The 279,270-nt window shown below is 43.9% G+C and overlaps 5 protein-coding genes across 7 annotated transcripts; 3 read left to right on the forward strand and 2 right to left on the reverse strand.

Annotated features, from left to right (window-relative positions):
• Positions 1–61,468: 61,468 nt before the first annotated feature.
• Positions 61,469–238,925, forward strand: LOC147605634 (kinesin-like protein KIN-UB). Of its 2 annotated transcripts, none has more exons than XM_086793395.1 (18): positions 61,469–62,026; positions 99,853–99,953; positions 159,275–159,397; positions 170,904–171,089; positions 171,299–171,520; positions 177,205–177,367; positions 177,562–177,711; positions 205,520–205,608; positions 205,758–205,916; positions 225,405–225,542; positions 226,518–226,613; positions 226,743–226,878; positions 226,989–227,081; positions 227,281–227,406; positions 237,343–237,468; positions 237,568–237,711; positions 238,010–238,138; positions 238,517–238,925. In XM_086793395.1, the coding sequence occupies exons 1-18, from the start codon at positions 61,897–61,899 to the stop codon at positions 238,693–238,695; spliced, it is 2,490 nt and encodes an 829-aa protein (XP_086649521.1). In that variant the 5' UTR covers positions 61,469–61,896; the 3' UTR covers positions 238,696–238,925. The 2 variants fall into 2 exon arrangements, with proteins under 2 accessions (XP_086649521.1, XP_086649522.1); XM_086793396.1 differs by having other exon boundaries at positions 61,550–62,026; positions 170,949–171,089.
• LOC147605635 (uncharacterized) lies at positions 97,725–98,731 on the reverse strand. The gene is made up of 2 exons (XM_086793398.1): positions 98,055–98,731; positions 97,725–97,856 (listed from the first exon to the last, which is right to left on the reverse strand). Exon 1 carries the CDS (start codon positions 98,683–98,685, stop codon positions 98,062–98,064), a length of 624 nt encoding a protein of 207 aa, XP_086649524.1. The 5' UTR covers positions 98,686–98,731; the 3' UTR covers positions 97,725–97,856; positions 98,055–98,061.
• Positions 153,071–157,204, reverse strand: LOC147605636 (uncharacterized). Its single transcript, XM_086793397.1, has one exon. It carries the CDS (start codon positions 157,059–157,061, stop codon positions 156,072–156,074), a length of 990 nt encoding a protein of 329 aa, XP_086649523.1. The 5' UTR covers positions 157,062–157,204; the 3' UTR covers positions 153,071–156,071.
• LOC147605637 (uncharacterized) lies at positions 217,555–220,193 on the forward strand. Its single transcript, XM_086793301.1, has 3 exons — positions 217,555–218,969; positions 219,065–219,380; positions 219,511–220,193. The coding sequence occupies exons 1-3, from the start codon at positions 217,555–217,557 to the stop codon at positions 219,934–219,936; spliced, it is 2,157 nt and encodes a 718-aa protein (XP_086649427.1). The 3' UTR covers positions 219,937–220,193.
• A 22,917-nt stretch (positions 238,926–261,842) lies between the features above and the next one.
• On the forward strand, positions 261,843–262,979 carry LOC147605638 (uncharacterized). Of its 2 annotated transcripts, XM_086793405.1 has the most exons (4): positions 261,843–262,041; positions 262,141–262,205; positions 262,325–262,407; positions 262,617–262,979. In XM_086793405.1, exons 1-4 carry the CDS (start codon positions 261,956–261,958, stop codon positions 262,764–262,766), a joined length of 384 nt encoding a protein of 127 aa, XP_086649531.1. In that variant the 5' UTR covers positions 261,843–261,955; the 3' UTR covers positions 262,767–262,979. The 2 variants fall into 2 exon arrangements, 1 of the variants encoding a protein (XP_086649531.1); XR_015265165.1 differs by lacking the exons at positions 261,843–262,041; positions 262,325–262,407 and having other exon boundaries at positions 262,056–262,205.
• Positions 262,980–279,270: the final 16,291 nt, after the last annotated feature.

The following is a 279,270-nucleotide window of genomic DNA, read 5'->3' on the forward strand; positions in this document are numbered from 1 at the left end:
CTAATTGTACTTGAGTGCATCTTAATTAGCACACACTCATTATGAGTTTTCTTCATTTCTATCCACCTTAGATTAGTGTTGTCTAATTGTACTTGAGTGCATCTTAATTAGCACACACTCATTATGAGTTTTCTTCATTTCTATCCACCTTAGATTAGTGTTGTCATTAGTGTAGGATTAGTTTGTGATTAGGCAAATACCTTTTCATTAGGAGAGCTCAATTTGTGTTTCTCAACAATAAGCAGCTTTAAGCATCAGAGCCAAAAACCTCAAACTCGATTGTGAGAATGGGATTATGTCTTTCCTCACATTAGTCAAAAAGTTTATATACAATACTAATTGGTATAATGCTTGACCGCCCAACTAATGTTTGGGAGCCTAATAGGCTAGTTTAGGCTAATTTCCTAGCCTAAATGTACATCACGGGAATTACACAAGTTGTAAGATCCGTGCTTGACTATCTTCCGGCATTATATAAGTCGTAAGCTCATTGTTTGACTATCTTCCAGCATTACGCAAGTCGTAAGCTCAGATATTTCCCATAATTATTTTACATGAAGCACATTGCATTGTACAAAAATATGGCTTGAAGAAGTTTCCGTTATTTCATTGGTATCAAAGCTTGGCTTTTGATCTATCTGACTCAATACTTGATGATGGGTAGACATATGAAACCATGATAAAAATATCACACACACTCATTAGTTTATTTATAAGAAGATAAATAGCTTACAATGGACTTAGAGCATAGAACTGGTATAAACGGATCCAAGTTCATGTCCCTAGTCATGTACACATGTTGCACCTTTGGTTAGCCACCCATCATAACCCATTTTGAACTCCAAAATGTGTCCTTTCCAAGTGGCATTTTACCAAGCCTTTTCTTTGCTTCTTCACCCTGTGAGGATCTCTACATAAGCGTTACATTGTGATCCAATCATTCAACTTGAAGACAAGGACCTCCACATGCCTTCCTCTTTAACATTATATAGAATACATGATGACATAGATTTAGGGGTCCTTCTAGAGCTTGAGCTTGATCTTGATCTTGATCTTGCCATCAAAAATGAAGCTCTAGGGTTGGTTGAGAAAGATGAGAGAGAAAAAAGTAGTAGGTTGGATGTTCCAAGTGCAAGATATCTCAAATAGGGTGAAGAAAATGAGAGAAAGGATAAAGATGTAGGTTGTAAGCTCTAAGAATAAGAAGCCCTCAAGAAATGATAAGAAAGAAGAGAGAGAAGATAAATTTGCATGTTGGAGGCTCCAAGAGCAAGAAGATCTCAAGAATGGGTGAGAAAGATGAGGGTACAAGTTGGGGAGGATCAAAGAGCATGCAAAAAGCCTAAAATGAGGAAAAAAAAGTGGAAAAAATATATGTATATTAAAAGATACCTTTTTGAGAGAGATTTGACTTTTTCTATTAATTAGATTAATACTATTTACTTTACGGCTTATTTTTAGCCCATATTTACTCTAATGTATGAGAAAAGACAGAGAAGAGGGATGTAGACCATGTTTAATCCTTAAATTGATTCCAATTGCACAAAATTAGACTCAATCTTTGGAAGAAGGAATGCCACCTTTAGAGCCAGTCTTAGAAGGTTCAAGGGAGATTAAGAGATGAAGTGTGATGATGTAGAGCCAATCCTAATGAAACTAAAAGATCTAGTCATGCTTATACCCTCACCCTAACTATAAAGGAAGATCTAGTCATGCTCAAACCCTCACACTAACTACTAGCTAATATTTTTCTACCCTATTAACCATAGGAATACACTCAATACATGGAGTACCACATGCTCGCATTGAATATAAGGAGTACCACGTGCTTGAACTCAATATAAGGAGTACCACATGCTTGCACTCTTGAGGGAGTTCAACCATGGAAGCTTGCTTGAAGCAAGGAGATTAGTAAAAGTGATTAGTTCATGATTAAACTCATAGTCTTCTTATATGCTAGAGCTCCATTTCACACATTATTATTAATGTCCATCCTTGTGGCCTTAACCCTTAGCCTCATGTCCCATGGCCTTTGGCCCATATATTCTAAGCTCCTATGCTTATTAACATGGAGATTGATTCCACCATGCTATAAACATGCAATATTGAAATTCAAGAGTTTGGCCACTTGAGGTATGTGTAGCCATATTTGGTAGTGATGTGTGTGAACACACTAGGACCAGCCATGGCACTTTTTTCCTCTTTAGGAGGTTTTTTCCCCCATGCTAGTATACACCCACCTTGGGGTTTACTTATTATCTTTGTACATCACACATTCATTATCTATCATCTCATTGTGTGCTCCCTTGAGCTTCTCCACTCTCTGTGTGTATGTGTGTGTGTGGGGGCAATAGCACAGGGGCAAGGAGTGTATGCTCTAATACCAAATGTTAAAAATAGGGTTGCAGAAACCCCCTGCCTATCCTTCACCTCGAGTTGCTTGTCTTCTTGAATTGGATCAAGGAGCCCTTCTAGGAGAAGAAAGAGGACTATGAAGAGTGAAGTACTATGTACTATGATTTTTTGGTGAGGTTCTCATTTTGGGCACATTTTGGGGATTGTTCGCATGGTTTTTGGCTTTTTTTGCAAACATCTTCAGGGAGACCAGATTTGCATTGTTCTTTATCAGATTTTGGAGTAGTATTGTTAGCTCTACTACAAACGGGTGTGCAAATACCAAGAAAGCATCAAGAGACACTCATTATGTTGGATCTTTTCTACAAGCTACACCTCAACGACATCGATTTCTACATATTATGAGTAAAATCTCACTTTACTCTACATTTCTTTCATAAACCTTGCAAGTCTTCATTTTTAACGGCCTTATTTAGCAGTCACCTTAGTTGCATAAAAAAAGCACTTAGCACTTGCAAATTGCGTGATTACTTGCTTGGGTATTATTAGAAATGGTAGACAATGATGTATTTCGGATGCTATCCGCCCGCTGAGGCAAGCTTGACAGGACCAACTACCCATTATGGTCCTACATGATGCTGCATTTATTGGTAGCCAAAGGGCTATGGTATACTGTGGTTAGTATTCAGAAATGTCATGGTTCCTTTGATAAACATGATATAGAAGGCACATCTGTAGACACAAGCTCGATTTTATATGGTGCATTATCACATGATAGCATGCCTCCTATGCAGGAACAAGTGGGATGGACGAGATGCACAGGTGTTATGGGCTACCACACCTCCAAAGAAGTAACTCTATGCATTCACCTTTGGAAGAAGTAACTCTATGTATTCACCTTTGGAAGAAGTAACTCTAAGCAATAAAACACAACCGTCGCGTAGGGAACTTCCCAATGCTTCAAGCTCGTGTCCCTTGTGAGGTCTCTCCAAGCTCACTTCGAGAAGCTCCAATCCTCCAAGCTTCACATCCATGCTGTCACCGTAGAGTCGCTCACACCACCACGCAAGGAAATCTCCCTCTCTCACTTCTCTACACAAGCATGCATGCATACAAGCATAGAGAAGGTACATATACTAGAGTACTCTCTCACACTCTCTCTCAAGACAAGGCAAGAACTCTCATAGCACAAAGGGGGATTGTGTCCATTCATTATGAGAAAATACCTTATATACAATTGGCCCTTATTCACACTTGGGCACCCAAAACTTACTAACGAAGGCCTTGGGTGGCCAATCTCTCATAATGTTACAACTTTTATAGTGCCTTTGCATGACACTTATTAATGTCCTCAAGCCTAAAGACCTGGTCGTCGAACTCATGAGACGATAGAAGTTACGACGTGATTGAAGCTTTTTTAGGGCTCTTTTGAATGCAGAGTGTAATCTCCAAAACCTAGTATCTACCATATCTTCAAATGTGACATGCATATACGCTGGTAAACACCTGAGGTGATAATAGTATAACATCATGCCTCTATCAATGGGACCTTGGTTCATGTCGAATAGGAGTTGATTTGTATCCTATCCATCATATACGCTGGTAAACACCTGCTGAGGCGATAATAGTATAACATCATGCCTCTATCAATGGGACCTTGGTTCATGTCGAATAGGAGTTGATTTGTATCCTATCCATCATATCTCTATGTGGGTTGGTTAATAATGACCAAGATCAATGTTAGAAATTAGACACTGGCCACAATAACAGGATCCGAGATGTGACGCCAGCATGTATCCAAGTCAACAATTGCTTCCTTTGATATCCTATATCTGAAAATGTTATTGGCAAAAATAGAGAAAAGTTATAGGAGATATGTGAATCTCACTGCTTTTGGCATCATGGAATTCCAATGGTGTCCATCTTCGTTTCAGTGGCATATATAATGGGTCCACTCTTTGTGTGGGTGAAGCACAAATGTACTGGTAACTATATTCTGGAATCGTCAAGTACTCCTTTCACCATGCTTGCTGTATACCAAAATCTTCAATTCTAGGGTTTGCATCCTCTGTGACAATTGCTTTATAGCCTCCTCGTGTATGGACTGGATGTGCCTTTCTCCACCTGCTGCTGTGAAAGCAGTATAGCTGATCATGAATGTTACAATCGTGATTTCAAGTAAATCTACCAAGTGCAGGTTAGCCAGTTTTGTATGCCTTGCCCACATTTGACCATAAGGTTCCTTCTCCAGCTAAGGGCAATAATTCTTCTAACTTTGGCTTTGGTGCTCGGAGAGGTATGGTACATAAGGCTGCTTTGTAGGTGTAACGTTAGAGTATGCTTCTTGCAGGATCCGCCTTGTAGGTTCAAAAGGTGTTATTTGTATTAACACCTTGAACATTAACTTTGGCTTCAACAATGGATTCCCTGCTCTGATGAATCCTTCATATTTTGCTGCAGTAGACAAAGACTCAAGAACAGTATCATGAGTAAAAGACTCAAGAGTATCTTGTTGTAGAGTTTGACTAACCTCTTGAGTTGGCCGACAGCTCCTCGGGGGTGAGAGTGTTAGTGGGAAATTCTAATGGAAGAGAAACAAGACTGGAGAAAATACAATCTGCTTGAGATTTGTTGGTAGGAGGAATACTAGGGTATGGATTTAGTAATTTACTTGCTACAGATGGAAACAGTGAATAAGTTGGAAAATTAGATGAGCTTGGTGTTTCCTCTTGACTCTCTCTAGAACTAGGGGGTGGGTAGGTGGATTTTTTGAGCTTCATAAACTCTTGGAGGTCTATGAATTCCGCAGGAGATATATCAGGATATTCAACATGTATTTTATCAAAGTTATAGACAACTATGGTCAACATGGCTTCTAGATGTTTATGTATATAACGATACTGTTTAAGAATGCCATAGGGATGGTAAAGGGTAGATTCATAGAGGTTTAAATGTTGATACATATTATATACTTCTAGCCCCCCGTGGACTGATTATCCACCCACCACTGATAACTTCTAGCGGCCGATGTCCGAATTTTGCAACACTCGGCACCAACTATGTAGGTTGAGCACAATAGGGTGTAATGGTTAGAAGAATACATCTTTGGGATCAATTAGTCCTAGGTCCCCCAGAAGATACCCATAATAATGGTAGGGTCAGCATCACATTTTATATTTTATTTAATTAGTGTCAAATCTCCTAAGCTTAAACCTTCATACATATTTATTTCATATTGAAGTAAAGAGAGTGTTAGTGTAGACAAAAAGAAAGTAAGAGTTTGAGGAGGGGCCTGAGGAGTCATCGGCAAAACAAACCTACCTTCGAAGCTTGCTCAAGAAGTAAGCGCAACTCATTCGGTAGGCTCCTGTATTTCACTTTGTTCCCAGATCGCTAGTTGTCGCTCCTCCAAATCTTGTATCCTTGAGTCTTTGGTGGTTAGAAGTTCTAAAATGGCCGTTTCTTTGGCCATTCTTGCTGCATTTAATTCCTCAAACCTTCTGGTGTGGTAGTAGCTTCTTGTGCTCGTCTAGCCGAGGCTTTTAACTCTTGAGTCTCTACAATATTCTGAAGCCTTTCCTCAGCCAATGCTTGGCTGGCTTGGAGTTGCTAGGTAATCTATATCATTTCTTGTTTGTGGGTACTCAACATCAACGTCTCCATCTCCAAAGATTTGGCATTTATTGTCTCATTTAGGCCCTTTATTTTCTCTACATTGGCTTTGTTTGTTTGTTCTCGTTCTTGTTTTCTCTACATTCAGGCCCCTTGTATTCTCTGCACTTTGTGATCAGCCTCTTTGAGAGCTACAGATATAGATGTCAAGTTGTTTTGTAATTCCTCTTCCTTGGCTTGGAATGTACTTTGGACCTCCTGAAGCTTTTGAGCATGGATGCTTTCTTGTTCCTTAGCGTGGGTAACTTCTCTTTAAATCTGTTCTTTGGCTTGCTCCATTTGTGCCTTTAGGTCTGTATTTTCTTTAATTCTTTGTACTAGTGTCTAGCTGAGAACTAGATTATTGCTTTCCAATGTTTGGTACCTTACTTCTTGCTCTTTGGAAGCCTTTAAGGTTTTTAAGATCACATCTCGATGAGTTGCTTTTTTTGCTGCTATATTAAGTGTTCCTAGAGTGTCTGAACTTGGTTTGTGGCATCCTGGACCTGTTGCCATGGTGTTGCATTTCTATCTTGAAGCATGTGAGTGGTCAGAAGATGACAACATCACACCTGTTGTTCTTGTTCCCAAATAGAGGCACTGTGCCTTCCAATTCATAGTGTGGTAGTTGTAATAGATTGTTCAGGCCCTCTACAGTCTCGTTGAGTGATTGCTCATAGTTCAGATTATGTAAGAAGGACTTTTCTTGAATTTTATTTGCATCCTCTAGCATTTGTCGTTTGCTGGGGGCCCTCATTTCTATTTCTCTTGTCTTCATTCACTCTTTCTTCGGGGACCTCCACAGGTGTTGAGGTTGCCTCTTCGTGGCTTTGGTGTTGGAATTATTCAAATTATTTGGCATTTATGGATTTATTTGATAGATATTTATTTTATATGCAAGCAAGACTGGTCACCTCTAACTTGTCACATATTTTGAGCTTATATTGTGAATGTCAGTGCAGATCAATAGTAGGGTTAGTGTATGGGATGTGCATGGATCTATTGGGCTTGCTTCGACAGAAATTTATTGACGCATGGTGCGTGGTGACTATTTATGATCGGCAATGGCAGTGATATTTTATGTGCACATTAGTGTGCAACATTTTGATATACATTAGTTCTATTTCATGAGTGAACCTTAGATTGTTCACACTTTTGTATTTAGGCTTATGTAAGCCCAAAGTGGAGATCCATATTTTTGGCTACATGTATTTTTGGCTCTTTCTTTTTGTACAAGGAAATATATTTAAATACACCATGAAGAGGACGTGAGCCACTCTTATGGAGGGGGAGATTTAACCCATTATTGTGTTGCGTGCATAAGCTTTCATTTATTTTGAGCTTGAGTATTTCTTTCAAGATTATTTTTATAGAAGGCCAATCGTGAGCTTCCAATATTGGTATCAGAGCCAGAGTTAGTATCAGGGAAAACTATGCCGCCGTACCTTCTTGTCAGAAAAAAAGGTTGTGCATTGGGCACTCAGACGGCCCGAGACTATTATCCTTTACGTGAAGGTGAGGAACGCCGACACGAAACCCAGTGAGTCAGTAATTTGTCAGAGCGCTGCTCAAGTAGACATGCATCTACAATGGACACCATGAGAAGGAACAATGCACCGGCCACCGGCAAGCGACCATACCAACCACCAACAGCTCGCTAGCTAGCAAAAGTACACGTAGACCCGCCCAGCACATGGGTAAGCAAGGACACTGGCGAGCATAAGGAGCACATATTACAGCCAACGCACCGGCAACCAACAGCATCGGTGACAGATGGAATGAACCGGCGCACCACCTCACCTCCCCCACAATCTCAAGCGTGGATGTCTCCTAAGAGACAATGGTAAAGAAAGGTCTCTTATCCCCTTTATACCCGGTTCACCTAATCTCCTTAACACTATGTGGGATAATCAGGCACCTGCATGGCGATCTCTGATGAGCCCGTTGTGATGAGAGAGAAGAAGAAGGAGAGAAAAAAAAGAGAAGAAGAAAGAAGAAAAGAAGAAAAGAAGAAGAAGAAGCGAGAAGAGAAGAAGAAGGAGAGAGAAGAGAAGAGGGAAAGAAGAAAAAGAATATATATATATATATATATATTACATCTTTTTGAAGGGGCCTTTCTTTTTCAGAGATCTTTCAAAGATCTTTCAAATTTTTGTTTGGTTCAACATTTCTGATTTATTCCAAGCATGGATTCTGATGATGGCAAGCAACCACCAACCATTTCAAATGTGACACCTCTTCTCGTTCCTACTTTTTGGAGGAGCGCATTCTTCTACTCCAGATGCAATGTGAAAAGAACAATGCAAACACCAGCGCCGCGTTCACGAAGAATCTCCTGATGTCATGCCTCTCGAAGATGATTGTTTGAGCAAGATTATCAAATCTGTTTTCGACTCGCAAAATAGACTCACAAGGACTCTAAGATCAACCGTCGTGCATTCACGCTCTCCAAATTTGACGGTAAAAAAGATGGTCATTTAGTTCTTTCTTGGTTGACTCAATTTGATGATTATTTTGCTAGTGAACGCTTCTTCGAGGAAGATAAAATAAAGTGTGCTACTTATCATTTGAGTGATCGAGCTTCATTATGGTGGAACACAATTTGTATGGGTCCTACCAAGCCTCTCACACATGGGATAAATTCCAAGGCAAATTCAAGTCTGCTTTTCTTCCTCCATAATTCCACCTTAACACTCGTCAAGCATGGGATCTTCTCTGCATGATAGATCGTGATACTATTTCTCAATATATAGAGAGATTTTGGCAATCACTTCTTATGCTTTGTATGCTTAAGGATATTCCTGAAGAGTCACTTCAACAAAAGTATGAAGATGGTCTTGAGACAACTATTCAAGCGGATGTGAACATGTTCAAGCCAACTTCTCTTGATGATGCAATCTCTCTTGCTTATGATTCTGAGCACAAGAAAGGTTTGCCTCATCAATTACCTCACAATGATCAGTATGCTTCTCCACCCAATTGACAATCTTCTTTCGTGGTGGGGAATCAAGGTTTCATATCTTCTTTTCGATGCCCTCAATTTTATCAATCTCCTTCACAATAACAGCATCCATGGAATGGTAATAATCGTAATTTTGGTAATGGTAGTAGCAATGCACGTACTCTTTCTAATTCAAATGTAAAGAACAATTTTAATGCTACCACCCCAAGCAATGTACACCGCAAACCCAATTCTAGTCACAATAGAAATACACCCGCTCCTCGCCCTAATACCCAACCTCGTCAAGGCAATAATGTGCCTACATGCTTCAAGTGTCATTGAGTGGGACATCAAGCCGACAAGTGTACGTTTCATCCTACTCAAGTGGAACAACTTCACAATATCGAAGACGACACATACTACGATGGTGATGGTGATACGGCTATGGATTGGACGCAACTCAACAATGAAGAAGTGGGTACACAAAGCAAATCCGCAGGTACTTCGATCACTCCTCATTCTTTTCTTCATATGAAAGGATCTATTAATGGAAACGATATCACCATTTTACATGACGATGGTAGTACACATGATTTTATTTCTAAAAAGGCAGCTCATATGTTGCATTTGGAGACTCATCCTTTGTGTTAAATCTGTATTTCAAGGCACACGCTACATGGGAACTCGTGAAGTTCGTGACCTTGAGATATAAATTGGACCTTATAAACAAAAATAAAATTTTGCATTGCACCTTTGCATTCTAGTGACATCATACTTGGTATGCCATTTAGATATGAATTCAATCCACATATTGATTATTCCATGCATACTATGGATTTCACACATAATGGTACTCTAATGCAATTAGTTAGTGAGATTGTTCTCTTGAGATGTATCCATTATTATCCCATACCCAAGCTAAACGTGCACTTTGGAAGCAATCACATGTATACATGATTTTAGTTAATGAAGTGCAAGCATATGAAAATAATATCACTCCTTCTCAAGCAAGCATTCATGGCTAGGTTTGAGGATTGTTTTGTAGATGATTTACCTCCTACCTTACCTCTTTCACATCCTGAAGACCATACTATAGAGATTATTCCATCGAATGTGTATTGACTATAGAGCTCTAAATAAGGTCACAGTTAAGAATAGATATCCCATCCCTCGTGTTGATGATTTGCTAGACATGCTTAAAGGTGCATCTATCTTTAGTAAAATTGATTTGAAATCTGGATATCATCAAGTTCGAATGACGAGTTCTGACATTTATTAAACTGTTTTTCATACACAGATTTTCATACACAAACTGGTCATTAGATTATGAATTTTTGGTATAAGCCTTTTGGTCTAACCAATACACCGGCTACTTTTTCACGCATAATGAATCGTAGATTTCTTGACCATCAAAATTACGTCATTGTTTTCTTTGATGATTTTCTTGTCTTTAGTAAAGAATCATGTAGAACATCAAGAGCATCTTGCATTAGTGTTTAATCTTCTTAAAGAAAATAAACTTTATGCTAATCCGAATAAAAGTCTCTTTTTCCAAGATAAAATTAAGTACTTAGGCCACATTGTTTTAGGTGAAGGTATCAAAGTTGATCCAAAAAAGGTAAAAGTCATTGAGACTTGGCCTACTCCAACATGTGTTAAAGACGTTAGATCTTTTCTTGGTTTGGTTGGTTTTTGTAGGAAGTTTAATCATAATTTCTCATTTACAGCACTTCCTTTGACAATGTTGCTTAAGAAAGGTCTAGTTTTTCGATGGGGTGAAAACCAACAAAAATCATTTGATAGACTAAAATATTTGTTAACTCATGCCCGTATCCTCCAACTTCCAGACTTTACTTGACCTTTCTCCTCGTAGTCATAGATGCTAATGGCTCAGGAATCAATGCTGTTCTCATGCAAGATGGACATCCTTTAGCTTATGAGAGTAAAAAATTGACACCTTCTGAACTTTCGTATAGTACATATGACAAGGAGTTATTAGCAGTTGTCCATGCCTTACGCATGTGGAAACATTTTCCTATGGGTTTTGAGCTTACGATTAAGATCGACCAACAAAGTATTAGATATCTTCTTAATCAACCTGTTATCTCAGGCCCACCATATTAAATGGGCATCTTTTATTCAGAGATTTCATCCTCTTATCTAATATCAACCTGGTAAAGAGAATGTAGTGGCTAATGCACTTGGTCGATGACCTTCTATCTCTAATGTTTCAGTGCTTGACATTTATTCTTTGCATGATATGCATGACTCATATATTACAGATCCTGATTTTTTTTATGTTTAGCATAAGTTAGAAACTAATAATTGTTGCCTCTTCGTGATTATGCATATAATGATGGTTTTATTTTCTTTCAAAAGCGTTTATGCATTACACTTCCTTATAGATTTTTTATTCTTGAAGAGATGCATTGTCCCCCACATGGTACTCTTCGCACCATAGAAGAATATTTAAACTAGCTAGAATTAAAACATGATTTTGCTTCTTTTGTATCGAAATGTGTGACATGTCAACGAGTTAAAAGATGCCAAGGAAAACAATATGGGCTACTCATGCCTTTCCTATTCTCGTGGCACCATGGGAAGAAATTTCTATGGACTTTATAATTGGTTTACCTACCACATCTTCTCAAAATGATATGATATGGACAATTGTTGATAGGTTAGGTAAGCAAGCTTATTTCATTGCATGTCGTAAAACATTGAACGCTTCACATGATGCACAATTGTTTATCAAACTGTCTTCACAAATCATGGTTTACCTAAAGTCATTATTTCAGATCGTGATTCTTGTTTTTGTAATCATTTTTGGATGGCATTGTTTTCAAACTTAGGCACAGAGATTGATTTTAATTCTGTATATCATCCAAAAAGTAACAGACAAACTGAGGCCACAAACATCACTATTTTAGATCTTTTAAGGTCTTACACTTGTTGCCATATATATATAGGCAGTGATGTGTGTGAACACACTTAGGACCGTCGGGGCACTTTTTCCCTCTTTAGGAGGTTTTTTCCCCCGGCTTGTATATACGCCCATCCTTCTAGGGCTAACTTATCTTTTGTACATTGACACAATCTAATACACTTTGTGTTGTGTGCATTCTTGCTTCTTCTTCTCCAAGATTTGTGTGCTTTCCTGCAACCCTAATTCCAACAATTGGTATATCAGAGCAGGCATCGGCTCCCAGGGCTACCCCGCCAGCACCCTCCGACTCACGTTCTCCGATTGACGTGAGTTTTCACGAGCGCTTGCAGGTCCCTATACTCTGCATCTGAGATCGTTTCGGGCTCCGTTTTTGCATTTCAAGTTCTGCACAGGTGTTTTCGTCATTTTCTGCAGAAATTTCGACAGTGCAGTTTTCTGCAAAACAGGCATACGTATTCTATTGTGGCCCATGCTACATAGCACGAGTTGTTTTCTGTTCAGTCTTTGCTTCATTACAGGTAGCTTTTGCATCAGTTTCAGTCAGTGGCCATGGCTAATAACAACAATGATGTATTTCGCATGTTGTCTGCTGAAGACAAACTGGATGGAGACAGCAACTACCCACTTTGGGCATACATGATGCAGCATGTTTTGGTTGCAAAAGGAGTGTGGAACATTGTGCAGGGTATGGATGTATGTCCAGATTCTGTGGATGTAGGATCTGTTGAGGATGTTGCAGGTTATAGCAGCTCTACTGTTGCTGCTGTTTTACCCACTGCTGAACAAGCTCGTTGGGATGGTAAAGATGCGCAGGCTCATGCCTTGATTGCACTTTCTGTCAAACGTAACATCACCCCACACATTCGTTCAGCTAAAACAGCAAAACAACCTTGGGATATTCTAGCTGGTTTGTACGCAGGTCGTAACGAGGCAAAAATCGCTTACCTGCGTAAAGAGCTAGAATTGAAGATTATGCAGGAAGATGATGACATGAATGTTTTTCTTGCTGAGATTAAAGATCTCAAAGAACAGTTGATTTCTGCAGGTGAGATTATTCCTGATCATTCTCTTGTGCAGACTGTTCTTGATGCTTTACCTGAGACATATCAGACTTTTGCTTCCACATGGAGACTTCTTAATGAGGACAGACCTGATGCTGTCAAGTATGATACTTCAGTCAACAAGCTCTTGCAAGAAGCGCAGTCCAGGCAAAACAGGGCCAGGCAGCGTGTAGTTGATCAAGCATTTATGGCTACCCAGCAGCAGAGAAGAAGTGGTAAGGCAGCCCCTTCCACTGTTTCTTCTCCTATTAGTAGGTCTGCAACTTCTTCTCCTTCCACAGGTAGCAACAATAAGTCTGAGAAGGCTCTTGATAAAGGCAAGAAAAAGACCAGGTGCAACTATTGTAAGGCAAATGATCATGTCATTAAGAATTGCCCTAAGCTAAAGGCTAAAGAGGCAAAGAAGAAAGAGTCAAATGCAGCCACAATAGCGGATGCTTCTACAAATGCAGATTCTGCAAATGTTGTGCAGGATACAGAATGGGCGTTGTGTGAAGTTTTTTGGAAACCTCAAACTCAACTTGTACATGTGTACATGAGTGTTGTTCGTGTTGTGGTAAAGTCATAGGAGCACCCATTGACTCAGTGTGGGCATCATGGATGTAGCAATCAGGCTAGGGGCTTTGATGGAAGTATATGTGTTGGAAAAAATGATGAAATCCTGGAAGCACAGACTTCCGGAGCATAGTTTGTTGGAGATGATATCAGCTGCTCAGATGTCTGGATATGTGTACGCGTCCCCAAGGATAAGTGAGCATTGGAAGGTTGCTATTTGAAGAGGCATGAGAGGTGCATGGGCAGTTAATAGATAAGGGACCAAGGTTGCCTTTGCTTTGGTGTGAAAAGGAACATGGTGGCCATCTTTTAGGTAAAATGAAAAAATTATGATATTAATGTGGCCAAAAAGCATGTTACGTGGAAGCTAACAGGGCTGCCAGCGCACACTATCTAGAGGGTTGGCAAGCATGTGAATGTGACCGCCTGGAAAAAGATGCCGTTGGTGATTCTGTTGGGAGCCGACGGGGAGTGCAGTCGCCTTGTGCGAAGGTCGCTCTGGTGCTGCACACCAGACAGGCGCTTTGGTGAAGAAGGGCTGCTGGGGCGGCTCTGGCCATCCTGCAGAGACCAGAGGAGAGGTTGGTGAAGAAGCGAAGGGTGGCCGCTAGCTGGAGTCAGCCGAGTGGAGATATGTTGGGGGTCGTCACCTTGTTTGTTTTCTGAGGGGCCCGGGTCAGTTTGAAGAGCTGACATTGGGGTTGTGTGGCCATCGCATAGAGGTTGGGGGCCCCTTTGTGAAGTGCAGAGGAGTGGAGAGTCAGCGCAGCTGCAGCTGCTGGTGTAGCGATGTGAGAGCCTTTGACACAAAGGAGACTGGCTGGTGTCGAAGAGCGGGCTGAGCGGATAGCGAGTGCAGTGGGTTGTCAGAGAGAGTAGCCGCCTTGTTGGTTTGGCTCTGAGGCGCAGGTGCAAGACCAAGGGAAGCAAGCTGGCGCAAAGTTGATGCGTGGAGGCTGCTCTGGATAGGGAAGGCAGCCGTCGTGTGTATAAGGAAGCAGAGACTAACGAGTTTGGAGCTGATGCGAGCTGGCTGGAGACTTCTAAAGACAAGCGAAGCTGGCTACAAAACAGAGAGGTGAGAAGGGCACCCATAGCGTGCAGAGGTGTGGCTGGAAGGAGCCACCTCGGTACTGTGTGGCTTGGGCTGGTTGTTGGGTTGGTGACAAAGTTAGATGATGACCGGGTCTTTGCTTGAGAGGACAGACAGTGTGCTGGTGGTGTAGGAGAGAGTGGTCTTCAGCTGAGGTGTAGTGCAGAGAAGGAAAGAGGTCGACTGCACAGAAGCAAGAGGGAACGGACAAGGAATGACCAGGAGCTGGAGCGGGCTGATTAGGAGTGGGTGCAAGATAAAGCTGGTTCTGAGGATATCTCCAATATCCAACCCTGTAGAAGTGAAGGTCTGTTCTGAAATATAAGTCTTGTTCATGCTCTTTGGTCTGGTGTTCTGGTGTGTTTGCATGCGTGTGTCGAAGTGTGGCATTCTATAAGGGCGTAAACAGCTTACCACTTCTGTGCCATCACTTTTTGGTGCCTCCACAGAGGAGCAGATTTCCTCTGGTTTGTGAAAGAGAACAGGGGCTGTGTGAAGCAAGATTTGGAAAGATGGCTCAAGATTTTCCGGAGTATTGGGGATTACCACAGGAGAATGCAACCAGGTTTCTGGAGAAGATGGAGTTTACAGCTTTGATGAAAGACAGGGCAACCCCGGAGATCCTTTCTCAGATTTTGACTTATTGCTTGTAGGGTGATGCAAAAGCATGGCTACGGATGTTTGTGACTGCACACAGGAATGTTCATCAACAGGATCCTGAGTACCGTGTAGTCAGAGCTGCATTTTTGGCACAGTTTGTCCATGTGAAGAGTCCGAATGAAGTGTGGAAGGAGTTGTGTAACATTTAGCAGAAGGATAGTCAAGATGTGGATCAGTATCTGATTGAGTTTGGTAGACTGTGGAGTCTATGGTGTGAGGCTTTGATTCCTGAAGTACCCCCACAGATGATAAAGAGGGAGCGGTTTGTGGTGGCTGGTCTAGAGCCAACCCTCCGTCTGAAGGTGGAGCTGAAGAACCTGGATAGCTTTGAGGAGGCTGTCAGAGTTGCTCGTGAGAAGGAGTGGAAGATGAATTGTCTGAGGCAGATGGGAATGCAGGAAGAGCCGAAGAAGTTTGTGAAGATGCTAGAGATTGAGAGTATGCATCCTAAAAGAAAAGCTGTTGTTGTTCCTAAGCAGGAGGATTCTTTGAAGAGGGAGGTTCATGAAGCAGTGGAGCTTATGAAGTCTTTAAGCGTGAATTGGATAGAGTCTGCAGGAAGAGGAAGAAGCATAGGTGATATGGGAAGGAAAACTGATGCATCATCTGGTTTTGAAAGAAATTCAGCAGATATTGGAAGAGGGAGAGGGTATCCGTGTGATGTGCAATACCGGAATTGTGGTGAGTGCGGTCATATTAGTCCGCAATGTGAGAAACCAGCCAAAGCTAATGGTGGTGTATATCAATTGTCTTTGGGAATGAGTGATAGGGTGATTGGCCCTAATATGCAGGTGAAGGATGCAATTCAGCCCAATGTTTGTGAAGCCCATAAGGTCACATTTGCAAAGCAGGATATGGGATAGATTAACCTGTTGGAAATGGAGAAGGGTGAGGTTTCTGGAATCAGCCGCCCTGAAGAACTTCCAGAAGGTGAGGAGGAGAAGGATGAGATTATTGATGATGCTGTGGATTGTGAAAGTGATGCTAAAGCTAAGGAACCTGATGAGTTTGAGTATGGATATGGCTTGGATGATCTTTTTGATTTAGAAATGAGTTATGACTTGCAGGTGCCAGTACTTCAGCCAGTCAAGGTGGAGTGTGATGATCAAGGTGTTACTAATGAAGATACTATGGATGGAGAACATATGGATGATCCGGGTGATGAGTTGGATATTGCGGCCTGTGAGAGTGTGGATGGTGAGCTGGACAGTGTTCTTGATAATGCATTGGATGATCTATTGGAATTGGTTTCCTTGGAGAAGGAAACAAATGCTTGCATACCAGATGTGCAGGAAGAGAGTGATGGTGTGACTGATGATGAGTTGGATGCTACTTTGGATGGTGGTGTGATAGATTTCGCAGAGGTGTGGTTGCTGATCATAAGGTGTGTGTTCCTTATCATGCCCAAGAGAATGAGTCGGTTGTCAGTGGTGGTGAGAATGCATGTGAGACTATTGTTGTTGGTCAGGGGGACCAAGATGCTTTGCCTGGGAGTTTGGGGAGCTTAGACTTGGTAGGGATGCCTGTGCAAGATGTGGAGAATCTTGAAGGATCACCAATGGTCTTGAAGCTGGAGAAACTATAGGGAAGTGACAATGATGAGTCTACAGTGCATGAAGTTGCTGTGTGTGATGTTGATGGGCTGAAGGGAAATGGGTTTATGGTGGACACACCACATGTTGATGCTCAGCATATGGATGAGTGGTTTGGCTATAGTCCTGGTCTGGCTGTTTGTCCAGAGGGAGAGTTGGAAGCCAATGATGCAGGTTGCAAATTGGGTGATCATGAGATGGAAGTTGATCAGTTGTTTGTTATTTCGGTATATGATTATGAGTGGGAATCAGATGTGTCAGAGGGGAGTAGAGGTGAGGAATGGATGTTTCCATCACAAGGTTATGTGAGCTGGTATGGAGGAGGAAGTGCAACAGTAGATGGTGATGAGGCCATATATAAAGAGCCAAGGGGGTTGCTGAAAATGGAAGGCTATGACAGGGTGTATCAATGGTTATTTGATGGAGGAAAATGCTTGAAAGATTTGAAGGTAGATGCACCGAGATTTCTATTTGATCCAGGAGGATAAATGGTTTCTGTTTGATCCAGGAGGATAAATGGTTTCTGTTTGTGCAGCTGCTGGACATAAATGTCTCAGCAGAAAAAAGGGGGTTGCTAAATATGTGTGAAGTTTTTTGGGAACCTCAAACTCAACTTGTACATGTGTACATGAGTGTTGTTCGTGTTGTGGTAAAGTCATGGGAGCACCCATTGACTCAGTGTGGGCGTCATGGATGCGGCAATCAGGCTAGGGGCTTTGATGGAAGTATATGTGTAGGAAAAAATGATGAAATCCTGGAAGCACAGACTTGTCCGGAGCATAGTTTGTTGGAGATGATATCAGCTGCTCGGATGTCTGGATATGTGTACGCGTCCCCAAGGATAAGTGAGCATTGGAAGGTTGCTATTTGAAGAGGCATGAGGTGCATGGGCAGTTAATAGATAAGGGGCCAAGGTTGCCTTTGCTTTGGTGTGAAAAGGAACATGGTGGCCATCTTTTAGGTAAAATGAAAAAATTATGATATTTTAATGTGGCCAAAAAGCATGTTACGTGGAAGCTAACAGGGCTGCCAGCGCACACTATCTAGAGGGTTGGCAAGCACGTGAATGTGACCGCCTGGAAAAAGATGCCGCTGGTGATTCTGCTGGGAGCCGACGGGGACTGCAGCTGCCTTGTGCAAAGGTCGCTCTGGCACTGCAGCAGACATGCGCTTTGGTGAAGAAGGGCTGCTGGGGCGGCTCTGGGCATCTGCAGAGACCACAGAAGAGGTTGGTGAAGAAGCGAAGGGTGGCCACTAGTTGGAGTCAGCCGAGTGGAGATATGTTGGGGGTCGTCACCTTGTTTGTTTTCTGAGGGGCCCGGGTCAGTTTGAAGAGCTGACGTTGGGGTTGTGTGGCCATCGCGTAGAGGTTGGGGGGACCCCTTTGTGAAGTGTAGAGGAGTGGAGAGTCAGCGCAATTGCAGCTGCTGGTGTAGCGATGTGAGAGCCTTTGACACAAAGGAGACTGGCTGGTGTCGAAGAGCGGGCTGAGCGGATAGCGAGTGCAGTGGGTTGTCAGAGAGAGTAGCCGCCTTGTTGGTTTGGCTCTGAGGCGCGGGTGCAAGACAAAGCCAAGGGAAGCAAGCTGGCGCAAAGTTGATGCGTGGAGGCTGCTCTGGATAGGGAAGGCAGCCGTCGTGTGTATAAGGAAGCAGAGACTAGCGAGTTTGGAGCTGATGCGAGCTGGCTGGAGACTTCTGAAGACAAGCGAAGCTGGCTACAAAACAGAGAGGTGAGAAGGGCACCCATATTGTGCAGAGGTGTGGCTGGAAGGAGCCACCTCGGTATTGTGTGGCTTAGGCTGGTTGTTGGGTTGGTGACAAAGTTAGATGATGACCGGGTCTTTGCTTGAGGACTGGCAGTGTGCTGGTGGTGTAGGGTCTTCAGCTGAGGTGCAGTGCAGAGAAGGAAAGAGGTCGGCTACTACAGAGAAGCAAGAGGGAACGGACAAGGAGTGACCAGGAGCTGGAGCGGGCTGATTAGGAGTGGGTGCAAGATAAAGCTGGTTCTGAGGATATCTCCAATATCCAACCCTGTAGAAGTTAAGGTCTGTTCTGAAATATAAGTCTTGTTCATGCTCTTTGGTCTGGTGTTCTGGTGCGTTTGCATGCGTGTGTGGAAGTGTGGCATTCTATAAGGGCGTAAACAGCTTTACCGCTTCCGTGCCATCAGCGTTTAGCGTGTATTGCTAGTATGACCCATCTGTACATGATGCATGTTTGGCAGTTTCTGTTGACTCTCACATTTGGTATTTTGACAGTGGTGCTACAAAGCACATTACCTCGCATCGTGATATGTTCACTTCTCTTGAGGCTGTCCCTAATGGGAATACTGTCACATGTGCCAATAATGCTTTCTTACCCAGTGAAGGGCGTTGGTAAAATTATGCTTACGGCTGCAAATGGCAGCGCTTTCACACTTTCAGATGCTTTGTATGTGCCAGGGATAAAGAAGAATCTATTGTCTGTCTCTGCGCTTGCTAGACTTGGACTTGTAGTCAAATTTGTAGATGACAGATGTACTGTTCATGATTTGACTTTTGGTGATACGATTATTGTATCTGGCACCTTGTTTCATGGGCTGTATAGGCTCAATTCTTATGACAAGTGTGTGGAAGATTCAGCAAATGCAGTTTCTGATGAAAAGGCAGTTTCAGATGCAAAACTATGGCATGCTCGTTTTGGTCATCTGAACTTTGCTAGTTTGCTGCGTTTGCAGAAATTTGATGCAAAACTATGGCATGCTCGTTTTGGTCATCTGAACTTTGCTAGTTTGCTGCGTTTGCTAGTTTGCTGCGTTTGCAGAAATTTGATATGGTTGCTTCATTGCCCCCTCTTGAGGCACCATTAAAACATGTTTGTGAAGGCTGTATTTTGGGCAAAATGCAGCATTCTACGTTTCCAAAGGATGGTTCTGTGCGGGCCACTCGCAAATTGCAACTTGTACATAGTGATGTATGTGGGCCTATGCAAACTCCGTCATTTGGTAAACACTTGTACTTCGTGACTTTCATTGATGATTACTCAAGGCATGCATGGGTATATCCACTGAAGGCAAAGTCCGAAGTGTTTTTGTGCTTCAAACAGTTTTTTCTTATGGTTGAAAATGTATCCAATTGTACTGTGGGCACCCTCCTGATCGAGGGGGGGAGTACATGTCTAAAGAGTTTGATGCATTTCTGGCTAGTCGTGGGATAAAACACCAATGTACAGTGCCCTACACCCCTCAGCAAAATGGTGTTACTGAGAGGAAAAACAGGTCACTTATGGAGATGGCACGATGTATGGTCAAGAGCCAAGCTTTGCCACATGCATTTTGGCTTGAGGCTGTCATGTGTGCTGCATATGTACTCAACAGGTGTCCCACTAAGGCCTTGCAGTCTATTACTCCATACGAAGCTTGGCATGGCAGGAAGCCTTCTATTGGTCACTTGCGTGTCTTTGGTTGCTTGGCCTATGCTTTAGTGTGCCTGTGCAACAACGCAGAAAATTGGATGATAAGGCTGTCAAATGCATTTTTGTTGGCTACAGTGCTGAGAGCAAGGGTTACAGATTGTATCATCCGCAGTCAAAGCGTATCTTGATTAGTCGAGATGTTGTTTTTGTAGAAGATGCTGTGCAGCCTTTGTTATCATGTACCAAAGAGACAGGTGTGAGCTCACGAGATGTATTTGATACATTGTTGTCTCTGTTTACAGGTGGAAATTCAAATGTAAGTCCTAATGAGGCAAATATTCAGCCTATGCAAATTTCAAACGACATCATAGATCAACCTATTTTTGATGCAGATTTACAGGATGTAATTTCTGAGGATAGGGCTAAAAATGAGCAGGCTAGAGGTATGCCTAAATGGCTGGTGCAAACCTTGCGTGATAGTAAAATTGATGCACCTATATCTAGTCGTACTCGTTCAGGTTTTCAGCATGCCTCTTATGCATCAGATTGTTATGCTTTGGTTGTGTCTAGTATGTGTGAAGAGGAAGAACCTCTTTCATTTGATGAGGCACAAAATTCAAAAAATTGGTTGGCTGCAATGCAAAGTGAATATGATGCTATAATGAAAAATGGTACATGGTCTTTGTGTGATTTGCCTATTGGTAAAAAGGCCATTGGATGTAAGTGGGTTTTTAAGTTGAAACGAAAGCCAGATGGCAGTGTTGATCGCTATAAGGCTAGACTTGTTGCAAAGGGTTATGCTCAAGAAAAGGGCATTGATTTTGATGAGACCTTTGCTCCCACTTGTCGTATGACTACCATTTGTAGCATTTGTGCATTGGCAGCTCATAATGGTTGGAATGTACATCAGTTGGACATAAAGACTGCATTCTTGAATGGAGATTTGCATGAAGAGGTGTATGTATCACAGCCTCGTGGTTTTGTTCCAAAGAGGGCAGGAAAACAAAGTGTGCAGGTTGAAAAAGGCTTTATATGGTTTAAAGCAAGCTCCACGAGCTTGGTATGAAAAAATACATGCATATTTGACTGCACATGGTTTTCAGAATAGTCCAACAGAAAGCACTTTGTATGTTAAACGTGTGGATGATGTCCATCTAATCATTGCTCTCTATGTCGATGACATGCTGCTCACAGGACCAAATGAGAGTCATATTGCTGATTTTAAGGCTGACTTGAATGCCTCTTTTGAGATGTCAGATTTGGGGCATTTGCATCATTATTTGGGGATACAATTTAAGCAGTGTGATGGAGGTATTGCTTTGTGTCAGACAAAGTATATTGAGACATTGTTGCGGAGATTTGGCCTTGAAGACTGCAAGCCTATTGCTACTCCAATGGAGAAAGGTTTGAAGTTGAGTCTTCATGATGCTGGAGATCACTTTGATGTCACACTCTATCAAACAGCTATTGGTTGCCTCATTTATGTATGCATTACAAGGCCGGACATTCAGTTTGCAGTCTCACAGGTGAGCAGGTTTATGCATAGCCCCAGGGTCTCAGCATTGGAAGGCAGTTAAACGCATCTTTCGCTACTTGAGTGGCACCATACATCTTGGGTTGTTTTATCCCAAGGTGGGATCATTGCCACCAGATTTACATGCTTTTTCGGACTCAGATTGGGCTGGTTGTTGCTATGACACAAGAGTTACCACAAGTGGTTTTTGTTTCATGCTCGGTAGCTCATGCATATCTTGGTTGAGCAAGAAGTAACCTACTGTGGCCACTTCTAGTTGTGAAGCTGAGTACAGGGCAGCTTTCACAGCTACGGTTGAGTGTGTGTGGCTCAGACGGCTTATGGCTGACTTGGGTGTTGGACAGGAGTCTGCCACCTCTATCTTCACTGACAGTCAGAGTGCATTGGCAGTTGCAAGAAACCCAGTTTTTCATGCTCGCACAAAGCACATTGAGGTGCATTATCACTATGTCAGGGAGAGACTCTCAGCAGGAGAGATCAGCTTGGCCTATGTGCCAACACAGGACAACCTCGTCGATCTTTTCACAAAGGTGCTTCCTCATGAGAAGTTCGAAGCTTTCCGCAAAGCTTTGGGCTTGCTCCCCTTTGTGGACTGATCTACTTTGGGCATGGCACTCCCCTATACATGAGTGCCAGCTCTCGTTCACACCATCACTCCCAGGGGGGATTTGTTGCCATATATATATAGGCAGTGATGTGTGTAAACACACTTAGGACCGCCGGGGTACTTTTTCCCTCTTTAGGAGGTTCTTTCCCCCGGCTTGTATATACGCCCATCCTTCTAGGGCTAACTTATCTTTTGTACATTGACACAATCTAATACACTTTGTGTTGTGTGCATTCTTGCTTCTTCTTCTCCAAGCTTTGTGTGCTTTCCTGCAACCCTAATTCCAACAACACTATCTCATCTCCTGCAAATTGAGATCAATATTTACATCTTTTGTAATTTTCATATAATAACACACCTCATACAACCACTGGCAAGGCTCCTTTTGAGATTGTCTATGGTAAGAAACTTCCAAATCCAATTACTAGACTTTCTCATGAAGTTCCAGTGAGGCCAATAATTTTGTTGTTTCATAACCGTATTTTGGCCGAAGCTCGTGAGTCTATTCGTAAGGCTCAACAAGCTTACACTAAACAGGCTAACAAGCATAGAAGACCAAAGAATTTTGAAGAAAATGATTTAGTTTGCCTTCGCATAGAAAAGCATAGATTAAAGTCTGTTGAGAAACATCCAGCCATTAAATCATCTCCATGATTTATGGGCCTTTTAGAATAACTGCTAAGATCAATGACAATGCTTATCGTTTGTCCCTTCCTGACCATTGGAATATTCATAATCCCTTTCACATTAGTCTACTTAGACCCTTTACACCGCCTTGTACCCCCATTTATGATGACCCACCTCTCCTAGAGACTGATACAGAAATTTTAGTTCCTGAATCAATTCTCATGAGAAGACTACAACTCACAATGGAAATGTTTATGTCAGATATTTGGTTAAGTACAATAATCATCCTGTAGAAGAATCTCAGTGGATTTCAAACCATGCCCTTGCTACACACTCTGCCCTAATCGGCTCTTTTCACAGACAGTTTGCAGTGAATTTTACACTTGGTATTGAGACCAGTGTAGTTATGTGAAGGTCACCAATTTGAGGTATCACACGATTGGCAATTTATTTTGGTATTTGGCATTGGTATGTGTGAAGGTCACTGATTTGAGGTATCACACATGGTTATTTTTTAGTGCAAAGGTCACCGAATTGAGGTATTGCACGTATTTGTTTAATTATGCAAAGGTACCAACTTTGAGGTATTGCATGTTTAGCAACTAAGGACAATTGCTTTTTATCAAGGAGGAATGTTGGAATTATTCGAATTATTTGGCATTTATGGATTTATTTGATGGATATTTATTTTATGTGCAATCGAGACTGATCACCTCTAGCTTGTCACATATTTTGAGCTTATATTATGAATGTTAGTGCAGATCAGTGGACAGGGTTAGTGTGCGGGATGTGTATGGATCCATTGGGCTTTCTTCCGACAGAATTTTATTGACGCATGGCTCATGTGGCGACTATTTATGATCGGCAATGGAAATGATATTTTATGTGCACATTAGTGTGCAACATTTTGATATACATTCGTTCTATTTCATGAGTGAACCTTAGAGTGTTCACACTTTTGTATTTAGGCTTATGCAAGTCCAAAGTGGAGATCCATATTTTTGGCTCTTTCTTTTTGTACAAAGAAATATATTTAAATACACCATGAAGAGGACGTGAGCCACTCTTATGGTGGGGGAGATTTAACCCATTCTTGTGTCGTGTACATAAGCTTTCATCTATTTTGAGCTTGAGTATTTCTTTCAAGATTATTTTTATAGAAGGCCAACTCTGAGCTTCCAATAGGTGTCGTTCTTCTTGCAACTTCTCTTAATTTGTGGCTTTCTTTGTACCCAACTTAGCTTATGCATGTGGATGTGATATGATGGAATTTTGAAGTGGGGAGAGGTTTTTGAAAATAGTTTGTGCTGGGCTAGGAGGTGGGGTTTGTTGGTGTATTTATGATGCTGTGCTTACTAGTGTTTATGAATAAACTTAAGCCTTTGGCTTCTCTTTGCTCCAATACTTCCTGATAGGCAGCTATCTCCTGGGCTAGTTCTGCTTCTAGGCACACTGTGACTCCTCCGCAATACCAGGTATTATTCCCCGCATCTTCCTGTCGGTTTTCTTCTTTCTACTCTTCTTGAGCTCCTTCATGATTTCCTTGGTCTCTTTTAATAATGTCTGGCCTTCCTGTAACTTTCTAGAGGTGAGTTCTAGTGTTTCTGCTTGTTGTTTCTGTTCTTCATGCACTGATTCTGGAAGAGGCAGCTGTGCTACATGATTCAACACCTTTGTCAATAATAAGTAAGGATTGCAGACCTTCGATTGGTGCAACTTTAGATAGTTTTCCATCGCCCTATGAATGTACCATGCCCAATCATCTTCTTTTTCTTCATGCACTTTAGTGATTCTGTTAAGAGGAACCTTGTCGTAAAGCGGTCCACTGGTTTCACCTACATTATGACTCATAAATCCTTAAAGGGTTTGGAAAATGAGTAAAGCTTGGTGAACAAGTTAATGGTTTTGGAACTTGGTGTTTTGTGGGAAAAAGGTATCTAAAGCACATTTAAACCACGGGAAGTTGGTCTTGTTTTTGCTTGATTGAGTTTTGGAAATTATGGGCATGATATAGCTATGCCGTATGCCATCTTTTGCTTGTGAGATGTTAGAATATTAAGCCAGGTTTTCAGGTGATAAAGAGCATCTTGAAATGATGGTTTTGATGGCACTGGATGAAAAGAATGTAAATGGTCACATGTATGTTGGAAAAAAAAAATTGAAGGTTATGTTATGCCTACATGTGATTGGTTCAAAGGATTTGGAGAAAGGAGTCAGTGAATAAAGGGATAAGCACTTGGTACGCAACTTTGTGCAATCATCAGGATGAATTCAAGGATGTATTGAGGTGAATCGACACATGTATATGTCATTGAAAATGGAGATGTCCAATACTCCTTGGGAAATTTTTGTGTGTGAGTTTCTTTGTTAGATTTGGTACCTACTCTCACAGCTAGAAGTCTCGTACTTTCCTGGCTATACCGCACACGTCACGACAGCTTTTTGGTGAACCCGACGTGAAACTGCTGGGGTGAGAGTGTGGTGAAATATACAGGGAAGCTATGGCTGAGAATTCTGAGGGTCAGGGGGTTCATTTTGACCCCGGAGTTTTATTTCAGACCCATGATCAATTAGAGCGACATATGGCTCTTCCAAATCACCTATCTTGACAAGGGTTTCAGTGGTTGCTCTTGCCCAATGGCTCCTGGAGTAATGACTCTTTGTAAGAACTTCTTTTTCATCATCCTCTTCCACAAAGCGCACTTGTCGTGCCCCATCAGCAGAGTGATTACATTCCACCACATTTTCTCTCTCTTCCTTTTTCTGTACCTGTACTCCATGAGTCTTGGAAGTGCTTGCCTCCCCTTGTGATGGAATAGATTCAATTATGGACTGCCTTTTTCTTCGTATAATATCAATTATCTCATCATGAAATTCTTTCTTTGCAATCCCCAAGACTTCCAGTGTGAATTCCACCCTGCTGTTTAGAATCCTCTCTTCAAGCACCTTTTTGAGATCTGTTGCAGCTTCAATATCAGATTGAAGCTTGTAGAGTGGACTTTTCCCTTTACCCTTCTCCTTCATTTTTGCTGGCACTTCTTCCATCGAAACATCCTGTGGGGGTCTGCTATGCTGTGGAGGCATATGTGATGGCCCAGGATCCTTCTTTTCACTTCCACGTGTAACTCTTTTTGATGGCCCTCCTTCCTCATTTTCCCTTTTACGCTTCTCCTCTACCTGTGCCTCATTATTTTGGCATTTGGCAATATAGGCATGAATAGATAAAGAATCCACAGGCTCCTCCCAGCCAGTCTCAAGACGTATACAATCACCTACCTCATGCAAAGCTTGCTTTGACACTTTCTTCGATGCAATTAATTCCATTGTTGATGGCCAAAAATCCTCATTCTCATAATCCTCATCATTCTCAAATCCCTGCTTTAATTGACCAACCTTTAATCCATAGGTTGCTGCCTCAACCATAGAAATGGCATGACTAGCAGCCATATCCTCTACCAGCTTTTTCATCCCTCCTTTCCCAAAGTTTGTACTCAATGGAAGACCAGTCTCTGTAAGATGGATTTTCCCATCTTTGAAAAACACAAGTTGATTTTTAAGAGCTTCTTTATAGCTAGCACAATCCTTCTTTGCATGTTCTGGGTCATCACACCATATGCATCTATATGTAAACCCTTCTTTGCTTTGAGGCCTTTGCATAGAAGCCTGCCCCAATGGTAGACCTTTTTCTTCAATCCTGGACATCTTCAATTTTAGGTCACGCATACCCTTGATAAGCTCATCCATCGGCCCATCTACCTTTGGAATTGTAGCAGCTGGTTTGGGTAGATTCTCAGGGGTAACAGCAGTTATGGGGGTTGCAGAGCCCATCACCATTTTATCCCTCCTCCGCTGCCGCTTTGCTAACATAGTGACTGCATCCTCAACATCATTCCAATCACTCTTTAATCCCTGCTCTGTATCCTTATCCTCAAGGAGGATTTCCAATTTCTCCTGGAGATCTTTCCCAGCTGTTTGTAAGAAGAGCTCTGTTTTTTCTCTGTCCAAAGTTGTACGCTCTATCCTTGACAGCTGGGCATAGCGCTTCTCAAACTCTCTTAGCAATTCTGTGGCAGAAATTCCCATTTTAGGTTTTGTGACCCATTCCAAGAAAGTTCGTTTGGTCACTCGCTCAGAATCCTCCATGAAATATTCATCCTTTAAAGCAAGCTTGAACTCCTCCCAATTTCTGCCACCATGTGCTGTCTGCAATCCTCTTATGCGCTCTCTTATTTCAGGAACACATACCAGCTCGAAACTTCGAACCATATCCTCTTCAGTCACCCTATTTAGCTCCATCTCCTTTATATAATTGCGCAGGTACTTTGTAATGTCCTTCCCATCAAATTGATCCATCTTTTTCACAATTGATTGTAATGCTTTGGCCGTGGAAATTTGTCCTCTTTCAGCAGCTTGTTGTTGTTGCATGTACATGGTAAACATCTGAAACATCTGCATAACTTTAGAGGGTGTGGATGTCGTGCCATGGCACGTCTATGGTGTGAAACCATGCATGTGAGGCCATCAAATACAAATCCAGATGCATGAGTTAAGTGCCATGACGAGTTATCATATGATGCTCATGTACACATGTTCATATTGTAAATGAGGTTCAATAAGACGAGCTGAGGCTGAGTCAGGTCTTGAAGCTTTGTATACGAGTGTGGTGTGAATTATGGAGACATATGTTTATGGTAGACCTTGCAGTAGAAAACACTCAGTTACATACTTGGCCTGAGTGGCTATGTAAATGATGGTATGGGTGGCTTGTAAAAGGGCTAAGTGAATGATGTAAATGGTTATCCATGTGCATGATATGAACTTCCCTCAATGTTGACGAAGTTTTTTTTCATCATTATTTCCAAATCAATGTGACATGAAACTCATGCATAATTTTCAAGGGAGGGATTATAGATGAAGCCCATGTTCATCGTGAAGAAGCTTTCAAGGTTGCAAAACAATGGGTGACGAAGTCTAGAAGTGCATACTTGATGTAGAAGGTCCCGCAAGTTAAGTGTGAAGGCCTTAGTTGCCTTGGTTGATTTAGTTGCAAAGGAGAAGTGAATACATTATGAGTATGAGTAGAGAAGGAAAATTAAGGCTATGAAGGCAGCTACGTGGCAGCAATGCTTAACTACAAAAAAGGTGGCGTATGAGTAATGGCAGCGGGGGAAAGAACGCAAAAATAGCTGCAAGGCGGGCGGATGCGCCAAATTCTCTGCGGGAAAGAGAAGAAAAACCAGAGAAAGGAAAAAAGTTAAGGGAGAGAAGGGGAACGTCTGCAGAAAGCGCGAACCAGAGTGTTATCGACCAGAGATTTTCATTTCAAGGCTATATCTTCTGTTCATAGCTTGTAGGTGCTAGAAATGAAGAGTGAATCGAGTACTACATGAAGATATGCTTTTTGGAAATTCCATGTTCACAGTCTGCGCTGAAGCGACTGTTGCTTCCCGAGTTCCTCCATCGCATAGTCAGCTCTGAAGCGACTTTTTGAGATTAGCAAAAATAAAAAACAAAGTGTAAATCCACTCGAAACGTTCAGATAAGTTTATTTTTTTACTACTTCATTTGATTTAGGAAAGGCGTATGACTCATAAATCCTAAAAGGGTTTGGAAAATGAGTAAAGCTTGGTGAACAAGTTAATGGTTTTGGAACTTGGTGTTTTGTGGGAAAAAGGTATCTAAAGCACATTTAAACCACGGGAAGTTGGTCTTGTTTTTGCTTGATTGAGTTTTGGAAATTATGGGCATGATATAGCTATGCCGTATGCCATCTTTTGCTTGTGAGATGTTAGAATATTAAGCCAGGTTTTCAGGTGATAAAGAGCATCTTGAAATGATGGTTTTGATGGCACTGGATGAAAAGAATGTAAATGGTCACATGTATGTTGGAAAAAAAAAATTGAAGGTTATGTTATGCCTACATGTGATTGGTTCAAAGGATTTGGAGAAAGGAGTCAGTGAATAAAGGGATAAGCACTTGGTACGCAACTTTGTGCAATCATCAGGATGAATTCAAGGATGTATTGAGGTGAATCGACACATGTATATGTCATTGAAAATGGAGATGTCCAATACTCCTTGGGAAATTTTTGTGTGTGAGTTTCTTTGTTAGATTTGGTACCTACTCTCACAGCTAGAAGTCTCGTACTTTCCTGGCTATACCGCACACGTCACGACAGCTTTTTGGTGAACCCGACGTGAAACTGCTGGGGTGAGAGTGTGGTGAAATATACAGGGAAGCTATGGCTGAGAATTCTGAGGGTCAGGGGGTTCATTTTGACCCCGGAGTTTTATTTCAGACCCATGATCAATTAGAGCGACATATGGCTCTTCCAAATCACCTATCTTGACAAGGGTTTCAGTGGTTGCTCTTGCCCAATGGCTCCTGGAGTAATGACTCTTTGTAAGAACTTCTTTTTCATCATCCTCTTCCACAAAGCGCACTTGTCGTGCCCCATCAGCAGAGTGATTACATTCCACCACATTTTCTCTCTCTTCCTTTTTCTGTACCTGTACTCCATGAGTCTTGGAAGTGCTTGCCTCCCCTTGTGATGGAATAGATTCAATTATGGACTGCCTTTTTCTTCGTATAATATCAATTATCTCATCATGAAATTCTTTCTTTGCAATCCCCAAGACTTCCAGTGTGAATTCCACCCTGCTGTTTAGAATCCTCTCTTCAAGCACCTTTTTGAGATCTGTTGCAGCTTCAATATCAGATTGAAGCTTGTAGAGTGGACTTTTCCCTTTACCCTTCTCCTTCATTTTTGCTGGCACTTCTTCCATCGAAACATCCTGTGGGGGTCTGCTATGCTGTGGAGGCATATGTGATGGCCCAGGATCCTTCTTTTCACTTCCACGTGTAACTCTTTTTGATGGCCCTCCTTCCTCATTTTCCCTTTTACGCTTCTCCTCTACCTGTGCCTCATTATTTTGGCATTTGGCAATATAGGCATGAATAGATAAAGAATCCACAGGCTCCTCCCAGCCAGTCTCAAGACGTATACAATCACCTACCTCATGCAAAGCTTGCTTTGACACTTTCTTCGATGCAATTAATTCCATTGTTGATGGCCAAAAATCCTCATTCTCATAATCCTCATCATTCTCAAATCCCTGCTTTAATTGACCAACCTTTAATCCATAGGTTGCTGCCTCAACCATAGAAATGGCATGACTAGCAGCCATATCCTCTACCAGCTTTTTCATCCCTCCTTTCCCAAAGTTTGTACTCAATGGAAGACCAGTCTCTGTAAGATGGATTTTCCCATCTTTGAAAAACACAAGTTGATTTTTAAGAGCTTCTTTATAGCTAGCACAATCCTTCTTTGCATGTTCTGGGTCATCACACCATATGCATCTATATGTAAACCCTTCTTTGCTTTGAGGCCTTTGCATAGAAGCCTGCCCCAATGGTAGACCTTTTTCTTCAATCCTGGACATCTTCAATTTTAGGTCACGCATACCCTTGATAAGCTCATCCATCGGCCCATCTACCTTTGGAATTGTAGCAGCTGGTTTGGGTAGATTCTCAGGGGTAATAGCAGTTATGGGGGTTGCAGAGCCCATCACCATTTTATCCCTCCTCCGCTGCCGCTTTGCTAACATAGTGACTGCATCCTCAACATCATTCCAATCACTCTTTAATCCCTGCTCTGTATCCTTATCCTCAAGGAGGATTTCCAATTTCTCCTGGAGATCTTTCCTAGCTGTTTGTAAGAAGAGCTCTGTTTTTTCTCTGTCCAAAGTTGTACGCTCTATCCTTGACAGCTGGGCATAGCGCTTCTCAAACTCTCTTAGCAATTCTGTGGCAGAAATTCCCATTTTAGGTTTTGTGACCCATTCCAAGAAAGTTCGTTTGGTCACTCGCTCAGAATCCTCCATGAAATATTCATCCTTTAAAGCAAGCTTGAACTCCTCCCAATTTCTGCCACCATGTGCTGTCTGCAATCCTCTTATGCGCTCTCTTATTTCAGGAACACATACCAGCTCGAAACTTCGAACCATATCCTCTTCAGTCACCCTATTTAGCTCCATCTCCTTTATATAATTGCGCAGGTACTTTGTAATGTCCTTCCCATCAAATTGATCCATCTTTTTCACAATTGATTGTAATGCTTTGGCCGTGGAAATTTGTCCTCTTTCAGCAGCTTGTTGTTGTTGCATGTACATGGTAAACATCTGAAACATCTGCATAACTTTAGAGGGTGTGGATGTCGTGCCATGGCACGTCTATGGTGTGAAACCATGCATGTGAGGCCATCAAATACAAATCCAGATGCATGAGTTAAGTGCCATGACGAGTTATCATATGATGCTCATGTACACATGTTCATATTGTAAATGAGGTTCAATAAGACGAGCTGAGGCTGAGTCAGGTCTTGAAGCTTTGTATACGAGTGTGGTGTGAATTATGGAGACATATGTTTATGGTAGACCTTGCAGTAGAAAACACTCAGTTACATACTTGGCCTGAGTGGCTATGTAAATGATGGTATGGGTGGCTTGTAAAAGGGCTAAGTGAATGATGTAAATGGTTATCCATGTGCATGATATGAACTTCCCTCAATGTTGACGAAGTTTTTTTTCATCATTATTTCCAAATCAATGTGACATGAAACTCATGCATAATTTTCAAGGGAGGGATTATAGATGAAGCCCATGTTCATCGTGAAGAAGCTTTCAAGGTTGCAAAACAATGGGTGACGAAGTCTAGAAGTGCATACTTGATGTAGAAGGTCCCGCAAGTTAAGTGTGAAGGCCTTAGTTGCCTTGGTTGATTTAGTTGCAAAGGAGAAGTGAATACATTATGAGTATGAGTAGAGAAGGAAAATTAAGGCTATGAAGGCAGCTACGTGGCAGCAATGCTTAACTACAAAAAAGGTGGCGTATGAGTAATGGCAGCGGGGGAAAGAACGCAAAAATAGCTGCAAGGCGGGCGGATGCGCCAAATTCTCTGCGGGAAAGAGAAGAAAAACCAGAGAAAGGAAAAAAGTTAAGGGAGAGAAGGGGAACGTCTGCAGAAAGCGCGAACCAGAGTGTTATCGACCAGAGATTTTCATTTCAAGGCTATATCTTCTGTTCATAGCTTGTAGGTGCTAGAAATGAAGAGTGAATCGAGTACTACATGAAGATATGCTTTTTGGAAATTCCATGTTCACAGTCTGCGCTGAAGCGACTGTTGCTTCCCGAGTTCCTCCATCGCATAGTCAGCTCTGAAGCGACTTTTTGAGATTAGCAAAAATAAAAAACAAAGTGTAAATCCACTCGAAACGTTCAGATAAGTTTATTTTTTTACTACTTCATTTGATTTAGGAAAGGCGTATGACTCATAAATCCTAAAAGGGTTTGGAAAATGAGTAAAGCTTGGTGAACAAGTTAATGGTTTTGGAACTTGGTGTTTTGTGGGAAAAAGGTATCTAAAGCACATTTAAACCACGGGAAGTTGGTCTTGTTTTTGCTTGATTGAGTTTTGGAAATTATGGGCATGATATAGCTATGCCGTATGCCATCTTTTGCTTGTGAGATGTTAGAATATTAAGCCAGGTTTTCAGGTGATAAAGAGCATCTTGAAATGATGGTTTTGATGGCACTGGATGAAAAGAATGTAAATGGTCACATGTATGTTGGAAAAAAAAAATTGAAGGTTATGTTATGCCTACATGTGATTGGTTCAAAGGATTTGGAGAAAGGAGTCAGTGAATAAAGGGATAAGCACTTGGTACGCAACTTTGTGCAATCATCAGGATGAATTCAAGGATGTATTGAGGTGAATCGACACATGTATATGTCATTGAAAATGGAGATGTCCAATACTCCTTGGGAAATTTTTGTGTGTGAGTTTCTTTGTTAGATTTGGTACCTACTCTCACAGCTAGAAGTCTCGTACTTTCCTGGCTATACCGCACACGTCACGACACCGTGAGATGGGTTGAAACCATGAAATGAAATTGTGAGTGCAAGTTTATGTCTTGAGTGTAGAACAAAGGATCAAACACGCACATACAGCAATCATAATTTAGGTTTTCTATAATAATTAATCATCATGACATGCAATTTGATTACATAAAAGAAGGAAAGAATCGAAAAAAGAACACAAAGGCAAGGCACAAGCTCCCACCTCAACTCAAAGATGCCAATTATGCGAGCAGACGAACACTTGGAAATCGAGAGCACGGAGAGGCAATGCTTGGTGATGCACACACAATGAAGAATTGCAAACGCAGAATGCAAAAAAAAAGGAAAAAAATCTTGATTTTATGGGGCGACTGTCGGACTTGGCCGGCTATCTTAATGAAGTATACCACGTGGCATTCCATGATTGGTTGAGGGAAAGGTGACCATTTCATGCCATGAAGTAGTAAGGCGGTTCATGACGTGAACCATTTAGAACCAATTCATAGCGTGAATTGTTTTGCAACTAGTTGACGGCGTGAACTGTTTTATATTGAGTGCGTGCAAGGTTGATACCCTATGTTCCTTTCATGCTAAAACACTCAATCATGCAATCAAAAGTTGGTTGAATAAAGTGAATGATCATGTTTCATAGTAGAACTGTAGTGGAGTGAGCCTTCGCTTAATAGGCATGTATATCGGATCAACCCTTTAGGTTTGTGGTGAGCACTAATACTATTGGCCATACTCTGGAATAGTCAGGTACTCTTTAAGCCAATCTGGTTGTATATCGAAATCCTCAATTCGGGGATTGGTATCATCTATTTAATAATGGTAGTATAACCCCCTCTTGTGTGAAACCTGCGAAAACAACAATAGCTAATCATAAATGTAACAATTCTGATCTTGCAAGCAGGTCCATCAAGTGGGGGTTGGCTAGCTTTATATGTTTCGCCACATTGGCCCATAAGGTGCCTTCTCCTAGAATTGGCAATAGTTCTTTCAATTCGGGCATTGGTGTTCGAAGAGGATATGACACATAGGGTTGCTGTGTAGATGAGACTGTAGAATAGGCATCTAGCAAGATTCTCATGTTGGGTTCAAACGGTGTGATTTGCATCAACACCTTGAACATCAGCTTTGGCTTCAGTAATGGGTTGCATGCCCTGATAAGCCCTTCATATGCTGCAATGTCGGTATATGGCTCAATGTCATCTCTTGGTTGAATGGGACGTACCTCTCTTGAAGCGGCCTTGGTCGAGAGACAGGTGGGGTGCTGGCATCTCCTCGGGGTCGAGAGGGTTAGGTAAATTATACCACCACAAAACGAGAGGGTTTGCCATGCTTTATGCTATCTAAGAAGTATCGACATTACCTATTGGCAAAAAAAAATGTATTCTTTGTGGACCATCAGGGTTTATATACTTGGTGAATAAGCCTTGCACCATGGGACGAATCACATGCTGGTTGTTATTACTATTGGAATATGACTTCACGATCACAGGTGAGAAAGGTGTATAAGGTAGTCTAGAGAAAATGCAGTTGGCCTCAGTGTGTTGTTAGTAGGAGTAACACTCGGAAAGGGGTATAGTAACTTACTTGCCATAGAAGAGAACATTGGATAGGTAGTAGGAATGGACGAGCCTTGTGTTTCTTCTTGGCCCCCTTATGAACTAGGGGGTAGGTGGGTGGACTTGTTAATTTTCATGAACTCTTGGAGTTCTATGAGATCTTCTGCGATAATATTAGGATATTCAATATGTACTTTATCAAAGTTATTTACCATATTAGTCATCATTGCCTCCAAATGTTTATGTATATTGCGGTAGAGCTTTATATAATACCAAACGGATGATACAGGGTAGACTCTGAGAGATTTAAATGTTGGTGTGTATTATAAACCTCTAACCACCCGTGACTAATGATCCACTCATAACTATGTGCAACCACCTCGTAGTTGGCCGGTGTGGTGGGTATATCATCTGGCAAACAAGTCAAGTTTGTCGACGCTATTATCCAAGATGTTTGTTTCGTTGTAGCACCCAACACCAACTATGAAGGTTAAGTAGGATTGGATGTAAGGGATAGAAAAATATATCAACTGGATCCGTTAGTTACTAAGTCACCCCTAAAGATACCCATAATGATAGTTGGATCGACATCTCTCTCTGTATTTTAGTGAATTAGTGTTAAATCTCCTAAACTGAGGTTGTTAGTTACGTTTATCTCATAGTGAAGAAGGGAGAGGGTTAGTGTAGACAAAAACAAGGTTAAGGTTTGAGGAGGGCCCCTAGGAGTTACTGCAATGAACCTATACTCAATTCATTTTTAGGCTCCTTTCTTTTATTCCTTTCCCTTATTTCCAATTGGCACTCCAATTCCTGTATCCTAGAGTCTTTTGTTGATAGAAGATCAGATATTGCAGCCTCACATACCATTCGTGCAGCATCCAACTCTTCATAACTTCGTGTAGTTGCTTCTTATGTCCTTCTTGCCGACACTTCCAGTGCATTAGCAGCTTCAATTCCCTTTAGTTGCTCTTCGGCTAATAAGTGGCTGCTTCTTAGCTACTAAAATTAACTTGATCAAGGCCAGCTAGCATATGATCTATTTCCAAAGATTTTGCAGTGATTACTTCATTTAAGGCTTTGATTTTTTTGGCATGTGCTTTGTTTAATTGCTCCCTTTCAGCTTGAAGATGGACCACTTTCTATTCAACTACCATGATGGATTTAGTGAGGGTGGCAATTTGCTTGGTTAACCCTTCTTCTTTGACCTCCTAGAAGCCTCCTTGAGCTGCTATGTATGTTGTTCTTCTTTTTCTCAAGCATTAGCCACCTCCTTTTGAAGCTACTCTTTAGCTTGTTCTAGTTATGTTGTCAACTCTATGTTCTCTTTGATCCTTTGCACTATGGTTTTACTGAGCACTTGGTTGTTTCCTTCCAACACCTAGTATCTAGCCTCTTGTTCTTTTGCGGCCTGCAAATATTTGAGTATGACCTCTCTGTGTGTAGCATCAGCTGTGCAGCCATTTGTTCCTTGAGCATTTGTACTTGGTCTGACGCTTCCTGCACTTGCTTCAATAGGGTTGCATTTATGTCCTGTAGAGCAAGTGAGTAAGTAAATGACGATGCCAAACCCTTTGTTCTTGTTCCCAAATAAAAGCACTTATAGAGGCTGGCCCTTCTAATCCATGGAGTGGCAATTATAGCAGGCTATCAAGACCTTCCATTGTTTCTTGTAGGAAGCGGTCCACATCCATGTTATGCAAAAAGGAATATGTTGTTTGACAGGGCCTTCATCTTCTAGCCTTTGCCTCTTGCTTGGGCTTGGAGGTTCGTCAGCGCTCTTCTTTTTCTTTGCTTCTTGGCCTTCCTCCGTAGCCTCTGGAAGTACAAATGTAGCTTCTTCGTTCCTTTTCTCAACAGCCTTCTGTGGCACAATTTCTTATGGGACCTTCTCTGCGCCAATCTCCATTGAAGTTTGCAGGTGTTTGTAGAGTCAATTCTGAAGCTGTGCTTTACTAGTACATCAAAAAAGCTTAATCACCTTTCCTCTTGTTGCTCCACCACCTGCTGATGTGATGCGATGTCTTTGGCTAGTTCTGCTTTTAGGCGCTGGGATTCCTCAGCAACTGTTGGTATTATGCCCCTCATTTTTTTGTCTCTCTTTTTGTGCTACCTCTTCTTCATCTCCTCTTGCATTATCTCATTCGTTTCCTTTAAGAGTGCTTGTCCTTCCTGCAACTCTTCAAGAGTGATTGCCCTTTCTGCAGCTCTTCAAGAGTGATGGTTAGTGGTTCTAGTGGCACTGTAGCTTATTGTACCTGTTCTTCCAACATGCTTTCGAGAATTGAGAGGTCAGCTGCATGACTATGTACTTTGGTTAGCAAAGTAAGGATTGCACACCTTTGATTAGTGTGACTTTAAATAGTTCTCCATCTCTCTATGGATATACCAAGACTAGTCTTCTTCTTTTTCTTCATGCACTTTGGCTATTCGGTTGAGTGGGACCCTGTTATATCTGTCAACTGGCTTAACCTGCACACTATCACCGATGTCGCTCTGCATGCTTTCTCAGTGACTTCACCACATATATTGTCATATTCTTCTCCATTGGAGTTGTAAGAACTCCTTTTGTGAGCATCTCTTCCATGGGCAGCTTCTCAATATTGTGAATATGTATCTGCATGCTTTCTCAGTATCTCACATATATTATCATATTCTTCTCCATTGGAGTTGTAAGAACTCCTTTTGTGAGCATCTCTTCCATGGGCAGCTTCTCAATATTGTGAATATGTATCTGCATCAGCGGCGGCAACTGCAAAGCCTCACTTATCAACTCTTATGAGAGGAGGACCTATTCTATTGTGCCATCTGCTTTTGTGACTCTTCCCTCTTGGTGGATTTATCATAAGACTTAAGGTACTCTGCACATAAGTCTGTGTTGATTATGTGGGGGAGGCTTTCGGCCATTCTGGCAAGTCCTACTTTCTCCAGCTTATCCTTGACCTCTGTATCTTCCAGTATTTTGTAAGCATTCAGGGTTGTGGTACTGGATTATGATTTTCCCATGTTGTGTTTGAACTTCTTTGCTGATCAATTGATCCTTGGAAACTCTATGCGTATGGCCCAAGATAACTGAGCTTGGTGCCATGAGGTCCTCTCTTTTTTTGTTCCACAGGTGACCCTGTGGTACTGGTTTAGGTCATGGTTGGAGTCTCCTCAACTTCTACTTCTAGTGTAACTAAGGAGGCCATCTATAACATTGGAAAAAACATCAATCATAATGACTAGTAGGAGCCCATGGTCCTTTCCTTTGTTTTTTTTAAAGGGGTGTGTGTGTGTGTGTGTGTGTGTGTGTGTGTGTGTGTGTGTGTGTGTGTGTGTGTGCGTGCATGCATGTGTGTGTGTGTGTGTGTGTGTGTGTGTGTGTGTGTGTGTGTGTGTGTGTGTGTGTGTGTGTGTGTGTGTGTGTGTGTGTGTGGTTGTGCTTGATGAGAAGTATGTTAGTGGGGTGAGCAATAACAAATGTATGAGTGTTGGTCGGAAAGCAGTGTTAACACGTGAGAGCTTAAGTCATGAAAGTTCAAGTGTAGGTCTTAGCACATGAAATTTTATATGTGTGAAAGTCTTAACACGTGAAAGTGTTAATTCATGAAAGTTCACGTGCGGGTCTTTAATTCATGAAAGTTCAAGTGCGAGAGCTTAAGCCGTGAAAGTGTTAACATATGAAAGTGTTAAGCCATGAAAGTGTTAAGACATGAAAGTTCAAGTGCTGGTTTGTAACTCGTGAAAGTTCAGGTGATGAATCCATGAACTGTCAGAGTTTATGTATGATGTTTTTGAGTAAAACTCAGAGTGCATGTGTATTCATAACATTAAAGTGCGATTACTTAAAGTGGTTAGTCCTACCCAAGTGTTGGTTTGAATTTCATGAAATAACAGACTGCTATTTCATGGTTTTAGGGAACCCTTGCCACTGTGAGGCGATAAGGGTGAAGATACCCATATCTTTCAAGTAGACTATATACAAGGTACAGCAACTCAGAAAAAGAATGATGTTCATATGCAGACTTAGTGGAATAATGTATTTGATTGTTTTCATGAGTGACGAGAAAAGAAAAGAAAGAAATAATCCACGTTAAGGGGTCAAGCTCCTACCTAGAAGCAAAGATCGCAAAGCAATGACAATGGCGATAATCACGAGTGCAATACTATTGGCGACGATCACGAGGGCAATACTGTTAGCGATGATCACAATTGCAAGTGAAGAATACATAGCAGAGGTGAGCATGACAAGGCAAATGCACAAAAAAGAAAAAAAGAAGCTTTTATGTTCTAGCCGACGGTCCTGAGTGTGGCGAATAACCTAAATGGGTAAACCACTTGTCAATGCACGATTATGTTCTAGCCGACGGTCCTGGGTGTGGCGACTAACCTAAATGGGTAAATCACATGTCAACGCACGATTTTTCCATGGCTTATGATCGTTTAACGATGTGAAGCGGTAGGGTGGTTCACGACGTGAACCATTTTGAAATGTTTCACGGCGTGAAGCGCTAAGATTGTTCACGGTGTGAAACTTCCTGGACTGGTTCACGACATGAAACTAACTGATCCTTAATGCATGCAAGTTGTCGATACCTTAGAGTTGCCTATATGCTTAAACACCCAAAGCCACCAATTATGCATTCAGATAAGAATTGAATACACATGAAACGAATGAATATGTTTCATGGCATAAAAGTGATACTCTTTTACCACGTACCCATTTACTAGGGAATGGATACCTCTTGCAATCTTCTCTATTTTTTATTGCCATAGAAACCAATGTGGTACTTTGGAACTTGTGGGAATTTGTTGTTTTCAACCGCTTTAGTTCAAAGTGGGAGCTTCTGATTTTGCCCTCCATCCAATTGAAGGGTGCATCCATTGAATCTTGTGGAACTTATTTTGTTTCTTGTACATATGAGTGCACGCCTTCCTTTCCCTTCTCCACAACTTTGTTTACCTTGTTCTCCTTGGTGAATGACATTGGCAATGTCGTACTTCTCTGTTCATTTGGTTGAACAAGCTTCTTTCTCCAGACCAATCTTTGTATCGTCCTATCACTTGATTTATATCAAAATTGGTCCTATTTTTGTTTATGGTATTTTCTAGTTCTCTAGAAGGTACATGCAATATTGGATCTTGGGTTTGAACTTAGGTACCCATACTGTTGTATTGCCTTGATAATAACCTTGTGCAGCTAGTAAATCCTTTCGAACCCATTGCTTTGAATACCTTGAGCAGCCAGTAAATCCTTTCGAACCCATTGCTTTGAATACCTTGAGGATTGCAGTTCTAAGACTGCAATACTACTTTATGCCTTTGGTTAGCTTTCTTGGTCCCATGCCTATAGTCTTCCCTTTTGGCTTTAATCCCCATGAGACCTTATTTGTATCATAGTATCCTTGTGCTTTAACTTGGGTTTTGGGAACCCACTGTTGATGTACTAGATACTTTTGCTACTGTTTCTATGGTGTTCTCGTATATGGGGGTGAGGTTGCAAAACGTGGATGCCTTTTCTAGTATGAACTCTGCTTTCTATGGCGTTGGTGGTTCCATGTCACCTATCATTGCCTATTTTCCCTTGTTTAAGGGGCTCCATAATGGCACAGTAATCTTATGCTTGCCATCATTTAGTTGTGATGTTCTTTCTTCTTATTGGATATGACAATTACTGGCGCAGACCTAGGATCGCCCAAGAATCATATCTTCTTCCATGGATCTTGCAGGCATGACAAATTCCTTTCCCACCAAGGGATTATTTCTTATAGAGATATTAACATTTAAAAATTCCACACCTTTTGCAGTTGATAAATGCACACTTCGGACTTGTGCATTTGTGGCTTCTAGGTGAGGTTTGTCTAGAGCTACCCATGTTTCATAAGAGATCAAGTTATGAATTGGTCTCGTATATCAATTAATGCAATGCTCTTTGCATGACTCTATTTTGTAAAGACATTTACACTAAGATGTGTTAGCTCAATGTCCAGGTCATCCTCATCAAGAAGTGTGAGTGAAGCCATGTTCACATGCAATATTCTCTCTTGGAGTCTCTGTTTGGCCTTGGCTTCCCTTGCCTTGGCTTCTTCTTGATCTTGTTTAATTTTTTCTTTGGGGCTAGCTCTTTCTTTTGTTTCAGTAAATGCTCTTGTGTGAGCATCTCTTGGGTCAATGGTCCATATTACTTTTTGAGTTTTCTCCCATTAATGTATCCTTCCATTTGTACTCCTTTGATGGTTTCTACTTGGACCGACTCTTGTGTGAGCATCTCTTGGGTCAATGGTCCATATTACTTTTTGAGTTTTCTCCCATTAATGTATCCTTCCATTTGTACTCCTTTGATGGTTTCTACTTGGACCGACCCTTGAACGGGTGATTTCAGACACTCTAAAAGGTCCTAACCTGTTGAGGTTCCCCATTTCCAGTTCCTTTTGTTTCAAGTTATGGTCAAACCAACGCTTCCTCCGTAATTTCTTGACCATAAGCCCATGTGATGCAATTAGCCGAGTTTCATCAAGATTCTCTAAATCAATAAATCTCTTGGCTAATTCATTTTCGGTAAGTCTTTCCTGGACTGCAATTCGCAGAGGCTTGGAACTAAGTACTCCATAGGCATTATCACATCAATGCCATAAGCTAGATGGAAGGGAGTATATCCCATCGCTACCTTATAGGATGTATGATATGCCCACAGAGCTGCAGTCAGCTTATGTTCCCAGTCCGTTTGACTAGCTTCTAATGTTTTAGTCAAGATAACACATAGAATCTTATTTGTGCTCTTTTCTTAACCATTTGTTTGTGGATAATAAGGTGATGACTTTTGATGGACTACAAGGAATCCTGGAAGTAATTGTCCAATCACCTCATTAATGAAATGTGAACCCCGGTCACTAACTAGTTCAAGTGGGCAGCCAAATCTTGAAATAGTCTTTTTGTAATGAACTTGGCCATGGTGCGTGCATCATCTCGCTTAGAGGCTCTTGCCTTTGCCCATTTCGTGAAATAGTATGTGGCTATGATCACATATCTTGCTTACGGATGGGTGCGCTACTGGACTGATGGGTCCACAAAATCAATCCCCCACTTCTCAAAGGGATGTCTTACAATCACAGGGGTGAGCGGCATCCTATCTCTTTGTTGTGGAATAGCAAATCTTTGACACTCCTCGCATCTTTTCACAAACTCTATGGCATCCCCGAATAATGTAGGCCACCATAGTCCTGCTTGAAGCACTTAGTGAGAGCTATAACTTCTCCAACAAAGTGTCCTCCGACTATTCCCGAGTGCGCTTCCTCTAGTATTGTGACAAATTCAACTTCTCGCACACATCTTCAAAGGAGATCATCCTCGCCTAGCTTATATAATTCTCCAGTAATCAATTGATAAGGTGTGGCCAGCTTAATAAGCCGATGCATTTTATCCTTATTCAAGGGTTGTTCTTGCGGAAAACCATAAGCTAGATAGTCAGATATTTCCTCACTCCACTCAGGCGCACCATGTCCAATTTGAACAGATAAGCATCTAGAAGGTCATGATCCACACCAAGTTCTCCATTCAGAATTCTAGACATATGGTCGGCCAATACATGTTGTGTCCCTTTTCTTATTGGGACTGTAAAGTCGAAGCATGTGATTCTCCTCCCCATGGTGCAAGGCTTGTTCGCAAGGCCTCATGGTCCACAAAGAATACAATTTTATTGTGGGGCTAGTAAGTAATGTTGGTATTTCTTTATATGCATGGCCAACCCTTCACGCTCTGTGGTAGTGTAATTTATCTCTGCATCGTTTAATTGACGATTGGCAAGCACACTGGGTAATCCAATTTGAATTTCCCAAACTGTGCTAATACACAACCTATTGCTACGAAGTTTGATGCATCGATGTGCACATGGAATATAAGATCCCAGTTGGGTGGTCTCAGGATGGGTGCACTGGCTAGTGCTTTCTTCAACTTATCGTATGCTTGTTGGCATTCCTCGGTCCATTCAAAGACGATGAGTAGTCTATACAATGGTCTAGCAATTTCAACATAGAAAATGATAAAGCGACAATAACACCCAACATGGCCCATAAACCTCTGTACACCTTTATAGTTGGTGGGTGGGGGTAATTCCAAGATTAGTTTTACCTTGCTCTCATATGTGGAAATACCGTTTTTAGACATAATGTGTCCTAAAATTACACCATGTTTGACCCAGAATTGGCATTTCAAAGGGTTTAAGGATACACGATACAAACGACATCTCTCTCAAATACCTTCCTTAAGTAAGCCAAATGTTCAGTCCAACGAGAGTGTGTACACAAATCATCAATGAATACCTCCAACCACTTTTGCAAGTAGTCCTTGAAGGCTATGCACATCAACCGTTGGTTGGAAAGTTGTTGGGGCATTAGTGAGGCCAAAAGGCATAACCTTATAAGCATATGTTTCCCACATTGTATCGAAGGCTATTTTATGTTGGTCTTCTAGTGCTATGGACACCTGATTATATCTTGAAAACTCATCTAAGAAGCTGTAAGCTTCTTCACCTTCCACCCATTCCAACACATGTTCGGTATATGGCAGTGGGGATAGTAGTCTTTCCTGGTGGCTGCACATTGACCTTTTTGAGATCAAAACAAACTCTCAATTTCCCATTCTTCTTCGGCACAATCACAATTGGTGAGATCCAATCTGTGTGCTCAATCTCATAGATAAAATCCAATAAGTTTGTCAATTTCCTCTTTTACAATTGTTGTATATTTTGGATTCATCTGGTCGGCTTCTACCTAATGGTCTTAATCCTTCCATGATCGGAATCATGTGTTATACTACTTCAGGTAGTACACCTTTCATCTTTGTGTATTTCTAGGCAAAACAATCCTTGAAATCTTTGAGAGGAGAGATATTAGCTCTTCTTCCTTAGCTACAGTTAAGTCTTTAGCAATGTAGACAGGTTTGGGTTCCTCCCCTGGCTCTACAATATTAATTTTTGTAGCTTCAGTTGGACTGTCGTATGACGTGGATAGACTATCTTCCTTTACTCTTTTAGTTGTCAACTAGACAACCTTCCATTCATTCAATGGTGTATGTTTTGAAATGGTCTGGCAATGAGAGTAGGTCTGGTTTATCTTCATCCTCATTTTTTGTTTGAGCCATCGCCTTTCTAGCCTCGCTCTCTCGGCTTCAACCAGAGCCTTATTCCGTTTTCGATGCCATACTTTCGTAAGTTTAGGCATTTCTGACTCTTGAGGTACAATTTTCTCCTCTTGTTTACCTTCCATGGATATCTTACTCAACTCTTCACCCCAATTCTTAGAAAACGCCTCGTGCACCTTAGTGGCTTTGAGATATCTCAGTCACTGGGCATCCATGGGTTTACTTCTTAACATGGCATTTCATCGAGCGATATACCTCTTCTATTTTTGCCATCTTCTGAGACGTTGAGCACTGGTGCAGCATTGTGATCGAGTCCCTTCTGTGCTGGAGGCTTCATCCTCCATATCTTCATCCCTTGGTTGCACATTTAAAATGCACAACGAGGTGGTAGGAAGGTTCCCCAATTCAACATATTGGGTTCCTCTGAGCTGCAACATATCTATAGTGGTGGCAAGCACATGCATCCAGTTTTCACTAAAATCTAGAGGTGGAAGCGACACATACATTGCAACCTCTTCCTCTTCTGTTGAACTCCCTACCATTAGTTGGCAGACTTATAAGGACGTTGTTTGCTCAGTGGTGGTGACTGAGTCGTTGTTTGCTCAGTGGTGGCAGACTTGTAAGGACGTTGTTTGCTCAGTGGTGGGGTGGTGACCGAGTCGTTGGCAAACAATTGCTCTTCTATTGGATGTGCCTTTCACATTTGTAGATCAATTTTTAGTATTTGCGAGTCCTTTCAAACATACATGTGATCTAACGCCCAGTCATACACCAATTTGGATTCTCTCATGAAATGTTCAAGATGATGTCGTATGAATCTGATTGGTGTAGAAAGTCCATTGCAACAAATGTATGACAGTAGCGGAACAAAAGGAGCTTAAGTCTTACATTTTTCAATAGCCCCATAGGTCTTGAAGATGTTCCATCTGCCATTTTGACAATTAGATCTACTCTTTCCAAATCTGGATTACCCTAGTTTTTTCAACATTGTTTTGGAATGATGCTTAACCCCTCTCCTCCATCCAAGATAGCCAATGCTTGGTACCCGTTATAATGGATTGGGATTGTAGCATTTGTGTCATCACTCTCATAATATCAGCCCAATTGGTTAACCGATATTTTGACAAATTTGGGGGTTCTCACCTCTGCATGCTTTAGGTCTTTCTCTGTTAGAGGTGACTAGGTCCCCTCTGCAGAGTGGACATTCAGTTTAATCTTCCCTCTACCCAATCCTTTATGTCTGCCCACAATGTTGGTGTATTGCGTACCAATGGTCCCAATGGCATTTGGATGGTGGTGTGGAGAGTACGGCTACAAGACTGCCTATGTCTCTTAGCTCCCTGGCAAATGAGGGCTCCTTCCATGTGTTTGTCTCATATTCACCCCTAGGGAATGAAAGAATGGACAAGTCTTGCTCTGCTTCCTCAAACATTCTTGCACAATGAGGTCACTGTGAGTCCCTCCCTCGGTCGCTTCTTCTAGAATTGGAGTAGGCACATCTAATTTCATTTCCCTTATCAGCTCATGTCTTGGATACATTGTATCCTTGACCTTATTAGCCCTTAATTTGGCTTCGTGAATTCATTGGCACTCCCCAACCAAGGCCTTAGCTTCTTCAAGCTTCCTTATCTCTTCTTCAACATTTGGATATTCGTCAATCCCCTTAGGGGTTGCAGCAAGTCTCTCTTTTTGTGTTTCTTGGGTATTCTCATTTGGTTTTGGTGCTTGGTTGCTCCCTTCCTTTGATTGGGTGGATCCAATTGTGTCAATGGTATCTTCTTCGGATCCACCTTGGGATTGTGACCATGGTGTCACCTTTGCCTACTTTTTTCACTCTTCTCCTTCTCCCGATTTTAGAGGTTGTAACACCTACTAGGTTTTTCCCTTTGTCCCCTTGTTTTTCTTGTGCTCGTGTCAAGACATTTAGTGGCATGATGTAACCAGGCTGCACACTTATGGTCCTAATAGTAGCGTGGTTAGAAGTAGAAGCAGAACCACTGGTGCGATATGGATAATCTTTAATCAAATGATCAACCCCACATATAATACAAGTAAGTTTTGGCATGTCATTAGACTGTGCTACCATTGACTGAGCTTGGTGTGCATGAACCACATTCTTATTAGGATAGTCTACTATTCAATGAGGTCCACCACAACCAAAACACTGTAGTGGCCCCCTTCTTATAGTTAAGTTTATGTTTTTGCCTTTCCATTATACCGTGGTTTGGAACACTGGTACGAGCATGTTATTCTATAAAACATAAAACTTTAGCGCAATCTTGCAGCCTCCTCATAGTAATCATTATTGATTTCTACCTCACTCATGACTTCACCCTCATCCGAGGGCTCCTCAATCAACATTTTATTGATTTTAGCCTGTGGTGGTTGTGGTAGTAGAATAGGTGGTAGCAAAGACGATGTATCTTGTATCTGGAACATCCCTCTTGGTGGTAAGTAGGATGGGTTTGGTTGCCCTGCAGCCCGCAATGGTTTGCACTGGTGGTGTTGGGGGTAAGACTACTGGCACTCTGGGTGCTGGTAGTTGTGCTACAGGCTGGAGCCTCAGATACCTGCACATGGAAGTGTCATGGTTCCCTAATCTCACACAATGAGCACAATAAAGTAACTGCCTTACTCTTAATTGAGGGCATTCAGTAGTGGTGTGATTCATTCTACAAAGGGAGCACCATGCCATATCTCTCCGGGGATAGAGATGAGCATGCTTCTCTTCCATCCTTGACTTTTATTTTGTCTAGTATGGCATTACTAAGTTCGTTAACAATCATGTTTCCAACTTGCTTACTCTAAGCTCCTGTGTCCTAGTGACTTGAGAATCGCGATGTTGTTTGAAGCTGTCTTGGCATCCTCGGGTTGTGGTAATTCAAGCATGTTAAGTTCATATTCTATTGCTAGCTTACAACATGCATCTAAAGTAGCCGGTCAGGATAATACTAGATAATCATGCATTTTATGATCTCGAACCCCTCTCCGGAAGCAAGGTAATAACTGATCATCGGTTAACCTCTCTCCCACAGCTTACATCTTGAATTTAAATGCTTGAGCCGAGAACATAGACTCGCATGGACTCATTTTCTTTCTGCTTAATATTATGAAGCTGAGCCATAGGACTCCATCTATCACCACTTCGAGGAGCAAAGATTGGTACAAACACATTCTTAAGCCTAGTAAAGTTGACTTTATCCTCTGCAGAGCTTTCGGGTTTGATACCATTGATAAGCCTTTCCTTGTAGGGTCAGTGAGAAACCATGGATCTTGGTCCCATCACTCACTGGCCCACAGGTTTCACAAGTTGACTCAAAGGATGGTCTGGATTCTAAAGCGGTGCCTAGCTCCCTAACCATTCCTTGGCCCATTTTCGTGGCCATATTCAGTAGATCAGCCCTTGTGACCGCATTAAGATCTGCATTTGGATCCACAATTGGTCTTTCAAGAGTTAGTTCCCCCTACTATACCTAGACCTCTTCCTCTTCCTACATTTACTCTTCTAGGCAATTCAGATTTATGGCTAGGTTCGGCTAACTCCTCATGGCCTAGCTCAATATTAGTGGCCTCAACCAATCTCTATTAGATTAAGAGCTCCATGCCCTACAAGAATGTGGGATTATTGATTATTTGTTCTATGTCTTCCCTTGTATAAAGGCGATCATCACCCTCTCCAAATTCCCTGGTTAAGAAGTGGTCCCCTTCATTTTGCATATCAAATCCTTCCTCCACCCTTGACTCTTCATTGATGGGTTCTAGATTTGGGATTTCTCCTTTAGTCATACCCATTCCCATACTATCAGTGGCATTTCTCAACATTTATGGTTCCTTGCCATGTGATTGAAAGGGATTTACACTCATCGTTTCCTTTTGTTCAGCCCTTGTTCTTTGAGTATCGAGCTCTTGTTTCCTTAAGCTCAATAATCATAGGTTGTTGCTCTACCGTCTCAACCCTCTTCAAGTCTATTTCTATTTTCTCTGACGTAGGGAAGAATACTTGACCTGTCCTGGCCACACTTTCCTTCTCTCTCCTAATCCTAGGGGTTGTTCCACTGATCCTCACTGTATTAGTCAGCCTAGGACCAGAAGGTTGGGTAGGTAATTCTGGTCTTAGACCTTGTCCAACCCTGGTTGACGAGCCCATGCCCGTAGATTGTGCTTCGTCTTCTATGTTGGGTTGGAGACCAAAAAATCCCCTGTCTTTATCAAAGATACCATTGGATCTTGTAGGGGAAGATGGTTTTTCTTCCTCTTCAAAACCAGAGAGTCGTAGCTCTTCTTCCATGGACTCTTCACTACTTGTATCAACAGTGATTAGATTCCTCTGAGCTGAAACAATCAATTGAGTGCTCGCTAAGTGGCCTGAACAACCCTCCTTTGATAGGAAGATCTTGGGTGATTGGCACTATCGTTGGGGGGAGTAAGATTGTCTCCAACAAGTTTACCAGACCTCAAGTGCATGAGAATGTGATTTGAAAAGCTAAATCAGTACTCCAATTAGATTTTCATAGGTTTCTATCAAATTGAGTTTTTGGGTCGTGAAACTGTTGATTGCAGTTCACGCCATGAAGAAGCAGCAGGAAATGGTTCATGCCATGAAACGTAAATGGTTCACGTCATAAAATGTCTATACACTTTCACGTGTTTAATAGACACTCATAATTTCATGTTAGTGTCGCCTTGATCTAAGCTAGTTGGACTCCAATTACGCAATTAAGGTACTCCCCTAACTTTAGTCTGACAACCCCTAGTTCGTAAACTAGATCCGTAAAAACTAATAATTCACGTTGTGAAACCGTAGAGTGTCGACAGTTCACGTCATGAAGTAGTAAGCAAGGGTTCATGTCATGAAACAGGAAATGTTTCACGTCGTGAAGTAATGAATGGTTCACGTCGTGAAGTAATAAATGGTTCACGTCGTCGTAAAGTCGTCAACGGTTCATGCCATGAAACAAGGAATGTTTCACGTTGTGCATTATCTTACTGTTAATTCATGGGATAAGATTCCTTCAGATTGGTTATGTCATAGATGTCAGAATAAGGTACCCTGTTTTTGGTAAGATAATCCTGAATTTTGTGGTGCTGATCGCAGAAGGCAGTTCACGCTGTGAAGTAGCAGGAAATGGTTCACGCCGTGAACCGTTTTTTGCACTTTCACGTGTTAAGTCTCCCTATCGACACAGAATGAATTTTGGAGTGTATGTTCCCTGAATAGTTGTGCAAGGAGTAAGGAATGTAATGAAAGTTATAAGCACAGCCAGCCATTGGCTCCTTATTTTTATAATTTAAAAAAAAAACAGAAAACAAAGTATCACACCTACTCATTCACAGTAGGAAGTTTTGTGATAAAAACATCTAAATTTAAAGGAAAAATGGTGCAGATTTCCTCTAAGATAACCCAAGTACTCACCCACACACTAAAACACATGATTTCTCACAACTCTTCTCTACCATGACACTTATTAATATCCTCAAATGGAGGAGCATATTTGTTAATCCAAAATGGGATTAACAAAGGTTGTGTTGTTTTTAATTTTGTTCCTCCATCAAGACTACTTTTTAGTTCATTAGTTTGTTGTAAACTGCCTTATTGAATGTGGCATTGCCATGGTTTACTATGCAGAGGTTTATGGCCACTAAATTGCTTTGCATTGTGTGTTGGTTTTCTATGCAGGGCTTCCTTTACAATGTGTCTTGGTTTACTATGCATGACTTGCTTTGTAGTGTGTCCTGCTTTACTATGCAAGAGGTTGACTATTGGGGCTTGCTTTGCATGATTTTGTGCAAAGGTGTAGGGCCACAAAATTTTTTTGCTCTCTGTCTTGGTTTTTGTATGCATAGGTGGAGCCCCCAAGATAACTTTGTCACCCTATGTCCTTGGGCTTTCTTTGAATGGTTTGTTATGCATAGGTTGAGGGCCACAAAATTGCTTTTCCTTATGTTCCTGGTTTACTATGCAAGGTGACTATTAGGCTTGCTTTGCATGGTACACAAGTTTCGGTAGGACCACAATTGTTTTTTCATGTGTCTTGGTTTACTATGCACAGGCGGAGTCCCCAAGATTGCTTTGCCCTATGTCCTGGTTTACTGTGCATTAGTTTATGGGTTTTTTTGCTCTGTGTTCTAGTTTACTGTACTTTATTATATGTCCTAGTTTACTGTGCATGGGTTTAAGGCCACAAGATCACTTTGCCTTTTGTCCTAGTTTACTATGCATAGGTTTAGGTCCCAGAAGAATGCTTTGCACCATCTTGGTGTTGTGGTCATAATTTGTGTTGTACCTTCATGTGTGCAAGTTCCTCAAGAGCTAAGGGATCACATTTATAGCTCTTTGTCGAACCTTATGCAAGAACGCTCTAAGTTAGAGTTCAATGTGAAGGTAACTGGTGGCTACTAATAATAAACCACTCTGCTCATGTGAAAGTACAACGCTATATCCTGAATGGTTGGTGTGGCCAAACATGTATTTTGCAAAGGAGATGGCTAAATTTTGGCCGTCTTTTTCCAACATGGAGATGTTGACACAACCAACCTAGCGGAGAGGTTGTGGCAATATATAAAATACACCTTGTTGGTGGATACTAAGATAAACAGATCAATTGTTGCCTATTGCATACACTTATGGTAAATTCAAGCAATGACAAGCGACTAGGGGAGACGCTCGAGTTCCTTATCCAGAAATAAGAGATAGGTATTTTTGGATCAAGAATTATAAACCTCATTTTGGGATTATTATTTGTCACTATTTCTTTCTTGTGACCGTTTAAGTGATTGTATTTTGTAGCTGATTCCAATTGTTTCAGTGTTTGAGGATATATTAAAATTAGCACACCAAAATATTGCTAGTAGGGGAGAGTATCTTGGCAAGGTATAAAGCAAATGCATCATATCTCAAAGTTTTGAAAGAGCCAACATTGTTGTTTAAGCTACAAAGCACAACTAACTCATCTCAATGGTACCATGTGTCCTTGGTTGCAAGAAAAATACAGTGAAGATTGCCTCCGGATTGTAAACACTTGTATGGGCTACTAATTATTAGAGATCATTTTCCACATCTATATAGTGTTTTACCTATTGTTTTGACAATGCGCATGATCTTGGGTGTGGGGATTCATTGTCAAAGAATGCCATAGTAGCTACTATTGTTGAGGATAGAGCTATTAGTGATGATGTTAAGGATGGAGGCAATGACGAGGCATTCTCTACTTGTATGCAGGATTTGAAGAAGATCCTTCAATAAATCGAGCAAGATTCCCCTTCGCTCAACCCTCAGTAAAAAAGGAGGCAATACTACAATAACTACAAGTTTCAAGGAACACTCTCACCAATGGGTTTGTCCCCAATGAGGTAGATATGCCTAAACATATACAATAGTGGTGACTCAAACCATTGCTAAGATCCAAGCTATTGTGACTCAAACCAGCCATGGTAACAAACTAGGAAAGACATTAGACGTATAGGCGAAAGAATTGCAAACCAGCTAGGTGGGCAACTCAAACTGGTGTTTTGCAATGTAAGCAACAACGTGGTAGAAATTGCATTAGATTTGAGAAATAGCCTCACATTTATTATCCTCATTCTTGTAACAAGACCCTAATGTTGGTTCCTTTGGAAAATATTTCATGTCGCATAGGCCATGCCTTGCTTTCTTTCTCACAAAGATATTGAAATGGAGTGATCATAAAGCTGAGATATGGGAGAATCACCATGGATTAATATAAGATTGATATAAGATTAATAATATAATCTCATACAAGAACCATGATGCCAAGGTGAGTTAGCCTCCAATAAGCCAAGGTATGAAATCCAAGAGGCTCCAAGAGTCAAAATGACCAAATATCATAATATGTCAAAAAATATACAATAGTGGCCCATGCACTCCCCTTTTATGCTTGAGCCCCCCATGACCATGGTCCTAGACCTAATCTAAAAGTTGTTACTTCATTACAAACCATCCCCTCCTATAATGATTTCATCTTCAAAATCAAAGGGTGGTCGTGCAAAAATTAAACATATACAAAAGCCTATGTATGGAAGCCAAAAATTACGACATAAGCGACTACCATGGAAGACCCAAATACCATAACATGAGTAGTATGATTCCCAGGGTAAAATGGAAAGGATGAGGGACTCCCATTGATGATGAAGCTAAGCAATCTCCCCCCTGGATCAAAGGGAAAGTGTAAGAAACCACTATCAATGATGAAAGTAGCTGAATATCCACCAGGGTCAAAAGGAAAGTGAAAGAAGCCAATGGCAATGATGAGGCTAGGTATGAGACCTCCTAGGTCAAATGAGTAAATGTAGTATGCATCACAAACCCTCAAATCCAATGTAACAATAGCTCTCGAGTCAAACAGAAAGCTCAAGTCTGAGGCATGACTCATAAGCCCCCATGACCATAACATGAAACTGACATCTAGAGTATCCATTAAATGGAAACAAAACTCCTAACTAGAATGTGGAATGGTCCATGTAGATCAAGAGATAAATGGTATTCCATTTAATCATCTACCATACATCCCAAGTGGCATATAATACACCCAAAGACAAATATCCCAGCTCCAAAGAAAGCCCAAAGAAACTAGGGTTGTGTAGACAATCATGGAAGCTAGAGAAACACATATCAAAGTCGGCATCGTGTAAGAACTCATGTGAACCAATGTCGTCATCCACTGTAGCATAGATCGAATCATGTGAGGCATGATCCACTACATCAATGTGTATATAGGCACAATCCAAAATGTACAACATGCCTCATGTGTGAAACCCTATGTATATGTGTGGTCCTCCAAAGCAAAATCATGGTTAATAGGATCACCATAAGCATCATCATCACTTACTGAATATTGATAGTGTACCCACACATGAGATGAAAGTGGCATCATCCATCAAATCACTGACCATGATCTCTAAAGTCATCATTAAGGTCATGGTCTATGTCCCATCAATGGTATCCATGCATAACCTATATCAATGGTATCCATGTATAACCTATATCCCAAGATAGGCCAACCTCTCCAATCATTGTGCCCATCAATGGTATCCATGTATAACCTATATCCCAAGCTAGGCCAACTCTCCAATCACTAGATCTAAGAAAATGAATAAATTAAATATAAATCTCTCTAAATCCATATGTACAATCATGCCTCTCCTACAAGATTTAACGTCGAAAAAAACATCACTGCTCGTGCACTATCCCTGACTGCTCAAATACATGAAATCTATCCACATGAATGCTACCATAAATGCTATGAATACTAGGAGTAGTGGTTATATTAACGACATCTCCGCAAATAGAAATCCTAGAAGAATAGCCTACTAATGCATCTAACACTAGGAAGTTATGTCTATGCTCATCGGTGCCTCTGTCACTCACATGTGGAGTATCACCAACCTCAAGTGTGCTAATGAATACACTCATCCCAAGTGTGCTAATGGATGCATCACTAATCAAATGCACACTATCCTCTAGAATGTCACCATGATCAACTAGAGTGTCCAAATGATTCATAGAAAATATGATACGCATAGAAGTGTCAATGCTCAGTATGCTCGCTGCCACCTCTACCCTCGAAATCATGCCCACATAACCTAACTCACACACATACATCATCACATGTGTATATGTGGTAGTGGCATCATGTGCACGTATATTACTATGATCATGTGCATGTGTGTGCGATACATCAATATCATCGTGTGTGTGTGTGTGTGTGTGTAAGACAACATCATCATCCCCATCATAATACAATGAATGAATCGGTCTAGGTAAATGAGAACCAATGAGATGATGGCTAGTCGTCGATGTTGTAGGTTAGTCGTAGAAGCTATCAAGGCCCATGTGAACACCACTATGATAGCGACAAAAGTGAAAGCAAGCTCGATACGTATCCTCCAAGGATCCAAACTTGTCATACCATAACTCACCAAATGTATCCCATGAATGACCACCATGATCATCATCACCCATATAATCATCCATAGCCACATCACGAATATCATCATCATCATCCTTGGCAGAATGATATGGATCAAACCCATACTTGCACATGCACCACTCCTCCCAGAAGTGCTGATGTGTGCAAATGATCCCAAATGCTCATTAGCTTCATGATGCCACTTTTGATATGCATATTTAGTTTTTTTTTTTTGAACTCGTTTCCTTACATATCCTATGTGAGTTCTTGTAGGTCATAATGTGTTGTCTTTTGTTAATCATATTGAAGACCTTCTTTCATATGTTAAATGTACGTTATAAAGTAGGTTGAATTATCTTTTGCTAAGCAACCTCCAAGTAAAAAACATTAAAGGGTTCTCTAGGTAGCAATGTTGTTTATGCCTAATTTGATGGCAAATGTGGTGACGTAAGTTTTATAACATTGGGATTTTGTATTTTACACTTATATATGTATATATATATATATATATATATATATATATATATATATATATATATATATATATATAGAGAGAGAGAGAGAGAGAGAGAGAGAGAGAGAGAGGGGGGGGGGGAAGGGGGAAGGGGGAAGGGGGGGAGAAGAGAAAATGGAATGATTAATTAGGTTATGACCTCGTGACCCAACCTAAAAAGGTAATTTCAAAAATTAAAGGACGAGACATACATATCAGGAAAGCAAAGGTATCGTTAAAAGGCAATTAGCAAAAGTACACACAATGGTCATAGCTACAACACTAGGGGCATAAAAAGCAAATAGAGTGATAAATCTTATGATTTGAAGTCAAGAACTTCATTAAGCCTTCAAACAGGCGATGCGATGATGAGCACCAATTTTTTTTGAATAAAGTGTTACATAATTTACACAACCTAGCTATAAATATATATATATTACAAATTAACAATGGACAACCAAGGTACAAGGAGAGGAGAGAAAAAAGAAATCCTGGATTTCTAAAAAAATAAGAGAGAAAAATCCCTTCGATTGACCCTTTGTATTCCGGCTTCCATTCTTGTGTTTTGCTTCTTAATGTTGTCTTTTACATACTACAGCAATGCGAAGGTTGAGTACTAGTATGTATTAACTATAAAGATGGTGATAAAAATGAAAAGTGAACCAAAAAATGTCCAACCAAAGAAACTGAGCAGATGATTAGGAGGCTATTGGAACACTCAAGACAATAAAAACTCTAGTAAGAGAAGTTTAAACGCAAAGCAATTAGCTTTACAGTCTCACATAGGATTAACATGTGGCCCAATACATATAGCTATGTGTATAATATATACCCTTTCGCTCAAATTGAAAAGATGCAAATGTAAATCCATGAAGCGCTTTTTCTCCCACCTTTTATGAATTCCCAAATGGCTTCACTTCTATGATAGATTCTAGATCACTCAAAATAACTCACTCTTGACTTTTTCAAGAAACGTGTCTTTTGTTGAGGATTTATAAAGCAATCCTCAAGTGCTCAACATGATTTGCTAAAGGCTTACCAAATGTACGGTTTTCCTCTAAAAAGTCTTTGAAAAGTAGTTTGTGCAGTCATAAATTTAATGTACTATACATATTTTATTATCTCATGGGAATAACTTCTCCCTAAGGACCAACCTGAGGGAAATCCTTTCACAAGTCCTAGTAAATAAGCTACATCTTGATAGAAAACTTCCTACCACCCAACCTTGGTGAATTACTTTACATCGTACATATTTAGTTCCATCAAATGAGGACTAGCCTAGGGTTAGCTCTATTCATTTGTCCATTCCAAGCTATTGGGATCACCCAATCTTGCTTGGTGTCGATTAAGAGGTCACACTCCAAAAGGCATACAGTTTTGGGGGTGTAACTTTATTTTGTTGGTTTTATAATGTTTTAAAGCATATTTGTATTAGGGCATTCTACTTCCATATCTTGGAAGAGAAAACCCTGGTTTCTTTTTGATTTGCATAATTATGGATCCTAGAAGGCTTAACTTCATTGCATTGAATTAAGAAACAACTTAGAAATTTTGATTAGGAGGGGAATCCACTCCATAGACATAAGCTCAAATTTGAGCTCCATTAGGTGTGGATTAGAGTGGGATAATTAATTTTTGTTTATGCATTTCATATTTTTTCATGCATAGTTAGAATTGGTAGATTACAAGCATGTGAAATCATTAAAAAATAATCAAAAACACTTAATCACTTGTATAGCCCACCATTAACTAAGGTTAAGAACCTTAATCACCCCCCATCAAGTCTTAAAAAAACCTCCAAAAACCAAGCCAAACCAACTTTTGGGTTGGGAGATATAAGTTTGCAGTCTCATAAAAAAGACGTGAGTTAACTCACATGAGCCAGGAGGAGACATGAACCGTGAGCCTAGACACATGAGCCATGAGAGCCTGAACACATAAGCCATAAGTCTGGAGGAGTGAGTTCAACTAGACATGAGTCTAGAGGTAGGTATACTTAGTATTACACCAACCAATTATTATCAGCTTGAAGACTTGTAAGGATATACCTGCTCATGACCTTTAGGATTCTCCTATTATACAATCTATACCAAGCTGAAATTTCTAAGAAAAATTCATGTCCTTAAAGTATAACTATTACCCAATAATTACACACCAACCCTATTAGGCCTATTTCATAAAATTCCATGCCCAAATATTAAAGTCCATGTCCTTTACAATTATTAAAGCATAACTATTATCCAATAATTATACACCCACCCTATCATAGGCCTATTTCATATAAAAGTCCATGCCCAAGTAGCCCTATTTCATAAAATTTATGAACCTACTTCATATAAAAAAAGGTGTGAACCTAGCAAAAAACAAAAATAGATTGAGCAAAAGAGACATGTCTAAATCAATTTCAGACGTGCTTCAGGAAGCTCTAGCCCATTTCACTAGAGTGAAACCTTTAATGTGAAATAGTGTGAACTCAATCCCAGACTAATTATTAGAAATGACAAATCTACTAAGTCTTCGGTCTCAGCTTATGACCAACACTTAATATAGTGCTTATTTGTGAAGGAGGTAAGAGTCCTATGTTAATAGAGCGCTCCTTTGTTAAGAAGGCAAGACTCCTTCGGATCCACCTTAAAAGTGAGGAGCTTTGGGATGACATAAGCCAACTAAATGTAAACATGTGTGGGGGAACAATGGAACCCCTAGTAGAAGTAGGAGCCATCATAGTCCTCTAAGCCTTATAATCACTTATTGGCCCTGTAAACAATGTCATAAACTTTGTGATTGAAAAGGGTATTAGACTACCCTATCTTTGGGTGAAGCTCTAGTGAAGAAGCAAGAGCAGGATCAAGAACCCCAAGATTCGCTCCCTCAAGAAGTGGTCAAATCATGTCGGATGCCACAATGTTTCAAAAATTTGGTGTCGATCTTGAGTTGGGTATATCCCAAGATGACCATAGCTAAGCAGCCCAATAACCATAGTTTATGGCAATCGAGACATGTCTCTTTTGTTGTACCATTAAGAATAAGCATTCCACAAAACAACCAACAACAAGCATAGACATGCAAGAAAGAGTCCCACTTTCTCCCATTATAAAAGCTTCTTCACCATGGAGCCAAGTCTCTAATTGGACAAGGAACAAGGACCACAGGGAATTGTAAAAAGAGCTAATGTCTGGGACTACCTCAAATACAAGGGATCCATAAGGGTATTCACATAATGTTTCCTCGGGTGTATTGGCTGACTCTACATCCTCAAAGCTAGGCTGGCATAGGACAAGTACCAAACGCATAGCCCAACCCCATGGGGTAAGAAATCTCAAGCCTTGAATAGAGGATTTTATGCAACCACTCCCTTACATTCCACTGTCACATGAATATGCACAAGACAAGCTTAGGATGACATTTCAAATGGGAAGGGGTGTTGTCATAGTGCCTAAAGGATCATAGTTGGGCAAAACAAAGCCAATCCATATCTCAAGGATGATGACCAAATTTGATGGAACTAGAGAAGTTTAATGAAGTTTACCATAGGAAGGATTGATAAGATTTGTTCATTTGGACTAGACAAGTATAGAGTGTTTGATATTGAAGCCTAGACAATAATAGTATTGTGTTCATTATTAGCACCACTTGAATAACCATTGTTGGTTCTAGAAAAACCTGGCATCATAACCTATGCTATTGGTGCTAAAGAAACCATCTAACCCTACCACCCCTGTACTAAATGCTCCTCAACCATCACATACTCTAGTGCTTGTTTATCAAAACCCCTTACTGAGAGGTATGTATAGATGGCCACCAACCCCATACCCACCTTCGCTTTTACTACCCCAACCACTTCCTCCTGGAACCTCATCAGTATAATAGTACTTGATGAATGTTTCTAGAGGACTCTAAGAGCCTAGAATAAGAGAGCTATGATTTATATGAGCAATATTATTCATATGGATATTCAAAATAGTCTCCACAACCATTGACTATTCTTCCTTGTTTGAAGGCATGATGCAACAAAGGACGAGAGATATCAATAACATGTCACATAGGCCACCTCTTTGATGTTTCCACTTATAAGTGCCCACACCATATTACTAAGTGTCTGCATAGAGCCATGGCAATGATTGGTTACATCATTTGGATGATGGTAGTTTTCTTTTATTTCAAAAAAAGTTATGCATTAACCACCTTTTGTTGGTGGTCATAGAGAAGCTAATATTGAAGAATCTCATCAACCACCTTTTGTTAGTCATAGAGGAGCTTCATCTACTTTGTAAATTGTTGCTAGAGATTTATTTTGGCCTAATATGCATTGAGATGTTGCAAAGTTTGTGTTTGAATGTGTTACTTGTTAAAAGATTAAGAGTCGTGAAGGAAAAAAACGTGGTTTGCTTAAGCGATTATCTATTCCTAATAAACTATGGGAACAAATAAGTATAGATTTCATCACTGGTTTTCCTTTAACTTCTAACAAGAATAATATGATTTAGACTATTGTAAATAGATTATGCTTATTTCATTGCTTGTAAAAAGATATTGACTACTCAAGCTGCACATGTTTCTTCAAACACGTGTTTGTGCATCATGATTTACCAAAGATCATGTTGCTGATAGAGAGAAATTTTTGTAGTCATTTTTGGATTAATTTGTTTGATAATCTTGGAGAAAAACTTGATTTTTCTGTTGCTTTTCATTGTAAATCAAATGGGCAAAGTGAAGTAACAAACAATACAATTTTTAATTTGCTTAGATATTATGTTTCTCTTAGCATAAGGGGTGGGATAAGTATTTACACATTTTACAATTTGCGAATAATAATTGTCCTCACACTGCTACTAAGAAAGCACCATTTAAGATAGTCTATGGTAAGGCTTTGCCGACTCCTACAACTCATCTCTCACATTCTATTGAGGCTGCATATTCTTTTGTTAGAGACTTTGACCAAATTCATGAGTAATTGTTAGTGAAATTGAGTATTCAAAAGACTCAAGAAAAGTACATGAAATACGCAAATCGTAAACTTAAACATGCCGTCTTCAATAAAGGCAACTTTGTATTTCTTCGAGAAAAGGAGACTTAAGTCCATAGAGACCAAGCCTGTGGTAAAGTTAGCTCCTAGATTTTATGGACCATTTAAAATTATTTCAAAGATAAATGATAATGTATATAAGTTGGAGCTACCCTCCAATTGGCATATCCATAATTATTTTCATATTAGTCTTTTGAGACCTTTTAGAGAACCTCTACCTTCTCATCCTATATTAGAAGAAGCTCCTGAGTTAGGAGATGAAGAAGATCATCTTGTGTCTGAGTCTATTATTGACCATGAGACCACCACTATACGCATGAGCAACACTTATGTTAAATATCTAGTGTTTAATCAATTGTGTGTATTGCTATGATATAGCTAGGATTAATGTGTTTAATCAGTTGTATGTACGTATGTAGTATATAGACAGATATAAATATAAATATAAATATAAATATAAATATATATATATGTATGTATGTATGTATGTATATATATATATATATATATATATATATATGTATGTATGTATGTATGTATGTATGTACGTACGTATGTATATATGTATGTATGTATGTATATATATATATATATATATATATATATATATATATAGAGAGAGAGAGAGAGAGAGAGAGAGAGAGAGAGAGAGAGAGAGAGAGAGAGAGAGAGACACACACACACACACAAATATACACATTCATAAATATGTATATATATAGATACACATATTGATATGTGTATATGTGTCTAGATATGTATGTGTGTATATAAGGCCTCCAAATTTGTGAATAAGCACAATTACAAAAGCCTTGCTATTTCAATTTAAAGTAATCATTTAAGAAATTCAAGGTACATGAAATAAGTAGTACTGATGGCTTTTGAGGGTTATTGTCTTCGTTAGATCATAAAAAAGGAGCAATGCATTTATTTAGTTTTTACCATATTGTATATACTACTTGATACACTATGAAAGTGGTATAATATTCATGTAGTCAAATTGCTTTCGTGCTTGCTTTTACCTAAAGTTTTTATGAAACAACCATGTTTAAGAGCATGCATGCTTGATCTATGTTATAAAGTATAATGATCTTGTAAAGTAATAAAACTTAGATGAGGACTTGGAAATGTGAAAGTTTATTGTGAGTGCTAAATTTTGAAATCTTATGAAGTTGGAGGGCACATTGAAAAGTAGCTTTCACTACTAAGATGTGTGCATGTTCATTTTGAGGTGTAATTACATCAAGATAGTCAAAACATTTGTGTCATAGCCAGCTACACCTTCATTCCATGGGCAGTTGAGGTGTCAAAACAACATTGTACTTCATGCAATACAAACAACCTCACTTATCGATGATGATAAAAGGTTAATAATTGTAAGTTTGGTGACCTATCTTTTGCATAATGTGATATAGTTTACGTAGCTATTGCATTGATATGTGGCCACGCTTATTGACTCCGTTGACCCTTCCATTATAATTGTAAGTTTGGCGATCTACCTTGCATAACGTGATATAGTTGGTGATCTACCTTGCATAACGTGATATAGTTTATGTAGCTACCACGTAAGTTATTTGTTGATGTCTGGCTATGCTTATCAACTCCATTGTCCCTTCCATTATAATTACAATAATGCTTCTTCAACTAGACCCCATGTGAGGTCTAGTTAAATTGGACCCATGTAGTTTTTGAAACTACATAAAGAGCTCAATTGGATAGCGATGGGAATGTGCAAAGGCCTAGTTAACTAGCCCAAAGGCCCAATTAATTGGCTTGTGGGAATATGGGTGCCAAATTTTGTTCAGGTATTAATTAATTAGTTACAAAGGAGGAAAGTGATGGGACCTTAGGCAAAAGATAAAAAAAAATGATGGGACCTTAGACAAAAGGATGCTTCTGGAGGATTCGCAAGCGTATTTTATTTTATTTTATTAAAAAAATTAGACTTTGACAGTTTGTGCGAACGAGGGGAGAGAGATAGATGCGAGGCCATGGGGAGCGAGGGTGTGGGGCTGGGGAGAAAGGGCGCGGGATAGCGTAGAGAGAAACGAGGAGAGGAGGAGGGAGCATGTGGGGTAGTGTAGAGAGAAATGGGGAGAGGGGGAGGGAGCATGTGGGGCAGTGTAGAGAGAAATGGGGAGAGAGGGAGGAAGGGTCTGCCTGCACACTAAGGTTTAACCTTAGTATTATTAATTAATTAATACCCCTCATGGTGGGAAAACATTAGGTTATTAGAAAAAAGTGAGAGGTGTGGTGTGAGCACTAGCATTCAACGACCAATTAAGGATCTGTTCTTTCCCACACATTTCCAACTTTTAGTGAGTGGTGTTAGTGTTATTGAATCAAAAGTAGGGCCCTGCGCCCAAGAGGTGGGAATGGAGGGAGAGGAATAATAATAATTTGAAACGTCAAAGTTTCATCCCGTGTGTGTGTGTGTGTTGCAAATTCCCTCCATGGAACCACTTTCGAATCGGACCATAAAGACTTCAAATTTGTCTTTTTCAGACACACACAATCATAATGATGAATGATCATCATCACGACTGCTAGATATACTACCACTGCGTGCAGCACTTTTGCTCATCATCAGCCGCGTCTCTCTTTTGGGCTTAGTGGCCTTTGCCTTTGAGTTTTGTTTACGCTTTGCTCCCCTCCCTCTGTTGCGTGCTTTGAACAGAGGCGAGGCGATTGGGTTCCGATGGGCCTCTTTCTTCAGGATACAGCTCTCTGTACCAAGCATCTCACCAAACTCTCAACCAAAATGCTTGCACACTTCTGAACCAAAATGCAAGCATCCACGCGTACAAGCGGACATCGCTCTCTAGCGGGAGCGAGTTAGAAGGAAGGAGACATGGCTTCTCGTGCTCCTGATCCGGCGACACGCCCGATCCTCCAGAAGTGCCTCTCCAGCTCGGCATCTTCCCCATACGGTCGCTCCAACTCCTCAGCAAAACGTGCTTTGAGCAAGGACGGTGGCGCATGTAAGTCCAGCTTCATCTACCTGGTTTTTTTCAGCGTTCAATGTTACTGCATGCTACTTGCATTCTTTCCATGGCTAGGAACTATGGTGCATCGTGTAATTCAGAATCCCTTCCAATCCGCGTGTTCAAACTAGCAAAAGGTCAGCTCTTGATCCTGGGTACCTGTACGGCATACGGAAAGGCCGTCGGGAGGCCTTTCCCGACCGTCATGCGTTGTGGGGAGCAGAATGTACAGACCCAAAAAACAAAGAGTCAACTTGGATTCTAGAAATGACGGCAACACAAGGATTGAGGTGTGCATACCAGCTCAGATTTCTACAGAATGTTGCTGGTTTTTTTGGCCAAATTGCGGATGGCAACTGGTGAATGCAGGCGATGGTGTTTCCATTGCAAAATGGTTATCTGACTGAACGGTGGAGATCATCATTTTGACGACTGACAACCATGTAACGGCTATCATAGTTTATCTATTATATCGAGGGGAAGTAAAGCTGAGTGGTGAAAGGGGAATGGGCTGAACAATAATATGCGCTGGAAAATGGCCAGGCCGGGAGCTGCAGCAAGCTGTTTCCAAAGCAAAATATTTCATGTTTGCCTTTTTCTGATGTCAGGTGTTGAAGGGAGTTGCAACATTAGCATACAAAAACAACATAATTGAAACAACTGAGGCAGTAATAGCCATCTCATGTGATTGCGACTTCCCACCAATCATCTCAAAACTTTCGATTGCACTTGAAAAGCTCAAATCGTGGATGTTTCAGATGAAATGGCTCACCTCTGTGCGCCTGTGATGATTGCCGATCATGATGATCATGTATAGAATGAGTACCCAACTAGGAAACATTTTGTCCACAATGCATTCAACACAATGGCAAAGTGTAATGCTTGGAAATACCCACTCTTACTGAATTCTCATAGGAGGATAAACACTTGAGCGGCCTAGAACAAGGAAATAGTACTTGATTCTTTAGGCTTGGGGGTTTGACGATCCAAACAGCAATAGTGGTATTAAGGATGAGGCTTTTGGTTTTATGCTGGGTTTCTAAAAATACTTAAAAATTATGAACTTTTCCACCGTCCGTTCAAAGGGGTGAAATTTCACTCACCAATGGGTGTGTAGCCTAGCGGTGTGGATTTGTGACCGGGAAGGAGAGGTGCCGAGTTAAAATCCCCACAGGCTCCCGGGTGGCATCTCGATTGTTTGTGGTCATAATTGAGTTAAAATCCCTTAATTGTATGGCCTTCGGCGGGAGACCAAGCCACCCTCCTGTGGGCACTCAAGTTGCTATTATGGCCTTTGGCGGGAGACCAAGCCACCTTCGTGTGGGCACTCAAGTTGCTATTATAGTGCCCAAAGATGGCCAATTTTTCTTCTTTCACACACATTTGAATCCTTATGCATAGAAATGAATTCACATGTCGACAAATGACCCATTATCATGCATGTCTTGTCCACAATGAAGAGCTCTTTGCACATGTGCAAACATAGATATCCCATCTTAAAAGAATTGTCTTCAATTGCCCATTCACCGGTGTTGCGTCTCTGCATGGACATCTCCTTTTGAACTTCATACCATTTACAATCCTCTGGAGACAAGATTAAGACATAAATCACCATAGTGTCTCTTATTGGTGTTGGCGATAATCAATGAGACTTCGTAACAATTACAGTCCTGATGAGACATTAACTCACCAGATTAGACATCAATCATCAAAGTGTCTCCTATTTGTGATAATCAAATGAGAGGTATTGTCACACATTCCTTATTGGCCAAGTTCTTCTTAGTTGACCTCAATTGAAAAGTTTCTTTGTAGATGTGTAAGATATTGAGCGTCTCGAAAGAAGTCTATGCTCATCCACTTTGCATATGTACTGGGGCAATTCTTAAACTTCACAAGAAACTTCAGGTCAAGAATCTTACAAAATCTCTTTCACTTCTGGTGGATCGTCATTGACAAAAGTTGAGGCCTAGGCCCTCGGATATATATAGTATGAAAAAGATATACCAAAGTCACGTCTGTAGGCCCTTTGCTATTTATGTAGAAGACTCATTGTGAATCCTCTAATCGTTTGATGATCCCAAGTGGAATACCACACCTTAGACATGAACATGTATCTTACCAATGATTGGTACGATTTGAGGATTGGTGTCAGTAGTAAATTGTTCGTCAGTATGCAATGGAGTGCCAAGCCGTGAAGTATTTAAGTTCATTGCGAAAGCCATCTAGTTAGAAATGAAAAATTGGATGAAGCTATAGCAAACAAGAATAAAGTAGTTTGCTTTTTGAAGCTGTCCCTATGCTTAGAAAGCTCCCACTTTTTTGTCGCATGTTTAGAGTTGACAATGATGTTTGGTATGGCATGTATTGTAGTCTTGACATTCTTCTCTAACAACCGATGGGGGCGATGTTTTTGGAGTTTCATCCAAGCCCCTTTGTAGTTCAGCCTTAAAGAAGAGTCAATATAATCATCCTCTTTCCGACCGTGTCCATTTCTTGCGTTTGGGTTGAGGCGTTGAGAGAGAGAGAGAGAGAGAGAGAGAGAGAGAGAGAGAGATTTTTATATCCAGCAAAAAAATGACAAGAGCCTATGAGATGAATGTAAAACAAAATTAATGCATCTGGCATGTAAAAAATTATAGGATGAATATTTGTGAGGTTCATATGAAAAATAGATAAACAAGTGTTAGATGTAGTTTGAGTTTCCCTTGTTTATTTCCAAGACTGGGAATTTCTTCGACTTGATAGACACTTGCTAGTTTACAGCTTAGGTTTCCCCGTTTTGTTTCTTGCCAAATTGCATATGCTTAGTGTTGCAACTCAAAATTATGTTGCATTGCCCTTTCATGATACAACAAGCAACATGTATGGGCACCTATCTATTGTAAGATGGTGTATATATGGTACCATTTTCATATCTAGCAAAAAATGACCAGAGCCTATGAGACGAATGTAAAACAAATTTAATGCATCTAGCATACCAAGTGGCATGTAAAAAATGTGTAATGAAACAATGAATATTTGTGAGGTTCATAAACAGATAAACAAGTACCAAATTGCATATGCTCAGTTTTGCAACTCAACATTATGTTTCATACAACAAGAAACATGTATGGGCACAAATCTGCTGTAAGATGGCGTTTATCTGGTAACACTCACACATTACGTACCTCCTCAATTCAAGGGGGGACAGGATAGAGTGGAAGATCATGATTAGCATGGTGGCATGGAACGTGAAATGTCTACATGCCATTGAGGGCATCCCAACTTACCTTTCTGAATATCTTGATCATTTTGAGCTGAATATCCATTTCACACTGGCATCTGGGAGGGAAACAAGAAAGATTCATGTTTGGGTGAGAAGCGGCATTGATGTCACTTCCTTTTTGACTGGTCCCATGATTTTATTTTTGTCACAGGCCGCTCTGGATTAGGTTGGTATACAGCATATTAGATTGGCCTAGCCATTATTAGCTTGTTTGCAAGAGTTATCTCCTGCACCTAGAGTCTCGACCTTGATCTCTTATATATGTGTGTGTGTGTGTATGTATGTTCCAATGGGAGATCCTTCAGAAGTTACATGATTTATCACGAAGGAGGTCAGTTTGCTGTAGATGCTAGGTAATCAGCTAGAAGGGGAATTAACTCATGGATTATCAGCTATAAAGGGAAACAATGGAACGAAGTCCCTCCTTTTCCACTCTTTAGTCCAACCAGCAGCCATGAATGGAGCCCTTTTTGGGCAAGTTGACCTCACATCATCAGATTGCAGCTGGAGAGAAATATTACAAATCATGCTGTTCTCATGTTTTAATGATACTAGGGTTGGTTCTTGACACTACCGATGGTGGATTTTTTTTTTTTCGTGAAATGGTGTTTTATATTATATGTAAAAATGTACATCAGCCACATGGCTCACACAAAACCTATGGCCCCAAAAAAACCCCCACAAAAGATCCTCTAAAGGATCATGACCATGCAAACCTGTACACTAATAAGAAAGCCTCCTAGCCAAATAAGCATCCGAGATAAAAGCATCAAAGATGAGCCAGCCGAGCCGCCGTAGACCATAACGAAATAACATCTGCATCTGGTAGCTGAGCTGAGAGAAGAGAAGAAAACTGCCAAAGCAGCAAACCGCGGATACGTAGAATGTGCCCATGTATTCCAGACAAGGAATCAAAGATGAACCCATTCCGTGTAGTCCAAATATGCCAAAATCCTGTCCATCTAAGGAAATGGAATATCTCAAGGTGACTGTCCGAAGTAATGACTTGAGGACAAATCCCAAATATCCACTGATGAGCCGAAATAGTAGACCTCTCTACTGCCTCCCAAATGCGAGAGACAAAAGACCAAATCTGATGGGCCATTGGACAACTCATGAACAGATGCATAACTGTTTCAGTGCATGTCGTGCAGAAGAAGCAAGAGGCCAATGTAATTTTATGACGACTAAGCTGATCCCGTGTAGGTAACCCTCCCACCAACATCCTCCAAATGAAAACCTTACCTTGGTAAGGGAGTTTAGATTGCCAACCACGCATAAGAGTTTTCTGCCACCATGATTTAGACTTGTGCAATCCCCACACCTTATTGGCCTTGGCTGAAACCCAATCTTTCTCTGATACGAGCTTATGATAGACCTGGTTAGCTGAAAGTGATATCAAGTCACCAGATTTACATAGTGCCCAATCAAGCCAAGGCTGATCTGCAGATGGCCGAGGCAATGGAGTAAAAGGCTCAACTGCATGCATGATGTCAACCCATAGTGGCTGAAATGTCAGAGGAACCCTAAAGTGCTGCCGAATATGACGAAACGAATATGGCCTGTCTCACGACCAGGTATCACAGCATCTCGGATTCTAACCAAGCCTAACCTGACCATACGGTTGAGTCGTACGCCTGCAGCATCTCTGTCTGGCCAAACAATGACACGTGACTCCACAAATGTTTCGAACTGCAAAGAGTTCAAAAGTAGTCTTTCATGACCAGGATCCCATCGAGCCAATAGTAGAACTTCATGCCAAGAAAGGAGAATATGCGATAAAATGTGAGATGAGCGAATACGGACAGGATGAGCCGCATTCACAATGTCCCACCATAATGCTTATCTTAAGCATGAGGTTTTTCGCAATCTGATTGTGGATATTATTTCGCCATTGATCTCTCAAATGCATGTTGATATGGACACAGCATGGTTTCGTTTTGTTATGCGGGTTCAATGTGTGATCCAGGATTATGGCAGACACTATTTATCGCATTTCAGAGAGCAAGTTCAACAGGCCAAAGACACTTGTCAAAGTTTGATGCATCTGGCTAACACTTCATTTCTTACTGAAATCCAGATGACAGAGTTGCTTTCTGCTCGTGCTTTGTTGCATCGTAATGATGAGAGAAAATTGGCAAAGTGGCAGACTAGAGCTCGCCAAAAGGCTATAGCGGATAAAGGATGCACTTCTAAACAATTCTTTCGTCATTTACATCTTTCTAGGCAGTCTCAAACTATTAAGAGGATTAAACTCCCCACTGGTGATTGGACTACCTCTCGTGTGGGGCTTGCACGGGCCATGGAATCTCATTATGGCAAGATTTTTGAGGCCTCTTCTCTCACGCAGGAAGGTCGAGAGGCTCGTCGCTTGTTTTTATCTCAAGTTGCACCGATTTTATCGGCGCACCAGGCTCAACTTTTGGAATCCGCCTTCACGGAGACAGAATTGTATGCCAACTTGTGTGATTTGGGCCGTTGGAAATCTCCCGGTTGGGATGGCCTTACTGTAGAATTTTTCTTGTCGTTTTGGCACTACCTGGATCAGCCACTATTGTTAATGATAAACAGGGCATGGGAGCAACAGGTTTTGCCTTCATCTTGGAAAGAAGGCTTGCTCAAGTTGATTCCAAAGCAAGCACTTTGTGAAGAGTTCTCGCAATGGAGGCCGATTACGCTCATGCCTGTGGTTTATAAATTGCTGGCTAAAATGCTTGTCAATAGACTTAAAGGGTTTTTGCATGATGGTTTGCATCCATCTCAGTATGGCTTCATTCCACGAAGGCAAATTACTGATAATCTAGCAAATGTCATCATTGGCATGGAGTATGCGAAATACACTCGACAAGATGTATTGGTCATGCAGGTTGACATTGAAAAGGCATTTGACACTGTTCTTTGGGATTACATTGCAGATACCATGCTTCGGCTGGGATTTGGGCCTAAACTATCCTCTATGGTTTATTTCTTGTATGCTGACAGTACCTCTGCCGGTTTGTTGGATGGTTTTCTCACAGATCCTTGGCATTTGGGACGTTCAGTAAGGCAAGGTTGTCCTCTCAGTGCTTTGCTTTATGCGATTGCTACTCATCCCCTGCTTATGTATTTGGAATCTTTGACTTCGTCTGGAAGATTGCAGGGCTTGAAATTACCCTCTGGGAAACATTTTATTGCGCAAGCTTATGCAGATGATTCTCTCTTTATGCCTCGCAATCACCAAGATGATGTGGAACAAATTATGCACACTCTTCATTTGTTTGGATTGGCAGCAGGCCTCAAAGTGAATTTTCGTAAATCCAAACTATTGGCTCTGACTGAGTATGATTGGCATAAGCTGCTTTGGCCAGGCGAACTTGTTCCTCCGAACATTATAGTTCGTCATTTGGGTTATCCGTTGGGTTGGACTGTATCGGCTACACGGAAATTGGATTGGGTAGCCGAGCGCTTGCACTCCAAGTTACATTATTGGAAGTTGTCCACTTGGCCGCTTCATGTGCGTCTTAGAATTGTGCAATGCATTCTTGTAGCTTATGTGCAGTTTTATCTACCTTTGCTATATTGGTCTCAATCCCGCTTGAAGTCCCTTATGTCAAGTATATTGGCGCATTTCTGGCGCACTTCATCTCGTAGAAAGGGCCTTAGATTGTTATCCATGGACAAGTTATGCTCTCCTAAGCGCCTTGGAGGCCTGAATATTTTGGATTTGAGACGTCATGTTTTGGCTAGGAAAGCTATGCTTTTGCCGGTTTTGTTGGATCAGCAGCAACCCTGGACTCTCATGGTGTCCCATTTGTGTCGGCATATTGTCACGCCATTCTATGGTCATTGGCAACCCACATACTGGGATCTTATATGTGGAAAACTTGAAGGACACATTCCGGGATGTCCTTTCACTTCTTCTCTCATTATTGATTGGAAGGAAGTTACTTCACATATGATATGGCATGGTTCCCGATCTTTGATGGGCAATTCCCTGCGGCTAGAGAGTTTGCATTGGAGTCGTGTATTTTCTTCCACTTTGGTTGACCGTTCACCTCGTCAGGCGTATTTTCTATCTCAAAAAGGAATTTGTCAGATACATCAGGTGGTGGATGACACTGGTCAGGTTCTTTCCTTCTCTGTTGCGGCGGATCGTTTTCAATTGGGATCCCATTATTCTCATCTTTGGACAGAAATTCAGCGGATGATTGCTGATATTTCTCCTTTACCTCGCTTGAATGTGGATTCTCGTCTATCTGATTGGAATCTTGGAACCACTGCTATGAAATGTATTTCAGCTGGGACAGTTTATGCCCTCTTGCAATCGGATGCATGGATAGTCAGACATGGTAATCAGCTATGGTCTCTCTCCAAATCTTCAATGTGGTGGAAACGTACATTGTTTCGCATTTGGAAAAGTCATCTGCCTCTTAAAGAACGCCTGTTCTTGTGGCGCTGTTTGGTTGGTGCTCTTCCTGTTGGTAGCTTGTTACATGCACGTCATATTGCGCCTTCACGTTGTGTCCGATGTAAAGCTACTGAGGAGACTGTCCCACATTTACTATGGGGTTGCATATGCTCCAGATCGTTCATTCGCCGGGTCTCGACTGCTCTTCGCCTTCGTTTCCCTTCGGGCATTTTTCACATATGCTTTTGGCTTTTTGGGGTGTTACAAGCATCACAGTCTCAGTTTGCTGTATTTTTCAGCTGGGTCCGATTCTGGGTCTTTTGGACCATATGGCATGTTCGGAACAACCTCATGTTCCAAGCCAATGACATTGTTCCCTTCCATTACTTCAAGTTCTCGCTTGGTCACGCGCTTCATTTTGCTTATGATGCTGGGGACATCACTCTTGATGCTTATAGGATTTACTTTGATTGCTTCTAGGTAGTGAAGCCTATAGTTACTCTTCTTTTTCTAGGTTTTCCTCGCTTAGAGGTTTCCCACTTGTAAATAAAAAGTGTTATCTTTTTGGTGGGTTTTCCTCGTTTTGAGGTTTCCCACCTGTAATTAATGACATAAAGCTTTACAAAAAAAAAAAGTGTGTGTGTGTGTGTGTGTGTTGTGTGGTGTAGATACATAGATGGTGTGTGTGTGTGCGCGTGGAGACCTGCTCGCCTGCTCCTTCGATCTGCTCGCCTGCTCCCTAGACTATCTGCTCGCCTGCTCTGGGTGAGTACGTGTGGTGAGGCGCCTCTTCCTAGACTATGTCGCGCTCCTTCCTGTCTGTTTTGGCCCTACAGCTCTCTTCGCTCCCTTCTCTTGTTCCCGGTTGTGCTGTTTTATCATCATCAATCTGCTCTTCTTCCTGTCTTCTGCGACCTGCGTACGTGTATAGCTCTGTCTGTGTGTGTGCATGTCTGTGTGTGTGTGTGCGCACCTCCTGGTGTGTGTGTGTGTGTGTGTGGTGTGTGTGTGTAACGGCGGTGGAGACCTGCTCGCCTGCTCCCTCGATCTGCTCGCCTGCTCCCTAGACTATCTGCTCGCCTGCTCTGGGTGAGTACGTGTGGTGAGGCGCCTCTTCCTGGACTGTGTCGGGCTCCTTCCTGGTCTGTTTTGGCCCTGCAGCTCTCTTCGCTCCCTTCTCTTGTTCCCAGTTGCGATGTCTTATCATCATCAATCTGCTCTTCTTCCTATCTTCTGCGACCTGCGTACGTGTATAGGACTGTCTGTGTGTGTGCGTGTCTGTGTGTGTGTGTGTGTGCGCACCTCCAACAGGTCACTGTTTTTTTCCCTTCTGTGTAAGATAGTTTTCCATAGAGCTGTCCCCTTTTTCTGTTCTGTGCCCTCTGCTGAATCGAATAGTCTCGATGGCAAAAACAAGCAAGTTTTATATCAAGAGAGCTCTTTCTCCTGAACCTAAAAGACAATTAAGGGAAACTCTGCCCCCCACAGCTCCTTCATCTGAAGATGCTTCCTATGTTTTTGATATGTTGAATGAGGATTTTCAACAAAGCAGAAGAGAATGGATACTACCTGCTCCGGAACTCACCTACAAGATGAAGTTGCCTTCTCTTGTGCATCCTCTGAAGAAGCTCTCTCAAACTGCAGTCATCATCTTCTTTCCAGTGGTCTCCCCATCCTGCTTCTATAGCTTCCTCGCTTCGAATGGAAAGCATACATTGGAGTGCTGTTTTTTACTCTCCCCTTGCTGTACAACAACCAATCAGAGCTTACAATCTTATGAAATTGGGCATCCGGTTCATTGACGATGTAGTGGATACTACAGGGCAAATTCTTTCTTTTCCGGCAGCATGCCAACAATACAATCTTGGGATGCATCATAGATCTATATGGAAAGCTATTGCAGATCTCTTACACCCTTTCGTTCCGATTCCAACATTGGATGTAAGAGACAGGCTTCAAGATTGGCATCTTCAGTCTTCCAGTTCAAGATTATCCTCTCAATCTTTGCATCTATTGACTTCTATACAGGCTTATCGATTGATATTACCTCCTCCATGGATTGCTCAGCATGCTAATTCTCTTTGGCATCTGGATAAGTCTTTAGCTTGGTGGAAAGCAAAACTAACATTGATATGGAAGTTGAAAATGCCATTGAAACAGAGACTCTTTCTTTGGAGATGCATTGTCGGTATTTTTCCAGTTGGAGTGAAATTGGCTCAAAGAACGATTGCCTCTCCTATTTGTCCAAGATGTCATCATACTACTGAGAGTGCTCCGCATTTAGTCTGGTCTTGTTCATATTCCAGGAACCTTCTAGACAAGATCTCCTATTTTTTATCTCTCAGATTTCCTGCACACAGGTTCTACAAGTTTTTCTGGATGTTTGGCATCTTATCAGCTTCTTTGTCATAGTATTCTCTTTTCTTCCATTGGATCAGATACTGGGCCTTATGGACCCTCTGGCTACAGCGAAATCATACATATCTGAATTCACCCCTTCAGCACCCTTATGAGTTCTTCCGAGCCTCGTTGCGGCAGTCCTTGTATGATGCCGTGCATGAGGGAGATTTGGATGTTTCTTGTGTTCAGCTTTTCTTTTACTGTTTCTGATGGATAGGGCATAGGCTTTTTTCTTAAGCACTGCCCTGATCTTAAATTGAACTTTTATACTGCTGTTTTTAAGTTCTAGGGTTTAGACATCCTCCTGATGTCAAACCTTTTTGTACATTTATGATATAATGCAATTTCAACTCGTTTTACAAAAAAAAAAAAGTGTGTGTGTGTGGTGTGGAAGGTGCGCTCCTCGGCCACCGAAGACCTGCTCGCCTGCTTCGTCGACCTGCTCGCCTGCTCCCTCGACCTGCTCGCCCCTTTTGGGTGAGCACGTGTGGTGAGGTGCTTGTCCCTGGACTATATCGGGCTTCATTCCTGGACTGTGTTGGCCTTGCAGTAATCTACGCGACCTTCTAAGGGTTCCCAGATGCACTTTTTTCTCATCGGCAATCTGCTCTTCTTCCTCTCTTCCGCGACTTGTGTGCATGTATAGGAGTGTGCGTGTGTGTGTGTGTGTGTGTGTGCGCTGGTGTGTATAGTGTGTGTGTGTGAGAAGGCCGCCGAACACCTGCTCGACTGTTCTCGACTTGTTCCCTTGCTCTGTCGACCTGCTCGTCTGCCCCCTCATCCTATTCACCTGCTCGTGTGAGAGCACATGTGGTGAGGCGATTGTCCCAGGACTGTATCGGCCCTGTAGCCAATACTGTGTCAGCCCTGCAGCAATCTACGCGACCTTCTGAGGCTACCCTGATGCTCTTTTTCCTCATCGCCTTTTTCATCTCTTCTTCGACCTGAGTGCGTGTATAGGAGTGAGTGTGTGTGTGCGTATGTGCTGTGACTCGCTACAGGTCTATTTTTCCCCTTCTGTATAAGTCGCTTCAACTCTCTGTTTTTCCCCTTCTGTATAAGTCGCTTTAGCTCTACGTTTTTCCTCTCCTTGTAAGATTGCATATCCAATAGTGCTGTTCCCCCTTTTTTCCTGATCTGTGTCTTCCTGCTGAATCGATTGGTCTCGATGGCAGAATCAAGCAAGTATTATGTCAAGAGAGCTCTTTCTCCTGAACCTAAAAGACAATCAAGGGAATCTCTGCCCCCCATAGCTCCTTCATCTGAAGATGCTTCTTATGTGTTTGACATGTTGAATGAGGATTTTCAACAAAGTAGAAGAGAATGGACACTACCTGCTCCGGAACTCACTTACAAGATGAAGTTACCTTCTCTTGTGCATCCTCTGAAGAAGCTCTCTCAAACTGCAGTCATCATCTTTTTTCCAGGTAAAATTCCCTCGGCTAATGATGTGGGACAATGGGTGAATTCTCTCCTAGGTGGATGCTATGTAGAAGGAGTCTATTTTGCCTCCAGAGGATTTTATGAAGTTCATCTCTTGGATGTACTGACAAAACAAAAGATGCTGGAAATGTCCCCTTTATTTTTTGGTCGTCAAATGGTGCACGTCATGCCCTGGTCTCCTAACAAGGATTATCAGAATCTCATCAAACATCACTGCCCTGTATGGGTTGAAGTTGTTGATTTCCCAGATTATATGAGAACAGAGCTTCCGGGCTTAGCGATGACTTTGGGACAAGTGATTTGTCCCCCTCGTCCCACAGGTAACAAAAATCGTTTTTGCATTTTATGGGATACTGATAGACCAACCCCCTCTTCTATTGCAGTTGAGATTGAGGGTGTTAATTTGGGAAAGAAATATTTCACTTTGAAATGGGGCATTTTTGCCGGAGCTTGTTTCTCTTGTCACAAGTTCGGGCATCTAGCTTCGGAGTGTCCCTCAATCCTTCATCCGCCTCCTCCAGCTGCCATTCCTCCACCATCTAATAAAGGAGGTCAAAAGACTTATGTGGAAAAGATTGAAGCTAAAGGAGCAAAGCCTTCACTTCCTACAGGGAACCAAGTCAATTTAGCCCAAAATAAGGATAAAGGAAAAAGCAAGCTACTGGAAAATATTTCATCTTCTCACGAGGGTTGGCAGAATGCAAAGAAGACGGTGCCTCTCAAACAAAGACCTCTCCAATCTCGCAATTGGGATGCTTCTGCTCCATCTCCTGGCCAACCTTCTACCTCTTCGGACAGCCCCATCTCAAAAGCATGGGTCAATGCAGTTAAGAAGGGTATTCCACTTTGTGAAGAAGATGATTTAGTCAGGGAATTGGATTTTGAGGGTCAGCAAGACCCTGTGGCAATGGCAGAGGCTTGATGCCTCCCTTTCTCTTTGAGGATTGCTCATCTCTTGTACATATTTTCATGCGTGCTTCTCTTAAATGTTTTTCTTATAATATACAGGGCCTCTGTAATCAGCACAAATGGAGACTCCTATGGCATTATATAAACAATACTCATCCTGATGTGGTGTGTCTGCAAGAGCATAATCAGCATTCTTTTGCTGGCCAGCATGGGTTCTTTTCAGGCTACGATATATTTTATGCAGGATCTGGACATTTCTCTGGGCTGTGCATTTTAGCCAGACATGATCTGCAGCCATGTGTAGCTTTTAATGATCCTTATGGCCGATGGATGATTATCCAATGCATGATCAATGGAGAGATTTTTGAAATAGGCTCCTTGTATGCTTATCAAATTTCAGCTTCCAGAGCTCAAATGTGGGACTCCATTAACCAATATCCTTGGTCTTCAAATGCTCTACTTTGTGGTGATTTTAATAATTCCCCTCACTGGAAAGACAATACCGCACATAAATCCCATATGATTCCCTCTGAAATCCAGCGATGGGAACATATGAATTCTTCTCTTCATACTGCAGATTTATGGACAGCAATTCACCCTTCGGTTTTGGGATTCACATATCATCATAATGCTTTTACAGAATATTGGGCCAGGCTTGATAGATGGTATCTTATTCATGCTCAGCAATATGATGATTATACATGTCAAATGTGGACTGATTATTCTCAACAACTATCTGATCATACTCCACTCTGGCTCAACCTTTCTTTTGGTATGCCTCTGGATGACATTCAGCTCTCTTTAGTCAGACACTTGCAGGTTAATCAATTATATCTTTCTCATGAAAAATTCCAGCAAATGATCAGATTGGCTTGTAAGCCATTGTTAGCTCATGCTCGAGAGGATCTGGATTTTGCTTGGAACTCCTTTGTACATCGTATTCAAAATGTCATGAAGGAATATGGAAGATGGTACATGGCAGAAACTAGACATCATATCCAGTGGGCAAAATCATACAAGCAGTCCTTGGTACAGATTAGCCATCAAAGGTCTCTTTCTGCTTCTGAACAGAATTCATTGTCTTGTGCTTCTTCCATAATTGATGCTAATGATAAACGCAAGCTTTCCAAATGGCAGACAAGGGCTAGAGTTAAACCTATGCTGGATAAGGGCTGCTCCTCGAAATCTTTCTTTCGAAATTTACACACGTACAGACAAAGTCAATCTATCATGAGAGTCAGGAAATCGGATGGTCTTTGGACCCAGTCTCTATCTCAGTTAGAAAAACAATGCCTGGATCATTTTCGGCTTCTTTTTTCTCTACCATCTTCTTCTACATCTCAGGCTGCATTGGCTCGGAGCAAATTTATTGAGCTTGTTTCTCCTATTGTTTCTTTGCAAAAAGCTTCAATGCTGGAAATGTCCTTTTTGGATACAGAATTGGATGAAGCCCTCAAGCATTTGGGTAAACATAAATCCCCAGGTTGGGATGGTTTGACAGTTGAATTTTTTGTAGCTTTCTGGGCTGAATTGAAGGGTCCAATCTTGAAGCTCGTTAATGTAGCCTGGCAGCATCAACATCTTCCCTCAGCTTGGAAACATGGTCTGGTTAAGCTTCTGCCCAAAAAACCTCTGTGTGAAACAATGGATGACTGGAGGCCTATCACTTTGATGCCTGTTATATATAAACTTATTGCTAAAATGCTGGTACACCGGATAAAGGATATCCTTCATGATGGACTTCATCCCAGGCAATATGGTTTTGTTCCAAGAAGGCATATACATGATAATATCTCCAATACTCTCATTGCAATGGAATATGCAAAATACTCTGCTCAAGATGTCTTGGTCATGCAGGTGGATGTGGCAAAGGCATTTGATACGGTGCAGTGGGATTATGTTTCTCAAATCATGTCTAAACTTGGTTTTGGGCCAAAGCTAGTTAATGTCATATACTGGCTTTACTCAGATTCCACTGCTCAATGCTTTATAGGGAAACATTTATCTGAGTCTTGGACTCTAGAACGATCAGTTCGACAGGGATGCCCTCTCAGTGCTCTGTTCTATGCTATTGCTTCGCATCCTTTGCTTCTTTACATGGATCATCTGGTTGATACTAGACAGTTAGAGGGGCTTCAGATTTCTGGTTCACGGCCTTTCATTGCACAGGCTTATGCAGATGATTCATTCTTCATGCCAAAGAACAGTCCTGTGGAGCTTCGTCTATTGATGGATACTCTTTCAGATTTTGGGTTGGCAGCTGGTTTAAAGATTAATTTTCAGAAATCGAAACTTTTACCTCTCAAGCATTGTGATTGGCATGCTATCTTGTGGCCTGGCCAGATTATTTATCCGGAAAGCATAGTAAGACACTTGGGCTATCCCATTGGCTGGAAAATCAGAAATAAGCAACAAATATCTTGGGTGCTAAACAAAATTAAGGACAAATTAGAATATTGGAAGATCTCCACTTGGCCATTACATGTACGGCTTCGAATTGTTCAGTCCATTGTTCTGGCTTATGTCCAATTCTACCTTCCTCTATTACATTGGTCATCTCGAGATCTTTCTTCTTTTATGTCTCAAGCCATGGAAATTTTTTGGAAAACTAAGCTTCATAAAAAAGCTTTAAGGCTGCTCAAAATGGACCTGCTTTGCTCTCCAAAAATGCATGGTGGTTTGAATATTATAAACATCAAATTTCATGTGCTGGCAAGAAAGATCACTATGCTCAAAACCTTCTTTCAGCAAGAACAGCCGTGGTCTATCATGTTGGCTATTCTGTGTGGTAGTATGCGCACAAATGCTTATGGTTGCTGGTTGGTTGATCCATCGGAAGTAGTGCTTGGCAAATTTCAAGGTAAAATCCCTGGTTGTCCATTTTCTACTTCCTTGATTCAGGATTGGAAGAAAGTGCTCTCCCGCATCAAATGGTCTCCCCATCCTGCTTCTATAGCTTCCTCGCTTCGAATGGAAAGCATACATTGGAGTGCTGTTTTTTACTCTCCCCTTGCTATACAACAACCAATCAGAGCTTACAATCTTATGAAATTGGGCATCCGCTTCATTGATGATGTAGTGGATACTACAGGGCAAATTCTTTCTTTTCCGGCAGCTTGCCAACAATACAATCTTGGGATGCATCATAGATCTATATGGAAAGTTATTGCAGATCTCTTACACCCTTTCATTCCGATTCCAACATTGGATGTAAGAGACAGGCTTCAAGATTGGCATCTTCAGTCTTCAGGCTCAAGATTATCCTCTCAATCTTTGCATCAGTTGACTTCTATACAGGCTTATCGATTGATATTACCCCCTCCGTGGATTGCTCAACATGCTAATTCTCTTTGGCATCTGGATAAGTCTTTAGCTTGGTGGAAAGCAAAACTGACTTTGATATGGAAGTTGAAAATGCCACTGAAACAGAGACTCTTTCTCTGGAGATGCATTGTTGGTATTTTTCCAGTGGGAGTGAAATTGGCTCAAAGAAGGATTGCCTCTCCTTTTTGTCCAAGATGTCATCATACTACTGAGAGTGTTCCTCATTTATTGTGGTCTTGTTCATGTTCCAGAATCCTTCTAGACAAGATCTCCTATTTTTTATCTCTCAGATTTCCTGCACACAGATTCTACAAGTTTTTCTGGATGTTTGGCACCTTATCAGCTGCATTGTCACAGTATTCTCTTTTCTTCCATTGGATCAGATATTGGGCCTTGTGGACCCTCTGGCTACAGCGAAATTATACATATCTGAATTCACCCCTTTTGCAGCCTTATGAGTTCTTCCGAGCCTCGTTGCGGCAGTCTTTATATGATGCCGTGCATGAGGGAGATTTGGATGTTTCTTGTGTTCAGCTTTTCTTTTACTGTTTCTGATAGATAGGGCATAGGCTCTTTTCTTGAGCACTGCCCTGCTCTTGCATAGAACTTTTTTACTGCTGTTTTTTGAGTTATAGGGTTTAGACATCCTCCTGATGCCTAACCCTTTTGTACATTCATGATATAATGCATTTTCAACTAGTTTTACCAAAAAAAGTGTGTGTGTGCGCGTGTGTGTCGTGTGTGTGTGTGTGTGTGTGCGTCTGTGAGGCGCGTACAGCTTGCCTGCGACCTGTTCGCTTCTCGCCTGGAATCTTCTCGCTTCTCGCCTGCGACCTGCTCGCTTCTTGCCTGCGACCTGCGTAAGTTCTGGCCTGCGACCTGCGACCTGCGACCTGCGAGCTTCTCACCTGCATACAGTTTGCCTGCGTAAGCTTCTCGTGTGTGTGTCCTGATTTCAACGTGCGACCTGATTGCCTCTTCATCTACGACTTGCGACCTGCTCTGGGATTTGGAGAAAAAATGCAGAATATCATTTACTGGCTTTATGCTGATAGCCAGGCGGCTTGTATATTGTCAGGAGATCTCTCAGAATCATGGACTTTGCATCGTTCAGTTAGGCAGGGATGCCCTTTAAGTGCTCTTTTGTATGCTATAGCGACGCATCCCATGCTTCTTTATATGGATCATTTGGTTGATACTGGCAGTCTTCATGGATTGGACATTCAGAATAGACGTCAGTTGGTTGCTCAAGCTTCTGCTGACGATTCTTTTTTTCTTCCTCGCAATACACATCAGGATCTCTCTACTTTGATGCAGGCTCTTTCTTTGTTTGCACTTGCGGCTGGCCTACAAATCAATTTTCAGAAATCTAAATTGCTGCCTTTGCATTCAAAACAGTGGCATAATTTGCCATGGCCAGGGGAAATAGTTCACTCCACTCATTTGATTCGGCATTTGGGATATCCTTTGGGATGGACAGTCACTCGCCGTCAACAAGCAGATTGGGTCTTGGCAAAGCTCAAGAAAAAGTTGGAATACTGGAAACTTGCAACATGGCCTTTGCATGTTCGTTTACGGATTCTCCAATCCATCTTGGTTGCCTATATTCAGTTCTACCTTCCTCTCATCAAGTTTTCTCAGGGGGAGCTGAAATTATTTATGTCCACCATCTTGGAGATATTCTGGAGATCGAAGCAGGGGAAAAAGACTGTACGTTTGCTTTCGGCAAATCGTTTGTGTACCCCTAAAATGCATGGAGGCTTGAATATCCTTAATTTACAGGTGCATATTCTTGCCCACAGCAGAGGTAAACTGATGCTTCAATTTCTGGAAGGCACTCAGCCTTGGACAGCGATGATCCGTCATTTATTACTTCATCTGACGACTTCGGCTTTTGGCCATTGACAACCTACTCATTGGGAATTTATTCTTGGTTACATTACTGGCAAAATTAAGGGCTGTCCTCTCATTTCTGGCTTACTTGCTGATTGGAAGCTTGTCCTTTCAAATTTAAAATGGAATGGTCGTGACTCCTTACAAGGCAACTCTCTCCGCGCTGAGAGCATCCATTGGTCCAAAGCATTTTCAGTTCCCCTAGCGGTGCAAGAACCCCGGCGTTCATATTTTCTCCACTCAAAGGGTGTTACCTCTGTGGGAGATGTCATCCATCCTGATGGCTCCCCTCTTTCTTTTCCACAGGCTGCTGCACGTTATGGCTTGGGACCTCACTATCGTCGTCTTTGGCGTGATATAATTCAGATGCTTCAGCCTTTTTTGCCGATTCCACTGTTGGAAATTCGAGATCGCCTACTACAGGATTGGACTATCTCCTCTTTTGATTCTTCATGCCATCCCTTGAGGCTATCTGATATTACAGTTGCTGGTCTGTATAAACATTTGTTGCCATTGCCTTGGGTTTCTGAACGGGCAAATCTCTTCTGGCATATGCATCGGTCGTCTTTGTGGTGGAAAAGACGACTGCGATCTCTTTGGCATTCGAAGCTTCCTCTTCGACAACAGCTTTTTTTGTGGTGCGTTCTTTTGGCTGTTATTCAGGACAGTTTCTGGCACGCAGACATATATCCTCATCCACTTGCCATAGATGCTCTGCTTCCAGGGAGACAGTCATTCATATTTTCTGGAACCGTCCTTCTTCTCGTCAGTTTTTTCTTCCTATCATCCAGCTTCTGCGGGCTAGATTTCCAAATATGAAATTTGGAAAGTTTTTCTAGCTATTTGGTCTTCATTTGCCCAGACCAGAATTCACTCTTTTCTTCTCATGGGTGCGCTACTGGGCTTTATGGACACTATGGAAAGTTCGCAACCATGGAGTTTTCGGTGATGCGGCTTTTTCTGCTTTTTCTTTCTTTCGGTACTCCCTGCATCAATCTTTCTTCGATTGCATGCAGGTTGACCAAATAGATCATGATGTATATTTGTCTTATATTGACATCTTCAGTTGATGTACTTTGAGACTATCTACTTTGGATAGTCATCTTGTAAATCTAATATACTTATGATTCCACAAAAAAAAAAAAAGTGTGTGCGTGTGTGTCTGTGCCTCGCTACGGGTCACTTTTTTCCCTTCTGTGTAAGTCGCTACAAGTCTCTGTTTTTCCCCTCCTTGTAAGATTGTATTCCAATAGCGCTGTCCCCCTTTCTTTCTGATCTGTCTCTTCCTGCTGAATCGAATAGTCTCGATGGCAGAAACAAGCAAGTATTATGTCAAGAGAGCTCTTTCTCCTGAACCTAAAAGACAATCAAGGGAATCTTTGCCCCCCATAGCTCCTTCATCTGAAGATACTTCCCATGTGTTTGACATGTTGAATGAGGATTTTCAACAAAGTAGAAGAGAATGGATACTACCTGCTCCGGAACTCACTTACAAGATGAAGTTGCCTTCTCTTGTGCATCCTCTGAAGAAGCTCTCTCAAACTGCAGTCGTCATCTTTTTTCCAGGTAAAATACCCTCGGCTAATGATGTGGGACAATGGGTGAATTCTCTCCTAGGTGGATGCTATGTAGGAGGAGTCTATTTTGCCTCCAGAGGATTTTATGAAGTTCATCTCTTGGATGCATTGACAAAACAAAAGATGCTGGAAATGTCCCCTTTATTTTTTGGTCGTCAAATGGTGCACATCATGCCTTGGTCTCCTAATAAGGATTATCAGAATCTCATCAAACATCACTGCCCTGTATGGGTTGAAGTCGTTGATTTCCCAGATTACATGAGAACAGAGCTTCCAGGCTTAGCGATGACATTGGGACAGGTGATCTGTCCCCCTCGTCCCACAGGTAACAAAAATCGTTTTTGCATCTTATGGGATACTGATAGACCAACCCCCTCTTCTATTGCAGTTGAGATTGAGTGTCACGTGCACACCAGTCAGGTGTACAGTGACATGGCATCATTAGCATCATCAGATTCATCAGATATTTTACCAGCATTTATCAGGCATTATTCAGGTATTTTATGCATTTTAATAGGCATTTTTGGGGCAGCCGACTAGCTTTATTGGGAGACATGTACTGGCCGACTGCAGCCATCTGGCCGACCAGCCCTCTTACCCATATAAATACAGGCGCCTCTCCATTCAGCATATGATCCATTCAGTCATTAGGGGATCAACACAGTGAAGCGCATCCTTCATCTGGATCAGCAGCGTTTCAGCATATCTCCATCAGCATTCAACGCATCTCCATCAGCCATCATCAGTTAACGCATCATCATCAGCCATCATCATCAGCAAAACGCAGCCAGTTCAGCCCAACAGGTCAGCGTTTCAGCATATCATCAGCATTCAGCATCTGTTCCCTAAGCCTCCCTTCAGCGTTTCCCTCCAGGAGACAAGGGAAGGAGTGGACAGCAGTTCAGCCCGCATTTACAGCATATAGGCAGCATATTCAGCAGTACAGATCCATTTTGGATCTCATTGTAACATCATTCATTCATCTAATATAGCTGCATTGCATTGACACATATCTGTTTGTCTCTTAAACATCATTAAGTGCAGTTAAGTCAGACTAAGGTTGTGATTACTACGGTCGTAAGCCCTCACATGTCACATTGAGGGTGTTAATTTGGGAAAGAAATATTTCACTTTGAAATGGGGCATTTTTGCTGGAGCTTGTTTCTCTTGTCACAAGTTCGGGCATCTAGCTTCTGAGTGTCCCTCAATCCTTCATCTGCCTCCTCCAGCTGCCATTCCTCCGCCATCTAATAAAGGAGGTCAAAAGACTTATGTGGAAAAGACTGAAGCTAAAGGAACCAAGCCAATTTAGCCCAAAACAAGGATACAGGAAAAAGCAAGCGAGTGGAAAATAATTCATCTTCTCACGAGGGTTGGCAGAATGCAAAGAAGACGGTGCCTCTCAAACAAAGACCTCTCCAATCTCGCAATTGGGATGCTTATGCTCCATCTCCTGGTCAACCTTCTACCTCTTCGGACAGCCCCATCTCAAAGGCATGGGTCAATGCAGTTAAGAAGGGTATTCCACTTTGTGAAGAAGATGATTTAGTCAGGGAATTGGATTCTGAGGGTCAGCAAGACCCTATGGCAATGGCAGAGGCTTGATGCCTCCCTTTCTCTTTGAGGACTGCTCATCTCTTGTACATATTTTCATGCGTACTTCTCTTAAATGTTTTTCTTATAATATACAGGGCCTCTGCAATCAGCATAAATGGAGGCTCCTATGGCATTATATAAATAATACTCATCCACATGTTGTGTGTCTGCAAGAGCATAATCAGCATTCTTTTGCTGGCCAGCATGGGTTCTTTTCAGGCTATGATATATTTTATGCAGGATCTGGCCAATTCTCTGGGCTGTGCATTTTAGCCAGACATGATCTGCAGCCCTGTGTAGCATATAATGATCTTTGTGGCCGATGGATGATTATCCAATGCATGATCAATGGAGAGATTTTTGAAATAGGCTCCTTGTATGCCTCTCGAATTTCAGCTTCCAGAGCTCAAATGTGGGACTCCATAAACCAATATCCTTGGTCTTCAAATGCTCTACTTTTTGGTGACTTTAATAATTCTCCTCACTAGAAGGACAATACCACACATAAATCCCATATGCTTCCCTCTGAAATCCAGATATGGGAACATATGACTTCTTCTCTTCATATTGCAGATTTATGGACAGCAACTCACCCTTCGGTTTTGGGATTCACATATCATCATAATGCTTTTACAGAATATTGGGCCAGGCTTGATAGATGGTATCTTATTCATGCTCAGCAATATGATGATTATACATGTCAAATGTGGACTGATTATTCTCAACAACTATCTGATCATACTCCACTCTGGCTCAACCTTTCTTTTGGTATGCCTCTGGATGATATTCAGCTCTGTATAGTAGACATTTGCAGGTTAATCAATTATATCTTTCTCATGAAAAATTCCAGCAAATGATCAGATTGGCTTGTAAGCCATTGTTATCTCATGCTCAGGAGGATCTGGATTTTGCTTGGAACTCTTTTGTACATCGTATTCAAAATGTCATTAAGGAATATGGAAGATGGTACATGGCAGAAACCAGACAGCATATCCAGTGGGCAAAATCATACAAGCAGTCCTTGGTACAGATTAGCCATCAAAGGTCTCTTTCTGCTTCTGAACAGAATTCATTGTCTTGTGCTTCTTCCATAATTGATGCTAATGATAAACGCAAGCTTTCCAAATGGCAGACAAGGGCTAGAGTTAAGCCTATGCTAGATAAGGGCTGCTCCTCGAAATCTTTCTTTCGAAACTTACACAGGTACAGACAAAGTCAATCTATCATGAGAGTCAGGAAACCCGATGGTCTTTGGACCCAGACTTTATCGCAGCTAGAAAAACAATGTCTGGATCATTTTCAGCTTGTTTTTTCTCTACCATCTTCTTCTACATCTCAGGCTGCATTGGCTCGGAGCAGATTTATTGAGCTTGTTTCTCCTATTGTTTCTTTGCAAAAAGCTTCAATGCTGGAAATGTCCTTTTTAGATACTGAATTGGATGAAGCCCTCAAGCATTTGGGTAAACATAAATCCCCAGGTTGGGATGGTTTGACGGTTGAATTTTTTGTAGCCTTCTGGCTGAATTGAAGGGTCCAATCTTGAAGCTCGTTAATGTAGCCTGGCAGCATCAACATCTTCCCTCAGCTTGGAAGCATGGTCTGGTTAAGCTTTTGCCAAAAAAACCTCTGTGTGAGACAATGGATGACTGGAGGCCTATCACTTTGATACCTGTTATATATAAACTTATTGCTAAAATGTTGGTACACCGGATAAAGGATATCCTTCATGATGGACTTCATCCAAGGCAATATGGTTTTGTTCCAAGAAGGCATATACATGATAATATCTCCAATACTCTCATTGCAATGGAATATGCAAAATACTCTGCTCAAGATGTCTTGGTCATGCAGGTGGATGTGGCAAAGGCATTTGATATGGTGCACTGGGATTATGTTTCTCAAATCATGTCTAAACTTGGTTTTGGGCCAAAGCTAGTTAATGTCATATATTGGCTTTACTCAGATTCCACTCCTCAATGCTTTATAGGGAAACATTTGTCTGAGTCTTGGACTCTAGAACGATCAGTTCGACAGGGATGCCCTCTCAGTGCTCTGTTCTATGCTATTGCTTCGCATCCTTTGCTTCTTTACATGGATCATCTGGTTGATACTAGACAGTTAGAGGGGCTTCAGATTTCTGGTTCACGGCCTTTCATTGCACAGGCTTATGCAGATGATTCATTCTTCATGCCAAAGAACAGTCCTTTGGAGCTTCGTCTATTGATGGATACTCTTTCAGATTTTGGGTTGGCAGCTGGTTTAAAAATTAATTTTCAGAAATCAAAACTCTTACCTCTCAAGCATTGTGACTGGCATGCTATCCTGTGGCCCGGCCAGATTATTTATCCGGAAAGCATAGTAAGACACTTGGGCTATCCCATTGGCTGGAAAATCAGAAATAAGCAACAAATATCTTGGGTACTAAACAAAATTAAGGACAAATTAGAATATTGGAAGATCTCCACTTGGCCATTACATGTACGGCTTTGAATTGTTCAATCCATTGTTCTGGCTTATGTCCAGTTCTACCTTCCTCTCTTACATTGGTCATCTCGAGATCTTTCTTCTTTTATGTCTCAAGCCATGGAGATTTTTTGGAAAACTAAGCTTCATAAAAAAGCTTTAAGGTTGCTCAAAATGGACCTGCTTTGCTCACCAAGAATGCATGGTGGTTTGAATATTATAAACATCAAATTTCATGTGCTGGCAAGAAAGATCACTATGCTCAAAACCTTTTTTCAACAAGAGCAGCCTTGGTCTATCATGTTGGCAATTTTGTGTGGTCAGATGTGCACAAATGCTTATGGTCGTTGGTTAGTTGATCCATCTGAAGTAGTACTTGGCAAATTTCAAGGTAAAATCCCTGGTTGTCCATTTTCTACTTCCTTGATTCAGGATTGGAAGAAAGTGCTCTCTCGCATCAAATGGTCTCCCCATCCTGCCTCTATAGCTTCCTCGCTTCGAATGGAAAGCATACATTGGAGTGCTGTTTTTTACTCTCCCCTTGCTGTACAACAACCAATCAGAGCTTACAATCTTATGAAGTTGGGCATCCGGTTCATTGACGACGAGGTAGATACTCGAGGGCAAATTCTTTCTTTTCCGGCAACATGCCAACAATACAATCTTGGGATGCATCATAGATCTATATGGAAAGCTATTGCAGATCTCTTACACCCTTTCATTCCGATTCCAACATTGGATGTAAGAGACAGGCTTCAAGATTGGCATCTTCAGTCTTCAAGTTCAAGATTATCCTCTCAATCTTTGCATCTATTGACTTCTATACAGGCTTATCGATTGATATTACCTCCTCCATGGATTGCTCAGCATGCTAATTCTCTTTGGCATCTGGATAAGTCTTTAGCTTGGTGGAAAGCAAAACTGACATTGATATGGAAGTTGAAAATGCCATTGAAACACAGACTCTTTCTCTGGAGATGCATTGTCGGTATTTTTCCAGTGGGAGTGAAATTGGCTCAAAGAAGGATTGCCTCTCCTCTTTGTCCAAGATGTCATCATACTACTGAGAGTGTTCCGCATTTATTGTTGTCTTGTTCATATTCCAAAGACCTTCTGGACAAGATCTCCTATTTTTTATCTCTCAGATTTCCTGCACACAGGTTCTACAAGTTTTTCTGGATGTTTGGCACGTTATCAGCTTCTTTGTCACACTATTCTCTTTTCTTCCATTGGATCAGATACTGGGCCTTATGGACCCTCTGGCTACAGCGAAATCATGCATATCTGAATTCACCCCTTCAACACCCTTATGAGTTCTTCCGAGCCTCGTTGCGGCAGTCCTTATATGATGCCGTGCATGAGGAAGATTTGGATGTTTCTTGTGTTCAGCTTTTCTTTTACTGTTTCTGATGGAGAGGGCATGGGCTCTTTTCTTGAGCACTGCCGTGATCTTGCATAGAACTTTTTTACTACTGTTTTTAAGTTCTAGGGTTCAGACATCCTCTTGATGTCAAACCCTTTTGTACATTTATGATATAATGCAATTTCAACTGGTTTTACAAAAAAAAAAAAGTGTGTGTGTGTGTGTGTGGTCGCGACCTGCTCGCCTGGCTCGCCTGCTCCCTCGACCTGCTCGCATGCTGGTCTGCTCGACCTGCTCGCCCCTTGTGTGTGAGCACGTCTGGTAAGGCGCGCCTGCTTCCTGGTCTGTGTCGGGCCTGCAACCCTCTTCGCGACAATCTGAGGGTCCCTTCTTAGCGCACAGAAACACTGTATTCTCATCGTCAATCTGCCCTATCTTCCTCTCTTCTACGACCTGTCTGCGTGTGTAGGAGTGTGTGTGTGTGGGTGTGGGTGTGTGTGTGTGTGTGTGTGTGTGTGTGTGTGTGTGTGCGCCTCGCTTCAGGTCTCTGTTTTCCCTTCTGTGTAAGATAGTATTCCAATAGCGCTGTCCCCCTTTTTTCTGATCTGTGTCTTCCTGCTGAATCGAATAGTCTCGATGGCAGAAACAAGCAAGTATTATGTCAAGAGAGCTCTTTCTCCTGAACCTAAAAGACAATCAAGGGAAACTCTGCCCCCCATAGCTCCTTCATCTGAAGATGCTTCCTATGTGTTTGACATGTTGAATGAGGATTTTCAACAAAGTAGAAGAGAATGGATACTACCTGCTCCGGAACTCACTTACAAGATGAAGTTGCCTTCTCTTGTGCATCCTCTGAAGAAGCTCTCTCAAACTGCAGTCATCATCTTTTTTCCAGGTAAAATACCCTCGGCTAATGATGTGGGACAATGGGTCAATTCTCTCCTAGGTGGATGCTATGTAGAAGGAGTCTATTTTGCCTCCAGAGGATTTTATGAGGTTCATCTCTTGGATGCATTGACAAAACAAAAGATGTTGGAAATGTCCCCTTTATTTTTTGGTCGTCAAATGGTGCACATCATGCCTTGGTCTCCTAATAAGGATTATCAGAGTCTCATTAAACATCACTGCCCTGTATGGGTTGAAGTCGTTGATTTTCCAGATTACATGAGAACAGAGCTTCCAAGCTTAGCGATGACATTGGGACAAGTGATCTGTCCCCCTCGTCCCAAAGGTAATAAAAATCGTTTTTGCATCTTATGGGATATTGATAGACCAACCCCCTCTTCTATTGCAGTTGAGATTGAGGGTGTTCATTTGGGAAAGAAATATTTTACTTTGAAATGGGGCATTTTTGCTGGAGCCTGTTTCTCTTGTCACAAGTTCCGGCATCTAGCTTCTGAGTGTCACTCAATCCTTCATCCGCCTGCTCCAGCTGCCATTCCTCAGTCATCTAATAAAGGAGGTCAAAAGACTTATGTGGAAAAGACTGAACCTAAAGGAGCAAAGCCTTCAGTTCATACACGGAACCAAGCCAATTCAGCTCAAAACAAGGATAAAGGAAAAAGCAAGCTAGTGGAAAATAATTCATCTTCTCACGAGGGTTGGCAGAATGCAAAGAAGACGGTGCCTCTCAAACAAAGACCTCTCCAATCTCGTAATTGGGATGCTTCTGCTCCATCTCCTGGTCAATCTTCTACCTCTTCGGACAACCCCATCTCAAAGGCATGGGTCAATGCAGTTAAGAAGGGTATTCCACTTTGTGAAGAAGATGATCTAGTCAGGGAATTGGATTCTGAGGGTCAGCAAGACCCTGTGGCAATGGCAGAGGCCTGATGCCTCCCTTTCTCTTTGAGGACTGCTCATCTCTTGTACATATTTTCATGCGTACTTCTCTTAAATGTTTTTCTTATAACATACAGGGCCTCTGCAATCAGCATAAATGGAGGCTCCTATGGCATTATATAAATAATACTCATCCACATGTTGTGTGTCCGCAAGAGCATAATCAACATTCTTTTGCTGGCCAGCATGGGTTCTTTTCAGGATATAATATATTTTATGCAGGATCTGGACAATTCTCTAGGTTGTGTATTTTAGCCAGACATGATCTGCAGCCCTGTGTAGCATATAATGATCTTTGTGGCCGATGGATGATTATCCAATGTATGATCAATGGAGAGATTTTTGAAATAGGCTCCTTGTATGCCTCTCAAATTTCAGCTTCCAGAGCTCAAATGTGGGACTCCATAAACCAATATCCTTGGTCCTCAAATGCTCTACGTTGTGGTGACTTTAATAATTCTCCTCACTAGAAGGACAATACCACACATAAATCCCATATGCTTCCCTTTGAAATCCAGCAATGGGAACATATGACGTCATCACTTCATACTGCAGATTTATGGACAGCAACTCACCCTTCGGTTTTGGGATTCACATATCATCATAATGCTTTTACAGAATATTGGGCCAGGCTTGATAGATGGTATCTTATTCATGCTCAGCAATATGATGATTATACATGTCAAATGTGGACTGATTATTCTCAACAACTATCTGATCACACTCCACTTTGGCTCAACCTTTCATTTGGTATGCCTCTGGATGATATTCAGCTCTCTTTAGTCAGACATTTGCAGGTTAATCAATTATATCTTTCTCATGAAAAATTCCTGCAGATGATCAGATTGGCTTGTAAGCCATTGTTATCCCATGCTCAGGAGGATTTGGATTTTGCTTGGAACTCTTTTGTACATCGTATTCAAAATGTCATTGAGGAATATGGAAGATGGTACATGGCAGAAACCAGACAGGGGAGCAGTCCTTGGTACAGATTAGCCATCAAAGGTCTCTTTCTGCTTCTGAACAGAATTCATTGTCTTGTGCTTCTTCCATAATTGATGCTAATGATAAACGCAAGCTTTCCAAATGGCAGACAAGGGCTAGAGTTAAACCTATGCTAGATAAGGGTTGCTCCTCGCAACCTTTCTTTCGAAATTTACACACGTACAGACAAAGTCAATCTATCATGAGAGTCAGGAAACCCGATGGTCTTTGGACCCAGACTTTATCGCAGCTAGAAAAACAATGTCTGGATCATTTTCAGCTTCTTTTTTCTCTACCATCTTCTTCTACACCTCAGGCTGCATTGGCTTGGAGCAGATTTATTGAGCTTGTTTCTCCTATTGTTTCTTTGCAAAAAGCTTCAATGCTGGAAATGTCCTTTTCAGATACTGAATTGGATGAAGCCCTCAACCATTTGGGTAAACATAAATCCCCAGGCTGGGATGGTTTGACGGTTGAATTTTTTGTAGCCTTCTGGGCTGAATTGAAGGGTCCAATCTTGAAGCTCATTAATGTAGCCTGGCAACATCAACATCTTCCCTCAGCTTGGAAGCATGGTCTGGTTAAGCTTCTGCCCAAAAAACCTCTGTGTGAGACAATGGATGACTGGAGGCCTATCACTTTGATGCCTGTTATATATAAACTGTTGGTACATCGGATAAAGGATATCCTTCATGATGGACTTCATCCCAGGCAATATGGTTTCGTTCCAAGAAGGCATATACATGATAATATCTCTAATACTCTCATTGCAATGGAATATGCAAAATACTCTGCTCAGGATGTCTTGGTCATGCAGGTGGATGTGGCAAAGGCATTTGATACGGTGCAGTGGGATTATGTTTCTCAAATCATGTCTAAACTTGGTTTTGGGCCAAAGCTAGTTAATGTCATATATTGGCTTTACTTAGATTCCACTGCTCAATGCTTTATAGGGAAACATTTGTCTGAGTCTTGGACTCTAGAACGATCAGTTCGACAGGGATACCCTCTCAGTGCTCTGTTCTATGCTATTGCTTCGCATCCTTTGCTTCTTTACATGGATCATCTGGTTGATACTAGACAGTTAGAGGGGCTTCAGATTTCTGGTTCACGGCCTTTCGTTGCACAGGCTTATGCAGATGATTCATTCTTCATGCCAAAGAACAGTCCTCTGGAGCTTCGCCTATTGATGGATACTCTTTCAGATTTCGGGTTGGCAGCTGGTCTAAAAATTAATTTTCAGAAATCAAAACTCTTACCTCTCAAGCATTGTGACTGGCATGCTATCCTGTGGCCCCCGGCCAGATTATTTATCCGGAAAGCATAGTAAGACATTTGGATTATCCCATTGGCTAGAAAATAAAAAATAAGCAACAAATATCTTGGGTGCTAAACAAAATCCAAGACAAATTAGAATATTGGAAGATCTCCACTTGGCCATTGCACGTACGGCTTCGAATTGTTCAGTCCATTGTTCTCGCTTATGTACAATTCTACCTTCCTCTCTTACATTGGTCATCTCGAGATCTTTCTTCTTTTATGTCTCAAGCCATGGAGATTTTTTGGAAAACTAAGCTTCATAAAAAAGCTTTAAGGTTGCTCAAAATGGACCTGCTTTGCTCACCAAGAATGCATGGTGGTTTGAATATTATAAACATAAAATTTCATGTGCTGGCAAGAAAGATCACTATGCTCAAAACCTTTTTTCAACAAGAGCAGCCTTGGTCTATCATGTTGGCAATTTTGTGTGGTCAGATGCGCACAAATGCTTATGGTCGTTGGTTAGTTGATCCATCCGAAGTAGTACTTGGCAAATTTCAAGGTAAAATCCCTGGTTGTCCAATTTCTACTTCCTTGATTCAGGATTGGAAGAAAGTGCTCTCTCGCATCAAATGGTCTCCCCATCCTGCCTCTATAGCTTCCTCGCTTCGAATGGAAAGCATACATTGGAGTGCTGTTTTTTACTCTTCCCTTGCTGTACAACAACCAATCAGAGCTTACAATCTTATGAAATTGGGCATCCGGTTCATTGACGACGAGGTAGATACTCGAGAGCAAATTCTTTCTTTTCCGGCAACATGCCAACAATACAATCTTGGGATGCATCATAGATCTATATGGAAAGCTATTGCATATCTCTTACACCCTTTCATTCCGATTCCAACATTGGATGTAAGAGACAGGCTTCAAGATTGGCATCTTCAGTCTTCAAGTTCAAGATTATCCTCTCAGCCTTTGCATCTATTGACTTCTATACAGGCTTATCGATTGATATTACCTCCTCCATGGATTACTCATCATGCTAATTCTCTTTGGCATCTGGATAAGTCTTTAGCTTGGTGGAAAGGAAAACTGACATTGATATGGAAGTTGAAAATGCCTTTGAAGCAAAGACTCTTTCTTTGGAGATGCATTGTCGGTATTTTTCCAATGGGAGTGAAATTGGCTCAAAGAAGGATTGCCTCTCCTCTATGTCCAAGATGTCATCATACTACTGAGAGTATTCTGCATTTATTGTGGTCTTGTTCATATTCCAGAGACCTTCTGGACAAGATCTCCTATTTTTTATCTCTCAGATTTCCTGCACACAAATTCTACAGGTTTTTCTAGATGTTTGGCACGTTATCAGCTTCTTCGCACAGTATTCTCTTTTCTTCCATTGGATCAGATACTGGGCCTTATGGACCCTCTGGCTACAGCGAAATCATGCATATCTGAATTCACCCCTTCAGCACCCTTATGAGTTCTTCCGAGCCTCTTTGCGGCAGTCCTTATATGATGCCGTACATGAGGAAGATTTGGATGTTTCTTGTGTTCAGCTTTTCTTTTACTGTTTCTGATGGATAGGGCATAGGCTCTTTTCTTGAGCACTGCCCTGTTCTTGCATAGAACTTTTTTACTACTGCTTTTAAGTTCTAGGGTTTAGACATCCTCTTGATGTCAAACCCTTTTGTACATTTATGATATAATGCAATTTCAATGGTTTTACAAAAAAAAAGTGTGTGTGTATATGGAGATATTATGGAAGACAAAAACTGCTGTGAAAGCATTGAGACTGATGAAGATGGAAATGGTGTGCTCCCCAAGGATGCATGGTGGACTTAATGTCCTCAATATAAAATATCATGTACTTGCAAGGAAGGCTACAATGTTGCATACTTTTTTCCGTCAACAGCAGCCATGGACTTGTATGTTAGCATCCATGTGTGTCAACATGAGGACTTCTGCTTATGGTCATTGGATTACGGATCATTGGGAGGTTGTGATTGGGAGATTTGTAGGGAGGATACCTGGTTGTCCTTTCTCTACTGCCCTCATACTTGACTGGAAACAAGTTCTCTCTAAGGTCAAATGGGCTCCTGATAATTGCTTGGAGACAAACTCGATGAGGAAAGAAAGTATTCATTGGAGTGTCATCTTTGACACTCCACTGGCTTTACAGGAACCTGTTCGGGCATACAATCTTATGAAATTGGGAATTAGGTACATACATGATGTGATAGATGATCGGGGATATGTCTTATCCTTTCTCCGGGCCACTGCTTCCTATGCATTGGGAATGCATCATAGGTTGATATGGAAGAAAATTGCTGATTTATTGCATCCATTTTTACCTATTCCACCCGTGGTTGACACAGACAAGCTTCTGGATTGGCAATTGCAACCATCTACTACATGCATTCATCCTATTCCCCTTCCTACGCCTTAACCTCCATCAAAGCCTACAGGCTTCTTCAGCCTGCCCCATGGATTCATCAACATGCTAATTCTCTGTGGCATATAAGGAAGCCCCTCTCATGGTGGCGGAAGAATCTCCGAATGTTGTGGAAGTGTAAAATGCCATTAAAACAAAGACTTTTTCTTTGGAGATGTTTGACAGGCACATTGTCAGTGGGGGTCATACTTGCTAAACATCACATTGCACCTTCCACATGTCTAAGATGTCAGGCTCCCTCAGAGACTGTTCTTCATCTGCTCTGGCACTGCCCTTGTTCCAAGATCCTCCTCAGGAGAATTTCATATTTTCTTCGGCTCCGTTTCCCTAGTCACAAATTTGGGAAACATTTCTGGCTTTTTGGCAGATATATGCGGTCCTTGTCCCAATACTCACTATTTCTCTCTTGGGTGAGATATTGGGCTCTTTGGACAATTTGGAGTGAGCATAATTTGGCATACTTGGGTTGGCAGAATCACCAGTCATATGAATCCTTCAGAGCCTCATTGCGGCAATCCTTATATGATGCCTGCCATGAGGGTGATATGGATGCTTCTTGTTTAGAGCTTTTCTCTTTATGTTTCTGAGATTTGGGATACTCTCCGCTTCCGGAGACTTCCCATCTTGTAAATTTATGAGCATATAAATATACTGCACTGGATATTACCAAAAAAAAAAAGAGTGTGTGTGTGTGTGTGTGTGAGAGAGAGAGAGAGGGCAAATCAAAGAGAGATTGATTTCGTGCAGTGAGAGAAGCGAAGCGAAGAGAAAGAAGCGAACAGAGAGAAGCGGGCGAACAGAGAGAAGCGAAGAGCTTGTGGGGGCGCAGTGAGAGAAGCAAAGCGAACAGAGAGAAGCAAGCGAAGAGAGAGAGAGAGAGAGAGAGAGAGAGAGAGAGAGAGAGAGAGAGAGAGAGAGAGAGAGAGAGAGGCGTGCTTTCTGAAGTCTTTGCAGACTGCTGTGTTTAGGGTTTGCAAGTGCTGAATTAGGGTTTTCAGGTGCTGAATTAGGGTTTCAAAGAATGGGTTTTCTTTGCTTTTGTACATGGATTTGGATGACCCAGCTCTGCTGTTGGTGGCATGGCTGCCAATAGCCTTAACATGGATCTTATTGAGGAGATGATCGAGAAGGATGTGGGTTATGCTTCAGATACCTCGGAGCAACAAAAACGTCAAAGGCTTGATGTTGATGCAAGCTACACTCCGGTGAATGTTGGAGAGAATGCAGAGGAAAGTTCTCAGGTACCTTCTCCAGAGTTTGCACATTTGCTACAGATCACTGGTGAGCTTCTGCAAGAATATGTGAAGGCAAATAGCGTGCAAATGGCTGCAGTAGATAATGGTGGCGTGGCTGATGTATGCATGGAGACTCCTTTGTTGCTTCAACAGCTAGCAGATTTTCATGATCGTGCTGCTATCTTCTTCTTTACTGGGCGTATTCCGTTGTTGCCTCGTCTTAGAGCATGGTTGGGCCGCTTAGTGTCGCCTGAGGCACTTGAGGAGATTTATGATGGTCCGAGAGGCTTTTATGAAATACTTTTTCGCACTTCGGAAGCCCGTAGGGCAGTCTTGGAGTAGGTGCCACTCTTTTTGGATGGGCAATTGGTTCATGTGGTTCCGTGGAAGCCTATGGCTAAGTACCAAGATATGTTGCGCCAGGCTTGCTCAGTTTGGGTTGAAGTGAAACAATTCCCACCAATGTTTTGGCGTGTTTTACCAGGTCTCATGCGAGGTATCGGTGATGTCTTGGTGGTGGTGCCTCGAATGACATCTAGAAACCGAAATCGTCTATGCATGTTGTGGGATACTGGGAGACCTAGGCCGACACATTTGCGTGTCAATATGGCTGGGCTGCAACCTTTAATGTATGAATTCACGTGGGATACATTTGCTGGCCACTGTTTCAAATGTGGTGAGATGGGCCACTTTGTCTCCGAATGTCCTAAGAAAGAACAAGTTGTTGCTACCAAGGATATCGTTGATGGGCAGTTGCCCGTGGAAGATGAGCATGACGCTCCTTTACATGATGCCCAGCACATGGATGTACATGTGGATGTTCAGAATGAGGTTGAGCAGCCATGGGTGGAAGTACGTGGTAAAAAGACACGATTTGTTGCCTCGCGGGGGATTTCTCAGATGCTGTTTGGCGAGGGCCTTTGCGTACTCATCAGGGGCCCTTACATACATATGCCCGTCGCCCTTTGGGTTCAGGTGCCCAGCAACAGACCAGGATTGAGAGGCCGGGAGGCCAACTTTCTCAGGGTACAGGGGCTCTTGGGGTGGATAGAGTAGAACGCTATCCTATTAGAAGTCGCCTAACAAAAGAAGCACAACAACAATTGCCTCTTGTGTTTGGTTCGAAGGGTGAGGTCATCTCGCCATGGGATGGTCATTACCCTTCGGCACGTGCTCGGGAACTCCAAGGGCAGTCTGAGATCACAAATACCATGTCTAAAAATGCAATGCTTCAAAAGGTTCGTGATTTGGCAGATTGTCCTGGGCCTAGTACACGGCCTTGTTGATTCCTTTTCTGGGAAGGCTTATGAAAATTGTACAATGGAATGTAGAGGGTATTTCTTCGCGCCAAAAGCAGTTCAGGCTTTGGCGTACAACTTTTTATCATGGTTGGGATGTTTTGTGTGCAGTTGAACATAAGCAGCATACCTTAACCCTCACGTGCATAGAACACCCTTTAGCTTTCCAATACACAAATTTATCCGAGATCCGAGCAGAAATCCAAGCAAGAAGTACTTGGGGATCCACATCCACACCCACCGGATACCCAAGATGACGAACAATGTCTTCTGTATGCACCACACGGCCTTGCCACCCTAATGCCTCAAGATCAAATTCCGTGCATACAATGAGGGCTGATTTTGTTGAATTTATTTTCAGCCCAGAAGCCAATGCAAAATTATTCCAAGCTTCCATTGCTCGACCTATATTGGCTTTTTCGGCCCTAAGAAACATAAAAGTGTCATCCGCAAGGGCTTGAGCAACCAATTGCTTGCCATGAGGGAGATGCAAACCAACCACTTCACCATGCGATGCCATAGCATCTAGGCGAGATAACATAGGATGAGTGGCAATGGCAAAGAAAAGAGGGCTAAGAGGACAGCCCTGCCGGAGAGAACGGGTGAGAGAAATACCATCCGCCATTGAGCATAATCCGCGTGATGAGCCAGAGCCAAGTAAATGCACCAAATTAGCCATTTTGGGACCAAAGCCCATGGCTATCATTAACTAAGAAAGGAAAGACCACCTGACATGATCAAAAGCTTTTTCAAGATCCAGCTGCACCATCACAATCTCTTGCTTCTTTGCCTTGGCATAATCCACTCCAATTTGAACATTAAGAATATTATGCAAAATATTCTTGCCATGCACAAATCCATATTGATATGGATGAAGAAGAGTAGGAAGCACCTTCTGCAAGCGATTGGCAAAAATCTTTGTAAAGATTTTATACATAATACCCATAAGTGAGATCGGGCGCCATTGAGCCAAAGAAGTAGGCGAAGGGACTTTGGGCAACAAACGAAGTATGCCCAACTTCCAATCGGCAGGCATATATCCCTCATGCCAAACCCTTTGACAAATAAGCGTCAAAGGCCTTGCAAGCTGATCAGCATATTTTCGGAAAGACTCATTTGTCAAACCATCCCAACCAGGGCTCTTTCCCATGGGAAGTTTGGAGAGAACAGCTTTCACTTCCCCTTGAGTAACAGGAGCATCAAGCTGAACCGCCACATCAGGGTCAAATTGATATCGTACTTCAGCAAACAATGACTCCCTTGCAGCCAGGACAGCCGGCGAGACATCCTCTCGAGGGGCAAGCAAATCTTCATAAAACCTGATGCAATGTTGAATAACCTCAGAAGGTTGAGTAACAAGGTTGCCTTGGACATCCATCAACCTAACAATATTCTCACGCATATGTTTTTGATGCAACTTATCATAGAAGTGATGAGATTGACAGTTAGCATCCCGCAAAGCATCAAGACGTGCAAGTAGTTTAAAGCGAACATATTGTGCTTCCTGCACCCTAGATAGCTCCTTTTTCAGCCATTCTATGGGAAGTCTCTTTCTAGTTAATGAATCATTGGCAGAACATGAACCGAATTGTATTTTCAAGCATATCGGAGCATGATCCGAGAGACACAAGGAGTAATCAATCCACATATCACATACAAAATCATCATACTGCTGCATCTGAAAGAGATACCATCGGTCCAGACGAGCACGATACAATGATCGAGCGTTATGCTGAAATGTGAATCCTGGATCATTGGCTTGCAACAGAGGCCACAAATCCAAGGCATTACATGTGTGCTGAAAGAGATCCCAAGCTTGTCGTTCCACATGAAGCATGTGAGAATGTCCAGTAGTATTATCCACATGATTTGGAGCATTATTAAAATCGCCACAAAGAAATGCATTAGAACGCCAACAATAAGAGGAGATGGCATGCCACAAATGAGCCCTGTCAGTAGAGGCTGTGTATGCATACACACCACCAAACTCAAAAACTTCCTCATTGATAATACATTGAATGACCATCCATCTGCCAGCTGGATCATTGAATACCAACATGGGAAATAATTCATGGCGAACAAGCATCAGCACTCCAGAGTATCCAGCGGATCCTGCATAAGCTATCCAATATCCTGCAAAATAGGAAGTTTGTCCGGCAAAATTATGGTGATTATGCTCTTGAAGAACAACAATATCTGCTTTGCAAGTATGTACATAGTGCCAGATTAGCCTCCATTTATCCTGATTGCATAATCCGCGCACATTATATGAAATGCAATGTATAGAACTATGCATCTTAAATGGTATATACAGTGGGCGAGAAAACCAACAGAAAGCTTAAGAACTCGTGCCCATGGGCACATCCGCATCTGTTGCGGAAACATCAGCTGCCAAATCAAAACTCGAATGTGGAGGAAACAAGTGATGGCCTTCCGACGTTGAAGCAGTGCCCCCTGTAACTACTTCCTTATAGGATCGAACAACTTTATCCCAGGCCTGAGCCAAGGAAGAGTTATCATTACAAGGCAGTTTTTGCTGAGCAACATTCTTCAAGGGGGGCACATAATTGCGAGAAGATGGTAGAGTACGTGCTTTGACAGTTTTCTTGGGTACTATCCACGCCTGAGTAGCAGGAAGCTTCTCTTTGCCCTTGTCTTTGATGTTCGGGGAAGCAGGAACACTTGGCATTTGAGACTGCTTCCCTTTACCTTTATTTAGTCCAGTTGTTGATGTGGATGCAGAAGCACCTTTAGATTGTGCCTCAGGGGAAGATTTCGCTGGAGGAGGAGTCTGAGGGGTAGGGACAGCCGAAGGAGGGGGTTGTAGATTTGGTTCAGAACATTCAGATTGCATATGACCAAATTTGCCACAGCGAAAACAGGAATTGGCAAATTTCCCCCATTTAAGCTTGAATGGTCGCTTTCCGACCACTGTGTCCCCAGAATCAACGGTAATGCCCATAGGAGCAGGAAGATCAGTGTCCCATAGAATACAAAAACGATTTGTATTGGCATTCAACTTCGGGGGGCAAATCACTTTGCCCAATTGAGCAGCCAACAAAGGAAGAAAATGACGCCAAGTACGAGGAAAATCCACCACTTCAACCCAAACCGGGCACTTATGTCGAATAAGGCTCTGATAATCTTTAGTAAGAGCCCAGGGAAGAACATGAGTCATTTGCAGAGGAGCATTGAGAATCTGGGTATCTATAGCCCAGGCCTTGGGCAGATTGAGTAGTGATCCTACCTATATTACTTGGAGTGCCATTGCATGGTTGACCTAGTCTGGTCCACAGTTTCTTTTTGAGGGCAGGGGAGTAGATCTTGCCCTACTTGTCCATAGGGGAATAGCTTAGAGATGTTTGCTTCAGGATATCCCCCAGTTTTACTATACACACGTGACACCACCTCCGCTAGGTATCGACACCACTTGGGAGATTATTGCTAGCATCACGGCATAGCATATCTGGAAGACCAGATGCTCAGAGGCCTTCGAGGGTATTCATGTTTATGACACCCAATGTATTTTGCAGAATATGGAGTGACATCCTTCTCACTCTTTTGGCCGCTTGGGCCTGCATACATGGCCGTATCTTCTAGACCTGCGGAAACAAAATGCAGCAGATTTATAAGAGAGTTGAACCATGGTATTTTCTTCCTACGGGGCTGTTATGCCAGCATACAGTGCCCCCGATTGGTTGAGATCTTCCTACTTTTTGGTTTGAGAACTCCCTTTGTATGATTTTATTTTATTTAATAGAAGTCTTGAAAATAAAAAGAAGTTACATGATTGTACGCCCAGGGCGTTGTATATAGGTAGCCCGCCTGAAGGCGGCGAGAAGAACCTTCTCTAACACGGTGGGTGCCTCACGTGGAGTATTTGTGTGTGAGCGGTGGGTACAAGTTTGTTACAGCTTTGAACTATGTTTGCTTTATGGGACAGGTTTTGTGTTGCACAACTGTTCGTTGATTTTTCGCTGGCAGCTCTTGCAACAAGACACTAATGATCAAAATGCATTATGCGTTGATTTACAGCGCATAAACACTTGTGGTTTCTATTGATTGCAAACTTTTAGCTGCCTGATTGTTATTATCATGTGGCCTAAATTTGTGGTCTGCTTGATCTCAGTATCTGGAAGAGTTCGGGTAGCAGTGAGGCTTCGTCCTAAAAATGCAGAAGAGTTGAGGTCAGACGTAGACTTTGCAGACTGTGTAGAACTTGAACCAGAGGTTCTCCCTCCTCTCTTCTTTCATGGCTTACTTTTCAAAGGCACCCTTTATGTAAAAAAGATGGCGTTCACTTTTTGTTGGTTTCTTGAATTCAATGAAATGTTTTTTCCCCCCACAGATGTTCAGTAAAGGGCATGTGCCCTTCTTGTAGATGATTCTACAAATTGCATCAAAAAATAGCAATGTGAAAGTGGAAGAAATAATTTATGTTATCACAGGGACGGTATATCGTGATATGTATGTATATTACTTGCAAATTTGCAAAAGATGTGTAAGGTCTGGCTGTTGAGTATAATGCAAAGACAGCACAGGAGTTATTTTTCTTGCAAACATGAACTAAGACACTCAGCTTGCAAACTGCACATATTGTTGCTCTAGCAAATATTAGTGACACATCTGGCACATGCTCCGAAAGAGAAGTTATGTGAACCTAAGAAAAAGTGAATGAGTTGCAGCCCACAGCGATGGGGGATCTGAACTGGGAACGGGGGATCCCAAGTTCGAATCATGCCTGGTGCTCCTACACCGGACGCACCTTACCCGCCTTTGAGCGGGTGCTTTTACACTGCCTTTGGGTAGAGTGCGGGTGCTTTTACACTGCCTTTGGGTGGATTCTCATCACTGCCCTCGCTGTGAAGGATCTGCTACCAGAAAAAGAAAGAGTGGATATGAGTCTGCTTTACTTAGTGTATTTATCGGTGTAGAGGTTCAGCAAATTAGTCTGCACAAAGAAAGTCATGAATCAGGGAAAAAAAGGGATAGATTGTATGCCGGACAGGTGCGTTTGATAGGCACCTAGTTGAGGTGGAGATTCAGCAGAAAAAAGTAGAAATGGACAGCCTGGAGAGCATTTCACAATGACCAGCTCACCATTAGCTTCTGGGCTCTTCCCACCCTAGTCCCACATGCAAGCAGTTGTATCTGACTTTTCTTCTTTAGACAGCAATCTTCTCCCTTCAACACATGTGATTTTTTGTTGTACACCCTCTTAAAAGGAGCAGTGACTAGATCCCAAAATATAATCTCTCTGGGCAGGCGAAATTGTGCCTAATGACTGATCAGCGCTCAGCACCTCAGGCCGTCAACACCATCGCCCAGCTGTCGCCTCAACACGCCACTGGAACAGTTGCCTCAGGCCATCCCACCAAACACACAAGGCAGCCGGTAACACTCACAGTCAGCAGGGCGCAGCAAATGACACACAAGGCACCGGTGTACACATCATCTTATAGGACATACAAGAAAGCTTGCAACTCTTACGAACAAGAGCCATTAATGTTGAGGCCGTGGTGCTGCCCTCGAGATAGAGTGCGAACTAGGAATTTCTTCTCTCAGACCACACAAAAGGTGCAGTCATACCTGCATCTAGGGCTGCTGGCCCTCTGTGGTGCTAAGGCTGCTGAGAACTTTTCGAATTCACTCAGAGCTGATGGGTGTCGTGTACTGCTCCTTGTGTGTGAGAGCTGCTGCTGTAACCTGCAAACGAAAGGCCTCAAGTGCACCCTCCAGATTTTCTAGAGCTTTCTTAGTGGTCTTGAATAAAACTTCTTTCCCCTCCTGCCTCTCCCGCTTCTTTCTCTGCGTCAACATACAGAAAAGCTTTGACGGTGTTCAAGTCGGCCACTCACCCTTTGATTAGCATTATGGCTGTTGCCCAAGCCACTCATCCTCCAACCCCACTGGCTGGGAGAACAATCCTTTTTTCCGAAGACGAGCTTAGGACCTTACAGGCCGATTTTGATAAAGAAGTCAAGACCACACTCATTGCAAAGATTTTCGGGTCTCATTGCTCCCGCTGTCAGGCAGGAGATTGGATCTTGGCGGCACTTCCCACAGAGCTTGCCTTGCATTTCATTGATGCCTGCTTGCTTGGAAGGGGGTTCTTCCAAGCAAATTTCGGCGGAGGAAACCTCAGACTCTTGAGAGCAGCCCGTTTCCTCTTGCCCCGAGGAAACTATTCTTCTTCCGATACCGCTGGAACTTCGACCTGGTGCTAGAGGACCGCAACTTTTTTCCACTCTTCCTCAAGTTTCCTATGCTCCCACGGATCTATTGGAAGTTTTTGGCTTCCATAGGGTCAACCTTTGGACACATTCTGGTAGTCCCCGCCCTTCTAGAGAAACCTTCCGCGACTGCAGCAGCTGTCATGGCCAGTATTGATGGGGTGCCATGAGTCATAACACTCATCAGTGACCCTTGTTTTACAGACGATCATGTGATGCTACTAGGACTATGGCTCTTTATTCAGATAGTGGATAGAGATTGCCGGTAGATTGGATCAGTGCCGAGTCTGTTGACAGGAGCGCCACATTGTGAGACATTGTCCGAGTACTAGGAACACACCCCCCCCCCCCTCCCCCTCCTGACACCGCCCAAGGCCCCTCTAGCACACGTTGCCCCCAAACTTCAGCTATAGATGGGTTGACAGACATGCACCCACTCTTGATCCACCTGATGATCAAGTGAGATCCTGTTATAATGGGCGAGATGCCGATGTTGATGCATCACCTTTGCAGCAGGATGCATTACATAGGGATTTATTGCATGGTGATGTACAACAGAGTGCAGGCAGAAGAGTCAGAGGCACACGTCTCTTGCAAAATCTTTGTTATGATGTTCATGTTGAAGATGTCTTATGCTCCTCGATTCCCATCACACCTAATAACTTTCCACCCCTTAAAGGGGCAATGCAGACCTATGAGAGGTGCCCGACTGAAAAAGGATCTTCCTCCAGGCAGGATGAAGCTCCCCGTACTACTGCACACCCCTCCTTGCATCTGGGTGCATTTCTCCTGCTGCCCGCAATTTCACCTGCCACCACCTGCCATTTCACTTGTTCTCCAGCCTTCCGCCCTCTCTAGCCTGCCTCTTCACTTGCCCGCTATCTCTCCTGCTTCTCATTTCACCTGCCCTTCTCCTCCGGCCTTCTGTCTCTGCCCTCTGTAGCCTTTTTGTTGTAAGCCTAGCGGTGCGTGCTATGATAGATTCCACGACGTATCCAAGAGAGAAAAATAGAGAGAAGATAGAGAAAGGGAGAGAACAGGGTTTAGGGAACTTTGCAAAGGACACACTGAGCGGGGAATGGGCCCCGCCCCCTTTTCATGAATTTATTCAAGAACAATTCAGGGGCTCGGAAGCCAGGATCAATACATCAATGAATACAAAAGCAAATAAATATGCCGATGTGTAAAAACCCAAGTTGTAGTCGATGTCGAGGCACGAGATCTTGATGCCGAGCACATCACGGGGATGGCCCACAAGATCTCTCACCATGCTAGTACCAAATCCAACAAACCCCAAACTTGTACACGAGGTTCACAAGAGACAAGTGTAGATGATGAAGCTTATACTGATCGGCTATAGTTTTGTCTCCAAAAATGGAGAAGAAATAAAATAGCCCACAAAGGTCATACAATTGGCATATGGACTAGATCAGCAGAACAACAATAGCTGTATGGCAGTGGGATCCAGGAGAGTGGGAGTGGATTGATGCCTTTGATCCTTTGAAAAGCCTTCCTTTTTTCAGTTTCACTATCCAACCATCAGTCGGCTAGCAAATGGAGCAGCCGACAGAAAGAAGACAGCCTCCCACACGTAGCAAAAATGGGAAAAATACATGGAAGTGAGGAAAAATGGGGAAACACCAAAACTGGGCAGGCACACCCACAACAGAGGCCCTGACATAGTATACAGACAGGAGTGTACAGACAGGAGATGACTGCTAACACCCCCTCTCAGCTCCTGGATGTGGAACCAACCCCAGTGAGCTGGAGTGCCGCTGAAGCATAGCCTGAGGTAGAGACCTTGTGAAGAGGTCTGCCGCATTGTCCTCCGTCGAACAATAAAGAAGCAAGATGTCACCAGCCAAGATCTTCTCACGAACAAAGTGATATTGTATCTTTATGTGCTTGGTCCGGGCATGAAAGATTTGGTTTCGAGCAATAGCGATACAGCTCTGGTTATCGCACTGGATGACCGTGGGCTTCTTCTTTGGAAACCCAATCTCGCCAACAAGCAACCTCCACAGCCACACAATGTCGCAAGCAGCACCACAAGCAGCCCGGTACTCTGCCTCTGTCGACGACAAGGCAATAGTTGGCTGCCTCTTGTTGCTCCATGAAACCGCTCTTGAGCCGAGGGAAAAACTATAGCCTGATGTGGATCTCCTCGTGTTTGGATCTCCTCCCTAATCTGAGTCACTCCAACCTTGGAGTCGAACTTGTTCCTTCGTGTCACCTCCAGCGGTGTAGAAGAGTCCAAGATCCTTCGTACCCTGCAGATATCGCAAGATCTGCAATCCTGTGTCCCAATGAGACTTCAACGGCGTTTGCATGAATGAGCTCAACAGCCCCACATGAAAGCTCAAGTCCAATCTAGTGTTCAGCAACCAGATCAAGGAACCAACCAGCTTCCAGTACAGAGAGGCATCAACTGGCTCACAAGGATCATTCACTGTAAGCTTCGTGTTCAGGTCCATCGACGACGTGATAGGCTTGCAGTTCTCCATCCCAAAGGCCTCAAGCAACTCATGAACATATCGTTGCTGAGAGACGAAAAACCCCCTCTGGGTTTGCCAGATCTCCAATCCCAAGAAGAAGTGGAGTAAGCCTAAATCGGTCATCTCAAACTCATTTGACAAGGCTACCTTCGTCACTTCAATGTGCTCCATATGTCCGCTGGTGAGAATGAGGTCATCCACATAAAGGATGATCAAGGTGACCATGCCGCGTTCTCGAAAGAGATATAGGTTGGGATCTGCAAAACCGATCTCTGAAATCTAGTCCATAGAAAGAAGGAATCAATCTTTGGATTCCAAGCCTTGGGAGCTTGTTTAAGACCATACAAGGCCTTACGCAACCTGTAAACCATCCCCTTTGATCCTGGAACCTCAAAGCCTAGAGGTTGCTCAACATACACCTCCTCTTGCAGGTCACCATTAGGGAACGTAGATTTGACATCCATCTGATATACGGGCCATCGCTGAGAAGAGGCAAGGGCAAGAATGGTCCAAATTGTGGTCATCCTCGTTGTCGGTGCAAAGGTATCCTCATAGTCGATGCCACGCTGCTAAGCATAACCCTTGGCCACAAGTCTGGCTTTGTGTTTGTCCACCGACCCATCTGACGTATACTTGGCCTTAAAGACCCACTTGACACCGATGACAGACCGTTTTGACGGCCTCGGTACCAACTCCCAAGTGTTATTCTTCTCAATGGCATCCAGTTCGACGTGCATGGCTTTCCTCCAAGTATCCTATGCAAGGCTTCCTTGACGGAAGTGGGCTCTTTGTCCCGCATGATATGAGACATCAAAGCATAGTTTACTTGTAAAAGCTCCGTTGAATGACGTTTATCTCAAACTTTGTGCAATCTTCGAGGTCCGTCCTCTGTGGTCCATTCAGAGGGAAGCTCCGTGACACCCGACTCGCGAAGGGTGTCTACCAACCACCTGGGTACTCCAACAGAACGCGGAGCCTCTTGCTGCTCTGTGGGGGCTCATCTCCAACTGCGGGCTTAATCTCCTCAACTGACTGAGACTGTCCAGTTGGAACAATCAACTGGGAATAATCATCAGAATCTTTTGGGTCTCCAAGAAGTGTCGGCTCATCAACAGTGGAAACCGGAACATGCTCAGCTGACATCAACCTCATTCTTCTCTGGATCATACAACCTGTATCCCTTGGAAAGAGAGTTATATCCCACAAAGACAAGCTTTTGGGACTTTGAGTCGAGCTTCCCCCTATGCTTCTTCGGAATGTGAACATATGCATTGCTCCCAAACACACGGAAATGGGAGACATCAGGTTTCTTGCCAAAATATGCCTCAAAGGGAGTCATGTTTGGTACTGAAGTCGTCGGAGAACGGTTGAGGATATGGACAGTTGTAGCCACAGCCTCTCCCCAAAGTGGACGAGGAAGATCACGATGCTCGAGCATCGTCCTCGCCATCTCCACCACAGTCTTGTTCTTACGTTCAACTACTCCATTCTCTGACGGCGAACTTGTATTGGCCAGCTCTCGCTTGATGCCATGTTCCACACAAAATCTCACAAGAGCATTGGAAGAAAATTCTCCTCCTTTGTCAGCCCAAAGAGTCTTAATCTGCAAGCCAGACTCTTTCTCCACCATCACATGCCACTCCTTGAACCGAGCAAAAGCTTGGTCCTTCTGTGAAAGGAAATAAATCCATATGAATCTGGAACAATCATCAACAAGCATCATAAAGTACAAAGAACCTCCCAAGGATGCTGTTTGCATAGGTCCACACAAGTCAGTGTGTAACTCCAAAGGTTTCGAAGCTTGCCTGGAAGCCTGCTTCTGAAAAGATTCCTTGTGCTGCTTACCATGAATGCAAGAACTACAACGTCCTTGCCTGTTGGCCAACATCTAGCAAGCCAACCACCATCTGGTCCCAGAAAGCTCGCTGCAATGCATCCACATTCAGGTGGCCAAACCGAAAGTGCCACAAATCACCAATCTGAGAACTTGTCAAAGAGGAGAGTGCGGAGAGTTTGTATATAACATTCTCCATGCCGCCTTCCCAAACAACCTGGCCAGTCTCGTGGTCCCGTAGTGCAACAGAATGCTCCTCAAACTCCACCCAGAAGCCAGTCTTGCACACTTCATGCATTGACAATAGATAAAAACCAAGTGCGGGGACGTAAAGAACACGAGAGGAATGCTTCTCCCCTCTGCCATCGGGAATGATCTCCATCCGGCCCTCACTGTGTATCGGTATGGTGGAATTGTTGTGCCAATGAAAATGCGACTTGATTGTCGTTTCAGATCCTGAAAGAAGTCACGGGAAGGAGTCATGTGCCTGGAAGCACCACTATCAAGAATCCATTCCCGAGTATCCTTTGTGGTGAAGCCAATTGCCTCCTCGCTCGAAGAAGACGAAGCATCCTTGTCCAACATCTCCAAGTGCACAAAGGTTGGAGTCTTTGGTAGGTGAAGCTGAAGAATCAGCACTCTTCCCAGTCCGCTTGGGACACTTTCTCCAATAGTGGCCTTTCTCGCCACAATCATTGCAGGTCCTCTCGGCCTTCAGTTTCTCTCGGTCTGAATCGGGCTTCTTCTCAAAGACTGCTCCGATGAAGCCTTCCCTTTGTCCTTGTTCTTGTTATTACGGCCTTTCGACCGTTGGCCAATTAAGGCCTTAGAACCTCCGCCCTGTGGAGGGTTCGTGAATCGCTCTTCCTGGTCCAAGACCATGGGCACAAGCTCCTCCCACTGAGCGTGCCACTAGTGATCAACGAAGAGTAAAAGGTTGAGTACTGAGAGGGCAAATGTGACAACAACGTTATCGCCATATCCTCATATGATATCTCTTTCCCTACCTGGAGAACTTCCTGTTGAAGAGCCTGCAGCTTGTTGATGTGCTCCCGTATCGTCGATGACTTTGCAAGATTCATCATCTGCATCTAAACTTCCGAGGAGATTCTCTTCATGGGTGATACCGAGTTGTAGAGAGAAGCCAAATGCTGCCAAATACCTCTGGGCAACGTCATATACTTTATGTGATTGATCACCTGTGGCGTGCAATTGAGGAAGATGAAAGAACGGACTCTGGCATTAACACGATCCCATAATTGTGCTTGTGCCTCCCGTTCCTTCCCGAATAGAGGGTGACTCCCCTTCTTCCAACTCCGGCCGTGGAACCCCAACAACAATGAAATCAGCCAAGTCATAGGACTCCAAAATAGATTCCATCATTACCTTCCATATGCCGTAGTTGTTCCTGTCCAACTGGCGGTCCACTGGGAACGTGGGGAGTGTCGGGATCTTCACGTGCTTCTCAGCCATCTCAAGCAAATCTACCATCTCAAGGGTTCACAAGGTCTTGTGAAGGGAGGGTGGGTGGGAAAAAAGAAGAAGAGGCTGCAAATAGAATGCAAGGTGGCTGTCCAACGGTGATGGCCGCCTTCTACCCGATCTCCAAGTCCCGTACAGCCCAAAACAGTCTCCAATCAGCACCTAAATCAGCAAACCCTCGACGTCCCACTGTCTCCAAGCTTCAAGCCACTTGGGGCTCTGATACCATGTCAGAATGCACAGCGGAAATGAAGACACCTGCTGTAGAGAGCAATACATAGATGCAAGAGAGAGAGAAGCTAGTGTAATTCTGCTATATATACACCAATAAATCCCGGAATGCTGAATAACAAGTGTGGGGGACAAGGGGCCATTTTATATGGCCCCAGGCTGTTGGTCGGCCAGCACTAAAATTGTCAGAATACGCAGCGGAGATGATGACAAAATCTAGAAACACAAGAGCAAGTGCAGAAAAAAAACAGCAATGGAGAGAGAGGCGTGTAACTTTACTATATATACACAAGAAGAATCCCGAATACAAGACAATACAAGATGAAATGGCAAGGGGTGTGGGGGTCCATTATATATGGACCCCAGGCAGCAATCGGCCTGCTCCAGAGGCAGCCGACAGGGTCCAGCCCTCCACGACTAGCTACAAGGGCGAGTCGGCCAGCACAACTTGAGTCGGCCAGCAGTGTACATAAGTTGGGTACAGTCGGCCAGAGGAAAAAGCGCCTGCTAGCTCACGACTGGCCCCCCAAGCCATAGATAAATGGGAAAAATACGGGGAGTGAGGAAAAATGAGAAAAACACCTACAAGGGCGGGCACACCCACAATAGAGGCCCTAGTGTCGTAGTAAAGACAGGAGATGACTTCTAACACCCCCTCTCAGCTCTTGGCTGGGAAACCAACCACAGGGAGCTGGGGTGCCGCTTGAGCAAATCCTGAGATAGCGACTTCGTGAAGAGGTCCACCGTACTGTCCTCCGTCGAACAGAACTCTAGCAAGATGTCATCAGCAACAATCTTTTCATGAACAAAGTGCCTCTAGATGATCGTGGGTTTCTCCAGCGGAAGCCCAATCTTGCCATGCAACCTCTGCAACCTCACCACCTCACAAGCAACATCACAAGCAGCCCGTTACCTCTGTCGACGACAAGGCAAAAGATGATTGCCTCTTATTGCTCCATAAAATTGCTCCTGAGCCTGAAGTAGATCTCCTCGTGTCTGAATCTCCTCCCCAAACTGAGTCACTCCATCCGTGGAGTCGGACTCCATTTATCAATCCCCCTCCATCCATCAATCCCCCTCCTGTGTAAAAGAGTCCATGATCCTTCGTATGCTGCAGAAACCACAAGATACGCAATCTTGCCTCCAAAAGAGTCATTTGCAAACACGAGCTCATCAGCCTCATCAAGAAGCTCCCGTCCAATCTGGTATCCATCAACCAAATCAATGAACCATTCTTCTTCCGAGTCAAAGAGGCATCACACTGCTCACAAGGATCAACACCTGTTATGGTGGGAAGCCAAGTCTTGGAAACGTGCTAAAGACCACGTGTTAACCACCCCCTCTGAATCCGGAACCACAAAGCCTGGAGAATGAGCAACAACCACCTCCTTCTGCAAGTAATCAACTGCCACCTGCCTGGCTTTCCAAGAGGTCCCCGTGGAAAGAACATCCTCATCTACAGGAGTTTCTTTGTCCCGAATGCTACGAGACATCAGAGCATAGGTCACCTGTAAAGTTTCCTCTGACTGACGAACACAAGAACCACCAACATCAGTACTGGAAAGTTCCTGCCAACTACTGCCATCAACTGGCAAGCTATCCACTATCTGGTCCGGGAAAGCCTACACCTGCAGCGTTGATGAGACCAACGGCAAAGACTATGGTCTACTTCCTAAGCAAACAAGACCAGACACTGGCGCCTCATTTTCCTGTAACTACCTCCCAACTCTCTTCCTTCACACTAAGCTGACATAACCCGAAGAAGAAGAAAACATATATTCCCACAAAAACTCCTTTACAAAGATTTTAGACGGAGATTACTATTAGGTGACAAATAAGATACATTTTCCATCAAATTACATCAACTTCTGTACAAAACTCAAGATGATAAATGTATTCAGGGAGGTCCTCTTCAGCAGGTAAACGAACATTCTCCCATTCTTCCTCATCCACTTGCAAAAGTAAAGACCAGTAATCCCCATGCACTGCGGAGAATATGACTTCAATTTGAAAACCACAAAAAAGGATTTCTTCAATACCACTGTCGAGCTCAATAGATAGAATCATGCTTCACTCTGAAGTAGAATAACTCTGAGACAAATTGACCCACCAGGCAATGGATTCCGCCTCAATGGAAAAACAAAAGATAGTTCTGGAAATCTCTGATTTTCTGATCAAGAAAATAAATAGCAACAAAACGCTTCTTCACATAGCATCAATGGCCCAGACTGATCATCAACAATAACATGTGTCTTCATCAATTGCTTAAATCGTTCAAAGCAGAGATCTCAGAATTTAATGACCAGCAACTAAACGAATCAAGGCACATCACCATTTTTTCTCAGTTGGCAGTACGTCAAGATGAAACATCTGCTCAGCAAATCGTCCACCAGAAGAGACTGCACCCACGACCTCTGAACTTGTTCAGCATACCACAACAACTAGTCGCTTCAGCACACCAAACTTCTTTAGCTTTAAGGAGGCAGCATCACGATCATGTACGAGCTGGCCAACATTCATACAGAGCTTCACGATCATCAGCAGGTTGCGTGGCAATTAGTTCAGTCGGAGCAGGCCGCCGTTTAACAGAGTTACAGCTAATAGTAACATCACGATCATCACTTCCAATCCAGCAGCAAGTCAGAGCAAGCTGCCGTTTAACAGAGCATCACGATGATCAACGGTAGCATCACGATCATCAAAAATCAGAAACAGCCGTGTCTTCAAGTGAATTGCTGCAGGCGTCTTTTTCACCTTCTTGCCTTCCGTCTCACAGGTCCGCTCTAACGTCTTCAGTCACAAGCAAACCTTTCAGCGCCATGATTCTTCCTCAGTAAAAAATTCGTAATGCTTTTTTTTTGTTTTCTCTCCCCCTCTTCCGTTTAGACCTGCGTTCCAGTATTTTATAGCGCTTGCAGACTCCATGCAAGATTTAGCAAGTAAATGCATGTGCTCCACGAACAGAGTCGAAAACATCCAGAATTGACACGTCGCCAATCGTGGTGCCACCAGAACTCATCTTCTATTTTTGTTTTTTTCCTTTCGTGTCCATTACGAGTTATTTTCCCAATGACCTCTTCATTTTAAACAACTCTTCCATAAAAATTTGCTAAAGTATTAAAAAATCACACTCTCTTTTTCCCCCTAAGCCATATTAAATGTATGCTCCACCTTGGGGTTTCAAAGAAAAAAACCAATGGCTTGGCCCAAGTATATTTACATTCTTCTCATAAAGGAAAATATGTACATAACACCCTCTCACTCATTTATTTCCACACACCCTATTTACAAGCATGAACCCAAAAAAAAACATTTTTTATCCTATCATTTTGCCCATCCCCCAAGCTGCAGACATTAATGTCTAGCAGTCAAAAATCAAACATAGTTGTTATTTCGGTGGAGATATCCTCATCCATGAGGTCTTTTTTTTGATTGGTCTTCATGACGACTGGTCCACATGAACTTACCTGCATAATTCTCACAAAATACTTTTTTAATCTCAGACCATTTACTCTATTTTTATGAAGACTTCCATCCAAATCCGCCAATTGGTATGATCCATTGGCAAACTTTTGGATCACAAAGTATGGCCCTTCCCATTTAGTCACAAATCGAGTTTTAAATGTGAAATCCAGCCTACTGTCATATCTCATCACCAAGTCTCCTTTATTGATTTCTTTGTCTTTGAATTTCTGATTAGCTTTCCATTGATTTCTTTCTTGAACCTGTGTGTAGTGCTCTACTGCTTTCATTCTGTCTAGTTGGGCTTCTTGCATATCCAATAACCTATTGGTATAGGTTAAGTCTGGGTTCTCATCTATTTTCATCAATAATTGCAAGGCAGGTATTTCTACATCCAATGGTAGAAGTGCTTCCTTTCCATAGACTAAGTGATCAGGAGAGAATTTAATGCCTTCCTTCTCTGCTATTCGGTATGCCCATAATGCCCAAGGTACAACTAGATCCCAACTTTTTTCATGTGTTCTAATCATCTTTCCCATTATACTAGTTAATTTCCCATTGAAGTATTCGTTCATACCATTACATTGGGGATAAAGCGGAGAAGAGTATCTATGCTTGATTTTCAATTTTTCACAAAGCAGATCCATTAGCTCACTTCGAAAACCAGGCCCACGATCAGAAACAAGCTCCAAAGGAACCCCAAAACGGCAGCAAATATCTTCATAAACAAACTTACACACTGTTTTGGCATTGACTACCTTCACCGGTCTTGCTTCAGCCCAACGAGATAGAAAATCAACAGCAGTCAGCAAATAACAATTTTTCCTTGCAGTCATTGGCATAGGACCAATTGCATCAATCCCCCATTTCTCAAAAATGTTATAAGCAATCATGACATTTCTGAGTTCCGGATGAAGAATCCTCTTACCCATTTGTTGACATTGTAGGCATGACCTACACCAATGCCGGATATCTCTTTGGAGTGAAGGCCAAATATAACCTTCAGTTAAAATCTTCCTCATCATAATCTTGAAAGCAAAATGGCCACCACAAATGCCTTCATGGTTAGTCTCCAAAATATGCATGATTTCCTCTTGCCAGGGTATCCTTCTGAGAATCAGATCTGTTCCCTTCATGTATAAGACATCATCTATCATAAAATAAGGTGCACAGGATTTCACAAATCTATATTTCTTTTGTTTGGGAAAATCATCAGAAACTTTCCCAGTCAACAAAAAGTTCTCAACCCTAGCCAAGAATTCTCTACCTCTAAACAGTGGTTCTTGTATCCTTACCACATTCAGATACACCTCAGTTTCATCTTGAGCTGCTTCATGAGCTGCAACATTTTGCCCCCTCTCCACATGTTGTAATGTCCATGCATCAAACTGCTTCAACATTTTTTTAATAGCCAACAACCAATGCTTGAGATGAGCATGCTTTGTCTTCCAAACACCAAGTATCTGTTTAACAATCAACAAAGCATCACCCTTAATAGCTAATCTTCTTATACCTTTCTCAAGACATGCCTTCAAGCCTTCATGTAAAGCTGAATATTCAGCTTCATTGTTGCTACTAACATTGAGTAGAAAACTTTTCTTCTGAACTAGCCTTCCCCCAGGATCATATAATGCCATGCCTCCCTTTGCTAAATTTAGACTTTTCCTGAAAGAACCATCAAAATGAAGAACAAAAGCATTGTCCAACATCTTTTCTTCCAATGGAACTGTATGATCATCAACCTCCTTCACCAATATAGGACCGTCTTTATATGTAAGTAAATCTGCCAGTGAAGCTCTAGTAGATTTTTCAACAAGGAAAGTAAAAGAATACTCTTGAAGTTCAGTTATCCACTTAACCATACATTTTGAAAGAGTAGTGTTATTCAGCAACTGGGGTAGCAGGGTGCAGCTAGTCAAGACAACAAATGATTGAGGAAGTATATAAGATCTGAATCTTCTACAAGCAAAAAGTAAACTGGCCATTATTAATTCAGCTGCTGTGTACCTCCTTTCAGCTTCAGTTTTGACTCTGCTAGCATAGTACACAGGTCGCATATACCGAGAATTTTCTCCTTGCTGTAATAATACAGCTCCTATTGCATCCACCCCAACTGAGGGATTCACATAAAACGGCTTGGAAAAGTCAGGAGCTTTCACACTAGAAATCTGTCCTAACATTTCTTTTATCGCCTCAAACACTTCTTCACTTTCATCAGTCCATTTTAAAGGATCATACTTTACTACTTGCTGAAGAGGATATAATGCATGTGACAACATGTGAATGAACCGTGACAAATATTTTACTTTCTGTAAGAAAGTATGCAATTGCTTTGTGGTCGAAGGAGAGGGCAGCATCATCAATGCCTTAATCTTGTCTGGATCTGGCTCTATTCCATTCTCAGACACAATGTGTCCAAGAACCTTAATTCTTCCTTGTGCTAGATGACATTTTCTTGGGTTCAGCTGTCCACCACTTTCATCCAATTTTTGAAAGACTTCATCAAGCTTCTGACTATGTACAGCACGATCACTATAGACACATATATCATCAATGAAAACTTTACAGAACTTATCCAAGAATGGGGCCAATACCTGATCGGAGTTTTCCTGATAATGAGACGGTGCATTTTTGAGGCCAAAGGGCATCTTTTTGTAGCCGAAACAACCCCACGGTGTAAGGAAAGTAGTCTTTACTCGATCTTCTGGAGCTATGGCAATCTGGAAATAACCAGAATATCCATCACACAGACTATACATCTGATGGCCTGCTATTCGATCCAAAATGTCATCAATATGAGGAAGAGGATAATGATTGGCCCTTGTTGCTGCATTTAAAGGCTTGTAGTCCACACAGATTCTCCATTTGCCATCTTTCTTTGGCACAATAACCACTGGGCTGGCCCAATCAGAAAGACCAACAGGAAAGATAATATCAGCCTTAAGTAACTTTATTACTTCCTCTTTCAAAACTGAAATCTGTTTGGGATTCAACCTCCTCATCCTTTGAAATACTGGCTTTGCATGCTCTTTTAATTCAATTCTAAGTGGTTTCCCTTTGAATCCTCTTATTTCCTCACAAGAAGTGATGAATAAGTTGGGATATTTTCTCAGCACTCTGCAATATTCCTCTTTTTCTTCAGGAGATAGACCAGAAGATAATGACTCTTCCATTAGAGTTAAAGATGACTCTGCATAGTTTTTTGGTTGCAAAAATCTTTCTATCTCTTCAAATCTATCCTCTTCCTCACTGTCATTGATGGTTGTACTACCCAAATGCAAATCTTCAACCCCTCCTACGAAGGCTACATCAGCTATATCACTCTCAGAAGTTGCACTACTATCTTCCTCACTACTACTAGATGACTCATCTTCTACCTCTCCCTTTTCAACTTCAGAGATTTCAGACCGACTCACCATATCAAAACTCATTTTTTTCCCTGAAGAAGCATGTACAGTAATCACTCCATCTTTCCAATTCTGAATAGCCCCAACCTTCCTTAACCAGGGTCTCCCTAAAATCAAAGGATAGGCCCCTAATCCCGCAGGCATGACATGACAATCCACTTTACATAGAGTACTGAATACTTCAACATTCAAATCAGCCACCATTCCTAAGCATTTTACCTTTGCATGATTAGCCATCCGTATTCGAAAAGTTGAAGGGGAAGTTACCTTTAGATTTAGTTTCTCTGTACAAGATTGAGTGATAACACAGATCTGAGCACCACCATCAATATAAGCTTCACCAAGGTCTAAACCATTATGCCACGCCTCAACAGAAGGACAAATATCTGGAAGTTCAGAAATAGTTAATACATTACCAGAGGTCTTTCCCATCTTTTTCTTTGGATTCACAGCACGTCGCCAATCCTTCTTCAATCTGGGACATAATCCAATCATTTGGGCAAAAGTAATATCTGGCTTCCTCTTAGAAAGGTCTTCCACAAGATCGTATTCACCTTGATCTTTCCCTATTGGATAGTCATATGTCTTGTACTTTTTCCTCGGCTTCCTGGTTTTCTTCTTCTGACGAGTGATCACCTCTTCCATTTGCTTGCCTTTCTTAGCACTGGGTTCGGCTTCTTCATTTCGATCTCGCTTGCCCAAAGGCAAAACAGTCACCTCATCATCTTCCAAACCAAGCAGACTCACAAGTTTTCCTTTACCTTTTTCTTCCACAGAAGTTTTGGAACTGCTACTTAATCCTGGTTGACCTGCATCCTTGATTTCCACACTATGATCATTCACTCTATTACTTAATCCAGAGGGCAAAGGATAGATTTCACCACCCATCCTTGGAGGCTTATCGCAATTAGTGCTATAATGCCCCCAATCTCCGCAGTTAAAGCATTGCACATAAGGAGCATTCATACCTCGACCTCGTCCTGGAAACCATGATGATGAAGCTCCACCAATAGGAGGCATACTGCCTGGTCCTTTGCCATTTGGAGCTCGTCCCCGACCTCTTCCTGCCATCAAGTTTAAGCTGAGATTCTTCATGAGTTCAGACATCTCATGAATTTCCTCTTTCAGTATTTCTTCTTTTTTTGGTACTGTGTTCGGTGGCTCAACTACCATATGTGGAATAAGCTCTGGAATGGTTGGTATTTTTGACACCTCTATACCCATCTGAGTCAGCTTCTTCATCTTTCTTTCTTTTTCTTTGGCAACTCGGAGAACATCTTCATATGTGGGAAGTTCCTTGCATTCCACCTTTACCCGAATGTCAGATCTAAGACCAGCAATAAACCGGTCCTTCTTAATCACACGGGGAGGGATTTCTGGTATTAGTGCAGCTTGCCACTTGTTCCACATTACCGTGAAACGTCCAAAGTAGTCATCCACTGATTGGCCAGAACTCTGTTGCAAGGCACACAACTCTCTCCATATTCCATCAGCATCTCTGGTGCAAACAAAATGAGCAACCAATGCAGCCTTCACTTCACCATACGTGGGGTTCCTCTGAACACCCTGGTCATCATGAAACTCAGCTCTAAAAGTTTGCAACCAGGAACGAGCCTCTCCTACCAAACAAAAAGATAGAATTTGAAGCAACACTTCTGGAGAATTTCGATCTTTAATCAAGGCGGTGAATTCTATGTTCTCTATAAACCTTTCCGGATCTTCATTAGGCAAGCCATAAAAACGAGCAAACTCGTGAGCCATATTTCCAGGTTTGTCCTGTCTTGGGTGCACACGAATCCCACACAAATCCCAATTCAGAAAACTTTGGTCCCCAGCAGGATCGCCAAAGAATGATGAGACCAACGGCAAAGACTATGGTCTACTTCCTAAGCAAACAAGACCAGACACTGGCGCCTCATTTTCCTGTAACTACCTCCCAACTCTCTTCCTTCACACTAAGCTGACATAACCCGAAGAAGAAGAAAACATATATTCCCACAAAAACTCCTTTACAAAGATTTTAGACGGAGATTACTATTAGGTGACAAATAAGATACATTTTCCATCAAATTACATCAACTTCTGTACAAAACTCAAGATGATAAATGTATTCAGGGAGGTCCTCTTCAGCAGGTAAACGAACATTCTCCCATTCTTCCTCATCCACTTGCAAAAGTAAAGACCAGTAATCCCCATGCACTGCGGAGAATATGACTTCAATTTGAAAACCACAAAAAAGGATTTCTTCAATACCACTGTCGAGCTCAATAGATAGAATCATGCTTCACTCTGAAGTAGAATAACTCTGAGACAAATTGACCCACCAGGCAATGGATTCCGCCTCAATGGAAAAACAAAAGATAGTTCTGGAAATCTCTGATTTTCTGATCAAGAAAATAAATAGCAACAAAACGCTTCTTCACATAGCATCAATGGCCCAGACTGATCATCAACAATAACATGTGTCTTCATCAATTGCTTAAATCGTTCAAAGCAGAGATCTCAGAATTTAATGACCAGCAACTAAACGAATCAAGGCACATCACCATTTTTTCTCAGTTGGCAGTACGTCAAGATGAAACATCTGCTCAGCAAATCGTCCACCAGAAGAGACTGCACCCACGACCTCTGAACTTGTTCAGCATACCACAACAACTAGTCGCTTCAGCACACCAAACTTCTTTAGCTTTAAGGAGGCAGCATCACGATCATGTACGAGCTGGCCAACATTCATACAGAGCTTCACGATCATCAGCAGGTTGCGTGGCAATTAGTTCAGTCGGAGCAGGCCGCCGTTTAACAGAGTTACAGCTAATAGTAACATCACGATCATCACTTCCAATCCAGCAGCAAGTCAGAGCAAGCTGCCGTTTAACAGAGCATCACGATGATCAACGGTAGCATCACGATCATCAAAAATCAGAAACAGCCGTGTCTTCAAGTGAATTGCTGCAGGCGTCTTTTTCACCTTCTTGCCTTCCGTCTCACAGGTCCGCTCTAACGTCTTCAGTCACAAGCAAACCTTTCAGCGCCATGATTCTTCCTCAGTAAAAAATTCGTAATGCTTTTTTTTTGTTTTCTCTCCCCCTCTTCCGTTTAGACCTGCGTTCCAGTATTTTATAGCGCCTGCAGACTCCATGCAAGATTTAGCAAGTAAATGCATGTGCTCCACGAACAGAGTCGAAAACATCCAGAATTGACACGTCGCCAATCGTGGTGCCACCAGAACTCATCTTCTATTTTTGTTTTTTTCCTTTCGTGTCCATTACAAGTTATTTTCCCAATGACCTCTTCATTTTAAACAACTCTTCCATAAAAATTTGCTAAAGTATTAAAAAATCACACTCTCTTTTTCCCCCTAAGCCATATTAAATGTATGCTCCACCTTGGGGTTTCAAAGAAAAAAACCAATGGCTTGGCCCAAGTATATTTACATTCTTCTCATAAAGGAAAATATGTACATAACACCCTCTCACTCATTTATTTCCACACACCCTATTTACAAGCATGAACCCAAAAAAAAACATTTTTTATCCTATCAGCGTATCCACACTTAAGTGGCCACTACCAGACTGCCACTCATCACAAAATTGAGGACTTGGGAGAGAGAGTGCTGAAAGCTTGTAAACTCCATTCTCCACTCCGCCTTCCCACACTACCTGGCCTGTTGCCTTGTCCCGGAGAGCAACAAAATGCTCATCAAACTCCACCCGTACGCTAGTCTTGCAAACTTGATGCACTGACGACATATGAAAACCAAGTGACGGAACATACAACACTTGGGAGGAATGCTTTCCCCCTCTGCCATCGGGAACTATCTCCAACCAGCCCTCACTGCTGTGAACTGGGAAGAATGCTTCCCCCCTTTGCCATCGGGAACTATCTTCAACCATCCCTCACTGTGAACTGGGATAGTGGATGTATCCCTAGTAAGAATGTGACGAGAATACTTGCAGAGATCCTGTAAATCTGAACGGGAAGGAGTCATGTGCCTGGAAGCACCACTGTCTAGAATCCACTCCCGAGTATCCGTTGCGGAGAGTCCTCCAACCTCCTCCCTCCTCCCGAGTATCCGTTGCGGAGAGTCCTCCAACCTCCTCCGTTGCGGAGAGTCCTCCAACCTCCTCCCTGCCTGAAGAAAATGAAACATCAGTGTCCATGACCTCCAAGTGCACAAAAGCCGGAGTCTTCATGGTTGCTGTTGAGGAGTATTCACCCTTCTCGATCTTCCGCTTGGGACACTGCCTCCAATAGTGGCCTTTCTCGCCACAATCATTTAAGGTCCTCTCTGCCTTTAGTTTCTCACGGTCAACGTCGGACTTCTGCCCAGAAGACTTCTTCGTTGAAGCCTTCCCTTTACCTTTGTTATGGTCTTTCGACCGTTGGCCAGTTAAGGCCTCCGAACCTCCACCTTGAGGAGGGTTCGTGAATCGTTCCTCCTGGTCCAAGACCATGGGCACAAGCTCCTCCCACGTGATGGTGCTGAGCCTGCCATTGGTAATCAAAGACGAGTAAAATGCTGAGTACTGAGAGGGCAAATGCGACAACAACGTTATGGCCATGTCCTCTGATGATATCTCCTTCCTAGCCTGAAGAACTTCTTGTTGAAGAGCCTACAGCTTGTTAATATGCTCCCGCATCGTCGACGGAAAGGAAAATTATTTCCCTTCCCTCATCGCAACTTTTTGCAGGGCTCATAACCCGCATTTGTACTTCCAAGGAAATCCTCTTCATGGGCGATACCCTGTTATAAAGAGAAGCCAAATGTTGCCATATACCTCTGGCCAACGTCATATGCTTTACATGATTGATTACCTGCGGTGTGCAGTTGAGGAAGATAAATGAACGGACCCTGGCGTTGACACGATCCCACAACTGTGCTTGTGCCTCCCGGTCCTTATGAATCAACGGTAATCCCCTTCCTCTAACTCTGGCCATGGAACCCCAACAACGATGAAATCAGCAAGGTCGTAAGACTCCAGAACAGATTCCATCATAACCTTCCATATGTCGTAGTTGTTCCCGTCCAACTGACGGTCCACCGGGAACGTGGGGAGTGTAGGGATCTTCACATGCCTCTCAGCCATCGCTAACAAATCTGCCACTGCGGGGATGTAATCTGAAAAAGGGTGGGTGGGTGGGAACAAAGAAGAACTTACACTTGCAAGTGGCTGTCCAGCAAATCAGCCCGCCGTCCTCTTGCTTCTCTTCCCGAACAGTCCCGAACAGTCCACCAATGAGCAACACAACAGTCCCCTCTTACTCACACAAATCCCAAGAACTATGAAGAGCCTAGGGCTTTGATACCATGTTAGAATACGCAGCGGAGATGATGACAAAATCTAGAAACACAAGAGCAAGTGCAGAAAAAAAACAGTAATGGAGAGAGATGCGTGTAACTCTACTATATATACACAAGAAGAATCCCAAATACAAGACGATACAAGATGAAATGGCAAGGGGTGTGGGGGTCCATTATATACGGACCCCAGGCAGCAGTCGTATAATGGACCCCAGGCAGCAGTCGGCCTGCTCCAGAGGCAGCCGACAGGGTCAAGTCCTCCACGACCAGCTACAAGGTCCAGTCGGCCAGCACTGTACATAAGTTGGGTATAGTCGGCCAGAGGAAAAAGCGCCTGCCAGCTCACGACTGCCCCCCCAAGCCATAGATAAATGGGAAAAATACGGGGAGTGAGGAAAAATGAGAAAACCACCTACAAGGGCGGGCACACCCACAACAGAGGCCCCGGTGTCTCAGTAAAGACAAGAGATGACTTTTAACAAAAACAGCTGACACCAGCCCTTGACCTGATCAAGCTCAGTCGGACAGAATATGGGCAGTTGGCCAGCATATTTGCAGTCGGCCAGGGCAGAGCAACAGGTCGGGTATGCAACCATCAGTCGGCCAGCAAATGGAACAGCCGATAGAAAGAAGACAGCCTCCCACACGTAGCAAAAATGGGAAAAATACATGGAAGTGAGGAAAAATGGGGAAACACCAAAATTGGGCGGGCACACCCACAACAGAGGCCCTGACGTAGTGTACAGACAGGAGATGACTGCTAACAACATCCCCATATCTGTGATGTCATCTACTCATCTGCCCTAATGATGGCTACTCTCTTTCTCTCTCTCTTGAAGGCTGCCCATGAAGAATACCGGCTGTTGGGGACTGTTTTGGAGGCTTCCATCTCGAAGAAATACTGAAGGCAAGGGTACTTAATCATTTATTATGATTTCTAGCCATTGTACTTGTTGTACTAGCCCTTGTACCGGCTGTACCAACTTTTGTACTTGTTGTACCACCCATTGTATCGGTTGTACCAACTTTTGTACTTGTTGTACTAGCAATTGTACTTGCTGTACTAGTCACTGTACATGCTGTACCAGCATTTGTACTTGTTGTACTTGTACCAGCCATCGTACCGGTTGTATCAGCCACTGTACCTACTATACTAGCCACTGTATCGGTTGTACCAGCCATTGTACTTGCTGTACCGATTGAATGGAGAGTTGTACTTGCTGTACCAGCTCTATTGCATGAAGACCCGTGGTTTTTGGGAAAGAATCAGTACCCACACGAAGGTATATGAATTATGTTGTTGGCTCGGCATTTCTACAGCCTATGTTCTGGCTCAGTTGCCTTGTGTTGGGCTGTGTTATGGCATTTGTATATGGATAATCCGGCATCTCCCGTGGGGAGAGTAAGGCCCTCAAAGCTTGTACATGATATTATTTTCCTTGGGTAATAAAATACTCCAAGGGGGGGTTCCGGCCTCTATGTGGTGTCACATGTGCAAGATCCATTTTCAGCATTTGTGGATGTTTTGTCCAGCTTTATGGTTTTATGCAAAGTGATGATGGATGTGTTAAGGCTATGGCCATGTTTAAGTGTTTTAATATGCATTGATGGTATCAACAAGTGTGTCAAAGGCCCTAGTCCCCCGGGCACCCGCCGCGAGTTACAATATGTGAGGGTGCACTATGTGGAAGTGCAGATCTTAAACTCTTCAAAGCACAAAACTAAGAATTGACAAAGAGATGAAAAGAGAAAGAAAGAAAGTTATATTAAAGTCTACAAAATACTAGAGCGTCTATGAGACCAAAAGTGTAACAATATATCCATGAGTAATTTAATAATGGAAGGAAGATAAAACAATCTGGCTAAAAAAACAAAAACATCCATGAGTATGACAATGTTACAATGTATCCATGTAGTAGTTGAAACATGCAGTGAGAAAAACTGCCGAGATAAATGAAAGGGAGGACTCAGCATCTCAAGTACAAGCCGTCTCTTTGGTGGACAGAGGTCAATGTGTCTCCTTTGCATCGGTGACCTCATACAGACTCTCTACATCCAATGTTGGCAATAGTGGAGCACCCCCCTGTCTCTGAAGGATCTCTTGCATATGGATCTGTCATATAGAGGATACTGTCCGTCTAGTCATAGTTGTCACGGTACGAAAATACGATATCGTATGGGAATTTTCGGTACAATATGAAATTTTGGAATATCGTACGATAAAATATGTTTTTTTTAAAATATAAAGAACACTTATAAACATAGACACTCTAGAGAAGTTGTTTCAAACCAAAATTTCATTAAAAACAAGTTTGAAGTGATAAACAAAAGTACATAAGCATAGAGGTGCGATGCGCACTAGGTGTGGGTACAAAAAAGTGAGTACAAAAAAAGAGGGCCAAGGTCCAAGGAGAGACTAGACAAAGGCATCACTATCAGAGTTCTTGTTGAAATCATCCTCATGAGAAGAGGACACATCGGTGGCCTTGCTGAAGTCACTAAGGAGGTTGTCCTCATTATCAAACTCGGGCTCTCTAAGCTCATGTGAGAAGCCAGAGGGAGCATCCTCATCTACAAGAGCGGGTGTGGAGCTACCCAAACCACGCCGCACATAGGTATGCACCATGTCCCTCGAAGCGTGACAAATCGTGCATCCACAGGCAGCTTCCTACTTGCACTCCTCTGCCACTACCTTCACGTCCACGAGGAGTGCGAGTAGGTCGTCGATCAAACGACTCGAGCTCTCGACAGATCTCTGCATAGATCCGCTGCTTCTTCTTATCTTGCTCTTTGTTAACACTCTCAAGAGTTCCCCCTGTGAGCTTGAATGCATCCATATTCACCTACATTGTACAATGAGCTAGTGACAAGCAATGTATTAGAATTTAGTTTCAATAAACATTGAAGTTTGAATGCTTATAACTTATAAGTTATACTTGTCTCGCCTATCCCATCTTTTGCATCGCGTGCACTATGCGCAAGTTAGCGCGGTAATACACTAGCCACTCTAACTGTTGCGTGCTCAAGCGATTGCGTAACTTCGTATGTACAAGTGAGTAGGAACTCCAGTTTCTCTCACATGCACCTGAAGAGAAATCCTGAGCTAGGATTCTCAAAGCCTCCTTTTGGAGGCTTGAGAGCGCATACCCAAATGTCTCCCAGTAGAAGAGAGGCTTCACAAGGGATTCCCTCTTCCAGCAGGTAGTAGATGCAAACGTGACTCCCTCCCTTTGGTCGCTGTAGCTAATGAGCTTCTCAAGGAACTTCCTTATAAGAATATGGCACAATGGAAAGAGATAGCAAGACAAAGCACAATAGACAATGCAATAGATACACAATGGAGAGAATTTAAAATTTTGATTATACCAAAGAGGTACAAGTGATGGTGTTGTCCACTCGTGCGCTCTCAAGTAGAGCTTAGATGGCAATCTAGACAGACTTTGGACGGAGGATGTACGAAGTGTAGAAGGGGGTGGATACTCACTAGCATTGGATGCCTTAGCTCATGGTAACCATATCCATATATAGTACTATCGGCGGTGTGGTAGACGTGTATACAACGAGGGTGGTTACACTGCATAGATACGGTCCCCGCCTGCGTATCAAGAACGCGGCCCCCCGACCACTGTCCACTAATGATGGACTTGGTATCCGAGGGAATGTTTCTCATACCATCGCCTTAGGGGCTTCTGCCTTTGAGGGGGGATTGCTAGCTCCCTTGGGATCCGTGAAAAAGGGTTTCTCTGCCGAGGATCTACCTCGGCTTGTTGTGTTTTTTTTCTCTCACTAGATCTAAATCTCATCTTGAAGTTTTACTTGAGACACTCAGTGCTCCAAAAACATGATGTATTACACAGATGATGAAATATATCATGTTTCCATTTGGGAGCGATGCTCTGGGCCCCAACTAATGCTCGTACCCCTGACCATCTCCTAACCATCATCAATGGTTACAATAATGACCCCATCGACGTCTAAGCCGGGGTTTCCACTAAAGACATATGTACCATGGCTACTCCTCATAATGAGGGTCTAACAAATGTACATTATACATCAAAGTGAGATACAGGTTGAGAGGCGGGCATTGAGTGTATACTAACATTTCCATGGCGATCGGCAATGTTGTGGGCAAGAAAGCATCTCAGTCTTCAAGAAACTCCACGTCAGTGAAGAGGGCGGGTGATTTGTAAGCCGGATGCAATAATGCGGTAAGACCATGGATAGGTCTTTGCATCCACCTCCATCTCTTCTCCACAATGACCAACATACCATTGCGCTTCTCCTTGTCGATGGAAGGAGAAGTGCGCAACTCGGCTATGGCCTCTCTCATGAAGTGAACGAGAAGGTCCATGGTGGAAGAATTGATGATGCGTCTTACTCAAGACTCGTGTATTGTTGCATCATTTCAACAACAGTCTCATGCAATCGGTCATCCGCAATACCCTGTAGAAGGGCCTGACCGCAATGAAAATAGTGCGGATTGACGGCCAAAAATCCTCCTTTAGGCAAAGTCATTGGGCTTTGGCCTCCACCGATTCTCCCTCATCCCACTCATTCCACATTGTCGAGACCATTGTTTGGCGAAGGGGGGATTTCACATCGTAGAGGTGCTCCAAGAGGAGCCACATGTAGGCGAAGCGTGTGGATGAAGGCTTCTTCAACTCTAGCTTGCTATGTTCGTGGAACATGGCAAGCATCTTCACCTTTGTGGTGAAGAAGGTGACAATCGAGGTAGCTTCGGCCATTACTTCCTTCATCCACACTAACTTGTCCATATCCTCCATGAGCAAGTCAATGCAATGGGAGGCACAAGGCGTCCACACTATGGAGGGATAGTCCTCCTTGAGTAATTTCCCCATCCGATGGCAATTTGAAGCCTTGTGCACCACGTTCTCCGGTCCAACCTACATGTCGCAATGCACACAAATGGATGGAATGAGCGTATGAGACTTGAGTCATGACATAACCACACATGACATATGCTAAACTTCAAACTTTAAAGACTTAGAGCACAATTTGAAACTTACCTCCATGATGGCTTGCTTAATACGGCGATATATGAATGCGCCCGATGTTTTTCTTCCCGCCTTTCCGGGATCCACGCCCCGCACAAAGTATGTGCTAAGAGGGCAAGAGACAAGTATGTTGATGATACCTCTCTTCTTTCGATCACTCCATTCATCGGAGAGGATGATACACCCATACTTGGATCATGCCGCTCGCAACCGGATTGAGAGATCTATCGATTCTCTCCTTCTCATCAAGAAGCTTCTTTGTATGCATGCCATGATAGGAGATGCCAGTCCATCCTTCACATGGGGCCCACATTCGCAATGGCTTTCACCATTGTCTTCCATTGATCTACCTTGAGCACATGGAATGAGATATTGCATTCAATAATGGTGTGTGCAATCTCTATATCCGTTAACCGTTGCCGTTCTTGAAGATGTGATAGAGAAGAAGAGACACCCCCGGTGGCTTGGGCAAGAGTGGCTTGCCTCATGGGAGACTCAAACCTTTGCCTCCTTGAGGAGGCGAGGGCGGTATTGGCGGAGGTGGCGAGGGAGGATGTATCACAAGGCGGGGAGATGATCTCATCATCCGCCCTTGAGCTTCTACCACTATCACGGTGAGCACCCAATCCACCCCTAATATTCTCGAAGATCTCATCGGATATAGCTAGGGAGACTTCCTTGCATGGCGCAACTTGTCCTCTCACCTTTCCGAGATGTTGGAGAAGCCTAGTAACTCCGCTTGTGTATTGTTTGCCACAATACTTACAAGTCCACCTATATGACTTGGACTTTCCATCAGCTTTCTCAACATGGATAGCATGCACTTTGAGGGCTTCATTCTTCTCTCTCGTCATTGTAATAGAGAGACAAGGAGAACTTAGAAGAGATGGATAGGCTTGAGAGGGAAAGAGAGAGAAAGAAAGAAAGAGATATTAAGCGTCTACTAAAGACCCAATGGGTCTATGAGACCAAAGTGATACAATAATGTCCATGGCATATCTCATCATGGAATGGAAAATAAAATAGAACTTCAGCTGTCTCCACTCTCAGCTGGTGGGACGAGGTGTGGATTTGGCGATCGCACATCTCACCCCAAAGGATAGGTGTATGTCCATGTAGCGTGGACGGATGATGAACCCATCCTCTGTCAGGCATAGGCGGTGATCTCTGTAGAAGGCCATCTTCGTCCCAAGTGGACGACTAGGTAAACTCCATGTCCTCTGAGTATCCAGTCTGACAATGTCCTTGATAACCCTGTTCCACTCTGTGCGGCTGAGAGCAAATGACGGGGCCTCTATGCTGTACTGGAAGGGGGGGATTGCCTCCATTTGCATACCGTGCATGCCAAACCAAGTGCCTACCTGTGCATACCAGCACTGAAACCGGCCTCTGATAGAAACCAGAGTGCGGTAGACTAGCAGTCACCCGTCCACTTGTAGTCTAGATGTGAAAACAAAACAGATTGGAGCTAGAGTGCCCAAATCTGAAAACAAAGCGACACCTGTTGGCCCCAAAGCTTGGCGCCCCTTGCGGTATTTCTTTATTCAATTATAATAATATGAATGGCTGAGTACAACAAAAATCAGCCAAGAGTTTACACCTGTATGTCCAATCTGACGGCCCACAATACCTCTTAGCACAGAGGATCTATGCACACAGATCTATGTTTCACAATAACACACTGTGCCTCCCTCTGATCAGCCAAGATCACTAAGCAGGGCAGCCATGAGCATACATCTGGCATAACTCAAGTACATGATCGAACATCTCAGCTCATACATACATATGCTGTCCAAACTCTGTCTCATCAACCCTTGTCAATATGCCATACCCCTCCTCTCACAAGGGGCCAGATAACTCATATCTGCAACAGACATCAAGCAGTAGAAAGAGAGATAGATGAACAGAAGCGGAGCTTACCAAATTCAGCTCGTGAATTAGCACTGGAGGAAGCTACGGTACCAATCTGTACTTGCAGGCACTTGTTTCCACAACCCTGCTTCACACATGTGTTTGTACTTGTCTGTACCCTCCTCGTGTTCACTTCTATGCTGTCTTTGAAAGTACAGATTTGAAAAACAGCCCCGTACCCGTCTGTACTACCTCGGGATACGTGCCAAGAGTTGTACTTGCAAATGCTGCCTGCTGTCCACACTTGTACTCGCCTGAACCTACGTAATCAGCACCTGTCCAACGCCGCCTGCAGCAATACTTACTGTACCTGACTGTCCGTACACTGTACGGCAATCGTACAATGTTGTACTTGCGGTGTACTTGTCTGCACAGCCTGTACAGAGTCTGTGCGCAGCCTGTCCAGCAGAGAAGAAGACCTGCAGCAGCTCCTGAGTGTAGCGTGGACCAAGAGAAAACCCGCAGCCTGTCCGTACAAGGCTGTACGGCTGGTTTGCACAGAGAAAACAGCAGCAAAACAGTCTTCAGCAGCCGCCTTCCTCCTCAGCTTTTCCATGCATGATAGCATACAAGGATGCTCCACGACTCCTTTTCCCAAAAGCTAGAGAGAGGGGGAGGAGAGAGAAGCACTCACTCCAAAAGTGGAGTGGCCTCCTCCCCATAAAAATCCTAGGGCCCCCAAACTTTAAAAGTTCCCTAGGGCCACTAAGGCCTAGGGGCAACTTTAATAAACATTAAAAGTTTAATGTTCTAGTTCCCCCCTTCACACCTAGGGATGTCCACACATCTTAAACTCTGTCCGGGCACCCCCCATGTGAATCATTCAATATTCTGACTCTGCAACCACCATGCCCACACTTGTGCTGTTCCATTTTCACAGGGCCATGACATACCGCCCTCTTGAAAAATGGCAAGTGTCCTCGATTGCATTCTGGTGATGCATCAAAATATCCAAAGTGAAATATACAATATGGCAAGATCAGCGTCCCAATCTCTCTAAGCCATACACATGTATCAACATTCACTGCAAACCAATGGCATAGTAATAGTCCAAGTTGTATACCACTGTGAACCATACATATCCACAAAAATCTCATGTGACTAGTACACATATATCATAGAAGTCCCATAAACAGATGTACTGTCAGCCTCAGTACCTTCGGGTGAGATAAAACCTGCACCAAGCGACCTCTAGATGTCATCTGAGCCTGTCTGTATCAAGGGAGTGGAGGTGCTACCCCCCTCTTGAGCATCAGGTAATGCTCCAGACCCATGCTTTGCTGAACCTGAATGAGCCACAATAAGAGTCGGCTCTAACTCAAAGGCATCGAGATAAAGCTGCAAAACCTGAGGTGAATCTGTTAAGTCACCTTCCTCCATCCACTTCGCATCCATCGGTGAATAGTTCTTGAACTTCACAAGATAGCGACGGGAAACTTTACCTCGTACCTTCCTTTCTTTATGTGCCAGTATCTGCTCTGGAATCAGAACCTCATCAAGTTCCTCAACTTCCGGCGGAGCCTCATCTGATACATCCTCAGGCACATTCCCACGGAAAGGTCTAAGAAGACTCACGTGAAAAGCATTGTGAATCCTCCAGTGATTTGGTAACTTCAAACGATAGGTTACCTCACCAATCTTTTCCAAAACTTGAAAAGGCCCATAATAACGCATGCTCAACTTAGGAAATAAGCGCTCTTTACCCTTCATCTTCTTGAGTCTAGCCTTTTCAAAGCGCAAAAGAACCCAATCATCCAGTGCAAACTGTAAATCACGTCTGTGACGGTCTGCGGCTTTCTTTTGCTTCTGCTGAGTTTTCTGGAGGGCCAACTTAACTCTCCGATAAGCTTCATCCAAGCTCTCCACATACTGATCAGCCTCAAAGATCTTATCCTTTGTATGCAAAATGGGTGGTACCTTCTTCCCTCCTTCTACAATCTCAAAAGGCGCCTTGCCTGTCGAGCTATGTACAGTGTTGTTATATGCAAACTCCACCAAAGGAAGATATTTTTCCCATTGTTGCTTGTGCTCTGACACATAACACTTGAGAAGATCCAACACTGTAGAGTTAGCCTCTTCTGACTGACCATCTGTGTGTGGATGAAATGACGATGAAAACTTGAGAGTTGTACCCATGTTGTCAAACAACCCTCTCCAGAACAAACTCGTCATCCGTGGATCACGGTCACTAATGATAGACGTAGGCAAGCCATGATACTTGAAGATGTTCGCCATGAACAACTTCACCATATGATCCACTTTGATCGTCTTAGCACGGGAATGAAATGAGCCTGCTTACTGAACCTGCATATGATAGTCCAGATGCCATCATTTCCCGTTTGTGTCCGTGGAAGATCAAATACAAAATCCATGGCAATGCTCTCCCAAGGTCTATCTGGAATAGGTAAAGGTTGTAATAACCCTGGTGTCTTCTGACGGTCAAACTTTACATTTTGACATACGATGCATTGCCTCACAAAGGCATCAACATCTCTTCTCAAGGTTGGCCAATAAAAGAAAGTCTCCACTGCTTTGACCGTGGCGTCAATACCTCTATGACCTGCATACGGTGGAGCATGACTTTCAATCATAACCTTGAGTCGCAATGGCCTGGTAACACACAGTCTGCCATGCATCAATAAAAACCCATCCCTGAGAGTGTAGTGCTCATGCCACTGACCCTCAGACATCTAGTCATACAACCTTTCAAAGTCCTCATCATGGGCATACTGCTCTTTCATTTCATCAAGCTCATGATGATAAGCAAGTGAAACTTCAGAGACGTGTGGCTTGCGTGACAAAGCATCTGCCACTACATTCTTTTTGCCTTCCACAGGCACAATCTGGAAGTGAAACATTGACAAAAAGTTTGCCCAACGCATATGCTTCTCTGAAAGCTTATTCTGCGTGAGGAAATAACGCAAGGTTTGATGATCTGTCTGCACAGTGAAATCAGCCCCAAGCAAGTAGTGTTTCCATGTAGAAAGAGCGTGAATTACAGCCAACATCTCTTTCTCATACACCTGTAAATGCTTCTCAGCATCTTGCAAAACTCTACTCTCATAGGCTATGACATGTCCCTCTTGCATGAGAACTGCACCAATGCTACTTCCACATGCATCACACTGGATAACAAAAGCCTTTCGGAGGTCCGGTAACACCAATACTGGGTCCAAAGTAAGCTTTTCTTTGAGCTTTTTGAATGCTGTAATTTCCCGATCAGCCCATCTAAACGGAGTTGCCTTCTTCGTCAAAGCATGAAGAGGCGAAGCAATTTCAGCAAAGTGCCGTATGTACCGCCTGTAATAGGAACACAATCCTAGAAAACTGCGTACATCATGCACAGTCCTCAAAGCTGGCCAATTAAGTATTGCTTCTACCTTGGCTGGATCCATACGGACTCCATGACCAGACACAATATGCCCCAAGAAATGTATCTCCTGCAAAAAGAACTCACTCTTCTTGCCATTTACAACCAGCCTGTGGTTCCTGAGTTCTGCAAACACAATGGCCAAATGCCTTCTATGCTCTTCCTCAATTTGTGAATGCACAATCATATTATCAAAGAATGTGCCCACAAACTCTCTATGAGGCCTGAAAATCCTGTCCATCATTCTGTTAAATGTGGCAGGCGCATTTGTCAAACCCAAAGGGCATAACCAGGAACTCATACAACCCAAACGTGGTTTGGAATGCTGTCGTATGCACATCCTCGGGTCTAATTCGTATCTGATGATACCCGCTTTTCAAGTCAATACGACTAAAAACTGTGGAGCCCTGTAAGCGGTCCAATATGTCATCGATTCACGGTATGGGGAATCGATTCTTGATGGTATTCTTGTTTAGCGCCCTGTAATCAATACACATGCGCCAAGAACCATCCTTCTTCTGCACCAAGAGCACAGGTGAGCAAAAGGGTGATGAGCTAGGCTGTATCAACCCTTTATTCAAAAGCTCCTGCACTTGACTCATAATCTCTTCCTGTTGGGCTGCACTAACACGGTATGGCGGTCTATTCGGTGGAGTACTACCAGGAATCAGATCTATGGCATGATCTTCTGGCCTCTCAGGAGGAAGTTCTCCTGGCAATGACTCGGAAAAACAGTCTTGAAAACCACATAAGAAATCAGTCCTGTCTTTATCTAACATAGACAAATTAGACTTAGACTCATCATCCTGTGCATCCTTTACATAAATCAAGTACGCGGAAAGATGCTTTTTCATTACTGATGAAATCGCCGAAGCGGATACAATAGGAACAGATTCCCCTTTGAGTTTTACATCCAATACATGCTCTTTCCCTCTGAGTCAGAGTGATTTTCCTATTGTAAGTATCCACCACCGCATGTACCTTGTGGCACCATGGCATCCCCAATAAAACATCACAGCCATCCAAAGGCATGATAAAGAACTCTTCGCTGTCCACATAACCCTGCAAATGAAGCCGAAGCTTCCCAATAATAGGAGTAACGGGTTCTGCATACCTTGGACAAGCCATATTAGCCTCATGTAACGGCCCCATCTCCTTTGCGCGAATCCCCAATCGGCCAGCCAAATCTGGTGAAATGAAGTTGGCTCTAGCACCTGTGTCAAAGAAGATCAAAGCATTCTGATCTCTCACTTTGTCCCATGCCCTGCACAACTCTGTAGCTTCACCACCTGACTGTTCCCCCACAAGATCAGGAACTAAGCCTGCAGAAGGCTTTTGTTTCTTTGGCTTGGGCTCTCCTTTATTGTCAGGGTCCTTTTGGGACTTTCTTTTGGGACAATTGAATGACATATGCCCCTCTTCAGTACAGTAAAAACACTTTTGAGCATCTCTCAAAGCCTGTCTTTCCTCAGAAGTCCTCTCGGGCATTGGCAACTTCTTATACTTTGTCTCTGAAGACCCTCTAGCATCACGAGAAGCATGCCCAAATTTTTCAGCTTTCTTGCCCAATTTCTTACTGCCTTTAAACCCAGATGAACCACCTGTGAGTAACGCATTAGCTGTCATAGCATCTTTGACATGTTCGTTACTCTTGTCTTTATACAATAATCTCGTATCTCTTTGGGCAGCCCACAACAATACTTCTCTACCTGCCCAGATAATGGCACCGCACGATAAGAAGTCACTGGGAGTAAAGCTTCCCAAAACTTCTTGTTATAATCCTCCAAACTATCACACTTTGAAGCATCCAACTTGTGCCATGCGGTCATAACATCCACCTCAAATGTAGATGTGAGCCATACGGAAGAGAAAACCTGTTTAAATTGGACCAATGTGCTGGGTGCTATGCCCTGCAAAAGAAGAGTAGACCACCACTGCAAAGCATTGCCCTTGAGAAAAGTGGCAGCTTTCCTCACCTTAGAGGACTCTGTGTAATTCCCACCAGAAAAAGCAGCATCAAACTGCTGTAAAAAGGTAAGTGCTTTAAGTTTATCTTTGGTCCCACTGAATGTGTCAAACTTCACTGCAGCTCCCCCTTCCTTGTAATCCTTCGCCTTTCCCATAGGCGTTAGATTATCATATGGAAGTGGTTTCGCAAGATTGCTGCCCCCAACATTCATACCCATCATTGGGTCAACATTTCCCATTCCCACACCAGGCATACCATACATTCCAGCCATGTTTCCAAACATTCCGTTATGCATACCTGGTTGCATACCACCAAACATATTGCCTTGCATCCCAGGTTGCATGCTTCCAAACATATTTCCAGCCATACCGGACTGCATACCACCATACATATTCCCTTGCATGCCAGGCTTAAAAAAAAAAAAGGCCCGTGCATACCCATGCCTCCCTGAGGATAACCCCCAGTCATGGATTGGAACACCAAACCACCACCAAAATAACCTGGATGCATATTTTGCTGAGGAATAGGTGGCTGTCCATAGAAGGAACTCTGAGAGTTTGCACCATAAGCATGCTGCATATTCGGAAACTGGCCAAAAGATGGTTCCTGTGGGATGGCACCACTATGACCCTAAGGAGGATTCTTTGAACGAACCTTCTTCTTCTTTTTCTCGGGCTCTGTGCGGGGCTCTATGCGGGATCTCATAAATTCAGCAAATCTCTCACTCTGTGTGAGCTGCATAAAAGTATCCATAACACTAGCCAAACGATCTTTGAACCGAGCATCATCATCCTCTTTACCATGCACATCTTCTGGCTGTGTTACATCCTCATAAGGCTCAACATCTGCAGCCTGTTCTCCTGCAAAAATATCCTCGGATACATCTTTCTCAGGAGAAGTCTCTTGCTCTTCTTCTTCATGATAGAAGTACTCATCCTCTGTATTAGACATGTTTGCTGAATTTTCAGCGATGGCTTTCTTCAAAGCAACCACGAGCTCACCCCCTTAAGAAAGTTGATGATTGGTCCCGGCAACGGAACCTTGAAACCGGCCTCTGATAGAAACCAGAGTGCGGTAGACTAGCAGTCACCCGTCCACTTGTAGTCTAGATGTGAAAACAAAACAGATTGGAGCTACAGTGCCCAAATCTGAAAACAAAGCGACACCTGTTGGCCCCAAAGCTTGGCGCCCCTTGCGGTATTTCTTTATTCAATTATAATAATATGAATGGTTGTGTACAACAAAAATCAGCCAAGAGTTTACACCTGTATGTCCAATCTGACGGCCCACAATACCTCTTAGCACAGAGGATCTATGCACACAGATCTATGTTTCACAATAACACACTGTGCCTCCCTCTGATTAGCCAAGATCACTAAGCAGGGCAGCCATGAGCATACATCTGGCATAACTCAAGTACATGATCCAACATCTCAGCTCATACATACATATGCTGTCCAAACTCTGTCTCAACCCTTGTCAATCTGCCATACCCCTCCTCTCACAAGGGGCCAGATAACTCATATCTGCAACAGACATCAAGCAGTAGAAAGAGAGATAGATGAACAGAAGCGGAGCTTACCAAATTCAGCTCGTGAATTAGCACTGGAGGAAGCTACGGTACCAATCTGCACTTGTAGGCACTTGTTTCCACAACCCTGCTTCACACATGTGTTTGTACTTGTCTGTACCCTCCTCCTTGTGTTCACTTCTATGCTGTCTTTGAAAGTACAGATTTGAAAAACAGCCCCGTACTCGTCTGTACTACCTCGGGATACGTGCCAAGAGTTGTACTTGCAAATGCTGCCTGCTGTCCACACTTGTACTCGCCTGAACCTGCGTAATCAGACCTGTCCAGCACCTGTCCAACGCCGCCTACAGCAATACTTGCTGTACCTGACTGTCCGTACACTGTACGGCAATCGTACAGTGTTGTACTTGCTGTGTACTTGTCTGCACAGCCTGTACAGAGTCTGTGCGCATCCTGTCCAGCAGAGAAGAAGACCTGCAGCAGCTCTTGAGTGTAGCGTGGACCAAGAGAAAACCCGCAGCCTGTCCGTACAAGGCTGTACGGCTGGTTTGCACAGAGAAAACAGCAGCAAAATAGTCTTCAGCAGCCGCCTTCCTCCTTCTCAGCTTTTCCACGCATGATAGCATACAAGGATGCTCCACGACTCCTTTTCCCAAAAGCTAGAGAGAGGGGGAGGAGAGAAGCACTCACTCCAAAAGTGGAGTGGCCTCCTCCCCATAAAAATCCTAGGGCCCCCAAACTTTAAAAGTTCCCTAGGGCCACTAAGGCCTAGGGGCAACTTTAATAAACATTAAAAGTTTAATGTTCTAGTTCCCCCCTTCACACCTAGGGATGTCCACACATCTTAAACTCTGTCCGGGCACCCCCCATGTGAATCATTCAATATTCTGACTCTGCAACCACCATGCCCACACTTGTGCTGTTCCATTTTCACAGGGCCATGACAAGCACTCTGTATCTCCCTCAAGTGTCAACTGTGTCGAGGACTCCAAGGCTAGCCAAGGGTATCTATCAAGTGGAAGCTCCCATAGCCTCTGCCTGTATGTTACTGTCTGTTACTGTCTGGAATAGCGCCTCTATGACTATCGGTGCAGCCCCCATCTTTGCCCGCACAATCTCATGTGGCACTGATGGTTTACTCCTAATCATGCATGAGATCATCGCCACTAGGGGCCTCTCCATCGGCTTCCACCCATCATATACCTCCTCTGTATCTGTCTCGGCCGGCTCTCTCCTCTGTCTCCTCCTGTGGTATAAGCTAGGACCCCAGATGGGGGCACCATACAGTAGTGTAGGTGTAACTAGAGTATCAAATAGCCAAAGCTTCGTCCTCGGCTCCTAAAACTGTATCTGTGAGTATTGCCTCTCTAGCGAGCCAAGGGCTGCATATCCCCTCGTCAATCTAGCGTCGGCCGCCTTCCGCATCGAGAACTAAGGTCCAGCAAAAGTGATCCCAAGGTATACATATGAGGTAACATACTCCACAGGCTCTCCATTCTATGTAAATTGTACTGCAGATCTACTTATTCAATGTGCTCCTAGTCCTCCCTGTCTGTCTATGTAATCCGAGATCTCGTCAATGTATAGACCAAATAGAGTAGGAGACAAGGGGCAGCCCTGCTTCACCCCGATAGTGCTGTGTATGATCTCTGAGTCACCTCCTGGAGCCCGTACTCTGCCTGTGACTAACTCATAGAGTGAAATGATCCACCACAGCATCTTTGCTGGCACTCCCATATCCTGTAGTCTCCTTGTAAGGTCCCTCCCAAGCCATGTATGTATGTGTCTCTTTTAATATAGATTTCAATAAGAAAAGAGAGTGTAATTAGAAAGAGTGAGACAATAAGGCTAGAAACATTAGAAAAGTGTTAGAATAAAAATATTAGCTCCAAAAATCCTAAAAGAAATAAGAACATAAGAATAGTTCTATTAAGAGATAAGTATCCCCAAAAATAGAATTTCGATTTTAGGTGATAAGAGGTCATATTTAGAGTACTTTTACACATTTAGAGTCCATGCATACTAAAAATGTGGAAAAACAACGTGTTTCCAAAGATGGCGCGTTTGTGGCTATATACACACGTTTTTGCCTATTCTGCCCGCGTTGGCTTGTAGACCAGATGCCTTCCCGTTCTTTTGACTGGTTATACGACTATATTCTGAGTTTTTATCAGAGAGTTATGGTCGAAACAGTTTGCTGTTTCTGTCAGGGTCTCTACATAGAGAAAACTGTGAGAAGGCAGCAAGTAGCCTCAAGGTAATCCTAGAGTTTGAGATGCATATATCCCTTCATTCTTATCTAATATCTCAGAAAATAAGCTTAGATTTCTATGGTCTTTCGGAGGAAGAGACCAAAACTCCATAGCTTTTCTTTTAGAGAAAGAATACTATGCTGTAGACCTGTAGGAGAAGGCTATTTTGCCATAGATCTTAGAAAGAGAGAAGAATCACAGTATGAGTAAGAGGAGATAAAGCTTGGAGATTATTGGATGATTTCAATCAAAGGACAAGGTATTAGAAGACTCTATTCTCATATGTCAAGTTCTAAAGCTCTTGTTAACAAGCAAGGACAACGAGATAAACGACAAATTTCTATAAGGTATATACATATTTTGTTTTTTTTATTTACATATCATTCTTAGGGGTTGAGGTATGGCCCCGGCTTCTCTATTGATTGTTACAGTGATCTATTTGATTGATTTACCATTTAAAGTTTGTATTCTTTTAAGCAATAGCATATGCCTTAATAACATTTGGACCATTTCCTCTTGCATCTTGCTTAGCTGAGTTGCCATGTATGCCTGCATGTTTGCCATCCACCTATCCATCTCCTCTTGCATGGAGGCACGCAACTCATGCCTAAGGTAATCACCATCCTTGTTCCCCCCGAGCCTCTTTTGTAGGTGCTCAATGTCCGTATCCTGCATTTTGCGTACTTCTCTCATGGTGGTCAGGCATGTTTTGATATGCGGGTCGCCGATCTTCTGTGTGCTTGCCCAAATCGAGCTGTATTGCCTCTCCTTCTCACCTCTAGTCCTTGTTGCCGGCGAGCTGTCCATGTTGGACTGAAGGGGTCCCCCTTCTAGTACTGATTTTGCTCCTCAGCTGGTGGCCCCCATAGATGGCCAGCTGCAAGTGGGGAGGCAAGTAGCAGTAGATAGGTATGTTGCTGCCTTGGGGGCTTGAGCAAGGGCGGGTGGGGAAGCTCGAAGAGATGCAGGCAGTGAAGAGAGAGAGAGAGGGGGGCCAAGAGAGCGAGAGGGTGAAGAAGGGCGAAGAGATGCGGGCAGCGAAGAGAGAGAGAGAGAGGGGGGCCGAAGAGAGAGAGAGAGAGAAAGAAAGAAAGAAAGATTTTATTAACGTCTTCCAAAAGACCGAACTCGGCCTATGAGACAAATCGGTGTACCTGTATGGGGTATCCTCTGTCATCCCAACAAAATGAAAAAGTACTGAACTAAAAAGCTGAATCTGGGTGTGCAATAAGTATAATGAGTGGGGGAGGGGATGGAGCTCTACTACTAGGAGAATGCAAAGCTATATGCATGGAGTAAACAATCATGATATGCAACCTAGCTAGCTCCATCTTGTACCATACTGGGGGTATAAAATGGTATACATCAATGAAGGGGGTGTCCACAGCTCCCTGAAGAACATGCCTGGGTCTACTTTGAAGTGAGCCAGTCGCTCTGCACCCTCTCTGTGAAACTGAGCTCTGGTCTCTGTCATCTCTCTTTGGTATAGGCGTGGTGTCCGAAAGCCAGGTGTCCTCTTTCTCCTGCGGGCTCTGAGTGTCTCTGCTCTCTGGAGAGTATTTCCCTGCCGTGCAGGGGCTGGGAGTGGGATGGATCTCTGAAAAAATGTAGTAATCTGTGTATGTCGTCCCCCCTTTGGAGCTGTCTGAGCCTGTAATGATGTCTCTCTGTGACGCTGTATGTCTAGAATGAATCTCCTCAGTATGCGCTGGTCTGCTGCCTCAAAAATCTAGCGTAGGGAATGTGGCTCTCTGAATAAAATGGGATATCTCTCTCTGATGGCTGTATATGCTCTGCATCTGCATACATAATGCTCCTCACTCTCCACCTCCTCTCTGCACAATCTGCATACCCTCTCCTCTCGGGGGATCCATGCTGCTGTGCCAGTCTCGATTTCCAATCGATGTGATGAAACTCTAAGCTGACCAATAGCCACTTGGGAGCCGTGTGGTAAAAAGCCCTTCATGTATCTAGGCCTCTCTATAAATCCATCATTAGTGATACTCATGAAGTGATCTCTGTAGTATAGCATCTTCGGTGGAAGAGGCTGTGTAGGTGATATCCATGTCTCGTGTATAGAGCTGACATAGGTCCTGTCTCAATACTCTATTCCTCTCACTATGAGAGAGACGGATATGTGGTGCATCCCTGTCATACTGGAATGGTGGTAGATGATCCATGTCTAGGCCCTGCTGTGAGAACCAATGTGTGACCTGTGCATACCATGATCCTCCGTCTCCTGCCTCAGCCAGCTGTCTAGATGCCTCAAAAGCTCTGTATGACAATCTGTCGTGTGGCATCTCTCTGAATCTGTCTAGTAGGCATATAGTCTGGAATATGGCCTCTACCATCATAGGAGGCGCATCAAACTCTGCTCGGATAATGTCATGAGGTACTGACGGTTTGCTGTGTATCATGCGTACCATCATGAGGGCCTGTGGTCTCTCTATCTGTGTCCACCAATGGGTAGCAAGGCTTGGTGCCCATACCGCTGCTCCATACATTAGTGCCGGTGTGACTAATGTGTCAAATAGCCACCCCTTCGTCTGGGGCTCTTGAAAAAAATGGTATACATCAATGAAGGGGGTGTCCACAGCTCCCTGAGGAACATGCCTGGGTCTGCTTTGAAGCGAGCCAGTCGCTCCACACCCTCTCTGTGAAACTGAGCTCTGATCTCTGTCATCTCTCTCTGGTATAGGCGTGGTGTCCGAAAGCCAGATGTCCTCTATCTCCTGTGGGCTCTGAGTGTCTCTGCTCTCTGGAGAGTAATTCCCTAACGTGTAGGGGTTGGGAGTGGGATGGATCTCTGAAAAAATGTAGTAATTTGTGTCTGTCGTCCCCCCTTTGGAGCTGTCTGAGCCTGTAATGATGTCTCTCTGTGACGCTGTATGTCTAGAATGAATCTCCCCAGTATGCGCTGGTCTGCTGCCTCAAAGATCTGGCGTAGGGAATGTGGCTCTCTGAATAAAATGGAATATCTCTCTCTGATGGCTGTATATGCTCTGCATCTGCATACATAATGCTCCTCACTCTCCACCTCCTCTCTGCACAATCTGCATACCCTCTCCTCTCGCGGGATCCGTGCTGCTCTGCCAGTCTCGATCTCCAATCGATGTGATGAAACTCTAAGCTGACCAATAGCCACTCGGGAGCTGTGTGGTAAAAAGCCCTCCATGTATCTAGGCCTCTCTATAAATCCATCATCAGTGATACTCATGAAGTGATCTCTGTAGTATAGCATCTTCGGTGGAAGAGGCTGTGTAGGCGATATCCATGTCTCTCGTGTATAGAGCTGCCATAGGTCTTGTCTCAATACTCTATTCCTCTCACTATGAGAGAGACGGATATGTGGTGCATCCCCGTCATACTGGAATGGTGGTAGATGATCCATGTCTAGGCCATGCTGTGAGAACCAATGTGTGACCTGTGCATACCATGATCTTCTGTCTCCTGCCTCAGCCAGCTGTCTAGATGCCTCAAAAGCTCTTTATGACAATCTGTCCTGTGGCATCTCTCTGAATCTGTCTAGCAGGCATATAGTCTGAATATGGCCTCTACCATCATAGGAGGCGCAACAAAGTCTGCTCGGATAATGTCATGAGGTACTGACGGTTTGCTGTGAGGGCTGCGAAGAGAGAGATGAGCAAGGGCGGGTGGGGAAAGGGGGCGAGGAGAGAGAGAGAGAGTCGAGGGCTTTGACTTCAGGCGAAGAGATGCAGGCGAAGAAATGAAATGATATATTAACGTCTCTAAGAGGCCATAGTGGCCTAAGAGACCAAAACTGAGAGTACATCTGAAGGGAGAGAGAAGAGAGAGCGAAGAGATGTAGGCGAAGAGAGAGAAAGATGCAAGCGGGTGGGGAAGGGAGAGGCGAAGAGAGCGAAGAGATGCAGGCGAAGAGAGAGAGAGAGAGAGAGAGAGAGAGAGAGAGAGAGAGAGAGAGAGAGAGAGAGAGAGAGAGAGAGAGAGAGAGAGAGAGAGAGAGAGAGAGAGAGATATGCTTGTTAGTTGAGACTTGAGAGAAATGAAATGATCCTATGAGACCAAAATTGAGAGTACATTTGAAGTTGGTGTCTCATCAAAGAGAACAACCAAATGAAATTGAGAGAGAAAGAAAGAAAGATATATTAAGCGTCTACTAAAGACCCAATGGGCCTATGAGACTAAAGTGATACAATAATGTCCATGGCATATCTCATCATGGAATGGAAAATAAAACAGAAAGAAAACATAAACATAGCTATCTCACTGGGGTGATACAAAACTGTCCATGGAATACTAAGAACATAGAAACATGAGAGCAACATCAACTGCGAGTAGATGGTATACCACTCTCCAAAATATCAAGCATGGGGCTAATGAGTATGGTCGGGTATGTCACGTGGAAAGGTAGCTTGATGGTAGTGGAGCATGTCTTGGATTTGGAGTTGATGAGGTGATCGTGGCCGACGGGGGGCCCGAGGGCGTCGAGCACGCTGGAGTGCAAAGGCTCGGTCTGAGGTAACTCCTCTCGAGCAAGGTAGGTCCAGAGCAGCTCGTGGAGGGTCCACAAGATCCACTATGTCGGTTTAGGGTTTAGGGTTGAGAGAGAGAGAGAGAAAGAGAGAGAAAGAAAGAAAGATATATTAACGTCTCCTAAAGGCCGAAATGTCCCATGAGACCAAAACAAGGTACAATTGATGATGATGATGTCTCATCATAACAAATCTGAAAGAAAGAACGAAAATAGTAACATTGTAAGAGAGCTAAGAGCTGAAAGCTGAACTGTTGAATCGTCACGGTAAACTCCTCCGGTGGCGGGCAATGATGGCTCGAATCTGCCGATGGTGAGGGAGTCGTGGACGCGATCCTTGTGGTTGTGGGCGTGTCGCTCTACATATGGCAATGGCTAGAGCTTCAAGAATCAAAGCTCAAGGCTCAAGGTTGAATGCGAGGGAAGCTTGGGGGGAGGGCACTCTAAAGGAGGTGCTGAAGAGAGGCTATAGCCAAGCAAAAAAAACGGTCACAAAACGGCAGAACGCTGGCGCCAACGGTCTTATCATACTGCACGATACCGTACGAGTCGTATGGTACGAACCGATTCGTACTGGTACGAGAAATAGCTATGCGTTTAGTAGGCCTTGGATGTCTGGCATGCTGTAACTGAAGTGCTCTCTCCAATGTAATTGGAAGGCATGGTGGTTTGGGTATATCTGGTACTCGGAGTATGTGTTGCTCAGTCCATCTGGTGAGGGAATTTGACTCAGGAACTCTCGAGGTCGTCAGCGACGAGTGTCTCCATCTAGGACCGTATGAAAGAAACTAGTGATGGGTGGCTGTGAAGTGTCCTATTCCCTGGTCCATCTAGTGAGGGAATTTGACTTAGGAACTCTCGAGGTCGTCAGCGAGTGTCTCCATCTAGGACCGTATGAAAGAAACTAGTGATGGGTGGCTGTGAAGTGTCCTATTCCTTGGTTTGGACCTCCCTATATAGGTGCTATGGATGTTTGCATAGCTCCATTAGGTATAGTCCCAAACAACGCTAGTCTTGAAAGTCATCGACTTAGGACAATGGGCTAAAACCATCTTTGAGTGGTGGTTTGGGGCTTCCCCCCCTGTTGCGCATCTATTGCCCGTGCCATCACCCCCTTGTCCTTCCCTCACCTTCGCCATCACTTCCGCATCCCCAACCCTCATCTCCGCTTCCTCCTTCCATCGCGCTACTGTCCCCGTTGCCCGCATGCACTCGTCTCATTCCTCGCCTTCCCCTTCCGCTTCGCCTCACTCCTTCGCCTCAACCCCCCACCATTTCTTTGCCTCTACCCCTTCCTCTTCTCACTGCCAGCTCTCCTTTGCCTCCCTACTAGAGTCTAGATTGTGTGCCGCTCCTAGTCCCCTCCATTGCACCTCCTCCTCCTCCTCTTCCTCTTTCTTCTCCACCTGGGCGCCACCCAGTCCCCCCCTTTCGTTGTGCGTTTCCGTCTCTCCAACCTTTCGCTTCCCCCCTTCCGTCTGCCCCTCCCTATCCTCTTCTTCGTCTCCCTGGTTAGGTGCTGTCAGCTTTTGGGTAGTTTTCTCTTTTAGGCAAGATTCGGCAACTTTTGGTCTTCAAACCTCCAAGAAGGTTCCATGGCATCTGCTCTATCATCCCCAAATTGAGGTCGCCGTTCGTTGCCTTTCTTTCTCAAAAGCTGACCTCGAGCTCCTCGCTTTGATATTCGCATCTATGGAGGCCTCCACCTTGGTTTGCAAGATTGTGGTCGGTAGTCGCTCGACACGTGGACAACTTAGGGATCTGTTATAGGCAAGCCTTCTTCGCGAGCTTGGAAAGATCATTGATATTCATCCCTTGGGGCCTGGTTACAACGAGGTTGAGTTTAATTCACGTGCGCATCGGACAAAGTCATGCAGTTGAGCCCTGTTGCACTATGTACAGCCCATGCCTTCTTTGCAAGGTGGCAACACAGCTTCGACCCTGCGTTCGACCCTCTGGCTGGTGTCTCAGGCTTTCCCGTGACAGTTTGCTTTCTTGGTCTTAGTAAGGAATACCTTCCTCTCCTCCCAGTGATAGGTGGTGTTATTGGGAGAGTGATGGAACCCCCCCTCCCACAGGTGCTTCGGTTCTAGCTCGGACGGCTTGGATTCCATCCTTCGTATTTGCATAGCCTCTATGGAGTCAGCCCCTTATGCCATATTGCTTCCTTGCCTCAAAGGAGATCCTATTCAGCAGAGAGTTGGAGTACTTCGGCCTCCCAAGCCAATGCTTCATTTGCTGGTAGCAGGAGATGGGACTTTTGCTGACTTCTAGAGCAGAGTGGTGCCGTAGGCACGCAAGGGCAGGACACAAGAGGATACGGTTTTGTCAGAGAACCGTTATGAGTATTTATCTTAGCGGCCCCCCAGTACCCTCAGGGGACCCGCCATTGAACCACCCCCCCCCCCCTCCTCACAGGCAAACCCTTTCCACCTCCCCTCCCCCTCCCTCCATGACCACACCCCTTCTCTCCTCCCCCCTCCTGCCCATTTCGCCATTTCACTGTTTGCCATTCGCTGTTCGCCCCCCTTTCATTTCGCCTCTCCCAGCACTGTGCGCCGGCGCCCCCCCTCCTGCCCATTTCGCCATTTCACTGTTCGCCCCCCTTTCATTTCGCCTCTCCCAGCACTGTTCGCCCCCTTTCCCCACCCACCCGTGCTCTTGTTCGCCCCCTTTCCCTACCCACCTGTGCTCAGGCCCCCAAGGCAGCAACATAACTCTCTCTCTCTCTCTCTCTCTCCTCCCTGCCTGTGGGAAGGACTGTAGAGTGATCTGGAGGAATGGCCCCGAGTCTCCAAGAGAAACTCGAGGCCCTCGAGATGGCAATGAAGGCACTAATCAAGGAGAACAAGAAGACATCCGATTCCAACCTCAATGAGGTGGAAAACAAACTACACCGGCACATCATAGCTCTCGAAGCACGGGTCACGAACCTCGAACAAGAGAACACGGCACTCAAGGAGGAGGTGAGTGCATTGAAAGTGGAAATTGTAGCCATCAAGAATACTGAGAAGGAAGAAGGGGAGATCAATGACAACACTCTCACGGCCATCAAAGAAGAGATCTCCAAGGAGATCACAAAGGACATGGAGGGAAAGCTCGAAGCCAAGCAATCAGGATGGGTCGAGGTGGTGAAAAAGAACATCCGTAAAGAAGTGCGGGAGGAGACTCAAAGGGAAAAACACCAAATCATTCACACCACCATTGAGGAGGAGAAGATGAGGCATGCCTGCCGCCTCAACATTCGAGTCACAGGTATAGCCGAGACACCCGACTCCACTCCCGAGAAAGATGGACAGCTTCTATGCATGAAGCTCGGCTACAAGGAAGAGCACCCTCTCCCCTTCACCAAAGCATGGAGAGCCGGGAAAGACTCAACACGCAAGCGAGCCCTCATCCTACAGTTTGCAGGAGAGACGGAGAGGGTCACCTTCATGAGGAAGAGGGTCATTCTACGGTTAGAGGGGGCTCCTATTTTCTTGGATGATGATCTCACGAGGATGCAGCTTGAGCATAGGAGAACTTGCATGCCACGAGTCTTACACGCGAGGAGAGAAGGCAAGAAGCCCTTCTATCGAGATGGTCGGCCCATGGATTAGCGGTTTGGGGCCTATGGGACACAGACCAGGCCACTGACAGAGATACACATGGCAGTATGGAACTGTAATGGTTCACTATGGGTGCAGCCTGGACGACTCGAGCATGTTATGGTGGGGAGAGACATCATACTTCTGACAGAGACACATCAGAGCCCAGAGAGAGGGCTACCTCGAGTAGAGGGATTCCAGTGGGAGTCAGCATACAGGAGGACCACACGCCAGGGTACCTCGAGAGGGTCGGGGGGAGTAGCAGTCCTATTCAGACGGGAGCTACAGGGGAGACTGAGAGTGGTAGCACAGGATCCAGAGGCCAGATACATGTGGATCAGCTTACAGCTCTCACAGGACAGGGTTATATACATAGCTCTATGTTTTTTTTCTCCATCAGGATCCTCCTATGTCATTACAGAGGACATGCCACAGGGTGAGGAGAGAGGAGCCTCGCCATACACTTGTCTGCATTATTCTACACTAGGGGAAGTATTTCTTACGGGCGACTTCAATGCCCACACACAGAGCAGACAGTGTGAGGTGTATGACTATGATGACATGGGGATCCTCCACCCTGTGGATCCAGAGGAGATAGGGGCTAGTCGGGCATCAGAGGACACTGGACCAGACAGAGGACATTATGGGGACCACTTACTAGAGTTGGGAGCCAGGCATTGTCTCGTTATTTATAACGGGATGCTACAGTGGCCGGGATCAGGAGGGCTGACATGCTTCCCACATGGGGGTCATACACGGACCGGAGGCACGGTGGTAGACTACATTATGGGGTCTCCATTCCACCTCGTCCTATTGGGGCAGATCATACATACTTGGCATTTTCACTAGCCGGATCACCAGTATCACCAGCCCCCCACATACCGACGCCACACACTACCATCTACTTCACACATGACATGGCAGACATATACACTGGCAGAGTAGAGGATGGGCTCCTACTCATGGATCCCCTGGCACCTATGGATACCATTACAGCCCAGCTGGCATCACTCCTACACACGGCTGCATTACAGAGCTTCCCACATCGTGTACACTCAGGAGAGCCTGCGAGACGTGGGACTATGCCCCAGAACAGATGGTATGATAACGAGTGCAGAGCCCTATACTCACGGCTTCGCATACAGAGAGCCTTGGGAGCCATCACAGAGCAGGAGTCGAGGAGAGAGATCAGGAGACTTACTCGCTGCAAAAGGCGGGCCTTCGCAGAGATACAGGAGCTAGAGATCTTTCATTTCTTCATGAGTAGAGATAGCCCTGTCTCATGGCGGCACTTCAGAGAGCCCCGGACCCCGACACCTCTTGCAGACCCACAGACATGGCACACATATGCAGAGGGCCTATACCATGCCCCACAGCAGCCACCTATACCTCAGCCACAGGAGCCCCGACCTACCACAGCTAGCTTCTTTACCCACTCGATGGTACAGGAAGCTATCCGCCGCCTACAGCATGGACGGGCCGCCGACAATATGGGCCTGCAGGGTGAGCATCTCATATATGCAGTAGATTCTTTAGCTCCTTTTCTTGCACACCTGTTTAACAGGGCACTAGCAGAGGGTTTGCCTGCGGAGTGGACAATGCACACCATTGTGCCGATTCACAAAACAGGGGATATGCTCGATCCGAGCAACTACAGGACGGTTATGGTTGGCCACGTGCTGGCCAAACTCTATGGTGCAGTGCTGGAGCAAGAGCTTAGCTTATATGCTGAGCGAGCAGGTTTACGCTCATCAGGGCAGGCAGGCTTCAGGAGAGCTTTCTCTACCACTGACCATGCCCACTTTCCCCCACGCTATTTGGGTTATACATTGATGAGGTGGCTGACTTCATTACACGGGGAGTCGGAGATGGAGTTGATTTAGCAGGTACCTCAGGACATATTATGCTCTATGCTGATGATATTGTATTAGTGTCTGAGTCTCCAGGTGGTCTATAGCAGCATCTACATGCACTCGAGGATTTCTGCGCACAGAGGGGTCTTACTGTGAACCTTGGGAAAACCAAGGTTATGGTCTTTCATACATCGAGACAGGGCAGGAGTCAGCTGACATTCACTCTTGCAGGATGCCAGGTGGAGGTGGTGATATCATACGTGTACCTAGGGGTTACCTTCTCTACAGCAACCACATGCTTCACCATGGGTTCAGCAGCCAGAGCTAGATTGACACGGGGATATGCAGCATTGGCTATGCTAGAGAGACAGTGCCACCAGGCGCATTTTCAAGAGCCCCGGACGAAGGGGTGGCTATTTGACACATTAGTCACACCGGCATTGATGTATGGAGCAGCGGTATGGGCGCCAGGCCTTGCTATCCATTGGTGGACACAGATAGAGAGACCACAGGCCCTCATGATGGCACGCATGATACGCAGCAAACCGTCAGTACCTCATGACATTATTCGAGCAGAGTTTGATGCGCCTCCTATGATGGTAGAGACCATATTTCAGACTATATGCCTGCTAGATAGATTCAGAGAGATGCCACAGGACAGATTGTCATACAGAGCTTTTGAGGCATCTAGACAGCTGGTTGAGGCAGGAGACAGAGACTCATGGTATGCACAGGTTACACATTGGTTCTCACAGCATGGCCTAGACATGGATCATCTACCACCATTCCAGTATGACAGGGATGCACCACATATCCGTCTCTCTCATAGTGAGAGGAACACAGTATTGAGACAGGATCTATGGCAGCTCTATACACGAGAGACATGGATATCGCCTACACAGCCTCTTCCACCGAAGATGCTATACTACAGAGATCACTTCATGAGTATCACTGATGATGGATTTATAGAGAGGCCTAGATACATGGAGGGCTTTTTACCACACGGCTCCCGAGTGGCTATTGGTCAGCTCAGAGTTTCATCACACCGATTGGAGATTGAGACTGGCAGAGCAGCACGGATCCCCCGAGAGGAGAGGGTATGCAGATTGTGCAGAGAGGAGGTGGAGAGTGAGGAGCATTATGTATGCAGATGCAGAGCATATACAGCCATCAGAGAGAGATATCCCATTTTATTCAGAGAGCCACATTCCCTACGCCAGATCTTTGAGGCAGCAGACCAACGCATACTGGGGAGATTCATTCTAGATATACAGCGCCACAGAGAGACATTATTACAGGCTCAGACAGCTCCAGAGGGGGGATGACAGACACAGATTACTACATTTTTTCAGAGATCCATCCCACTCCCAGCCCCTACACGGCAGGGAATTACTCTCCAGAGAGCAGAGACACTTAGAGCTCGCAGGAGACAGAGGACACTTGGCTTTCGGACACCACGTCTATACCAGAGAGAGATGACAGACATCAGAGCTCAGTTTCACAGAGAGGGTGCAGAGCGACTGGCTCGCTTCAGAGCACACCCAGGCATGTTCTTCAGGGAGCTGTGGACACCCCCTTCACTGATGTATACCATTTTATATCCCCAGTATGGTACAGGATGGAGCTAGCTAGGTTGCATATCATGATTGTATACTCCATGCATATAGCTTTGCATTCTTCTAGTAGTAGAGCTCCATCCCCTGCACACCCAGATTTAGCTTTTTTGTTCAGTACTTTTTCATTTTGTTGGGATGACAGAGGATAAAATGGGCTCACTTAACACAATGATTAAAAACATCATAATAAAGATAAATCATGATGACTCCCAAGAGTCATGACAATCACACAATGTCCCACAATCCACCAAATCCAAAAAAAAGTACATTGATAAATGACTCAAGGCTCATCCTCCTGTCCATCATCCTCATCATCCTCTCCATCACGCTCATACTCACTCTCACTACTAGTATCATTGGCTGAGTCCTCCTCAAATGCCTCATCGGAGGACTTAAATGCCTCATCCTCATGATTTGTTGGTGTCGCACTGGTACTAGCAAGTTCTTGGGATTGTGTACCATGAGATGTAATGGTAATCTCCTCATACAACATGAAATAGATATCTCTCTCCTCTTGGGGGATGTCGGGGATCTCCTTGTGGATTGACTTGGCGAGGCTCGATGGGGTTGCCTTTTTGCTCTATCAATCGCAAGTTGCAATGACAAAACACAAGCCTCTCCAACTGTGCAGTTGAGAGTCTATTTCTCTTCTTGGTGTGGAAAAGTACCCATGTACTCCAGTTTCTGTCACAAGGTCTTGAACTACAGTCTTGTGAGAGAACTCTTATGACAATGTGTCTCTTCAAATAAAAATCAACACCATTCATCATTGAATAGAAGTATAAGTGTTAAAACCCTAAGATCTCTCTAGATAATTGTTATGCATAAACATGCATAAACATGCATAAATCACGCATAAACTCAACCACCCGACCAGCCCAAGACTCCAATCCAATAGCATGTGGCTAAAGTGTGAAATGGTAAGTGAGTAGATATAATCCTCTACACAAGAGAGTATAACATAACCAAGCCTCAAGCCCTCAAGCCTCCCTTGAGTGTGTTCCATGCCCCTATTATATAGGAGGGCCCTCAAGTGACTCTTGACTTTCCATTTTCCATGTGTGACCCTTGGATGCCTAACCCTAACTTTAACCCTTAAGGTTAGTCCTAACCCATGCTCCACTAGAGCTTGTTCCCATGCTCCCATGCTCACAAGCCTAATGTGGGTTAGTCTCCTAGTATATGCACACATAATGTGCATATAGCATACTTCCCCTCTCTCAAAACATTGCACTCTTGCAATGAAAAGACGAAGAACTGCACTGAACAATATCAACCGACTCCCAAGTCAAATCCTCTATTTCCCTATCTTTCCACCTAAATTTAACCTCTAGGATTAGTCAACTACAAAGTTTCCTTTCCCTAAATTGAAGTACCTTATCAAGTTCATGTGGAACATAGGATAAATCTTCGACTTCAACGAGTTCTTGAGGAGTAACTGTGTTATCCTCACCTCCCAGTTTCCCTTTCAATCTATTGATATGAAAGACTGGATGAACTAATGTGGAGGTAGTTTTAAGTTCAAACGCAACCATGCCAATCCGATGTATAACTCGAAAATGGATCACAATATCTAGGAGATATATTCGAGCATTTTTCCATTGACAAAGTTTGAGAATCTTTAGGAATATTAAACTAAACCAACGTTCTTGTTTTCAATGTCCGAGATGAGCGTCCCCGATCAGTATAAAATCGTACTCTATCCTGAGCACTCTTGATAGAATCCCGAGCTTCGGTCAGTATTTCCTACATATCTCGCAAGAAATCTCTCGATGCATCAAGCTCGATGTCCTTAAGACCGACATCAATAGGTGCCCTGGGTTGATACCCATACATAAGCATGAACGGACTAAAACCAATAGTTGTATGTTTAAAACTATTATAGGCAAATTCCATCATTGGAAGATATTTTTCCCAGTTTTCCAGAGACATATGTACGAAGCATACTCTCTACAATCTGATTCATACACTCTGTTTGCCCATCAGAATACGGATGATCAGAGCAATTCACATTCAAAGTAACTTCCTCGTGAACCATTCGGAATAAAGTAGGAAAACATGGCATTATAACAGCAGAAACCAAGGATTCATCGGCGCCTCGACATACCCACATCTGCACATGGAATAATCGACGTCCCGAGTTATCCATATTAACATAGAGAGTAATCGACGTCTCGATGAGTCACATATGTTCATCTGTAAACCTATCAGGTTGATTATATAAATCACCTAAAGTACGGAACTAGAGAAAGAAATGCCAACAAAAGAAAAATACAAATTTCCTTAATCCGAACACAACAAGATAAACTTGTTTGAACTCTAAAGAAAGAGATTTCAATAAGTGAAAATGCCGACGAGATTACCCTCATCAAAACATGCAGGCTATAGATAAAAGAAGTTTATCTAGAGAATGACCACACTATAACTTCTAGTGAATTTAGAAAATGAGATTTGTCTTTGAATGTTGAGGTCAACAAGAGCTTGTTCTCATGTTCCCATGCTCACAAGCCTAATGTGGGTTAGCCTCCTAGTATATGCACACATAATGTGCATATAACAATAAGACTGTCAATATTCAAGGCTATGTGTAGCACAAGGTGTCCATACAATCTTGGGGAACTCTTCTTCAAGCATTCTTCCCATGGAAACACAATTCGAGCCAATTTCAGTTATCACCTGCACGATGTTGTCTGGGACAATCTCTTGTATAGCCTGGCGTATATGCCTGAAGATGAACTCCCCTATCACCACTATCCTTGCACAGAGGCATCAATGGCACGAATAAACAAGTATCTTTGCATGCAAAGTAGCCTTAAGAGGCTCCATCTCTGTCTCAACTACTAGCTTCTCTCTCCAAAGCTCTGTAGTACGCAAGGCCTCATATGAGGGACCATCCCACTCAACCTATGCGTGAGATTGCTCTAATTGTTGTCCTCCATCGAGGAGTCTGCAAAATATTGAAGGACAATGCACACTGCACAAAAAGCTTGGTTATCTCCCTTGTTGCCTCCTTCATGGCAGCCTTTTGAAACCCTGTGTTCACATGCCCTTTCTTCAACAGAGGTAAAGCTGTCCTCTTTGCTCGTTGAGGTTGTGAGCTAGAGCTACCCCCAACAATAAAAGTCCCATGATGCTGACTTTGCATGTCACCCTGTACAATCTTGCTCTTCCACAGTCATGGCAGGCTCTCTTAAATGCTCAAGATCCACGATCTTCTCAACAGGAAGGCCTAGTTCCTTAGCCTTCCAAGCCTTAAGGCTTTCATAAATGTGCCTTGGTACAACCTTACAAGGTCCCACCCCATGGCCCTTTGTATGTGTGAAGTGTGCCTTCAACCGTGTAATGCAGCCAAGATGCACTTCTGCACAAAAATTGCACCTCCATTTTCCTGAGCTTGAGCCTACATACTTGCTCTCCCATGTGACATTACTTCACAAGGGATCTTGTGTGCGAGGCATCTTGCAAAGTTGCAAGAGAAATACCTTGTTGCCTGCATAGGTTATGGGATAAAATCCCCATTTTAGTTGTGGGAAAAAAACCCTGATATAGGCTGCAGGCAACAAGCTAGAGCAGCCTGTATAGTTAATAGTATAGAAACATAAAACACCTAGGCTTACCTTGACTCTTGAGACTTGGCATCAGGCTTAGAGTCTGGACAGTAGTCGTGACTCGTGAAGGTAGACAGGTCATAGTAGTCGGCCAACAGTTGTGAAGGTGAACAGGTCATAGCAGTCGGCCCCACAGCATTGAGCAGTCGGCTATGAAACGTGAGGGTAGACAGGTCACAACAGTCGTCAGCCTGCAGTCGTGAACAACAGGGTGGACAGGTCACAACAGTCGGACTCGCCAGTAGTTGGGTGAAGTGGTGGATAGCAGTCTTCAGTTGGCGAATCATACACAGGTGGCGGCAGTGAGAGTCGCGACAGGTCACAGAATCACTCGAAATGTGTGTGGCTGTGAAAGTACATTGAAACAAACGTAAAGTCGGCGAATATGTGATAAGACTTTTTTTTTGGAAAACATGTTGGATAAAAAACGTGTTTCACTGATTGAAACGTTTTAGTCTATTTCAAATGGTCTGAAATGCGTTTCGTTGCTACATTGGCCCAGACTTCATCTCCCCTCCCCTTTCTTTTCTTCCACCTTACCTCGTCGCCCTCTGATTGCTGCCTGACCCGAAGTAGAGGCAGCCGGCTAGTTCACTCCGCCATTTGATCCATAGTTTCACAGAGCCAGTAGAGATGACTATCGCTGCCACTTTGGTGCAGCCCCCCCCCCCCCACCCCCCAACACACTTTTTTTTTTGTAAAGCTTAATGTCATTAATTACAGGTGGCAAACCTCAAAACGAGGAAAACCCACCAAAAAGATCACACTTTTTATTTACAAGTAGGAAACCTATAAGCGAGGAAAACCCAGAAAAAGAAGAGTAACTATAGGCTCCACCACCTAGAAGCAATCAAAGTAAATCCTATAAGCATCAAGAGTGATGTCCCCAGCATCATAAGCAAAATGAAGCGCGTGACCAAGCGAGAACTTGAAGTAATGGAAGGGAACAATGTCATTGGCTTGGAACATGAGGTTGTTCCGAACATGCCATATGGTCCAAAAGACCCAGAATCGGACCCAGCTGAAAAATACTGCAAACTGAGACTGTGATGCTTGTAACACCCCAAAAAGCCAAAAGCATCTGTGAAAAATGCCCGAAGGGAAACGAAGGCGAAGAGCAGTCGAGACCTGGCGAATGAACGATCTGGAGCATACGCAACCCCATAGTAAATGTGGGACAGTCTCCTCAGTAGCTTTACATCGGACACAACGTGAAGGCGCAATATGACGTGCATGTAACAAGCTACCAACAGGAAGAGCACCAACCAAACAGCGCCACAAGAACAGGCGTTCTTTAAGAGGCAGATGACTTTTCCAAATGCGAAACAATGTACGTTTCCACCACATTGAAGATTTGGAGAGAGACCATAGCTGATTACCATGTCTGACTATCCATGCATCCGATTGCAAGAGGGCATAAACTGTCCCAGCTGAAATACATTCCATAGCAGTGGTTCCAAGATTCCAATCAGATAGACGGGAATCCACATTCAAGCGAGGTAAAGGAGAAATATCAGCAATCATCCGCTGAATTTCTGTCCAAAGATGAGAATAATGGGATCCCAATTGAAAACGATCCGCCGCAACAGAGAAGGAAAGAACCTGACCAGTGTCATCCACCACCTGATGTATCTGACAAATTCCTTTTTGAGATAGAAAATATGCCTGACGAGGTGAACGGTCAACCAAAGTGGAAGAAAATACACGACTCCAATGCAAACTCTCTAGCCGCAGGGAATTGCCCATCAAAGATCGGGAACCATGCCATGTCATATGTGAAGTAACTTCCTTCCAATCAATAATGAGAGAAGAAGTGAAAGGACATCCCGGAATGTGTCCTTCAAGTTTTCCACATATAAGATCCCAGTATGTGGGTTGCCAATGACCATAGAATGGCGTGACAATATGCCGACACAAATGGGACACCATGAGAGTCCAGGGTTGCTGCTGATCCAACAAAACCGGCAAAAGCATAGCTTTCCTAGCCAAAACATGACGTCTCAAATCCAAAATATTCAGGCCTCCAAGGCGCTTAGGAGAGCATAACTTGTCCATGGATAACAATCTGAGGCCCTTTCCACGAGATGAAGTGCGCCAGAAATGCGCCAATATACTTGACATAAGGGACTTCAAGCGGGATTGAGACCAATATAGCAAAGGTAGATAAAACTGCACATAAGCTACAAGAATGCATTGCACAATTCTAAGACGCACATGAAGCGGCCAAGTGGACAACTTCCAATAATGTAACTTGGAGTGCAAGCGCTCGGCTACCCAATCCAATTTCCGTGTAGCCGATACAGTCCAACCCAGCGGATAACCCAAATGACGAACTATAATGTTCGGAGGAACAAGTTCGCCTGGCCAAAGCAGCTTATGCCAATCATACTCAGTCAGAGCCAATAGTTTGGATTTACGAAAATTCACTTTGAGGCCTGCTGCCAATCCAAACAAATGAAGAGTGTGCATAATTTGTTCCACATCATCTTGGTGATTGCGAGGCATAAAGAGAGAATCATCTGCATAAGCTTGCGCAATAAAATGTTTCCCAGAGGGTAATTTCAAGCCCTGCAATCTTCCAGACGAAGTCAAAGATTCCAAATACATAAGCAGGGGATGAGTAGCAATCGCATAAAGCAAAGCACTGAGAGGACAACCTTGCCTTACTGAACGTCCCAAATGCCAAGGATCTGTGAGAAAACCATCCAACAAACCGGCAGAGGTACTGTCAGCATACAAGAAATAAACCACAGAGGATAGCTTAGGCCCAAATCCCAGCCGAAGCATGGTATCTGCAATGTAATCCCAAAGAACAGTGTCAAATGCCTTTTCAATGTCAACCTGCATGACCAATACATCTTGTCGAGTGTATTTCGCATACTCCATGCCAATGATGACATTTGCTAGATTATCAGTAATTTGCCTTCGTGGAATGAAGCCATACTGAGATGGATGCAAACCATCATGCAAAAACCCTTTAAGTCTATTGACAAGCATTTTAGCCAGCAATTTATAAACCACAGGCATGAGCGTAATCGGCCTCCATTGCGAGAACTCTTCACAAAGTGCTTGCTTTGGAATCAACTTGAGCAAGCCTTCTTTCCAAGATGAAGGCAAAACCTGTTGCTCCCATGCCCTGTTTATCATTAACAATAGTGGCTGATCCAGGTAGTGCCAGAACGACAAGAAAAATTCTACAGTAAGGCCATCCCAACCGGGAGATTTCCAACGGCCCAAATCACACAAACTGGCATACAATTCTGTCTCCGTGAAGGCGGCTTCCAAAAGTTGAGCCTGGTGTGCCGATAAAATCGGTGCAACTTGAGATAAAAACAAGCGACGAGCCTCTCGACCTTCCTGCGTGAGAGAGGAGGCCTCAAAAATCTTGCCATAATGAGATTCCATGGCCCGTGCAAGCCCCACACGAGAGGTAGTCCAATCACCAGTCGGGAGTTTAATCCTCTTAATAGTTTGAGACTGCCTAGAAAGATGTAAATGACGAAAGAATTGTTTAGAAGTGCATCCTTTATCCGCAATAGCTTTTTGGCGAGCTCTAGTCTGCCACTTTGCCAATTTTCTCTCATCATTACGATGCAACAAAGCACGAGCAGAAAGCAACTCTGTCATCTGGATTTCAGTGAGAGATGAAGTGTTAGCCAGATGCATCAAACTTTGACAAGTGCCTTTGGCCTGTTGAACTTGCTCTCTGAAATGCGATAAATAGTGTCTGCCATAATCCTGGATCACACATTGAACCCGCATAACAAAACGAAACCATGTTGTGTCCATATCAACATGCATTTGAGAGATCAATGGCGAAATAATATCCACAATCAGATTGCGAAAAACCTCATGCTTAAGATAAGCATTATTGACATGCAGAAGTCTCTTTCTAGTTAATGAATCATTGGCAGAACATGAACCGAATTGTATTTTCAAGCATATCGGAGCATGATCCGAGAGACACAAGGAGTAATCAATCCACATATCACATACAAAATCATCATACTGTTGCATCTGAAAGAGATACCATCGGTCCAGACGAGCACGATACATTGATCGAGCGTTATGTTGAAATGTGAATCCTGGATCATTGGCTTGCAACAGAGGCCACAAATCCAAGGCATTACATGTGTGCTGAAAGAGATCCCAAGCTTGTCGTTCCACATGAAGCATGTGAGAATGTCCAGTAGTATTATCCACATGATTTGGAGCATTATTAAAATCGCCACAAAGAAATGGATTAGAACGCCAACAATAAGAGGAGATGGCATGCCACAAACGAGCCCTGTCAGTAGAGGCTGTGTATGCATACACACCACCAAACTCAAAAACTTCCCCATTGATAATACATTGAACGATCATCCATCTGCCAGCTGGATCATTGAATACCAACATGGGAAATAATTCATGGCGAACAAGCATCAGCACTCCAGAGTATCCAACGGATCCTGCATAAGCTATCCAATATCCCGCAAAATAGGAAGTTTGCCCGGCAAAATTATGCTGATTATGCTCTTGAAGAACAACAATATCTGCTTTGCAAGTATGTACATAGTGCCAGATTAGCCTCCATTTATCCTGATTGCATAATCCGCGCACATTATATGAAATGCAATGTATAGAACTATGCATCTTAAATGGTATATTCAGTGGGCGAGAAAACCAACAGAAAGCTTAAGAACTCGTGCCCATGGGCACATCCGCATCTGTCGCAGAAACATCAGCTGCCAAATCAAAACTCGAATGTGGAGGAAACAAGTGATGGCCTTCCGACGTTGAAGCGGTGCCCCCTGTAACTACTTCCTTATAGGATCGAACAACTTTATCCCAGGCCTGAGCCAAGGAAGAGTTATCATTACAAGGCAGTTTTTGCTGAGCAACATTCTTCAAGGGGGGCACATAATTGCGAGAAGATGGTAGAGTACGTGCTTTGACAGTTTTCTTGGGTACTATCCACGCCTGAATAGCAGGAAGCTTCTCTTTGCCCTTGTCTTTGATGTTCGGGGAAGCAGGAACACTTGGCATTTGAGACTGCTTCCCTTTACCTTTATTTAGTCCAGTTGTTGATATGGATGCAGAAGCACCTTTAGATTGTGCCTCAGGGGAAGATTTCGCTGGAGGAGGAGTCTGAGGGGTAGGGACAGCCGAAGGAGGGGGTTGTAGATTTGGTTCAGAACATTCAGATTGCATATGACCAAATTTGCCACAGCGAAAACAGGAATTGGCAAATTTCCCCCATTTAAGCTTGAATGGTCGCTTTCCGACCACTGTGTCCCCAGAATCAACGGTAATGCCCATAGGAGCAGGAAGATCAGTGTCCCATAGAATACAAAAACGATTTGTATTGGCATCCAACTTGGGGGGGCAAATCACTTTGCCCAATTGAGCAGCCAACAAAGGAAGAAAATGACGCCAAGTACGAGGAAAATCCACCACTTCAACCCAAACCGGGCACTTATGTCGAATAAGGCTCTGATAATCTTTAGTAAGAGCCCAGGGAAGAACATGAGTCATTTGCGTATTGAAGAAGAGGGGAGACATTTCCAACAAAGCATCTCTAGCTTCCATGTCTGCTAACAAGACCTCATAGAATCCTCTTGCTCCAAAATAAACACCCCGGACTGCTTTGACGCTTAAGCAAGAAATCAACCCATTGTCCCACATCCTGTGCACTAGGCATCTTGCCCGGGAAAAAGAGAATCACTGCATTCAATGCATACTGCGCAACCGGATCCATGAGCTCCTGCACCGGAATACGCACTTCTGTGGGGCTGGAGCAGGTCCTTCCCAAGCACATCTTGCTTCTTCGAAATCCTCATGCAGGCATTCCTTAATCAAAGACATGGCATCCAAATTCGAGGTGTTCATTGCTTTCCGACGCTTATAAATGGCCAGCTCAGGCGATTCCATTATGCACACCTTAAATTTTCTATAATCCCCAGAACTGCACACACACACACACACAGAGCAGGGACGAAGAGGCAGAGGGCAACTGAAGATGACAACACACACATACACAGAAGATCTGAGGCTGGGCAAAACCAGAAGAGGCGACTAATTAACCTTCTATCAGAGGCAAGGCAGGGGAGGCCAGCCGGCAGCAAGAGCATTCAACGGCAGCAGGTTTAGGCGATGGCCAACAGGCGGGTAAAGATCAGAAACAGGTAAGTCGCAGGCGATCAGAGTCGAGCAGCGACGCCACACGCGTGTGTACACACACCACACACACACACACACACACACACACACAGGTGAGAGGTGAGAGCTGCAGCCAGAGGAAAAGCGTAAGGAGAATCTACTCTCTCTCAGACACGTGCGCAGGCAAGCAGGTCCCGGCGAGCAAGTCCACAGGCGAGCAGGTCCCGGCGAGCAGGTCCACAGGCGAGCAGGTCCCGGCGAGCAGGTTACACAGGCGAGCAGGTCTCGGCGAGCAGGTTCGACCACCCCCCCAACACACACACACATGGCGGGGCTGCCCGTGCGCAAGTGTTGGGGCAGCCTGTTGACTACTTCTTCTTCCGATGCCTTCCTAGTTGATATTTTCGAGGGGACGGGGGCTCCCATTCGTATGTGTGTGGTTTTACATCACTGTAGGCCTTCCACCCCAGAGAGTGGCACGGTGATCTTCTCCTTCCCCTTGAGTGCAACATCGGGGACGGATTGAAGCATGGAGTCGGTGTTTGTTGCTATTCTCAAGTAGGCCATAGAGCTCTCACACCATTTGCGTGATCTGCATATCACCGACGTGCTCACTCACTTCTGGTCATTGGCATAGATGGAGTTTGGTGAGTGGAGGTCGGTCATTTGGTATTAGCCCAGCATACTTGAAATATGTAGGGGCTTCAGAGTCTACCATTGCTTATGGGAGTGCAAGGAAGCACATAGGACTTGAATGGTGATAGCACATCTCTTTGGAAGGATGTGAAAGGGATGCTTACATCACTTTTGGTGCTATCATTTGGTTGACATAGTTGGGTGTCCACGTCTTAGGTATCAGGGGAACGAAAGAGATATAGTCATTATGATAAGTGAGGGGGCGTGCTGGAATGTGGAGGCCTGCTGGTCTGAGGTAACTCCTCTTGGGCGAGGTGGGTTTAGAGCAGGTAGAGGTGGGTCCACAGGATCCATTGTATGGGTGTCCTCCTCCTCGTCTTGGGTCCAGAAGAAGCTAGTGATGGTTGGTTGGCGAGGGAGGGATTGGGGTGGTTGGGGCCAAAGCGCTCTCAAGAAAGTGTCCCTGTGTCTATGGAGCTTGAGCAAGAATAGCCCCAGGCAACGTTGGTCCGAGAAGTCAATGATCTTGGAGAGTGGCCAAATCCCTCATGGAACAGACAGTGAAACCTCTCACGGATCTCATAGTATACTGGTCAGGTTATATTAACGTCTATGGAAGACCCCAAGGGTCTATGTGACCATAAATAATACAATGGATATACCGAGCCATACAAGGAGTGATAATGAATTGATTTCTTAGTACACAGAAAAACCTAGAAAAGAATGTTATGTGCAAGTTTGTAATTTATTTGGATCAAGCTGTTAACTTTATAGGTGTCTTCTACTTAATAGCAGACACCTATAAAGTACACAGAAAAAGCTAGAAAAGAATGTTATGTGCAAGTTTGTAATTTATTTGGATCAAGCTGTTAACTTTATAGGTGTCTTCTACTTAATAGAAGTCTCATTTCTAACCAAAAGAAGTAGTAGTTTATAGGTGTCTTATGTAATAATTCATGTGATTGGATGTGCTACAGAAAATTACTCGTCACAGAGTGTTCCTGAAATCATACTTCTGCTTCAAAAATCTCATTCATTTATGCATTTTCTCTGTTCTATCTCTCTGTACTCTTGCTAATATTAGTTTTGACCTCACTTGGCAGCTCCACAGACTGAAGCTACGGAAGAATAACTGGGATTCCGACACATTTCAGTTTGATGAAGTTCTTACAGAACATGCTTCTCAAAAACGTGTATATGAAGTTGTGGCAAAACCTGTAGTGGAGGTATCTTTTGGCAAATAATTATTCTAGCGTAAACAAGCTATCAAGGTTGCACTCGGGTAGATAGAGAATAAAACATTTCAAGCTAGGCTCTGTCCAGTTCTATATATTGCACAATAAAAATTGCACAGGGGTGAAATGGAATGCTGCAGAGAGGGAGCCTGCAGTGTGCATGCCTTCGCATTTATCTTGTTGAGGGTATTCTAACCCACCTTTGATCAAGACATTGTAAGTGTATGTATAGCTGTATAAAGTCAATTGGACTCTGCACAAATTAACAATATAGCACAGGGCATCAAGTGTCAAAAACAAGTTATATTCGAATTCTATTACGTAACATAAAATCATACAAAGGGAGATCTGAAAGTAAAAGGTAGGGAGATTTCAACCAATCGGGGGCACTATGCTGCCATAAAAGCCCTGTAGGAGTGGAAGAGACAAAAATACCCTGGTTCCACACTCTCCTGTTGCACCCAAGGGTCTGCCAAGATCGTCTCTGATAAGGTCGTTCCACATAATGGGCTGCATGTTATCCTCATCTACTGAGCTTGGGGGTCTACGATGTAAAAAAATCCGCATACTGCTACAAGCTTGGAGAATGGAAGAAACCACTGGGGAGGACGGGAGGTGGTAATCTGCCTCAAAGAATATAAAACGTGTGCTGTGCTTCCAGTCACCACCGCTCTCAGGGTCACGTCTAAGAATATGGTACATGAAATCCTTCCAGGGCTCAGTACCCAGGAAGGAATGCTCTAACCCCACCAACTTTCAAATCATAGCTTTGCACTGCTATGCTTTGCCACTGGATCTTTGGATAAATGATGTTCAATGCCCCTTCATGCTTGGGAAGGATAATAGTTTCCCAAGCCACTCTAGGCCTGGTATCTGATGTGCCATCATGACCTGACCACGTCATCCCAAAAACTCAAGAAAAACGTAGGAGAGAGGCCTTCATCCCAAAGACATTTACAATGTTGTAATGCTTGAATCACATGTCTAAGCTCATCTACCAAAAACGCTCCATCAAATAATGCACACATGTCATATGAAATAAGCCTAGGTAGGGACGTGAGTCTGTGCAGATAACAAGCGGCAGTAAAAAAGGCAATCCTACTGACTATGTCTGGCTCTGAGTGGAGCACTCCTTGCGAGTCTTGCCAACTGTCTAATGAATTTCCTGTTACGGGAGGCCATGGGCAACAAAGAAATGTCTGTTACGTCTCCCTGCCATTTGAATCCAGAATTACCCCTGTGCATGATAACGAAACTCTGCACGTTGCTCAAAAGAGTCCTGCAACTCAGCCTAACGGTGCATAATGCATTTGAGATTCACTGGGCATCTTGGTGTTTCTTAAGTTTCCTCTGCAAGGCGCAGAATCCACTCTTGATGGCTCTCTCTCTATCCAATATCAGTTGCCTCTTGGCTAGGGCCACACTGTGATAAAATTTACAGACACTCTCTAAGGCAAGAGCAACTCTTTGCCTAGAGTCATGAGCATCACAAGCTCTCCAAACATCCATCACTTGCGGATAACTCTGCATTTGAGTAAAGAGACTCATGTATGCGTACTCGGGAAGGAGAGTTCTGGCTCCCCAGATCTCTGATGCACAAAATTACAGGACAACGGTATGACTTTAAAGTGCCTGGAGCAATGAAGCTAGTGCCATCTCTATCAAGTGCCCAATCATCAACATAATAGCGATCCAGGATGCCTTTTCCCCTTTGTTGGGATCTCCCACGTGCATTCATTGCATTGGACTTTCCAACAGAGTTGTTTTTCCTGTTCATCTCTTCTTGAAGAAGAGCACCCTCAACATCTGCATATGACAGCATAGCATACGAATTGCTAGTGGCTGTCCTGAATATGTCCCAACTCTCTGGCAAAGTGCATAACAGAAAAGTGGCTTTGAACTCATCGTCCATTGCCAACTTTTGATTAATGACCTGGCTGACAATACCATTAAACTCATTTAGATGGGCTGTCATAGACGCCTCTTCCTTCATCTGAAGACCTATGAGTTTCTTCAACCAATACACTTTGCTTGAGGCACTTTGTTGGGCATACAAGTCCTGCAATCTCTGCCACATTCCCCAAGCTGTCTTCTCTTCACGAATGCTGAAAAGTAATGAGTCTGACACAAACAACATGATAGTAGATCTTGCCAGCTCATCCATATCTTCCCATTCTTCAGCAGTAAGAGAAGCGGGCTAGCTAATAGTAGAGAAGTTCATGAGAGGATATTCACAAACGTGGGCCCTTTTAGGATGTTTCATTTTGGAATACCACTCTTGACATGTACTCTAGGAGTCTCTTAAGATTTCCACGATGCAATGAGATTGTCTCATCATTAGTTCACACTTGGGGTATGCTCATGTATGGATCAGTGTGTATGCATTGCTCAGTTTGAGTCTCTCTGCTGCAAGGAAGTTTATCTCATTCTAGTATTGCCCCATATCTTCACAAAGACTCTTGAGAGAGATGTTCTAAAAGAACATCTTCGCTGATGGGCATTGGATCGAAGAGGTAGCTCATCTATGGGTGGACATTAAGGGGGTGCATAGATATCTTCACAACCACTCTTAGAGACCAAAGAGGTCGCTCTATGGGTGGACATTGAGGGGGTGCATGGATATCTTCACAAAGACTCTTAGAGAGCGCGTGAATGATGCCTTCATGTATCCCCATGTTGAAGTCACCTTGAACGATCCAATGATCTGCCTAAGGGAGAGTTGGTGATGGCATTCCTAATAATAATTCTTTCTCCTCTAAGGTTAGGAGCACTCACATTCAGCTTATCAATTTTCAATCCACTATGCGTTGGCATGGATAATAACTCCATGATCAATCATAGGCGGAATATTTGTAGTTGTCATTGAAGTACATACTACACTTTAGTTTCATGTGCAGTGGACCAAAAAGTGTGCCTAGCTAAAAGCTTGCCAGATCTTGTGCACTGCTGGCATCAAGGTTATACTCCTGCATGAGAAAAATAATCATGAGACCATTGTAACTGCATGGTGAAGTTGGTTCTTGATGACTTTCTTTCCGTGGCAAGAAAAGACGCCACCAAAGGCTTGCACATTCCATGAGATAACTCTCATGGTAAAGAGGCATAAAACATGGTGCCAAATCTAGTTTGGCGCCTCTCATAGTTTTGCATTGCCCCTTTAAGGAGTGGAAAGTTATCAGGTGTTATGGCAATCAAGGAGCATACGACATCATCGTCAACATGAACATCATCACCAAGATGCTACAAGGCGTGTACATCTAACTCATTTGCATGCACACTTTGCATTACATTACCATGCAATACATCCTCATGCAATAAATCCCTATGCAATGCATCTTGCTCTGCGAAGATGACGCATCAACATTCGCATCTTGTTGATTATAATGGGATCTCACGTGATCATCAGGTGGATTGGGAGTGGGTGTATGAGAACAGGACCATGAGCTTCAAACATGCATGCTCAGTCTTTGCATGTATTTACAAGGGTGCTCTCATAGATTTCTATTTCAAAACCATAGGTGCATGACCAACATGTAAGCCTTTACAGGCTTCCATACAGCTTACTCCCCTTCTTTAAGCAAACTACTAGCACATCCCTTCCAATGTGCTCATTCATGGACTCCATTTCTTGGCCCAAACTTTCTTATCCCCATTTGGACAAGTTGCACCTCATAATACTCTTTGCTTACTTGCAAAGAACCATGGGATTCATGTTCCCATCACATAGCAACCCTTTCATAGAGCATTCTTCCATGCTCAAACACCAATATAATACACAAACCAACTTTCAATGTTGCAATTGCAATTTGCACTTTTCTTGATGTGATGAGACATCTTTCAAGACTTCATCTCTGCTGAAATCTCCATTTTCAGCTTCCATGGCAGCTTCAAGACTCTCTCCAATCACAAACATAATCTCTCTCTAAATGCAATACTAATGACAATGAGTGTGCTAAATTTTTTTCATAATAAATTGAAAATAATGCTTAATCAAATAACATCATAAACAAGAAAACTATACATAGATATTCATCATGACCAAGAGCCTATCCAAGGTTTGATTATGATACCATGTTAACAATCTTGATATGGGATTGATCATGATGATAGACACAAGATTAAGCATAAGATTAAGGTGGGTTATACCACACTAAAAACTCCATGACTAGAGAGAGAGAGAGAAATGAAATGATATATTAATGTCTCTAAGAGGCCATAGTGGCCTATGAGGCCAAAACTGAGAGTACATCTGAAGTTGGTGTCTCATCAAAGAGAACAACTAAATGAGACTAAAAAGTACAATAAATTGATTGTCCTACGGTTATAAGAACATAACTGTAAGACTCTGCCTGCTATCACGGTATCGAAGGCTTTGCGGAAGTCCACAAAGCAGCAGTATATCCTTCTCTTATGTGCCCTGCCCTCTTCAATAGGTGCCTGAAGTGTCAGTATGTGATCCAAGGTAGTAAATCCTCTCCTAAAGCCAGCCTGTCCATGTGCTCGATGACCATGCCTTTGCCCATCCCCGACTCCAATATAGAGCCATATAATTTGGCCAAGTAATGACCAATCATGATTGTCCTGTAGTTGCCTGCTGGCACCATGGGGTCCCCACTCTTAAAGAGTGGTACAATGATATGCTCTGTCTAGCTTGTCGGGAAACCCTCACAAATGGCACGATTAAACACATGTACGATGAGCGGAGCCAAAGTGTCTCGTGCATATGAGAAGTGCTCTCCAACTAGCCCATCATGATCCTGTGCCTTTCCATTCTGTAACTTGTCTATCGCATCTAGCACCATCCGCATAGTAAAAAAGGTGCTGCTAGCCGGTCTAGCTCCCAGTGGAGGGGGGGTGGGGGGTTGTCCTGGTGCATCATATAGCTCTCTAGCATAAGTATGCCATGCCTCAGGTGCAGTAATCGGAGTACCAAGCTGTCTCTCCTGAAACATCTTCCATGCCCTCTTGCTGAACACAACTCTTCAATGTAAACTTGTGTGTGTGTGCATACAATCTCTCCAATCAATTTGACAAACTCACTTCTCACCCCATCAATTTGGCATTGCCAATCTCAACATAAAACAGGGGTTACTGACGAGTAACATGACTTGTGTTATCCCATCAACACTTGCCGTGACAATTGTTGTAGCCGTGGAAGGTATCTTTAGAAGGGCAGGGACTTCGAGAACCTATGCAAAGGTTGACCCTATGGAAGCTAAAATCTTCCAATAGATCCGTGGGTGCCGGGGGGGCCCGAGGAAGATCATACAAAAGTTGCAGTCCTCTAGCACCGTGTCGAAGTTCCTGCGGTATCGGTAGAAGAATAGTTTCCTCGTGCTTAAGAGGAAATGGGCTGCTCTCAAAAGTCTATGAGGTTGCCTCCTCTGAATCGAAATCTGCTTGGAAGAGGCGCCTTCCAAGCAAGCGGGCAGCATCAGTAAAGTGCGAGGCAAGCTCTGTGGAAAGTGCCGCCATGATCCTATCTCTAGCTTGAGAGCGAGAGGGACCTGAAAATATTTCCAATGAGTGTGGTCCTGACTTCTTTATCAAAATTTGCATGTAAGGTCCTAAGCTCGTCTTTGGACAGAGGGATTGTTCTCCTGGGTCTGGGATGTTGGCTTGGGCAGAAGCCATAATGCCAATCAAAGGGTGGCCGTTGACATGAACACAATAAAAACTTTTCTATATGTTGACGCAGACAAAGAAACGGGAGAGGCAGGAGGTGAAAGAAGTTTTATTCAAGACCACTGCAAGCAATTTCGAATAAGGGTTCATGATAATATTGGAGAAGCCTCTCACAGTCAATCTGGTTCTCTTTTGTTTATTGAAGCGCAAGCTCTCTGGAAAATCTGAAGGGAGAACCGGAAGAAACAGGTGGAGCAGGCAGCTTCTTTCGTTTGCAGGTTATAGCAACAGGTCTCTCAACACATGACACCCATCAGCTCAGAAAATACTGTTTAAGGCTGGAAAACTTCGTGTTACTTATGGTACCCTGATTCATAATCGTGATGAGCTTTGGTTTCAGAAACCCTAACATGCTCTGTGCGAAAGCGGCTGCTTCTGAGAGAGACGAACTCTGCAAAGCTTGGGACTTTGACTTAATCCAATCATCTCCAAATTGCTGTGCTAAATCAACTAAAGAATCCGTGTCACGTGATACTCCACAAGCAATCAACAACAAACGTGCAATGGTCAAGCCCGAAGAAACAGGTCAAGTTATATTCTGAGATTATGGGATGTCAAATATATATATTTGATCTGCAACACTAGGTTACACCACTTTGACTAAAGGTACCTTATCTAGGAGGACCTTGTGTGTGAGGGGGGGGATGGGGCAATTTGAGGAAAACTGTTTCAAAATGAATTCGCAATCTTTGTAAAGTTGTCACCAGCTTAGACATGGCAGAGATCCTCGACTATGGGAGATCCCCATAGAGTTTTGTTGGTCATCCACGCTTGGCTTCACACTAGTGGATTGATTGGTCTTATAATACATGTATCTAAGTTCAGATTACTGAAGTACAAGCTTTGAGGATGGGAGATTGTCCAATCAACGGAGCATTAGGATGTTTTCTTGGAAATGACTTGAATGCATGAACTTGTTTTCCGGTGTGGACATTGCTTGGATTTTAATGCCTCTGATTGCCTCGCCCACTAGGTTGGGGACACCTGGGAATCCCTGTGGGTGCATATGGTTGAACCTGTCCCCCGCCCCCCCCCCCCCCCCCCCCCCCCCCCCCCCCCAAAAAAAAAAAAAAAAAAAACAGAAAGAAAGAAAGAAAGAAAGAAAAGAGATCCTTATATTTATTAAAAAGGGATCTGCCTAGAAGGTAGAGTACAAACATTGCAGCGACAGTAAAAGAAACATTACAGGGGTGCTTCCTCCATCCATAGCTGCTCTCGGAGGAATTCTATATTGTTAATACAAAAGTAGAAACTACGGGCCTACTCTGAGTATTGACACTTGTTTCCCAACCTCCAAAGAGGTTTGTTGGCGGAGGAGGGGGGGGGGGTGGGATATTTTCTTGGAAATGACTTGAATGCATGAACGTGTTTTCCAGTGTGGACATTGCTTGGATTTTAATGCCTCTTATTGCCTTACCCACGAGGCTGGGGACACCTGGGAACCCCCGTGGGTGTATATGCTTGAACATGTCCTCCCCCCCCTTCATGCAAGGGCATCACGTTCTTGAGAGCCATAGATGCATCTGTACTTGCCAGAGTGTCATAGGAGAGTTCGTTTGGAGGCACCTGCGCGAGGCGGTGATCGAAATTGGTCCAGATAACATTGTGCAAGTTCTCACAGATAATGAGTCTAATTGTGCATCTATGGCTAGGATGCTCATGGATGAGTTTCCACGGATTGTATAGACTCCATGGTGGGCAGCCCATAGCTTGGATTTGCTCATTAAGAATGTTGCCAAAATTGGGTGGGTTAGTCAGATCTTTAATATATCTCGGAGCATGGTGAAATTTGTCACAAAGAGGCCCAAAGTTCTTGCAATGAATCGGGCTAATAGTGATTTGGATCTTCTCAAGCCATCAAAGACCAGATTTGCATACATGTTGAATGTAGTTGAGAGTTTGGTAAGAGTAGAATGTTAGGCCCACCATAAAAGAGCCAATTTTGGTGCAAAATCCTTCCCCAATTTTTTTTTTCCCGACTGGCCTTAGGCCCAAGATCCCCCCATAGTTACTGATTTTTTGCTGCCCGTAGATGCTTGATTATCCGCCCGTAGGCTATGCTGTCGAGGAAGCACCAAGGGGGGTTTTGAACCCAAGACCTCTTGGTCCTAGGCAAACACCTTCACCACTTGAGCTCACCTCATTGGCTCCTTCCCCAAATCTTTAGGACCTACCGGGCACACATCCCATGCGCAAGACTAAGCATAGGAAGTCCAATGAATCTGATTTTGGGTGCCTGTTTCTAGTATTGGAAAATACCCCCAAAGCTTGTACTTTTCAAATATTAGGTGTCCTGGAGTCCACCAAACCCCTTTCACACTAGGAAATGTCCGAGCTGATGATTATGATGGTTCATAGTCCTTTATGGTGTGGGTGGACAAGTTATAAAATGGGCATCTCATATGTAAAAGGTTTCACACATATTATAAGTTAGACACCCAATCTTTATTGTGATGTGAAACAAATTACTCAAGAGGTCGGACATTTTGGATATTTTGCATACTATTGCCTTGCTGTACAAAGCGAGAAATCTGGAAGTGCTCACCTTGACCTCCACAAGCAAGCAGAGTGCTACGAGCCTCTCAATAAGGCAAGAGACACCTCTTATCCAATCTTGAGAAAATCCCATGCTTGCGAGAGTACCCTTCAGGAAGTCTCAATCCACACTATCATAGGCTTTGTAGCAAGATTGCCAAAGGTTGATTACTTGCCTTGGTCCACTCTACCACCTTCCAAAAGGAAAACATGTTATCAAAGATGCTTCTTTCTTGGAGAAACTCCATTTTGTGTGTCATGAATGACTATCTGTAACATTGGCAATGATTTTGTATGCATTCCCAAGCAATGTGAGCGGCCTCCACTGGCAATGTTAGTCTTATCACCATCCTTAGGAATGAGGTGGAGAAGACCCTCGGTAAGAAAAGGAGGCAATGAGCCTGTGTTCCACATATCTTGTAATGCCGCAGTGATCTCATCCCCAATGTCATCCCAAAAACTCATGAAAAACGTGGGAGAGAGGCCATCATTTCTAGGACATCTACCATGTGGTAATGCTTGAATTGCATGTCTAGGCTTATCTTCCGAAAAAGGGGCATCAAGTAATACACACATCATCGGAGATCATCATGGGCAAGGATTCCTAAACCTTCTGCTGTGCCCTATCCCTTCGCGGGGAGTGAGTCTCTGCAGATAACAAGTGGCAGTAAAAATATGAGGCAATCATGCTGACCATGTTAGGCTCTGATTGGAGCACTCCTTGCGAGTCTTGCAGCTGTCTAACACATTGCTTGTTATGGGAGCGGCCATGGGCAGCAAAGAAATGTCTGTTACATCTACCTCCCATCTAAATCCAATATGACTCTTGTGCATGATAAGAAAACTCTGCAAGTTGCTCTAAGGAGTCTGCAACTCAGCCTTAACGATGCATAATGCATCTGAGATCCACTGGGCCCTAGGATGTTTCTCAAGTTGCCTTTGCACAGCACACATTCTACGCCTCTACACCTGATGGCTCTCTCTCTATCCAATATCTCTTGCCTCCATGCTAGGGCCACTCTGTGATAAAGGTCATTGACACTCTTTAAGGCAAGATCAACTCTTTGCCTAGAGTCCGGAGCATCACAAGTTCCCCGAACATCCATCACTTACCAAGATAACTTTGCATCTGAGTAAAGACCCTAGTATGCGTACTCTATCAAGTGCCCATTCATCAACGTACTAGTAGTTCAAGCGAGCATAAAGCACACCAATTTTCAATTCACCCTGCATAATCATAATCCACTCTGGTTGGTAGGGATAATAACTCGATGACCAAATCATGTAAAGAATAATTGCAGGTGTCAATGAAGTACATACTCCACCTTTAGTTCCATCTGCAGCAGACCAAAAAGTGTGCCCGGATAAAAGATTGCCAGATCTAGTGCATTGGCCGACATCAAGTTTATTCTCCTGCATGAGCAAAGTATCAATGGGACACATCCGTAACTGCAGGGTGAAGGTCCCTGGTCTACCAGCAATGTGGCCTATTTGTCGACAGACATGGCACTGGTCCTATCTACCGGCAATCTCCATCCATTGTTTGGCTAAAGAGCCATCTGATCTGGCAACATCTCATGATCATCTGTAAAAAAAGGGTCCCTGACGAGTATCATGACTGGTGGTACCCCATCAACACTGCTCGTGATGGGAAGGAGCCCCTTCCAAGCAAGCGGGCATTAGAGTAGTACCAGGCAAGCTTTGTGGGAAGCGCCACCAGGATCCGCTCTTTAGCCTGAGAGCGGGAGGGATGAGACCCGAAAATCGTTGCAATGACTGTGGTCTTGACTTCTTTATCAAAATCTGCCTGTAAGGTCCTAAGCTTGCTTCGGAAAAAAAGATTGTTCTCCCAGCCGGTGGGGGTGGAAGATGATTGGCTTGGTCAGAAGCCATAATGCCAATCAAAGAGGCGGCCGGCTTGAACACAGTAAAACCTTTTCCCTGTGTTGACGCAGACAAAGAAGCGGGGAAAGCAGGAGGGGAAAGGAGTTTTATTCAAGACCACTGAGAAAGCTCTCGAAAATCTGAAGAGTGCACTTTGGGCCTCCTAATTGCAGGTTACAGCAGCAGCTCTCACACACAGGCACAGCACACGATACCCTTCAGCTCTGAGTGAATTTTGAAAAGCTGTAAGTAGCCTGGGCACCACAGAGGGGCGGCAGACCTAGATCCAGGTGGTGTGAATGACAATGGTGGGGCAGATTGTGCACAGGTGAGTGTGCAGCTGGACAGATGGCCAAGGTGGGCTAGAGGGCACACAGGCACGGATCTTTTTCTATATTGGGCATTTGAGTGTTCACCAGTACACTAGATTGGTACGCCTGTAGATCTTGAAACCTAACTCTCGAGAAGCTACCACTGCCCTGGTGGTTCGATTCGATCTTGAGACGAAATTGATTTTTCTCCTCGGTGTTGCCAAGGGAAAATTGGAAATCAGTTATCACAGAAGCACTTTATTGAAGGGGATTAAGCTAATGTGCAGAAGAGAGTAGAAATCGCCCACAAACTAAGCAGCAACCAAATCTTGAATTCTTTTGCAGCCCCAACTTTAGCAGGTCTATCTATTAGAGGGCAATTGGATATGTATGAAAGTCAGTATGTTTGCACCTATCGCTTAAAAGGAGGATGTCTCTCTGTCAAGAAAACTCCACAATATCTGCAAAAAGAGGGGCAAAAGTTGAGTGACATCTTGCAGTAAATCTTGTGCAAAGCCAGATGTATTCAGAAGGAAGTAAAAGACTGCAATATGCACTATTCTCTCTCTTGGCAAGCACATGTAGGTCCACATGAAACAGGCCTCCGCATCCAGTTTGACCATTAACTTTTAAGAGCGCTGTATGTAGGTAAGGTCGAAACATTACTGCCACCTCTTGATTCTTGCACTCCTCCAAAGGTCCAGGTTCTTGCCTCCATATGCAGATTTCCTTAGATACCCCGGTCCCCGATATGGTGAGTAACCCACTGTCGCGACTCTGGTGTCTCTGTATAGAAAACGACATCCTTCTCTGTACATGTCTCTGCAAAGCCTCCAGGATCAGACCACAAGATACCATTGTACTTTAGAGAAGGTTAATAACATGTAAGAGAACTTTAGTCATGAAGAAGGGTCCCTACCAACGATGAGGAGTGTCAGATGTAGATCCTTGAAAAGTCAGAGAGGCTTGACGTAAATCTATGTGAATTGCATTCTTCTTTCAACAAAATTCTTTCAGCTCTCTTGTTCACTGTTGAAACTTTTACTTCAACTAAAACAGCTACCTCTTTTTTGTCGTGTTAGAGTGTGTTGGAGGGGTACAATGGGACTATTATGGCATATGGTCAGACAGGAACAGGAAAAACATACACACTTGGACGATTGGATGAAGAGGATGATTCCAATCGTGGAATAATGGTCAGAGCAGTGGAGGACATTCTAGCAGGAGTCTCTATAAAAGACGATTCTGTGACAGTTTCATACTTGCAGGTAAAGTGTCAACATTTGATTCCAATACTTATCCATAGATGCTTGACTTATGAGTCTGTCTAATAGGATCAATGTCTAAATAAACGCCTTCATTGTATTTACAAAGCTTAGCCTCAGTTTTGGCATGTAGTCTTATAAACTGTGCATATATTACCAGCTCTTTGTTGTATTGCCACTGACACTTTTATGTTCTTTTTGATCCATTTCAGCTTTATATGGAGATGATTCAAGACCTTCTTGCTCCAGAGAAAGAAAACATTCCGATTGTAGAGGACCCAAAGATGAGAGATGTGCTGGTGCCTGGGGCTTCTGTTGTTGAAATAAAGGACCATAAGAGTTTTGTAGAGTTGCTCAAGGCAGGGGAGGCAAACAGAGCTGTTGCTAATACAAAACTCAATGCAGAATCATCTCGCAGCCATGCGATTCTTGTGGTAAGAGTGGCTTACCAGAACATTTATTCTGTCTACATTTTACTTTGAAGTATTGGCCTTGCCTCACAAGAATAAGGAACTATATACGGCATACAGGCCTTCGTATTTTTCAAAAAATGAAAGCTCAACCTAAAAAGATGAAAGCTCAACCTTAAAAGAAAGAGATGGTTCATGTATTTGGTTTTCAAGTCACCTTATTGTTATTACTTAAATATCTAGGAGATAAGGCCAAAGGTGGAAGAGTGTTTTTTTTTTCTCATCCTCGCTCACGCCCCGTCCTGTGGTGGTCCTTGGTCCCCAGCATCGGGTGGATCTTCTCGACAGCTCATACCCTCAGGTTTAGCACCTCTTTTGTGGATAAGGCCTCTTTCGTACTTGGGAGGGCCTTCGTTCGTCCCTTTTTCAGTCCCCTCCCGGCTGTGATGAGAAGTGCCTTCGGCGCACTCGCTTTTGTGGAACACACATTCGGCTCCCCTCAGGCCACCCTCGTGGAGACTGGCCCCACCTCGCGTGGGGTTGCATTAGCTCTGGTCCAGCTTAGACTGTAGATTCCTGGCTCTGTTTCTGCACCCTTCCTCCCAGCAGTCTCGACATTGACTTTTCCTTCCGTACAGAATGGCACTCCCCCATGGGTCCGCTTTCCGCTTTTATTTGGTTTGGTTCCTTCTTGTCGACATGATGGGCATCTGGCGATCTTGGCTTACACGATGCACACCCCCTCCCCTCCCCTCCCCCCCTCCCCCCTTCTTCTAGGAGCAGGCCTCACAGAGGAGGATTACCCCAATGGCTATAGCGCATTGGCAATACTACATGATTTCCTTGCAGATTATTGGCCCAAGCTTTGGGATAGCTTTTGCCTCACAAGATTACTCTCTTCCTTTGGCTTTTGACACACTTCAATCCCCCGGTTGGTACCATAGTCACATGAAAATCCGTTTTGTCCCTGCAAAACACGAAACAAATGAAGCGTTTTGAAACAAAATGAAACACTTCCAAACGAAACACCATTTCGCCCAAATTTGATTTGATATTTTTTCCAAATTTACCTGAGGTGCTACTGCTTAGCTCACTTAGTTTGGTCCACAAATATTTTTTGAGGGTAGGGATTTGGACACCACTATGTTGATATGCAGAGGTGTGGTTCAACATTGCAAATGTGCATGCTACAGGATATTCCTCATACACAATATAGACCACCTCTACAGAGGATTGATACTACTTGGGAACTCATTGCTAGTATCACAGCTTGGTAGATTTGGAGGGCTAGATGCATAGAGGCTATTGAGGGCACTCAGGTATACGACACTCATTGCATTTGTACAATATGGGGAGATATGATTCACTCTTATGGCCACATGGACTCGTAAAGCGCACTGTTTTCATGAAGGAGTGGGATCAAGGGATCTTTTTCTCAACAACCCCCACACGACTCTTTTGGCACCTGTGCCCCATATTGGTTGAGATCACCCTACATTTTGGGATGAGGTCTTGTTTTGTTCCGACTTTCAATCATCATTTTGTATGGTCTATTCATACTTGATAGAAATCTCCTTTTTGCAAAGAAAAAAAAACATAAAAACTTCTCCCTGAGAAAGAGCTTCCTTCACGGAAGTGGGCTCTTTGTTCCACATGATACGAGACATCAAAGCACAGTTTACCTGTAAGAGCTCCGTTGAATGACTTTTGTTAGAACTCTATGCGATCTTCGAGGTCCGTCCTCTGTGGTCCACTTGGAGGGAAGCTCCGTAACACCTAACTCCCGAAGGGTGTCTAACAACCACCTGGGTACTCGAACAGAACGCAGAGCCTCTTGTTGCTGTGGGGGCTCATCTCGGTCTCCAGTTGGAACAATAGACCGAGAATCATCATCAGACTCATCTCGGTCTCCAAGAAGTGGCGGCTCATCAACAGTGGAAGTTGGAACATGCTTATCAAAAACATCTCTGTTGACAACAACCTCGTTCTGCTTCGGGTCATACAACTTGTATCCTTTGGAAAGAGAGTTATATCCCACAAATACAAGCTTATGGGACTTCGAGTCAAGCTTCCCCCCTTTGCTTCTTTGGAATGTGAACATAGGCATCACTCCCAAACACACGGAAATCGGAGACATCTGGTTTCTTGCTAAAATAAGCCTTAAATGGAGTCATCTTTGGTACTGAAGTCATCAGAGATCGGTTGAGGATATGGATAGCCGTAGCCACAGCCTCTCCCCAAAGTGGACGAGGAAGATCACGATGCTCTAACATTGTCCTCGCCATCTCCACCACAATTCGGTTCTTTCACTCAACCACTCCATTCTCTGAAGGCGAACCTGTATTGGCCAGCTCCCGCTTGATGCCATGTTCCACACAAAACTGCAGAAGCGCATTGGAAGAAAACTCTCCTCCTTTGTCAGCCCGAAGAGTTTTTATCTGCAATCTAGACTCTTTTTCCACCATCACATGCCACTCCTTGAACCGAGCAAAAGCTTGGTCCTTCTGGGAAAGGAAATAAATCCATGTGAATCTGCTACAATCATCAACAAGCAGCATAAAATACAAAGAACCTTCCAAGGATGGGGTCTGCATAGGTCCACACAAGTCAATGTGTACCAACTCCAAAGGTTTCGAAGCCCGCCTAGAAGCCTGCTTCGGAAAAGATTCCCTGTGCTGCTTACCACGAATGCAAGAACTACAACGTCCGTGCTGCCAACATCTGGCAAGCCATCCACCATCTGGTCCTAGAAAGCCTGCCGTTGTGCATGCACATTCAAGTGGCCAAAACGGAAGTGCCACAAGTCACCGATTTGAGTGCCTGTTAGAGAGGAGAGTGCTGAGAGTTTGTAGATACCGTTCTCCACTCCCCCTTCCCAAACAACTTGGCTTGTTTCTCTATCCCGTAGAGCAACAGAATGCTCCTCAAACTCCACCCGGACGCTAGTCTTGCAAACCTCATGCACTGACAATAGATAGAAAACCAAGTGTGGGGATGTAAAGAACACGGGAGGAATGGTTTCCCCTTCTGCCATCGGGAATGATCTTCATTCTGTCCTCAGTGTGAATCGGTATAGTGGAATTGTCGCCAATGAAAATGTGACTCGATTGCCATTAAGTAAGAACTCACGGGAAGGAGTCATGTGTCTGGAAGCACGACTATCAAGAATCCACTCCTGAGTATCCCTGGCGGTGAAGCTACCTGCCTCCTCGCTCGAAGAAAATGAAGCATCTATGTCCAGAATCTCCAAGTGCACAAAGGCGAGAGTCTTTGGAGCTGAAGGTGAAGAATCAGCACTCTTCTCGGTATTCCGCTTAGGACACTTTCTCCAATAGTGGCCCTTATCACCACAGTCGTTTACAGGTCCGCTCAGCCTTTAGTTTCTCACGGTTTGAATCGGGCTTCTCCTCAGAATACTTCTCCGATGAAGACTTTCCTTTGCCCTTATTGTTGTTGTTGTTACGGCCTTTTGACTGCTGGCCAGTCAAGGCCTCAGAATCTTCGCCTTGTGGAGGGTTCGTAAAACGCTCTTCCTGGTCCAAGACCATAGGCACAAGCTCCTCCCACGTGATGGTGCTGAGCCTGCCACTAGTGATCAAAGAGGAGTAAAATGCTGAGTACTGAGAGGGCAAATGAGACAACAACGTGATGGCCATGTCCTCTGAAGATCTCTCTTTCCCAGTGTGAAGAACCTCCTGCTGAAGAGCCTGCAACTTGTTGATGTGCTCCCGCATCGTCGAAGACTTTGCAAGATTCATCACCCGCATGTGTACTTCCAAGGAGATCCGCTTCATGGGTGATAACCCTGTAATACAGAGAAGCCAAATGCTGCCAAATCCCTCTGGCCAGTGTCATGCTCTATATGATTAATCACCTGTTGTGTGATATTAAGGAAGCTGAAAGAACACACATGGGCATTGACACGATCTCATAATTGTTCCTGAGCTTCCTGTTCTTTCCGTGTAGAGGGTAACTCCCCGTCTTCCAACTCCGGCCGTGGAACACCAACTACAATGAAATCAGCCAAGTCATAAGACTCCAAGACGGACTCCATCATTACCTTCCATATGCCGTAGTTGTCCCTGTCCACTTGTCGGTCCACTGGGAATGTGAGGAGTGTAGGGATCTTCATGTGCTTCTCAGCCATCTCAAGGGTTCACAAGGTCTTGTGAAGGGACGGTGGGTGGGAAAAAAGAAGAAGAGGTTGCAAATAATATGCAAGGTGGCTGTCCAACAGTGATGGCTGCCTTCTACCCAATCTCCAAGTCCTGAACAGCCCAAGCAATCTCCAATCAGCACCTCAAATCAGCAAACCCTCGAGGTCCCACTATCTCCAAGCTTCAAGCCACTTGGGCTCTGATACTATGTTAGAATGCACTGCGGAAGTGAAGACAACTGCTGTAGAGAGCAAAACGCAGATGAGAGAGGGAGAGAGAAGCTGTATAAACCTTGTGTATACACTAGAAAATCCCGGTAATGGTACAAGACAGTGTGGGAGGGCTAGGCCATTTTATATGGCCCTAGGTTGCTGGTCGGCCAGCCCAAAACAGGCCGACAACAGCCAGAGATGCTCATGACTAGAAACCACAGCGGTCGGCCAGGGAAAAATGCAGTCGGCCAGAACTGAACCAGGTCGGGTAGCAACTCCAATCGGCTAGCAGAAAGTTATAGCCGACAGCCCTCCCACACCTAGAAAAAATGGGAAAATACATGGAAAGTGAGGAAAAATGGGGGAGCACCACAATGGGCGGGCACACCCACAACAGAGGCCCTGGTATAATATACAGACAGGAGATGATTGCTAACACTTTCCTCCCCGTCCCCCGATGTAGTCGCCCTCCGTGAGTGGCAGACGGAGAGGGAGCGCCCTCTTTTTTTTTTCTTTTTATCTCTTTAGAGGGATTTACACAGTAGGCTCCCTAGCTGGGGCTGCTAGTTTTGTAGTTTGCTTTCTCTTTTATGACTAATGAAGGTATCCTTTTACGTTTGAGAGGACTGTATTTTTGTTCTGATTTGCAATTTGCATTTTTGTCCTGATCAATGGCTTATTCTTGGAGAGCTGATGCTTGAAGGTGTACTGGAGGTATTTCTAGCAGTTTCTATCATGCAAATATTGCATGCTGAAAGATGTTCATTTTGAATCAAAGAAACGGACCGTTTCACAATTCATAAGTGAGAATATAACCAATATGTTGGATGTATTAAAGATTGGTTATAAGCCATAATGCTGCAGATTGAATGTGTGCTGGAGGTATAATTAGTAGTTTGTATCATGCAAATATTGCGGACCAGCTACATGGAAAATGTGCATATATTGTTGTTTCTGACGAAGAAAACAGATGTTTTTGCAAGTCATAAGTGAGAATATAAGCAATTGATGGGACCAATTAAGGCTTGGTCAGTCAATGCTAAAAGGGTTGTGCAATATCAAGGGGGATACAATGACAAGCATGCTTCCTCATATACACACTCTCATAAGCCTCTTTGAAAAGCGGGAACATTATGTCTCAAAATGATGCTCTTAGTCTCAAACAGGTGGACTGTGGAGGGCCTACTCAGCAATTCCACTAACATGTCAAGCTGTCACTAGCCTTTGCCTGCTCCTATTTTTGAGATATGAAAAAGCTTTCTGTTATTTGTGTAATGACTTTTCTAAACACTCAAATGACTTTATATTTTTGTTAACCTGTACACTTAGTTTGCTGCAGGTAAGTGTGAGAAAGCTTGCTAAGGAAACTTCAGAAGAATTGCTGGTTTCCAATGGTGGTGAAAGCACCTTCTTTGGAGCAAAAGATTTTTTGATTCCTACTGTTAGGAGGAGCAAATTAATGGTTGTTGATCTGGCTGGCTCAGAGCGGATCGATAAATCTGGTTGTTTTTCCTTCATACACCTACCAATTGCACATTTGACGTTCTTGTTGGGCTGTCCAAGCTTTTGTGCTGCTAGATGGGTTGTAGGAAAAGCTGACTGTAGGCTATAAAGTTTATTAAATTTTGGATACCTGAAGAAAATTCTGGGTTGTAGGAAAAGCTGAATGTAAGTGGGAATTTCCATTTCTATGCAGGAGTTGGGGGATCATCTTTAGATGAAGCTAAATCTATCAATCTTTCTCTTACCGCACTTGGAAAATGCATTAATGCCCTTGCTGAAGGAAGCTCACATGTGCCGATAAGAGACTCAAAGCTGACCAGATTACTGCGTGATTCTTTTGGAGGTGTTCTTCCTCTTGATATTTAATTGGTTGCTTGTTAACAAAGCTGTTGGTCAAATTTAATGGTGTTATGCCAAATGTTTTCTGTGTGCGTGCATGTTTGTGAGAATAAGGTCTTAACCTACATTGGGGGACAGTTTTTTTTTTTTTTGGGAGAGAAAAGGTTATAAATATATTAAAATCAGCCATGTTACATAGCATCATCGATGACAGCTGCTCCAAACCCAGCCTGTACTCTAACAGTAGACAAGTTCCAAGAGACTGGTTTATTTGTAGTTTTGAGGTGCATTGCAACAATATTCAGATTAATTTGTTCTCTGCACTACCGTTGCCTAAAGTGAACTTTAAACTCTCTTAACATCAGCTGTGCATTGATCTGTTACGTCTTTTTATCTTAAAAAGTATCACGTTTTGTGTGAAATATTTGGATACTTAACCTTAGAGGGACAACAAAAGGACAGGTGGTGGATGGGTGTCGACACCGTGGAGCTATTTGCAAACCAGCCAACAACACAGACAACAATGGAGTGCAGCGAACTATAATAATTACCTGGTTACTTGGCTCTACTGGATCTTCAGCCCTTATGGATAAAAATCATGTCATGGAGAGACTGAGTCAGGAAAACCCTGGCCTAGAAAGCCTTGTTAAAAAGCTTAGCTTAAACAGGGGCACTTCTCTCTCCCCATGTTTCTCTTCATTTTTGTACTTATTGTACCCTATATATTCCTGGCATAGTAGGATCTAGATTTTTCATCTTGTATAACCTCAGATTCTGAGATCTTATTTTTCAGTTTTCAGTTTTAGTTTACTGTTGCTTTTCTTATCCCATCCATGATGAGATTTCATGGACACTGTATACATCATTTTGGTCTCATAGACCCTTCGGGTCTTTTGAAGATGTTAATATAACTTTCTTTTTTTCCTTTTCTCCCTGTGTGTGTGTGTGTGTGTGTGTGTGTGGGGGAAGTGCTGTTTGTGCTGCCCTACGTTGGTCTCTTCAAGATTGCTATGATCTTGGCGAGCTTTCTCTCCCAGTTTGAAGAATTCTCCCAGTTTTTTTAGTTCGTTCTCATAGTTCCACCCGCTTGGGGTGACTATGACTGTACAATTTACTATTTAATATAAACAGTGGTTTCACAAAAAAAAAAGTGTGTGGGAAGTGCTGCAGACAATGGAATGGAGACACTGCAGACAGATAGTGAAAGTGGAGACATTTGAGCACCTCCCAGTTATTTTGAAACAGATGGAAACAATGATCAGGGAAGATGATGAAACAATGGCTACACTCACCTGGAAAGGGATGTACACGTTGAGAAAAATAATGTTGAAACAGGTAGATGCAGGCATTGCATTGAGGGCGGAGCTCGAAGCCATGAAAATGGAGCTGCAAAAAATGAAGGAAAGCAAGACTACAAAGTCTGATGGGGAAATGGCCATGCACCTGCAGCTGCAAGAGCTGAAGAAAGAATACAAAACTCCTTGAGGAGATATAGGCAGCATAATTCGAGATGCAGAGAGACTTGGTTGAAACAAGCACAGGGCTTGTTAGGGACATAGAGGTTACAAAAGATGGTAATGCAGCATTACGTAAAGCAGTAAATGAGACCTCCCAATAGGTTGAGGTAGCAAAGGACATGGAGTGGGTGTAAGTAAACAGGAAACAGAAGAATATGAGGCTGAACGTAATGCCATTATGCATGTCACACTAGAGGAAGAGATTCGTTGGCAATTCAGGGCACTCCATGTGAGGGTAATGGGCCTTGTTGGCAAAGGCTCACCACAGGAAGATGGGGAGGACTGTAAATTGAAGATCGAAGGCACACCCTTTGTGGAAGCATGGCGTGCAGGCAAAGAATTGACAAAGGAGACACGTCTACGCATCCCCCAAGCATGGCTTTTATCCATTGACCAGCATTTGCTCCAGCAGGCATTTTACTAGGGGAAAAAGGAATTACTGCTTTCTGTGACAATTTCATCACACGTTCAAAGAGAACATGGCGCGAGATTTTTAAACGAAAATCCGGCACATGCGCATCCCATGCTTGCCGAATGTCTGCAAATCCTTCCTCAAGAGTGCCACACACGCGCACGCACGCACGTGCGTGCACACACAATCCTCAAAGAAAAGGAAGTGACTAAGAAGAAGAAGAGAGGCGAAGCAAAGGAAAAGACACGAACCAACGCTGAGAAGAAAAGAAAACACGGCTATACACAAGCGAAGGCCTAAACTGAGTCGAAAAGGAGAAGGCAGCGCACACAGGCAAACAAGAAGAAGAGGTCACACACCTTGAGCAGCCACCGCCTTCTTTCCATGAGGATGGCAAGTATCCCACATTCCAGCAGTGATTCTCCATAAACAAAATTGGCGATCTCAAAATATCCCAGAACATCTGAAAGAACTCCATTGTCAAACCATTCCAGCTTGGAGACTTCCATTTACCTAGGCCTTTTAAAGCATCATCCAGTTCTACGTCCTTGAAGGGCTCATCCATATTGTCAGCCTCTTGGCGTGTAATGATAGGGATAACCTGATGTAGGAAAAGTTCTTGCGCATCAAGAGCCTCTCTTGAAAGCGGAGAGGGGCAACAAAAATGCAAGAAAAGTAATCATGGCAAGCCTCTGCAAGCTGACACACACGCACGCAAGCACGCATGTACCCGCGCGTACGTGCGCTAGAAAGAGATGGGCGGCGAGCACATGAAGAAGAGCATGTAGGGGTGAAGCACACGTGCGCTTGGTCGCACACTGTGGCATAGAAGGTATATCTCGTAGACGGACGGCAGGTCACTCGCAGATGCTCAGTGCAAAGACACTCCCCTCAAAAGGATAGGGCACAAAAGGTTTGGGAGTCCCTGCCTACGCTGATTTCGGATTACATGTGTGCATTACTTGATGCCCCTTTTTTGGCAAATGAGCTTAGACATGTGGTTCAGGCATCACCACATGGTAAATGTTCGTGGGATGATGGCCTCTCTCCTACGTTTTTCACGAGTTTTTAGGATGAAAATGGGGATGAGATTACTTTGGCATTACAGCCTACAGGATATGTGGAAGATGAAATCTATGCCTCCTTTTCTTACCATGGGTCTCATCTTGGGATGATGGCCTCTCTCCGATGTTTGGGATGACATTGGGGATGAGATCACTTCGGCATTACAAGATATGTGGAACACAGGCTCTATGCTCCTTTTCTTACCATGGGTCTTATCCACCTCATTCCTAAGGGTGGTGATAAGACTAACGTTGCCTAGTGGAGGCCTATCGCATTGCTTGGGACTGCATAAAAATTTCTTGCCAAGGCAGTGATCATGAGATTGCAGCTTGTTACAGATAGTCATTCATGACACAGAATGCATTCCTCCAAGGAAGAAGCATCTTTGATAACATCTTTTCCTTTTGGAAGGCAGTAGAGTGGGCCAAGGCAAGTAATCAACCCTTGGCAATCTTGCCACTTGATTTTGAGAAAGCCTATGATTGAAACTTCTTAGAGGGGATTTTCTCGAGATTGGATCAGAGGTGTCTCTTGCCTTCATCGAGAGACTCACAGCACTATGCTTGTTTGTGTAGGTGGAGGTGAACGCTTCCAGATTTATTACTCCGTACGACAGGGCTTCGCCTCAGCTCACTACTGTATCTCATTGTTGCAGAAGCTTTGAGGATTTTCCTTTGCTCCAGTGCTGGAGTATCTGGGGATTGAGATTGCCACTGCACACAGAGGAGGAGCTTTTGGACTCTGAGTCGGCTGATGATACAACGATGTTTCTTGAGCATCTTACTCATGTATTGGTCATTTCGCATAGGGGCCTTCATAAATTAGCAGAAGTCTATTGGATTTTGGGTTAGTAACCTTCAGAGGATTGAACATCATTGAGAGGATTGAACTCAGGGGCCAGAGTTGCTTCGGAAACTATTATCCTTCCCAAGCTCGAAGGGGGATTAAATATTGTTAATCCAAAGGTCCAGTGCAAAGCTTTGCTTTGCAAGTTGGTGGTTAGAGCAATCCTTCTCGTTACTGAACCCTGGAATGATTTGTTCATGTACGATATACTTATATGTGTCCCTGAGAGCGGTGGTGTTTGGAGGCACAACACACGTTTTATTTTCTCCAAGGCAGATTATTTCTCCCCGTCCTCCCCACTGGTTTCTTCCATTATTGAGGCTTGGAGCAGTATGCGGATATTTTTATGTCATAGATCTCAAGCTCAATAGATGAGGTTGATAGGCAGCCCATTATAACGACCTTATCAGAGATGATCTTGGCAGACACCTGGATGCAGCAAGTATATGCAGTGGCCGGGTTGGGAGAGATGCACAGCAACAGTTTTTGACTGGAAGAATTTTAACTGTCTTCCAAATGATGAGAGAGTGGCATTCTTCCACTCTTACATGGACGTGTTCACATGGACCTATAAAGATCTGGAGGGTGTTCCAACAGATATAGGGGTTCACACTATTCCTGTTATGGAAGGAATCCATCCCGTGGAGGGTAGGGTTTACAAGCTCAACCCTACGTATTCAGAGGCTATCAAAATACAGCTAAAAAAAATGAAGCAGCCAACATCATCTCTCAAGTGGAGCATTCAGAGTGGGTTTCACCTATAGTCATCTCACCCAAGAAGAAGACCAATAATATTTGGGTTTGTGTGGACTTCCGGGGGCACTTCACAAAGCCACAATCAAGGACAGCTTTGCAATCCCTTTCATGGACAGTCTTGGAAGATGTGCCTGCTACAGCTTTATGAATGGGTTCAGTGGTGGCTACAATCAAGTGGCCATCCACCTTGATGACTGGGCCGAAACTGCTTTTGTTACCCAGTGGAGTACCTACGTAGATGTACAACAAAATGCCATTTGGGCTCTTTAACGCTCTTGCCACGTTCCAGAGGATCGTCACCAGCATTTTCCTAGAATACTTGAACACTTTCCTCCGGACATATTTGGACGACTTCTCCAACTTCACAAGTGCTCACCTTCTCTCTCTTTTGTTGAGCACTTGTCCCAACCAGCCCTAGTTTTCCTCAAATGCCATCACTCTAAGTTGCACCTTAATCCATTAAGTGCCATTTTCTAGTTGTCCAACGCATCCTCCTTGGCCATATCATCTCTGTAGAAGGACTAGCTCCAGATCCAGATAAGATTGTGGCCATCCTTCGCCTTCCTACTCCACTCAATCCCAAGGGTCGCCAAGTCTTTGTAGGACACATCAGTTATCATCGCCATTTCATTCAAATGTATGCTGATATAGCTCTTCCCATCACTTGCTTGGTCAGTCCTTCGACCCCTTTCCAGTGGTCTACTAGGGAATTTGAAGTCTTTACTTACCTTAAAAAGCGCCTGACTGAGGTTCCCACCTGATCACCCCAGATTGGCCTATAATTTTCCATGTGCACACAGATGCTAGCTCAACAGCTGTGGGAGCCGTCCTCACCCAACCTAGCCGGGAATACCAAATGGACCGTCCTATCTACTATGCAAGCCACCTTCTCATGCAGGCTAAGTGGAACTACAGCACCATAGAGTGAGAACGTCTTGCCATTTTCTACTCTTGCCAAAAGTTATGGCGTTACCTTTTGGGCACCCACTTTGTAGTCATCTCGGACCACCATGCTTTGAAATACCTTCTCAACAAACCACTAGTGAGGGGTCAAGTTTGGCGGTGGTTGCTTCTCTTCTAGGAATTCGTCTTCGAAATCTTGCTCAAACCTGGGAAGCAACATGTCGTGGCGGACCACCTATCTTGGATCGACATAGGCAAGCCAGCCACACGTATCAATGATGATCTTTCTGATAGTATGTTGTTTAAGGTCGATGCTGCTCCAAATTGGTATGCAGATGTCCTTTTCTTATTGTCCACAGGTGTTTTCCCTATTGGTGCATCCTCAAGGGACAAGCACCGTCTCCTCATAAAGAGTCGGCCTTGCCAACTGGTGGTTGGCCAGTTGTACAAAGCGGGGGATGATGGAGTGCTTCGACATTGTGTGAGGCCCCATGAAGTGGCTTACATCATTGAGGATGCTCACAGAGGGGTAGCTGGAGGCCATTACCCTGGTCATATCACTATAGAACTGATTTTTCAGAGTGGGCTCTGGTGGCCTTCCATGTTCAAGGATGCCAAAGACTTTGCCAAAGCTTGTGACACCTGCCAGAGGTGTGGACAAAAACCCACCTGCTAATCTAGTCGTCCCCTCTAGATTTCTCGACTAGTCTCCCTTTGAACAGTGGGACATTGATTTTGTTGGCCCAATATACCCACTTCGGCAACCCGGGAGATCCAAATACATCCTGGTTGCCGACTATGCTGCCACCAAATTGACAGAAGCCCGAGCTACCCCAAACAATACCACACACACTATGGCCAAGTTTCTCTACGATCAGATCTTCGCCGGTTTTGGATGTCCCCTGGAGTTCACTAGTGACCAAGGGTCACACTTTGTCACCACTCTCCTCACCTAGTTTCAGATCTTCCACAAGAAATCCTACGCCTACTACCCTAGGGCTAATGGACAGGCTGAGAGCACCAATAAGGTCATATGCCACATCTTGAAAAAAAACTTGTTATCAACATCCCACACATTGGCCCGACACCCTGCTAGGAACCCTTTGGGCCTACCGTACAACATACAAGCTTGCAAGTCAAGCATTGGAAGCATAGCGGTGTCAATGTAAAGCTTGGCACGATAGGCACCTTTGTCGGCCTCAATTTTTCTAATCGTCGTGTATCAATCACAATACTTAAAACATGCAAAGAAGCTCGTTCCCACTTGGGAAGGCCCCTTCAAAGTGCAGGAGATCCTTCCCCAAAAGGTGCGGTCCAACCCCAGACATTGGACGGGCAAACCCTTCTTCTTATCAATGGATCGTGCCTTAAATGGTACCGCTCTCTTTCCACCCTTGTTCAATTCTTTTAAAAAAGGAGACAGTATTGAGAACCATTTTTTCAACAGGCTCCTCAACCAAAAAGAAAAACCATACGTTCCCCTTCCATGATTGCATTGCAGTTGACCTTCCTCGCCCGGACACTTCACATGTTGTCTCTACCTTGCCTTGGTCATCCCCTACTTCAATAATGATCCAACACTTGAGCAAAAGGATGAATTAAAAAAGATTGTTCTCATGTACAGCACAAATAGCCAAGTCAGCCAGTAGAAGAAACCCATGACAGGTAAAAATACCTACGATTGGGGAAAAGTGCCTAAAAATGTGGGAAAAAATACCCATGATTGAGTAAAATACATCGGATAAATATGCTGCATAAATGGTGCAATAAATGGGATAAATGCTGGAGATGAACACAATCCAACACCTCCTCTCAGCTCTAGCACGATGGACTTACTCCCATATGGATCAGGAGTTGATCAATAGAATCTTGAGGAAGAGGTTTAGTGAAGAGGTCAGCTAGGTTGTCCTGAGAGGGACAATACTCAAGAGAAATGATGCTGTCAGTGACCAGCTCACGAACAAATTGAAAATGGACTTCAATGTGTTTGGTCTTGCCATGGAAAGATGAAGTTTGAGCCAATGCCAAGGCACTCTGTTTGTCTGTAAAAGAATGTGAATAGAGGAGTCCGAAAGGACATCAAGATTACTTAGCATTTGCATCAACCATAACAGCTCACAGTAAGTATCCAAATAGGCCCGATACTCAAGTCTTAGTAGAAGAAATTGAGACTGTATCTTGCTTTTTGGATCGCCAGGAAATGAGGTTGGAACCTAAAGTAAAGGTTGAAGCAATAACCAAAAATGGATCGTGTGGTATCCTGGTCACCTACCCAATCAACATCAAAGTATCCCAACAAGCTCAGTGCCTCCTTTGAAAGAGAGACCATAGTCCAAGGTACTAGATAAGTATCGAAGAACCCTGAGAGAGTCTTGCTAATGAGAATGTCGAGAAGTGGAAGAGAACTGACTGAGGACACTGACACTATAAGAAATGTTGGGCTTGGTATAAGTCAAGTGAATAAGAGAACCCACAAGACTTGATACTGTGTACTATTCTCAATGATGGGAGTAGAATCTTCTCAAGAAAACTTGGAGTTAGGATCCATCTGACAGGAAAGAGGCAGCACTCTGTCACCCCAAATGTCTTCAGGAGCTGTTGCAGATATTTGTACAGACTAAGGAAAACTCCATCAAGATTTTGATAGACCTCCATACCAAGAAAGTAGTGGAGTCGTCCTAAATCAATCATCTCAAAAGTGAGCTAAATCTGATCGAAGCTATTGGCAAGATGAGAGCCAGTGATCATCATCAACATATAAGACGATCAAACATGTCAAAGCATCCTGAGCAAAGACATAGAGATTTGTTGTCTGCAAAGCATCTCTGGAAGCCAAGGGAAAGAAAGAATGCATCAATCTTATCATACCATGCCTTGGGTGCCTGTTTCAAACCATCAAGGGCTTTGTGCAATTTGTACACCTTACCCTCATGTTCAGGAACCTAAAAACCTGGAGGCTCTTCAACATAGACCTCCTCATGCAAGTCGCCATTGAGAAAGGCAGACTTGACATCTTTGATAAACCGGCTAGTGAGGATGAGCGGAGAGAGCAAGAACTATCTGGATAGTGGTGTATCTAGCTGTAGGGGCAAGAGTTTCCTCATAATCAATACCCTCAATCTGAGAGTACCCCTTTGCAACCAATCTGGCTTTGTGTTTGTCCAGAGAACCATTGGCATGAAATTTCGTCTTAAAGACCCTTTTGATCCCAATGACTTGCCTATGCAAAGGCCGGTCCACAAGCTCCCATGTACCAATGGAATCAATCTTGGCCGCCAAGGTTGCTTGCCAGTCGAGAAGAGCAAGAGCATCTTTAGTTGTAGTGGGCTCATATGATTGCACCACTTTACTCATCAAGGCGAGATTGCAAGAATGACGAAGTTGTTGTAATCTCCATGCACGTGTCAAACGTGCTATTGAGGAGTTAGCATGCTGACGAAGATCAACATCTGAGAGATGAGAGTCACAAACATTGGCTTCTAGCCATTGGGAAATCCGGGGGGCAATCCTCCGTCGCACAAAAGTAGTAGTAGGAGAAGATGAGGGCAGAGGAACTTGGGGTTGGAGAAGCTGAGGGGGTTGGGGGTGCTGGGGAAGAAGAGGAAGAAGCAGGAACCTTTATGGTAAGCTCGCAATGAGACCCGGAATCATTGGAGGAGGGTTCAACAAAGTGAACATCATGGTAAATCACTAAAGACTTCTTCTTCGGATCCCATAATTTGTGAGCTTTGGATTGATAGCTACAACCAAGGAATTTGCACTTCTTGGATTTGAGATCAAGGGTATGAGCATAGGCATGAGAGCCAAAAACCTTGAGATGTGAAATTGAAGGCTTCTGTCATGTGAAAGCCTCCTCCAGTGTTGTATTATTATTATTATTATTATTATTTTCAGAAAGAGACTTCTATTAAGTATGAGAAAAACATACAACAATCACAGCTATAAGTCGGAAGAGAATAGAATCACCCCAATATGTAAGGTGATTTCAACCACTGAGGAGCATCACGATGCCATGTAAGACCTGTGGTACTAGAGGAAAAGAAGATGCCATGGTCCCATTCCTGCATAAATATCACACGCTTTGCCTGCGCAGAACGAGAGGGCCCCTGAATGCGAGCCCAAGTAGCCATAAGAGTGTGGATGATATCACCCCATATAGTACTAATGCATTGAGACCCAAAAATCTGGACACCCTCAATAGCCTCCGTGCATCTAGCTCTCCAGATCTGCAATGTTGTAGTACTGGCAATAATCTCCCAACTGGTGTCAATCCTCTGTCTAGGGGGTGTACAATCAGAGTGAGGAACATCGTGCAATAAACCATGCTGGGCAATACCTCTACGAATGAAAAAAACAGAATCTGTACCACTGCCCTCATAAAAAAGTTGCGGACCGGACTGGGAGAGCCAAGCAACTGCCCCCCAAGTCACATGCAAGGCTCGGCCACTCAATTTGCCCATAAGTTGGGCTACAGGACCCCAAATCTACTGTGCAATGCTGCACCCCCATAGACAATGTTGTACGGACTCAGAATCTGCCGCACATCTAGGACAGGAAGGTTCTACACCGAAAACTGATCTCCACTAATTGGTGGGAAACCACCATGTAAGAATAACCAAAAGAAATGAGAGATGTGGCTCCTTCTGTAGTATGAGTGCCAAAGTCTATGCCAATATCTGCGCTGTATCACTGGAGAAATATCATAGCTCTCCCAAGGAGGCCCGACAGTAGGGATCCTATGCATCTGTCGAGTGAGGAGAAGCCTGGAAGATAAATGACCTGCAGAGGTATGCCTATTCTCGAAAAAACTCCCAACCAACTCGAATGATAGTCTTCGTGAAAGGTCCCAGAAAGCCACTCATGCGGAATAGCTGCATCAATCTGATCAATACGAATGCGAGAGCCCCTAAGATGCTGAGTGGATGCAACTCTCCGATCCTCCGGAAGACTCTTAAAGGTCTTCCAAGCAAGAACTGTGTATGCGCATCTCTCCCATCCTTCCATTGCATATAACGAGATGCACCAAGTGGCCGACCAGCCTCATCCCTAATGAACTCGTTCCACATAATAGGTTGTCGGTCAGCCTCGTCCAAAGACCTAGGAAGCCTTTGTCGCAAAAAATATCTCATGCTTCTCCATGCTCCGACAATGGCTGCAATAAGAGGGGAAGATGGTGCCCTAATATCAGCCTCTGTGAACAAAAAACGTGTGTTGGGCATCCAGTCTCTCCCGACCCTGGGTGTACATCTGGAAATCTGAGACAAGAAAAAATCCTTCCAAGGCTCAGTGCCTGGTAGGAGACCTCTAACCACAAGTTTGCAAAGCAACGCCTTGCATTGAACATCCGGATCGATAATATTCAAGCCCCTCTTTCTTTTGGGCTGAATAACTGTGAGCCAAGCTACCCTGGCACGAGTGTCTGAGGTGCCATCCAAGCCCGACTAGAGAAAATTTCGGATCAATCTCCACAATTGGCCAATGCACGCACGAGAGAAGCACCAACAAGAGGCAATAAACCAAGCTAAGGCAAGCAAAACCTTATTAGCCACCAAAGCTCTGGAGGCTAAATCTAATCTCCTGGAGCTCCAATGGAGGAGCTTCTTCCGGATACTCATAAGTACCGGAGCAAACTGCTGTGCAAGAGAAATATCAATCCCACTCGGCATCCCAAATATCTAGCAGTACATCCTCTGCTGATCCAAGTAAAACCAAGCTCTGCACCCCAATCAACTCTCGGTGAATCACTAACCTGAAAACCAACGGATTTGTGCCAATTAATGAGTGCCCCTACTGCCAAACAGAACTCCTCTAGTGCTATCCGGAAGGAACATAAGCATATATGTGAAGCCTCCAAAAACAGGGCTGTGTCATCAGCTAACTTAGAGTCAACCAACTCCTCATGACTACGAAGAGGCAACCTCAATCTTGAAATACCAGCAGTGGAGCGGAGAAAGATGCTCATGGCCTCTGCAACTATGATATATAATAAAGGGGTTGATGGGCAGCCCTGTCGTACTGAGCGAGAAATCTGAAACCGCTCTCCTCTATCACTGCAAGCAAGAACTCTACTGTGGACATCACGATACATGCATGAAACTCCCTTGATCCATCTCTGAGAGAAGCCCATATGACTAAGAGTACCCCCAAGAAAGTCCCAATCCACTCTATCACAGGCCTTCTCAAAATCCAAGAGCAGAATGGCTAAGGGCTGATTGCTCGCTTTAGCCCATTCGACGGCCTCCCAAAACGAGAAAATATTATCAAAGATGCTCTTGTCGTGTAAGAATCCATTCTGGGTATCATGAATAACATCCTGCAAAATTCATCCAGTGTGGTATTAGCAATTGCCTTTGTGGGAGAATGGTTGCTTCTCCCTAAAAAGAGGGAGGAAGATCAAAAGAAAGCATGGTACGGGCCATCTCTTGAACAGGCCTGTTGTTGTGTTCAACCACACCTTTCCGTTGTGGAGTGCTAGGTGTGGAGAATTGATGGCCAATATCTTTTTGGGAACAAAAGTTGTGGAAGGCTTTGTAGATGAATTCTCCTCCATTGTCTAAACAGACTTGTCGAACCTTGTGTGTGGTCGCATTCTTGACCAGAGCCACCCACACTTGAAAGCGGGAGAAAGCTTGAGATTTTTCTACCAATTGACACCCAAACTTAACGTGAGAAATCATCAATAATAAGCATGAAGTACTTGGGCACCACTTGGGTAGTAGTCCGCATGGGACCACACAAGTCCATATGTATAAGCTCCAGGATATGAGAAGCCTGATGAGTAGCCTTGTGAGGGAAAGGCTCTCTGTGTTGCTTGCCATGCAAAGAAGCTACACAAGTGGAGTGGGAGGGTTTCAGCCTGTGGAAGACCCTCAACCATCTGCTGAGAAGACAACTGCGGCGGAAGAGAAGCATAGTTCAAGTGCCGGTACCGTTCATGCCACAATGCTGGATGCACCTGAGCTACCAAGGCATGATAGCATTAAAGAAGTTGTAGCAAATGAGACTGTTACTCATTCAAAGAGCCACCAAAGTCCTTCAACCTGTAAAGACCGCCTTCCTATACACCTATGGCAACAATCTACAAGGTGTTGGTGTTAATGACCTCAAGAATTGAACTGTCAAAATACATGACATAGCCTTTCTTTGCAATCCGAACCACTGAGAGCAGATTGCTAGAGAGCTTGGGAACATAAAGCATATCTTGGATGGTAGAAGGTTGGCCAAGAGAAGAGTTAAGTGGCATGTTATCCACACGAGGCCTCAAGGTTGGAAGCATTGCCAATGAACACCTTCGAAGAGCTAGGCTGAATATCATGTAGAATGGACCTATCATGAGTCATGTGAGTAGTGCACCCACTATCAACGAGTGTGGCAGAAACAAGTGAGTCCACGGGTATCTCCTCAATGCCGATGAAGATTGTGTCCTTGGTGGAAGAGGATCTCTGGAATTGGTTGGTAGACCGAGAGGTTTGATTGGTGGGCTTCTTTGTAGAACTACCTTCTCTCTTCTTCTTGCAACAGTCAAGCTAAATGTGACCTTTGTGACCACAATAATGGCAAGTAAGATGGATTGTTAGCAGGTTTAGAGTCAACTTTGTTGTTGGTGGAACCCCTAGTTGCCATTTGCCTTTGCCCTTGACCTGAAGAAGAGTCTCAAAAGCACCCTGGCTTGTTTTCTTCCTTGTAGCTCTATCGTGAAGCATGCCAACAAAATATGTAGATCGGGAGTAGAGGGAAGAAGTGAAATAGTATGATAGAAAGATGAGAAAGTTTCGGGCAATTTCGTGAGGAGCCGATGAACAAAGTCTTCATCAGTAGCCTTGCTCCCCAAAGAGACCAATTGCTTCTGGATGGTAACAAACTCCGTGATGGAATCCATGATGTTGGCATTATCAGAGATCTTCAGGTTGGCAAGTTGATTCTCCAAGGTAATCTTTTGAGTAGAGTTCTCTCTATGATACCTCCTTTGAATGGCGTCCCACAATTCTTCTACCGTCTCATCATCATTGTCATCAAATTGATGAGCAAGAGTTGGTTTAATGTTGAAGATGATGAACGCATGTGCGTGAGCATCCTTCATCAATCTCAGCTTGAGGAGAAGTCGCCGTTGGCTCAACGTCAGCCCCGTAACAATACCCCATAGTCGATGATATCAGAGTAAAGTCTTCAGTTGCAAAGACCAATCAAGGTAGTTGGTCCCATCTAGGATGGATTCCTGGGGGGAAGTTGGGGAATAGATGAAGAGATGATCGTCAGTGTAGAAGCCATGGAATCCTCCTCTTAAATCTACAGTGGAAAGGTTGTAAGTAGGTACTTAGGGGCTGCCCACTCTTCCCTAGATGCTAGGCAAGGTGAAAGAAAGATGCAGAACTATACTCCTTTTGGAGATCAATGCACACGGGTGAAGACAGGAGCACAATGAAGTGAGGGAGGGAGAGGCTAATCGAGCAAGTGCACAGTGCTACCATTAGTCCGGGGTAGAGAAACAAAAAATTTGCGTTTAAAAAAATTGCCTCCTTTGTAGGGAGGGAGGGTTGGAAAAAAGAAATGACTGGCTGATAGTGTTCTTGTAGAGTGTAGAGGCAAGGGCCTGAGAACCACAATGTTTTGATACCGTGAGAGAATGGTTGAAGGCAGCAAGTGGAAGCAGAAGAGACTTGGAGCAGCCAACAATGTTCCAACACTTGAGCAAAATGATGAATGAATTAAATGGCAAAAAAACATGTTCTTATATACATCACAAATAGCCAAGTCGGCCAGTAGAAGAAACCCATGATTGGTGAAAAATACCTACGATTGGGGAAAAGTGGCTAAAAATGTGGGAAAAAAACACAACTGAGTAAAATACATCAGATAAATATGTTGCATAAATGGTGCAATAAATTGGATAAATGCTGGAGTTGAACACAGTCCAACACTTTGTCGCCTTGGTGCCATGGCTGCCATCATGGTCAAATTCTAGGCTCGAAGGAGGAAGCCACTACAGATGCACCTGGAAGGCGTCGGCATGAAGGCACTCCCTGGTTTACACACACGTCACATTTGTTGTGTGAACCAACGGTGCAATGTGTCCTTTGCACCAGTACGCGATAACCGTATCTTCATCCTGGTTGCACCTTCACACCCCTCGTCTTGGATGTCCCCATCCATCGACTTACCTACTCGCCCTTGCTCGCCATTCAGACCTATCTTTGGCTTCGGTCGACGACCCAGCCCCCCACCATCCACTAACTGCCTTAGTTGTCCTTTTGCCCGCTTCAGTCAGCTACTTGTCCCCCCCCTCCATCGTGCTTGTCCCCTCTTCACCCACACACCATCTCTTACTCGCACCAATCACACCTCTCCTACTCGGCTCCCTTGCTCGCCCCTGCTTGACCCCCTGGCTCGCCCCCGTTACGGTGTTACAGTGGTACAGTGTTACAGTCCAAGACACTCCAATTGCTCCGTCCAGTGGTCAGTGTGTAAATTTTGGAGCACAGCACTCCAAGGTAATTAAGGTGCTGCTACAACTACGTACTTCTCTGGCACCTTCCAAAGATAGAAGATGCTCATCAACAGTCACCCACGGCATCTTGTGACTCTCTGGATTACAAGGCATTCTACCCCGTTCAACGGGGATATAGGCTATCTACCTTGTCCATTTCAAGGCTACGTTGTGCTGTCCATTGTAATGCTCCTTGATCCTGTGTCCTTTGTGTCATTCCCTCACTATAACCACTGCTGAGTGCATGGTGCAGTGAGTGGTGTTTGTAACTGTTGGTTCATAGTAACACAAGCGGAGTACAGCATTCTGGTGCTCTTGCTGTCCAGTCCAGTCAAGTAAGTGTTCATTACATAAGCCTGTTGTATGTTGTGCTATTGCTCCATCTTACTGTTCATCCTGTGACTCCCATGGACATACTGTCCAAGAGTTAACCACCATATCCTCTTAGTGTACCTGGGCAACCCGACCTGCTACAAATTCCCACTCTTGGGTCTCACTGGGAGGCTTGATACATTACACCCCCCATTCAGAGGATTCTTGCAGACTATGGCACTCGTATAGGAGGAGCCAGATTTCTTGATTCTTTTGGCTATTTCTACACGGTGGGTTACACACCAACCAGCAGAGATCTATTTTTGGTGTAGATCCCTCTTGTCCTCGATGCCCAACTCCATCCGAGACCATGTATTATTGCTTATGGGAGTGCACAGAATCAGAGAGGATTTGTGCATCTATAGCTCAGCTCTTGGCCGGATTGAGGAATGATTGGCCGGATTGAGGAATGATCCTGTCTACATTACTTGGGTTGCTAATGCATGGTTGACTCAGTTTGACCCACAGCTTCTTTTTGAGGGCAGGGGTGTAGATCTTGTTGTTCTTGTCCGTGGGGGCATAGCTCAGGGATGTTTTCTTCAGGATATCCCCCCAGTTACAATATACACCACCTCCGTTGAGTATTGATGCCACCTGTGAGATTATTGCTTGTACCATAGCAGCGTGGCATATCTGGAAGACCAGATTTTCAGATGCCTTTGGGGGTATTCATGTTTATGACACCCAGTGTATCTGCAGTATATGGAGTGACATCGTCCATACTCTTTTGGCCACTTGTGCCACTATACAAGGATCTTCTAGAGCTATGCAAACAAAATGCAGAAGATTTATGAGAGTGGGACCATGGTATTTTAACAGCATGGATGAGCCCTTCATAGATGAAGGATTGGATCATGCTATAAAAGGTCTAGGCAAGTGGAAATCTCTAGGTTGGGATGTCTTGATTGTGGAGTTCTTTCAAATGTTTTGGAATATCTTGAAATCGCCAATTTTACTTATGGTAAGTCATTGTTGGAATGTTGGACAGTTGCCATGCTCATGGAAAGAAGGTTTGCTGAAATTGTTGCCCAAAAAACTGTTCAGTGAAATTATATCCGATTGGCATCCCATCTCCTTAATGCTTGTCATATACAAATTGGTCACCAAGATGCTTGTTGTTGATAGAATAAAGAGTGTCCTACATGCAAGTTTACATCCAGCGTAGTATGGATTTGTCATCATGCACGTATACATAGCCAAGGCCTTTGATAGAGTGCATTGGGAGTTTATAGCTTAGGTAATGGACATACTGGGCTTTGGGCCTAGAATGCAAAATGTCATTTTTTGGCTTTACCAAGAGGGAATAACTAAATGCATTTTGGGCGGAGAACTTCAGCCTCTTGGCGGCTCGGGAAATCTGTTTGGTAGGGTTGGCCCGCTTAGTGTGCTATTGTATGCCATCGCGACTCACCCAATGCTTCTCTACATGGACAAACTTGCACAAGATGGGCAGCTACATGGTCTTTCCATGGTAGATGGTACACAATTTGTGGCGTAGGCATATGTTGATGACTCTTTTTTCCCAAGAATACGGAGGCTGTGTAAGGACTCTCATGAAAGCACTATCCCTCTATGGTTTGGCTGCAGGATTGCATGGGAATTTAAAAAAATCCAAATTGCTCCCTTTGAAAAATTATGACAGGCATCAAATTTTGTGGCGAGATCTGATCTTGCCACCTAATGAGATAGTTAGGCATTTGGGTTATCCCATTGATTGGGAGTTGTCTTTGAAGGATGAGACTCAATGGGTGATGGGCAAATTGCACTGTAAAATTGAATATTGAAAATTATCTATGTGGCCTCTACATGTGCGATTGTGGGTAGTGCAGTCAATTATAATGGCATGTGTGCAGTTTTATCTTCTGCTATTACCTTGGCCACATAAACAAATTGATAATTTCATGTCTAAAGTAATGGAATGCCTATGGAAAACCAAAGCAGATAGAAAAGGGCTACGTTTGTTAAGGCAAGAGCTCGCATGTTCGCCCAAAATGCACGGTAGGCTCAGTGTCCTTAATATTCATTATCAGATATTGGCAAGGAAGGCCACTCTGCTACCTAGTTTTATAGAGCAAGTCATGCCATGGACACGTATGTTGGGACTTACGTGCACTAACATGCGTACAGATGCATATGGGCATTGGATTATCAATTATGATGATATAGTCTTTTGGCGTTTCACTCGCCATATTTCAGGCCCTTCATATGTGACTGCTCTTATTCAAGATTGGCAAGCTATCCTATGCCATCTACAATGGTCCGATAGGCCTCTGAATCGGGTTAACTCAATGTTGCTGTAGAGTATTCACTGGAGCAGGGTATTTGATCGACCACTTGCTTTGTCTCATCTAAGAAAGGCCTACAATCTGAGAGGCATGAAATTGGAATCATGCATGGACAAATGTAGCTATATCACATAGGATAAAATGTATTAGAATCACCTCCTTGCTAGCCACTTGTGATTATGCTACCTCATCAATGATGTCATCCAGAAATGTACCAAGTCACATAGAGTGTACCTCTCATGGCTATACAAACACTATGTACAAGCTCATTTGTAGCAATGCAATCATATCTCATTTTTATCATGAATGCCTCACTTGTATTCCCACCTTAGTTTCTAATATGGTATCAAGAGCATAGGTCCTTAAAAAAAATAAAAACGAAAATAAATCTTTACCATTTAATTTCTTTGGAGCTTTCTATCTTGTATTTTTCTAACAAAGGCGTAGACTGCAGCCCCTCTAGCTACACGCCAGCTCCTCTTGCTCCACGCACATAGACTTCTTCTTCATACACAGCCGTTTGTAGTATTTCAGGCATGGTCGTGTGAGAGCCTATCATTCAACCAAGACCTATAAATATAATCCTAGATATTGGTTTCATACGCAAGGTGGCTTAGGCATTTGGAGGGGCTCTTGCTCTTACTAGTGCAAATACTAGTGGGTAGTCAAGTACTATTCAGATACAAGAGTTTGAACCGTTGTGCGTGCTTTTGTTTTTTGATGTTGGTGATCCACTTTCACAGTCGCTTTCAGAGCTCCGCGTTCACAGCCTTGCTTTAGTGAGCTAACTCTACTGTGTTAACCAGGCATCCCCGTTTGACTTGTTTGTCTACGCTCTCGTGTTCCCTGCAAGCAAGAGACAGCTCGACACACTAAGATAAGGTTTGACACACTGATATAAGGTTGAGAATCTCTATTTGTTTTGGTGTTAAAAAATATATATGTATATTTAATAAGATGAGTTCACATGGGTACTAAACACACAAGAAGGTTTATAGACACTGCATGTGTATGAAGCTTGAGTGCTATATCTTGTAAAGGGTTTATAGACACTGTCTTGAGCCTCTTATCTCAGTGGTAAGACCATCCTTAAATGGCATCTACCCTAATCATGGCTACCAACGCAAAGTCTCCTGACAAATTCAATGGCCAAGGTTTTCATACTTGGCAGACCAAAGTCAAGGGGCATCTCATGAAGAAAAATATTTGGGCATTAGTTAAACCAATAGAAGGGGAAGATGATATGTCCACTAGAGTTGTCATAGTCCCAAATTAAGCATGGAATGAATAAGCCCTAGGCATCATTATGACTATACTAGATGATAATTATATTCATTACATTACTGATTGTGACACTTCATCTAAAGCTTGGGACACTCTAGAGAAAACCTTTGGAGCACGAGCAAAGCACTCTAAAATAAGTATAAAAATGCAATTATATGAGCTTTCTAAAGAGCATAATGAATCTATTGCATCTTTTGTTAATAAGTTGAAAAGCATTATCACCCAACTTATGTATGTAAAAAAGCCTTTGTGCCTAAAGAGGATGCTATAGACATCTTGCTTGAGGCACTGCTTATCGAATACAATAACATTGTCATTGTGCTCAAAGAGAAGAAACCAATTTCTCCCTTGGAGAGTACAATCAATTCAATACAAGAGAAGGAGAAGAAGCTGAACTTCAACAATAATCTCACTTCGGGAGGAGCATATGCTGTCACCAACAACAACAAGAAGTGTTCTACTTGTGAAAGAACCAACCATCTCACAAAGGATTGCTTTATTAATAATGCTTGTGTGCATTGTCGTAAAACCAACCATCTACCACACAAATGTTATTTTAAAGACAAAAAACAAGAAGAGTAAAGAAAAAGCCAATCTGTTAAAAAAAGTAATTTTGTTGGTCTTGATTTTGATGATGAATCCTATGCTTTCTAGTTCACTCTTTCTTTTTGGGTTCTAAAACCTTGTCTTTTATCCTATATGACCTTGATTGTATTATGGAGAAGAGTACACACACCCAATGTCATTAAGGGAAGAGTCAAGACTTTATCTCATTCTTGTATAAAGGGGGATTACTAAGATATAAGCCCATGTATTGAGTAAAATGTTTGGCTTAAGGGGTGTTTTAGAATAATCCAATCATTTTCCCTAAGCTATATCACATAGGATAAAATGTATTCTGCTCCTGCGAGCTACGTCCCATCCCCCCCCTCCCGTCTACCCTTCTCCCGCTGCCCCTCGTCGTCGCGCGCCCCCCTCTTCCCCCCCCCCCCCCCCCCCGTCCCCCGCCTCTCCTCCGCATCTCTCCCCCGCCTCCTTCCTCGCTTCCTCCCCCACCATCTCCCCCCCGCCTTCTCCTCCCCCGCCTCCTTCCTCGCTTCCTCCCCCGCCATCTCCCCCCCCCCCTCCGCCTCCTCCCCCGCTTCCTCCCCCGCCATCTCTCCCCCGCCATTTCTCCCCCGCCATCTCCTCCCCCCCTCCGCCTCCTCCCCCGCCATCTCTCCCCCGCTATCTCTCCCCCGCCATTTCTCCCCCCCGCCTTCTCCTCTGCTTCGCGGCTCTTCCCCCCGCCTTCTCCCTCGCCTCCCCCTCCGTCTCGCCCTTCCTCCCATCGCTAGCTCCCCCCCCCCCGCCTCAGCTCCCCCCTCTCTCCTCCCCCCGCTCCGCCCCCGCTATCCTCTCACCTTCCGCCTCTCCGTTTCCTCGTAGGGCTGTGTCCCTCCCGTTGGTGACCCCGGTCTTTGGCCTTTTCCCTCTGGAGGACTCCATGGAAGCCGCTCCGACTACCCCTGCCGATTCCGGTCTATGTCTGGAGTTCACAGCTGCAGATCGGCAGTTGTTTGTTTCCACAGTATCCGCTCTTGAGGCCTCCTCCTTGGTCTGCAAGATAGTGGGTAGCCGTCCGATGCGGAGAGAGCTTCGCGACCTTCTGCAAGGCAGCCTCGTTGGCGTGCCTGCCAAGATCGTCAGCGTCGATTTTTTGGGACGTGGCTACTACCAGGTGGATTTCGAGTCCCCCCAAACAGCTTAGACGGTGCTGGCTCGGAGCCCCATTGCCCTCACGGGCGTTCCTGGCGCGATGGACTCACGGTTTCGACCCCGCTTCTGACCCGCTAGCAAGCGCGACAGGTTTCCCCATCACTATCTGCTTTCCTGGACTCCGTAGGGAGTACTTGCCCCTCTTGTCATTCATTGGCAAGGCGTTCGGGCAGGTAGTGGAGACGCCTCAGACAGCGGCCTCAGTGATAGCTCGGGCAGCAGGACTCCCGGCCATTCGTGTTGTGGTTCCGTCACCGGAGTCCCTCCCGAAGACGATCCTCCTCCCTTGTCTTTCTGGAGGACATCTGATACAGCGCGTGGAGTATTCGGGCCTCCTCGGCCAGTGCTACATCTGTCGGGAGATGGGCCACCTCGCACGCGCTTGTCCCCGCAAGGGGGTTCATCCTTCACGCTCTGCCGCCTCTGGACCCCCTTCAGGAGGCCCGAGGGGTGGCCATCCACCTCAGAGACCGGACATCCCTGGCTCGTCTCAGCAGGCGCCATCATCTGACGAGCAGGCCCCGGTGGAGGATGCCGCGCAGTCCCAGGAGGCTGGCGGATGGCAGGAGGTTCGTCGGCGGAAACGCCCGGCCTGCAGGGACCGTCGCAGACGCCAGCAGGCAGCACAGGCTGGCGGACAGGCGACCTCGGCTGGCGTCCAGGCACCTACCCACACTTATGCTCCAGTCAGGGATAGGCGGCCAGCAAGTCCCACCCCGATGGACGAGGATTCAGTCTCAGTGCCCGTTGAGGCCGCCGGTGGAGACCCCGCTCCCGCCTCCCCCCGCGGGGGGCCCCGCCCCCTCCATGGAGCAGATTCCTGAGGATCCCGAGCCGCACTTTGCGACCCCTGGCCCCTCTTCCCTTCACTCGGAGAGCACTCCTTCCTCCCTCCCCTCTCCCCCCCAGCCCCCCCCCCCTCCCACCTCCCCCGGCGGCCCCCCCCTGACACCTCTCCTCTGGCAGATTCCTCTCCATCCTCTCCTCGCTCTCCCCCCTCCTCTCCGCGAGCCACCATCCCTCCCTCGGCCTCTCCAGGATACTCCTCCAGACCACCCACTGCCCCGGGGCAGCGCAGCTGGGTAGGCCAGAGTTCAGTTCAGCAGCTGTTCCACCGCCACTCCGGGCCGGTGGAGATGGCGATCATAGCTTCGCCCGCCACAGAGTTCTCTCCAGCCTCCCTTGGGGGGGCCCCGCGAGTGATGGGGCTCCCAGTGGATTATGGTTTTTTCAGATGTCTCCAGCTGGATGCTGGCCCGTTTGAGACACTGGTCGCGCCCTTGCGAGTTTGCGTGGTGTGCCATCCCTCTCGTTCTCCTTCAGTGGGAGCAGCATGGTGGCCTTCTCCTTTCCTCTCAGTGTTGCCCCAGACACAGCATGGGATTGCAACTCTATAGAGGAAGTTTTGCGTGATCAGATACTGGAGTTTTCTCACCACTTCAGTGACCTCGGGCTCACGGACCTATTGCAAACCCGATTACACTCAGCCCGCATGAGCTTGTTTGGTATAGGAGATTGGCGGGCGGATCCGGTCCACACCTCAGTGGAGGCGGTGCTACTGAATCTCCTCCACGCCGCCCCGAGGGTGCAGCCTACCTTTAGATACATATATGCAGAGGATTGGTCTCACGCTTATGCCCTGGACAGGGCGAAGGTGGAGTGGGGTTGGACACAGAGATAGGTCACCCTCTTTTTGGAGAGACTCCGCACCCGGACAGACAGTGACTATTCTCCCTCCAAGCCGGCGCCCAAGACTCACAGAGTGGAGGGCAGCTCATCCGGGCCGGCTGAGAGGGGTGAGCCAGTGGCGGCTGCTTCACTTGCCATAGCTCATCCATGAGGATCCTCTCATGGAACATCCGGGGTCTTGGTGGACCTCGCTGCTACATTGGTCGGGGCAGACTTCCAGAGGGCTCTCGTTGGAGGACCCATAGATATCCTTTTCATCCAGGAGCACCATCTTTCTGCCGGGCGTACCCGCACCTGCGGGAAGATCTTGCCAGGCAGGAGTCACACTTTTTGGTCACCGGCATATGGCTCCCAGGGGAACCAGGGGGGAGTATGCATCTCAGTCAGCGAGCAGCTTCTATCCGAGGTTGTGGATTCTGGCACTCTGGTCCAGGGTCGAGCGCAGTGGATCATCCTTCGGGTTGGGGAAGACCGCATTGGCTTTCTCAACTTCTACGCCCCTAATGGGGCGACCGGGAGAGCTGAGTTCTGGAGCACCATTAGGCAGTCCCTCCCCATGGCAGACCATTGGTGCCTAGGGGGGGATTGCAACATGCTGGAGGATGCAGAGGACAGGATGGGGGGCAGCCAGGAGACCATTCATGGGCCGGAGCTCGCTGCCTGGGAGGAACTAGTGCTGCAGGTGAGAGGCCAGGATCCGTGGACTCTCTCGGAGTTTGGCAGGTTGCAGGGGAGTTTATCTTTCTCGCACTCGGATAGACGGGCCACAGGAGTTAACCTTTCCCGCATTGACAGGTTTTACATTGATGAGTGGGCTTGCGATAGAGGTGGCACTGTGGGTATACTTGCAGGCTCCTCGTTTTCAGACCACTTTCCAGTGCTTCTCCAGATCGATGACCCTACGAGAGGAGAGCGAGGCCAGAGCGTCCGGATTCCAGATTGTCTCATAGAGGAGCCCGAGATTGCGACCAGAGTTGAGCAGGTCTGGCAGGAGCTTCAATTCAGGAGAGGATCGGCAGCTAGCGATCTTGACAGGGGTTTGCAGGAGATCAGTAGGATGCTCAGACACGCTGCCCTGGACCGTCTGGAGGCTTTCAGAGAGCAGGAGAGGAGCCTGCAGAGGAGTCTAGCTTCCCTTCAGAGACTTCAGGAGAGGGAGCCTACGAGCCCTTGGATTTCAGAGCAGATGGAGTCAGCTCGCACAGAGATCAGATCCATCGAGGAGAGGAGGGTGGAGTTCCGATTCCATGCTCGGGCTTCTTTTTGGACACAGGCTGGAGATAGAGTGACTCGAGACTTCTTTGAGGCGACAGGGCCTCGCTTCAGACGAGAGGGTCTCAGGCGTCTTCGGAACGCTGATGGCCAGGTGGTGGTGGATCCCCCCAGGGTTTGGGCGATCGCCACAGATTTTTACAGGGATCTGCTCTCTGCTGAGCCAGCAGATGACAGGGTGAGAGAGGCTCGGGAGGCAGTCTGGAGCTTCACGAGACCGGTTGTGCCGGCCCATTTGCAGCACTCCCTTCTCTCCCCCTTCTCGGATACGGAACTGGAGGAGGCTCTTCAGGCACTTCCTCGGGGCAAATGCCCTGGTGAGGACGGTCTCTCAGTGGCTTTCTTCCAGAGGTACTGGGGTCTCTTGCATAGGGGTGGCAGAGGGATTGATTCACTTCATCCCCAAAGAGGGAGGAGACAGAGTGGAGATTAGACAGTGGAGACCGATCACCTTGCTAGGCACGACCTACAAGGTCCTAGCTAAGGCGATCAGCAGGCGGTTTCAGCCTCACCTTCCGGACATCATCCACCCCACGCAGACAGGCTTCATCCAGGATAGGAGCATCCTGGATAACATCTTCTCTTTCTGGGAGGCTACGGCTTTGGCTAGATTTCGGCAGGAGGATCTGCCAGTGCTCCTTCTCGACTTCGAGAAGGCATATGATCGGGTGGACTGGGCCTTCTTGGAAGGCACTATGGAGAGGATGGGCTTCCCCCCTCAGTGGATCCGTGGGGTCTCTGCACTCTACACATCGGCCCATAGCCAGGTGCTGATACAGGGCGTGCGCGGAGAGATGTTCCAGCTCTCGCGCTCGGTGCGGCAGGGGTGCCCCTTGGCGCCCTTTCTTTTTCTTTTTGTGGCGGAGGCCATGAGCACTTTCTTGACGGCACAGGATACAGGTTTGCGGGGCCTCCAGCTCCCCATCCGCACCTCGGAGGAGCTCCTAGACTCGGAGTTTGCGGATGACACTGCTGTCTATCTTCAAGGAGGGGAGGAGAACCTCCGCCGCTTCGCCTCAGCCATGGACAGGTTTTGCAGAGCTTCGGGCGCTTTGATCAACTGGCACAAGTCGTGTGGGTTGTGGGTCAGTTCTGTGCCCCCCCCGACTTGGAGGCCAGTTGATGGGTTTCAGTGGCTGCCCCCCGGCACTACAGTGCGCTATTTGGGATGCTATGTGGGCATTGACATATCTCCGGAGCAGCAGATAGCCCCCCTTCTTCTGAGCATTCGGAAGAAGCTTCTGTATTGGAGTACCGCTCGTTTATCTCTGGCTGGCCGAGTGGTTGTGGCCAACCAGGTTCTGCTTGCTACCATGTGGTACATCACTTCTTGCTGGGCCTTCTCGCGGGCGTGTATTGGCCAGGTGAAGAGGCTCATCAGGAACTTTCTTTGGTCCGGTGGCGCGACGGGCGGCCCGCCAGGGCCAAGGTGGCATGGGCTGTGATCACCCAGCCGAGGGAGAGAGGCGGCCTAGGCATAGTTGATCCTATTTGTCAGAGCCGAGCTTTGCTTGGCAAGTTGGTGGTTCGTGGCCTCCTACCAGGCGCTGAGCCGTGGAAGGAGTTTCTTGTTTCCAGGATTCTCAGCCGCACTCCTTCTCTTAGCGGCCCCTGGACCCCCAGCATCAGGTGGATCTTTACAGAGCAGCGATCTAGAGGAGTGGGCCTTGGCTTCGAGGAGCGTTTTGCAGCTAGCCTTCTGAGGGCCTGGGAGCATCTGAGGCCGTCACTCTTCCAGACTCCCCCGGGCACCGATGAGGAGCGCCTGAGGCAGCCAATGATGTGGAACCCCTTGATCCGACTTCCCAGTGGTCATATGGTTGGATCGCGATCTCACGTGTCGTGGGGCCCGTTGAGCTCCAGCCCAGCCCAGTTCCTAGACGACTGGATATGTTTTCAGCAGCTGCCTCTAGAGGCTCAGGAGAGGAGACTGAGCGGGATGAGGGGCAGAGAGTTGATGAGGCAGGACATTGAGGCGGCCATCCCCCGGGAGTGGCGGACTCCAGTACAGGACCCTCCACCTCCACAGTGGATGGGCGTCTTTACTCGGCATGAGATCCTTCTAGCGGTCCGCGGCTCAGCAGAGAGAGTCGCCCCACTCACCTTCGAGGTGGGAGAGGGAGGCCAGCTTCAGAGGACCCGACTAGATTTGGATGAGTTCCAGAGTTGTATCTTTCAGAGGGTGCGGGTGGTCGGCTTTCATCAAAGACAGTGGCATGTAGACCCCTCACCGGCCTCGATAGGGGAGGACTATTCTTGGAGATTATGGGCTTGGGACAGCAGGCCTCTTATTCGCCTTCAGTGGGATCCAGGCGAGTGGCTTTGGCGAGATCCCTACTCGGCCCCTACCAGCCCAGGCACCCCCTTTTTTCAGTACACAGCGAGGCTGGGGCGGCGGATCCAGAGGCACAGGACAGCGGGCACCCCGGCGGCGGCCGAGCATTGGCGGCGACAGGGGCTCTCCCATGCCTTCCTTAGGGACTTCTGGCAGCGCCTTTGGGCCAGCTTCCGGCCCCGGAAGGTGACGCTTTTTCTCTGGCTTACAGCGCATAGAGGACTGGCTGTGGGGGCTTGGGTAGCTTTTGGCAGACACCCAGCGTCCTGCCCTCGGTGCGGCCATGCACAGGAGTCGCAGCGGCACTGCTTATGGGATTGCCCACAGGCACAGCAGGTCTGGCAGCGCGCTCTCAGGATGGTTTTTGCAGGCTCGCCAGGTGAGATGATGGCGACGTGGGGTGCGGTGGCTTGGGCCACGGACAGCGGCCCGGCCCTTGGATACGAGGACGTCCCTGGCAGTGTGACCATCCAGGTCTCTGACAGGGCGATGGCGGTGGTTCCGACGCCAGACTTCTCTTCGGCACTCTCCCAGGAGGGGGACGGGCACAGATGGGAGATGATCAGCAGCATGACGGCTTGGCACATATGGAGAGCCCGATGCAGGGAGGCTATAGACCGCCAGGCGACTCCACCGGCAGAGGTCATACAGGCCCTCTGGGTGGACATCATTCACACCTTGAGAGGACACTGGGGGAAACTTCAGGGCGACTCGGATCGCATGAGAGGTCGCCGCAAGGCGTTCCTCCGCACTTGGCAGCCTGGCCCTTTCCTCATCGCGAGGGGCGAGGATGTCACTTGGCACTACAGGCCTCCAGTTTGGCTCTTCTCACCTCCCGCATGTACTACTAGGTAGCCCTTCCCCAGAGAGCGGCCAGCCACGGGGGTGGAGCTCCGGTGTTCACTGTGTTTATTATCCCTCCTTGTGAGGTGAGCTTTGTAGCCTTATGGCGTTTTCTCATTAACTAATAGAAGGATCGTTTTTCCAAAAAAAAAAAGAAGGATAAAATGTATTAGAATCACCTCCTTGCTAGCCACTTGTGATTATGCTACCTCATCAATGATGTCATCTAGAAATGTATCAAGTCACATAGAGTGTACCTCTCATGGTTATATAAGCACTATGACAAGCTCATATGTAGCAATGCAATCATATCCCATTTTTATCATGAATGCCTCACTTGTATTTCCACCTTAGTTTCTAAAAGCCTTTACTTGATGTAGACATAGTTGATTAGAGCTCTGATGTTCAAAGATGTTGATGAGCATTGAGGAGATCCCCAAAGGCGATGGAGAGAAGCCACATTTTGCTCTTGAGAAGTAGTTGCTTTCTTGCGTGAAACACCTTCTAGGCTTGCTTGCACTTGGCGCCTGTGCTTGCTTGCTTATAAGCGCTTGCCGAAGCACAATTTTCTTGCTTGTTTTTTGTGAAAACCCTAATTTGAGCTCTCCACCATAGACAGGGCCTTGCAGATCTTCCAAAAGGCTGGGGTTTGAAGTTTTTGAGAGGTCGTGATTTATATTTGTTGGAGATAGTCTCATACATGGTTTGGAGCATCTGACCTCTATCAATGTGGTAGCAACATCCCGTCTGATTTCCATTGATGAGAGATGTGGGCTTGTGGAAAAGGCTTTTTTGTAGTGGTCTCACCTGTATTGTATTTGCTTTTGTGCGGTGTCTGATTGGAGGATATTGCTAGTACCGTCCTGTGCCAAGTGGTTTGTGGCATGAAAGTGTGTCTTCTAAGTTGCCAAGTTTCCATTTTCACTACTTTTCTAAGAGGATTCCTGTGTTGCACATATCACATGCTAATTTGTTTTTGATACTACTGCAGGTACTGCTCGAACATCATTGGTGATAACAATTGGCCCATCCCCTCGCCATCGAGGAGAAACTGCAAGCACTATCATGTTTGGGCAGAGAGTAAGTGCTCACACGAACTCTTTTCGTATGGTGTTTTTTTTTGTGTATTGCAATGCATCGTTACAAAGATAACATTGGTATACAGATGTGCTTTGCTACTTAATATAGCTGCTTTATTGTGCTTCTCAAAATTTTCATCTCTTGTAAAGGCAATGAAGGTTGAGAATATGGTCAAGCTAAAGGAGGAATACGATTACAAGAGCCTTTGCCGGAGGCTTGAAAAAGAGATTGACAGATTACTCATAGAGAACGAAAGACAAACGAAGGCTATGTTAGGTGCAGAGGATTTGGAAAGAGTGTATGAGGAGGTAAAATTTGTTCTTCCAAGACAAGGTGCCTCTAATTTTCCAGGTGCAGCTTGGGTGTTGGAAATAACTCAAATCAAGTATATGGCAACACTCAACTGTTGTTGTATTTAGTTGTTTTTATAGTGTATTTACTTCAGCTTGATCATGTGCACAGTTTTCAAGCTTTCTTGCTTTGTAATGTCGTCGGTGTTTTTTGCTTGCCTTTTGGAAAGGCAATGGTATAGTGATCTGTCATTTCTGCTAAGCAAAGGAAAAAAGGGAAATTTCTCATTCTTATCCTCCCCCCTGCCCGTCCCCCCCTCTCTCTCTCTATACACACACACACACACACACACACACACCTCTCGGAGTGACCTTTACAGGTCCTCGCTTTTGCATGACCATGGCCACACTGACCAAATTAGCAATCGACTAGCCAGAGGAGGGCTAGGGGAGGCTACCTTGAAGACCATAGAGAGGCTACAAATTATGATGCTGTCACTCATGATCAGAAGTAAGATGTCGGTGTCACATAAGGTTGTGCTAGTAGAGTTCGGGGTGGCCCCACTTGCCATAGATGCCCTCTTTCAAACCATCACCTACATCCAGCATGTATACACTCTTGATAGGGATCGCCTTTCGAGGTTGGCAGTAGAGTCATCCATGCAGTTACAGCCTCCAGATGGACCATCTCCCCCCTTTTCAATATAGTTTGGACTCTCCATTCTCGGACCTCTCATGGAGATCAACTGACATGGGTGCGTCCTTCCTCTGAGCTTTACATATGTCAGACATGGGTGTCTCCTCCTTCCTCTGAGCTTTACATATGTCAGACATGGGTGTCTCCTCCTTCCTTTGAGCTTGGCACGAAAAGTTTTACAGGTTTTCATTGTGATCCACAGATCCATATGTTATATGCCATGCATGTCGTGATTGGCCAGCTTGAAGGGTGTCTTCTCACCACCTCAAAGTCAAGGGTGGCGGAGCTGATGATACCCCATACAAGGATTAGATAAGCAGAGTATGCACAGAGGACAGGTGGAGGATGAGGTGCACTGCATGCTTAGGTGCCCGGCCTACTATGAGATACGGGGAAGATTCCATGCGGCTCTTCTGTGAGGGGTCTGGTCCACTCACACGGGTGATGAAAATTCATGATCAGGGATGCTTGGGCATGTACTTACTGAGACGCCATACCGCGAGGCAGACCCAACATGATACTTCCCAGAGGGTCATTACAGATCTCTTCAGTCGTCATGCATCCACATCAGAGCCCACCCCTCACACCGACGGTCCGGTTCTCTGCTCTAACCTAGAGCATCATGACCCTCCACTGACAGATGCGAATCCAAGAAGTTCTTCAATGCCATGACATGTTTCCAACACAGAGCCAGGTATTTTCTCAGCCACCATTGGGTCTTTAGTAGACGTTGGATCTCTCTCTCTCTCTCTAGTACACCATGTTACCGAGGGTATGCAGCGTTGGCCTTGCTTGAGCGGTAGTGCTTCCTGGCATACTTTCAAGAGCCCAAGACAGCTCTCTAGCTGTTTGGCACACTAGTCACACCCACATTGATGTATGGCATGGCCTTTTGGGGACTTGACCTATCACCAGACCAATGGAAGAATATTGAGAGGCCTCAGATCATGATGTCACGCATGATCTGCAACAAACTGTCAGTGCCACATGAGATTATGAGAGCTGACATCACCGATGGAGGTAGATGCCCTCTTCCAGATCATCTCTTACATGTGTCAAGTGTGGGAGATGGGTTTAAACAGGTACCCCCATCTAGCCATGGAGTCTTCATGGCTACTAGTAGAAAAAGGGCATGACACTTGGTTTGTGAAAGTCTCCGTATGGTTCACATAATATGAGATTCGGAAAGATTCCACTGCCTCTTCCAAGAGCGCTTTGGTCCACTCTCCAAGATTATGGACTTCCCATACCAAAGATGCCTTGGTATGTTTCTACTTGAGATGGGCAGACACCAGAGGATCCTCTCCAGAGACCCCAAGCCTTAGGCGCCATCCCTTTCCCAACATGCGATTATCTCCAGCTTCTTCAGAGATGGAGGGGACAGGAGCACCACTCATGCACCCGTCAGAGCCATCCCGCTGAGACAAACCTAAGGAGTCACACGGGAGAGAGCTAGAGTACCCCACAGTAGACATCTGGTCTACAGATCCAAATCCAGGACCTCCTACAGTGGCATCAGACTACTTCCACTCAGCCATCTGACTCGGTGGATCTAGGTGGTCTCTTATTAGTTGCCCTGGATTGGACTGAGATGATGCGTATGTGGTACTCTCCCCTTCCACATTGGATGGCTCTGTTGACAAATGGTTTAGCCAGTTCCTTGTGGCCCACCATGAGGGACACCTTTCTTGGGACGCTCTGGCTGGGGAACTGTGAAGCCCTCATTCTACAACAACTGGGGAAGCTGAAGCTCTTGCTTGGGGAAAGTGTGACAGAGCTCATGACACGAACCTTTGTGTTGGTGGCCCGTTGCTAGCATACCCAGGAGACATGGTGCATCAATGGGTGATGCAGGCTTTGCCTAGGACAACCGAACAGAAGATCTGGGAAAGTAGACCAATCACCATCTTGCTGGAATTTTAGGAGTTGGCCTCCCAACTGGAAAGTGCATGTACAATGTTTGAACGTGATACAGGTTCCCCAACTCTTACCGTGCTACCCCAGATGGCCTAGTAGCTCAGTTTAAGCTTGAGCTGGAGGAACTGAAGCTGAGTCAGAAGTCTCAGAATGAAGAAAGCACAACTGAAGAAGGAGATTGATGGACGTGATACAGGTTCCCCAACTCTTGCCGTTCTACCCCCCGACGGCCCAGTAGCTCAGCTTAAGCTTGAGCTGGAGGCACTGAAGCTGAGTCAGAAGTCTCAGAATGAAGAAAGCACAACTGAAGAAGGAGATTGAAGATCTCAAGTCTGAGCAAGAGTCTAGGAAAGGTCTTTGTCAATCTCCTGAGCACACCAACTCAGAATGTTCCAAGTAGAAATACTTCTTCTGTGAGAAGAATGGGTATGACGACGATAAGGATTGTTATTATCTTAAGGGATTCTGCCAACTCCACTAGCAGTAACAGTTTCCTACCACCCAGAAACCGTCCTACTCGCCCGTCTCCACCTTGCAATCGCCCAATCATGTGCTATAGGTGTGGGAAGTATGGATGCTTCCAGAGCCGGTGTTCCTTTGCGAGAAGGGTCACCTCGGTGTAAGTTCTCCCCAGAAGTGAAGGATCACCACACTAGGGACTGTCCAAGATAGAGAGCAAGCACTTCTGTTGCACCACCCCCATCAAATTTCACATTTCCCATCTCTCGCTTGATTTCAGTAGGTGAGCTTGAGGCTACTCTTTCAACTTCCATGGTTCATCCCAACCCCCATCCAACATTCTTCAATGCTCCCAGGAGAATCTTGAGGCATCTTCCCCACTTCCATATAATGTCATAGATCGTGCATTCCTACAAGCTGTGCAAGATTTCCAGATTGTTCCACCCGTGCTTGGGGAGCCCGCAGTGTGGACACCTCCAAGGATTGAAAATCACATGTAACCACAATCAAGCTAAGAAATGGAACAGCATGCAATTAGCAAGAATCACACAGATAGCACACATAATGCCTAAGTGGTTTAATCTCCCACCATGAGAATGGAAATAGCCTTCCATAAAGTGTGGTACCTCAAGCCTCCATGGTTCATTCAAATGTCAAGTGATCAAAAGATACAAATCAAATCAGGATCCATGTCCCCTTTTATACTTGAGCCCAATGGCCATAATCCTAAGCCCAACTATTAAAGTAGCTACTTTATTACAAACCATCCCTTCCCAAAGATTTTGTCCTCAAAATCTATGATGTGTATAATCGTCGTATCTCACATATACATCAATGAGAAGTGAAGGTTCTAATCATAACTACAAAGCTATGGAAGGATCTCCAAAAGTAGCCATGTCGATGTCGTATGAACCATAGAGAGGTTCCATGAATCCATAACATAGTCAATGTGGAACTAGATCCTCCAAACATGAAAGAAGTGCTCTTGATGCATAGTGGACTGTTATGATACCTGCATATGGTCAAACCACATCCTCGAATGATAGTCCTTGTTGTTGCACATAAGAAAGTGGTTGCCATGTAGCCTCATCTCTCTTGTTCTTCTTCCCAATTCCCTACGGTTAAATGATCTCACCCTCTTCATCCATAGGTGGAAGCTCTTCCACTTCATGAGGTATAGAACCCATATACTTCTTGAGATTAGATACATGAAACACATTGTGGATTCTCGTAGAAGAGGGAAGGTCAAGCTTGTAGGCCAAATCACAAACCTTTTTGAGTACTAGGAATGGATCATAGTATCTATGAGCAAACTTAGGATTGGTAGACCACGTGAGAGTGTTGTGACGGCTCTTGGGTTAACTTCAAGAGTACATATTCTCCTTCTTGAAACTTAACATTATGCATATGCTCATTCACATTAGCCTTCATAACCTCTTGTGCTTTCTTCATATACATATTGTCCTCATTCTCTCCAACTCTTCTTTAGCCAATGGATTGACCACCTTGTCTTCTTGAACGGCTATTGAAGGCACATGCACATGATACCCATAAAGAGCCTAAAAGGGGGGAAACATCCCAATGCCCAAATGCTTGCTTTAATTATGGCAAAATTCAGCAAGATGCAACCATTCATCCCATGAAGCTTGTATATCATGACAATAATGCCTTAAAACTACACCTCAAGCCACTTGTTTGTATACTTCGTTTGTCAAAAAATTCCCATTAACTTGGTGTCTCTATCACACACTATGTTGAGTGGCAAACCATGCAACTTGAATACATGCTCCATGAATTGTTTGGCAATTTGAGATGCTCCATATGTGACCTTGGAAGCAATGAAGTGGGCTGATTTGGTAAGCCGATCAACCACCACAAATATTTGATTCCATCCATGCTTAGTCTTAGGAAGACCCGTAATGAAATCCATTGATATGTGGGTCCACTTCTCATCCGGAATGGGTGGAGGATGAAGTAAACTGCCGAGTAGTTGATGGCTATCGCTTTAATACTCTGTAAATGTGGACAACATCCTCATTTAGGAGATGTTCTTCATGAATCTCGTTAATCCAATCACTATAAACCTCCATAATTGATGCCCTAGTGCAAGCCCACATTCTTGACAATGCATCCGCTACTACATTGTCCTTGCCCAGTGTGTATGATATCTCGAAATCATAACTTTGAAGAGTGGCCGGCCACCTCTTTTTCTTGGAAGAGAGAGTTGGTTGGGATAAGAAAAATTGTAGCACCCTATGATCACTTCTCACCTTGAAGTGGGGAGCATATAAGTAATGGTGTCACTTCTTGATAGCATGAAAGATAGCAAGCATCTCTTACTCATAAACATGCAATGCCATCTCTTTTTCGGTAAGCTTTCTACTCTCAAACACAATAACTCCATGCTCTTGATGTCACAATCCTCTAGAGATCTGTGCCATGCGGAAGGATTTCCTGGAGCATGATGGATTCACTCATGTAAGAGTTGGTGACTTTAATGAGTGATTAGAGTTGGTGACTCTAAGTCAGTAAGAAGAGTTGGTGACTTTAATGAGTGATTAGAGTTGGTGATTCTAAGTCAGTAAGAAGAGTTGGTGACTCTGACTACTGTAGTTATGTATTCATGCAAGGGTTGGTGACCCCAGTGCTTGCGTGAAAGAGTTGGTGACTCTGTTTAGTATGTGAACTCATAGAAGGGTTGGTGATCCTGGTGAGTTAGTTGGGCTCATGCAAGGGCAATGGCTCTAGTGAGTACATCATTTGGATCCAGCATGGGTGGTGCCCATGGTCGTGACAGTTTTTGTGTACAAGATTGCAAATTGGGAGATTTAATCCAAATCGTCGCGCACAAGTATTTACTTGTGAAATGCACTTGCATATGTGACTTGTTTTGTTTGCTTGGACATTGCATGGTATTTTGCCTGTGAATGTCCATGCACATCAGGGATGCTTGGACACCCCGTGGACGCGTGTGTGCACCCTTGTTTGGGACTAAGGTGGTAAATTTTGTGTTTTGCAGGTGGTAAGTGTGCTCACTCAACCTTATTTAATTATTTTTTCTTTGTTTACTAAAGTCTATGGTTGCAGGTTCATATTCATTAAAGTTTGGGTGGACAAACTAATAATTTATAAGAGAGTTCACATCGGGTTGGACTATTTTAATGAACTGGGGACCAATTATTAGGCTTGGGCACCTGGGAATGGACCAAAAACCCACGAGTTGCTAAAAATGACCCTTGGGGCTTTTTTGACACACACAAGTTGCTTTTATGGGGTTTTGGGGTGTTGAGCAAGCTAGGGCAGCCACATGGAGCAGGACGACTTCTTCTGTAGAGGGCATATGGGCTGTGGACAGCAGTTTGAAGTGTAGTGAGGCTGGCCGACTCCATGCACAAGAGCTACCGGGCTGGTCAACTCATGGAACAGGGGCAATAGGGCTGGTCGACTGTTGAAAAACAGATTACAGGGCTGGCCAACAGTGCTTTCTTTCTCTTCTATTGCTGGTCAGGTTTCCCACAAGCCACAGAGGGCCAGTCAAGTTGCATACTTGCTCCCTAAAGCTGGTCAACCTCTACTGCTTCTGTTTTGGCTGGCTGTGCTGGATAACAGCAAATCTCAGCCATACTTCATGGGTTTCCTTAAGATGGAACGGATACAGGTTGTGCCAGGCTTCAACACAGCTTCATGGGATGCAAAACGATTGGTCTAATTGTTGCTTTGGGCGTGTTTGGAGTTGTTGAATTGCACAATTGTGTGGACAGCCGTGAAACTAAGGAACAATTGGTGATTGTTAAGCCCAGGTTGGTGACCAAGGGCTTGGTTTCACGGGAGAGCAATTTGGTGACTACTTTGGCCCTGGTTGGTGACCGAGGGTTGGCTTTATCTGGACAGCAGTTGGTGATTGCTTTGGCCTTGGTTGGTGACCAAGGATTTGTTTTCTCTATTGGGCAGTTGGTGACTAGTTGCCTTGCTCTGGTTGGTGACCAAGAACTTGAATTGTTTTGTTTTACACAGATTTGGATAAATTTGGTTTTGGTTGAGGAGTGGAACTCCTGGGCATTCCATCTTGTATAAGTGAACACTCTGTTGGTAATAAAGATACCTCAGGGGGGAGCTGGCCCAACTTCAGTCTTTAGTGCTGTGTCATGTGCAAAATTATCTTATGTGGTTTCAGGATGTATATATGTACATGATGTATCTGACAGATATGTATTGATTCATGCGCATGTGACGATGGATGTTGAATATATAATGTGACTTGGACCACTGGTTTTCTGTATTACATGTGCCTGTTTGTGACACTTGATACAAAACAGCCCCAAGTCCTCTTCCACTTGCATCCGTTCTCACATAGAAAGTCTTGGAGAAATCGCGAATAAACGAGAATGGGGGCTGATCTAAGCAAAGCTTTGAGCTCATTGAAGCTTTTGTTGGCGATGGATTCCCAAAAGAAAGCGTTCCTCTCGAGAAGATTGGTAAGAGGTGCCGCTATTGATGCATAATGCTCCATGAATCTTCTATAGAAAGAAGATAATCCCAAAACTCCTCTGAATGGAGTTGAATTGCTTGGTGTGGCCCAATCTTTGACACATGCCATTTTCTTTGGATCCACTCTTATGTCATTCTCTCCCACCAAATGCCCAAGATATTTCACTTCATTGACCATGATGGAGCATTTTCTCTCTTTTGCATATAGCTTGTGTTCCATCATCACTTCAAACACTTGCTTCACATGAGATAGGTGTCCTTCCTGGCGCTTGCTACATATCAATATTCATTGAAGAACACTAGCACAAACTTGAATCGAAAAGGAGCCAATACCCTATTCATCAATGCTTGGAAAGTGGACACTAGCATTTGTAAGACCAAAGGGCATGACCATGAAGTGAAACAACCCTCTTTCAGTCCTAAATGCGGTCTTCTCTTCATCACCGTTCTTCATCCTTATTTGATGGTATCCCGATGTTAAATCAATCTTGGTGAAGAACCTTGCTTCCTTGAGCTCATCCAAGAGATCATCAATGCATGGAATGGGGTACCTATTCTTGATTGTGACTTTGGTTAAGTCACAATAATCAATGCATATGCGAAAGGACGTATCTTTCTTCTTCACCAATAGAACGGGAGAAGCAAATGGAGATTGCGAGCCTTGAATAAGACCCATGGAAAGCATATCTTGTACTTGCCTTGCTACTTCCTCTCTTTCCACCTTGCACAACCGATAGGGAGGCTCGTTGACGGCCTTTGCATTCGGTTCAAGTACAATGGCATGATCAATTTCTCTTAGGAGGCAAACTCTTTGGCACTTGAAAAATATCTTCAAAGTCCTTAAAGATTGTCATATCTTTGTCCATGTGCTGTCCACTACTTTCCATCCCTTCTTGAGCAAGATGCAACACATAGATAGTGCCAAGAGTCTTGAGTTCCCTCTTTAGTTGCTTTGGGGTAATCAAAGAGAGCTCTTTTAAGGGATTTCCAACAAGGGTAACTTGCTGTCCATGATGTTCAAAGCCCATAACACCTTGTTAAAGGTTCATGTGAAAGTCACCCAATGTTGACAACTGTAACTTGGTTGAACACAATGCTAATCAATCTTAAATACACTAATATTTGATGGACACTTGCTCAAATACAAGAAGTAAATTGCTGAATTGACAAGAGACACACAATGAGCCGGAACGGCTGACCCCTCTCTCAAATAAAGTATATTGATCTTGGGAGAATCAAGTACATAGTGTCATGGGCATTTCTGACCAGATTTCCATACCAATGCATATGAATACAGTATTGTAAACAAGTGGTTGTCGATGTAGACTTGTAATCCAGACTACCCTCTCAAGTGCCCATGTTCCCTACCATCTGCTCTCTATTGTTTCACACCAACACATGGTAGCACCAATCTGCAAGAGAGCACGTAGGACAAGAGAACACTACACAGGGTATGTGATCTTGTAATCCGGTTCCTCCCTCCTGCTACTTTTTTTTTTCCCGAGAAAAGATCCTTTCATTAGTTAAAAAAAACCCGCCCACTGGGCTACAAAAAAAAACCGCTCTTGCTCATAAGAAGGCAGAGCAGAGATCCAATCAAGGCAGCTAGGGAGACTCTCCCTAGGTGCAAAGAGGATACAAAGATCAGTACAAAAAACTGAGAGCTATATCATACAATAGGAGGGGGGAAAAGCCAAACAGGTGGCCTGTAATGCCAGCGGGGGACTCCCGTGTGTAGCATATAGAAGGGGCCGCTGCGCCAAGTGGTGTGGAAGGCTTGGCGCCGCAAGATCGCCGCATCCGCGAGTCGCCCCGGATGCGGTCATACTGTCCGCGCAGGGTGTGGATCAGCTCCTGCCAAATCCCCCGAACAGTCTCTGCTGGTGGCTACAGTCTCCCCTTAAAGGCCCTGAAACACCGGGCTCTCCAGGTGAACCAGATGGTGAGGCTGCTGTGAGGAGCTCCCATCGTAGATCCCTCTCCTGTGTCCAGACGGCGGACGAGAAGTTCGGTGAAGGAAGAAGGCGAGGCTGGCCCCTAATGAATCTGATAGCCTGGCTGTCCTGCTCCGTCTCGTATCCCAGAGCAGGCCCTGACGATGTCGACCAAGCAGCGGCACCCCACGTATACATGCCCTCTGGAGAGAGGGGGACCAAAATGTGCAGCATCCTCAGCCAAATCTGCTGTGCCTGTGGACAGTCCCATAGGCAGTGTCTCTGTGTGTCCAAAGGGTGGCCGCATCGGCCACAGGCCGCCGGAAGACCACTGTAGACAAGCCAGGTGCCAACTGCAGAGCCCTTGTGGGCAACCAGCTACCACTGAAAAGTCGAGATCCTGCGTGCCTGTCGACTAGCCCAGAGCCTGGTCCAAAAATCCTCCAGGAACTCCTGTGAGAGCCCCTGCAACCGCCAATGCTCCGCTGCGGCTGGAGAGACCATCCTCCTCGCAGTCAGAATATGCCTCCCCAACCGAACAGTGTACTGGAAAAAGGTAATCTTTGTGGCCCCGAGGGACGCATAAGGATCATGCCACTCGTACTCGCCAGGGTCCCACTGGAGCCGGGCCAAAGGGCGCGTATCATATGCCCAAATGCGCCAATCAGAGTCCACATGTGCAGGGTCTGGATCAATATGCCACTTCCGGGAAGCGGCGGCACTACCCGTATCCTCTGAAAGATGCACTCTGCAACCAAAGGCGACTCCGCCTCCACTCTCTGAAGTCTGCCCTCATCCTAGATCTCATAGTAGAGGCATTACCATCCTCAGTGCAAGCTCTGACAGCAATCAGGATCTCCAACTGTGTAAAGGCTCCCATCCATCGTGGGGCCGTTGACTCGAAAGGCGTGAACCACTCCTCAGTGAGTGCCTCCTGAATGTCATCCCGCATAATCAGCCCCCCTCTGAAGTGACTCAGCCTCTCCACCTGGACCTCCTCTGGGAGACTGCAAAGGCCTGCTAGTCTCCAAAACTGCGTGCTGGGCCTGCCGCCAATGGTCTCCAAGCCAGATGAGGCCGAGAGCCCAGCATATGACCCTGCTCAATGCGTACCGCGGGGCTCCATATGAGCGGCTGTCTGGCCCGCTCCTCATCACAAGTAGGAGGTCTCTGAGAAAGCCCCGGTCTCAGCAGCTCCCAAGCTCGCAGGATGCTCAAGGCAAATCTGTCCTCCCATCCTCTACTGAGGCCTGTCCTCCTCATCTCTATGAAGATCGATCGTATCTCTGATGCCCAAGTGCCCCCTGCTGGAGGAGCCCTAGCCTGCAGTCGCTGAAAAAGAAGCTCCTTTCAAGGCTCAGCGCCTGGAAGCAGCTCGCGAACAATACCCTTCCCCAATAAGGCTCTACTCTGATCAACTGGATCTATAATGCCCAAGCCTCCCTGGGCCAGTGGAAGAGTAATAACTGCCCAAGCAACCTTAGCCCGGGCTGGCTAACCGTCCCCCCCAGACCAAAGAAAGTTCCTGATCAGCCTCTGTACTTGGCTGATGCAAGAGCTCGAGAAGATCTAGCAAGACGTGATGTACCACATGGTCGCTAGAAGCACTTGATTTGTCACCACCACCCTCCCAGCCATAGTTGCAAAAAAACGCGTTTCAAACTTTAGGCTACTCGTTTGAAACGTGCAAACGTTTCAAACGTTTGAAACGCGTTTTTTTGCTGGGCCAGTTTTTTTTTATGATAGAAAACGTACGATGCAGTATCTCCTGGCATTTCAGTTTTGAAAGTGACGCTTGAAAGAGACGTTTCCAGCCTTTGAAGTCTTCCAGGTTTGCTTGCACCCCTACCTACGCACCAGTCCTTCTCCCCCGGCCCCTACGCACCGTAGGTAACAGGTTTGTACTAACCCTAAATCCTGATTTTTTCTGATTTTGGACCAAATTTCAGATTTGAAATTTGGGCATTTTTTGCCAGGTTGCCTACATTGGTGCATGCACACCTTGCCTACGCACCAAGCCTACTCCTCCGGCCCCTACGCACCCTGCTTCTCAGGTTTTTAATAACCCTAAATGCTGATTTTTTCTGATTTTGGACCAAATTTCAGATTTGAAATTTGGGCATTTCTTGCCAGGTTGCCCAAATTTCTTCATTCATTCATCATGCCTCGGGCTAAGGATGCCATGTGGAACCACGTAACTCCTGTGAGCAGATATGGGGGTTCAGGCACAGAAAGGTGGAAATGCAATTTTTGTGCCAAAGTGTCAGGTGGGTCTATTATTAGGGTAAAGGCCCATTTTACAGGAGTAAGAGGGGAAGGCATTGGCCCTTGCAGTCAAGTACCAAGAGAGGTTGTAGCGTCTCTTCAGCAATGGAAGAGAGAACATGAAGCAGCAAAGGGAATTCAGCCTATTGATGATGATGTACAGGATACAGATTCTGTAGGTGATGTGTCCAAAAGAGCTAGGACAGAGGATGATTTGCAGAGTCAAGCAGGTGGGTCTAGCTCCATTCCTGTAGCCCACAGATCTTCATTGCCCACCGTGCCTTCTCTAAAGAGGGCAGGCATTAAAGCAGGCATACAAAAGCAAGCTGTCAAGGAGGCCACACGTGAATTGACAAAGTTGTTTATACAATGCGCTTTGTCATTTCACGTCGTGCGTACTCCTCGTTGGAAGAAGGCCATTAAAGCTATCAGCCGCATTGGGTATGAGTGGGAGGGTCCATCTTATGAGTCCCTTCGCAAAACCCACTTAAGGAAGGAGAAGAAGGCAGTGGAGCTTGAGATGGAGCCTTTGAAGGCAACCTGGCAGAAATATGGATGCACATTGCTTTGTGATGGCTGGACAGACATGAGAAAGAGAAATGTATATAACATTTTGGTGTCCTGTTGTAAGGGCACAATGTTTTTGCGTGCCATTGATGCCTCGGTTCCAGGTACAGTTGTTACTGGAGCATTCATATGGAGACATTTGCGTGAGGCAGTGCTAGAGATTGGCCCAGAGAACATAGTGCAGGTAGTTACAGATAATGGGTCAAATTGTGTATCTATGGGCAGGATGTTAGAGGATGAGTTTCCAAAGATAGTGTGGACTCCATGTGCATCACACAGCTTGGACCTCTTGATAGAGGATGTGGCCAAAATTGGGTGGATTGCCGACCTCTTTAGTACTTCTCGGAGCATGGTGAAGTTTGTCACCAAGAGGCCAAAGGTTTTAGCTATGTTTCGTGCACACAGTGATTTGGAGTTGTTGAAGCCCTCAAACACCAGGTTTGCTTACATGCTCATTGTGGTTGAGAGGCTTGTGCGGGTCCGTACAGGTTTACTCCGCACTGTTGTCTCTCAGGAGTGGATGGCATGGGATGATAGAGAGCATCCCAAGGCAGTAGCATTTGTGCGCGCGGTAATGCGAGACACTTGGTGGGCTGAGGCCCTTGCACTTGTCACGGCCACTCAGCCTATATATAGTGTGCTTCGCATTACGGACATGGAGGGCAGCACCCTTGGACTCTTATATGAGTTCATGGACCGCATTGGAGAGGCCCTAGATCGATGCACTATACTATCAGCTGAGAGGTATGTATCATTGTATGTCATTGTTGTTCTTTTAGTTGCCAGTGGCCACATTATACATTGATATTAATTCCATGCTTCCAAGTGTCGTTGAACAGGATCCAGGACATCAGGGAGGTGTGGAACCGTAGATGGGATTGGTTTCATAGGCCAATCCATGCGGTTGCCCATATACTACACCCACTATGGCGGAATGAGGAGCAGTTCAACAATGAGGAGCTAGAAGAGGGATGGCAGTCTTACATCCAGACCTGGACTGGAGGTGATGTTCAGCTCCTCAGGAAGTTAGAGGATGAGCTCCTAGTATTTCGGAATGGGAGTCATGCCTTTGGGAGAGCCACTGCAGTTTTGAGAGAGACTCAGCTTCAGCCAGTCTCTTGGTGGGAGAAATATGGCATCGGTACTCCAGTTCTGGTAAGTGCCCACTGACAAGTTACAACTTACATGTAATAAGTTTGCACTTTGAAGTAACAACTTAGTACTTACAACTTATATAAGTTGTTTCTTCTTATTATTTATAAAGTTTTCTGTTATCTTTTGACAGAAACGCCTTGCATTACGAGTCCTCTCACAGGATTGCAGCTCTGGTCCATGTGAGAGAAACTGGAGCACATGGGCCCTCTTCCATACAAAGAAGAGGAACAAATTGTCCACTGCTCAATTAGAACGGTTGGTGTATTGTCATTGCAACCTCCGTTTAATTGAGCAGCAAGGCAATCCCATTGAGCCGCGCCAAGTGAATGTCGACAAGATCGACATAGAGAAAGTGAAGGACGTACCAGAGATCCCTGCTGAGGAGCGCGACATCTATGCCATGCTATACGAGGAGATGATGGCACCAGCTACTATGACACGATCACGGGCACCGACATCAGCAGATCATGCATCTACGAGTGCTGAGGCTGAGGCTGAGGCTTCATCTTCTTACGACACAGACTCACATTCCTCAGAGGAGGATGATGCTGAGTAGTTACTAGTTACTACTAGTGACTCTTGACTCTTGACACTTGAGTCTAGAGTTGAGAGTCCAGACTCCAGACATTGGAGACCATTTGTTTTTTCAGAGTTTTTGTATTTGGTCTTTCGGTACAGACATCTGTATTTCAGATTTCAGATTTATCATTTGACACTATTCACTAGTGCTTAGTATGTTGCTTAGTATGTTGTAAGTTGTAACTTGTAACTTCAAACTGGTTATGCTATTAATAATTATATGGGTTTTTGCCATCTATGATCTAATTCCTGATTCCTGAAGACTGCCATGTATCATGTATGATGTATCATGATTCATGTTACATGTATGATCATTGTATGATGTAAATTGTAATCATGTATGATGTATTAAGAATCAGGATTCAGTATGAAATTTGAATCATGGATTCATCATTCATGATGTATCATGATTCATGTATATGAAAGTTGAATGTAGATTTTAGCATTAAACTGTACCAAACATAAATTTATGGACACCCCCCTAAAAAAAACCTGGAAAAAACACCTGAAAAAAAATTTGAAAAAAACTTTTAAAAAACTTTTGGAAATTTGTTTGAAACGTTTTTGAAACGTTTCAAACACGTTTCAAAAACGCGTTTCAAAAAACGTGTGGCAACTATGCTCCCAGCCAAGGATAGCTGAGCTGTACTCCAATACAAAGCTTCTTCCGAATACTCAGAAGAAGCGGGGCGATCTGTTGCTCAGGTGACAAATCAAGTCCAATCTGGCATCCCAAATACCGCATTGCTGTGCCAGGAGGAATCCATCTAAAACCCGGGTCAGGGCTCCATGCCGAAGTGGGAGCGCTAATGATCCAAAAGGCCACTGTCTTGCGCCAATTGATCAATGCTCCCGAAGCTGTCCCAAAAACCTGTAGCGACTGCTCTGCCCTTTGAAGATTGGCCTCCTAGCCATGCAAAAATAATCCCGTGTCATCAGCAAACTCAGAATCGAGCAAGTCCCCTCCTCGGACTGGGAGCTGGAGTCCTCTCAAACCAACCTCCTCTGCTGTCAGATACATACTCATGGCCTCAGCAAAGAAGAGAAAAAGAAACGGGGCAAGAGGGCATCCTTGACGGACTGATCTGGTCAACTCAAAACTCGGCCCCCGTCCTCCTGCCATCAGCACCTGGCTACAGGCTGTGGAATATAGAGCCGCCACCCCTCAAATCCAGACTGGCTCAAAACCCAGGCGAAGCATAGTGCCCTCTAGGAAACCCCAATCGACTCTATCGTATGCCTTCTCAAAGTCGAGAAGCATAACGACCAGGTCCTCGCCGAGAAATCTAGCAAAGAAGAGAAAAAGAAACGGGGCAAGAGGGCATCCTTGACGGACTGATCTGGTCAACTCAAAACTCGGCCCCCGTCCTCCTGCCATCAGCACCTGGCTACAGGCTGTGGAATATAGAGCCGCCACCCCTCGAATCCAGACTGGCTCAAAACCCAGGCGAAGCATAGTGCCCTCTAGGAAACCCCAATCGACTCTATCGTATGCCTTCTCAAAGTCGAGAAGCATAACGACCAGGTCCTCGCCGAGAAATCTAGCTCGGGCCGTCGCCTCCCAGAAGGTGAAAATGTTGTCAAGGATACTGCGCTCCTTGACGAATCCTGTCTGGGTAGCATGAATCAACTCCCCAAGGAAGGGCTGGATCCTCAAACTCAAGGCCTTGGCCAGGACCTTGTAGACAGTATTGAGGATCGTAATAGGTCTCCACTGCCGAATATCATCAGACACTCCCTCCCCCTTGGGGATAAGAAAGATCAAGCCCTCTGAAAAGCTCTGTGGCATCACCCCAGTGTCCAAAACATATTGAAAGCCCCTACGGAGGCCTGGTCCCAAAATGTCCTAATAACGCATAAAAAAGGCTGGCGTCAAACCGTCCTCCCCAGGGTAACTATGGCGCGGAAGGACCCTCAAAGCCTCAACCAGCTCATCCTTTGAAAGAGGCTCACCCAGAACTGTGCGCATACGATCTGTGACTCTCCTCTGTACATGGGCCCACACAGTCTGTCTGCAAGCATCACGTGCCTCCGTGGCTGGCTCCGCTGAGAGCAGGTCTCTATAGAACTCAGTGGCAATGGCTCTAATCTCCCCGTGCTCAGTGGCTAACGAGCCGTCCTGTCTCCTGACCTGGCGTACACCTGCTCGAGCATGGGGAGGTCCGGTAATCTCAAAGAACTCCCCAGTCACTCTATCACCAAGCTGCGTCCATTGTGAGGCCTGGCGATGATAGTAGAACTCATGTCTGAGGCCGGAGTACTCCACTCGCTGAATGATGGGGTCACCCTGAAGGCACGGGATAGATATGACATGAGGCATTGTCTTTGGCGAGGCAATACAAATGTGAAGGAATGGAATCCCGGTTGCCCGTGCGAGAGACAGGGCAGTAGTGGACAGGGATTCCATCACTCTCCCAATGGCTCCATCGATCACCGGGAGAAGAGGAAGGTATTCCTTCTTGAGGTATGGGAAGCAGAGTGTCATTGGGAAGCCCGACACGCCAGCCAGTGGGTTGGACAAGGGTCGAAGCCGTGTTGCCACCTTGCAAAGAAGGCTTGGGCCGTACGCAGTGCAACAGGGCTCACCTGCATGACTCGATCTGACGCCGTTGGTGAGTTTAACTCAACCTGGTAGTAGCCACGCCCCAGAGGATGAATGTCTATAATCTTTGTAGGCCCACCGATGAGACGCGCTTCCAAAAGGTCTCTGAGTTGTCCGCGCGTGGGGTGGGTACTGACAATCTTGCATACTAGAGTGGAGGCCTCTAATGATGCAACAGTCGTAAGCGAGGAGCCGAAGGTCCACTTCAAAGAAAGATAAGCAAGTCACAGTAGCCTCGGTCGGGGTTGATGGAGCGGCTGCCATGGAGTCCTTCTAAGGGTGAAGACCAGAAAATGCCAAGACTTTGTGAAAGGGGAACGCCCCAAAAAGTGAGAAAGTTACTTGTAGAAGACGAAGGGGGTAAAGAAGACGGAGGACACGGGAGGGGGGGCATAGGTAGGAGAAGAGAAAGGGGGTGGGGCAAAGCAGGGGATGGAGGGGGGAATGGGCAGGAAGGTAGCGAGAAAGAGGGGGGGGGGGGATTACGAAGGGGGAAGGGCGCAGGCAGTAGGAAGAAACACAGGTGCAGCTCATAGATCCGCACTAGCGATTTTTTCAGCTAGTAGGGAGAAGATTACTTGGTATGAGATCATGCAAGCATGCCTCCACTTTCTCATGCGTATGTGGTTGATGATGATTATTTTTGGTACTTAGGTTAGTGGTTGGCGGCTACACACCTGTCTGCAGCTATGTATTTGTTTTCATGGTTAGTCACTGAGACGGTGAATTTTGATGTCGTGTAACAGGGGTGCAGGCAATGTTAGAGTGACATAGTGTTACAGTGTGGCGTGTTATGGTGTTGGAATGTTACAGTGTCACAGTGTTATAGTGTGGTGGTGTTACGGTGTCGCAGTGTTACTTACAGTGGTAGTGTTACAGTCCAAGACACTCCAGGTGGACAGTCCAATGGACACTTCAGCGTGAAGACTCTGGAGCACACCACTCCAAGGCAATCTCCGGGTTTACTCCTTAGACATTACAGATTACTTTTTTGAGTTAGCTTAGGATTGCAGACATTCTCGTTTTTTGCGTCGCCACGCCCAGGACTGCATTGCGAGTCTGGAGACTCGGGTTTTTGATCTGCAGGCTTCACTGTCTGCCACTACCCAGCCTCAATGATTGAGAGTGAGAGTTCTCCGCTTTCCGCTGTTCATTGTCTCAGCACGATACAAATGTCCTCTCCCTCCAGGATCAGGTGGTTATCCAAGATCAGGAACTTATCTCTCTCCAGGACCAAGCAGCAGAATTGAGGACTCTGCAAGCGACCCTCCAGCCTCTTCAGCTTCTGCTCACTGGATCGCTGCCTTCTTCCTCTACAATGGTTCCCGACTCCTCAGCCGGCACATAGGATCTTCTAGAGCACGATGTTTTTTTTTTAATTTATGTTTTTTTTTTGGCATCTTATATTCAAACGACATTTTAGATCTAATGGGCAGCATAAGTTTCGCTTCAGTTTTTTTATATTATTGATTCTTGGCTTTACCATCACGTATGTTCCTTTTCTTTGCCTCATCAAGGACAGTGAGTTCTCTAGTGGTGGGTGACCTGCAGCCACCATGGGGTGTTACTGTGTTACAGTGGTGTTACAGTGTTGCAGTCGAAGATGCTCCAAGTGGACAGTCCAGTGGACACTCCAACGTGAAGATTCCGGAGCGCGACACTTCAAGGCATTTAAGGCACTGCACCCCAAGAAAGGAGATGCATGCCAATACACCTACATGCATGTGGCACCTTGCAAAGATGGGAGATGCTCACCAACGGTCACTGCTGGCATCTTCGTGACTCTCCAATGTTATAAGGGCAATGTATTCCGATTCAAGAGGGAGATGAGATCCTAGGCTGTGCTATCCATTGTAGTGTTCCTTGAGTCCCATGTTCGCTGTGTCATTCCATCCTAAGCAGAGTGTGCTATCCCTCACTATGACCACTGCTGAGTGTGCATGTTGCAGTGAGTGGTGTTTGTAACTGCTGGTTCGTAGTAATAGGCTGTGCTATCCATTGTAGTGTTCCTTGAGTCCCATGTTCACTGTGTCATTCCATCCTAAGCAGAGTGTGCTATCCTTAGGCTGTGCTATCCATTGTAGGAGATGAGATCCTAGGCTGTGCTATCCATTGTAGTGTTCCTTGAGTCCCATGTTCACTGTCATTCCATCCTAAGCAGAGTGTGCTATCCCTCACTATGACCACTGCTGAGTGTGCATGGTGCAGTGAGTGGTGTTTGTAACTGCTGGTTCATATAGTAATACAAGTGGAGTACAGCATTCTGGCGCACTGTTTCTTGATGTCGATTTAATTAAGTGTTGATTAAGTAAGCCTGTCATGTGTTGTGCTATTGTTCCATGTTGTGACTCCCGTGGACATACTCTCGAAGAGTGAACCACCATATCCTCTTAGTGTACGTGGTCAACCCGACCTGCTATACTCTCTCTCTCTCTCTCTCTCTCTCTCTCTCTCTCTCTCTCCACCTTACATCAATCTCAGAAGTTTTATCAACCTTCAAATACACGAGGAAGTCAGTTTTCTCTGATAAAACGCAAATCTATGGTGATTTTTATGATTACTGTTTATTTTGATGTTGTATTCTAGTAGACAAGCAAGCATTCTTCGGATGCACTTAAATGCTGGCCCGATCAGAATTAACATCCCCCTCCCCTCCCCTGCTCCCTCACCCCGACCCCCCCCCCCTCTTTTCCACACACCCACCCAAAAAATAAATAAAAATCCCTTCTGAGTATTAGGAATTGTTTATTGTGACAAAAGTACCTGATAAGTCTGAGTTCTTGCATAACAAACCCTGCTTTCAACATCTCCATGGAGTAACCTTGTTAAATGTTTGCTTGTAGACGGTAGCTGCTCAAAAGTTGAAACATGAGAAAGAACTCATTGAATTTTCACAGAGTTTAAATGTAGCACATGCTGAGAGGGGAAGAACAGAGAATGATTTGAGAGCCAGCCAACAAGAGCTTCAGCTCCAGAAAGAGGTTCGTGAGTCTAATCTTTTTGTGCCAAGCTGGTGTTAAAAGAGCTTGTTGAGGTTGAAAATCCAAGAAGCTGAAAGGAGCAGAAAAGTTTCACTTTCACCAAGAGGTCAAAGAAGCTCTGAATCTGAAGCTATCTGGAAATCTTAACATATTGCATAATGTTTAAGTTTGGGATTGATCCCTATAGAGGCAAGTAAAGTGACAAACTACCATTTGTCAAATTTGTTGTTTATAAGTTTAATCTGTGGAAAAGTTGTTAGCATTTTTGAGAAGCCATTGATTCACTTGGAGCTGTCGGACATCATAATTTGTAGTATCCAACAGCCGTTATTTCCCCATGAGTAAATATTTGAATGCTCTGAGTTAGGAGCTCACATTGTCTGCTACAAATAAGTAGAGGTAAGGGGATGAAGGTCAACCAGTGTTGGAGAGAAGAAATTTCTTTTGAAAATGTCAGAGAGGAAAAATGGGTAGGATACAATTTATATATGATTAACATATACCCATATGGCTGGTAGGGTGCAATTTATGTATGATTAACATAAACCCAAATGTCATGTACTCACTATGGCTGTCTCTCGAGTCTGCAAGGTGCATAAGCAAACTATGGGGTAGTCTGGGAGTGACTTTCTGTTCTTGACAAGCGGTGGTAAATAAACAGAAATGTTTATAAAATTTCTCAGATAGTACAGCAACTTTGAGGGTTTTTTTTTCCCAAATATGATCACAAATGACAGAAAACAAGATTTCTCAGCAACATTTATGCTCCTAAATTACAAAAGTCTCGTAAATTACTTTGCAAAATCAATTTTAGCATGAATGTATTCAATGAACTTGCTGATAATGATTAGCACTGAATGAACGTTTCTTGCTGCATCAGTTAGTCTGTCTGAGGTGTCCTAAGACTTTTCATGAACAGGATGGCTCGTCTTAAATCGTCTTTCTGCCCAGCTAAACCTCTCATTGTTGATGCAGAAACTGAATGAAGAGTCACTGAGGAGATTGAGCCTAGAAATGGAAAATAAGGCTTTGAATGAGAAGATACTTCAGTTACAGTGCGAGGTCGATGAGGTCTGGATGGTTTGAGCTTGATGGATTTTGTTGAAGCGGCTCTCATGCTTGTAGCAATATGGTTTTATTAGACTACATTAACTTTCGGATGCATTCATCTAACTCTGTTAACAACACTTCTTGATTTAGATGAAAAAAACAGTAGATCGAATGAGATCAGGGCATTGTACCAAACCAGACAGAGCACTTAGCATACAGAAGCTCAGTCAGAGTAGAGATGGTATCAAGGGGCAGAAGTCAACAATTGTGAAACTATTTGAACAATGTAAATATTTTATTGAGTACAGATATCGTGGTGTCATAGTCAACATCAATACAAAAGTACTTCAACAATGGAGTTGTCTCTCCAACTGATGTTTAGACCCTTGGATGCAGTGGGCTTGCAAAATCTTTTAACACTTCTGGTATCAGCGGATGATGATGTTCAGATTCATGCTTTGAAAGTGGTTGCTAACCTTGCTGCTGATGGTATGACTAGCAAGATAAAGAACTAGACTGACTAAAATGTGAAATTAGACAAATTTGGTAATATCTTCTTGAATCAAGATAATCCTTATTAACAAAGAGCTCATAAAATAGGAAAATGTATCTAAGAAATTTGCCAGGAAAAAAAAGCTTTGATGGAAGTTGGGGATTGAATCTGATTATTATCATCATATTGACACAGAAGCAAACCAGGAAAAGATTGTTGAAGCAGGAGGGCTTTGCACATTGCTTAAGATTCTGCGAAGCTCGGAAGATGAAACTATTCGACGAGTAGCTGCTGGGGCAATTGCAAATCTTGCTATGAATGGTATCATTCTTTTTTGACCGTACTTGCATGAGTTGCATATATCCAAAAGCATTCAATGTTTTTGTAGCGGGGTCAAATGCCCCTTATGAATTTGTTTTCCATTTAGATAATTCAATGTAAAAGCAAAAGGTGTGTGTGAGTTATCCGATATGCACGGGATTGTATGTGCGGTAGTCTCCTGTATTATCATATTCTAGGCATCCAAGATTAGTAAGGCCTCCACTTCTTCCAATGTGTGCTTTTGTTGGCAAATTCTTTGGCTGAGACCAAGAATGAAGTATTTCTTTATGCCACCATCCAGTTTTCACAAGACAAGCTTGCGACCCTCTTCGCCAAAATTGAGACAGACTCCAAGACGACACTCATTGGAAAAATCTTTGGCTCTCACCTCTCCCATATCCAGGATCTTGCTGGGTACTAGTGGTGTTGCCTTCGGACTCCACAGTCCATTTTAAAGATGTAAGGCTACTTGGGAGAGGATTCTTTGATGTACAGGAGGGAGCCTCAGAAGGGCTGCTTCTTGGCCATTGTTGGAGACCATTGGGGCAGCCTTTGGGCTGGTCCTACCATCTCAGCTTTTCCCACTTCTATTCCCAGGTACTCACTGCCTCGGCTGATGCTGTTCCCAAGGTTATGGTGTTGGCTCGTGAGAGTAAGCCCTTTGAGGATTTTGTGCTGCTTTCGGGACTTACTGGTCCCTTGAAGCAACATATGGAGACGTTCAGGCAAACCTGACTAGTGCCAAGTCTGTCGGCCATTTTGCGCAGGATTGCCCTTGGGGTAGGAGTCATAGGAGGCAATGCAAATGTGCTCCCCAAGCGACACAGCCTAATGCTCGGCCTCGGCCAGCCTTTCGCTAGGAGTGATGGGTCGTCTCTCACGGCCGGCCTCCAGGTGGGAATGCTAGGGCACATGATGAGGCCCTTCCCAAAGACAATGTACACAGTGATGATGTATTGTGTCAGAGTAGTGTCATCCTCGCAGAGGGATGTGGAGGGCAGAATGACTATGTTAGAGTTCTCCTTGCTTGTTGGAATGGACAATATGCGGGATGCACTTGGTATGGATGCACAAGACATGTTGCCATCTTATGAGGCCTTGCAAGATGTGCAACAGGAGATATGCCATGGTGTACTACAGGATACCCATGTATTGGGCACGTATGCAGAGACTGCAGAGTCTAGGACAGTGAACATGCTGACATTCGACTTTGCTCCAAGGATTACCCCCTTCTACAACATTATGAGAGGCGGAGTCAGACTCTGGCCAAGTGGTTGCTTAGGTCTAGAATCAAAACCTCCTCTTCACCATGAGGATTATGTCATGGAATGTGCAAGGCCTAGGGAGGTTTCCCACACGCAGTAAGAAGCACCTTGTCAAAGATCAGTTCCACCTTGACAAATTGGATATGTTTCAATGTGGTAAAAATGGTAAGATCCTTTCTGGACACGCTTTTTGGTCCTGTGCACAAGGACCAAAGGTGGGGTATGCATTTCAGTTACAGTGTCACTTTTGCCTCGTGTTATTGGCCATGGTGTTATGATACCTGCTAGAGTACAATGGATTATGGTTATGCAAGAGGAGGGACAGAAGTTGGGTGTCTTGAATATCTATGCGCCTAATGTACGGGGCGAGAGGGTGGCCCTCTAGGGCACCATCACAGAACTGCTACCTTTGGCTAATGATTGGATTGTTGGAGGAGACTTCAACATGGTTGAGCAGCCATTAGACAAAAAGGGTGGCCCATGAGGGTAGAACACACCCCTTGGAGAGAACTTCCTGGGAGAGATTTAGCCTCTCCTATGGCAAGGATTGTTAGATAGACGTTGATTTCTAGAGAGGCCTAACTCTTTATCTTGCTCATGGCATAACCATAGAAGCGGGGATTGATGCATCTTTGCACGGTGGGACAACGGCTTGGGTAGAGGAGTCTCTATTGCCATCTTGCTAGGTACTACCAAATCAGATCACTGCCAGGTTGTCTTGTGCATCAGGGATCTTGGAAGATACAAGGGTGTACCCCGTGCTCACCAGACTCTCTCGAGTCTCTATCAGGATGCAGAGACCTTCGTGGAGGTCAGAGAGATTTGGAGGCTTTGTGATCATCCTAACCCCCGGGAGAGGCTTTTCCTTGGTCCTGGTGGAGAGGACTAGCCAACACTATCATTTTGTTGCCTTGGCCAAGAAAGAAGAGACTCTAGACAAGGAGCGAGCTGTGAGACATAAGTTGGTTGCACTTCCAAGGGATGACAAGAAGCATCCCGTGTCCTCTTGGATCCCATATCTCTTGTCCACTGTTAGAGCTGAGTTACAGGTGGCCATGGATAGGCGGGCTTAGTTTGCATTTCATGCTAATCAAGCATTTTGGACACAGATGGGTGGCAGATGTAACAAACCGTTTTTCTTAACACACGTACCTATGCACAGTAGGGACAATTTGAGATGCTTGCAGGTTTCTCAAGGAGAATTTCTTACTGAGCCAAATAAGGTGAGGATTGTTGCCTCAAATTTTTATTAGACCTTGCTCTCTGCAGTTGCCCACTCTTTGGATAGAGATGTTGCACAATAGAAAGTCTGGGAGCACATGCCCTAGCTTATTACGGATGATATTTGGATGCCCCCTTATCAAAGGATGAGCTGAGATATGCTTTGCACGCCCTCTCAAAAGGCAAATGGCTAGGGGATATGATGGCCTCTCTCCATCCTTCTTTTTGTAGTTTTGGGATTACATTGGTGATGATGTTACTATTGCTCTATAGGAGATGTGGTGTACTGGTATGAGGCCCCCTCTTATCACGGATAGTCTTATCCACATCCTCCCGAAAGGTGGAGACAAGACCAATATTAGACAGTGGAGGCCCATAACTCTGCTTGGGTCTGCTTACAAAATCTTAGTGAAGGTAGTGAGTGTGAGGCTTTAGCATGTTCTTCAAAGAGTTCTTCATGATACATAGAATGGGTTTCCTCCAAGGAAGGAGTATTTTTTATTAAAAAATTTCATTCTGGGAAGCTGTGGAGTGGGCTAAATCTAGCTAACAACCCCTTGCCATTCTCTTGCTAGACTTTGAAAAGACTTATGATAGACTGGATTGGGATTTCTTGGAAGGCACGATGGCACAGATGGGTTTCTCCCAGGATTGGATCCAGAGGGGTTTCTTGCATGTATAGGGAGGTCCACAACATAGTTTTGGGCTGCGGGGAGGCGTGATGAGCGCTTTCAGGTCTCCCATTCCCTGAGGCAGGGATTCCCCTTAGCTCCACTACTTTACCTTATCGTAGCGGAGGCTATGAGTAGGTTTCTCAGACTTACCCAAGGGGTCTCGGGCCTCAGGCTGCCTCTTCGCACAGAGGAGGAATTATTGGACTCAAGGTTAGCAGATGATACTGTTGTGTTTTTGGAGGCTTCACAGGCATGCCTCTATGCTTTCTACACTGTTTCGGAGATGTTTTGTTTGGCAGCAGCAAGTGCCTCCATCAATTGGCGCAAATCAGTGGGATTTTGGATTACTGACTTTCCGTGGACAGATTGGGGTTTGGATGTGGGGTTTACTTGGATTGAGAGAGGATGCACTACCAGATACCTTGGCTGTCACGTTGGCATTAGCATCTCACCTGCACAATAGTTTCCTCCGGTGCTCATGAGCATTAAAAGAAAACTTCAGCATTGGAATAGCAGAAAGCTTGACTTGGCTTCTAGAGCCTTCGTAGCTAACCAAGTGCTGTTGGCGGATGCTTGGTTTGTCATGTCGTGTTGGGTTTTTCATAAGGAATGCATTTGTTAGCTTCATTGGCTCACTCGGGGCTTCCTATGGTCAAGATTGGATGACACTCTACACACCAAGACGAGTGTGGCTTGGGATACCATTATCATGCCTAAGCAAGAGGGAGGATTGAACATCATTGACCCATAGGTGCAGTGTAATGCCTTACTTTGTAAGCTGGTAGTTGAGGATTTCTTCTCGGCATTGAGCCTCAAAGGATTATGTAGATGCATGTAGCCATACCTAACCATTGGATCACAGGGAACTTCGTGGAAGGGCCTCATCACTTATTGTTTGGGTTACTTTCAGGGATAAGGGTACCTCTTTAGGTCATGTGCCTTTCCACTTTGGGTGAGGATGGTGTACGGGTCCTTTACTCCATTCAAGATAGATGTATCGGTCTTTTACTACATTTAGGATAGATGGCTCTTGGAGAGAAGTCTTGGGCAGGATATCATCGAGGGTCCGGCCGGTGAGAGTGGTGGTAGGGCAGGGAAGCACATCTATATTGATTCCCATCAAGGGATGATTACCAACTCTTGGAGCCTTTGGTTATATGATGGGTATCCTATGGGATACTTGCAGTAGGACACTGGTGTATTTGCAAGATCTGGTGTGATATCATCCACACTCATGGCTACTTGGGCCAGGATTCAGGGATCTTTGAGGGCCACAGAGAGAAAACGTGATCAATTTATGAGATAATGGGATCATAGCATTTTTTCGCTCTCTCTCATATGGGGCGTTGCTGGCAGCACAAGGCACCTGATTGGTTGAGATTTCCCCCTTGTTTGGTCTAAAATCTCCCTTGTAAATTTTTTTCTCACTTAAGAGAAGTCTCTTTTCCAGGAAAAAAAAAAGCTCTTCAACGCTCCTTGTTGGTGTGGCTCATGTCAGAAGAAGATGTATCTGCCTACCTAAGATCTAACTACACACAAACTGTACTGCATGTACAAACCCCTCATGCTAGACCTACGACCTAATCTGGCTGCAAGAAAACCCTAAGGCATGCTCTAGTAATGACTTGCCTGCCTGCAAACTCAAAATGCACAGAGGTTGACCAAAGTTGGTCATGAGAAAAGCTAATGCATGTGCACAAAACTAACTATAAATGCAAAAAAGTAAACCCTAATTTGGTAGCAAATGCAAAAATGCAAACCTTAATTTGGTTGCAAATGCAAAAGCACAAACTCTAATTTGTTGTATGCACATTCTACAAAACGCATCCTTGGTTGACCAAAGACAAACGGCAAGTAGGCGGACCTGATGCGCTGATACCAATACACAATGCCTGCAGAAGCAAAATTTGATTAACACACAAAATTTGATTTTAAAGCTAACCAAGTATGCAAACACAGAATAGAAAAGACCAAATAGACCTAAACTACTTCTATTGCCAAAACCTGAATACATACAATGAGTTCCCAAATCTACACTAAGATCTGTTGTGCATATCTGACAATCTAGAAGTCGTCGTTGCCTTTGGTCTTGGATCTGCAACCTCTGCCTCTTAATGCCCTTAGATAACTCTCAACCTGCCCTTATATAGTGGATTACGGTTGGCTGATTGGCCAACCATGCTTGACTAGATACAATGTTTATACAAAAGGTGTCCACACTCCTTGTCCTTGGGCGCCTTGTTTAGTATCCGGCTGTTATGACTGGGACATGCTTGTAAAGCATGGGACACATGAGTAAAGCGTGGGACCTGATGGTGACATACGATTGCACATCACCTCTAATATATAATTAAGCATGGGCCGGTAAAGTTCTTGGGTGATGGCTGTAGGAACAAAAGACCCAATGATGTGTAGCACGGGGGTACTAGGGGACAGGGACGCATGAGTATAGTGTGTGGCGGGTATGGTTCACACCGGATGCATTGGTATATATAATAGTTGAGTGGTTAAACAAAATATGCCATGTTAGGGTTTCTTTGCGATCTTGGGAACTTCATGTTGATCTCCATCACGTTTTTGCATGAGGGCTGTTTTTCCTAGGATTTTGACCTTGCATGCTATTCTAGGGTTAGGGTTTTCCAGATTGGGCCCTTACACCGGCTGTCCAAAATTGTAGTCCATTGGTCCAAACCTGGCTTCTGATCCTTCTAGAAGGTGTATGCACCGGTAGGACATGTCCATGGTCATCACTAAAAATGGGCATGCACATGACTGGGAATGTCCTTTGCAAACTTTTCCTCCTCTTTGCTTTGGTGATGGTTGTATTGAATTCATCCACAACCACTATGCAAGTGGTCTTAAAGTGTTGCAAGTACTTTAGTGCATCACCATGATCTGTATAATTTTATGTGTGTGGTGATGGTAAATGACTTGTGTTTTTAGCCATTGAGACGACTTCTTGTGGACCTTACCAGTGTAAGAGAATCGTCCTCTCCTAGAGTTTGATTAACAATGGTATCAGGGGTTGGTTGGGCACAGTGTTGCCACGCGTTTTTGAAACGGCAGGTATGAAACGGGTTTCATACGTTTTGAAACGTTTCATAAAAGGTAAGAAACGGGTACAAAAAGGTTTCATACAAAATAGAAAAAGCATGTATATTTTTAACTTGAAATATACAAAAGACAAAACTGTTGACATAACTTATAAGAGACCACATTGAATTCATTTCAATAAAAACAAAATACATGTAAGATATGATGATATCACAAATTACGTGGGTGATCACTGATGACTAAACAGAAATCAAAAGGATCACCACGTGGGTGATGAGTCATGACTCAAAATCCAAGATCAAAATAAATAACATGTCCAAAGTTCAAACTAAATAACATGTCCAAATAAAATGTGATTCTCGCAGCAGCTGCTAGCTACTATCTGCATCCTCATCTGCATCCTCATGCTCATCCTCATCTGCATCTTCTGCCTCTGCAGCCTCACTCTCAAGGTCACTGCCGGTAGCCGAGTCCTCAAATGCCTCATCCTCTAGAGGTGCAGGTGCACCACTAGTACTAGCCTCTCAAGAAGATCGTGTAGTGCGAGCCAGATCCATGATCTCCTCATAGAGCATAAAATAGATGTCTCTCTCCTCTTGAGGAATGTCGGGAATCTCCTTGCACTTCATGATATCAATCTTATCTGGATTCACTTGGCGAGGCTCAATGGGATGACCCTTTTGTTCTAGCAATCGGAGATTGCAATGACAAAAGACAAGCCTCTCCAATTGTGCTGTGGAGAGTCTATTTCTCTTTTTCGTGTGAAAAAGAGCCCATGTACTCCAGTTCCTCTCACAAGGAACTGAATTGCAATCCTGGGAGAGAACTCTCAATGCAATCCGTCTCTACATTGTACAAAAAAGAATGTTAAGTTAGAGTCAAAAAGAGAGTAGCATTTGAATGTAGATTTTGAAAGAATAGGAGACAAAGATACAAGATTCAAGAATCAAGAACCTTACCAAGTTGGGTGTCCCAATACCGTATTTCTCCCACCAAGACACTGGCTCCAACTGTGTCTCCCTGAGCAATGCAGTAGCTCGCCCAAACATATGGCTACCGTTGCGGTAAATGAGAAGCTCATCCTCGAGCTTTCTCGTAAGCTGTATATCACCTCCCACTCCCACCAACTTGGTAATGTACTCGATCCATCCTGACTCTAGCTCCTCATTGAGGTATTGCTCCTCATTCCTCCAAAGGGGATGCAAAATGTGAGCAATAGCATGGATTGGCCTATGAAACCAATCCCAACGCCGATTCCAGATCTCCTTAATATCTTGAACTCTACATGTGACATACATAAGAGATCAAGATTTATAAAATAACTTATAGGAAGACTCAAGAGAAAGACTCAAAGACTAAAGTTAAAGCCCAAGGGTGAGCACCTGTCACGCGACAAGGTAGTGAAATCATTGAGAGCTTCACCAATTCTGTCCATGAACTCATAAAGCAGCCCAATGGTACTCCCCTCCATGTCTGTGAGCCGAAGGACACTATACATGGGCTGAAGTGCCTTCACAAGTCCCTCTGCATCTTGCCACCAAGTATCTCTCATGACCATACGAGAGAATGCTATAGACTTGGGCTTATCCTTGTCCTCCCATGCTGTCCATTCAGGACACACAATAGTGCGTAATAAGCCATGTCGCACTCTCACTAGTCTCTCCACCACAATAAACATATATGCAAACCGAGTTTTGGAGGGCTTTAGAAGCTTAAGATCACTACTGGCCTTGTACATTTGGCCTCTTTGTGACAAAGTTTAGCATGGTAGATGCAGCTGAAAATACATGGCTCACCCAATCAAGCTTCCCCACATCCTCAATCATCAAGTCAAGGCTGTGTGCTGCACAAGGTGTCCACACAATCTTGGGGAACTCCTCCTCTAACATCTTGCCCATGGATACACAATTGGATCCATTGTCTGCCTTCTTCCATCGAGGAGTCCTGACAATGTGGAAGGATAATCCACATTGAATAAACAACTTCATCAACTCCCTCGTTGCCTCTTTCATGGCAGCCTTTTGCATCCCTGCTTGTACATGTCCTTTCTTGAACACTGGAAGACTAGTTCTTTTGGCTCGAGGTGCCGAGCTAGAACCACCTGCAACACCACCTGCAACCTCACCACTGGTATCTTCCTCTCTAATACTGTGAGTCCTCTTGGAGACACTTTGACGTGCTTCAGGCTCTCCCAGATTGGGGATATCCTCAAGGGGGATACCTAGCTGCATGGCCTTCCAAGCCTTGAGGCTATCATAGATTTCTTGTGGCACATGCTTACATGGCCCGATGCCAAAACCCTTTGTTTGTGACAAATGTGCCTTCAGCCTGGTGACAATGCCATGGTGCTTATCAGCACAAAAGTTGCATTTCCACTTTCCGGAGCCCGAGCCACCATATCTAGACTCGAAGGTGACATTGTTTCAAAGAGAATCACCTGTTCGAGGCATCCTACAAGGCGGGGATAAATGCAGATTGTTGGCCCTGTAAGTGCGACACAGAACATAAACTAATCTCATTATATGATTCATGATTTTAACTGTCATCTTGACCAACGATAGAGAAAGGGGAAGAGAAGCTAGATAGACTTAGAAGTTAGGCCTCAATAGAGCAAGGGTGGACCGTGGAAGATATGCCATAAATATTGATGGAAGAGAAAAAAGTGTGCTGCTTTGTGAGTTGTGCAGAGAAAACCAACATGAAGCAAAACATGACATTACCCCTTTGGGAGACCTCCACAAGGCTCAAGGACACCAAGGAGCAGGCGGGCTGACACGAGCGATGGCAGGCTGGCACACAAATCGGCGAAAAGTCACAGGCGGCCGTCACTGGGAAACGTGAATGAAAGTGCGCCGTACGAAACGATTCATTTTTTAGGTTTTTAAAATATGCATGATGAAAAAAACGTGTTTCATACAGTTTCGTCCGTTTCGAACCTGTATGAAACGCGTTTCTATGCAACTGTGGTTGGGCAGCCCTGACATCCAATCACGTGAATAGCTCTGCCTCCTCGATTTCATTTAGACTGGATCTCCTTGGAACACATATGGCCGCCATCATCAATCTATAGTACAGCTCTTCCGCTTGAAGTCCTCTAGTAGCAGATACATTTATGCCATGAAACTGGTCCAACCATAAGCGCTAGAGTGAGTTAATGGGCAACGTAAGTGCCCACTGTTGCAGAAGGGTTGTAATATTATGGGATGATGTAATGTGCAGTTTTTTTAAATAAACATTTTACTTCCATGAGTTGCAGTTTTATTCTATATTTTCAATCTATTTCTATCATAGCTGTCAAAACTTGGCGTCGGAAAGGCCCCAACCCCATTCTCATGTTTGTGCCCAGAAGCGGTTGCTAACCCAACCCCATTCTCATGTTTTTGGCCAGGAGAAGTGGTTGTTGGTTGCTAACCCCATTGAGAGATGTTTGCATCCCAACTTGCACGCCAACCTTTCCCAAACCCGTTGACTGCAACGTTGAAAGCGTTGGTTGGCAAGTTGGGAAAAGCTAAGCTTGCAAGTGTTGTCCTAACCACGTGCAGCTAGCTAGCGTTGGCAACTATGATTTCTATGTAGATTGGAAGCGGAATGTCATCATTCTTGTATGAGTCTAGTTTTTGAATCAACTCATAATACATTGGAAGAATGGAGAGCACCTCTGAAAATAATCCATATGTGGCTTGCCAATGCGCAATTGAAATTGATTTTCCCTCCCTTCGCAGAGCTTAATCAGGTTAAAATTGTTGAGAAAGGAGCTGTGGGGCTGTTAGCACTCACCGCCAAGGATGCAGAGGATCCTCAAACACTCTGCATGGTGGCGGGTGCACTTGCAAATCTTTGCGGCAATGGTACTTAGTCTATCTTCGATTTAAATCTGCGAAAACAAGGGTGTATACTCCTGTTGCCTCTGTAGCTCCAAGCTTCAACATTTCAAAACTTGTCTGCAGGTGAGCTACAATCAAAACTAAAAGATGAAGGTGGTATTGAAGCGCTCTTGGGAATGGCGGGACTGGGCTACTTAGACGTACAAGCTCAAGTTGCTCGTGGAATTGCCAACTTTGCCAAGTGCGAATCTCGTGGAATTGTACAAGGTATCCTGCATTTCTTGTCTTCTTTCACACAACCTTTGCTACTGAGTGCTTTGACACGTAGTTAACAAGCATCATTGACATCATAAGAGATACTAATATCATCTCTCCACATGAGTTTACACAGAGAAGAACATGATCCATAATTTTGTGACAATTGTCACAAAGAGAAAATGGGAATAAAAATTTGCATGCCCCTCTGAGAATGCATACCTTTCTTTTGTCTATCCATCAAGCATCATCATGCTTTTTGAATTAAATTCACTCTTCCTTTTTTTTAAAATTTATTTTTTAAAAGCAGAGCTTCTTAAGGGGAGGTCACTACTTATTGAAGATGGAGCTCTGGCTTGGGTTGTTGCAAACGCAAACAATGAGTTTGCTGCTATCAGACGCCATATTGAGCTGGCACTCTGTCACTTGGCACAAAATGGTAGGTCATGGAAGTGGTTAGTAAGCAAATGAATTCTGTGATACCAGGTAAAAGTAAGTCTAATCCTTCACCACACTGTTCCACCAGTTAGCAAGCTATAAGTTGTGAAGTGTTTACCAATGGCAATGGCTGCATGATGATTCTTTCCCATGATGTTCATCACCTTTTCTGAGCGAGTGAGGTTCAGCTTCAGATGCTTTTTATTCTGCCAAAACCAAGACTTACGGACAGCTCTGCAATTCCATGTCTGTCAAGATCTCCCATGCTCATTGACTGCAGTTTCCTTTCCTCCCATGGAAGTTTTACATGCTTTGATGCTTGATGCGCTTGTGAGTGTGTCAATTGCTGATAGTGGGCTGTGTGATGTGATGTGGACAGAGTCAAATGCCAAGGATCTTGTGGAGGGAGGTGCCTTCACAGAGCTTGTCCGCATATCGAGCGAGTGCTCAAGAGAGGACATCCGTGGCCTTGCCTACCGGGCCATGTGTGCGAGTCCAACTCTGCAGGCAGAGCTGCTGAGGATACAATGTCTGTCTTTATCACCACCCACAAACTAAGAGAAAGCCCTAAACCTGCAAATGGGTTTCTCATCTTCATACCTATAACTACTCCATGATTTTAAGAGGCATCAAACCTAAACCCATTCCCCCCTATTGTATTTAACGTGTGAGCTCTAATGCATAAGATACAATGCCTCATTTTCACACCATGCATCTCGCATGTAACATGCTGCTGAAATTTTGAGAATTCACGCCCCCTGTTTAAACCACCAAGCATGTCATTCAAATTCTCTCAAATCTCTCTACAACTTGATGATCAGAGATGTAATGAAGTGCACAGAGCTAATGAGGTGGATGCACATGCTACTGTTGGAAGCTTAATTAACACTGGTGGCAGAGAGCTAATGATGCGGATACACATTCTTGTCTAGTGGTCAAGTCACAATAGGGAAGAAGCCAAAAAGCAGTTGTCTTAGAAAGTGTATCTGAGACAATGCGCTACATTTTTTGGAATGCAGCAATGTTAACATGTCATTGAGTTGATTGAACCTATATACATGAGATATTTGTTGTAAATGCTTCATGACTTTGTCAAGAAGTTCAAAGTCTCACTCAATGTGTGTGTGTGTGTGTGTGTGTGTGTGTGTGAGAGAGAGAGAGAGAGAGAGAGAGAGAGAGAGAATAGGGACGAACCACGAGAGCCACCTGTACAGCGCCACCGTGAGGAGATCGCGACTGTGAGCCTCCCATGTAGAGCCGGCCACCTGCCGTCTGTCGCCCGTGCTGCTTCTGCAGCGCTGGTGTGCTTCCCGCTGCTGCCTTGGCAGCGCCTGCTGCTTTCTATCGGCCCCGCTGCTCGCCTATCCAGCCTCTCATTGTCACTACTGTTCCAGCGCCTGCTGTCAGCCCTTGTGTGGTGTGTCCTCCTTTCTTCTGGGTGCGTGTGCGCGTGCGCGCGCGCGCTTCCGCTTCTTTGTCTCTCCTCATCCGAATACTTTTCCTTCTTTTCTACTCTTTGCTTCGCCTCTCTCCTCTTCTTCTTCGCTTCTATCCTCGTCTTCTCTTTTAGTTGTGCCTGTGTCTATTCGTCTTTTGTATTTCTTGCATCTGTTGCTTGTGTTTTTCCTCTCTTCCTTCATGGCCCAAACTGTAGCTACTTACCATAGAAGAGAATTGTCATTGATTCCAAACGCATTTTGATTTGCAGCCTCTTTGATAATCCCAAACTGCAACAGTTTTGTGACACTTTCGAGGAAGGTTTTGTAAATCATTTATAGCATATATGGGTCTGGATAAAGGAAAAACAAAAGTTTCTTTGACAAGCTCTCATGATGGGACGAATGTGAAAGATGACTCTGATACATGGGAGAGTCCTATAAAAACTATAATTCTTGAAAGAGGCCTCTGGTCTCTCGTAATCGGAAAGAGGGAGCTTCTACATTTGCTTCAACTACCTCGGTGCTTGACACTTCAGGCAATATTACAAGAGTGGGTAGCAGTAGTGAGGTGATTCTTTGTTCAAACATGATGTAGAAAATTCGATGCACAAAAACATGGTTGATGTTCAAACTACAAAATGTTCTTTGCATGGTGACTTGAGCAATCAAGGTGCCATGCAAGTTGAGGTGCAGCCTCTACATTACTTACATTGTAAATATATATATACCAATCAGGTGCTTTGCTTACAATATATAAGGTCTTTGGTGATATAAATAAATGGAGGTTGTTTTGGTCATATGTAAATACTATCCACATGTGGTTTGTTTGCAAGAATATAATTAGCTTAGTTTTGTTGGAAGATTCTTTGGATATCAAATCTTCTATGCATGATCTCAAGCTTTTTCTAGCACCCTCATAATGGCTAAGCATGAATTGCAGCCTATATTGGTCTATAATGATCCAAATGGCCATTGACTTGTGTGCAATGTATGATTGCAGGAGAGTTGTATGAATTTGCGAGTGTTTATGCATCGTAAAATTAAGCATATAGATTGAGATGTGGCGCTCCTTACGTGCACACCCATGGATTTCAAATGCTTTCATCATAAGGGATTTCAATAATTTGCCTAACTTTCATGATAACACCTCTCATTGATTGGTTGCGAACAATGACTTCATTGGATGCATGTGATTTGTGGACACAGCTCATGCCACATTCAAAGGGTTATACTTTCCATCCTAAGATGTTTTGCGTTACTGGGCTTTGGACAGATGGTACCTTCTAAATGTTTCTCAATATGATGCATATGCGTGTAAGATATGGATTAATCATACATTGTGTCTTTGATCATTCGTGGGTATGGCTTGGTATGTACCTTGGCATGGTTGACAATGACTATCCCTTACCTCATAAAAGGTTACTTATGATTAATAATAATAAATTGTTGCATGCTCTTTTTGTTGATTTGGTACATATAGTTACATATCCTGTTTTCATGCACATGCAAGAGGATATCGATTTCGCTTGGTTGAGCTTTGTATAACAAATGCAAGCTGTGATACAAGACTATGGCAAATGGTACATGGGAGAAATAGAAGACGAATCAAACAAGCAAAAATTGCAACACAAGAGTACATTGAAATTAGCCATTCTAGAGAGCTGAATAATTATGAACAACAATTGTAAGCTGAAAATTGTCTTCGCCATAATGATGAACGTAAGCTTAATAAATGGTAAAGTAGGATGAGACAGAAGCCATTACTTGATAAAGGTTGCTTGTCAAAATCTTTTATCAAAGGCTTGCATGCTTTCAGACAAAAACAATGCATTGCTAGAGTCAAAAGAACATAAGGTGCTTGGACATGCACAAAAACATAGCTTGCAGATGTTTGCCATGAATACTTTTCTTGCATTTTTGTTGCTCCTCCCACTTTTGAGGGAGACTCTTGATGCTCGAGAACTTTTTTTACAATAGGTTGTGTCTGTTATTACACGCCAAGAGGCTAACAATATGGATGAGCCCTTTACAAATGTAGAATTGGATGATGCTATGAAAGATCTAGGATGGCTCGACTACTGTGGAGTTATTTTAGATGTTTTGGAATATTTTGAGATTGTCAATTTTGTATATGGTAAATCATTGATGGAATCTTGGGTTGTTGCCATGCTCATGAAAATAAGGCTTGCTGAAATTACTGGCCCAAATACAACTATGTGAAGCCATATTGGATTGGTGTCTAATCTCTTTAATGCCAATCATATATAAATTGGTCACCAAGATGCTTGTTAATAGAATAAAAGGTGTCCTACATGGAGGTCTGCATCCAACGCAGTATGGATTTGTCCCTCGAAGACAAATCACTGATAATATAGCAAATATATATATTGGCATTGAATATGTCAAGTATACAGAGCAAGATGTTCTCATCATGCAGGTGGACATAGCTAAGGCCTTTGATACGGTACACTTGGACTTCATAGCCCAGGTTATGGAAAGAATGGGCTTTGGGTCTAGAATGAAAAATGTTATCTTTTGGTTTTATCAAGAGGGATCAACCAAATGCATTTTGGGTGGAGATCTTTTAGTCTCATGGTATCTTGGGAAATTTGTTCAACAGTGTTGTTTGTTTAGTGCACTATTGTATGTCATCGCGACTCACCCAGTGCTCCTTTACATGGACAAATTAACACGAGATGGGCAACTACATGGTCTCTCCATGGTGGATGGTACACAATTTGTGGCATATGCATATGTTGATGACTCTTTCTTTTTTCCCAAGAATACAGAGACTGATGTGAGGACTCTAATGAAAGCATTGCCTCTCTATGGTTTGGTTGTAGAATTACATGTAAAGTTTCAAAAATCAATATTGCTTCCTTTGAAAGATTATGATTAGCATCAACTTTTGTGACTGGATCAAATTCTCCCACCCAAAGAGATAGTTAAGCATCTTGGTTATCCCATTGGTCCATTTGTTGGGAGTTGTCTTTGAAAGATGAGACTCAATGGGTGATGCCAAATTGCAATCTAATAGAATAGTTATCTACACCTCTACATGTGCGATTGTGTATTGTATAATCAATAATTATTGCATATGTCTTGTTCTATCTTTCGGTCCTAGTTATAATGTGCCATTTACAATGGTTCGGTTCCAAATTGGGAAAACTCACTATTGTTGCATATTATTCATTTGAGCAGGGTATTTAGTCAACCGCTTGCTTTGTCTCAACTAACAAGGGCATACAATCTCTCTACATTGGGATGAAAATGGTTATGTTCTCACTTTTTCACATGCAGTTAGACAATGCAACATAGGCCAATTTGGGGCTAGTCTCAATGCTTGAGGGAACAGAGTAACTTCAAGATTGGTGTTTTGATAGACAGCTCCAGGATATACTCCTCTGCCTTTTGCTAATTTATCTGTGGCCAAGCCTTATAGGTTACTCTTACCACCTCCACGGATTGAGGATCATGCAAATCACCTTATAGGTTACTCTTACCACCTCCATGGATTGAGGATCATGCAAATCGCCTCTGGCATACGTTAAAATCTCTTGCTTGGTGGAAAGCTGCATTGAAAAGAATTTGGAAGAGCCCCTTAAGCAACGACTATTTCTATGGAGATGTCTAGTTGGGTTATTCCTAGTGGGATCTCTTTTGGTACAAAGACATTGCCACTGCTTCTTGTAGGCGGTGCTCCCATTCTACAGAGACAATGCCTCACCTTCTTTGGTATTGTTCGCACTCAGGATTCGATGATTTTTTCGGACATCTTCAAGCTCATTTTTTGACGAGGAGGCATTTCTATCGAATATTTTGGCTTTTTGGTTTCGTTCTCCTTTCCTACCAGATTATATAGACTTCCTTGATTAGAGTAGATTTTGGGTATTGTGGACTTTCTACCATGCTCGAAATCAGTTTCTCTTCTCCGGTGATTCTATCCGGCTATTTGTTTATTTTTGGAGATCCTTCTCCAATCCCTTCGAGATTCTCATGAAATCGAGGGCCTTTCTTTCTAGCAATTAGAAGTGTTTTCCCACTGTTTTTGAATTGAGTAGTAGTTGCCCCAATTTGGGACAGCTATTAATGTATAATTTGTTTTTCCTAATGAGACAGTGATTTCAATGTGAGAGAGAGAGAGAGAGAGAGAGAGAGAGAGAGAGAGAGAGAGAGAGAGAGAGAGAGCTAATGAGGCAGATGCACATGCTATTGTTTTTTGAATGCGTTCAAATCTCAAGTGTGTGCAGGCATCTTGTCTAATTAAACCTATCCACAAACTCTCATCCACTAGCTTTCAAAGCTTTCTCATTCTTCTTTGTGCATGCTCAAGAGAAGGATCTCCATAAGCCTAGGCTCCTTTGGAAATTTTTAACAAATTTAAAAGATTGTGGAGCACAACATGATTCTCATTAGGTGTCAATGGGCTTCTTGCCTAGCATGATTGACTGGTCCCAATGTAGCCGCTCATTGGAAACCGTTGCTTTGTAGCCTTTTTGAACTCACTTTCTACAAATCCAAGTTCCAACAAAGACAACTTTTGTGGCGGCATGCTTTAGGAAAGAAAGTTTCGTACTTAAACACATGAAAGCATGTTATCAACCTAAATAATTGGTGGAGTTGATCGTGCTAACAAAAAGGGTGGATTGTAATTCACCTTTCAAAGTAAAAGGATGCCAAAGTCTTCAAATCATTGTGAGACCAAGCCCATTGATACACAGTGATCCAAGAGCTTGTTCTTCATATCATGTAGTTTTTAACGGAGGTGGTTGGCATGTATTTAGATTGGTATTCATCACCACCCACTTATGACTGTATTTCCAAACAGCCTGACCCGTCGATGGTGCCTCATGGAGCAATAGGGTACGAGCTAGGAGTTGGTGCACGCATTAGCTCTAGGACAACACAAAGTGAGATGCAACATGGAAGTATGATGAGTAGGGGGTCACTATGTTTCAAAAGTTGGGAGTTGGTGCACACATTAGCTCTTGGACAACACAAACCAAGACATAACATGGAAGTATGATGGGTAGGGGGGTCACTATGTTTCAAAAGTTGGGAGTTGGACCATCCTCAGGTAACTATTGCCTTTATTTGGAAAGTTTAAGCGATATTAACATCTACAGTAAGCCAAAATGATCTATGAGACAAATAAATAATTGCAAGACCATGTCCAAGTTGATCTTGAGCTAAATCTATGGTTCAAAAAAGAAAAGCATATACCAAAAACATCCTTCTAACCAAATAATGTTAACTTCTCCAACATCATTCATAGGAAGAAGGAATTGGAATGTTCCATGCAACACAATGTGGATGGCATTGGAAACATAGTGACCCCCTACCCATCATACTTCCATGTTATGTCTTGGTTTGTGTTGTCCAAGAGCTAATGTGTGCCCAACTTTTGAAACATAGTGACCCCCCTACCCATCATACTTCCATGTTATGTCTTGGTTTGTGTTGTCCAAGAGCTAATGTGTGCATCAACTCCCAACTTTTGAAACATAGTGACCCCCTACTCATCATACTTCCATGTTATGTCTTGGTTTGTGTTGTCCAAGAGCTAATGTGTGCAAATAGTAATACCCTCATCATCAAGCTGTCTCTAGCCTTGATCAACCAAGCCCTACAGTTGCCTAGAAACTTATATTAATCGATTCGTCTTTTTTAAGTATATTCCCAAAACAAATTTCTGTCTCATAAAGGTGTGGTACCTTTAGGTAGTGCTTTATCATCAAAAGAGTGCCGCTACCAACAGTAACAATATTACGCATAAGTCTGGAAAGATTTGTTATGCAACAAACCTTTGCCTACCCACCACTAGCCATCATCAAGCTGTCTCTAGCCTTGATCAGCCAAGCCCTACAGTTGCCTAGAAACTTATATTAATCGATTCGTCTTTTTTAAGTATATTCCCAAAATAAATTTCTGTCTCATAAAGGTGTGGTACCTTTAGGTAGTGCTTTATCATCAAAAGAGTGCCGCTACCAACAGTAACAATATTACGCATAAGTCTGGAAAGATTTGTTATGCAACAAACCTTTGCCTACCCACCACTAGCCACCATTAAGTGGACCGAAGATACACTTTTGGTGTTAAAAGTGGCCATTAGTTTGTTTGAATATAAAAGAGAAAATAAGGAATACCTTTCCTAGTCTACGATACTAAAATCAATGATGATATGCGACGGGTCTTTTGTGATATTGTTTCACGATCACTAATTAATGTAGATCTATAACCGCTATTGGTGTTGCCCTCAACTTGCTCACACACATATGAAATAAGCCCTTTGTCCGAAAGCAAATGATGCTCTTCCTAAAGCTTCTTTAAATCTAGAGAGAACACTTAGGATGACTTTGATAGGAAGGGGACTGCAAATTCTTCTCTGGCATACATATCCAAGAGCAAGCTATTATAGCCAATAGTCTTTCACGTTGGCGCAACTTGGCCCTTACTTAGCTTGGTTCACAAATTCTCAAAGACTCTTCTTCAACCTTATGTACCGGCTTGCCACTGTCTCAGGCTGTCTCAGGTTCAACCTAACGTCGCTTTTGGGATGAAAATTGATTTCATATATGAAGCTTCTAGTGTCTACTAGTGCTTTTTTTGATCACGAGATCGTTCATCTTAAGTTGTAAACTCTTTACAAAAAGTTTGTCAAAACAACCATGGATGCAATACACCAGCCTCTTTTTTTTAAATACTTGCGTGCTTAGCTTTCTTTAGCGTGATGGGCCGCTTTGGGATGAAAGTTGATTTTGGATATGAAGCTTCTAGCGTGCTGCATTGTGCGCTTGCTTTTCTGCTATATTTGGGTAGCCACGTGGTCTTATCTCGATGCTTGCTTTTGTGTAAGCATCTTAGGCTACCCAAGGTAATAAGAGCCAAGTGGTATCAGCCAATAATCATTTTTGTGACACAAAGTTACACTAGTAGCATAATTACAAGCAGAAAAGCTCCATCTAAGAGATGACGGAGTTGTTCAATTCTCTCGCGTGATGCTCTCTGATGAGAGCTTTCTTTTGGGAAGTGATGGTGCATGCTCTAGCAACCGCCTGCGTGCGTCGCTCTGTTTGAAAGAAATATCGCAACATGTAAGGTAGGCATAATAATACACATCATAACTTAAACTAGGTTGAGAATGTATTAAGCTTAGAGATTATGTTAAGTATTAAGCTTAGAGATCATGTTAAGTATTAAGAATTTAAGATTACTTGTGGTGGGAGCCTTGGTCTCACGCGCGGCCTCCTTGGCTGCTACCTTGTGCATCGGGTGGATGGGGTGTCACATCGCGTGCCAATATTGATGCACGTGCATAGGCAAGGTTCTCTACCAGCTTCTCATGTGCCATTCACATGCGCTCATACCATAGTCAGCACAAAAATCAATGATCTTCATAGTCGGGCTCGTTGCCTTGTTCTTCACCACTACCGTCGTAGGACCTATACCGCACCTAGCCATATGAGAGAGTAATGCAAAAATTGATGTAGAATCGAAGAACAACTTTTTTGCTATATTTGGATAGCCACGTGGTCTTCTCTCGATGCTTGCATTTGTGCAAGCATCTTAGGCTACCTAAGGTAAAAACGAGCAAGACTCCCGTTAAAAAACAACTAATCAAGTTTTGGGAATAGGATTATCTTATCTCCCTTTTTATTAGTCAAATTTGTATCATCGTCTATTACATATTAACCATTGACAACCAAATTCCACATGGATTTTGACTCCATTGCCATGGCAAATCCTCAGCACTATATAACACGCACCTCCATCATCCCAACTCAAGAGGGGATCCACGACAGAGAAGTGGAGGCACGAAGGGGCTATGAGCCATCTAATGGCGAATGTTTTGTAAACCATGCCATTTTTGTGAACCCGGGCCAACTTGTCTGACGACGTGGCTCTGGTGGGGGTGACGGGGCACTGATACGCCCCTTGTTTGACATGGCTCTGGTGGGGGTGACGGGGCACTCCCATGATTTTAGGTACAAGGGTACCATTATTATAGGTCATGGCATGTCCTTTTGCATGGACCAAAAAGGATATGATCTCTTTTGGCGGTGTCAGGCGTTTTTCTGTAAAGGTGTTTTGAGTCCGTGTACATATGGGATGCATGGTGTGCGAATAAACTTTGCTCTGAATGCCCTGGCAAATGTACAGGTCGGGTGGTTTTATGGTTTTTTTACACGAGCTGATGGTGATGCCTGCACGTGAAGGTGTTACGGGAACCCTGATGTGATGATTCTGGATGCAGAGATGGTGCTCCATTTTTAGCAAGCGTGTGCTAAGGTTGGCGGAGTATGGGCAAATGTCGTGTTTGGTAATTATGATGCTGATGAAGGCTGTGGATAGCCCTTGTTTAGGAAAGGTTATGGGCGCTGTATATCAAGGGAAAGCAAGGTTTTAAGGTTGTGATGGTAGCCATTAGTGAGGCTTTGGAAAAAATAAATAAAAAATAATAATATTATGTGGCCACCTTATGAAGAGCCATGTGGAAGGTTTGTGTAGCTGCCAGCACAGAGATCTCGAAGGTGGCGAAGGCATGAAGAAAGGAGAGAAAGGTCGCCAAGTAAAAGGACCGCCGGGTAGAGAGAGGAATCGCCTTGCAGAGTCTACTTACAGACAGGCGAAGAGGGACAGGTAACCGCCGTGTAGAGGCTGGGTGAGCTACAGACAAGCGCTGGGGCGGCCTAAGCGTGGAGAGCCTGGTTGGGGGTGATCGTGCAGACGTCGAGTGACTGGTGGTGTTGCCACCTTGTGGATTGTAGAGGCTGGCGGGTGATTCTAAGAAGCAGCAGACAAGCGAAGCAGTGAAGAGATAGCCGCCTGGTGCTTGGAGGCCTGGGAGCCGTGTGTGAAGCGCAAGGGGGTACTATTGCAGCCAGAGGCTGGCGAGTGATTCTAAAGGGCTGCAGGCGCTAAGGGTGAGCAGCCGCCTGGTGCAAAGGGTTGGTGGTTAAGAAAGGAAGGCCGACTACAAGGTCTTGTTGCAGCTGCAGCCCAGGTGTGAAGGAAGCGCGATATAGAAGGCTAGCGCATATGCAGCGTGGAGAACATTGAAGCATTGGGAAGCTTGTGAGCAGAGCTTCGTGTGAGGAGCCACCGTCATAGCTCGAGGAGAGTGTGGGTTGGGCGTCCAAGAGACACAAGCTCCTACAGAGCGAGCGGACCAAGCTCATGCAAACACAGCTCATGAAGGACCCAGAGGAGGAGCCAGGAGCGAAGGTGTTGACGCCGGCTGTGGAGAAAGTTTTTTCTTTGGAGACTTATGCAAATAAAAGTCTTGGCTTGCCATCTGATTAAAGACGTGTGTTGGGATTTGTCTCTGAAGTGGGCCTTGTAACTAGTGTTATGCAATAAGTCTTAAGCAACTTTTCTTTCCACTGTACAAGCTTTGGGTGTGTGCATATGGTGTTAAGAGAGCGGGGAAATGGTTCTTAGTGTAAGTGTTGTGAGCAATGGGTATGTGGGTAACAAAATAAAGAATAGCCAACTGTGGTGAGTTGAGTGAGTTGAGAAAGAAAGGGAATCTAAAGGTTTGAATTGAAGGTGCTGGTGTATATTCTGGCTTGAATCCGTGTGGTGTCTTGAGAGATTTCTGTTTCCAGCATCGTGCTGGTGGTGCCCCTTATGTTTGTTGTGTCTTCCAAGGCTGCTGGGTAGGTAGCTATAGAGGCGTTTCTTCTTTTCCAAGCCTCCCGACAGTCTTTTTGGTGCCCCCACTGAGGATAGCTCTGCTATTTTCTTCAGTTTACCAGGGCGTATGCCCTAGGAGTTGAGAGTTTCAGGGAAGGTTTTTCTTGGGATTTGAGGTGAAGTTTGGGGGTTAAAATGATGTCTTATCCATAGTTTTATGGTAGTCCTAATGAGGATGTGGCAGATTTCTTGGAAAGGATGGAGGTTGCATGCATAAGCAACCACATCAATGAGTCGGTACAGGTGTTGCGGCTACTGAGCATCTGCTTGAAAGGGGATGCAAGGACCTGGTACAGAGCTTATGTCATTGAGGGTTGCTGTTCCACGTATTGATATGACTGAGAATGGATTAAAGACAGCACTTAGCAACAGGTTCAAGAAGGTAGAAGACCCTGACAAGGTTTGGCATGAGGTGCAAGCTCTGACACAAGGTGAGTTGGAATCAATTGATGATTATGTGAAGAAATTTTCTTTGTTGTGGGAGACTTTATGCAGGGCTTTAGGGGAAGACTAGGTACCTCCTGACATGATGAAGAAAAACAAGTTTGTAGCCGTGCTTAAGAGTATTCACTAGAAAGTGGAATTGAAGAAGCCCAGGTTTTATGAGGATGCGGTAGAAATTGCCAAATCAAAGGATTGGAAGTTGCAACGGATGAATCAGCTAGGGATGATTCCAGTTGTAGCACAGCCGGAGATTCATAGAGTGGAGGCTACACCCATGAATGCAGTGATTGAGAGGATGAAGCCCACTGAAGCCCAAACTATGCAGATGGTACCACAAGCTAGTCAAGGAGAGTACCTATGGTTCCTGCAGGTTCTGATGAGGGATTGCGACAGGATATGAAACAGATGGTTGATCTTATGAAGAATTTGAGCTTAAATTTAATGGGAAGTACAGGTGGTGGACGTGGTAGAGGCCGAGGCAATAATCATGAAGGGGGAGATAGACAAGCAGGGTATGGACGTGGTCGCAGTAGGGGCCGTCGTTTCATCCCTACATGCTGGAACTGTGGTGAGCTTGGTCATCTGAGTACAGATTGTGATAAGCCTCAGCGAATGGGTGGTGATATGTATGTACCCACTACCTTCACAGTTACCTGACAGGTCAAATGATTATGGTATTGATATCAGGGATCAAGCAGGCCCCAGTGGAATCACAGCTGAAGAGAAGGGGAAGGCAAAGGTCGTGAATGTTGTTACTCTGTTCAGGTGAGAGAAGAAGGGGATGTGATGCCCATTGGCAAGCACACAACGGATGAAAGAGAAGGAAAAGGGGTGGCTTGACCCAGCCGTAAGAAGGGGAAGCAGCAGGAAGGAGAAGATGTGAAAGCCAAAAGGAAACGGAAGCCTCGTAGAAGGTTCCAGGTGTCAGACTTCCCACTGGTGTGGGGGATGGGCAAACCAGTTATGACTTGAAATCTGATTTGGTGAACAGGAAGGCCAACATCACCTTTGGGCAGTTGGTGGAGATGGTGCCAAAATTGAGAAGGCAATGGAAGGGACTTGTGAATCCAATGGAAAAGGAGTCAGAGAAGAGGTCAGTTAAAGTACTATCTTTAGAAGAGCTTCCAGATGTGGAGGTGTGGAGTAAAGGTAGGAACCTTGGTCAGGCCTATATAGATGGAGGAGCTCAAATCTGTGTGATTACCCAATCATGTGTGGAACAATCAGGCTTGAGGGTGTCTGGGGTTTCTGGTTTTCGAATCAGGATGGCTAATCATCAAAAGGTAAAATGTCTTGGTATGGTAAAGGAGTTGGAAATTGAAGCTTTTAATGTCAAAGCTACTGTAGATTTTCATGTGATGCCTGCGGGTCTTGGTGCTTTTCCAATTATTCTTGGATGACCCTGGTTGCGAGTGGTGGGTGCAGTAAAAGACTGGAGGTATGGGAATAAGTGGGGTAATAAAAAATCTTTTGAGATGCATAGTAGGAGATCTTTGAATGATGTGTGGGAGAGGCCATCGGATTCGAGTGAAGAGGAAACTACCACCAGTACTTCTGAATCGGAGATGGATTCATCGACTACTGCTTCTAGTGAAGAAGAGGCAGATGTGGCTTTCCTAATATCAGAGCAACAAGGTAATGAAGATAAAGAAGTGCATGAAGTGGGTGCTGAGGGAGAAGATACTTTGGGGTCATATGAAGTGATCGAGGAATTACTGCAGCCAAAGATAGAAGTGAAAAAGAAGTAGGAGCTAATTGAAGGAATGCTGAGTCCGGATCTCTCGAGTGGAGAAAAGGTTAGATATGTTAATATGCTGTCTCATTTTCCAGAATGGTTCATCACCTCTTATAGAGAGATTCGAGGATTTAAAGGGCCAGATTTGAAGATTGAATTGAAAGAAGGTGTGAAAACAGTTAGGCAGAAGCTTCGCATGATGGGACGAGAACAAATGCAGGCCCTGAGAGAGGAAGTTGATAAGCTGTTGAGTGCAGGTTTCATCTGCTACAAAGAAGGATTCTTACCCCCTACCATTTTTGGATGAGATCTTGGATATTGTAGCTGGATATGAAAGGTATAGTGTTTGTGATGGGTTTTCAGGTTATTCCAGTTAAAGATTGCAGAAGAAGATCAGCGCAAGACGACTTTCATTACACCGTGGGGGTGTTTCTGCTATAAAGTTCTTCCTTTTGGATTGATGAATGGGCCAGCCTACTATCAGAGAAGGGCAAATTGGGTATTATCTCCTTTTTTGAACAAGTTTGTGAAGGATTTGATTGATGATTTTTGTATATACAGCTCCAGACGAGCATTGTGATAAGCTGGCTACAGTTTTTCAGCGTTATGATGAGTGTGGTTGAATCCAAAAAAGTATTTTTGGCTCAACCGAGGGTGAAGCTCTTGGGCCATGTTGTTTCAGAGAATGGTATTGATCCGGATCCTGATAAAGTCAAGTCTCTTCTTCTTCTTCCTACCTCAAGGCAACTGACTGCTTTCGTGCAAAAGGTGAAGTATATGGCTCGATTCATCTCTCTATCTTCACAGCACAGCAAAGCATGATCCTTTACATTGGTCGGAGGAGTGTGAGGTAGTTTTTCAGAAAGTAAAAGAGGTGTTGGGAGCTATTCCTACAATGCAGGCGCCTAACTGGGAACAGGTATATTTTATGTCAACCCTTCAGTGGGTGAAGATGCAATTGGAGCTATGTTGTTACACAGAAGGGGAAAGAATCACATTATATGCAACCAGTCTACTGTGCTAGCAGAGTAAAACTTGCTAGAGAAAGGTTGTTATCAGAGGTGGAACTTGTTATGGTTAGTGTGATGTATGCATGTAGGCGGTTCCGCCATTACTTGTTGCCTCGCCCCTTTGTGTTTTTGACGAGCTACACTTTTTTGCCTCAGTTGATAAATGGCACAAATTTATCTAAGGCTATGATGAATGGGTGATTGAGTTGCAGGAGTTTACTTTCTCATTCTTGGTGGAGGAGAGTACCAGGGCTACCTTAGCTGATCTACTGACATATAAGGCGAGTCCTCTTCTTATAAAGGAGGAGACCATCAAGAAGCCAGTTGAGGATGCGGCTGAGTTAGTGAATGCACACTTATTATATTTTGATGGTTCTTACAGGAAAAGCCATGATGCAGCCTCAAGAGGTTTGGTGCTTTATGATCCACAGGGTTGCCTTGTTTTTAAGAAGGGTGTTAAGGTGGATGCACATAGCAACAATGAAGCAGAGTATCTGACTTTGGAAGTTGGATTGCAAATATGTTTGAAACATGGTGTACACTTCGCATTCAAGGAGATGCATTGCTTGTGGTAAAACAGGTATTGGGAGTTTGGAAGTCAAAGAATATGTTACTCAAAGAAATGTGTTTCAAGATTAAAGGTTTGTTGAAGGAATTTGAAGCTTGGAGTCTAAAGCATGTGGATCGAGGCCATAATGAGGAGGCTCATGAAGCAGCCCAGGGAATGATTGGTGAAGTTTTTGTTCTTAAAGCTCATGCATCATTTTATTGTGGCAGGGAGAATTTACAGGATGTTGAGGAGTTTTTGTTAACAGGGATGATTCCTAATGGTATTGAAAGATTAAAAAAATATGGTTTCATCAGAAAAGCTGCAAGGTATGTGATGGTTGGTGATGCTTTGTATTTGAAGGGAATTGACTTGATAATGCGAGCGACGGCCCGGGTACCTTGGAAGGAAGAAATCTACAAAATTCTTAAGGAAAACCATGAAGGAGCATGCGGTGGACATTTTGCCTCAAAGATTACCTTACATAAGGTATTGCAGGAAGGTTATGTATGGCCAAGTGTACATAAGGATGTTAATCATTGGTGCAGGTCATGCAAACAATGCCAAGCTCATAGTAGACGAATATTAAGGCCTAAAATAAGGAAGACAATTCTTGCTTATGATGTTTTTGAAAAATGGGGAATTGATGCTGTGGGACCATTGCCCATTACCAGCCGAGGAAAGTGCTACATCTTGACTGCAGTCAGTTGATTACCTTTCTAGATGGGCAGAAGCAAAGGCAGTGAAACAAATTACTGCTAAGGAGGTGGCAAAGTTTGTATATCAGGATATTTGTTGTAAGTTTGGTGTGCCATTAGAATTGCTTTCTGATCAGGGTCCAGGTTTCAGAGCAGAGCTTATGGACTATTTGTGTACAAAAATGAAGATCAGTCACAGTTTTACCACACACCTTACTATCCACAGTGTAATGGCCTGAATGAGCGTTTCAATGGTGAATTGATCAAGATTTTATCTAAGGTGACAGAGCAACAAGGCAAGAATTGGGATCTGGAGTTGCCTGCTGCCTTGTGGGCATACAGGACAGCAATTAAGACTAGTACGGGTTTCACTCCATTTCATCTTGTTTATGGGAAGGAAGCCTTATTGCCTACTGAGGTGGAGATACCAGCTGTTAAAATGTTGGAAAAGCTTTTGGAAGAGCCTAAAGATGCCCTTAAAGAGCGGCTATTATATTTATAAGAAGCACAGCTAAACATGGATAATGCTTTGAAGCATTACGAAGATATGCAGGCAAGGACGTTGGAGAAGTTCAACAAGAAAATTAAAAGCAAAGGAATTATGAAGGATGACTTGGTATTACGTTATAATAGCAGGCTGGATAATTCCTTTCATAAGAAGTTCCAAATTAAGTGGGAAGGACCTTTCTTGGTGATACAAGGATTTGCAAATGGTACCTATCAATTGGCAGATTTAGATGGGACTTTACATGCTTCCAGGGTAAATGGATACAGGCTGAAAAAGTATTATACACATTTGATGGTGATTGTGCAGGATGCAGTGTCTGAAGATGTGATTTCAGATGAAGGGCAATTTTTGGATATGGATTCAGGTCTTGAAATGCTTTTTACTGCTGATCATGAATGATTCAATAGGCTGGGGGTTGGGCAAACTATGTCATGCATTTTTTTGTAAAGGTGTTTTGAGTCTGTGTACATATGGGATGCATGGTGTGCGAATAAACTTTGCTCTGAATGCCCTAGCAAATGTACAGGTCGGGTGGTTTTATGGTTTTTTTTACACGAGATGATGGTGATGCCTACACGTGAAGGTGTTACGGGAACCCCGATGTGATGATTCTGGATGCAGAGATGGTGCTCCATTTTTAGCAAGCGTGTGCTGAGGTTGGCGGAGTATGGGCAAATGTCGTGTTTGGTAATTATGATGCTGATGAAGGTTGTGGATAGCCCTTGTTTAGGAAAGGTTATGGGCGCCGTATATCAAGGGAAAACAAGGTTTTAAGGTTGTGATGGTAGCCATTAGTGAGGCTTTGGGAAAAATAAATAAAAAATAATAATATTATGTGGCCACCTTATGAAGAGCCATGTGGAAGGTTTGTGTAGCTGCCACAGCACAGAGATCTCGAAGGTGGCGAAGGCGTGAAGAAAGGAGAGAAAGGTCGCCAAGTAAAAGGACCGTCGGGTAGAGAGAGGAATCGCCTTACAGAGTCTACTACAGACAGGCGAAGAGGGATAGGTAACCGCCATGTAGAGGCTGGGTGAGCTACAGACAGGCGCTGGGGTGGCCTAAGCGTGGAGAGCCTGGCTGGGGGTGATCGTGCAGACGCCGAGTGACTGGTGGTGTTGCCACCTTGTGGATTGTAGAGGCTGGCGGGTGATTCTGAGAAGCAGCAGCAGCAGACAGGTGAAGCAGTGAAGAGATAGCCGCTTGGTGCTTGGAGGTCAGGGAGCCGTGTATGAAGCGCAAGGGGGTACTATTGCAGCCAGAGGCTAGCGAGTGATTCTGAAGGGCTGCAGGCGCTAATAAGGGTGAGCAGCTGCCTGGTGCGAAGGGTTGGTGGTTAAGAAAGGAAGGCCGGCTACTACAAGGTCTTGTTGCAGCTGCAGCCCAGGTGTGAAGGAAGCGTGATATAGAAGGCTAGCGCATATGCAACGTGGAGAACATTGAAGCATTGGGAAGCTTGTGAGCAGAGCTTCGTGTGAGGAGCCACCGTCATAGCTCGAGGAGAGTGTGGGTTGGGCGTCCAAGAGACACAAGCTCCTACAGAGCGAGCGGACCAAGCTTCCAAACACAGCTCATGAAGGACCCAGAGGAGGAGCAAACCAGGCTCATGGAGAGCACGAGGGGAGCCAGGAGCGAAGGTGTTGACGCCGGCTGTGGAGAAGAAAGTTTTTTCTTTGGAGACTTATGCAAATAAAAGTCTTGGCTTGCCATCTGATTAAAGACATGTGTGTTGGGATTTGTCTCTGAAGTGGGCCTTGTAACTAGTGTTATGCAATAAGTCTTAAGCAACTTTTCTTTCCACTGCACAAGCTTTGGGTGTGTGCATATGGTGTTAAGAGAGCGGGGAAATGGTTCTTAGTGTAAGTGTTGTGAGCAATGGGTATGTGGGTAACGAAATAAAGAATAGCCAGTTGTGGTGAGTTGAGTGAGTTGAGAAAGAAAGGGAATCTAAAGGTTTGAATTGAAGGTGCTGGTGTATATTCTGGCTTGAATCCGTGTGGTGTCTTGAGAGATTTCTGTTTCCAGCATCGTGCTGGTGGTGCCCCTTGTGTTTGTTGTGTCTTCCAAGGCTGCTGGGTAGGTAGCTATAGAGGCATTTCTTCTTTTCCAAGCCTCCCGACAGCAGCACATTTGAAAACAAGGAAACAGACCCTCGTAACACGATAGGAAGAGGTTGAAGAAGAAGAAAAAAGCACCACGATGAAGCGCAGCACTGCTTTCTCTCTCTCTCTCTCTCTCTCTCTCTCTCTCTCAGTTTGAGCTCTTCACACAACAGGTAGCAAAGCAAGGGCTGTGCAAGCATGCGCACGAATAGAGGATAGGCCATGTAGATGCGATCGGGTTTGCGGTTGGTTTTTGAGGCCGGCATGCAAGATGGGCAGCCTCAAGGTAGGGCAAGGCATGTTGCTAATGAGGTGGAGGAGGGGCAGCTAGATGCGGCAAAATATGGGCATGCATATGAGACTCCATAGGGGCGGGACAACATGCTTCCATAGTGTTACTGGCAAAGTGGAGGTGCAGTTGGATGCGGCAAAACATGGGCACACATATGAGATGCCAGAAGGGCGGGCAATGTGCTCTCTATAAGTGCTGCAAAAGAAAGTGCAAGAGGGGCAATCGGATGCAGGAAAACATGGGCAGGCATATGAGATGCCAAAGTTGGTTTTTGAGGCTGGCATGCAAGATGGGCAGCCTCAAGGTAGGGCAAGGCATGTTGCTAATGAGGTGGAGGAGGGGCAGCTAGATGCGGCAAAATATGGGCATGCATATGAGACTCCAGAGGGGCGGGACAACACGCTTCCATAGTGTTATTGGCAAAGTGGGGGTGCAGTTGGATGCGAAAAAACATGGGCACACATATGAGATGCCAGAAGGGCGGGCAACGTGCTCTCTATAAGTGCTACAAAGAAAGTGCAAGAGGGGCAGTCGGATGCAGGAAAACATGGGCACGCATATGAGATGCCAGAGGGGCGGGCAACGTGCTCTATAAGTGCTGCAAAGAAAGTGAAGGAGGGGCAGCCGACAGTGGCAAAATATGATTTGCGAGGGTATGCACAAGAGATTCTGGAGAGGTGGACAACATGCTCAGTAAGTGTTTCTATGAAAGTCATAGAAGGGCATCCAGCAATGGCAAAACAAGGGCATGCAAATGAGATGACAAAGGGGCAAATTTTGACTACTAGGAGCAAGTCAAAAATCGGAGGGGATTCTCTTGAATCTCTTCATCCAATACGTGAGACTCTCTCTCCAAAAACAGTTAATGACAATCCACCCTCTCCCTTGAGCCAAGAGGGTGCAAGTAAAGAGGACTCCATAGTAGGCACCTCCACATCTGAGTATAAGGGTAGTGATCCTAGGAGCGAGAGCGAAAGCAAGAGTGATCATTCGAAAGTGATGTGGTGAAAGCTTCTGCAAACTCAAGTGTAGCCATCAACAATTGGACTTCAATTAATCTGGTAACACAATGTTTTTCTTATTCTTTGTCTACTATATAACTTGCATTCTTTTCTTCTGTTGTCATGATCCATGAAGTGGGAATTATTGAAATTTTCTAAAACATCAAATGAACATTTCATGCACCTTCTTGCATGCCAACAACTTCATAAAGAATTCCCAATACAATCATACATGTAGTTGTATTGCATGCTTCTTTTAAATTTTTGCATCCAAGTTTGTCTCCCTCTTCTCTTTTGGGACATGTATCCACTAGCTACATCCTAGTTGCATCTTCTTGCGTGCCAAAAAGATGCATATAGATTAACCGTGCTCAAGGGAGAGTCTTCTCTTTTGGGACATGTATCCACTAGTTGCATCCTAGTTGCATCTTCTTGCATGCCAAAAGATGCATATAGATTAACCATGCTCAAGGGCGAGTCTTCCAATGTCCCCAGATGGATGCAAGAATGTTTTATGTTTTGCTAGAGAGGGTACTGAGGTTATTTGAAGCCAATACATCCTTTAGAGTGGTAAGGGTAATACAGATGGGCTATTGTTCAAGTGCCAAGATGCCATTATTGTTGTGTGATTTGATATGTACATGATTGTTAGAAATGTATGTGTTTGGTAAAAAAGGGAACGTCCAAAAATGGCATAATTGTCATGTAAATCTAGTTGGGCAAAGTGGAAAACTAGCATGCTAGATTAGGGATACCTTGTGTTTGGTTATAAAGCTAAACAATATAAATTGTAATAGGGAGTATGTATCTTATGAAGAATTAACTAAGGAGAGGGGGTCTTGACAGTTGACAGTCTTGTGGCTAGGAAGGCGCAAGAGCCGAGGCCATTTGTGGGCGTGCATGTGTGGGCGCTCTTCACAATGCTTCAAAACCACGTGGCACCTTGGGTACCCTATCAGTGTGGTGCCTTGGACCATGGTTCCTTGTTTTCCCAATCTAGCAAAGGTGATTATTTCCCTGGATGTTCCTTGCCCATTTCCTATCTTTTACTTATATTCACCAATAGGCTCTATCACCCTTCCAAATATTCACCACCTTTAGAAGTAGAAAGAAAAGCCTCCCAAAGAGCCTGACATATATTGTTCAACCCTATCATGGTGGGTGCTTACCCCTTCACATGAGAAAGGAAACTAGAGACCATGTGCATATAAACTCCTACCAATCTTGCATAAGTAATGAAATCTTTTCCTTTTAGCTAGACACAAATGATGGTAGACATTGTGCATGACATCTCTATTATGGGCTACCCTTTCAGCTGAAACAAGAGAGTAACTACAATGTAGCACATTTGTGATGATACTTTTCATGATGGCATGTGCAAATTGATTTGACAATTATACAAGTGTGATAATTTTTCTTCACATTGAGTATACATAGATGATTGCAAATTGAACTTTGAAGGTAGCAATTGTACTTTGAAGGTAGCTACTTTTCATCCACATCATCATAAGATATGGTCATTAGATAGCTTCCCAAGGTAAGATCACCGACCTTCCCTAGTCGTAATAGATCGAGTCTTTTGGTCATTGCAATTGACTAGAGGCTCAAAATCATATCAAGCTTACCCACCCCAATCGGAATACACCAAGGCAACAGCCATTGCACTTGCCCCGAAGCTCCGCCAGTTGGTTGGGGAGCTCCATATTCAGCTTCTTCCTCAATGGTGGCAAGAGAGGCTACATGCAGGTCCTTTGTTCTTAGTTAATCCATAAGGCTTTGTGTCTCATGTGAGATGCCTTTAGATACTGAAGAGGTGGTGGAGGAGGTAACAAAGAGGTTGGGCCTTATGACTTTATTTGATCTCTACTCTGCATTGATGACATCTTTCTCATGCCACTAACTCATCATCGCATAGAAGCATGGATTGCACTCTTTTCCTTCTTTGGCTTGGGGTAGCTTCTCCCTAATCTCTTCATTAATCTTCTTGGACCTTTCACCTTCCTTGCATGCTTTCAACATGTCTTGAGTGCACTCAGCCTTGATCTCTTCAATCTTGGTCTTCTATGATGCTAGTTCTTCTGAAGTATGCCTTGTTCAGTTCGAGGACATCTACAAAGTCTTGGCTTTGGCATTTGATATGTTGTGCTCTTGTCTTGTTCTCTTCATTGAGCTCTTTAAAACTTGACCTTGCCATCATTAAGCTCTTAGGAGTGCGCAATTTTCTACATGGTAGCATGTATTGCCTTTTTCTCCTCCTCCAAGGCTCTTTTTTGATACTGCCCCACTATCTCCGTTAAAATCTTTTCTTCCTCTTGGGCACTTTCTAGTAGCCTCTTCTTGGACTCATGTGGTGGGTGTGCTATGGAATTGAACTGGATATGGTTGATATGAATATTGTGTGTATGTTTGTGTAAGGCCTCATCAAACTTTGAATCATATGCCACAATTGATGGTCATGAGAGGAGGATGTGTGTACGTGTGAAAATCTGCATTTAAGGCATGTTTGAAGCTACCCACAAATCCCATGTAGATGGTGCTCTAGAGTGCTTTGTGGCCACGAGTTTCTCCAACTTCCTCTTGTCCTACATTGTGCAAACCTTAGTGTCTATGTTTACATACATGTGTCCACGTTCACTACATGTGAACGTGTGGTCCATGTTTACATGTACGTGCAAGTTCACAACACGTGAACATGTGGTCCATTTCGATCGATATCTTTTCTTTCGCTTGATCACTTTCTAGTAGTCTCTTCTTAGACTTCTCTTGTAGCCCTACTATGGCATTGAATTGGATATGGCTAACATGCATGCACAATACATGACATGATCATCAACACAAGCTTCCATAGGCTCTTCAGGGCCACTTGTGCCATTCTACCCGCGATCAATTTTGGACACATATTGTCAATAATATTGGAAGCTATGTAGTGGACTTCTCCTGCATGGCTCTTTCTTGTCACTATTGTTCCTTATCGGATGTCTGAGCATGGGGCCAAGTTTACAACATGTAGACATGTGGTCCATGTTTACAACACTTAGTGCTTTCAATTAACGAGATGGAATTATAGCCACCCAAACCTTCATCTTGCCGTTGTGAAATTGAGCCAATGTGGATTGCTTTTACTTCTTCCTGATGATATCGAAAGATGTCATTATTTGTGCAAGAAAGCTGCATAGGTAAAACAAAGGTAACTTATCATCATGTGAGCCTCAATACATGTATAGTAGTTCAAGAGCATGATAATATAGTACGTACTATTTGAAGCTACCCACAAAGCCCACGTACATGGTGCTCTAGAGTGCTTTTTACTGGGCATGAATTTCTCCAACTCCCTCTTGTCCTTCACTTTGCAAACCTTAGTGTCCATGTTTACTTACATACATATGTCTAAAATTTTTGACATGTGAAGATGAGGTCCATGTTTACAACACTAGTCCATGTTTATGTTTTAAACATCTACTTTTATGTGAGGAGAGACAACGTGTAGACCTTAGCATCAAGAAGGCATTTAGGCTACTGCATTTTTCTTCTTGAATTCCCCTGTCAATATGACTAGCCTTAACAAAGTGCACATGTAATCTATAGATAGTGTATGTTGAATGAAGTATGTAGTATGTATTGGAAGAGTAGCACGTCAATGTCGTGCAGATCCATATTGTGCTCATAGAAACAAGAACTTTTGGAAGAGGAAGCGCATGGAGAACCATTTGAGGATGCATGGTATACACATGCAGGTTCCATATCTCAAAATCGGGCGTCCAAAGGAGAAAGGTGAAGAGAGGCAAAAAAGGGATGATGTTGACCTATATCTAGATCAATGACGCAGAAAATTTTACATGAAGGACTGCAAGCTCAAGCTTGCAAAAGAAGAGGGAGAAGAGATCAAAGCTGAGCACATGTGGGACAAAGTGTTGACCTTGGAGAACAAAAGGTAGAGGAACCTTCAAGGGAGGAGTACATAGAAAGGTGTGTCAAGACGGCAATGGCTATGTACGAGATTAATACATCTCATCGCGAGCAACTAACTGAATCAAGGATATCTAAAGGATATGAGAAACAATTTAAGTTGCGCAAAAGCCTTTTATTGAATTTATAAAGATTCATTTTCTTTCTCGTGTGTCTACATTAATCTCTAACTCATTGTGGGTGCTTTTGTAGAGGCGTAAGCAGCCATGCATAGGGGATTTTGATCATGCTCATATCCCGAATGCCAAAAAGGAAGACAAGTTTGAACCAAGGTGTGAAACGCTACCCATCCAACATGGAAAAATTGCCACAAAGGAACGAACTCGGTTGCCCCTATATTTGTAGATTTTCCCACTAGATATACCCCGCCTATTTGTGAGTGGATGTTTAGTGTCCATAACACCTTTGTGAAGGTCATTCAAGATGGGGGCAGCCGCATCAGGACAAGACAAACCGCCCATCGTAATAGGTTGTACTCAATGATCGGCAAGAGAGTGGTCATAATTGCTGAATCCCTAATATTTTTAAAGCATGACAAGCCTCACTCACTCCTCTTTTTTGTGTTCAGATTGCAGTCAAATGAATGCTTGCAGTTTAAGTCTATCATCTCTAAGCTCGTGGCCACATTTGCAGGTTCTTTTTTTCTTTTCTCTTATGGTTGTTAATGTTGCTTATATTTTCGGTTGCTTGGGTTCCTATGCTATGTACAAGTTTCTATCTATGTCATCTCTTCTAAGTAGCATGTGTCGCAGGCGCAGGAGGGCATTGCAAAGCTTGTCAAATTCTTGCAATGCCTCCCAGAGCTGAGCCAAATTTGGCTATGCCTATTTTTGAGGTGAATTTTAAGATTGTCTAGGGGCCTCAGCGGCACGGCCAAATGGGCATGATTGTGGGTACTACATCATGGTTTATTGCTTCTACTTTATAGATTGGGGATTGTTGGGCCACCTTGACTCAGCAAAATGGTTGAGCAGTGTTGGGCATCTAGTTTCTTGATGAACAAAAACGCATGTGGTTTTAGCGTAATTGTGGTTGTTTTTGCAGCTCACAAAAGAGTGTTTTTCGCACCAACACGTGGAGGACCTTCTCAAGGACTGGCATGCTTGGTGCATCCACACTTTGGAGATGAAGATGTTCACGGGCACCTTGGATCAGTGTTTTCATTTGATCATCTGGATGTGCCGGTTTTTGTAACTACGGGCTTATCCCCTCTACACAGTCTTTTTGTGGAGATTTTGTTGGATGAACAAAATCGTTTTTGTACCTATGGTCTTATCCCCTCAATCGTTTTTTGTTGGATGAACAACTTTTGTGGACTCTAGCTACGGCCTTATACCCTCTACATAGTCTTTTTGTACTGCACTTTATGTAAGGAGCTTTTGTTAGTGAAATTATGATTTATGTACATGGATGCTTCACTTGCAAATACAAGATTGAAAGCATGAGTGCCTAACTATTGTAGAATGCGTGTGGAATGATATGTGTCCTGGTTATTTCATTATCCTAAGTTTGCTCATTAGGGTGAAGTGTTGCTATTGTGGATGATGGGAGAAATTTTTTAATTCTGATTCGTCACATAGTGTGGCAAGTTGAAGTGTCAACTAAGTGCCCAGCAGCAGCTCAACAATCTCTGGATTTTTGAGAAAGTTCTCTGTATTGACGAAGGAAGTGAATTCCCAAGTTTAGGACAAATGTGGATGGCAAGATAGGGAAATAGATTATCATTATAGCCCCTAAAACAACACACTTTTTTACAATTTTAATGTCCTGTTAATAGCATGGCTATCTTTCTACGTACCCATCAACCCATCAATATGAGTAGCCTTCAATGTACGGTGCAAATCACATGCTGATTGAAAGCTCTTGCCTGATCACAATACGCACACTATTAGCACTTAGCAATATTGAAAGATGTTCCATAGGTCATTAAAGGCCTCTTGCAGACAATAAAACAACCTTATCATTGACATTGTCATCGCTTAAAGATCATGTCAACCAATTGTATGCCAATGTTTGGATGCAACCTTAGATGTATGCCAATTTTAGTTAAATTGAGACTAAAGCTTTCTTAGTTCACTACAAGGAAAACATGGAAATACAAGAAATCCTCTATAAAGACTACAGTCCCCCCTTTACTCCATTCAGCCCATTTCTCTTGATCATCATTTTCATTACAGTTCTCAGAAAAATTTTCTAGTTTGTGTACGCTAGGATGTCACTAGCTTCACCTTAGCACTATATAACACGTGCCTCCTTTCCAACTCAAGCCTCATGTTAAACTAGGCAGCCAAACACCAGTCCTGTTGCATGCATGCAACCACCTGCATTTTATTGGCCATATCAATATAAAGGTTAACACACATACATCAAGCCACCCAACCCATGTGCATTCACCCATCCTTGCTCAACGATACACACCCTCATCCTGCCAGCTTCCAGCAATAACCAATCTTAACATGTACAGGACTACTTACAGTTGCTGGAAGGACTCATAAATTTCATTTCATGTGAAATGAAAACATTATTTGAAAGCATGAAGATAAAACCAATTACTACTTTAGAAGCTGAATAAACCTGTTATTGAATTATGTTCTCGTTCTTGTTTATTCATTTTTGAACAAACAAGACAATACTCATACCATCCATCCAATGGTTTACATATCCTTCAAACCCAACTACAGACCTGAGCATGCACGTAGCAATGTAATGATGAAGGCCAGTGGCTAGTTTAAGCAGGTATGTAATGATGAAGGCCAGATTAAGAAAGTATGTTGGAGCCCCCAAAAACTTGCAGCTTGTAATTACCATTAGCACATAATTACCATTGTCTCAAGGGTCTACATCAACCTTGAGGCAACCCACGTACAAAAGCTCCATGTCTTATGGAAAACCATCTTTGAGCTACACAAGGAGAGAGTCTGAATCCAAAGAAATAAATTACTCATATGAAAACTTGTAGCTACATACCAAGAGTTGTGTCTAATTCAGTAATGCAAAAAGCTATGTCTATTTCACCATTACAATAAACAACCGAAGAACAATAAAAGCATGTTACCCATTGCTAAATTCAGGGATTTTTACGTGGTACTCATTGTGGGTCCCCTTCAGCAAGGCCAAAATCTATGTTTTTTTCACCATTATAATAAACAGCAAAATATCAGTAAAAGAACGCTGCCCATTGTTGAATTCACATATTTTTACAAAAAGCTTATCTAGACGCTATTCACTCAAGAGTAGCATGCACACGAGCACAATTCTACAAAGAGATGCCTAACGCTCTCAAGTTGAGGCCACTAGCAAAAGTAAGATTAAAACTCCTCTCATCATCTTCTTTTGGACCATATGAACACGAGGTGATAGCTCCCCTTTGACAATCGATTGATGAGGAGTTTGCATAGTCAATGGGTGCATGTCTTCTTGACAAAGGGAGCAAAGCATGACATGGATGGCAAGAGCACACCTCTAAAGATTTCACAAGCAATTTCTTGCTACAACAATGGGGGTGAAAAATTCATGGCCTTTTATCAAAGCGCACACGTTTCCTGTCACGTTGATGCTTCTTCCCCTCAATGCACCTGTGAGCCATGTAGGCTTGTCGGGCTGCCGGCTGGAGACAAACTCATCGTGCCCTTGGACCATCACTTGTTCTCATGGTCCTCCATGTCCAAGCCTGGTTTGTGTAACATGCACTTGTATTTGACCAATGCTTCCCTTCAAGGGCAAGTCAATCTCTTTTGGAGCCATAACATTGCTCTCCCTCAAAGTCTGCACTTCGTCAATTGTTTAAGAATGGCTTCCCTATGCATAAACGAGTAGTTGTTGTTGCAAAGATTCTCCTCAATAGTATATAGAGCTCTCTTGATGTCTTGAAGGCAGTGCCTAATCTTCTCATCGACACTTGTGGTTCGTTGCCTGTTGCACTCTCCCTCGTGTTGACCATCCACACCGCATGCATAACTATCTTTTGGAATGTTCCCCAAAGTGTATGCACTATCTTCTAGAATGTTCCCAAAGCATGTGCACTATCGAGAATGGGCAGGACTAGCCTCAATTGTGGGAAGTGCTCTTGGATGATCAATCGCAGCCCGACAAGCTGCTTGCAATCGGATGACCAATCCGGGCAATCACTATAGCATGATTGTATGCTCACATGATACCAAATTAATGTTGTAGAGGTGCTTTGCATTTTGAACAAAAGTGAGAACTCATCCACAACCTAGAGTGTTTGCATACCTCCTGAGGATCATCTCACCTCTAGCCAATCGGGTAGTGTGGTGCTTGCTAGAGCCCACCACATTGAAGCATCCAGAGTTGGCTACAAAACAAGCATACATAAAAAGTAAGAGAAAATATCAAGAATAGCTACAACAGATGAGATTGAAAGGGGAAGAGGAACTACACCTATCTCTTGCTTTTTCTTGAAGAACTGTAGGGGGGTTCCTCCCATGTGAGTCCCCGTAATTGAATCCCCAATGAGTGCATGTAGAAGAACCAAGATGGACCGATTGATCTTTGCATCAAGAAGGGTGTACTTAATGTATTGCCACAATTGTTCCACTAAATTTGTTGTGTCAACATTCCCATGCGAGAAGAGGCATCCAAACTTGGGCCACCTTCTTCGCTAAGGACATGTCTATGCACACCAGCCATTGGTGACATAGCGTTGCACATTAGCAAGTTCTAAGTAGTGATGTATGAGATCATTGAATCTCTTATCAAATGTATCCTCTGAAGGAGTGTGCATAGGATTTGAAAGGGAGCTATATACATGATCTCACATGTTGAAGGGAACCTATATAATGAAAGAAAATGATTTTAGGCAAGTATTTAACCACAACAAGAGCTTGACCTTGGAGCCAAACCACCTCTGCCCCATAGTCCTCAATCTAGCAATAAGGGTCACTATCAATGACTTTTAGGATAGCCTGAAGCCCCTGTGTGGGTTCTTGTCAATCACAATGGCAGTCGTTCAAACTCCATTCATCCTAGATAAAAATCATTCTAATGGTTAACTCCAAAGATGTGCTCTCGTTAATTCCAGCGTCATTTGTGCACGTGCATCATCAGCCAAACGGGTATCCCAACACCTAGTTGATTTGGCATAACGGCTACATAAAGAGGGAGACAAAAGATGTTTGTTCTAAAAGTGCTATCAACTACCCATGCACTATCATGGGAGAACCGAATTGCATTATGCAACACCATTGGTCTTGGATGATGAGGACAAAGGGTCTGTCTTTCTCATCAGTTGCATGTGGGTTGTAGGGCTGAACATATAGCACCTACATAGATTTAACAAAGCAAAAAATGAAGATTAGGATGATGTTCTATGTGCATTGACTTACTTTTATAGAGCTTCTTTAGATAATACCTTTTCTTGCTCCTTTAACCTAATGGCCTCCATGAACATCTCGTCCCAATCATCGGGTGTACATTTTCTTTCACTACGCATTTGATACGAAACCATTTGCACCTCTTTTGGAATCATGAAGAACCTATAAATCACACGGTCAAGTGGTGAGGCTTGTTTAGTCTGAAAGCACTCCTTTGATGTTGACAACTTTGCGACATGCCGACTTGTACTGATGTCAAACAAGTCAACCATGTAAGAAGCAATGACTTGTGGGTGCACCGAAAAATGATATAGATCAGCTCGTGTGCTTGGCTCATGCCCCTCATGAACATTATGCAAGGAAATGGAAACTTTGTTGCTACCATCAAAATACTCCGCCACCCTAAATGGACATCCCACTTTCTTTAACTTCTGCAATCGTCCTGAATCCAAACCCCTACGACTAACTTTCCTACCCGCGATGGCAAATGTATTCCACTAATGTCTTTGAAGGCACCCGGTTCTTGGTAGACCACTTCAACACTAGTCTGACTTTGTGCTCGATCATTATGTTACTCAACTCTTCTTGCACATGATCCCTCTCCATCACAATTGTGACAAATCTTGTCCTACGTTGATTATTACATGGGGGCAAGATAGAAACAACACCAGCGGCTTTTGTGTCATGGCATGTGCAATCACAAGCTGTGATCCAATCCTTAACATAGGTAATAGTGATGTCGTGCTTTCATTGTTGGAATTAGGGTTAGGGTTGCAACAATGCACACACATAAGATAGAGAAGCTTGAGAGCACACAAACTCACTAGATTAGAATGAACAAATGTGTGCCAGATACAAAAGATAAGTACACACCCCAAAATGAGTAGATAAGAGGGTGTACATACGCACGGGGAAAAAAACCCCCTAGTAATGAGGGAAAAAGTGCTCCAACGGTCCTAAGTGTGTTCACACACATCACTACCATATAATGCTACAAATCCCCCCTGGAGTGATGATGTGAACATGTACAGGGTATGGCGATCAATCCTAAAAAGGCAGAAGGCCCAAATCTTTACAAAAAGCTTCGAACTTTTCACGAGGAAGAGCCTTCGTGAATAAATATGCCATGTTGTCATGTGTAGGCACATAGACCAAGCTGATCTCTGCCTGCATAGAGTCTTTCCCTTACATAGTGGTAATGCACCTCAATGTGCTTAGTGTGAGCATGAAACACTGGGTTCCTCTCACAACTGTTAATGCGCTTTGGTTGTCAGTAAAAATCGTAGTGCTAGACGACTGTCCAACACCCAAATTAACCATAAGACGTTTGAGCCACACACACACTCAATTGTAGCTGTAAAAGCTACCTTGTACTTAGCCTCACAGTTGGAAGTGGCCACTATAGGTTGCTTCTTGCTGAGCCATGATAAACATGAATCACGAAGGCAAAAGCAAAACCCACTAGTGGACACTCGTGTGTCTAACATCCAGCACAATCTGAATCACTAAAAACATGCAGCTATGACTCACCCCCCTTTGGATAAAATAATCCAAAATATTGAGTGCCTTGTAAATAGCAAAAAATCCACCTAACAGCCTACCAATGCTTTGTACCTGGGCTATGCATAAATCTGCTCAACTGTGAGACTGCATACTGTATGTTTGGCCTCATGTTGTTGTACATATAAAGAAGGGATCCAACAGCCTGCTGATACAAATTAGCATCAAAAGATTCTCCTACATCTTGAAGACTAAGTCGAGTACCTGTCTCCATAGGTGTAGCCACAGGTTTACAATCTTCAAGATTAAACCTCTTCAATAGCTTCTATATATATGTTTAGACTACTGCAGCATAACAATGCCATCATTGCACTGCATAAACTGAATCCCCAAATAGTAATGCAAGGGTTCCAAATCTGACATCTCAAACGATGACTGCAAATCAGCCTTAAAGACTAAAATCTAATCTATATCGGGTCTCGTGATGAGTAGCATGTCATCAACATATAGAATAATGACCAAAAATGTGTCCTTATCCCTCTTCACATAGAGAGTACTCTCTATTGGACTATTGCAAGAATCATTTGTAGCCAAGTATGCATGAATCTTCTCATACCATGCTCTAGGAGCCTGCTTAAGGCCATAAAGAGCCTTTTTCAACCTGCATACTTTAGACTCTTCTCCTTTAGCAAAACCAGGAGGCTGCGATACATACACCTCCTCATGTAAATCACCATTCAAGAATGCAGTCTTAATGTCCAACTGATATACATTCCACCCATGATGTCCTGCCTAAGCAATGAGAGTCATAATCAATGCCCTTTTGTTGTTGGGCATACCCCTTTGCAACAACAAGTCTGGCCTTGTAGCGATCAATGCTACCATTTGCTTTGCATTTTAACTTGTAAACCCACTTAGTACCAATGGCCTTCTTGCCATAAGGTAGATCTCTCAAATACCAGGTGTCATTCTTGAGTATAGAGTTATACTCATCCTGTATACCATGCATCCAATGATCATCATCATGTGCTTCATCAAAGGAAACAGGCTCCTCCTTATTACATAAAGTAGAAATGAGAACATGATCCACATGAGACACCTAATGGTAGTCATATGAGGTGGGTGCAAAGGTATCATCATAATCAATGCCCTTTTGTTGTTGGGCATACCCCTTTGCAACAACAATTCTGGCCTTGTAGCGATCAATGCTACCATCTGCTTTGCATTTTAACTTGTAAACCCACTTAGTACCAATGGCCTTCTTGCCATAAGGTAGATCTCTCAAATACCAGGTGTCATTCTTGAGTATAGAGTTATACTCATCCTGCATACCATGCATCCAATGATCATCATCATGTGCTTCATCAAAGGAAGCAGGCTCCTCCTTATTACATAAAGTAAAAATGAGAACATGATCCACATGAGAATAATCTGCATGATGAGAATCTGCACGAGTTCTGCTCGGTAAAGGAGCTGCCAACTTGCTATCCCTCAATGTCTACACAAGCCATTTTGGCATATGCCTAGATTCGTCCATGGCTAGCCGCTCTCTCCTCATCCACTACATCCTCAATAGTTGCAACATCAAAAGGTTAATTTTTTAGGCTGATTTTGCACTTGCAAAGGCTGAATTTCAACACTTGGTGGTTGAGCATTCAATTGCTCTACATATGGTTGCCCTTCATTAAACAAAGATAGGAGCGAATCAAACATGTCCTGTGAGCATACATTCTATTTTTTTTTGCATGAAAGCATGGACTGAACTGAGTTTTTGATAAAAACAACATCTTTACTTACCAAAATCCGCTTTGAGGCCAGATGGTAGAGCCTATATGCCTTGCTTTCTGAACTGTATCCCACAAATATGCATTTAATTGCCTTATCTCATCAAGCTTTTTGCGTTATTGCTCAAGCACAAGAGCATAGGCAAGATAACCAAAAACACACAAATGAGCCACAAAGGCTTCCTGTGCCATGCCAAGCTTCATAAAGAGTTTTAGACTGCAAGGCCTTGTTGGTAGGGCATTTGTTCAACACATAGTTGCCTCTAACCAAAAACCATGAGGTAAATCTTGGGCTTTCACCATACATAGTGCCATCTCCGTGAGAGACATGTTCTTTCTCTTAGCCACACCATTTTGTTGAGGTGTGTATGGCACTATACATTGATGCCTTATGCCTTTTTTAGCCATATATGCATGAAATTTCTTGGACATATACTCTCTCCCTCGATCTGAACGAAGGGTGCCAACTTTACAATCACATGCATTTTCAACCATGGATACAAAGTGCCTAAAGCACATAAAAACCTCTGACTTTTGCTTTAATGGATACACCTAGCTATATCTGGAGTAATCATCAATAAAAGTGACGAAGTAGAGATATCCCCCAATAGATGGTGTCCTCATAGGACCACATACATCACTATGTATAAGCTGTAATTTCTTAACAGCTCTCACAGATCCATCCTTTGGAAATGATGCCCGATGCATTTTCCCAAGAATACATCCCTCACATACATGTCTAGCAAGGGTCTTAAGAGTTGGCAACTTAGACACCATACCATGTCTTTGAAGGCGTAACAAACTGTCATAATTCAGATGGCCAAATTGTGTATGCCATAATTCTGCATAACTCATAGCATGAGTCGTGGAGACTAAGCAAGCATCATACTACAACTTCTTAAATGCATCCATCTTGTATAGTTATGTAGTGAACTGGTTTTCCAAAATAGTGACACTTGCCCTTCTTTTTAGGCTTATCACCTTCTTTCTCTACATCCTTACCTGAGGATTCTGATTTTGGCTTATAGCCACCATGCAAAGAAGCTTTACCTTTGCCTTTCTAACTAGCAACAAAAGCTTTACCTTTACCTTTCTAACTAGCAACAAAAGCTTGGTCACCAACTTGCATAACAGATCTGTTTTGCCTAGACTGCTCTTCTTGCAAAAGTATTGAAACCAGCTCATCAAATGTAAGGGCACTTGGATTTCCCTTCATCATGAGTCTAAGGGTAGAGGCAAAACTCTGATAAGAATCTGGCAATGCATTGAGAGCTGTAGGTACCAATGTACTATCAGGATATATCTCATCCACACTAGCGAGCTGCTCCTTAAAATCTTTGATCTTGGTCAAGAAGTTGTCCATTGAGTCTCCCTCATTCATGTGCTCAGACTCCAACTGTTTGCGCAGATATACAAAACGTGCTGCATTTCACACCTGGTATAATTCAGCAAAAGTGCATCCCATGCCTGTTTTGAAGTCTTACATGATCGAATATGAGGAATAATGCTTCGCTTCATAGAAAGTGCAAGAGCAATGCATGTGCCTATGCATCTCTTTCATCCCATCTCGTTTGAGTAGCATGTGGAGGAGCCATACCTATATCAGATTCTACTTCAGGTGTACCTGCAGCACTTGGTTGCATTGGTAGTTATGAAACACGATGAGTTTCACACTACCACTGACCACATTCCAAAGGCCTTTAGCAACTAGTACATGCCTCAACATATAGGACCACAATGGGTAGTTAGTCCCATCAAGTTTGTCCTTAGCAGACAACAAGTTGAATACATTACTAATGCCAGCCATGACTGTCTACCAAATGCAAAATCTTTCAACACACTGCAAGTACTTCAGTATTCACCGAATGCAACCCCGGATGGCTGCCAACTGATTGAATCACCTGCAAAGTGTATGAAAAATAATATAGAGAAGAGAATAGAGTGTTACTGGTGAGGTCGATGTTGTTAAAGACACTATAGATGCTATTGCACACCAATTCTTTGCTGCTGCACAACCCAAACACCCAAAATCGAGCAAAACCAATCCAAAATGATGCCTCTCCAAAACATCTACAGAAACCTTGCGGTACCCAAAACGTGCTCGAATCAGGTCGTGGACCCCGAAAACTATGTATACTTTGTATACAACACACTACAGTATGTACCTTCTTCTCCTAAGAGGGTATCTCAATCAGAGACAGAAAAATAGGATCGTTGAGGAGGGAGGCAGACTACTAGATCAAGTGTCAAGGAAGCTAGCTCTGATACCAATTGTTAGAATTAGGGTTAGGGTTGCACACACACAAGATAGAGAAGCTTGAGAGCACACAAACTCACTAGATTAGAATGAACAAATGTGTGCTAGACACAAAAGATAAGTACATATCCCAAAATGAGTAAATAAGAGGGTGTACATATGCACGAGGAAAAAACCTCCTAGTGAGGGAAAAGGTGCCCCGGGGCAGGGTCCTAAGTGTGTCACACACATCACTACCATATAATGCTACATTTCTTACATTAGTGCACCAATCCATCTTAATTGCATTCATAGTAGCTTTCGTGCATCGACGTTGGCCTACATCATCCATGCAATGGTTTGCATATACAATATATCCTCAATCCTCTACACATGAAATCTTTAAGTGAGGCGTTGATTTGAGTACTATGATGGATTGAGCATTACCATTGCTGGTTATCAGACATAAGCCTTCTTTCATTCATTTCCACCTCTTCAAATCGAGCAAGCCTCAAGCATTGTACACTTTGAGCATCTCAAGCATCACAGCCAATTGCCCTTGCAAGTCAAGTGCCATCAACATGTAGGTGTTCCTATCAAAGAAGAAGTATCGTGAAGAAACATAGAGATGAGGATCTAGAAAATCTTTGAACCCTTGGCTTCCACTTTCGTCAATTTTACAAGCATCTTTGAAACCTTGGCTACCAATACTGGCAGCTTGACAAGCATCTTCAACGAGCTCATCCTCATCCATGTCACCTCTTGAATGCAGAACCACTTGATGCATAACCACTTGATGCATGGTCTGAAAACTCATCCATGTGTAAAAAATTTGCATCACCTATTTCAAATCCCCAATTTTCTTGGTCTACAACTTGGTACATTCTAACAGGAGTTGCTAATCAGGTCACTCCTCCTATAAGGAATCTGTCACCATAGATCCCTTCCCTTTACCTCATTACACTTGCCCATCAGTCTAGAGGGTGCATTGCAATGTGGGTGCAAAGCAATATAGCTTGATAGCCATATTACTCTATTGCATGATATGCAATGTTGCTGAGCCACATTACCCATCATGTGAACAAATGGTTCCACCGCTATAGCAACAACAATTGTTGATGATTACAGAGGGTTGGTAGCCTAACCAATGACGCCGATGTCGGTGCCCTGGACGCTCGATGTTACAGTTCAATATGAGAACCGTTTTGAGCATTTACCCTTGAACTATATGGGAGATTCAGGTGGATCCTCGACAACCTTAAAGGCTCCCTAGTTTTTAACTGTAGATGAAGCTCTACAAGATTATCCACCGATGAATGATACAGGATATCCATTTGGAGCTTGGACTTATTTGAGAAGGAGCTTGAGAACAACCCCCCACAAGCTTCAATTCAACTTCCCATGGTTTGACCCTCCTCACTGATCCATGGATTGATCCTCCTCATCACTGATCGTTGTAGGTCCTCAACAAAGCATGAATGTTTTGCACCACAGGTGCCACTTCATCTAGTAGCTTGCCATAGTGCATGTGACTTAGACATGGCGACCACCATTAGATTCTTCAAGCTTATCATCATGGTGTGGTGGAGTTCCCTAAGTGGCATGCGCCTTTACAGGAAAGGTTCTCAAGACCTCATGTTTGACATCAACGTTGAAGTAGATAGTCAAATACTATAAGCTAGTGTAGCAGCTCAAAGGCCAGGTAGCATCTCGTCATCTTTGAAGACATGTTTAGGAGAACTTTCCACCTTTGAATACATCTCCTCACCTTTGAAGACATGTTCACTCAAAAGAGCCTTTTGAACATCCTCAGTCCTTCCCCATAGGACTACTCAATACCCGTCTCGTGAAGGTGTGATAATTACTTCTCAAGTGCAATCATGTCTTTTTGTGACATGTTTTGGAACCAAACATTTTCATCAAACAATGCACTTAATGATATAAGATTTTAGGACTATTACGCTCAGATTACATGTGTAATGTTGGCTAACTTAATTTTGTACATACATATAATATACCCTAGGAATTAGCTTCACTAGCTTTTTTGGCCCTTGGGACATCCCTTGGTGGAGGTTGGACAGCCATTATATATAACAAATTTTTATTAATGAGAAAAGGATGCAATCCCATTATTGTGATCATGGGATACAATCTCCCCATTATCACCATTGAGGTTTCTTTCTCTTGTGTTAGTAGCTTGCTCTTCGTTGCTTCCCTTGTTTGTGCTTACAAGTGGATTGTGTGTACTTACTTAAGGTTTTTCTTGAGCATGCTTATAATGAAGCAATAACTTTAGATTAGGTTTAGGACCTTGGTCATGGGCTCCAGTATAGAAGGGGGCTCATGGACTACTATTGTATCTTTTGGACATCTTCTGATAATTGTCATCGTGACTCTTGAAGCCTCATGGGCTCCATACCTTGGCTTGTGGAAGGCTATTTCCATCCTCTTGGTGTGGGAGGTTAACTCACTTCGGCGCATCATGGCCATTGTATGAGATTATCTCCTTAATCTTGTATTAATCATGGTGATTGTCCCTCATCTCAAATTTATGATCACCCCATTTCAATTGGTATCAGAGCTATTAGCTTAGATATTTGTTTAGGGAGTGATTAGAAGATTAATCATTTTTGGATTATTCTTAATCTAATTTTTAGAATGCATTTTCTTGATCATAATTAGTGTTAATCATTTTTAAATTTGATTTTTATATAGTTTTAAGATTTGTTAATTTTTTGATTTAAGAAGATTAGTATTAAAATTTATGTTAATTATTTTTTATTTTTTATTAATCACTATTTTCAAAATCCTAATCTATTGATTTCTTGAAGTTCTTGATCTTCTTGATATTGATTTCTTGAAACTTTCTTGATTTTTGAAATTAGGGTTTACAAGAGTTTCACCAACCAATTTTGAGTAATTTCTTGCATTATCTTGCTTAGGGAGCGTACTCTTTCAAAGATTAATCCTTAGAGCGCTTATTTTTTCAAGATTGAAACCCTAGATTGCCAAATCTTTGAGTCCTTGAAGAAATATTACAAGAAGAAGGTTAATGTATAGAAATTTAAAGCAATTTTAAGAAAGTATACAAAATCTTGATGCAGTTTCAAAACATTAACAGCATATAGTTGCATAATACATTTACTATGTAGATTCAAGTGCAGAGTTAAAGATTCAAGTGCAAAGTTGAAGAACAGTGAAGATATGTTTCAAGATCAGTGCATAATTGAAGATTATAATGCAAAGTATTGTTCTATTTGGAGATCTACAGTGCAAAATAGAGCAGTTTACAAATTATGAAAAGTTGATTGTGCTAAAACCAATGCAAAACAGCAACAATAAGTCATTCCTGTTCAAATCTTTCTAATCTTGTCACTTTCTTGCAAAGAAGTTGGACAAAGATTACAAATCCATTGGAGTAGTAGAAATCTACACAATTAGTGTGAATCTTGATGTATTGCAAGTAAAGACAACAAGAAAAGTATTGAGAAAACACTGTTTGCAAGCACATATTCAAGATTACAGCATTTTAGTACATTTTCATCAAGAAATGTATAACATGTTGTTCTATTACAGATCTTATCACTTTCTTGCAAAGAAGTTAGATTACAAATCCTTTGGAGTAGTAGAAATCTACACAATTAGTGTGAATCTTGATGTATTGCAAGTAAAGACAACAAGAAAAGTATTGAGAAAACACTGTTTGCAAGCACATATTCAAGATTACAGCATTTTAGTACATTTTCATCAAGAAATGTATAGCATGTTGTTCTATTACAGATCTAGGCATCAGTATTATGCAGAGAGCATGTTGATGAATAGTTGATACGAAAGTGTGTAAGCTTAACAATTTAAAGTCATAATATCAAAAAGTTAGTTTGCTAACATTGTGTTTGCAAGTTCACTGGTATGAGCCAGTGTGCCCCATACACCACATGATACAAGTACAGTTCTTATGATACAAGTGTTGTGATTGACCCAATACAAAACTTTTGCAAGCCATTTCAAAGTTTTAGACCATGTGAAAGTTTTCAGAAAGCATCGGTATTTGAAACTTGACAAGGACAATAAATGCAACAACAATCTGCACGTCAACAATTAAAGAAAGTTCAGACAAATGCAACAACAATCTCTACAAGTCAACAGTAAAAGGAAGGTCAAACAAACCTGTATGCCTTCTAAAATCATCAACAAGGATGGCAAGAAGAATGATGCCCGAAGGCAAGCCACCAAGGATGTGTAACACATTTCTACAAAACTATAGTAGCCAAAAATAAACTAACAAAATTCACTAGGTGTAAGGAGGGGGAGCTAGGCATTGCATTTGGAGCTTCTAGTATACTTGCATTTGGAGCTTCTAGTATACCTGCTAGATTAGATCGTCTACATGAGGAACAGTGATTCCGGTGAAGTTAAAGCCCTACATGGAATTAAACTAAGACAAGCAATAATAACTTTATATATGTGCCACGATATATTCACAGCAGTTCAAGGTTTTTGGTGCCTGCTGGAGACTCACATTGAAGCTCCAACACGTACATCAACTAACTGATGTAGATCAGTGCACCCAACCTGCCATCAGCCCCCATGACACCTCTCAGCTCACTAAGCAGCAGCATGACAAATTGTTTCATCGAGATGCTAGCAATTCAAGGCATGAGCTCAGCACATTGTAGTTAGCGTAAGCAACTAGGCGCACAGCTCAGCAACGCTGCAGCACAGGCATCTGCAGCACGTATCACAGTCGGCCTTATAATAAGCAAACTTGGCTTCATCTCGCAAGGTGTGTGTGTGTGTGTGTGTGTGTAGCTGCAGCATACACTGCTGGTCATCACACTAGGATCAAGCGGCTCAACTTTCGTGGTTGCATGTTTGGTATGCAACAAAGAGCAGCCAGCGCGCGTCTCTAGAGAAGCAAGCACAAGCGCAACAGCAGATGCTAACAGCGAGCCCAGTTGTTCACAAGCGCTGTAGCAACATCGTATTCAGTGCCGTATCGACGGCCAGCAATAGGCGTTCGTTGCATAAGAGAAGCAAGGCGCGTAGCAGCAGATGCTAACAGCGAGCGCAGTCCACAAGTGCTGACCTCATAGCAAGTACATCGTCACCAATTATAGGCGTTGGTCGCATTATAAGAGAAGCAAGCCCAGCAGATGCTCAGCGAGCGAGCAAGCAAGCTTTGCAACAGCACTCACTGACTTCATAGCAACATGCTGCAAAGAGCGCCCATTTGTAAGAGTAAATGCAAAGAGCGCCCGTTTTGTGAGGGTAAATGCAAGCAAGCAACAGCGCTGACTGCTGCAAGAATGCCATCGTGTTGCAGCTCTCTTCTCTGTCAACGCAGGTAGGCGTTATATCTCGTGGCTCTTCATAGGGAAGTCATCACTCTCACAGAGTGGTATTCAGTGCATCACTGCAACAGCACTGTTTGTTGCTTAACACATCACTCATAGAGTGGTATTCAGTGTATCACTGCGCGTAGCACTACTCCAGGACTACTCAGCATATCACTCGTCGCAGCATCTAGCATATATTTTTTTATTTTAAAAAAAACCAAAAACAAACTAAAGAAGCTTCACAGCCTTCTCAAAGGCTCTCACCTAACACGAGAGTGAGAAACAAGGGACACAATGCCAACCCCCGAGTGTGAGAGAGGAGGGACAAAATTTCCGGCTATCGCCAGTAGTGTTTTTTTTCTTAAGGAAAAGGAAAGAGCTTTTGAACATTTAGGGGTTTTTTTCCCATTTTACACTTGAAGAGTCTCCTTTTAAAAATGTCCACACACTACTTTTTGGGCTCTTTGCACCCTTTGGTCCAAACTACATTACTCTCTTGTCCACAATACACTTACTTCGCCTTACGTGTGAAGTGTTTCACACGGAGCCTACATCATTGGAAATTTTGTTAGGTTTGTACACACTCGAGTACACTTTTGGGTATTTTGACACGCGCCTTGGGTTTGTTCAACGCTTTGAGTGCATTAGTTGATGTTCACACACTATGTGTGTTGGGGATTATTCATACGCTCAGGTTTGATGGTGAGTTTTTTTCATGTATGACTGCAATTTGGGCATTATTTGGGCTTATTCACACACACATGGTGTGAGTTTTGTGCATTGCTAGCTATACGTTATCACATTTTGGGGATTTGGTGAGTTTGTTTACTTGCCTTATTAGGCTTTATTAGTGGTTGTTCACATGCAACCATGGATTGTTCCTCTTACTTTTATCCTTCATTTGATCATCATGGTGCGGATTCACATCATTTTGACAGCAATTTTGATTGTGACAGTAGGAGAGCCGCTCATGCACTATCATCATGGCTCCACGATTACTATTGTGATTTGCCTTCTCATGTCATGTATTGCATATCTTTTGTCGCATTTGATCATGCCTTTGGCATTTCGAGGCTTAGACCTCTACATTTTCACTCTTTGTCTTTTGCTATCATGAGGCAGCATATTCATACTAGTATTGGATGTTTAAGCTTCACAGTTTGATGCCTCGTCATTTTCGACATTTGTTCGATGAGGAAGAGATATGTGCCAAATGGTCTAGGTGGCCTACACACGATGATGTCATCACTTCATTGATTGGTTACATTGGCGCAAATGGTTTAGTCTTGTTCGTGTGGGATGATTCTTCTTTTGGTGATTGGATTTTGTTTCCCACACTCTCGGTTCATCGTGATTATGTTTTTGATGAGGACCTGGACTACATCGACACCAATACTTATGAGGATGATGATAATGTTCGTGATATGGCCATAGATGATTATGGGTGATGGTTATCATGGTGATCATTCATGGGATATATTTGGTGAGTTATGGCATGACATGATTGGA

This window comes from Cibotium barometz, chromosome 59 (genome assembly GCF_041138505.1).
Source record: "Cibotium barometz isolate CiBa-2024 chromosome 59, ASM4113850v1, whole genome shotgun sequence".
In the NCBI taxonomy this organism is placed as follows: Eukaryota; Viridiplantae; Streptophyta; class Polypodiopsida; order Cyatheales; family Cibotiaceae; genus Cibotium; species Cibotium barometz.

Coding starts and splice junctions, on each gene's coding strand:
- LOC147605634 (XM_086793395.1), top strand. CDS start 61,897: ATGGCTTCTCGTGCTCCTGATCCGGCGACACGCCCGATCCTCCAGAAG. Junction 171,090..171,298: donor TGACAGTTTCATACTTGCAG/GTAAAGTGTCAA, acceptor GATCCATTTCAG/CTTTATATGGAGATGATTCA. Junction 205,917..225,404: donor TGGAAAGAGTGTATGAGGAG/GTAAAATTTGTT, acceptor GTTTGCTTGTAG/ACGGTAGCTGCTCAAAAGTT.
- LOC147605635 (XM_086793398.1), bottom strand. CDS start 98,685: ATGGGCATTACCGTTGATTCTGGGGACACAGTGGTCGGAAAGCGACCA.
- LOC147605636 (XM_086793397.1), bottom strand. CDS start 157,061: ATGTGGGACAATGGGTTGATTTCTTGCTTAAGCGTCAAAGCAGTCCGG.
- LOC147605637 (XM_086793301.1), top strand. CDS start 217,555: ATGCCTCGGGCTAAGGATGCCATGTGGAACCACGTAACTCCTGTGAGC. Junction 218,970..219,064: donor ACTATACTATCAGCTGAGAG/GTATGTATCATT, acceptor GTCGTTGAACAG/GATCCAGGACATCAGGGAGG. Junction 219,381..219,510: donor GCATCGGTACTCCAGTTCTG/GTAAGTGCCCAC, acceptor ATCTTTTGACAG/AAACGCCTTGCATTACGAGT.
- LOC147605638 (XM_086793405.1), top strand. CDS start 261,956: ATGTTTAGTGTCCATAACACCTTTGTGAAGGTCATTCAAGATGGGGGC. Junction 262,042..262,140: donor CAAACCGCCCATCGTAATAG/GTTGTACTCAAT, acceptor TTTTGTGTTCAG/ATTGCAGTCAAATGAATGCT. Junction 262,408..262,616: donor TGGCTATGCCTATTTTTGAG/GTGAATTTTAAG, acceptor TTGTTTTTGCAG/CTCACAAAAGAGTGTTTTTC.